The sequence below is a fragment of the Salvelinus fontinalis genome, chromosome 13, assembly GCF_029448725.1.
Source record: "Salvelinus fontinalis isolate EN_2023a chromosome 13, ASM2944872v1, whole genome shotgun sequence".
Taxonomy (NCBI): Eukaryota; Metazoa; Chordata; class Actinopteri; order Salmoniformes; family Salmonidae; genus Salvelinus; species Salvelinus fontinalis.
This window is the reverse complement of record NC_074677.1, coordinates 41,156,484-41,403,664: the sequence shown is the minus strand read 5'-3', so window position 1 is coordinate 41,403,664 and position 247,181 is coordinate 41,156,484. Positions and strand designations below refer to the sequence as shown.

General features: G+C 43.3%; 6 protein-coding genes and 1 pseudogene across 7 annotated transcripts; 3 read left to right on the top strand and 4 right to left on the bottom strand.

Moving 5' to 3' along the window:
* Positions 1–21,041: 21,041 nt before the first annotated feature.
* Positions 21,042–32,423, top strand: slc25a35 (solute carrier family 25 member 35). The gene is made up of 5 exons (XM_055942875.1): positions 21,042–21,710; positions 22,630–22,695; positions 22,867–23,019; positions 29,973–30,107; positions 30,434–32,423. Exons 1-5 carry the CDS (start codon positions 21,339–21,341, stop codon positions 30,602–30,604), a joined length of 897 nt encoding a protein of 298 aa, XP_055798850.1. The 5' UTR covers positions 21,042–21,338; the 3' UTR covers positions 30,605–32,423.
* Positions 32,424–33,844: 1,421 nt separating this feature from the next.
* Positions 33,845–36,004, bottom strand: rangrf (RAN guanine nucleotide release factor). Its single transcript, XM_055942877.1, has 5 exons — positions 35,921–36,004; positions 35,677–35,793; positions 35,136–35,298; positions 34,625–34,719; positions 33,845–34,279 (listed from the first exon to the last, which is right to left on the bottom strand). The coding sequence occupies exons 1-5, from the start codon at positions 35,998–36,000 to the stop codon at positions 34,153–34,155; spliced, it is 582 nt and encodes a 193-aa protein (XP_055798852.1). The 5' UTR covers positions 36,001–36,004; the 3' UTR covers positions 33,845–34,152.
* Positions 36,005–36,586: 582 nt separating this feature from the next.
* LOC129868698 (uncharacterized) lies at positions 36,587–42,026 on the top strand. The gene is made up of 8 exons (XM_055942876.1): positions 36,587–37,709; positions 38,007–38,108; positions 38,303–38,380; positions 40,592–40,699; positions 40,831–40,929; positions 41,101–41,246; positions 41,454–41,651; positions 41,842–42,026. The coding sequence occupies exons 1-8, from the start codon at positions 37,627–37,629 to the stop codon at positions 41,877–41,879; spliced, it is 852 nt and encodes a 283-aa protein (XP_055798851.1). The 5' UTR covers positions 36,587–37,626; the 3' UTR covers positions 41,880–42,026.
* A 6,371-nt stretch (positions 42,027–48,397) lies between these two features.
* Positions 48,398–113,988, bottom strand: LOC129868695 (transcription elongation factor SPT6). The gene is made up of 38 exons (XM_055942873.1): positions 113,870–113,988; positions 112,550–112,657; positions 112,188–112,358; positions 110,899–110,972; positions 110,415–110,613; positions 110,169–110,250; positions 106,438–106,696; positions 106,196–106,297; positions 103,400–103,513; positions 103,027–103,116; positions 102,674–102,816; positions 98,959–99,110; positions 98,607–98,714; positions 96,078–96,207; positions 95,810–95,960; positions 89,504–89,658; positions 89,059–89,254; positions 88,569–88,711; positions 88,234–88,351; positions 87,840–87,916; positions 87,577–87,712; positions 87,258–87,395; positions 86,811–86,978; positions 86,455–86,582; positions 86,022–86,229; positions 78,046–78,193; positions 76,427–76,569; positions 76,001–76,141; positions 75,613–75,808; positions 70,442–70,587; positions 70,207–70,299; positions 67,513–67,626; positions 67,119–67,243; positions 61,035–61,147; positions 58,061–58,138; positions 56,011–56,198; positions 55,456–55,700; positions 48,398–51,118 (listed from the first exon to the last, which is right to left on the bottom strand). Exons 2-38 carry the CDS (start codon positions 112,644–112,646, stop codon positions 50,929–50,931), a joined length of 5,259 nt encoding a protein of 1,752 aa, XP_055798848.1. The 5' UTR covers positions 112,647–112,657; positions 113,870–113,988; the 3' UTR covers positions 48,398–50,928.
* Positions 113,989–114,258: 270 nt separating this feature from the next.
* Positions 114,259–121,511, top strand: LOC129868696 (stromal cell-derived factor 2-like). The gene is made up of 3 exons (XM_055942874.1): positions 114,259–114,501; positions 114,761–114,957; positions 117,879–121,511. Exons 1-3 carry the CDS (start codon positions 114,327–114,329, stop codon positions 118,179–118,181), a joined length of 675 nt encoding a protein of 224 aa, XP_055798849.1. The 5' UTR covers positions 114,259–114,326; the 3' UTR covers positions 118,182–121,511.
* Positions 121,512–124,709: 3,198 nt separating this feature from the next.
* On the bottom strand, positions 124,710–215,133 carry LOC129868693 (calcium-binding protein 8-like). Of its 2 annotated transcripts, none has more exons than XM_055942871.1 (6): positions 214,498–215,133; positions 203,771–203,895; positions 184,059–184,202; positions 169,573–169,685; positions 156,640–156,790; positions 124,710–129,776 (listed from the first exon to the last, which is right to left on the bottom strand). In XM_055942871.1, the coding sequence occupies exons 1-6, from the start codon at positions 214,680–214,682 to the stop codon at positions 129,649–129,651; spliced, it is 846 nt and encodes a 281-aa protein (XP_055798846.1). In that variant the 5' UTR covers positions 214,683–215,133; the 3' UTR covers positions 124,710–129,648. The 2 variants fall into 2 exon arrangements, with proteins under 2 accessions (XP_055798846.1, XP_055798847.1); XM_055942872.1 differs by having other exon boundaries at positions 129,692–129,776; positions 156,651–156,790.
* Positions 215,134–240,526: 25,393 nt separating this feature from the next.
* On the bottom strand, positions 240,527–241,429 carry LOC129867848 (claudin-4-like; annotated as a pseudogene).
* Positions 241,430–247,181: the final 5,752 nt, after the last annotated feature.

The window sequence follows — 247,181 nt, the reverse complement described above, 5'->3', positions numbered from 1 at the left end:
AGGGAGCCCAGCCAACAGCGAGTTGCAGTAATCCAGACGGGAGATGACAAGTGCCTGGATTAGGACCTGCGCCGCTTCCTGTGTGAGGCAGGGTCGTACTCTGCGGATGTTGTAGAGCATGAACCTACAGGAACGGGCCACCGCCTTGATGTTAGTTGAGAACGACAGGGTGTTGTCCAGGATCACGCCAAGGTTCTTAGCGCTCTGGGAGGAGGACACAATGGAGTTGTCAACCGTGATGGCGAGATCATGGAACGGGCAGTCCTTCCCCGGGAGGAAGAGCAGCTCCGTCTTGCCGAGGTTCAGCTTGAGGTGGTGATCCGTCATCCACACTGATATGTCTGCCAGACATGCAGAGATGCGATTCGCCACCTGGTCATCAGAAGGGGGAAAGGAGAAGATTAGTTGTGTGTCGTCTGCATAGCAATGATAGGAGAGACCATGTGAGGTTATGACAGAGCCAAGTGACTTGGTGTATAGCGAGAATAGGAGAGGGCCTAGAACAGAGCCCTGGGGGACACCAGTGGTGAGAGCGCGTGGTGAGGAGACAGATTCTCGCCACGCCACCTGGTAGGAGCGACCTGTCAGGTAGGACGCAATCCAAGCGTGGGCCGCGCCGGAGATGCCCAACTCGGAGAGGGTGGAGAGGAGGATCTGATGGTTCACAGTATCGAAGGCAGCCGATAGGTCTAGAAGGATGAGAGCAGAGGAAAGAGAGTTAGCTTTAGCAGTGCGGAGCGCCTCCGTGATACAGAGAAGAGCAGTCTCAGTTGAGTGACTAGTCTTGAAACCTGACTGATTTGGATCAAGAAGGTCATTCTGAGAGAGATAGCAGGAGAGCTGGCCAAGGACGGCACGTTCAAGAGTTTTGGAGAGAAAAGAAAGAAGGGATACTGGTCTGTAGTTGTTGACATCGGAGGGATCGAGTGTAGGTTTTTTCAGAAGGGGTGCAACTCTCGCTCTCTTGAAGACGGAAGGGACGTAGCCAGCGGTCAGGGATGAGTTGATGAGCGAGGTGAGGTAAGGGAGAAGGTCTCCGGAAATGGTCTGGAGAAGAGAGGAGGGGATAGGGTCAAGCGGGCAGGTTGTTGGGCGGCCGGCCGTCACAAGACGCGAGATTTCATCTGGAGAGAGGGGAGAGAAAGAGGTCAAAGCACAGGGTAGGGCAGTGTGAGCAGAACCAGCGGTGTCGTTTGACTTAGCAAACGAGGATCGGATGTCGTCGACCTTCTTTTCAAAATGGTTGACGAAGTCGTCTGCAGAGAGGGAGGAGGGGGGGGGGGGAGGGGGAGGAGGATTCAGGAGGGAGGAGAAGGTGGCAAAGAGCTTCCTAGGGTTAGAGGCAGATGCTTGGAATTTAGAGTGGTAGAAAGTGGCTTTAGCAGCAGAGACAGAAGAGGAAAATGTAGAGAGGAGGGAGTGAAAGGATGCCAGGTCCGCAGGGAGGCGAGTTTTCCTCCATTTCCGCTCGGCTGCCCGGAGCCCTGTTCTGTGAGCTCGCAATGAGTCGTCGAGCCACGGAGCGGGAGGGGAGGACCGAGCCGGCCTGGAGGATAGGGGACATAGAGAGTCAAAGGATGCAGAAAGGGAGGAGAGGAGGGTTGAGGAGGCAGAATCAGGAGATAGGTTGGAGAAGGTTTGGGCAGAGGGAAGAGATGATAGGATGGAAGAGGAGAGAGTAGCGGGGGAGAGAGAGCGAAGGTTGGGACGGCGCGATACCATCCGAGTAGGGGCAGTGTGGGAAGTGTTGGACGAGAGCGAGAGGGAAAAGGATACAAGGTAGTGGTCGGAGACTTGGAGGGGAGTTGCAATGAGGTTAGTGGAAGAACAGCATCTAGTAAAGATGAGGTCAAGCGTATTGCCTGCCTTGTGAGTAGGGGGGGAAGGTGAGAGGGTGAGGTCAAAAGAGGAGAGGAGTGGAAAGAAGGAGGCAGAGAGGAATGAGTCAAAGGTAGACATGGGGAGGTTAAAGTCACCCAGAACTGTGAGAGGTGAGCCGTCCTCAGGAAAGGAGCTTATCAAGGCATCAAGCTCATTGATGAACTCTCCAAGGGAACCTGGAGGGCGATAAATGATAAGGATGTTAAGCTTGAAAGGGCTGGTAACTGTGACAGCATGGAATTCAAAGGAGGCGATAGACAGATGGGTAAGGGGAGAAAGAGAGAATGACCACTTGGGAGAGATGAGGATCCCGGTGCCACCACCCCGCTGACCAGAAGCTCTCGGGGTGTGCGAGAACACGTGGGCAGACGAAGAGAGAGCAGTAGGAGTAGCAGTGTTATCTGTGGTGAGCCATGTTTCCGTCAGTGCCAAGAAGTCGAGGGACTGGAGGGAGGCATAGGCTGAGATGAGCTCTGCCTTGTTGGCCGCGGATCGGCAGTTCCAGAGGCTACCGGAGACCTGGAACTCCACGTGGGTCGTGCGGGCTGGGACCACCAGGTTAGGGTGGGCGCGGCCACGCGGTGTGAGGCGTTTGTATGGTCTGTGCAGAGAGGAGAGAACAGGGATAGACAGACACATATTTGACAGGCTACAGAAGAGGCTACGCTAAAGCAAAGGAGATTAGAATGACAAGTGGGCTACACGTCTCGAATGTTCAGAAAGTTAAGCTTACGTAGCAAAAAATCAATAAAATTACAAATCTTATTGACTAAAATGATATAGTACTGCTGGCTGGTGAAGTAGCCTGGCTAGCAGTAGCTGCGTTGTTGAAAGTGAAGCTGGCTAGGTGACCTCGACAGTTTCTCTAAATTTCTCTAAACTACACAATTATCATGGATACAAGGACAGCAAAGACAACTAGCTAACACTACGCTAATCAAGTCGTTCCGTTGTAATGTAAGTTTCTACAGTGCTGCTATTCGGTAGAAGTTGGCTAGCTAGCAGTGTTAGCTAGCAGTGTTGGCTAGGTAGGAGGACAGCAGCGCGGCAGGCGAAACTAGCTGGCTAGCTAACCGATAATTACTCAAAGTTACACAATTATCTTAGATACAAAGCTAGCAAAGAAAACTATGTAGCTAGCTAACACTACACAAAACAAGTCGTTCCGTTGTATTGTAATCGTTTCTACAATGCTCTTCGGTGGCAAGCTGGCTAGCTAGCAGTGATGGCTACGTTGCGTTAATTTCGAACGAAAATAGCTCGCTAGCGAACCTCAATAACGACGCAATTATGTTTGATAAAAGACGGCTATGTAGCTAGCTAAGATCAAACAAATCAAACCGTTGTACTGTAATGAAAATGAAAATCAGACCGTTGTACTATAATGAAATGTAATGAAAAGTTATACTACTATTCGGTAGACGGTGGACGTTTGCTAGCTGCTGGGCAGATAGCAGTGGACAACGAGACGACGAAATACGATAATTACGCAGTTATCTTTGATACACAGACGGCTATGTAGCTAGTTAAGAAGAAATTGCTAAGGTTGGACAAATTAAATCGTTGTACTATAATGAAATGTAATGAAAAGTTATAAAAGTTATACTACCTGCAGAGCGAATGCAGAGCGAATGCAAATGCGACCGCTCGCCCCAAACCGGTCTAGTTGTTTTGTCTTCCGGAAGAGCTGGTGCCCTCATGCATGCTTCAGTGTTATTTGCCTCAAAGCGAGCATAGAAGTAGTTTAGCCCATCATGTCACCGGGCAGCTCTCGGCTGTGCTTCCCTTTGTAGTCTGTAATGGTTTGCAAGCCCTGCCACATCTGACGAGTGTCAGAGCCGGTGTAGTATGATTCAATCTTAGTCCTGTATTGACGCTTTGCCTGTTTGATGGTTCGTTGGAGGGCATAGCGGGATTTCTTATAAGCTTCCAGGCTAGAGTCCCGCTCCTTGAAAGTGGCAGCTCTAACCTTTAGCTCAGTGCGGATGTTGCCTGTAATCCATGGCTTCTGGTTGGGGTATGTACGTACGGTCACTGTGGGGACGACATCATCGATGCACTTATTGATGAAGCCAATGACTGATATGGTGAACTCCTCAATGCCATCGGAGGAATGCCAGAACATATTCCAGTCTGTGCTAGCAAAACAGTCCTGCAGCTTAGCATCTGCTTAATCTGGCCACTTTTTTATTGATCTAGTCACTGGTGCTTCCTGCTATAATTTCTGCTTGTAAGCAGGAATCAGAAGGATAGAATTATGGTCAGATTTGCCAAATGGAGGGCGAGGGAGAGCTTTGTACGTGTCTCTGTGTGTGGAGTAAAGGTGATCCAGAGTTTTCCCCCTCTGGTTGTACATTTAACATGCTGATAGAAATTTGGTAAAACGGATTTAAGTTTCCCTGCATTAAAGTCTCCGGCTACTAGGAGCGCCGCCTCTGTCTGGGTGAGCGTTTTCTTGTTTGCTTATGGCAGAATACAGTTCATTCAATGCTGTCTTAGTGCCAGCCTCTGACTGTGGTGGTATGTAAAACAGCTACGAAAAATACAGATGAAAACTCTCTAGGTAGATAGAGTATCTCATGATAAGACGTAGACCACACTACCTCAGGCGAGCAATAGCTCGAGACTTCCTTAGATATCGTGCACCAGCTGTTATATACAAAAATACATAGTCTGCCGCCCCTTGTCTTACCAGACGGCGCTGTTCTATCCTGCCGGTGCAGCGTAGAACCAGCCAGCTGTATGTATATAGTGTCGTCATTCAGCTACGACTCCGTGAATGTCCTGTTGGTAGTTTAATCTTCCACATAGGTCATCTATTTTATTGTCCAAAGATTGCACGTTTGCTAGCAGAATGGAACGAAGTGGTGGTTTATTCGATCGCCTACGAATTCTTAGAAGGCAGCCCGTCCTCCGGCCCCTTTTTCTCCGCCTCACTTTTGTCTTCCAAGAATAATAATACTCCCATCAAACGTTTTATTGTAAGGCACTCTTCACCTAAATACCATACTGGGCCCTTGGAGACTTCATTGAAAGCAAAGTAACTTAACTTTGAGGGGCTAGTTAAGGACCACCTTACCAAACAACCTAGACCCACTTCAATTCGCATACCGCCCCAATAGATCCGCCATTGCACTGCACACTGCCCTATCCCACCTGGACAAGAGAAATACCTATGTAAGAATGCTGTTCATTGACTACAGCTCTGCCTTCAATGCAATAGTGCTCTCCAAGCTCATCACTAAGCTCAGGGCCCTGGGTCTGAACCCTTCCCTGTGCAACTGGGTCCTAGACTTCATGACAGGGCGACTCCAAGTGGTGAAAGTAGGCAACAACACCTATGCCATGGTGATCCTCAGGGGCCCCACAGGGGTGTGTGCTCAGCCCCCTCCTTTACGCCCTATTCACCCATGACTGCGTAGCCACGCACGTCTCCAACTCAATCATCAAGTTTGCTGATGACACAACAGTACTGGGACTGATTACCAACAATGATGGGACAGCCTACATGGAGGGGGTGAGAGCCCAGGTGGAGTGGTGCCAGGAAAATAATCTCTCCCTCTACACTGATTGTGGACTGAAGGAGACAGCTGAGAGAGCACGCCGCCAACATCTACGGGGCCTCAGTGGAGGCAGTCAAAAGCTCCAAGTTTCTTGGCGTGCACATCACTGACGACCTGAAATGGTCACTTCAAAAAAATATGTTTTTTATTGTCACATACACCGGATAGGTGCAGTGAAATGTGTTGTTTTACAGGCTCAGCAATAGTAGTACAGTGCCCCGGAGCAAAGTAGGTTTAAGTGCCTTGCATGTTGCACTTGCTCAAGGGCACATTAAAAGATTTTTCACCTTGTTGGTATTTGAATCGGCATCCTTTTGGTTACTGGCCCAACACTCTAACCGCTAGGCTACCTGCCTACAATGTGGTAAAAAAGGTGCTACAGCGCTTCTTCAAACTCAAGAGGCTTTAGAAATTCGGCTTGGCCCCTAAGACCCTCACAAACGTCTATAGATGCACCATTGAGATCATCCTGTCGAGCTACCACCCGGTACTCTACCCCGCACCTTAGAGACTGCTTTGCCCTATATATATATATATATATATGTATATATAGTCATTGAACACTGGTCACTTAAATAATGTTTACATACTTTTTGACCCACTTTATATGTACTGTATATACTTTATTCTAGTCATGGCTCATCCTATATAACTATTGCTGTACAAACCTTTTCTATTCAGATACTTGTCCATACTGTCTATACACACCATTATATATATATACACTGAACAAAAATATAAATGCAACATGTAAAGTAGTAGAAAGACATGCAACATGTAAAGTGTTGGTCCCATGTTTCATGAGCTGAAATAAAAATATCCCAGAAATGTTCCACATGCACAAAAGCGTATTTCTCTCAAATGTTGTGCACAAATTTGTTTACATTCCTGTTAGTGAGCATTTCTCCATTGTCAAGATAATCCATCCATCTGACAGGTGTGGCATATCTGTCAGGATTTGGCCAGGATTGTTCCGATTTTGGCCACTAGATGCCCCCATTGTGCTTTTTTGACCCTTTTGTTTTCCCTTGTTTCCAGTTATTATTTGCACCTGTGCCTCGTTTCCCTTGAATGTATTTAAACCCTTAGTTTTCCTCAGTTCTTTGCTCTGTGTTTGAATGTTAGCACCCAGCCCTAGCGATGCTGTGAACGTTTGTTGCGCCAGTTGGACTCTCGTGTGGCTCTGTTTTTGTTCTCGTTTATTTATTTTTTGATTATCTTTTGAGTTTTTTTCCTGCTGTACCTACCACCTTGTGGATTTACCTTTTGACTTGGAGGATTACCTTTTTCTCTTGGAATTACTTTTGAAGTTGTGGATTTATATTTTTGCCTGAAGAACTTTCCTTTTTACTATCTATGGAAAGACCTGAAGATGATTGTCTAGCAATGATCAACAACCAATTTTCCAGGTGTGGAAAGCTCTTGGAGACGTACCCAGAAAGACTCACAGCTGTAATCGCCAAATGTGATTCTAGCATGTATTAACTCAAGAAGTTGAATACTTTATTTTTTCATTTTCATAAATGTTTTACAAATGTTTGAATTTTTCTTCCACATTAGAGTATTTTGTATAGATCAATGACAAAAAATAAAAATAGAATCATTTTTCTCACTTTGTAACATTCCGGACTCTGACATTGCTCGTTAGGATATTTCTTAATTTTTATTTTACTTTTGGGATTATGTGCGTATTGTTTTGTATTGCTAGGTAATTATTACTGCACTGTTAGAGCTAGAAACACAAGCGTTTCGCTTCACCCGCGATAACATATCTGTGAACACGACCAATTAAACTTTCATTTTATTTGGCTTTCTGTTTTAGCTACAGGTAACTGCCAAAATAAAGGAAACACTTGAGTAAATGAGCGATACAAAGTATATTGTAAGCAGGTGCTTCCACACAGATGTGGTTCCTGAGTTAATTAAGCAATTAACATCCCATCATGCTTAGGCTAGAAGAACAGATCTCAGTGAATGAAAGAAGGGTCTCAACGGTGCATTGGGGGTTTAAAGGGGGTAGGTGGGCGTGTGTGTGTCTCAGTCACCAGATCTCAACCCAATTGAACACTTTGGTGGATTCTGGAGCGACACCTGAGACGGCGTGCTCGTGGTGGCCCAACGCCCTATTAAGACACTTGTTGGTGTTTCCTTTATTTTGGCAGTTGCCTGTACATACATAAACTAAATACCCTAAAACCTCAGATGATGGTTGTTTATTATTTCATGAGAATCACCAGTAACCAAATACAATCAAAGTTGTTCTCCACTGGTTGTGGATTTTGCAATTAGCTCTATTTTCTTTGACCCCCTATATATTTTGTTGTATTTACTACTATACACTGTATAAACTAGAAAGCACTGAGCAAAAGGACACAGCCAGACACTGTCTCAGTCAGCCTACTGACAGTTTTATAACAAGCTTCCCAGACTAGTCTGTTGAGGATAGGATACGTGCACTGGGGCATTAATGACTGCAGGCAGGCAGGGCAGTCCACTACACCAAGGCCACACTGCTGATATTAGACCTACTGGAGGAGTGCCAGGTTGACAGGCCATGCAAGGACACGGGTTTAAAAACCACAATGTGCATCTCTGGCCACTAGAGTGCAGTGTTAGTCTTTACACAAGAAAGCAGTGAATGGCATACTGAACAAAGGAATAGTTACTCTGTGAACAGACATAACAGTCATTTTAGTTGGGACTTCTGGTCTACAGACAGACCCAAATGCATATGCAATGTATCTTTCTGAAATCTGCCCTGACAGTGTAACCATGTGATCATTTTTGATTGATTGACTGTAAGTATTGACCTTAAGACATTGAGCCGGAGAATCGCTGTCTGCTTGACGCTTCAATTAACACGTGTGTTTAAATTGTGAAGGCATATTGTGTGTACATATAGGTATTTCCATAAATTCTAAAATGATCACAGCAGAATCTGCACTTTAGGAAGCGTGAGAACACCATTACTGCAGAGGAGGGTGGATTTGATATGAGCAATGCTGTCAGCAGTATTGTATACAGGTGGTCCAATAGATGAGTGGAAGAAGCCAAATACCTTTTACTCCATGAATAAGTGAAAATCACAAGAATTACCATCTAAACAACAATGTTGATCCCCTTAGGATATTGCAATGCATGAGTGTAATTCAATTAATGAATATCTATATTGTGTCCTTTCAAATACACTTGATTTATTTCCCAATAAAAGTCAATAAAAACAATAGAGAAGAATTTGCACCCGTTTCAAAAACTCTTGTCTCATGCTGTGTCAGTCTGGTGCTATTGTCATGAATGGTTATGGGGGTTTAGCTGTGGGAACATGACTCACAAGTTTGGCCAGTTTGGCCTGTGTGTGTTGGGGAGATGGGCAAGGGAAATGCTCTATAAATGGAAAACTGCATCATAAAATTGGGCTGGAGCCAGCAGCTGCCGGCTGACATGGTGTGCTGTGACAAATGGCACATTATTCCCTATAGTGCACTACTTTTGACAAGGGCCTATAGGGCTCGTGTCAAAAGTAGTGCACGATATAGGGAATAGGGTGCCATTTGGGACACAGCCAGCGTGCTGTGGCAGCACTCTGCACTTTCTGCCTGAGTGAGATTGTTCTAGTTATTCATAGAACGGACAAAAATCACATGAGGTGATAGAGCGGGCCAGGGTTTCATGTGTTCTTGTGTTGGTCTGGTCACTCTTACTACTCTGTAAAACAGCGTGAGTGTCAATTCCTTGTCAATTCAGGAAGTAATCTAGAATTCTAATTTCAATTCCAATCTTCCTCAATGCTTCTCTGAGACATTTGTTAAAATGATAATTGGAATTTCACTTTACTTCCTGAATTGAGCCCAACCCTGCTGCAATTTTTTTATCCATATCAAGAGGACGCCATCCCAAATGATTAGATGTGGATGTGGATGAAGGAGAGGGGGCCGGGCTTAGAGGAGGGGGCCTCATGTCAGTGTGCTGTCGTTGCACAGACATGTGTGAGGTTCATCCTGGATTCCAGGATTCTTCTTGGGTAACCAACAGCTCCCTTTCTCCACATCCATCACCCTATTTAGCCACTTTCACTCTAAAATACTTCAAATGTATTCAATATGGCAAATACACTTGAAACTTGCCATCACAGAAAGGATGTTGAATGACATTGGACTTGTCCTTGGACGACTTTCATTTCAAAAGTCCAGTTTCCCTAAAGTATCTGTTCTGTGTAGTCCCTAACTACACACACAGGATATTCTCAGTTCTGCTTAGAACAGATACTGGTGACATATGGGGAAACCTGATTGCTCAATGGCTCTGTGCTCAAGTTTGTAGGCCAACACAAAAGCTGGTGTTGTGACGAAAATCTCCCCCCTCCCACAACCCCCCCCCCCCCCCCCCCCCCCCTCCCCCGCCCTTTGTGTGAATGCGCACACACTCAATTCTTCATTGTTGCGACTTGCTTGTATCACGCCCTGGCCTTAGTTATCTTTGTTCTCTTTATTATTTTGGTTAGGTCAGGGTGTGACGAGGGTGGTTTGTGTGTTTTTGTCTCATCTAGGGTGTTTGTACTGTCTAGGTTTTTTTTGTAGAGTTATGGGGTTGTGTTCATTATAGGTGTTTATGGTTGCCTAGATTGGTTCTCAATTAGAGGCAGGTGTTTATCGTTGTCTCTGATTGGGAACCATATTTAGGCAGCCATGTTCTTTGGTTATTTTGTGGGTGATTGTTTCCTGTGTCAGTGTTTGTGCCACACGGGACTGTTACGGTTTGTTCACGTTTATTGTTTTGTATTGGTGTTCAGTTTTCTATATTAAAACATGGATATCTACCACGCTGCGTATTGGTCCGATCCTTGTTACACCTCTTCAGAGGAAGAAGAGGAAGACAGCCGTGACAACTTGCTAGTTGAGATTTCTGCTCTTCACTCTTGTCAGTTAGAAAGCATTTTTTATTTGTGTCCTTCAAGGCAGCTGTCAATGATCACGTTAGCCTGCGTTTCATTTGATTTTTTATGGCGGTTTGATCGTGGGGGAGGCACTAGTAATGTCTGCAGTTTTCAATCTGGCAATTTGTTTCAAGTGTATTAGTCTATAAATATATATCTTTGCCAAAATTTGTAATCTCTCCCAAGTCTTATTCGATTAGTAGTTGTTCTGAAATGTTTACTGCTTGCCTACATTTGACTCCCTCCTCCCGACTCCATATAACACACATACATTAATTATTCATTTTGGTTGCCTGTCCTGACGTGAAGTTTGTTCTTTAGAAAATATTTGACTCTGTGTGCCACAAAGTATTTGACTCTAGTGACAAAATTAAGGAAATTAGAAGGCAGGGAGGATTTTGGGAAGGGCCCCCCCTCCCCCTCCTTCTAATTTCCTTAATTTTGTGGCTAGAGTCAAATACTTTGTGGCACTACTTGTCAACATGAGCTACCAAAATGATTATGAAGTGTGCCAGGCCTTGCAGTCCCAAAATAGAAGGGGGGAGAAGAATTTCGGCAGGCAAGAAATTGGCTTCTAATTTTTTCACAGAAGTCAAATACTTTGTGTGGCACACATCAGAGTCAAATGCTTTCTATAGAACAAACTTCACATCAGGATAGGCAACTGAAATGAATAATTAATGTATTTGTGTTATATTAAACATAGAGGAGGGAGTCAAATGTAGGCAGGCAACAAACATTCACGCAAGGGGGAGATTTTCGGCACAACACCTGTTTCATCAGAACTCATTTACATATAAGATGACAAAGGCTTAGTATCCCGAAAGTGCAATTATTTGGACTTTGATAGTGGATAGGCTCGCTAGACTAATGGATAGAAATGCAGATTTTCAGAAAATAGCAACATATCCAAGAATTACATAATTTGACTAGAGGTGTATTTATTTAGGCCAATCCATTTACATTACATCTGAACAGTCTTTTGCGTTGAGCCAGATGTCATTAATTTCAATAGGGACTGTCCCCTTCTGGTTGAAGCCTCCGCCTTTAGTGCAGCCAGAGTCCGTCAATAGAACAGGAATTTAGCAAACTACAGAACAAGATGAAAACATAACCGGCGCCAGAAGGAATCAGTTGGAAGGGCATTTGATTTCCATAGGCAGGCCCGGTTTTTCACGGGACCTCCTGTGTGCACGCGCTTGCACGTATTTTAAATGGGTGTAATAGTAAAGACCATGGGCAGCTCATGAGTTTCAAGTTTGGGGAAGTTTACAATTTATCCTACTATTTCTACCGATCTGCGTGCCAGTTATGAATATTTATATTTGCACATTTTAGTGGAAAAGTTTCATTTCAATAATAACTTTTTCGTTCTCAAATTCATTGGTACGTGTTTAATCATAAAAATATGAAGTAAAATGATACAAATCTAAAAGTTCAAATGCAACTATGGCGAGAGCACTAACCTCTGTCATATGGACACATTGATATGCTGTAAAGAGAGAAATGAGAGCATAGGACTCAGAGATAGTATAGTATAGACCTAGTATAGACCAATGCCGCAGTAGCCTACACCTATAACTTCCATCATCAACTAGGTGAAATACATAGGCCTAAAGGCGACAAATAAAAACAGTAGCAAATATCCTGATGAAAATTCAGGTTATTTCAATCACATTCATCTCTCTTCTACGCCTGTGTGCCTCCCAAGTCTATCTGTCTTGACTTGTGCGGTTGTTAGTGAAGTTCAACGCTTTATCAAATCATTAGAGTCCGGCCCGAAGCTGTGTTTAACAATCTTACAACATTGTATCAACTGGCCTATTCCGGGTCTTCAAAGTTTCCTGCGCCAGTTAACTCGCGACAGAAAGCTGTTTTTTTATTACCTTTCCACTTTCCATATATTACCTTTCCACCTTTCCATATGGGATCATCAGATCATGATATTTTGCTCATTCACACCGAGGCTAGGGGATTATCCAGGCCGGGAGTGTTGGAACGAATTGAGGAACTGAGCAACTATCATTCACAATGGATGTAAAAAAAAAACAGACTTTGTTGACTTGTGTCAAAATGAGTGGTGTACGTGGTGAGTTAAGACGATCACAAATAAGACATTGCCAAATGGGCACTTTCCAACATATGCATGATTTCTGGAGATGCACCATATTTTCGCCACATCCCTCTTCCCTTCTTCTTGATACAGCATTTTAAATATATCAAGACACATTATCTTCACACATATTGTAGAATATTTTCACTGACAGCCGCAACTCAGTCGTCTAGACCTACTGCTACTCGCACTACCCAAATTGCGGACTTCCCAAACACACTTGTGATTTGAAATCATCCACAGCTATTTTAAAAAATAAAAATAAGCTAAGGATTCTCTGTGGCTAAGTCATGCTCCCTAGTGAAGTGTTTTGAATTATTTTATTTCGAAAGGAGTTATATAATTGTGGCAACAAATCTATTTCCTTTAAAGTCCTAACAGTGCACTGCGCATCCGCCAACTTTCCTTTTCAATTCGCAAGAGGCTGAAACCAGAGATCTGTATATGACGAGGATATGCTCATGTCTCCGCCCTGACAATGGGCTTGGGTCTGCATATTATTCACATTGAAACGCATTGGGTTTATACTGGACAGATGTTGAAACTATATCACCGGAGAAAGCATCCGAGCGAGCGAAACTGTAGGGACAGAAATAGTATGAGATGCCATACATGCTCTTTTGTTCCAGACAGCATCAGATACATGGTCTTCACATACCGAGACAAGAGGGGCGCTGTTTCGCTCGCTCGGGTGCTTTAACTGAGATTGATGTGACTCTCTGTCGGCGCGCGTCTCAGTCAAATACACGTTCAATATTCAATATTTTATTTGGAAGGGCAAGGAGGTACGGTAGGACAGGCCCCCTAAGACCCGCCCATAACGCCTGCCCTGGAAGAAAATATCCTCAAACTTAATTTAAAAGCTGTCTCAAATAGCCACATGTCCCTTTTTAATTTGCGGGAATCGACACCGTTCTGTGACCAGCAGACATTTCATCAAATCAACTCCTGTGTCTTTATACCTCAGTAAAATAGAGATAAATAGTATTTTTTGTAGTTACTAACTCCGACATGGTCTTGTTGTAGGTACTAACTCCGCCAGGATTCTTTGGAAAAAGCCTATGGGGACAAAGCCTATGGAGAAATGATGGGGTTATGGAAAAACCCCGGAAAAAAGATCTGTGGTAAACACGGGGTTAGGAGATCTTATACATTTTAGTCTATGAGATAATCTTCATCAGCTAACGTCACTTTTTGTCAATTTTGAAGCGTTTATGTAATAGAAAAAGTACATAACGCACATAAAGGCTTCATAATTCATAAAGGTCATGTTAACTGACTGATATTAACCAGCCTCCAGACGAGCTTCAATGCCATACAACTCTCCTTCCGTGGCCTCCGACTGCTCTTAAATACAAGTAAAACTAAATGCATGCTATTCAACCGATCGCTGCCAGCACCTGCCCGCCCGTCCAGCATCACTACTCTGGACGGCTCTGACTTAGAATATGTGGACAACTACAAATACCTAGGTGTCTGGTTAGACTGTAAACTCTCCTTCCAGACTCGCATCAAACATCTCCGATCCAAAGTTAAATCTAGAATTGGCTTCCTATTTCGCAACAAAGCATCCTTCATTCATGCTGCCACATATCCTCGTAAAACTGACCATCCTACCGATCCTCGACTTCGGCGATGTCATTTACAAAATAGCCTCCAACACTCTACTCAATAAATTGGATGCAGTCTATCACAGTGCCATCTGTTTTGTCACCAAAGCCCCATATACTACCCACCACTGCGACCTGTACGCTCTCGTTGGCTGGCCCTCGCTTCATACTCGTCGCCAAACCCACTGGCTCCAGGTCATCTACAAGACTCTGCTAGGTAAAGTCCCCCCTTATCTCAGCTCGCTGGTCACCATAGCAGCACCCACCTGAAGCACGCGCTCCAGCATGTATATCTCTCTGGTCACCCCCAAAACCAATTCCTCCTTTGGCCGCCTCTCCTTCCAGTTCTCTGCTGCCAATGACTGGAACGAACTACAAAAATCTCCCGCACTAGCTTTAAGTACCAGCTGTCAGAGCAGCTCACAGATTACTGCACCTGTACATAGCCCATCTATAATTTATCCCAAACAACTACCTCTTCCCTTACTGTATTTATTTATTTAGCTCCTTTGCACCCCATTATTTCTATTTCTACTTTGCACATCCTTCCACTGCAAATCTACCATTCCAGTGTTTGACTTGCTATATTGTATTTACTTCGCCACCATGGTCTTTTTTGCCTTTACCTCCCTTATCTCACCTCATTTGCTCACATTGTATATAGACTTATTTTTCTACTGTATTATTGACTGAATGTTTGTTTTACTCCATGTGTAACTCTGTGTTGTTGTATGTGTCGAACTGCTTTGCTTTATCTTGGCCAGGTCGCAGTTGTAAATGAGAACTTGTTCTCAACTTGCCTACCTGGTTAAATAAAGGTGAAATAATAAAATAATCTCATAGAACAAAAGGTATAAGATCTCCAAAGCCTGTTCCTGATGTTCCTGTTCCTGGTGAAAGCATTTCCTAATTCGTTCTCGTTTTAGATTTGGTTCATTAAGAAATGCTTCCAGCCACGACTGAAATCAAAAGTGAGTTGGTTTCGGGGTGTGGTTTGATGTGGGTGTCTCTTGTGTGTTCGCAGGTTGGGAGAGACAAATGTTTTAGCCAATAAGCTTCAGGCTGGTGTGCAACAATGTCAAAATTGGTTTGACTTTGGATAGGGACCTCAATAAATTACACAATGTACATGGGACAATATTTTAATGTTGCACATCTTTTAGTTGTCTCATTAATGCTTTAAATATTTGTATATGCATTTCTACAATTTATAGTTGGTTTGAGGTTTTTAAGTAATTGACATTTGGAGCTATGGACCTTTTAAAATATTGTCTCATACATTGTGTAATTTACTGATTGTCTCTAACTAGCCCCATAGGGATATCGAATGTGAAACCAAATTGACCGTGGGCATTAAGATCAGGTCCCACTGAAAACTGTTATGGTACCCTTCAATCCGTGACATTTTCTTTCCTATCACAAATCTCAGTTTTGCACGAGACTGACTACAACATTTCTCTATTTACACCTTGTTGTCCATTTTGACACTAGAATAAATGTTTCTGACTCATATCGACGCCACATAGGCCATTTTCAAAATGAGAAGTTGCTTTTAAGGGGTAGTCCACAATGCTATATCAACTGATTTTTAAAACTTTTTTTGTCAAATTAACATTTTATTGTCTTTTATGTTCAATTTATATAACAACATTCCGACCTTTGTTTAGCATTATCTAGTCCAAATATGGTATGATTCCACTATTTGTATCCGTTTGAATTTCTTTCAATAGGGGACTTTTATTTTGAAGGCGAGCCTCAAATTAAACTATTTTGGCTAATCCTTTCTTTGTTGCTAGCTTCACACAGGTCTCTTCCGTCTTGTTTTGCATTGCGAGGGAAACCCAAGGGGCGCATTCAAGCGGATCACTTTTAAGAAAAGGCTTAGCTAAAATGCTACAGTTATCAACAATGTTATCCCCAACGCGAAAACTAAATGGAGCTGAACTTGGTAGCCACTACCGTACAAACAATCAGTCTCGACAAACCATCAGCAGGGAGAAGCTATACGGACACGCCTGGTGCCCAAATTGATAACGTATGTCGAGCAGTGTGAGTCGTCCTCAAGAGCCCATCTTAAGGCTGATGTTATCTCTAGACTAACAAATGGCGCTCTATCTTTATATATTGACAGTAAAATAAGCAAGGAGATAGACCAGATGCTTTTCAACTTTCTTTGGAGAAACCCCATTACATTAGGAAAACTGTTGTAATGAAAACTTATGAGAATGGTGGGCTGAATTTTCTGGACTTTAGTACCCTAAATAATACTTTTAAGATCAATTGGATAAAACAATTCCTAAGAAGACCCACTTCTATCTGGAATTTTATTCCTCATTATGTCTTCTCTACTTTTGGTGGCCTTAACTTCATGTTGTTTTGCAATTCTAATATTGACAAAGTTCCAGAGAAACTTTCTGCTTTTCATCGGCAGGTTTTCTTGTCATGGTCCTTAATTTATAAACACAATTTTTCTCCACACAGATATTATATATGGAATAATCGGGATATATTGTATAAAAATACGTCTTTGTTTTTAGAATATTTTTTCTGAAATAGTATCCTATTGAGCCAACTGGTAAATGCAGAGGGTCTTTTACTCAGTTATAAGGAATTCTTATCACTTTTACAAGGTCCCTGTAACACCTAAAGATTTTGCAATTGTTTTAGATGCCATTCCCTCAGGTGTTGCTCTATTATTCAGGAACGTGTCAAGACCCTCAGAGCCTACCTTCTATTGACCCTGTTGACTCATCAGTAGCAAAGATTTGTTTCTCTTTTGGTCCATTCAACAACAGAGCGATACGAACCTTGTTTCAGCAGGATGTTGTATCTATACCTTATGTCATGCCTTATTGGAATGGATTTATTGATAATATCTGTTGGAAAAAAGTTTGGATGTTGCCAAACACATACCTACTTGTTAACAAAATGAAGGAAGTTTCCTTTAAAATTATTCAGAAATATTATCCTGCCAACCACTATATGAAGAAGTTTAAGGAAAACATAAACTCAAATTGCTCCTTTTGTAATGACCACCCAGAAACAGTGTTGCATCTTTTTTGGAATTGTATTCATGTAAGAAAATTGTGGCAAGACATCAGTATATTTATAGTTTAACACTTTTATCAAGGTTTAACACTATTGTGGAGAGGTGTACTGCTTGGATTCTTTACCTACGATAGGAATAAGCTGAACATTTTTTATGTAATTAGTTTCATTATTCTTTTGGCCAAATTTCATATTCACAAATGTAAATTTACAAACAAAAAAACACATTTTCTTACCCTACGAAAATAAATTGAAATGTATTTTAAGACAATTAAATACTCTACTAACAAAGAAGCTGTTAGAATTATAAGTGTATGTATGTCCCTTAAGGTCCTTGTGATATTGTACACCCTAGCTCAATTGTCCATTGTATATAATCTATATATCCTTGTGTTCCCACATGTACTTTCTGTATTGATTTGTTGTTAATGAAAATAAATTAACTTTGCGGTCCGCAAACAATCGTTAAAGTGCATGCCGCCACCTACTGTGCTGGAATGTACGATCAATCATCATCTGCCCCATTCTGTACTACCATGAAAATAAAAAACAAATAAATCCCTGCCAATTTTTACCACAATCTCCCACCAAAACCCCCCCCTCAACCCCCCATACCCCATTAAACTTGATCTATATCATCTGAACCACTCCATCCTTAGGATTGTTCAGCATGTCAACAACCATTTCAACAGTAGCATCTGTTATTCCCAATATCTATTTTGCCGTCTCCACAATAACCTTCAACCTGGCATTTCTGTTTTCCACAACCCGAGTCATATTGATAACCTTACCAATAAAAGCTATGAAGTCAACTTTATTCATTATCAAAATGTCATTTGACACGGCACATTCATGGGCGCAAGATCTCTGAACAGGCCTCAAAACCATGCCAGGACCAGCAGAAACACAAGCCCCTTACTACAGGAGCAGCCATGGAACTCTATTATATCACACTGTAGTTCCACCAGCCTCTGCATACGATACATCATGACTAATTCTATATCTATGAGCATCTGTAACTCTGTGTTGTTGTCTGTTCACACTGCTATGCTTTATCTTGGCCAGGTCGCAGTTGCAAATGAGAACTTGTTCTCAACTAGCCTACCTGGTTAAATAAAGGTGAAAAAAAAAAAAAAAAAAATCTGTAGTCTCTCTCTGCACCTGGCATCCACCAAATGCTGCACTATGTTCCCCCTCACAATTACAACACTTAACTTTTACATTTCTCCTACATTCACCGTAATCATGTTCCCCTCCACACGTTTTGCTTCCTTTACATTGAACAGCTACATGTCCCATTCTTTGGCATTTACAGTGCATTCAGAAAGTATTCAGACCCCTTGACTTTTTCCACATTTTGTTATTCTAAAGTGGATTTAATAAAACACAGTACCCCATAATAACAAAGTGAAAGCAGGTTGTTAGACATTTTTGAAAATGCACTAAAAATAAAAAACTGAAATACCTTATTTAAATAAGTATTCAGACCCTTTGCTATGAGACTCGAAAGTGAGCTCAGGTGCATCCTGTTTCCAATGATCCTCTTTGAGATGTTTCTACAACTTGATTGGAGTCCACCTGTGGTAAATTTAATTGATTGGACATGATTTGGAAAGGCACACACCTGTCTATATAAGGTCCCACAGTTGACAATGCATGTCAGAGCAAAAACCAAGCCATGAGGTCGAAGGAATTGTCCGTAGAGCTCTGAGACAGGATTGTGTCAAGGCACAGCTCTGGGGAAGGGTACCAAAAAATGTCTCCAGCATTGAAGGTCCCCAAGAATTCAGTTGCCTCCATCATTCTTAAATGGAAGAAGATTGGAACCTCCAAGACTCTTCCTACAGCTGACCGCCCAGCCAAACTGAGAAACCAGCAATCAGGCCTTTATGGTAGAGTGGCCAGACGGAAGCCACTCCTCAGTAAAAGGCACATGACAGCCCGCTTGGAGTTTGCCAAAAGGAACCTAAAGGACTCTCAGACCATGAGAAAAAAGATTATCTGGTCTGATGAAACCAAGATTGAACTTTTTGGCCTGAATGTCAAGTGTCACGTCTGGAGGAAGCCTGGCACAATCCCTACAGGGAAGCATGGTGGTGGCAGCATCATGCTGCAGGGATGTTTTTCAGCAGCAGTGACTGGGAGACTAGTCAGGATCGAGGGAAAGATGAATGGAGCAAAGTACAGAGAGACCCTTGATGAAAACCTTCTCCAGAGTGCCCCAGGACCTCAGACTGGGGAGAAGGTTCACCTTCCAACAGGATAAAAACCCTAAGCACACAGCCAAGAAAACACAGGATTGGCTTCAGAGTGGCCCAGCCAGAGCCCGGACTTGAACCCGATCGAACATCTCTGGAGAGACCTGAAAATAGTTGTGCAGCGACGCTTCCCAACCAATCTGACAGCGCTTGAGAAGAATGTGAGAAACTCCCCAAATACAGGTGTGCCAAGCTTGTAGCGAGGCTGTAATTGCTGCCAAAGGTGCTTTAAAAAGGTACTTAGTAAAGGGTCTGAATACTTATGTAAATGTGATTAATATTTTTTTATATAATTGCACACAAAAAATACAAACCTTGTTTTACTTTGTCATTATGGGGTATTGTGTGTAGATGGGGGGGGGGGGGCACACTTTTAGAATAAGGCTGTAATGTAACAAAACGTGGAAAAGTCAAGGGGTCTGAATACTTTCCGAATGCACAGTAAAACAACGCAGTGCCCTCATGAGCCCTTCCCAATTAGCTAGTTTATAGATGTGGCTAGAAACTTCAGTGAGAATTAAAAATGAAGTTGGGTTACCTGCCGCCCCAAGGTTAGAACTACATTTCTAGGGGTTCTGATGCTTCTAGCATTTTTTATAACATATCTACAGTATTTCACTTTTTAATGTGTATAGTATTGCTTACTAGATTTTGTCCAATGAATTCTGTAACCACTTCAAATCAGGGTTGATTGGAAAAAGATGTTCAAAAGAGGACATGTATTATATCTTTGTACTCCCTGATGAAGGCCATGCCGCCGAAACGGGTCAGCATTTTTAAACTTTGTTTCCATTGAACATGCCACACAAATGAAGGCATTTTAATTCATTATATGAAGAGTGCCTTGGTCCTCCTTTCTTTTTGATGACCAATTTACCCCTTTTACCAAAGAGCACCTTCTGTCAAAATCTACTATTGTGTACCTTAGCAGTGCTTGCTTCCCTTCGTTTTTGTTTCCATATACAAATTGTAATTTGTAACATATCATATGAAATAGATGATGGACATCCACAAATTAATGCATACCATACGAAATGTAACACATCATACTAATTGGAGTGTCCCAGATTTACGTTTACATGAAGGATTCAATTAATCTGGCCAGGGCCCCGGGTAGGTGTGTTTTGCACCCAGTAAAAATGTATTGTATTAGTTTTGGAACCGGACTGCCTCCCAGGCGTGAGCCAGGTGGCCTGTTCAAAGCCCACGGCGAAATCGTCTTAAGTAGGTGGAGTAATGAGAAGAAATCGGTGTTTTAACATGCAAAAGTGATTGCTTTTGATAAAAACACCATCTGCCTTCCCAATGAAACCTAGTTTAAAAACTCAAACATTTTATGGAAAAGAGATGTCTGTTTCTTGATGATACACCATGCTGTCTTGTCGACATGACCGAGAGGCGCAGATTCATGTTCAATTGGGGAGTGCGCTCACTGCTTTTTCCCGTTCACATCACCGGCGATAGATCGGTGCCCTGCAAGATCAGTATAATAAAATCCGCCCTATGTTACGTCTACCCCTGATTCCAGGTTGGCCAACGGTACTCTACATTGTGCTCTGATCGTCCAATCAAAAGAAGCCGGATGAAGGATGTGCGTTTTCATTGGGCAAGAAGACAAGCCTAGGCTTTGGATGGATTCATCAGCACATTGCACACGTGATATGTGCGCGCTGGTCCTGATTAGCTGATAAACAGCTGATGAACATGGCAAGGACACCGTTTAAAGGACAGACGAGAGGAAGGAATACAGAGTAGAAATATCACAATGGAACATACAAACAATTTTTAGGGTTCGGCCGATTGTTTATTATCGTCCCGCAGTAGTCTGTGACCTTGGGATTTTGACAGATTTTGCCTAGAACCGGCGATTTGTACTTCTACATATCCTTCATATACCGAATTTAATTTCGCTAAGGTCGAGCCCATTTAGCAATGGATTTTATATTGAGCGGGGCAGCTGCCTGCGGAGCTTGCCTGTTCACTAACCCACTGGAGGTTGTCAAAACTCGGATGCAATTACAAGGAGAGCTCAAAAGCCGGGGGACCTACCAGGTTTACTACCGCAACGTTTTCCACGCCTTTTACACTATCGGCAAAGTAGATGGACTCGCTGGTTTACAGAAAGGGTTGGTACCGGGACTTGTCTATCAGTTTTTCATGAATGGAGTGAGGCTTGGGTCGTATTCAATCATTGAGTCATCTGGATACATCCACACGGACGGGAGGGTTAGTGCTGCTAAAACCACAATAGCAGGGGCTGCCGCTGGAGTCGTGGGGGCAGTGATGGGAAGTCCCATCTACTTGGTGAGTATTGCGCATGCCCCGCATTATGGATTATCATTTGTGTGTGTACATTTTACGGCTAGTGAGTGACCATATACAGGTGCTTTTGAATGTCTGCCCAGTAGTTTTCAGTGGTGTAGCCTCCAGACAAGCGGTTCCCAACCTTTTCCCTTCCGGGTTCCACCAAATCACCGTCAAAAGCTCTTGAGGACCACCATTCGCGGAGTCGCAGAATCTTTTAGCTTGCTGGTCTAATTTGGTCAATTTTATGTAACAGATTAAAGGATTATTATTGTTTTTATATTAATATACACAATTTTCATTGAAGTAATGTAAAATTGCTTGATACCGTAATGAAACAGTAGGGAGCAGGTCTCGAACCATCGACCTTCTAGCCCGAAGTCCAGCGTGCTATCGACTGTGCCGTAAAAGTATACTCGTGCGGAAGAGTCGATTTCCGCGCTTATAAACCCAGGGTCGCTACACTACTCCCTCCTTTCAAAGAGCGTGTCCTCACGCTAGCTTGCGACTCCACGTATTACAGGAACGCGCTCACCAGCCAAGCACACGCACTGTCGTGGGTGCAAGGTCCGATCACTTCTGACACTGGTGCGGGAGAGTCGATTTCCGCGCTTATAAACCCAGGGTCGTTACAGTATTGTAACGACCCTGGGTTTATAAGCGCGGAAATCGACTCTGCCGCTGGAGCATGCTTTTGCGGCACAGTCGATAGCGCGCCGGACCTCGGGCTAGGAGGTCGAGGGTTCGAGACCTGCTCCCTGCTGTTTCATTACAATACCATTAATACTCCCATCTGTTTAAAAATTATATATAAAGTAAAATATTAGTAAAAATTATTAAAATCGCGGACCACTGCTCAAGACTTGAGGACAGTTGGTGAGATGAGTGAAGGCTTGACATTCCTGTTTCCATCACTCAGGTGAAGACTCACATTCAGAGTCAGGCCACTTCCTCTATAGCTGTTGGACATCAGTATCAACATCAGGTAAAGTCTAGTCCTCCATCAATCAAATAAATCATGTTTGTCAAATGTTCATATACATTGTAACTACTGTACTCACCCCTTCCATCCATTTCTACATCTTACTCCTCTATCTGTCCTTATACCCCTCCATCTCTCACCCCTTCTACCCCTCCACCCTTCCCTCTCTCTCAGGGCATGATCCATGCTCTGGCAGCGATCCACAAGCAGCATGGTATCCTAGGCCTGTGGAGGGGCTCCAGTGCAGCTGTACCCAGGGTCAGCGTGGGGTCAGCCGCTCAACTCTACTCCTTCGCTGCCTCCAAGGAGCTTGTCGTCGACCTACAGGTTAGGACGGGTTGTTAAGATGATTCTCTTGGGACAGACTGTTTAACATATCCTAAATTGAGTAGCTGTCCAGCGAGCAGGCAAGAGTTGGTCCTGTGATGCCAAGATTTGTGTGGTAGTACACTCTAAAAAATTAGGGATTCAACTGGAGTTCTTCTAAGATCCTCGAAGAACCTTAAGGTTCCTGGCAATGAAAAACAGCCCCAGAAGGTTATTCGAAGAACTTCTTAGGTGTGTTCATCGAGGAACCCCCATTGTTGCTGGAGTTCTTCGGGGAACTTCGCAACTGAAAACGCCCGTGCCAAGATTGAATGCGCCAACAGTTTAAAAAGGTAAGTTGGGTTGATGTATGGCTCTGAATATGTATCGAGAGAATTTTTATTAAATACCAATGAATGACGAAGACAATTATTGTCTTCTGTGAATAGCTTCCTTAACGTTACTATAGCTGTCACGCTAGTTAGCTATAGTTCAGCAGAATTAACTTAAATATTAGAAAGCCGGGTTTGACATTTGGCGTTGTATGAGCTACTGTACCATTAGCTATGTCCTAACTGGGCAGAACTAGGTTTGTATTATTTCCTGAACTATATTCTGTCCCATATTGTATATCGTTTCCATAAAGCCAACATGGCTTTACACTCATTAACGTAAGTTTCCAATCTAGAGCAGTTCTCACTTTTTTTTTTTTGTGAGCATGAACTAGCTAACGTTAGCTTCGTTGACGTTAGCTAGCTAGCCAAAAAACATTTTTTGTTTTTGTTTAGCTAGCCAACTAAGGACGGTGACCTGTCCAGATGAGATGTTACAATGAACTGAATTGGGAAATGGAGGGCTTCCTCTTTATATAGCCTGCTACAGCATGCAATACTATACTATTATGAACTCACAAGGGGACATAACATTACGTTGTACAATAATTTCCCGTTTTGGAAAAGTTACATGTATGCCCCCTTGTGGAGGGAAATTAATAGCGTCAGGGGTGTCAAACTCATTCCACGGAGGGCCTAGTGTCTGCAGGTTTTTGGTTTTTCCTTTCAATAAAGCCCTAGACAACCAGGTGTGGGGAGTTCCTAACTAATTAGTGATGTTAATTCATCAATCAAGTACAAGGGAAGAGCGAAAACCCGCAGACACTCGGCCCTCCGTGGAATGAGTTTGACACCTGTGGCTTAGATGGAAGCTACAGATTGGATTCAAATGCATAATGGTATTAATACAGTGACTAGACTAGCTCTTTTGTATAAATGCATGCCCTTCAGAATCCAAACACAGTATTGCCACGCAGCAAAATGTTGCGTATAATCTTTCAAGTCAGCCTGATAAAATATTGAACAATTTGTGTCAAAGAGACCTAATATCACATTTCAAGCTATGTTTGGCAGTACTTTTACTGTATTGGCTAGTGCTTTCTCCAATATGTTCTATTTTGCATTCAAGTTTGTCGATACCATTCATCTTTCAATATTCATTTAACATATATACAGTTGAAGTTGGAAGTTAACATGCACCTTAGCCAAATACATTTAAACTCTGTTTTTCACAATTCCTGACATTTAATCAGAGTAAAAAATCCCTGTTTTAGGTCAGTTAGGATCACCACTTATTTTAAGAATGTGAAATGTCAAAATAATAGTAGAGAATGATTTCTTTCTTCACATTCCCAGTGGGTCAGAAGTTTATATGCACTCAATTAGTTTGTGGTAGTATTGCCTTAAACGTTTGACCCAAGGTTAAATTGTTTTGGGTAGCCTTCCACAAGCTTCCCACAATAAATTGGGTGAATTTTGGCCCATTCCTCTTGACAGAGCTGGTGAAACTGAGTCACCTTTGAAGGTCTCCTTGCTTGCACACACTTTTTCAGTTCTGCCCACATTTTCTATGGGATTGAGGTCAGGGCTTTGTGATGACCACTCCAATACATTGACTTTGCTGTCCTTAAGCCAATTTGGAACAACTTTGGAATTATGCTTGGGGTCATTGTCCATTTGGAAGACCCATTTGCGACCAAGTTTTAACTTCCTGACTGATGTCTTGATGTTGCTTCAATATATCCACATAATTTTCCTTCCTCATGAAGCCATCTATTTTGAAGTGCATCAGTCCCTCCTGCAGCAAAGCACCCCCACAACATGATGCTGCCACCCCTGTGCTTCACAGTTGGGATGGTGTTCTTTGGCTTGCAAGCTTCCCCCTTTTTCCTCCAAACATAACAATGGTCATTATGGCAAAATGGTTCTATTTTTGTTTCATTAGACCAGAGGACATTTCTCCAAAAAGTATCATCTTTGTCCCCATGTGCAGTTGCAAACTGTAGTCTGGCTTTTTTATGGCGGTTTTGAAGCAGTGGCTTCTGCTTGCTGAGCGCCCTTTCAGGTTATGTCCATATAGAACTAGTTTTACTGTGGATATCTTCCTCCAGCATCTTAACAAGGTCCTTTGCTGTTCTGGGATTTATTTGCACTTCTCACCAAAGTACGTTCATCTCTAGGAGACAGAACGCGTCTCCTTCCTGAGCGGTATGACGGCTGTGGTCCCATGGTGTTTGTACTTGTGTACTATTGTTTGTACAGATGAACGTTGTACCTTCAGGTATTTGGAAATTGCTCTATCAGGAGCTTCTAAAGCCATGACATCATTTTCTGGAATTTTCCAAGCTGTTTAAAAGCACAGTCAACTTAGTGTATGTAAACTTCTGACCCACTGGAATTGTGATACAGTGAAATAAGCTGTATGTAAACAATTGTTGGAAAAATTACTTGTCATGCACAAAGTAGATGTCCTAACCGACTTGCCAAAACTATAGTTTAACAAGAAATTTGTGGAGTGGTTGAAAAACGAGTCTTAATGACTTCAACCTAAGTGCATGTAAACTTCTGACTTCAACTGTTCTTTGACATATTTTCTCTTCCTTTGAAATTCTTTATAGAACAGAACATGGACACAATGCAATTGGGATCAAGAAGGTAAGGGTGTGTTGGACAACTGCACTTGAAGTGTACATTTAACCTACATAGCAGTCAAAACAAACTGAAATCTATTAGCATACACATATGTACAAATTATCTTTTCAGATATTCTCAAAAATGAATCAAATCCATGGAATGGATATAGACCAAAATAATATTTAAAGGACTCCGTAAGGCTAGTGGCAAAATGATAGCAGAGTTAGAAGTGAGGCAGGGGTGAGGACATCATCCTGCTATTTCGGCAGCAGTCCCTGAAGGACAATACAGAACAGGCACACAGGTATTTGCTCTTATTCCTTCCCTTTCTCTAATGTAGCCAATACATAGTACATTAAAAATATGTATGTAGTAAGATCATTGCTTTACTAGGACTCGAGACCACAGCCCTTGCCCTACTTCAATGAGGACCCGAGTGGCCTTTATTTCTGTGACAAGGTATTGCCTATGCACAAATAATCTGTTTCTTCATAAACATAAGTGTGCATTAACACTACAGCTGAACATTTTTATGTTCTTTGTTAATTGTATGTGTATTAATATTCTTTTGTTGACACAGATTTCACCGCTCCCAACTCCTTTAGTGCACATCGGCGGAAATTCGTTTCACAATGAGTGAAATCACGCTGTCCTTTGCTGGGGAGAAAATCCACGCCCTAGAGGACGTCCCCATGGGACTTGGGGCTCTGCTAGGGTTGTATTTATTTATTTTTTCGCCAGTAACATTTCCCAAACATGACAAAACACTTATGTTCTTAAGTTACTGTGTTCTGGGGATAAGAGAAGTTGGCGTGAAGTTATAAGGGCTGGTCTTAAAGATGGGAAACTTCCTAACAAAACTAAGTGGTTGTTGGACACACACACTAAAGCAGAAAATCTGTATTTAGCTTGAAGTCTACAATATTGTTAGTTTACCTATGATTAATGTATGGCTTTTATTGTACATCATTTTATAAAATAAGTTATTGTAATGAAAAGCTCTATATAAAGAAAATGTATTATTATGGTCTGACTTATCTGCAGAAATTGTTATGTCAATTATTTTGTAAATATTAATTCACATTTGTGGTCCCACTAAATAAACAATTATTTAAATCAATATTGTTACTAAAATATTGTATAGGGAGTTAAAGAAATGAACCCCAAAAGGTTCTTTGAGGAAACATACTTTTTTTTTCTCCTAAGAATTTATAGGGATTCCCCACATTTTCAATTTGAAGAACCCCTAAAGGATACTCCAGGAACCTTTACCGTTTAGAGTGCAGGAGAAATGCAGGCACACAGTCTACAGGTTCAAAAGAGGAGCCAAGACAACTAGCTGTCTGTGTCAGGGATGAAGAGGGAATCTCAGGGAACAGGAGGGGTGAAAGGACCAATATTTAATTGTAGCTGGTGTGAAATGACTAGCTAGTTAGTGTGGTATGCGCTAATAGCGTTTCAATCGGTGACGTCACTTGTTCTGAGACCTTGAAGTAGTTGTTTCACTTGCTCTGCAAGGGCCACCGCTTTTGTGGAGCGATAGGTAACGATGCTTCATGGGATGTTGATGTGTGCAGAGGGTCCCTGGTTTGAGGAGAGGGACGGAAGAAACACTGTTACACCTGCTAAATCTAATTTCAGAGAGCTAAGTAGGCATAGACCAATCAATATCTTTGTCTCTGTTGGCCTATTCCATCATTAGGCCTATGCCCCATGAATGTTGGTAGTTTTTGACAATACAAACTCCACATCAAAGTAAATTTATTAAACAGATGTTAGTTGTGTTTTTATATCATAGAGGACAGAGGTATTTGGGCAGTTCCACGATAATGGAATTACTCTGACTCTGGTATACATTTTTAAAGTGAAAATTCAAACAAAACCATTGATTAAAATTTTTTGCAAACCATACAAGGCCTACGTTGAAAAATGTCACAAACACATTTACTGGAAGAACTGTGCAGATGCAAAGATTGGTGACAGAATTACAATAAAATCTCATGCGACCACGTTTTCCAAAAACTCTTAACCCTATACACTCGTACCTGTATGCGGGTTGAAAATGACAGATTTGCCCACTAAGCGCCTAAATTGGAACACAGTGGCTGTACAGTAACATGCTATAAATGTCAGAGCTCAGGTCTCCGCTTCACAGCACTGTATGGGTTTTGAATGACAGCCGTTCTGAATTTGAGCACTGCACGCAACAAGTTGCCCCCATCCCTCCCACTAATTAGGATTTTTTTTTGTCTGAGTGAGCGAAATGCTGAAAATTTAAGAGGACTGTATGTATTTTGAAAGATGAGACGTTGAGGATTATAATAAATGTCATACAAGCTAACCAAACAGCTGTGAGTCCAAATGTGTACTTCACATATCCATATAAAACTCAGGTCCTAAAAAAGTAACTTATAGTTAATTACTCTTTGTCATAAAAGTGCATAGAAATTACTTAGGAACTGTGCACACTTTGGAGAGATGTGTGGTCACCCGGAGACACTAGTTAGTCCTCTCACTCAAACACGTGTACTTTTTTTGTCTTATGTTTCACACACCCCACATTTCCAGGATTCTTTTTTTATCATATTACTGAATGTATCCAGAGTATTTTCTGATTTCATTATCAACAAATGTGAAAAGTACAGTAAATCTAAAATGCACATAAAATCAACAGTGTAATGTTTGTATTCAGAATTACAGTGCATTTGGAAAGTATTCAGACCTCATGACTTTTTCCACATTTTGTTACGTTACAGCTTTATTCTAAAATGGATTACATTGATTTCCCCCCCTACACATAATACCCCATAATGACAAAGCAAAAACAGGTTTTTAGAGATTTTTGCAAATTTATGACAAAAAAAACATATCACATTTACATAAGAATTCAGACCCTTAACTAAAGTACTTTGTTGAAGCACCTTTGGCAGCGATTACAGCATCGAGTCTTCTTGGGTATGACGTTACAAGCTTGAAGAATTCTTAAAAGAATAATGTACAAATGTTATACAATCCAGGTGTGCAAAGCTCTTAGACTTACCCAGAAGGACTCAGATGATTCTAACATGTATTGACTCAGGGGTGTGAATACTTATGTAAATGAGATTTCTGTATTTCATTTTCAATAAATTTGATTACATTTCTAAAAACATGTTTTCACTTTGTCATTCTGGGGTATTTCCTTTAAAAGGTGCTCGAAAGCTTTTTTACTGTCATTCTTCATATATTTTATATTTGTTTCATAGTACGGTTTCTTAATTTTTTGTTTAGTCACATGATTTCTCGATTTACAGTACATTTGATGATTAGCTGTCCAGCCAGACTTATTTGCCATTCCTTTTGCCTCGTCCCTCTCAACCATACAATTTTTCAATTCCTCATCAATCCATGGGGATTTCTCAGTTTTTACAGTATGTACTGTATATATGCCCTACTTTCTAAAAATGGTGGCCTCTTAGCTTTCAATTGAAACCTATGAACGTCACATGTTGGTGCTCATGGGTTGTTTTAGATGGAAATGTGTAATTTCCCATTGTGTCCATTTGTAAATACTGTATTTAATGTACTTATGTACTTATGGTGACCACAGCAGTGCTCTGTATTTGGTAGGGTGTTCTCTGTTCATTTTGGGACATTTGACACCATTCATAATATTTCACCAGTTACATGGTGTTTACGTAACTCTGTTTGGTGGCGAAGAAATGACTAGCTATGTCATTATTCAACTCCATCTAAACTAAATTGTTAACAGAAGTTTAATGTTACAGAAGAACACTGCATCAATATTATTTTAGTCATATCAAATGATCTGCTATGTTAACAGCTGGATACTGGCGGTCTGACCATTAAGGGATGGTTGCATAGACACAGATAAAGCCTAGTCTTGGACTAAAAGGCACTTACAGTAGAGATTTTCCAGTGTCTGGGACATGTCCTATAAGTTATTTTCGGGAAACCAGCTCTAAGCATACCTCACTAAGTTACCCTTTTCTCTCTCCCCCCCACCAGGTGTTCCCAGAGGGCAGCTGGCTGGTGGCTCTGTGTGCAGGGATGATCAGCAGTGTGGTGGTGGTGGCAGCCATGACACCCTTTGACGTGGTCAGCACACGGCTCTACAACCAACCAGTAGATCATACAGGCAAGGTCAGTGGTTTACTTTACCGGGTCCTTCCTGTGTGGCTCAGTTGGTAAGAGCATGGCGCTAGACTAGCAACACCAAGGTCCTGGGTTCTATTCCCGCAGTGATCACATGCACATACTAAAAATGGATGCTGTCACGGCTCTGAAAAAAACTCTTACGAGGGAAAGGGTGTGTTGAGCAAAATATGAAGATTAACATTCCTGCAGGTCTAGAGTATTGGTGAAAGGGACCCAAGTGACCCACTGTGTACCACATGAATTGTCTTAATGTAATTGTACTACTCTCTAACATGGCTCTGAAAACTGACTGGATATACTCTAATTTCCAGGGAGAGCTCTATAAAGGTTTTGGGGACTGCTTCTCGAAGACACTGAAGGTGGAGGGTGTGACAGGGCTCTACAAAGGCCTGGGTGCATCCTACTTCCGTCTGGGGCCACACACCATCCTGTCTCTACTGTTCTGGGACGAACTGAGGAAGCTCTGGCAGCAGCACAGATAGTAGCCGGCAGGCAGGGCAAGCTCTACTCTGCCAGCAACACAGATAGTATCAGGAAAGGGAGACCCAGGCCGTATTCCAGGCCATCTGCAAAGCAGTTGCGCTGCATAAATTAACCAATGATTGCCACGTCATCTACATTGCAGTCGGGCATCATACATAAACAAAAGACAAACAGACACACAAATTTCATCAAACATAAATGGCATCACATCTGCTCAGGCCCACGTGTTCCCGCTGCAACCATACGCATCACGTATGTCTCTACCACACTCCCCCTCATCCTCCATCCCCTGGAACATTCCAGTGCTTGTAGCACTCTGCCATATGGCCTCAAATTGCACTGTTCTATTTTTATCCGTAGCCCACACCTTTTCAATATTTACATGATACATTTGATTCATACCACTGTCATATTGATGGAGGATAATTTGATTTCCAGTTTTTGAGAAGTAAAACAAATTGACGAGAAAAGTATGGTCCACTTGATTTGAGTATCTCACCGCACCCTAATATGCCACATCTTGAAATATGCAGATAGACAGATTAAAAGTAAACTTACATTGTGAAACTTCTGACAGCCAACTGTCTAACTCCGCCCATAACTTTTGGATGTAGCACTCCCAGAAGGCATGGATGATTAAATCCATGTTAGTTTTACACTTGAGACATGACTGCTGTTGTGTTGTAGAATTTGTGAATTTTGTCTCTTGTATAATAAATTCTATAAATTAGTTTATACTGGATTAAGCGTACATTTTCGTTAACTGTAATTTCGTTAGTTATGTTCCAACACTCCATCTTGTGCCAGGCATCAGAATTCAATGCGGTTACTGACATCCAGGAGTTGGGATGTGGTGCGTGACTGCAATGTAGGTGGCCCTGAACATGGACGCAGTCAGGTATAAAGATAAAGACCCATTTAAGCCACAGATTCACAGGTTAAATGATCCCTCATTTTAATGAGTTTGTAGCCTGATCCCAGATCTGTTTGTTCAGTCTTGCCAACTCCTATGTTCATTGACTATCCAGCGTAAACAGATCTGGGACCAGGCTTATGCATTTGGTCTTGAGATATATGTAAATAGCGGAGGAGTTTACTTCTGTGTGTCAACTTTTTTTTAAAAAGTTGAGCAAAGGTCTTTGTTCGACACTCCAAATAAGAATCTAATTCAAACTGGTTTCTGATCTATGAAGCACAATGAGGTAACAATAGGCTGCTGTGGTTGCTGACACGTTGTGGTATGCAGCAGAATAGTTTATCCATCCAATAAGAATAGGAAGATGTTTCTGAGTCAGAATAGTTCCTTATTCTTCTGCAGAATGTTCGTCACAAGCTTCCTCCACTTGTACTAATGACAACGTCCTTACCTCATCAAGTTACTGACTGGTGTGAATTGATGTAGCTTGAGTACTAGGAAACAATTTAAACAATTTAACAAACAATTTAGTCTACAGAGAATTAGAACATCTACAGATTAGGCAAGACTTCTTCAAACGTACATGAACAATCTCAGCACAGTATTAATATAGAAAGCATCGACCTTCAGAGTAGATTTAATGATTTACAAACCCATCGCAACAATTGTTTTCACACATTTAATATAAATTTACGGCAGAAATTAGACATGAGTTTATTTTTATAAAGTATAGTGGGATTTGTTCATACCGCTTGCCTTACTGTAAAATTGCTCCCTGGATGTATAGCTTACTGCTTCTATTGATTCTAAGGTTGACTGATATTGTACATTGGGTCTGCTTACTTGACACAGCTGGGTTATTTAATTGCTGTACATCCATTACAGGCATTTTGATATCTCTACTGAATGTATTAATTGTCTTGTCTAGATCCAATCTCTGAAGGATATTTATTTACTAACATGTGACTCTGATATTGGTTTGTTACACAGCCATATGCAGTGCCATGTAATGTAATTTTGTAGGATATAAAAACAGCCCCCCCCCCCCCCCCCCCCCCCAAAAATAAAAAATAAAAAACATAATACTTGTAATTGCTGTCAAATGGAGATGAATATTTCCTCTTCAAGGGTAGCAGTTAAACATGGCTTGTTTTCCATTGCCATGGAGATGACAAGTGAAGGAAATAGCAAAGTGAAAATGTTGCAACTTCACTGATTATGAGCTTATAGTGAATGCTCAGACTTCGGATTAAAATTGAACAAAAATAGTAACGCAACATGCAACAATTTCAAAGATTTGACTGAGTTACAGATCATATAAGGAAATCAGTCAATTTAAATAAATTCATTGGGCCCTAATCTATGGATTTCACGACTGGGAAGAGATAGAAAAGGTAGGGGCGTGGATCAGAGAACCAGTCAGTATCTGGTGTGACCACCATTTGCCCCCATGCAGCGCGACACATCTCCTTCACATAGAGTTGATCAGGCTGTTGATTGTGGCCTGTGGAATTTTGTTCCTCTACTCTTCAATGGCTGTGCGAAGTTGCAGGATATTGGCGGAAACTGGAACATGCTGTCGTGCACATCGATCCAGAGCATCCCAAACATGCTCAATGGGTGATATGTTTGGTGAGTATGCAGGCAATGGAAGAACTGTGACATTTTCAGCTTCCAGGAATTGTGTATAGATCCTTGTGACACGGGCAGTGCATTATCATGCTAAAACATGATGGAGGTGATGAATGGCATGACAATGGGTCTCAGGATCTCGTCACAGTATCTCTGTGAATTCAAATTGCCATCGATAAAATGCAATTGTGCTCGTTGTCCGTAGCTTATGCCTGCCCATAACATAAACCCACCGCCACCATGGGCACTCTGTTCACAACATTGACATCAGCAAACTGCTTGCCCACATGACTCTATACATGCAGGGTGACATCTGCCCGGTACAGTTGAAACCGGGATTCATCCGCCAAGAGCACTGCAAAATTGTACTGCAAAATTCTCTAAAACTACATTGGAGGCAGCTTATGGTAGAGAAATCAACAGTCAATTCTCTGGCAACTGCTCTGGTGGACATTCCTGCAGTCAGCATGCCAATTGCACACTCGCTCAAAACTAGAGAATCTTTGGCAGTGTTGTGTGACAAAACTGCACATTTTAGAATGGCTTTTTGTCCCCAGCACAAGGTGCACCTGTGTAATGCTAATGCTGTTTAATCAGCTTCTTGATATGCCACACCTGTCAGGTGGATGGATTATCTTGGCATAGGAGAAATGCTCACTAACAGGGATGTAAACAAATTTGAGAGAGAAGATTGTGCATATGGAACGTTTCTGGGATCTTTTATTTCAGCTCATGAAACATGGGACCAACACTTTACATGTTGCGTTTATATTTTTGTTCCGTATAATATCAGCATAAGCTAAGTTCATACAATTTAAGTAAACACAAATGATACCATGAGAAGACAACCAAAACCAAAGAGCAATCTTGAGTGGTTTTTACTGTGACCAGTAACTTGCATATTACATTATGTCCGTCTGAGAGTACAAAAAGATTGGAGATGAGTGTAATGGCAATGTCTGTTGAAGCGGTGTGGTGGGCTGGACCTGAACCCCTCTTCTAACCAAACACGCCTGGGTCGTGTAGTCTGAGAGACTGCAGTAAACGCTGGAAGTCCTGTAGCGTCCATGGCTCTGTGTCCTCCTGCTGCTCTCCTCCCATCCCCACTGCACTGCTGCTGCCAGGGCTGGGAGGGCAGAGAGGAGAGGGGGACGGGAGAGGTTAGGGAAAAGGAGTAGCGCTTAACAGGCAGCTTAGGAAAACGTGGTAATAGCAATGAAAACATTGATACCCTGTTTTCAGTTTAATTTATATTCATATAAAATAACACCTTTAGCCTAGATTATGCTCTACCTATGCTTTATCCATATATGACACAAAAAAAATGATGATTTTGTGAAATTATATTTAACGTCTTCTATTTCACAAAGCACCAGGGATAGACAGGAGTCCCCTATGGGCACTGTTCAATAGTAGTGCACTATATAGGGAATACGGTGGCACTTGGGACAAACACCCTGTATAACCTCACCTTATGCCGAGGGGGTCGTTGAAGGTCACTAGAACATCCGTAGAGAACTGTGGTAGTCGGAACAGGCCAAGGTGAATGGTCACTGTATTTTTGGCCTGGAGGAAGGAATGCAACAAAATAAGGTACAATTCTAAATAAAAAGGAACCAGAGCTGGAACAGTTCAAATAGAGTTTACCAACAGTTGAGGTGAATGCCATAAACCTCCACATGGTCTCAGATTATATAACTGCAATTGACATGACCCTTCTGACTGTGACAAGGAAAAGACTAGCACTTGTGCATTTCCTAAAAAGACTCGGCTATAAATCCTCTTGAGCATAGGACACATGACTACCAAGGTGAATGGGCATTACTGTTTGTGCAAAGGGTTGTGAATTGACACGTGAGGCTGTGGGTGAGATTGTCAGACAGAGGTCACAGTGCACTTACTTTCCCTTTCAAAAAACAAGGTTACAATTTCACTAAGAATAAATACATTTTCAAAACTAAGAAAGAAACAGACAGACGTACTTCCTCATTGAACTTGGCCACACACTGTGTTCCAGTGAGCAGAAAGGCAGAGCTGCACTCCTCCAGGGAGAGGTCTGACTTGGGCAAGGCCACCACAGCCCTGACCTCTGATGTCCCTGGAGCCGATGCCTTGTTGCTCCCTGCTACATCCTCAAAGTGGTACCTCAAGGTCAAAGGTAACGTTAAGAGGTGAGGCTGAGCAGTGAGCACTTCCTATTGCAATTCTTGACTTGGACTGAAAAATGTGCTGATACTGTTCATATATAGGTGGAAAAACACCACAATAGTTTTGAGCTAAAATCTATAAGATGCAGGAACCTCAAAACCTAGAACATTTGAGGTGCCAGTACTCAGTTCCGGTGAGCTTCTGCTCAAGTAAATCACTGCAAAAACACACAGGATTCATCCTAAATGGCACTCGTCTACATATAGTGCACTACTTTTGACCAGAGCCTTATGAACCTTGGTCAAAAGTAGTGTGCACTATAAAGAGAATAGGGTCCCATTTTGGATGCACTCACTTCACAATTTTGGCGCATACCTGGCAGCGTCTCCATTCTGGACATGGCTCTGTAACTCTAGTAGTTCCACGATGATGCTCTGGTCATTGTGGTCGTGGGCAAAAACCTCCTGGTTGTCTGGAATCTCCCTCAACTCACTGCTCATATACGAGGGGGGGGGGGGGGGGGGGGGGGGGTAAATGTGCTCTTGAGACAGTTCAGCTTTCCCTCCGCAGCTGACAGTTTTGACCATTGACATTTTTTGATCATGATTTTTAGTCTCACCTGATGTCTTTGGCACTGTGAGGGATGGTGGCTGACAGGGCTCCTCCAAATAGAGGACGACCCACTGTGGCGTTCTGCATTCTGGAGGAACTAGGGGAAATCAAATAGACAGGGCGCTAAATTAGAGACTTGTGGGGCGGGCTCATTAGGGAGTTATGAGGGATGCCACATCATCAACATTCATATTTAACTCTTGAAACCCGTTATCTGTAGGGTTTTCAGCGGTTAGCTTCGCTTACGGTTGTCTTCTTGTGAACTACAATTCCGAGGCTGTGTTTTAACGTTAAGAAACGTCAATAATTATTGCTTGTGAAACAGTTTTTGAGACATAAGGGGCATATCAGCATATCTTTCATATCAGCGAGAAATAATCTTTCGAATGAAAAATATGCACTCATTGCAGCAGTTTTGCACAGATCCATTTGCTGTGTTAGCACTTGATCATGACTCTCAGTTCCATTACATTACACTTAAGTCATTGAGACATCCATTATTTAGGTACCCGCTAATTAATCACAACATCAGCGAATAAACCGCTGGTATTCATTTTTACAGTTAATCAAAACTTGTATCAACCTACCTGAGTTTTTGTACGCACTTAATTAAGACAACACAAAAACACAGCACGAAGGGCTACAAAGCTGCCATTTTTATTGGCGGAAGTAAATAATGAAAACAGAGACGTACAAGCAGAAAATAGTCTGTCCCCGCGACGTAATGGCTAGAAAGGTACTGCCATCTAGCGAACATCGGCAGAACGTCAGCTAAATGGTCTAAAATATAAATGTTATTTTGCAAGTGTATTCTTGAGAAGAAATCACGGTACCCAAAACCAAAGAGACCACAGCAGATAAAGTACATAAAAAGCAGTAGAACTTCCATTTTCTCGTACTTTCTTTATTACATCACAACCCTTCTATTGCGTCACTACATAATCACATGGCTCAGTCATTGTGACAAGGAACAAGCTTTCTGTTGAGATCAAATCAATCAATTGTCCATTTTAACGTGGGAGGGAAGTGACCATCAACCGAATGAGGTAAGTGAATGGCAAATATCTTCTGAAATCAATAGTGATGATTATGCAAAAAAAAAACTCAAATTATGTTTGTCAGATGTTTTTCTACCTCAAAATAGTCTATATCTAGCATAAGTAGATATCATAGGGAGGCATAGGGACACCACTTTTGACTGATGGAAGAGTCTAACAGACGTTTGTCATCAATGCAACCATTTCAAATGTTAATTTGACACAATACAATTTCCCACTGAAGTTCAGTCTCAGACTCTCATCTATAGGTGTCACATGCAATGACAGACTCTGGCGCTGGATCATCATTGATGCCCCTGAGAGGCATTCTGAAGAATTCTCATCCATCTGATGAGCCAGAGCTTTTAGTTCACAATCCCGACTGCCCCTGGCATTGCCAGGTACCATCTCCGGCCATTGTGCCCTTAACCCCTAAAACTACTCTACAACCAGGGGTGCTGCTCTGTGGCTGGCTCTGTGCCACTCGACATACATGTGTATTTGGGGTGATGGGGACTGGGACGGCGACCGTTGAGTCAGGCAGAATACACATTTCAGTTGTTAAAATAGACAAAGTATATATTCTATTCTGTTTCAGTCCTCCCCAGTGCCCCTGACCCAGCTGCAGTGCCACCTCAGCCTTGGTTCCAACTCAGCATCACTATCCGACCCAAGCATGCCTCTCAAAGGCATCCTCAGGACCAGCATCAGCTCTGGGGTGACGGAAACACAGAAAGATTGTAACAGTTCTAAATTTCGGTGAGGTCCTTTTTATTTCCCCCTTATTATCCCTCAGTGACGGAGGATGGGTGCATTGCACATTGGTTTACTTACATTTACTAAATGCAATATCAACAAGCTTTTGTTATCCACCTGTTTCATGCCTGAAAGGTTTGATTGAACCTCGTGCACTGTATTTCCACCATTCATAATCGGCCTAATTATATTCTGCTCACCAGTCAGCCATCTCCCCTGTTCTGAGATATAAAATCAAGAAGATACGAGGAGGCGTGCCATCTAGGTTTTATAACTCTGTGGTCCTTGCCTATGTTTCAGGAAGAGACAGAGATGGGACGAGGGCAACATCCTAGCCACTAGCTGCCACTCCTGGCTGATGCCTGTGTCAGGGAGTAAGGATGTCAAACCTGGGCCTCATCTGTGAGTAGATCAGAATGATGGAGGTATATAGGGAAATTGATATCCATAGTGGACATACTGCCATTGCACCTGCAATTCATTGATCAGTCATCGTCAGTTAATGAAGTAAAAAGACAAATCTCACTTCACTGTGGACAATAGACATCTTTCTTCTTCTTCTTCCTCCTCCTCCCCCTCTTCCTCCTCCTCCTCAGGTGTAGTGTCACCATGTTGGATGGAGGTGCAGGCACCAGTACATCAGGAGAACAGATATGTCTGTGTATGAGTAAGAGGTAAGAGGACAGAAAGAACATTGCGTGTTATGCATCAGATATGCTGTATCTGTCTTGATATACAGTACCAGTCAAAAGTTTGGACACAACTACTCATTCAATGGGTTTTCTTTTCTTTTTTACTATTTTCTACATTGTAGAATAATAGTGAAGACATCAAAACTATGAAATAACACATATGGAATCATGTAGTAACCAAAAAAAAAGTGTTAAACAAATCAAAATATATTTGAGATTTGAGATTCTTCAAATGGCCACCCTTTGCCTTGATGACAGCTTTGCACAGGTTCATGCGGTAGTCATCTGGAATGCATTTCAATTAACAGGTGTGCCTTGTTAAAAGTGAATTTGTGGAATTTCTTTCCTGCTTTCCTGCTTGAGCCAATCAGTTGTGTTGTGACAAGGTAGCGGTGGTATACAGAAGAGCCCTATTTGGTAAAAGACCAAGTCCATATTATGGCAAGAACAGGTCAAATAAGCAAAGAAAACGACAGTCCATTATTATTTCAAGACATGAAGGTCAGTCAATGCGGAACATTTCAAGAACTTTGGAAGTTTCTTCAAGTGCAGTCGCAAAAACCAACAAGCGCTTTGTTTGAAACGGGCTCTCATGAGGACCGCCACAGGAAAGGAAGACCCAGAGTTACCTCTGCTGCAGAGGATAAGTTCATTAGACTTAACTGACCTCAGATTGCAGCCCAGATAAATGTTTCACAGAGTTCAAGTAACAGACACATCTCAACATCAATTGTTCAGAGGAGACTGTGTGAATCAGGCCTTCATGGTTGAATTGCTGCAAAGAAACCACTACTAAAGGACACCAATAATAAGAAGAGACTTGCTTGGGCCAAGAAACACCAGCAATGGACATTAGACCAGTGGAAATTTGATATTTTTGGTTACAACCACTCTCTCTTTGTGAGACGTTGAGTAGGTGAACGGATGATCTCCGCATGTGTGGCTCTCACCGTAAAGCATGGAGGAGGAGGTGTGATGGTGTGGGAATGCTTTACTGGTAACACTGTCAGTGACTTATTTAGAAGGCACACTTAACCAGCATGGCTACCACAGCATTCTGCAGCGATACGCCATCCCATCTGGTTTGCGCTTAGTGGGATTATCATTTGTTTTTCAACAAGATAATGACCCAAAACACACATCCAGGCTGTGTAAGGACTATTTGACCAAGAAGGAGAGTGATGGATTGCTGCATCAGAGGACCTGGCCTCCACAATCACCCGACCTGGTTTGGGAAGAGTTGGAACACAGAGTGAAGGAAAATCAGCCAACAAGTGCTCAGCATATGTGGGAACTACAAAAGCGTTCCAGGTGAAGCTGATTGAGACAATGCCAAGAGTGTGCAAAGCTGTCATCAGGGCAAAAGGGTGGCTACTTTGAAGAATCTAAATTCAAAAAAATATTTTGATTTATATATATATATATCACTTTTTTGGTTACGACATGATTCCATATTGTGTTATCTCATAGTTGTGATGTCTTCACTTTTATTCTACAATGTGGAAATAGTAAAAATGAAGAAAAACCCCTTGACTGGTACTGTATGTCGAAAACAGTCAGGCAAAGTGTCACTTCATCGTGTTAGGTTCTTACTTTTCAGAGTAAATAACTTACGGACACTAGAGAAGCTTTAACCAAGTTTAATTCTTCCCAGAGGTTCTGTACAGCTGTATTCAGACAACCCAACACTTCTCCCAACAAATATATATATATATATATATATATATATATATCCATCCCACTTAAGACCCTCCTCCTTCTCTCCAATCCTTACATCTTATGGTTTAACAGGAAAAGAGTAACAAGATCCCAAACCCTTATTACTCCCTTCAGGTGAACTGTCCTCACCTCCTGAGCTCAACCCCTCCTTCATCTAATCCACAGATGTCCGTCTGTCTTTCCTGTGTTAACACGTTGCTCTGCTCCCGTCCCCCAATACATTCCAACACATTCCACAGCTACCTGTCTTTCTACAGATCTTCTATGCTTCTTCTCTATCATTTATTTAATATCTCAATGTTCAAAATGTCAAATCCAACAATTACAACGGGGAATGACATTGATTGGAGAACACCTAAGATGCCATGCCTCCGCTAATAGTATCAGGCTTTGTCTAAAACTAAAAAAAAAACAATCATGTCCACATGTTTGATTGGCTTATTATTCCTTATCTGACCTAATATTCTTTCTTAGGAAGAAGAGCCAGAGCTGGAATGAGATGAGTATTATGGCCACTCAGCCTCCCTACACAGACAACCCCTGGATGAAGGCAGATGATGGGTTCACTGCCTCTGTTGCATGGTAACTGTTGGCCTATTTACTAGGTGCATATGCAAGTGAAAGGGTATCATTGGCATAGACCATTCTGTGTCCATCTCCCTCTCTCCCTCCCTCTAATAACCTATCTTGTGGGTTTCTGTCCTCTCGTTTAGGCAGTCCCTGTCCCTCAGGGATGAGGCAGGACCCAGCCACAGCACTACCAGCACCTCTTACAGCCAGCCTCCGCGGTCTCCACTGAAGCCTGGGAAGAAGTGAGAAACACACAGACAAATGTATTCAGACACAAACACATCTAGACGTTATCAGTACCCTATGCTGTAAGGCCCAAGAGGATTCTGTGATTTTACGGGAAACTCTTATTCAGCATGTCTTTCAGTTTCTTACTGACTACGCTTCAACTTAATACATTTTTTTGCCTTTAGTTCATCAGCCTCAAATCAGTATCCAGACCGAAACCAATTAGATCAACCTAAGGACACCTCACAACACGGGATGATGGGCCCGTCAAAGCAGGCAATAGAGGCAAAGGCTATGGCCACAGAGGAGAGTGCAGACATAGATCTCTACGGTGAGTAGACTTTAAAAAAAAGCACACAATTACAGTACTCCACGGTATTGAATAATCACCCAAAATGCATCCTGCCTGTGCATTGAGTAGATGTTGAACGCTAAGAGCATTGTGGTTCTATTTGATCTCATCTGCTGCCTTCTCACCTGACAATCACCTTGTTGAATTCATTCATGCATTGATTGATTGATTCATTCGTTCTCACAGTGAGACCCAGCTTTGAAGAGCTGAGGAAAGCCCACTTCAGAGAAGACAAAGAGGTGCTCCTGGCTCGGAGATCCATAGACAAAGATGATGATGACGATACGGAGAACACAGATTATACCGTCCCCAAGCCAAACTATTGCAGCTGCACCTCCAGTGGTAGGGGATACGCAGCACCGATGAGCAAGCGGACACAGACAGGTGAGTTGCACACATGATATGACACTGTAATGAACATGATATGAGACTTGCTATTATCTACACTGCAGTCTACTGCACACATACATTACGGTTAGTCACAAACTGTCATCATGAGTGATTACGATCGTTCTTAGAAAGAACTAAAAGGAGGAACTGAATGGATAACGAGCTCTCCTTTTATCGTCAGTAGATATGGCGAAGAAGAAGACAACTCCCTCGGATAAGTGATGAGTGGGTGTCTGTGTCTTGGCCACTGTCTCTGCGCCATCACCATCACCATGCTTATGTGACACCCCACCTGTATGAGTCAAGGTGTACAGTACCAATGCGTTGCCACATCAATAGACTTGTAATAAATGCACACCTCAAACGTTATTCTCTTGTTGTCGTTTTTTATTACTATCCCAGTCAGGATGTTCATTTCACCAAAGACTTCCTTGAAAGTTGATCATCCCTTCTGTTAACACCAGAGGGTACTGTGGAGACACTGCCAAGTCCTAACCTTAGTGTAGTCAGTCATTTTGTGACTAATTATTGAATCCATTTTAGAATAAGGCTGTAATGTAACAAAATGTGGAAAAAGTCAAGGGGTCTGAATACTTTCCAAAGGCACTGTATGTTTGGGGCAAATCCAATACACCACATTACCGAGTTCCACTCTCCATATTTTCAAGTGTTGTGGTGGCTGCATCATGTTTAGGGTAGGCTTGTAATCGTTAAGGACTGGGGAGTTTCTCAGGATTACGAAAGAAACAGAATGGAGCTAAGCACAGGCAAGATCCTGGAGGAAAACCTGGATCTCAGTCTGATTTCCACCAGACACTGGGAGATGAATTCACCTTTCAGCAGGAAAATAATCTAAAACACAAGGCCAAATCTACACTGGAGTTGTTTACCAAGAAGACAGTGGATGTTCTTGAGTGGCCGAGTTACAATTTTGAAAATCTATGGTAAGACTTGAAAATGGTTGTCTGGCAATTATCAACAACCAATTTGACAGGGCTTGAAGAATTTTGAAAATAATAATGTGCAAATGTTGCACAATCCAGTTGTGGAAAGCTCTCAGACTCACAGCTGTAATCGCTGCCAAAGGTTCTTCTACAAAGCATTGATTCAGGGATGTGAATTCTTATATAAATGAGATATCTGTTTTTCATTGTCAATTCATTTGCAAACATTTCTAAAAACATGTTTTCACTTAGTCATTATGGAGTATTGTGTGTAGATTGGTGAGAAGAAAAAAAGATTTTATACATTTTGAATTCCGGCTGTAACACAACAAAAGCTTGAATAAGTCACTGTTTGTCTTAGCAACTTTTAGAGGATTTAACAAAAACCTGTTTATGATAAGATGATCGAGTCAGTTTTGCACCAAAATAGATTGTGCAAATTAGAAAGCATTCAAATATTACCTGACCAACACTGCATACATATTGAAGGTATCAAATAATTTGGTTAAGTAAGATTAATTGCATAACAACTGTGTAACAGAATAGTGAATGTTGTTGAAATAGAGTAGTTTGGGTAACACATTCTTCTTGCTTAAAACCTATCCCACTCCACTGCACCTTTAAACATGATTGAGTCTGCCATCTAACCACATGTCAGTGGCAGCAGATCAAAACTGAGTTATTAACAGAGACAGTCTTAATTGGCTTTGGGAGATTCAGAACCCAGGAGTTATCCAGTTAACTTGAACAGTATCACTTTCAATACTTGTATCCGGTCCAGGGCACAGGATTAAGGTAAATCTCAACTCAAGAGACCTCTGTTACAAAGACATAATTAAAGATTGACAATTCTCCACTGGTATGGTTCAAGACAAGGTAATAAATGGCAGAATGAAATTTGACTTGTTCTGAGGGAAGCTACATTTAGGCAAGCAATGTGATTGGTTAAGTTTAGGGAAGTAATCCCAATTGGTTAAGGTTAGGGTCGGGTTACATTTAGGCAAGCAATGTGAGTGGTTATGGTCAGGGATTGGATTAAGTTTAGGCAGAAATCCCAATTGGTTAACTTGAGGGTTAAGGGTTGGGATAAGTTTAGAAAACAAATACCACATCGGAAATTGAACCAGCGTGTTCTTCATAACCTTTAGATCAATTAAATAAATGCAAAAGATTGAACTCCTTTCTTCCTCTACCATGTACTAGGTGGAGGTCCAGCCATGGATATGGGTGGTCTGCAAAACATTGTGGCCAACTTGGCCTATGTGTCAGCCTGTGGTAGTGTCGACGGCGCGGCGGCATCGACCATGCGTGACAAGACGTTTCGTGCCAAGCTCAACCTCCCCCACATCAAGAAGAGCGAGCACATGAAGACCACGGTGGACTCCGGCTTCGACAGCATGTGTGTCAAGCAGCCCGTTGGCAAGCGGCTCTTCCAGCAGTACCTGGAGAGTGATGCAACCCGCAAGAACGCCTGCGAACTCTGGAAGGACATGGAGGATTACAACATCACCCAGGAGAAGTACCGGGTGCAGAAGGCCCAGAAGATCGTCAACAAGTTCTACGAATCCAAGTCCAAGATCTTCTGCAGCTTCCTGGAGGAGAAGGCTGTGACATGTACTGTCCAGATCCATATACAATAGGCCACTTAAGTGGAAAATGCAGTCCAACTATTACAATCCTGAAATTACCCTTCGTGGTTTCCAGAAAATGTGAGATCATCAACTAATAATAAACATTTGATTATATTTTTGTACAGCATGACAAGTCTTTACTTTACACTATGTCCCACCAAGTTGATTATATAATGCTTAATTTTAAACAAGTAACACATAATAAACCATAATAAGCCATTAGGGAAGGGAGAAAAGTGGTCACTTTACTATAGGGCACACAAAGTGACTTAATACATTAACTAATACTTAACCATTTGAATCACGTTACTTGGATCCATATATCAGTAACTGGTAGCTAATTTATGTAACCATGTAGTATGAATCATAAGCATCATAGTGTTTAACTTTCTTTATCGATAGTCTAGTAAACATATATAGTGCCTTGCAAAAGTGTTCAGACCCTTTGATTTCTTCACATTTTAGTGTCTTACAAAGTGGGATAAAAATGCATTTAATTGTCATTTTTTTGTCAACAATCTACACAAAATTCTCTGTAATGTCAAAGTGGAATATTTTTAAAATATTTTTCTCAAGCTTAATAAAAATGGAATAACTAAAATATAGTCATAGCGTAAGTATTCAGCTCCCTGAGTCAATACATGTTAGAAACACCTTTGGCATCGATTACAGCTGTGAGTCTTCTTGGGTAAGTCTATAAGAGCTTTGCATACCTGGATTGTTGAAGCTCAGTCAAGTCTTGCCATACATTTTCAAGCAGATTTAAGTCAAAACTGTAACTTGGCCAAGGGAGCCTTGACTGTCTTCTTGGTAAGCAACTCCTGTGTAGATTTGGACTAGATATGTCCAGTAGGTTATTGTAGGATTCCTCTCCCAGTGTCTGGTATAAAGCAGACTGAAGCAGATTTTACTCTACGATTTTGCTAGTGCTTAGCTTCATCCTGTTTCATTTTATCCTGAAAAAAGTCCCCAGTATTTGCCGGGATCAAGCATACCCACTACATGATGCAGCCACGACCATGCTTGAAAATAAGGAGGCAGTTACTCAGTAATGTGTTCTGTTGGATTTTCCCCAAACATAAGGCTTTGCATTTAGGCCAAAAAGTGTATTCCTTTTAGGGTTGAATGGCGGGAACCCGGTTACCAAAATTTACTGAGATCTACCGCCCAAAACCACTTCCTTTTCCCAGGATAAATAACTGAGAGAAACCGGTCATTTCTAAATAAATCATTTATATGAACAGCATGACGTTAAACGTTGCTTTAAATTTCAATTCCATTCAAATTGCATCCAAAATAGATCATCCTGATCAAGATTGATACATATAGAGGTCCTAGCCTACCTCTTTCGTATAATAAATTCAATGCAGTATTAGCCTTATATTTAGCTAATGAATACTATACTTGTAACTTTGTAGGCCGCATGTGCTGGACCAGAGTTATCATGGTTTGAACGAGGTGCGTAATTCCAGTTCATATACAGTGCATTTGGAAAGTATTCAGACCCCTTCCCTTTACCCACATTGTTATTTTACAGCATTATTAAATACATGTTTTTCATCAATCTACATACAATAACCCATAATGACAAAGCAAAAACTGGATTTTAGAAATGTTAGCAAATGTATTAAAAATTTAAAAACAGAAATACCTTATTTACATAAGTATTCAAACCCTTTGCTATGAGATTCGAAATTTAGCTCAGGTGCATCCTGTTTCCATTGATCATCCTTGAGGTTTGTTTCTACAACTTGATTGGAGTCCACCTGTGGTAAATTAAATTGATTTGACATGATTTGGAAAGGCACACACCTGTCTATTTAAGGTCCCACAGTTGACAGTGCATGTCACAGAAAGAAAAAAACCAAGCCATGAAATCCGAGACAGGATTTTGGTGTAATACGATTCAATCTTAGTCCTGTATTGACACTTTGCCTGTTTGTTGGTTCGTCAGGAGGGCATAGCAGGATTTTATTATAGGCTTCCGGGTCAGAGTCCCGGTCCTTGAAAGCGGCAGCTCTAACCTTTATCTCAGTGCAGATGTTGCCTGTAAACCATGGCTTCTGATTGGGGTATGTACGTACAGCCACTGTGGGGACGACGTCATCGATGCACTTATTTATGAAGCCAGTGACTTTTGTGGTGTACTCCTCAATACCTTCTGAAGAATCCTGGTACATATTATAGTCTGTGCTGGCAAAACAGTCCTGTAGCAACATGAATTGGTGCATGAGGCAGAAATAACGTTGTGTGACTTAAGTTACCATCAGCTGGAAAACTGTCCCTTTTTCTCAGCAGCGGGCGGGGGAGAGAAGGGATGGTGAGTTGGGAGAGAGGCAGCCTCCTTCCCCTCAGACTGACCATCAGATGAAGGCCATCAGTCCAGTAAAAAAAAAGCTCATTATTATGCTCACTAAGCTGCGCCTCACAAGTAACAAAACAAATAATCTTCTACCATATGATCATATACCTAACATTGTGAAATATAATTTTGCAAGTCTTAACTGACTTGCACCAATTCATGTTGCTACAGGACTGTTTTGCCAGCACAGACTGGAATATGTACCAGGATTCTTACAGTGTAAATTGAACCTCTATTTAACTAGGCAAGTCAGTTAAGAACAAATTATTATTTACAATGACAGCCTACCAGGGATTAGTGGGTTAACGACAGATTTGACCTTGTCAGCTCGGGGATTCGATCCAGCAACCTTTCGGTTACTGGCCCAACACTCTAACCACTAGGCTACCTGCTGCTCTGTACACCAAGTCAGAACCGTAGGATTAATAAAGGGGTCATATAAGCAGACAATGAAAGCTCTTACAATATTCAATTAATGTATTTCCCTAAACAGGTTATAGGCTACATGTGCTCCACCAAGTCAGAGCAGTAAGCGAAATTAAGGGAAAATATACCAATTAGGGTGAGGCACATGGGCTACTAACAGCTTACTACACAACCTAAACTTAGTATTACTTTCTTAGTTACAGTATACATATCTCATGGCATATTACATAATTTATGCAGCAGCATATAAGACATTTTTGGACTCACCTTGTTGTGCTGTGCTCACTTGAACAGGAAGGTGGTGCGGCGGTCCTTTGTGGGCAAATTTTGTCATCAAATTCTGCCGTTTTCTGGATTCATGGTGTTTTCAAGACAACTAGGAACTTGGGGGAAAAAAACAAGGTCGAATCATGATGACGTCAGTGATCTTCAGGTCGTAGTTCTAGAAAGAGGCCAGAGCTCCCGACTTCAAAACGTATTTTTCCAGTCAGAGGTAATTTTTTCCTCGAGTTCCCAGTTGTCTTGAACTCACTGAAGTCAGATTTCCCAGTTCTGAGAACGACAGAAATCATGCTGGGTTGACAGCATGGCCAATGTTGAAAGTTTTTCATTTTTAAGCTTGGAAAAGAGACCCTTAAAACCCAGATTTGGGACCACACAGCCACTCCACTGAATAGCAGGCTTGTGATTGATATGCAATGCTTGCAGTTAGCCACTGATTCATTTGAAACCACTCATTGTTGAATTTGAAATTTCCAACTTCTTGTGTAATGTGTATGTCCAACGGCCGATGAGCACCGATACGTTTTATCTATCATTTCTCTTCATTATTTCTCTTCATATGGCAAGGATTAAAAAGGATTTGCCAGTAGATTGTCAACTTGATTCATGATTACTGCTAGCTAAGGTTTTGAAAGTATGATGTTGACATGATCAGTCCAATGACAGCTTCTGTAGACATAACGTGATTTGACGTCCTATCCACAAAACAAATGATCTACTACCAGTGTGATCATATACCTAACATTGTAAAATATAATCTCATAATGGTCTGAGAAGAACATTGGCAGGGCAATTCAAGCATAGCCAATATGCAGTGATCCAATGACCTTGAGCTTTCTTGGATGGGCACTTCTGTAACTTTATGGCAGCACCCAAGGGGCTTGAATTTTCGAGCTTTACCCTTAGATTTGGCGGTGACGTAGTGTCCCCATGAGTGACAGAACACTGAGCCAATCATGGCGCAACTAGAGGACATTACCAACCCCTACGCTCCGTATTTTCCGCTGGCTGCGCAACCACCACAGAAAGCACTGACCTAGGCTGAAACACTTGCATTTTGGAGCTGCCTTACTCAAAGCAAAAAAAGAGACCATATTTGTTTGCAGCTTTATTAACATTTTTTTTTTTATTATTATTATTTTTACATTGTTTGCAAACTGATGTGTGACATATATTAACGCCAAAATAACAGGCAACCCCCCCAAAATGTTTTGGTAAAAATGTGGGGCTCCCCTACCTGCCCTGACTGACAGGTCGCCACTGTACACACAGAAGCAAATAAATATATTGTGTGTGTGTGTGTGTGTGTGTTGAACAACACTGTGTGTACATAACACACACACACACACACACTGGGGGGAGGGACTCCCAGTGTTAATACAAATACTTTATTAAAGGGTTTGAAAAGGTAGAAAAGGTTATCAGCAGTGTAATTAATACCAGAGACAAAATCCCTCCTTTCTCTCCTCCCACTGTCAACAACCACAGGTTTACTGATGGTACAGCAACTAATATTGCCAATAGAAACATGGGACCAGTTTCCCAGCCCTATATATAAAACCTATACTCCTGGACTAAGCCATTGTTTTACCCGTCAGTTTGATTGAGAATTAGTCCTCATTTGCAATTATTAGCCTGAGCATTTATAAATGAGGATTCTCCGTGGAATATGCTTTGATCCTAGGAGTAATCCTTGTATAACCTCGCATATCCACAAATGAAGCCCACACCTGTACAGTATATCAGCGACTTAATCAACTGTTTGCAGACAGAGCATATAGTCACCAAAAAATACCCCAGAATGCAATAGATGTGTTTTTGTCACTTATGCAAGGCATACACGAAACAATTGCGCCTCGTTTTTGTCATCCCAGTTGAATGAAGGAGGCCCAGTTGATGGCTATTCCGTTCGCCAGACCCGTCGGATGTCATGATAATTTTATTGCGTGCGAAATTTTCGACGTGCGTCTTGTAGTAGGAGCAGTGCTACGACGCGATTGGATAAGGACTACAGCCAATAGTCCAATGACCAAAACAATGACGGCGAAGATGAAAGCAACAACACGCAGGTTGTCACTAGTTACCACAGCTACAAAGTCAACATTGGCTATGTCTTAAAAACTTAATTTAAGGTTAGGCTTAGTAATAAGGTTAGCAGTGTGGTTAAGGTTAGGTTTAAGTTCTGATTTTAAGAAGATAAATTGTAGACATGCTTCAAAGAGTGGATTTTAAGGGTGCAGGAGTTGGGGGAAGTGGCTAGGGACTATATGAAAACGGGATAGATGTAAACACCCGAAAACCCAAAAGAGGCTTAAATGCTCATATGATGATTTAAAGACAACGATAAAGTATTCGAAGCAATCCGCAGTCTAAAAAAAGTTCACAGCAAAACGAAAAGTTCAAAGGTAAAACCTAGTCCCTACACAACAGAGTCTACTGTCTTGTCAGCTCCTGTCAATCATTACTTCCTTTCGTTTGTGGTGTCGTCATGGTATCGGTTACCATGGTTACCATTAGTACTATTTTCATGGTTAGAATACGAAACAAGAACAAAGCCTAGTAGCTCTCTCTCTGGTCTCCCAAAGAGACAGATCAAAAGAGAGACATACTAGTAAACCATGTTACATCCCTGTGTCCGTCTGTCTGTGTTAAAACAAACCATTCAAGTCTGGGTTGGTACAATGAATGCAACAATGACTAACCAGTAGGGTTTGGATGGAAGAGGACAAGGGTAAATCTAATGTTTCAATCATTCCCATCATCACATTTCCCCAAGGTTTCATCCACCACATATTAGTTGAAATAAGGACAGAGCTCTTAATATTCAATAGCAATTTTTTTGGGGGGGATCAACACCAGACTCATATGCATAAGCATAGGTTTGACAGACAATGTGTGTACAGTCCAGAGTTAGGGTTCACACTGAAAACAGCGTCTTTATTAGTTCCGAGGCATCAATACGAAAACGCAGACAAGCTTCCTGACTGGCTCTGCGAAAATGCTAGTTCGGCTGCCTCCCGCCACAACCCACTGATCACCAGGGTGGCGAGGGGCGGGTCTACACAGCCGAAGGAACGTTACATAACAACCCGCCAACCGATCGGACCCTTTCGTCAGCATCTCCTAATCTTTTAAAAATGATTTTTCTTTAAAAATCAAAGCGAAAAAATGAAGTACAGCATACCCTATCGCATGTTATTAAAGGGAAAAGAAAAGAAGAAAGGTTGTCTGAGAATCAATTTCTCCATTAGGTCCATGTCCTATAACTCCGTCTGTCAGCGGTTTCTTTCAAGTGTTTGGTGTCGACTCTCTGCCTGCCTGACAGTGTTAATATCCTTACTAAATATAATACTGGATGATGTGGCTGGCAAAAAAAAGAGTGAGGAAAGAGTGAGTGATAGACTGACGAAGAGATGTGCCGGGAGAAAATCATGGCTAGATACACAGTAGCTAGAAACAGATTCCAATGGGACACAAGGAGTGGGTAAGGAGGGTTAGCTAGTGGGCTAGGAGGAGAGGAATCTGAAAGGCATGGGTCCATTTTAAGAGGGCAGGCAGGCGTACAGATGGAAGGATGAGTTGATGAGAGTGAGTGGTATATTCGGAAGGAGTGGGATAAGGGGGTTCTATCGGTCCATCTCGTCCAGAAGGGGTGTTGCGTCTCCAGCGATGGACATTGGGGTGCTCTCGATCATGGGGCTGGGGGAAGGCCGTGGGGTCATCCTGGGGGTCTTCTGCTTCTTCCTCTCCGCCTCCTTGTCCTGGAGCCACTGCTCCGCCATCTTGGCCCAGTCCACCGCCGTGCTGCCGCTCGACCTGCAGGGGGAGACAGAGTAGAAGGTGGGGTTAAGTACAGGGCAGCTTGGATGGTTGTAGTGTTTTAGAGAGCTGGGTTCATTATAAAGCAGCTTGGACGATGTAGTGTTCTATAAGGCTGGGTTAGGTACAGGGGCAGATGGTTTACGACGTCAATGTGCAAGTAGTTTTAGAACAGTTTTACGACATGGCTTACGAATGTAAAAGGTGGTCCCGGCGATGTGATATAGGAAGATACAAATATAGTGCCGGTAATATGAGTTAGATCTTTTGACCTGGTTGAGCTAGAAACAAGGCGGTTTTGCTGTAGTAATGGTGCAACCATGACACTAATGAATCTGCACTGGCTTGTTTCTCTAGGGCACTTGGAAACAATGGTACAGCGAAGCCTTATCATTAGTACAACTATCATATGCAAGATATTTTTCATAGTCGCACAGCACTCCAAAAATAAAACGCCTGGTCACACAGCTAAATATTTTGTCCCACTTTAGAACCCTGGTTACATTTCAGCATACAAAGTTTGGGCCTCCTTGATATCTGGGTGCATGACATGAGCCGGGATATTCTGGTTCTCAGAGACCCACATAAGGATATTGACAGTGCTAATTACAACATCTTCAGGTGTGACAGACCAAACAGGGGGAGGGGTGGCTATATATTTGAAATTAACTCGTGGCATCATGTTCTCTAAATATCCCTATCCCCAAGTGTTTTTTGCTTTTGGTTATAGATGTCATCATAAGCGAAAATGAGCATTTTTCTGTGGTGGGGCTGATTTGCTTGATCCTTTCTTGCCGCAGCTTTCTGCTCCTCTAATTGTGGAATCATGGACACATTTTTAAGCTGACAATTATCTCAGGTGCTATCTGTAGGGTCTGGAAGCATGTGCCCCCTCTCCACAAAGGTGGTGACCGCTCTGACATGAATATTTACTGCCCGATCTCACTCAAATGTGTCCATCCTTTCTAGCTTCAAATGTGTCCATCGGTCTGGTTTCAGGCCAAGTCACTACATCTGCTGCTTCTTTGATGATAAATGACATAGTAAATTGCATGGACAAAAGGCAGCATTGTGCTGCCCTTTTCATAGACCTGTATGATGGCTTTCGACACTGTTGACCATTCCTTATTAATTTGTAGACTGTCTGAAATTGGCCTGGGTCAGGCTACCTGCAATTGGTTTGAAAACTACCTGACATACAAGACAATGTGTTTATTCTGATGGTGTTGCCAGGTGTCCCCCAAGGGCAGAATTTGGGCCCTGTACTTTTTACTATCTATATAAACAATATTGGTTCGTCTGTAAGAAATTGTAGCCTCCAATTGTATGCGGACGATACGGTTGTGTATTCTGTTGCTCCTTTCGTTGACAAGGCTCTTTCAGAACTACAATCTGCCTTTTTTTGCCTTGCAGTAAGACTTTGTTGAACCGAAATTGGTACTTAATACGTGTAAAACTAAGCATATATTATTTCCCAAAAACACTTAAAAATGTATCTGACGATTTATGAATAAGTACATTGGATGGTGCCCACATTGTTTGTGTCCCCGCCTCTAAATATCTGGGTGTCTGGATTGACAAAAAGCCGTCTTTCAAAAAGTAAATTGATGAGTTAGTTAACCTGTGGTTAACGAGTGGTTGTTAAATCAAGTACCGTGTCCAGCAACTTTGGGACCCCCCCCCCCCGAAAAACAAAGGGACATATAATTTGAAAGCTACCTTCCATGTCTTTTTGGAAATCGAACTCAAACCTTACTGCTGGCAATGTCATACAAAGGCCATAAATCATGTCCTGTGGTCATATTCATAGAGTATGGCAAAATAGGCATGGAAATGGTACACCCTAATGGTCATTGTAAAGCAATGCATTTCTTTCTCCATCTACATTACCTTGTATGCATTCTCCACATGCACTGTTGATCTAGCTCAGTGTTTCTCAACCCTGGTCCTCGAGTACCCCCAACCAATGTTCCCTCAACAACAAAAAATCCGGCACTGAGCAAATTTCAGGTCTGCTGAGCGCAAACTTGAACATTGAGAAAATTCTGTGCAGCTTCAGGCGCGCGTTTACTGTGAACACAGACTGTACACGCTTTAAGTTACAGTTCTAACAGTGGCCATGTAGGCTACTTGATCATAATGTAGGCCTACCAGAGTGGCCTACCATCAAAAACAATGGAGACAAATCCCATAACATGTTAATAGCGGTTCTATCATTCAGGCAGCAAATGTGTGGTGTTCAATGTAGGCCTACATTCCATGATTCCATTTTGAAAATAAACATGTAGGGCTTGACATGAACCTGTTCATCCACTTGTCCTTCAGACAAGGTGACTGAAAATGTATTCACACCCTTTGCTATGAGATTCAAAATGTTTTCCTTCGACCTATATAAAAGGTCCCACAGTTGACAGTGTATGTCAGAGCAAAAACTCGGCCACGAGGTCGAAGGAATAGAGATCCGAAGCAGGATTGCGTCGAGCCACAGATCTAGGGAAGGGTACCAAAACATCTCTGCAGCATTGAAGGTCTCCGTGAACACAGTGGCCTCCATCATTGTTAAATGGAAGAAGTTTTGAACCACCAAGACTCTTTCCTAGAGCTGTCCACCCACACAAACTGAGAAATCTGGGGAGAAGGGCCATGGTCAGCGAGGTTACCAAGAACCTGATGGTCACTCTGACAGAGCTCCAGAGTTCCTCCTTGGAGATGGGAAAACCTTCCAGAAAGACAATCATCTCTGCAGCACTCCACCAATCAGGCCTTAATGTTAGTGGCCAGAAGGAAGCCACTCCTCAGTAAAAGGCACATGACAACCCGCTTGGAGTTTGCCAAAAAGGCACATTAAGGACTCTGACAAGATTCTCTGGTCTGATGAAAACCAAGATTGAACTCTTTGGCCTGAATGCCAAAGTCATGTCTGGAGGAAACCTGGCACCGTCCCTACAGTGAAGCATGGTGGTGGCAGCATCATGCTGTGGGGATGTTTTTCAGCAGCAGGGACTGGGAGACTAGTCGGGATTGAGGGAAAGATACTGAGAGATCCTTGATGAAAACCTGCTCCAAAGGTTCACCTTCCAACAGGACAACGTCCCTAAGTCCACAGCCAAGACAACGCAGGAGTGTCAGTGAAGAGAGCTTGAGAGGATCAGCAAAGAAGAATCGTAGAGAAACTCCTCCAAAACAGGCGTGCCAAGCTTGTGGTGTCATACCAAAGACGACGCGAGGCTGTAATCGCTGCCAAAGGTGCTTCACCAAAGTACTGAGTAAAGGGTCTGAATACTTATGTAAATGTCATAGTTTTTTAAATCATTTATAAATTTGCCAAAATATCAAAAACTGTTTTTGCTTTGTCATTATGGAGTATTATGTGTAGATTGATGAGGGGGAAAAAAATTCAATCCATTTTAGGACAAGGCTGTAAAGTAACAAAACATGGAAAAAGTCAAGGGGTCTGAAGATCACATGCAGTTTCCACTGTATGTACATTAATGGATAGGTAGAGACTTCAGTTCTCGCCTCATATGTATATAATTTATGTAAGACAAAAAATGAAGGCATGGCACGTTGCGCAAGACCTGCGCTTTTGAAATTCCTATGGGAATTGTTTAGAACGCCACCATTAGGTGAATGATCAGATTGTTTGGAACAGTAATTGGTGACATATTTTATGTCAAATCTCTTATTCCCCAACATGGGGACAATTGCGGGGACCCTCTTGCACAAACTTCTGCCATACCTTACTTCATTGTTAACCCAGCGAAGTCCGAGCTACCAGACCCAGTCTCAGACAAACAAGCGTCTGCTGAATGAATAAAATATGAAAATAATGGCTAACTCTAGAGATCCTTTTGGTTTCCACTGAGTTGGGTAAATCTGCGTTTCGTTTTTTTAACACCTTACTTGTGGAATGATCTCCAGAACTCTCTAAAGTTGGATGTTTTGGAAATGTAAAATTGTATGATTGTGTACATGCAGGGCTCCCTTTTGGCCTTGGTCTCAATGAGAAATGTTTAAATAATGATAAACAAGAGGGGTAAAAAGTATTATAGAGGGCTGGGTTAAGTACAGGGCAGTCTGGATGTTGTAGGCTTTCCAGTTTGGATGTTGTAGTCTTTTAGAGGGCTAGGTTAGGTACAGGGCAGCTTCGACGGTGCAGTGCTATCCGTGCTATCTAGCTCTCTGTCAAGAGAATGGGGTGCAAAACTCCAAACCTTGAGGCTGGGGGCACATCATTTGGAATTTGGCTTAGAACACAATTTAAACTCCATCTTATACACACATGACCACACATCCAACTAAACCACACACACACACTCCCCATATCTACTTACTTAGGCTGCTGCGGCGTGCGTCCTCTGGAAGAGGTGGAGGAGGAAGGTGTGTTGGACGAGTGTCCATGGTGACTGTTGCTGCTGCTGTGGCCCTGCCTTTGGCTGCTCTGTGTGTGTCCGTGGGAGGACAAGGGGGTGGAGGAGGGGTACTGGGGCGTACCCATGGTCTGCTGGCTGGGGGTGGTGTACGAGTAGCTGGGGGTCATCATGGGCGTCGACATCGGCTGCTGGGGCGTTGCAAATACCTGCAAATGAATCAATCGGTAAATCAATCAGTCAATCAACTGATATGTGGCAAACATCAGTAAAAAAAGTGAACATTACACTTTTAATATTTCACTATTTCGGTTTTCATCTCTCCAATGTGATTATGGTCCATGTTTGATAAACTTTCTGCGACAACAAGCTTCCTTAGTGTTACTGAGGTGGGTGCTACACACTGGCAGTGGATGAGGCGAGTTACCTTAATTATACCCTAATATAATACAAAGCTATTGGATCATTGGGAGAAAAAAAATGTTTAGTGCTATAAACCCAAAACAAAAAAGAACTCACGTGATAGGCTGAGGTGTTGCCTCCCCCACCCCCGCTGCTGCCCCCGGTGTAACCGTATTGGCTGGAGTCCCACTGGGCGGGCGTGGTGTTGGCATTCTGGCCCTGGCCCTGCCCTGTCACCGCGGCGATGGCACTGAACATCTGAGAGGTCATGTTCCGCGGGAGAGCGTTGACAGCTCGCGTCAGGTCTGAAAGACAGAGACCGAGAGAAGAGAGCGATATGTAGGGGGAGGGCAGGAAGGAGGGATGGAGAGAGAGAGAACAGTCAGAAATACTTTAACTCTATTGTAGAGGTTGACCGATTATGATTTTTCAACGCCGATACCGATTATTGGAGGACCAAAAAAAACGGATACCGATTAATCGGCCGTTTTATATATATAATATATATATATATATATATATATATTTGTAATAATGACAATATTACAACAATACTTAATGAACAATGAACACTTATTTTAACTTAATATAATACATCAATAAAATCTATTTAGTCTCAAATAAATAATGAAATATGTTCAATTTGGTTTAAATAATGCAAAAACAAAGTGTTGGTGAAAGTAAAAGTGCAATATGTGCCATGTAAAAAAGCTAACATTTAAGTTCCTTGCTCAGAACATGAGAACATATGAAAGCTGGTGGTTCCTTTTAACATGAGTCTTTAATATTCCCAGGTAAGAAGTTTTAGGTTGTAGTTATTACAGGACTATTTCTCTCTATACCATTTGTATTTCATATACCTTTGGATGTTCTAATAGGTACTTTAGTATTGCCAGCCTAATCTCGGGAGTTGATAGGCTTGAAGTCATAAACATAAACTGCCTACCACCGCTCAGTCAGACTGCTCTATCAAATCATAGACTTACTTATAATAACACACAGAAATACGAGCCGTAGGTCATTAATATGGTCAAATCCGGAAACTATCAATTCGAAAACGTTTATTCTTTCAGTGAAATACGGAACCGTTTGTACCGGGTGGCATCCATAAGTCTAAATATTGCACAACCTTCAATGTTATGTTATAATTACGAAAAATTCTGGCAAATTAGTTCGCAACAAGCCAGGCGGCCCAAACTGCTGCATGTACCCTGACTCTGCGTGCAATGAACGCAAGAGAAGTGACACAATTTACTTTGTTTAATATTGCCTGCTAACCTGAATTTCTTTTAACTAAATATGCAGGTTTAAAAATATATACTTCTGTGTATTGATTTTAAGAAAGGCATTGATGTTTATGGTTAGGTACATTCGTGCAACGATTGTGCTTTTTTCCGCAAATGCGCTTTTGTTAAATCATCCCCCGTTTGGCGAAGTTGGCTGTCTTTGTTAGGAAGAAATAGTCTTCACACAGTTCGCAACGAGCCAGGCGGCCCAAACTGCTGCATATACCCTGACTCTGTTGCACAGAACGCAAAAGAAGTGACAATTTCCCTATTGTAAAGAAATTCATGTTAGCAGGCAATATTAACTAAATATGCAGGTTTAAAAATATATACTTTTGTATTGATTTTAAGAAAGGCATTGATGTTTATGGTTAGGTACACATTGGTGCAACAACAGTGCTTTTTTCGCGAATGCGCTTGTTAAATCACCCATTTGGCGAAGTAGGCTATGATTCAATGATATTAACAGGCACCGCATCGATTATATGCAACGCAGGACAAGCTAGATAAACTAGTAATATCATCATCCATGTGTAGTTAACTAGTGATTATGTTAAGATTGACTGTTTTTATGAGATACGTTTAATGCTAGCTAGCACCTTACAGTGGCTCCTTGCTGCACTCGCATAACAGGTAGTCAAGCCTGCCACGCAGTCTCCTCATGAAGTGCAATGTAATCGGCCATGATCGGTGTCCAAAAATGCAGATTACCGATTGTTATGAAAATTTGAAAAATCGGCACTAATTAAATTGGCCATTCCGATTAATCGGTTGACCTCTACTCTATAGCTTATCTTTGTTTGGATAGAACACAAAAAAAATAGATTTTCAAATTCAACATTTCTGGTGTGTGTGTGTGTGTGTGTGTGTGAGAGACTGACCTGCGATGTTGATGTTAGCTGGTGTAGCGTTGACAGAGGCAGGTGTCCGTGTTCGACTACTACTGCTGGGGGTGATGCCTGAAGACAAAAATACAACCAATAAAATCCAAAATAGCACAATAAAGTAGAGCATTTGAAATAATGACACTATTCAAATAGTATCATGAAATTATTTGAAATATGTTTGTTTTTAACCTGAGCCTAGCCTGTGCGAGGTAGAGACGCTGACGCTGCAGCGGGAGAGGGGCGGTGTATGTGAGAGCGCCCTGCATCGGGTTGGATACCCACTATTCCCCACGGTTGACCCTCAAATGGAAATATTCTTTCAACCTGCGGGTCGGCTCATTTTTTTTACAAATCCAGGAGCTTGTTTTGATGCGAATTCCAGACATATAGGCTACCAGCCACGCAAGCAGTGGATCAAGGAACTGTCCATTTTTTTATGTGGTGCTGAAACTTGTTTCACCCCACCTCCAAGTGTACTTTTCCTGGCTAGCATAGCTCACCCGAAAATGTCTAACATAGGCCTAACTGTAGAAATAAAAAGGTTATGAAATACACCATCGTGGAAACAGGTGAAATCCCTGTTTGGTTTGGAAGGATTTCAGAGTCATTGTGGACAAGGACAACAACCCAGTAGCTTAAAGTGCAAACAGGTATTTGTTTATGATAGGCTAATTCGGTTTATTATCAGTTAATAATTACATTAATTCAGAATTTCGTTCATTTAGACCATACACAGGCCATGTCAAGTTTGATTAGCCTAGGCTATAGCCTACTAAATTAAATAATTACTTAATTTGATTCTGGGAATTATTTAAGTTTCAATTCAACTATTTGATTACCTAAACAATATTGAATGTAAAGGTATTGTTTTGTTATGTCGGCTATAGGCTTTCATTAGGTAAGAAGACTAATCAGAAGGCCCTTTTTTCAGAGCGACTTGAGTTGTCAATGTGCGGCATCTCATTGTAAAAATTTTGTTTTAAAGTGTGTTGTAGCAGGAAGCAATTCTTCTTATTATTTTTTATTTAACCTTTATTTAACTAGGCAAGTCAGTTAAGAACAAATTCTTATTACAATGACGGCCTACTGGGGAACAGTGGGTTAACTGCCTTGTTCAGGGGCAGAACGACAGATTTTTACCTTGTCAGCTCAAGGATTCGATCCTGCAACCTTTTGGTTACTGGCCCAACGCTCTAACCACTAGGCTACCTGCCGCCCCATTTGTGGATACTATCATATCCACAAATGTTGGGTTTATTTCTACAGGATCCATTGATAATTGTCCTTGTAAATCATAAACTGCATTAATGGCTCTGTCTGCATTTAACTTAATGTGCCAAGCCAGCAATTTACCAGGTTTTTCACCTTGATCATAGACTGTTTCAGCCTCGTTAAGCTGTTTGCAGCCTTTGAGGTGGAAAGTTCTGCATACTGAGGTTAAATTCTTTTTTATTTTTTAAAGGGGTGGATCAGCTTAATATTACTGAGCTTTTAATAATTCCTTGTTTACTTCTGGGTTATCCAAAAAAGCTTCCCTCTCCAATTCTCTGATTTTGCTGTCCAACTCTCTCATTTTCAGATTTGAAACTGGTAAAATGTATCATTAGCCTCTTAATGGTTATCTGTAGGAGGAAGGTATATAGTGGGTGCAATTAAGCTTGGAATGTACTGAGCGTAGGGAAAACGATCACGTGGCAGGCACTGATAAGGGGAGCGAGCCGTGGATTCGTGATGAAGGGGGTCGAGGTCAGGTCACGTTAAGGGAGAAGGAACAGTTTATTGCCCGTATCACTTAGTTTCCTGCCTAGCAATAGAGATGCAATGTTTAGCAAGGAGGAGGAGACTCCACCCAAATTGGGGTATGTATACCACCACTGGTGGAACCATGACTTTGTCGGTTCAGCTGTTCGATCCTTTGGGATGAATAAACTTGGTTTAAACTTGCAGTGTCTGTCGAGTTCTTACTCTGATATTTAGAACCTAACAGTAGGTACTTAAGTTAATACCTGCAGTCAACTTGTGCTATATGTTAGGAGATAAAGCAGACTGCGTTCTTCATTTCACCGGTCACATTATTTTACATTATGAAGCTAACTGTAGTTCCCCAGAACAGTTGAGCCAGTCATGTGTTTGTTTATAAATAGAACAATGGGAGAAAGCAGGAGCTGGTGAGTACAGCTGTGTATTTGGTTTAACTTCCTAGTTGGCTAAGTAAGTGGCTGAATTAATGAGATGGAGCATCATATCATATCATATTTAGCTTTCTGGGTGTTTGAGAAGTCATAGCGCTTTGAGTGAGTAATCTGTACAGTTGCCACTGCTATTTTAGATTTATCTCCTTTCCATTCTCAGACCCTCAGTCTGCTCCTCCCCCCTCTTCTCCAAGCAGAGCTGGCAGGGCCGTTGCCCTAGCGACTCAACACAGATAGTGTGTGCACATGCTGCTTCAGAGCCAGTGCTCTTCTTCCATGCATCAAAACTTGGTTATTGGCACATTGTCTCTCGTTCACATTCGCATGTAAAATGTCCAAATTCACCAAAAATGACATTCGGTAACTACTACCTATACTTCTGTAACTTTATTAGCCTTTATCTTTGCAATTAGTTTATTTTTGTTTGCACTTGTTAGCATATTTAGCTAGCAGCCTCCATGGAAATGCGCCATTACTTGTGCTAATTTTGTTAGCATTCTGGTAATATTTCATTTTTTTTGCGGTTTACCCCCCCCCTTGTGTACTAAAACGCTAATACCGTAAATACCGTGATGAGTAGGACGGTATGACAATATGAAAATCTGGATACGGCCCAACCCTAGCACTTTCTATAGTATTTTATTTCATTTAAAACCCTTGAGATGGGAAAACATGACAGAATGTTAACATTAGGTGAAATTAAGTTTTTTAAATAATTTTTTAAAATCAAGTTACACTACCCAAAATGTATTCTACTCGTGGAACGACACTCATACCTGGTACCGGTTCCTGGAAGTGGTCTTTGAACCAGCGGAACAGTCCGTTAACTGTGGGGAACATCTGGGAGCGGTAGCGGAACCCGTCAGGACTGATGGTCACAAACTCAACACTGTAGAGACAGAGCAGAGGACAACAAGACAGATTCAGATACAACACATCACCTCACTCAGAACAGTCAGCTGCTCCAAACTGTAATGGTTAAAAGGTTTAGAGTTTGGTTGAGGGTGTCCAATCAAAACTCATATTTTGACCAATGAGTAAACTAATGTTAATTGTGTAGATAATCCCCTAAGAAAACCAATGGTCCAAACTTCATGTTTCTATCATAATCCGTTCAAAAGTTTGAGTTTTTACCCTTGCACGACGGCCAAAATGAGAGGCCAGAGAAAAAAAAAGTGGACAAACAATTGCACACAGCATCAAGCCTACCTGACAGGCTGAATGAAGGCTACCTGACAGGCTGAATGAAGGCTACCTGACAGGCTGCATGAAGGCTACCTGACAGGCTGCATGAAGGCTACCTGACAGGCTGCATGAAGGCTACCTGACAGGCTGCATGAAGGCTACCTGACAGGCTGCATGAAGCCTACCTGACAGGCTGAATGAAGGCTACCTGACAGGCTGAATGAAGGCTACCTGACAGGCTGCATGAAGGCTACCTGACAGGCTGCATGAAGGCTACCTGACAGGCTGCATGAAGGCTACCTGACAGGCTGCATGAAGGCTACCTGACAGGCTGCATGAAGGCTACCTGACAGGCTGCATGAAGGCTACCTGACAGGCTGAATGAAGGCTACCTGACAGGCTGAATGAAGGCTAAGTGACAGGCTGAATGAAGGCTAAGTGACAGGCTGAATGAAGGCTAAGTGACAGGCTGAATGAAGGCTAAGTGACAGGGATTATCGGATGTATTAGGTTACAAAATCTGACTTTTTGCATATAATGTTAATGATATGTTAGAGAAAGACCACACTGAACAATTCAGAACATGAACAATCATATTTGTCTTGGTAAAATCGATTTTATAAGGAAGTGAAATTTCATCACCAAAGTGCGTTTTCACCCACTCTGGGCAGACCGGGTGGACACCCTACAATTTGGGCAGAGTGGGTGGACACCCTATTTAGTTCCTAATTTAAAAAGATAAAATCTATTGAAAGCTCCATTTTCTATTGACATTAATTTAACATATTGTCCAAAAATAAGGGAGGCATTGGGACATCTAAAGCTAATTTCCTGCATTTCTACTAGGGCTGTCCCCAACTAAAAAAAAATATTGGTCGACCAAGAACAGTCTTTTCCAATCGATTGGTCGTAATTTTCAAATGCGTATTTTTTTACATATATAGACACACCCTATGTGTATTAATCAAATCATCTAGGCTATATGTACTTTACTTTTGATGAAATAATTAAGACACACAAATGAGCCAGAGATCGAGAGAGACTAACCAGAAGAATAACCTGTTCCCGACCATCCTCTTGCTGCTGCTGGCCTTCACAGATTCTTCCATTATGCGTCTGAATTTGATGGTAATAGGCTACACCAGCGGCAACCTTTTCAATTTGGAGTGCCAATTTATCTTACCATTTCTACCCATCTGAGTGACAGTTAGGATTTTCATATGCACATTTTCGTGGAACAGTTTAATTTCTTTTATAATAGCCTTTGGTTAATCTACATTCAATATAAATCTAAATGTAACTTAATGCCATTGCCAACTATGTAAAAATAGCCTACATAAAACCAAAACATTAAAGCATTGCAGCCTGCAGGTAGAAAATATCCTGATAAAAATAAATATCCTATAAATCACATTTGCAGGCAGGCCATGCGTAGCCACAAACTTGATATATTGCATCAACTATCAACTGGGTCGCCGAAACTCGCGCTAGCAAACTTGAAACATTGTGTAAAATATTCTGGGCTCTCAGAGTTCGCCTAGCCAGTGAACTCGGGACAGACACAGCTGTAGGCTATTTGTACAAGGGACAAGAAGTAATCAGGTATTTTATGACGTCTCCTCTGGATCAGAGCATTACATTTTCCCCTTTCGTATGAAGTGGCTATCGAAAGGGAGAGAACTGGAAATATTGTTAAAATAATTTGAGGAACTATCTGAAAACAGACTTACTTCACTTGCTGTTTGAGGTAAAGAAAAATTACTTTGGGAAGCTCCACTGCTCATTAGTGGTGGCGAGTTAAGACAATCAGAAATAGTATCAGACATCCCCAAATGGGCACATACAGTTGAAGTCGGAAGTTTACATACACTTATGTTGGAGTCATTAAAACTCGTTGTTCAACCACTCCACAAATTTCGTGTGGCAAGTCGGTTAGGACATCTACTTTGTGCACGACAGATGTAATTTTCCCAACTATTGTTTACAGACAGATTATTTCAATTATAATTCACTATCACAAATCCAGTGGGTCAGAAGTTTACATACACTAAGTTGACTGTGCCTTTAAACAGCTTGGAAAATTCCAGAAAATTATGTCATGGCTTTCTAAGCTTCTGATAGGCTAATTGACATAATTTGAGTCAATAGGAGGTGTACCTATGGATGTATTTGTATTGTTTGTACACAATAGTACGCAAGTATAAACACCATTGGACGACGCAGCCGTCATACTGCTCAGGAAGGAGACGCGTTCTGTATCCTAGAGATGAACGTACTTTGGTGCGAAAGGTGCAAATCAATCCCAGAACAACAGCAAAGGACCTTGTGAAGATGCTGGAGGAAACAGGTACAAAAGTATCTATATCCACAGTAAAACGAGTCCTATATCGACATAACCTAAAAGGCCGCTTGGCAAGGAAGAAGCCACTGCTCCAAAACCGCCATAAATAAGCCAGACTACGGTTTACAACTGCACATGGGGACAAGATCGTACTTTTTTGGAGAAATGTCCTCTGGTCTGATGAAAGAAAAATAGAACTGTTTGGCCATAATGACCATTGTTATGTTTGGAGGAAAAAGGGGGAGGCTTGCAAGCCAAAGAACACCATCCCAACCGTGAAGCACGGGAGTGGCAGCATCATGTTGTGAGGGACTGGCGCAAATCACAAAATAGATGGCTTCACGAGGGAGGAAAATGTTGTGGATATATTGAAGAAACATCTCAAGAAATCAGTCAGGAAGTTGAAACTTACTCGCAAATGGGTCTTCCAAATGGACAATGACCCCAAGCATACTTCCAAACTTGTGGCAAAATGGCTTAAGGACAACAAAGTCAAGGTATTGGAGTGGCCATCACAAAGCCCTGACCCCAATCCTATAGAAGATTTGTGGGCAGAACTGAAAAAGCGTGTGTGAGCAAGGAGGCCTACAAACCTGACTCAGTTACACCAGCTCTGTCAGGAGGAATGGGCCAAAATTCACCCAACTTATTGTGGGAAGCTTGTGGAAGGCTACCCGAAACATTTGACCCAAGTTTAAAAAAAGTAAAGGCAATGCTACCAAATACTAATTGAGTGTATGTAAACCTGAGCCACTGGGGATGCGATGAAAGAAATAAAAGCTGAAATAAATCGTTCTCTACTATTATTCTTATTATTTCACATTCTTAAAATAAAGTGGTGATCCTAACTGACCTAAAACAAAGACTTTTTACTAGGATTAAATGTCAGGAATTGTGAAAAACTGAGTTTAAATGTATTTGGCTAAGGTGTATGTAAACTTCCGACTTCAACTGTATATAGGCCTACGTGCAGATGTAGACTAGTCCTACTTATATGCATAATCAGTTGCACGTCCTTACTCAACATTGACAGCAGCGTTTCAAACAAAAGACTAATAAATTGACAACTCAAATGGAATTAAATAAACAAAAACTTGTTTCTCACAAGTATAGTATAGGTTGTGAGTTATGCAAAACACATGTTCACTGTAGGCCTAAATGACGAATGATAATAATAATACGGGGCGTAAAATTAACACCTGCCAATTGCGGGTCGATTTTTGCATTGGTGGACAAGACGCCCATTTCACCAGCCACGTTGTCAGGTGATCAGGGCTCCACAATGCCAGTATCACTCGCATTTGTATATAAAAAATATTGAAGTTCGATCACATTTATAGCAAAGTTACATAGCTGGTAAATTAATCGCACAAAGTAAAATAAACTACAAATCCTATAACCTATTCTACCTCCAGCTGCAACACAGCCTGGCTAGGGACTGTGCACATAAATAGCTAATTTTCTTGAAACAAATGTTTACTTTAGTGAGATTTTATCCCTGTGTTTCTTGGCTATTTACATTGTTTTGTCCAAAAACATAGTTTTTCAATGTTTGAGTTTCAACTGCTAGACAACGCGGCTATTAGTCAAGCTCTCGAGTCACGTAACCACGGTAACCTCCCACCCCTTCAAGGGACATATTAACATTTTTGTCTCATCTGTCCCTTTACAGTGAAGATCTGTGAAGTTATTTGGATTTTTACGAATGATCTTTGAAAGACAGGGTCCTGAAAAAGAGACATTTCTGTTTTGATTTGTTTAACAGTTTTTTGGTTACTACATGATTCCATATGTGTTATTTCATCCTTTCCAGAAGGACAACCAGCACTCCACCAATCAGCACTCCACCAATCAGGCCTTTACGGTAGAGTGGCCAGACGGAAGCCACTCCTCTGTAAAAGGCTGGGAGACTAGTCAAGATCGAGGCAAAGATGAAGAGAGCAAAGTACAGAGAGATCCTTGATGGAAAACCTTCTCCAGAGCGCTCAGGACCTGACTGGGGTGAAGGTTCACCTTCCAAGAGGACAACGACCCTAAGCAGACAGCCAAGACAACGCAGGAGTGATTACGTAATAATTTGGGGTGTGTTATTTCTCACATTATTAGCCCAGAGTTTTTGTTGTGTTATTACATACAGCCGGGAACTACTTTTGGATATCAGAGCGGCGGTAACTTATCAGCATTACCATCAGGAATATCACTTTTCCGAAACGGATCCTTTGTTCGTACCCCCCAGGGCAATTGAACTGATTCCAGAGACTGATCCAAAACCCAGCCGGCGGAGAAGAGGTATTCGGAGTGGACTTCTAGTCCGACTCAGGAGGCGCGCACACCACCCACCGCTTCCGAGTATATTACTCGCTATTGTTCAGTCTCTGGATTTCCTTCCAGGAAGACATCAGGGATTCTAAAATACTCTGTTTCACGGAAACATGGCTCCTTTGGGGATACACTGCCTGAGTCCGTACAGCCAGTTGGGTTCTCAGTTCATCACACAGACAGGAATAATTATCTCTCCGGGAAGAAGGGCGGGGGTGTATGTTTCATGATTAACTACTCATGGTGTGATTGTGATAACATACAGGAACTAAAGTCCTTTTGTTCACCCGACCTAGAATACCCCAATCAAATGTATTACCTCCCAAGATAATTATTTTCGGTTAGTCACAGCCGTGTATATTCACCCTCAAGCCGATACCACGACAGCACTCAAAGAACTTCACTGGAATTTATACAAACTGGAAACCACATGTCCCGAGGCAGCATTTATTGTAGCTGGGGATTTTAACAAAGCAAATTAGAGGAAAACGCTACCGAAGACAAGCTAAATACCTTCGCCCTCTGAGGGTGCCACTGACGCGTCCCGCTACCAAGGACTGTGGGCTCTCCTTCTCCATGGCCGACGTGAGTAAGACATTTAAGCGTGTTAAATCTCGCAAAGCTGCCGGCCCAGACGGCATCCCTAGCCATGTCATCAGAGCACGTGCAGACCAGTGGACATATTCAATCTCTCCCTGCTGTCCCTACATGCTTCAAGATGGCCACGATTGTTCCTGTAACCAAGAAAGCAAAGGTAACTGAACTAAATTACTATCGCCCCATAGCACTCACTTCGGTCATCATGAAGTGCTTTGAGGCTACTTCAGGATCATATCACCTCTGGCTGGATAAGGGGACAGGATTTAGGGTTAGTTAGCTGTAGTCATGGTAACTCACAGTGGTTTGAGTTAGGTTAGCTGTAGTCATGGTTACTCACCGTGGTTTGGGTTAGTTAAGTGTAGTCATGGTAACTCAGCATGGTTAGGGTTAGTTAGCTGTAGTCATGGTAACTCACCGTGGTTTTCCGCGAGGTTGGTACCCAAGTATGAACTTCCCTGGCAGGTCTTTACAGGCTGAGACAAAATAGGGGATGAACGCAGGCTTTTCCTTTTTACACCTAATCAACAACTCCTCCATTTTCTACACAGACCGAGGGAGGAAGAGAAAGAAAGAGGGTCAGAAAAGATGAGTGGATGAATAAAAAGATATGTAGCTCTATAAATAGAGAACAATAGAACTAAACAATTGTCACTGGAGAGATTAAACATGTTTTATAGACAGAAAGGAGGTTAGTTTCTTTGTAAGTCTTTGTAAAACAAATACTCTGTGAGATACTTGAGGTTGATCAAAATAAACACGAATACTCTGTGCCACTTCCTGTGGTTATGGCAATATTCACACCACCATACCTTCTTGTCCCCTCCGTTACAGTCCTGGAAGTACTTATGTCCCAGGAGGTCGCGAGCAAACGCTGCCATTGGCTGAATATAACGAGCTGTGATCTCATCAAGATCCTCAAACTCCTACAGAAAGAGAGACAAATAAAGAAATATTTGTTTGAGATTCAAAACACAATTAAACGGACAGTTGACCCAAATGGCCCTGTGACTGTCATTCCAACACCATTATATCTAAAGTCACTAGGTGTTGTACTGAGGTCGTTTAGTATTTTACAAAATGTCTAAATTGCTTAGACGTTTTTCATACATACATTTTTTTCTGCTCGTTTGCCTTGCATAAAAAAATTATAATCCGTTAAACAGTAAATCAACTTTGTATGCCCTAAAATTAACTGTGAAGCTCAGCAAAGTCACTTATAGATGATTTGAACGTGATGCGCCAAAAATGCTAATCTCGGTCCCATGACTTGAATGTGATTTGTGCCACAAATGCTAAAACGTTAGCATGTGGAAGCATTTATGGATTGCTGTCATACCTTGTCCATAGACTGCTTACAGGGTAAGGAAACCAATATGTAATTTTGCATTTTGGGTGAACTATCCCTTTAAAGGCTAAATATATAGAAAACATTCTGCCATAGAGTGGCGAGGAGGAGCTCCGCGGACCCATAGTGTCTGGAATTCATTTAGCCATTGCAATCTGTAGAGTTGCTAGTTTTCCCTGGTCAATTAACCCATAACATTCCTGGATTACTCGTTATATTAATAAAGTCCGATTTTATCAACAAATTTGAGAAAGAAAGGCAGTTAACCCGCAACAACAACTGCTCCCCGGGCGATGATGACGTGGATATTAATTAAGGCAGCCTCCCCACCTCTCTGATTCATTTCGGTTGAGCATTTCTTCAGTTTGAATGCATTCATTTTTATTTTTACCCTCTTTTTTAAATCTTATCTCATTGCTGGAACTCCATGGGCCCGGGAGCCGAAAATCTCGTCATGTGTCCTCCGAAACATGACCGCCAAACTGTGCTTCTTCACTTAACCCGGAACCTGGCCGCACCAATGTGTCGGAGGAAACACCATTCAACTGACGACCGAAGTCAGCCTGCAGGCGCCCGGCCCGCCACGAGAGTGCAATGAGCCAAGTTAAGCCCCCCCCCCCCCTCCCCCCGGACGACGCTGGACCAATTGTGCGAAGCCCTATGGGACTCCCAATCATGGCCGGTTGTGACACAGCCTGGGATCGAACCCGGGTCTGTAGTGATGCAGTGCGCTAGACGGACGCGCCACTCCGGAGGCCTCTGGAGGCATTAATATTGCATTCAACAACATTGTAGTTACTCCACAATACTAACCTAATTGACAGAGTGAAAAGGAAGAAGCCTGTACAGAATAAAAATATTCCAAAACATGCATCCGGTTTGCAACAAGGCACTAAAGAAATACTGAAAAAATGTGGTAACGCAATTCCCGTTTTGTCTTGACTACAAAGTGTTATGTTTGGGGAAAATCCACAGAGTACCACTCCATATTTTCAAGCATTGTGGTGGCTGCATCATGTTATGGATATGCTTGTTATCGTTAAGTACTGGGGAGTTTCTCAGGATAAAAAATAAACGGAAAGGAGTTAAGCACAGGCAAGATCCGCGAGGAAAACCTGGTTCAGTCTGCCTTCCACCAGACACCGGGAAATGAAATGAATTAACCTTTCAGCAAGACAATAACCTAAAACACAAGGCCAAATCTATACTGGTTACCAAGAAGACTGAATGTTCCTGAGTGGCCGGTTTACAGTTTTGAAAATCTATGGCAAGTATTGTGTGTAGATCACTGAGATTTTGTTTTATTGAAATCCGTTTGGAATTCGGGCTGTAACACAACATGTGGAATAAGTCAAAGGGTATGAATACTTTCTGAAGGTACTGTATCTCATCGTGCCAAGCGGGGAGAGGCTGCCCATTGTCACAGTTCCAAGACTAGTTACTTTCCGGCGAATTTCTAAGTTACATGATTGTATAACTAACAAAGGAGTTTTAAAGTGCAGTATATATGAAGTTTGGCGCCAGCTGGGCAAAAATGCGCACTAGGCTAATTCAGGAGACAGATTGTAGTTTTTATGCCCTGATATCAGGAGCTGGCAGCGAAAAGTTTTATTAAAAAATTCAGAGACTGAAATGAATAAATCAGATGACTTATATTTAAGCGGAACAAACTGATATACAATCCTGAAATCAGCTGTACCTGTCAATAGTAAAACAAACTTTAAAACGATATCTGTGTGAACCCTGAATACAGAAAATGCATGGTGAATTCCCTTCCTTACCCATATATTGCCTTTGTTGCTAAACTTTTTAAATGTTTGCCTAATTACTTACGTGACAAAAAGCAATGTATAGTGCAGTAGAGAATCATCTTACTATAATTCAATGTGAAATATATTTTAAATAACTAGAGATATCGTATTTTCAGCAGTTCGAAGCTGATGTACAAAACCTAAAGTAAAAAGACGCAAAAAAAAAAAAAAAAAGGATGGACAGGAAGCATAGAAATACCGCACATAGAAAGGATCTTCCGCGTATCAAACTTGCTTTCAATGACAGACCTATAACTCACTTTTCTATGTGAATTTGGTCGGATCTCTTTAAGCATGTGAATAATGCACGCACGTACACACTTTGCGCGCGTGTGCCACTGAGGTACCTCTGTGTAGATCCAAAGTGTGTGTCCCAGGCTGAAGGCGTTCTCCTTGCCCTCCTCTCTCACATCCACATGCTGGTAGATACCATCAGCCACCTACAACAAGAATTAGCATCCCAAAACAATAATCAATCAACTAACCAACCTGGTGGTCCATGAATGAACATTACGTATATTACAAGCCTCTGTCAATACACTCATTGAAAGCACTCCTCCCTTTCCCCCTCTCCCTCCATACCTTCCATGTGACAGTGAGGTGGTTTTCTCCCTTGCTGCTGGGCCTGATTACAACATCTCCCTGGTCCATGGACTCCATCATCTTCTCAGCCTGCTTGAAGTTGATGTTGTGAAACGATGGATGGGCGATCACACGTTTTATATAGGCTATGGAGCAGGAGAAAAAGGAGCAGGAGAAAAGGGCGGAAAGACAGACAGAGGAAGGAGAGGAAAGTGAGAAAGGGACGAGTAAGGTTAAGTTCAAATAAATGTAAAAAAAATCATTTTCTGTTTTTTAATGCACACTTTCTCCTCTTCTCCATTCCTGCATGTGCTGCAAGAAGGAGGTCATTGCCTAGGCAGCCAAAGACTTGTTTGCTACAAAACCTTGCTTGTTTCAGCAAGGTGCAAAAAAGTTTAATGCCCATGTTACTGTAGAGTCCATGCTACACCAGAAACGGATGCCCGGCCGTCCCATCTTCAGTCAGCTGTTCTTTCCACAAAAAAGTGTTTTAAGTCATTATGTTATTTTCATGACAGTCTTCATCCATAACCGTCGATTACACTGTTACACGGTAATTGTGCCAGCCCTAACTGGCTCTGACAGTTTATTCTCTGTATACTATTGTTTAGTCAGACTCCTTGGAGGACTACCACCTAAATGACTGGGCTCCAGTAAAGATGGGCATCATGGAGTAAGCAGCAAGTCGTCTTTACCAGAGCTCTACGACTGTGGCCATTTCTCTACCAAACCAGTAAGTAGTCTTTACCAGAGATCTCATCTCATTTTTTAACATCCGGTTTGGAGCGAGCGGTCGCATTTGCATTCGCTCGGCAGGTAGTATAACTTTTCATTTCATTTTCATTACATTTCATTATAGTACAACGGTTTAATTTGTCTAACCTTAGCAATTTCTTCTTAGCTAGCTACTTAGCCGTCTGTGTATAAAAGATAATTGCGTAATTATCGTATTCCGTCGTCTATCGTAGTCCACACTGCTATCTGCCCAGCAGCTAGCAAACGTCCACCGTCTACCGAATAGTAGTATAAACTTTTCATTACATTTCATTATAGTACAACGGTCTGATTTTCATTTTCACTACAGTACAACGGTTTGATTTGTTTGATCTTAGCTAGCTACATAGCCGTCTTTGCATCAAACATAATTGTGTAGTTATTGAGGTTCGCCAGCCAGCTATTTTCGCCCTAACGTAACGCAACGTAGCCAACACTGCTAGCTAGCCAGCTTGCCACCGAATAGCAGCATTGTAGAAACGAGTGCATTACAACGGAACGACTTGATCAGTGTAGTGTTGGCTGACTACACAGTTGTCTTTGCTATCTTTGATTTGTATTTGTTCGATCTTAGCTAGCTACTTAGCTGGCTCCATAGCCGTCTTTGTATCGGTGATAATTGTGTAGTTATCAAGGTTCGCTGAGGTTCGCTAGCCAGGTATTCTCGCCCTAACGTAACGTAACGTAACGTAGTCAACCCTGCTAGCTAGCCAGCTAGCCACCGATTAGCAGCACTGTAGAAACGATTACATTACAACGGAACGACTTGACTTGTGTAGTGTTAGCTAGCTACATAGTTTTCTTTGCTATCTTTTTATCTAAGATAATTGTGTAGCTTTGAGTAATTATCGGTTACCTAGCCAGCTATTTTTCGCCTGCCGCGCTGCCGTCCTCCTACCTAGCCAACACTGCTAGCTAGCCAACTTCTACCGAATAGCAGCACTGTAGAAACTTACATTACAACGGGACGACTTGATTAGCGTAGTGTTAGCTAGTTGTCTTTGCTGTCCTTGTATCCATGATAATTGTGTAGTTTAGAGAAATTTAGTGAAATTGTCGAGGTTACCTAGCCAGCTTCACTTTCAACAACGTAGCCACTGCTAGCCAGGCTACTTCACCAGCCAGCAGTACTATATCATTTTAGTCAATAAGATCTTGTATTTTATTTTTATTTTTTTGCAACGTAAGCTTAACTTTCTGAACATTCGAGACGTGTAGCCCACTTGTCATTCTAATCTCCATTGCATTAGCGTAGCCTCTTCTGTAGCCTGTCAACCATGTGTCTGTCTATCCCTGTTCTCTCCTCTCTGCACAGACCATACAAACGCTTCACACCGCGTGGCCGCGCCCACCCTAACCTGGTGGTCCCAGCCCGCACGACCCACGTGGAGTTCCAGGTCTCCGGTAGCCTCTGGAACTGCCGATCTGCGGCCAACAAGGCAGAGCTCATCTCAGCCTATGCGTCCCTCCAGTCCCTCGACTTCCTGGCACTGACGGAAACATGGCTCACCACAGATAACACTGCTACTCCTACTGCTCTCTCTTCGTCTGCCCACGTGTTCTCGCACACCCCGAGACCTTCTGGTCAGCGGGGTGGTGGCACCGGGATCCTCATCTCTCCCAAGTGGTCATTCTCTCTTTCTCCACATACCCATCTGTCTATCGCCTCCTTTGAATTCCATGCTGTCACAGTTACCAGCCCTTTCAAGCTTAACATCCTTATCATTTATCGCCCTCCAGGTTCCCTTGGAGAGTTCATCAATGAGCTTGATGCCTTGATAAGCTCCTTTCCTGAGGACGGCTCACCTCTCACAGTTCTGGGTGACTTTAACCTCCCCATGTCTACCTTTGACTCATTCCTCTCTGCCTCCTTCTTTCCACTCCTCTCCTCTTTTGACCTCACCCTCTCACCTTCCCCCCCTACTCACAAGGCAGGCAATACGCTTGACCTCATCTTTACTAGATGCTGTTCTTCCACTAACCTCATTGCAACTCCCCTCCAAGTCTCCGACCACTACCTTGTATCCTTTTCCCTCTCGCTCTCATCCAACACTTCCCACACTGCCCCTACTCGGATGGTATCGCGCCGTCCCAACCTCCGCTCTCTCTCCCCCGCTACTCTCTCCTCTTCCATCCTATCATCTCTTCCCTCTGCCCAAACCTTCTCCAACCTATCTCCTGATTCTGCCTCCTCAACCCTCCTCTCCTCCCTTTCTGCATCCTTTGACTCTCTATGTCCCCTATCCTCCAGGCCGGCTCGGTCCTCCCCTCCCGCTCCGTGGCTCGACGACTCATTGCGAGCTCACAGAACAGGGCTCCGGGCAGCCGAGCGGAAATGGAGGAAAACTCGCCTCCCTGCGGACCTGGCATCCTTTCACTCCCTCCTCTCTACATTTTCCTCTTCTGTCTCTGCTGCTAAAGCCACTTTCTACCACTCTAAATTCCAAGCATCTGCCTCTAACCCTAGGAAGCTCTTTGCCACCTTCTCCTCCCTCCTGAATCCTCCGCCCCCCCCCCCCCCCCCTCCCTCTCTGCAGACGACTTCGTCAACCATTTTGAAAAGAAGGTCGACGACATCCGATCCTCGTTTGCTAAGTCAAACGACACCGCTGGTTCTGCTCACACTGCCCAACCCTGTGCTTTGACCTCTTTCTCCCCTCTCTCTCCAGATGAAATCTCGCGTCTTGTGACGGCCGGCCGCCCAACAACCTGCCCGCTTGACCCTATCCCCTCCTCTCTTCTCCAGACCATTTCCGGAGACCTTCTACCTTACCTCACCTCGCTCATCAACTCATCCTTGACCGCTGGCTACGTCCCTTCCGTCTTCAAGAGAGCGAGAGTTGCACCCCTTCTGAAAAAACCTACACTCGATCCCTCCGATGTCAACAACTACAGACCAGTATCCCTTCTTTCTTTTCTCTCCAAAACTCTTGAACGTGCCGTCCTTGGCCAGCTCTCCTGCTATCTCTCTCAGAATGACCTTCTTGATCCAAATCAGTCAGGTTTCAAGACTAGTCACTCAACTGAGACTGCTCTTCTCTGTATCACGGAGGCGCTCCGCACTGCTAAAGCTAACTCTCTCTCCTCTGCTCTCATCCTTCTAGACCTATCGGCTGCCTTCGATACTGTGAACCATCAGATCCTCCTCTCCACCCTCTCCGAGTTGGGCATCTCCGGCGCGGCCCACGCTTGGATTGCGTCCTACCTGACAGGTCGCTCCTACCAGGTGGCGTGGCGAGAATCTGTCTCCTCACCACGCGCTCTCACCACTGGTGTCCCCCAGGGCTCTGTTCTAGGCCCTCTCCTATTCTCGCTATACACCAAGTCACTTGGCTCTGTCATAACCTCACATGGTCTCTCCTATCATTGCTATGCAGACGACACACAATTAATCTTCTCCTTTCCCCCTTCTGATGACCAGGTGGCGAATCGCATCTCTGCATGTCTGGCAGACATATCAGTGTGGATGACGGATCACCACCTCAAGCTGAACCTCGGCAAGACGGAGCTGCTCTTCCTCCCGGGGAAGGACTGTCCGTTCCATGATCTCGCCATCACGGTTGACAACTCCATTGTGTCCTCCTCCCAGAGCGCTAAGAACCTTGGCGTGATCCTGGACAACACCCTGTCGTTCTCCACCAACATCAAGGCGGTGGCCCGTTCCTGTAGGTTCATGCTCTACAACATCCGCAGAGTACGACCCTGCCTCACACAGGAAGCGGCGCAGGTCCTAATCCAGGCACTTGTCATCTCCCGTCTGGATTACTGCAACTCGCTGTTGGCTGGGCTCCCTGCCTGTGCCATTAAACCCCTACAACTCATCCAGAACGCCGCAGCCCGTCTGGTGTTCAACCTTCCCAAGTTCTCTCACGTCACCCCGCTCCTCCGCTCTCTCCACTGGCTTCCAGTTGAAGCTCGCATCCGCTACAAGACCATGGTGCTTGCCTACGGAGCTGTGAGGGGAACGGCACCTCAGTACCTTCAGGCTCTGATCAGGCCCTACACCCAAACAAGGGCACTGCGTTCATCCACCTCTGGCCTGCTCGCCTCCCTACCACTGAGGAAGTACAGTTCCCGCTCAGCCCAGTCAAAACTGTTCGCTGCTCTGGCACCCCAATGGTGGAACAAACTCCCTCACGATGCCAGGACAGCGGAGTCAATCACCACCTTCCGGAGACACCTGAAACCCCACCTCTTCAAGGAATACCTAGGATAAAGCAATCCTTCTGCCCCCCCCCCCCCCCCCTTAAAAGATCTAGATGCACTATTGTAAAGTGGCTGTTCCACTGGATGTCATAAGGTGAATGCACCAATTTGTAAGTCGCTCTGGATAAGAGCGTCTGCTAAATGACTTAAATGTAATGTAATGTAAATGTTTACTCGTCGTGTATACCTACTGGTTCTCTGTTGCTTCTTCTTGAGTTCCTCCTCTGCCTTAGTGTCTTCTGTCTCTGCGTCAAAGTCGTAGTAGGTGTCCTTAGGAAGCTTCCACTCGTTGTTCTTATCCATCAGGTCAGACGTACGACACGTCAGGTCCACGTTGAACTTCTCAATGTCAATCTTCATGATGCGACAGTGTACTGTCATACCCACCTGGGAGAGGGAGGAGGGGAGACGGGTGAACACTTGTACAGGAACTCAACTAACTCCTGGAAACAACTGTAGAAGATTTCTCTTACCCAAGGCCTAGAGAGCTACAAGACCTGCATGATTACTTGATTCAGATGTGTTAGTGCTGGGCGGTGTGTGTGTGTGTGAGAAAGAGAGAGATAGCGTGTGTCTCACCTTGACCCTCTCCTCAGGATGCTTGACCACCTTGTCACTGAGGAACTTGGTGGGGATGAAGCCCTGGACACCGTTGTCCATTCGAGACCTCACGCCGATGGCCTGGCCTGGACACGATCCACTGTCAAAATGGTTCCACACCTAGCAGAGAGAGGGGAAGAGGAGACAGGAAGGGAGAGAGGAAGAGGAAGGGAGCGAGCGAGAGAAAAACAGATAGAGGAGAAAGAAAGCAATAGGAAGATGTGGGGAAGGGGCAGGGAGAGAGAGGAATAAGAAGAGGAACACAAACCAAAACATAGAACAGAAGTTTCCTCTAAAGTCTCCAAATCTTTTATTTCCAAAACCACCATTTAAAGTCATCAATGGGTAATGAGGGAAATGAGCGAGAGGCTTAAAGTCAGAAGCCATGGGGTGAGGGTCTCTCACCTCGCTGAGTTCAGGGAAGTTGTCCTGTTGACAGAAGGGGCACTGCCACAGCCCGGTAGAGTCGTTCCTGATGGCCTGGTCATAACTCTCCCCTTGTGGGCGCCGGTGAGCAATGCCTGTCACGACACTGGTGATCAGCTTACCTGGAGACGAACGGGGAGGGAGAGGAGAGACAAGGTCGTGAGTATGTGAGCAGTATTTGTGTTAGCTACATAGAATGTAAAGGTGTGTGTATGTAAACTTGGCAAAAAAATAAACGTCCTCTCACTGTCAACTGCGTTTATTTTCAGTGAACTTAACATGTGTAAATATTTGTATGAACATAACAAGATTCAACAACTGAGACATAAACTGAACAAGTTCCACAGACATGTGACTAACAGAAATGGAATAATGTGTTCCTGAACAAAGTGGGGCCAAAATCAAAAGTAACAGTCAGTATCTGGTGTGGCCACCAGCTGCATTAAGTAGTGCAGTGCATCTCCTCCTCATGGACTGCACCAGATTTGCCAGTTCTTACTGTGAGATGTTACCCCACTCTTCCACGAAGGCACCTGCAAGTTATCGGACATATCTCGGTGGGGAATAGCCCTAGCCCTCACCCTCCGATCCAACAGGTCCCAGACATGCTCAATGGGATTGAGATCTGGGCTCTTCGCTGGCCATGGCAGAACACTGACATTCCTGTCTTGCAGGAAATCACACAGAACGAGCAGTATGGCTGGTGGCATTGTCATGCTGGAGGGTCATGTCAGGATGAGCCTGCAGGAAGGGTACCACATGAGGGAGGAGGATGTCTTCCCTGTAACGCACAGCGTTGAGATTGCCTGCAATGACAACAAGCTCAGTCCGATGATGCTGTGACACAACGCCCCAGACCATGACGGACCCTCCACCTCCAAATCAATCCCGCTCCAGAGTACAGGCCTCGGTGTAACGCTCATTCCTTCAACGATAAACGCGAATCCGACCATCACCCCTGGTGAGACAAAACCGCGACTCGTCAGTAAAGAGCACTTTTGCCGGTTCTGTCTGGTCCAGTGACGGTGGGTTTGTGCCCATAGGCGATGTTGTTGCCGGTGATGTCTGGTGAGGACCTGCCTTACAACAGGCCTACAAGCCCTCAGTCCAGCCTCTCTCAGCCTATTGCGGACAGTCTGAGCACTGATCCTGTCCGTCCTGTCTCCCTGTAGCTCTGTTTTAGGCATCTCACAGTACGGACATTGCAATTTATTGCCCTGGCCACATCTGCAGTCCTCATGCCTCCTTGCAGCATGCCTAAGGCACGTTCACGCAGATGAGCAGGGACCCTGGGCATCTTTCTTTTGGTGTTTTTCAGAGTCAGTAGAAAGGCCTCTTTAGTGTCCTAAGATTTCGTAACTGTGACCTTAATTGCCTACCGTCTGTAAGCTGTTAGTATCTTAACGACCGATCCACAGGTGCATGTTCATTAATTGTTTATGGTTCACTGAACAAGCATGGGAAACTGTGTTAAAACCCTTTACAATGAAGATCTGTGAAGCTACTTGGATTTTTACGAATTATCTTTGAAAGACAGGGTCCTTCTTTTTATGCTGAGTTTATGTGTGTGTTACCTATGTAGAAGATGTGTGTGTTACCTATATAGAACGTCTCAGGTGTCTCTTTGGTGAGCAGGTTAAACACCTCCTCGGTGTTAGGAGCTCTGTAGGGAACTCTCAGGTCCTTATACCTGCAGCTCAACTCAGCACGGATATCATACAGCGTTATGCCCTTGTTACCGTAACCCTACAGGGAAAGGGAGAATAAAGGTTAATATATGTCAGCGATATAGAGCTTGTTACCATAACCGTACAGAGGAGAATAACATATATCATTAGTGATGAGTGGAAAAATAAATACAGTTACATATCGGGATATAATTGTTGGTGATATATCGCAATATTATTTTTTGCGCTAGTCGGCTGTACCTGCACCAAACTCAATTTGTTTTCAGTACTTTTATTTCCATGATTGATCAAAACTTTTCTCATGGCTCTCTTGTCCCTCTGCAGCAGAAATATGGTGAGCAATATGTTTTGAACATCGAATCACAAAATCGCAGTATGGAATCGCAATACATAAGGTGTCCAATCAAAAACAAATATTTTGACCAATTGGTTAATTGTGTTGATAATCATCTAAGAAAACCTCATGTCTCTATCGTAATCTGCTTGAAATATAAGAGTTTTTACCCTTGTAGGATGTCCAGAATTAGGGTGACTAAATCAATGGAGGCCAGAGAAAAAAAGTGTCAGAAAAACATAAAAATGACATCGCGTCAGCTAGGCTGGATTCTGTGCAAAGATTAAGGCTACTGGCTACCTGACAGGCTCACTTTCCCGTTGAACTCGTCATCTTCTCAAATCTGCAGGACATAAAAAAAATATATAGAGGTAAGATGAATATCGATTGAGACATGACGTAGTATTTTCATATTTTAGGATACGCTTTTCATATTAATTCGAAACTACTGTTCTTTTCCCAAAGATTTTACACAAAAACAAGTGTATCTCTATTAAATGTCAACAGTGCACTGAGTGTACCGTAAGTTTTTACATTTAATTCAGCTCGTGTCATGCTAATTTAGCTTTTTGCGACTCGCGGAAACAACTTTGAAGACAGCATAAAACGTAAAAGAAGCTGTTCCAAGAAACCTGCATCGCTATGTCAACAGAGCTCTGTGCTTATTATCGGATTTATTAGGTTACGAAATCCAACTTTTTGGATATAATACTAATGATATGTTCGAGAGACCCCACTGAACAATTCAGAACATGAATAGTCATATTTGTCTTGATAAAATGTATTTTATAACATAAGGAAATGAAACTATCACCACCAAAGCGTGTTTTCACCCACTCTATGCAGAGTGGATGGACACCCTACAATACATATCGGCCCTTAAATTACATGATAATATTGTATCGTGAGGTTCCTGTCAATTCCCAGCACACATATACATCTCATACAGCGATATAGAGCTTGTTACCATAACCCTACATAAGAGAATAACATACACTACCCTATGTATTTATTTTGACAGTTTTATGTTCCCAGAAGACAACCTCAAAATGTCGTCGCTCACAGAAAAGGGAACTAACAAAGATACTCAGACAAAAAAAAACTAAGGGTTTCAAACGGGGTTCTGGAAGATACCCATGGTGGTATACACTTAAAGTTAGAAAAGCAACAGGGAGGGGGGTTTTAGAACCCACTAGATTGAACTCAGAAAAGACACTAAAGGAAATAAACACAGACTTAGGATAGGGTGTAAAACAGAGCAAAACAATATGGAGAAAAATAAATGGGGGGGAGACACAAAACTCAGGCTTCTTTTGGTTAATTAAAGTGGTGGCGCTGTAAATCGTATCTCCGCTAAGGTGAGGTGTAGCTTTTCCAACGCCTCCTCTCCAACTGATGCACTGGGCCAGCAGGTCTTAAAAACCAGCTTGGTCAGCACAGGTGAAACACATCCTGACTAATGAGGTGACTCCAATCAGTGTGCCACACCTAATCAACCCCGAAATGGATAGAGAAACCAAAATCCATAACAAATCTCCCTTTAAGACAACAAATATACAGGGGGTTCTGAAATTGACACCCTAAAATACAGAGCTAAATTGTATGCTCAAATAAATGGGGAAATTATATTTTATACTAATGCAATTGCTCAGAGAAAGTGATTTTGTTTAAGTTTATATTTTTTTCTCAGAAAGGTTGGGGTCAACAATATTGACACCCCTAAAGATTCTTACTAATAAAGTAGTCCAAAGTTTTAGTATTTGGTCCCATATTCCTAGCACGCAAATGACTACATCAAAGTTGGTAAATAAGAATGGTAAATAATGTAGTGTCAGTTTGGTCTCACTTTTATTATAAATACGAATATGGTTCTAAACACTTCTAAGGCAAGTCATTTAAGACCAAATTTCTTATTTACAATGACGGCCTACCACGGCCAAACCCTAACCCGGACGACGCTGCGCCAATTGTGCGCCGCCCTATGAGACTCCCAATCACGGCCGGTTGTGATACAGCCTGGAATCGTCCCAGGGTCTATAGTCACGCCTCTAGCACTGAGATGCAGTGCCTTAGACCACTGCGCCAGTCGGGAGCCCATTAATGTGGATGCTACCATGATTACGCATAATCCTGAATGAATCGTGAATAATGATGAGTAGCTTGGAAAGACTAGCTTGGAAAGACAGTACCGTGCAGTACCGAAGAGCCCTCACTGCTGCTCGATCATCCTACTTTTCCAACTTAATCGAGGAAAATAAGAACAATCCAAAATTTCTTTTTGATACTGTTGCAAAGCTAACTAAAAAGCAGCATTCCCCAAGAGAGGATGGCTTTCACTTCAGCAGTAATAAATTCATGAACTTCTTTGAGGAAAAGATCATGACCATTAGAAAGCAAATTACGGACTCCTCTTTGAATCTGCGTATTCCTCCAGGGCTTAGCTGTCCTGGATCTGCACAGCTCTGCGAGGGCCTGGGATCGGGAGAGACACTTAAGTGTTTTAGTACTATATCTCTTGACACAATGATGAAAATAATCATGGCCTCTAAACCTTCAAGCTGCATACTGGATCCTATTCCTACTAAACTGCTGAAGGAGCTGCTTCCTGTGCTTGGCCCTCCTATGTTGAACATAATAAACAGCTCTCTATCCACCGGATGTGTACCAAACTCACTAAAAGTGGCAGTGATAAAGCCTCTCTTGAAAAAGCCAAACCTTGACCCGGAAAATATAAAAAACTATCGGCCTATATCGAATCTTCCATTCCTCTCAAAAATGTTAGAAAAAGCTGTTGCGCAGCAACTCACTGCCTTTCTGAAGACAAACAATGTATACGAAATGCTTCAGTCTGGTTTTAGACCCCATCATAGCACTGAGACTGCACTTGTGAAGGTGGTAAATGACCTTTTAATGGCGTCAGACCGAGGCTCTGCATCTGTCCTCGTGCTACTAGACCTTAGTGCTGCCTTTGACACCATCGATCACCACATTCTTTTGGAGAGACTGGAAACCCAAATTGGTCTACACGGACAAGTTCTGGCCTGGTTTAGATCTTACCTGTCGGAAAGATATCAGTTTGTCTCTGTGAATGGTCTGTCCTCTGACAAATCAACTGTACATTTCGGTGTTCCTCAAGGTTCCGTTTTAGGACCACTATTGTTTTCACTATATATTTTACCTCTTGGGGATGTTATTCGAAAACATAATGTTAACTTTCACTGCTATGCGGATGACACACAGCTGTACATTTCAATGAAACATGGTGAAGCCCCAAAATTGCCCTCGCTAGAAGCCTGTGTTTCAGACATAAGGAAGTGGATGGCTGAAAACTTTCTACTTTTAAACTCGGACAAAACAGAGATGCTTGTTCTAGGTCCCAAGAAACAAAGAGATCTTCTGTTAAATCTGACAATTCATCTTGATGGTTGTAAAGTCGTCTCAAATAAAACTGTGAAGAACCTCGGCGTTACTCTTGACCCTGATCTCTCTTTTGACGAACATATCAAGACTGTTTCAAGGACAGCTTTTTTCCATCTACGTAACATTGCAAAAATCAGAAATTTTCTGTCCAAAAATGATGCAGAAAAATTAATCCATGCATTTGTTACTTCTAGGTTAGACTACTGCAATGCTCTACTTTCCGGCTACCCGGATAAAGCACTAAATAAACTTCAGTTAGTGCTAAATACGGCTGCTAGAATCCTGACTAGAACCAAGAAATTTGATCATATTACTCCAGTGCTAGCTTCCCTACACTGGCTTCCCGTTAAGGCAAGGGCTGATTTCAAGGTTTTACTGTTAACCTTTAAAGCGTTACATGGGCTTGCTCCTACCTATCTTTCCGAGTTGGTCCTGCCGTACATACCTACACGTACGCTACGGTCACAAGACGCAGGCCTCCTAATTGTCCCTAAAATTTCTAAGCAAACAGCTGGAGGCAGGGCTTTCTCCTATAGATCTCCATTTTTATGGAACAGTCTGCCTACCCATGTGAGAGACGCAGACTCAGTCTCAACCTTTAAGTCTTTACTGAAGACTTATCTCTTCAGTAGGTCATATGATTGAGTGTAGTCTGGCCCAGGAGTGTGAAGGTGAACGGAAAGGCTCTGGAGCAACGAACCGCCCTTGCTGTCTCTCCAGGGCCGGTTCCCCTCTCTCCACTGGGATTCTCTGCCTCTAACCCTGTTACTGGGGCTGAGTCACTGGCTTGCTGGTGCTCTTTCATGCCGTCCCTAGGAGGGGTGCGTCACTTGAGTGGGTTGAGTTACTGACGTGAACTTCCTGTCTGGGTTGGCGCCCCCCCTTGGTTTGTGCTGTGGTGGAGACCTTTGTGGGCTATACTCGGCCTTGTCTCAGGATTGTAAGTTGGTGGTTGAGGATATCCCTCTAGTGGTGTGGGGGCTGTGCTTTGGCAGAGTGGGTGGGGTTATATCCTTCCTGTTTGGCCCTGTCCGGGGGTTTCTTCGGATGGGGCCACAGTGTCTCCTGACCGCTCCTGTCTCAGCCTCCAGTATTTATGCTGCAGTAGTTTATGTGTCGGGGGGCTAGGGTCAGTTGGTTATACCTGGAATACTTCTCCTGCCTTATCCAGTGTCCTGTGTGAATTTAAGTATGCTCTCTCTAATTCTCTCGTTCTCTCTTTCTCTCTGAGAACCTGAGCCCTAGGACCATACGTCGGGACTACCGGCCGTGGTGACTCCTTGCTGCCCCCAGTCCGCCTGGCCTTGCTGCTATTCCAGTTTCAACTCTTCTGCCTGCGGTTATGGAACCCCTACCTGTCCCAGACCTGCTGTTTTCAACTCTTAATGATCGGCTATGAAAAGCCAACTGAGATTTATTCCTGATTATTATTTGACCATGCTTGTCATTTATGAACATTTTGAAAATCTTGGCTCTCTCTAATTTTCTCCTTCTCTCTTTCTTTCTCTCGGAGGACCTGGGCCCTAGGACCATGCGTCGGGACTGCCGCCCGTGGTGACTCCTTGCTGTCCCCAGTCCGCCTGGCCTTGCTGCTATTCCAGTTTCAGCTGTTCTGCCTGCGGTTATGGAACCGCCACCTGTCCCAGACCTGTTGTTTTTCAACTCTTAATGATCAGCTATGAAAAGCCAACTGAAAATTATTCATGATTATTATTTGACCATGCTTGTCACTTATGAACATTTTTGAACATCTTGGCATAGTTCTGTTATAATCTCCACCCGGCACAGCCAGAAGAGGACTGGCCACCCCTCATAGCCTGGTTCCTCTCTAGGTTTCTTCCTAGGTTTTGGCCTTTCTAGGGAGTTTTTCCTAGCCACCGTGCTTCTACACCTGCATTCTAGCTGTTTGGGGTTTTAGGCTGGGTTTCTGTACAGCACTTCGAGATATTATCTGATGTACGAAGGGCTATATAAAATAAAATTGATTGATTGATTGATGAGTGAGAAAGAGGGTCAAAGACCATACCCAAGACATGCTAACCTTAATGCTAATTGATGTATTAGTATAAACCAATATAATTTTCCAATTTTGAGCATACAACATTGCTCAGTATTTGAATGATTTATTTTATGCAGTTATTATTGCTCATCTTTATCAAGGGTGTCAATTTCAGACCCCACAGTATACCCACGTACATGTTGGACAAAGTTTGCTCACAACCAAAATACATTTAAATGAGTCGCTCAGTTTGACAGCCCGTTTCTCTTTGATTTAACCAGTGTTAACTGTCTGTCAACACACCAATTTTATTTTATAAATTGCCTTCAGAAAGTATTCATACCGCTTGACGTATACCTACATTTTGCTGTGTTAACCTGAATTCAAGATGGATTACATACATATGTTTCCTCACCCATCTACACACAACACCCCATAATGACAAAGTGAAAACACGTTTTCAGAATTCTTTTTACATTTATTGTTATTGAAAATTAAATACAGAAATATCAAATTTTTATAAGTATTCACACCTCTGAGTCAATACATGTTAGTCTTTCTGGATAAGTTTCTAAGACCTTTGCACACCTGGATTGTGCAATATTTGCACATTATTCTTCAAGAAATTATTCCAACTATGTCATGTTGGTTGGATAGACAGCCATTTTCAAGTCTTGTCAAGACGATTTAAGCCAAACTGTAACTAGGCCATTCAGAATGTCGTCTTGGTAAGCAACTTGAGTGTATATTTGGCCTTGTGACTAAGGTTATTGTCCTGCTGAAAGGTGAATTTGTTCATTTCTTTGCCACATTTGTAGCAGTATTACTTTAGTGACTTATTGCAAACAGGATGCATGTTTTGGAATATTTGTATTCTATACAGGCCTCCTTTTCACTCTGTCATTTCGGTTAGTATTGTGGAGTAACTACAACGTTATTGATCCATCCTCAGTTTTCTCCTACCTAGCCTTTGACACATTATTTACCATTCATTTCTATTGGGCACAACGTAATCTGAAACACAACCAAAACAAACTGCAAATGTATCCAAATAGTTTGTAGAGTCACAAGCTTGATGTAGTCACTTCGGGCTAGTAATATGGGACAAAATACTAAACTTGACAACTTTTAAATGTTTTTATTATTATTTGTTGTACTTTTTACCCCTTTTTCGTGATATCCAATTGGTAGTTACAGTCTTGTCCCATCGCTGCAACTCCCGTACGGACTCGGGTGAGGCGAAGGTCGAGAGCCATGCGTCCTCCAAATACGCGACCCTGCCAAGCTGCACTGCTTCTTGACAAACTGCCCGCTTAAAGTGGAAGCCAGCCGCACCAATGTGTCGGAGGAAACACAGTACAACTGGCGACCGTGTCAGCGCGCATGCCCCCGGCCTGTCACAGCAGTCACTAGAGCGCGATGGGACAAGGACATCTCGGCCGGCCAAACCCTCCTATAACCCGAACAACCCTGGGCCAATTGTGCATCGCCTCATGGGTTTCCCGGTCGCAGCCGGCTGCGACACAGCCCGGGATCGAACCCGGATCTGTAGTGACGCTTCAAGCACTGCGGTGCAGTGCCTTAGACCGCACTTTCGACTACTTTAACATAAGTGAATTAAACAAATACTTATGACACCTTCAAAATGCGGGGGACTAGATACATCAATCGCTTTCATTTCTAAATGGTAGAACAGATATACATGTATGCCCTCAAATAAAAAGTGACATTCTGTACTGTCGCCTCAAATAAAACAATTGATCACAGATCCAAAATGCTGGAGTATAGAGCCAAATTAAACGTTTCAACTTCACTGTCCAAGTAAATATGTAGGGGAGTGTAAATCGTGCAGTGTGATGCCCTTGTTACCATAACCCTACAGGAGAGAATAGAGGTAAGATGGATAACAAGGGGAATATATCATACAAATAATGTTTGTAACCCTGCAGGGAAGAGGACAAGGTGAGAGGACATGGCATGATGTTCTTATAAACGTAACCCAGCAAGGATTGGACAGGTGAGAGGTCATTGAAAAGGTATATGTGGAGAGAATAAGGTTCTCAGGGGATTTAAGAACAACATATAAGACAGGAAGACACATACAACCCCTCCAACACACCCTCCTATCCGTACCTGTCTCTCCAGCTCCTCAGCGAAGGCATCCAGGTCCAGGTCTTTGAGTCGCTCCGGGTTTTCCAGGATTTCCTCTAGCGCACCGGCCGGGTTGGCGTCCTCCGCGGACTCATCGTATTCCAGAGCGTCAACCGCCATCTTCCTGGCCCACTCATACGTCTCCGGGTGCACCCTGGACCCGTCCAGAACCTCGATGTATGAGTCCGTACTGCAGAGGTGGAAAGGGACTGAGTTAGAACCAACATTATACCAAGAGCATACAAAACAACTGTAAATTATTGGACATAAAAATGTAAAATACATATTTTTCGTAGGAATACGCAGTGGGGGAAGAACATTCTAGGTGGCAAAAAAAACTCCATCCAAATATAACTTTTTGCCCTTCACACAGAGAGAGAGAGAGAGAGAGAGAGTGAGAGAGAGACACACGTACCTGTCTCCAAGCGAGGCGGTGTCTATCTTGATGAAGCCGGCACAGTTGATGAAGACCTTGGGGCCCATGTGACACATGGTGACCAGCTGAGTCCTGTTCTCCAAACGAGTGTTGTTCTGTTTTAGGATCTGGGGAGAGACATCGCTGGTATACTAATACTGTAAAAATGTCTAATGTTGCTCCTTTACATAGGACAAAGGAATACATACACATTAGCATGACACAGGACTCACTTCGGAGAGGGCGAGACACAATACAGACCGTGTACAGACACGGAGCAAGTAGATATACTGAACACGGCTCTGACTCAAAACCTGCAGGCAGGCAGACACAGAGAGCGAGAGACAAAGACGGACCTTGAGCAGGTGCGATCCCTTCCTTTGTCCGAGGCCACAGACGAACTGGACCAGGCTCTGTGTGTAGGGGTGAGATATGGCCCTGTTCACATCCACCCCCACCTCGTTGACCCGGTTTATAAACTCACAGTACAGAGCATTCAGCAGGTCCTCCTTTACTACATGCTCCTGAGAGGGTAGGGAGGGGAGAGAGGGAGAGAGGTGGGGAGGGGACAAAGGGGAAAGAGAGGGTACCATAAAATCAACATTCCACGAAGGCCACTGAGTATTGATAACTTTTCCCTGACAATATTCAAGCAGATCTAGGATTGGGTCCCCCGTGTCCATTTAATCTTATTAATTATGATCTAAATTAAACAACATATAAGATTGCTATATCAGCACTTCCACTCTGAGGCTATATGAATATGGGTCCTGATGACACATCACACACACTCAGTGTCTCACCTGAAGAGGGTGTAGTTTGAGGCAGAGGATGTCTTCGTCTGTGCTGCAGACCTGAGCGTACTCCACCATGGGATCCTGGATCTTCCTGGCTACGGACACGGCCTGACGCAGTAGCGGCGGGTAGTCCCTGAAGTCAGCCTGGAGCGAGAGAGAATAGGGAAGGAGGGAGGAGTCGTGAGTATGGTTAGATGTGTCAGCAGATGTGTGTGTGTGTATACGTAGCTATGCATTCATGCTGTGTCAAAACAGACTTGTTGATTTCTTGCAGTTCATGTGGACTGTGTGTGCGTGTGTGTGTGCGTATACGGAGGGTGTGTACCTGAGACTTCGTGCTGTTCATGTAAAGCATGGCCAGTTCGTTGTCCACCAGCTCCACTCCCACAGCAGGTAGAGAAGACTCCTGCTCCAACTCACTCACTGTCCTCTTAATGTCCTCCATTATCATGTGGGCATCTCTACACACACACGCACCAAACACGCACGCCAAAAAAGCCCTTTACCGTAGGTATCCAAAAATAAACCAACGAGAACCAACTCCGACTTTTTCTTCTCAATTGTGGTCAGTAGTTGGAGAAGGCTCACCTATTCTCCCCGGCAACAGCCACCACGTGAGGTTTCTTACTGATCAGGAACTTCTTTAGGTTCTCAATGTCCTGGAGCTGAGGAGACAAAACACTACAATAATACGCTCCATGATAATAATCATATGAATGAAAGTCTGAAATAAAAGACTGAGTAGAACAAAATAAAATGAGACAAAATCTAAAGATTAACAGGTTGGTGACAGCAGCTGAATAAACAAACCCAAAGTGTGGACTGTATTATCTCCTGGAATGATGCTTCCAAAGTGAGAAAACGTGTATTTCTTTACTTTTGGTGAACTATCTTTTGATACAACTACACTGACGAAGTGATGAATGCATGGCTAAATGATAAGATGGCATGAGAGGTGGACAGAGGAGAGGAGAGGTTGTACCTTTTTGTCCCTCTCGTCCTCCCTCCATGCATTCCTCCTCTTCAGGAAGTAAGGCAGACGGAGGAAGTCCACCACCTCTCCCTCTCCGTTGATCAGAGAACAGAACACTGGCGTGTCTCTACGGTAACAGAATTACAACTTTCAGTTATTATTAATGCACATGGTATACAATAAGTTGGAGGACACCACAAACAAACAAAACGTGCCCACACACACCGCCTTCCCTTTTGCGCAAACACACACACACACACACACACACACACACACACACACACACACACACACACACACACACACACACACACACACACACACACACACACACACACACACACCTGCTGTCTGCAAAGGCCACTCCCAGGACTCTGATGCCTTTTCCTTGACTCTCATCCATCAGATCATCATCCTCCTCCTCCGCCTGCTGGTCTGGTCTGTAGGGAGCCACCTTCAGCCAGTTATACAGCCTCCTGCAACACGACTGGACGGACACACAATATCACAGTGTATACAAACTTACACTACACCGCTACACCTTCAGCCAGTTATACAGCCTCCTGCAACACGACTAGGGTCAAAGGTGAACCGGAAGAGGAATAATACACCACTGTGACCAAAATGTACACTAAAGCTTGAAATGGATGTTTATTCACAACATGTGCTGGAACATCGGCTCTTCTAAATTGAAATTCACAATATCATGAAAAGTAAAAAAAAATCTCCAATGATCAAGTTACGCCAACTCTTGAGGTATTCAACAGTGTATGGAATACATGATACTGAGTCCTGGATGTAGCTAGGTGTGCTGTAACACTATCAAGTATATACCTTGATGATGTTGTCCTTGGCCTCTGCGATGAGTTTGTTCTTGAGTTCCTTGGCCATCTGAGGGTAGAGGAACTGTGTGAGGGAGCGTTCGATGGCCAGGGTCCTCTGTCTGTTCCACTCCTGCACCTGGTGGCTGAACTCATCTCTGTAATAGAATTGCTTGATCTCATCAAAGTACGTCTGGTCACCTGCAAACCTGGGGGGGAGGGTGGATAGGAAGGGAGGGAGAGAGAGAAAAACTATTATGAAATAACAGAGCAGAAGCCTTTAGCCTTGTTCTGAAACAAACCAGCGGAACAGACAAAATAAATATTTTGCACAATTGACCATTCCAGGAGACAAGGGTTAACTCAAAGGTCGTCTTCCCCATACCCTTTAACCCCTATGAGAGTGATGCCCTTCGCCTTACCCTTTGACCTCAATGGAGGTCAATGCCTCTCCTTACCCTTTGACCCCTAGGAGGTCGATGCAGATGTCAATGGTGAGAAGGCCCTCCTCCTCAGCCTGGCACATCTTTAAAAACTGTTCTCCGTTCAGCTCCTTCACTGGCTTGTTTTTCAGGTACTTGAAGGAGTAGCCAAAATGGGCCTCATCCATATCCTAATAACAAACCGGAGGTCAATTAACATGGCATGGTACAAAGAAGATAATGTCTTAACCCTTTATACTGGTGGGAATGAACCTAGATGGATAGGGCTTCATTTAAATTTTCTTAAAGAAATATGAAAAGCATATGTATAACCATTAGGGATGTAACGATTCACCAATAAGCATCGGTCCGCGATTCAAATGTTTAAGATACAAGTGTATCAGTCTGCGGACCCCAAACCGATCCAAATTTAGCAGGCGTCTGTCAGAAAATCGATTAAAATGTTACAAATCGCCGGTTCACATTCTACCTTCCGAAAATACCCATTTTGTGATAACTGATGTGTCCTCTTTCAGTGTCGAACTGCATGTAACTGTGTTGACAGTCATTGCTCTACATACATTTTCCATGATGAACAACCCCAGGCAATATCAGTAGAGCCTGACTGATTTACCGGTTGACCGATATTAGCCTTTTACAGGTGTATTTGTATGTGTTTAATCCACCGTAAAGGACCGATATAAAATGCGGAGAAAACGATTGAAAAAAAAGCTGTTCATAGAATTTCACTTGTTTTTTTTGCATTTCATTATTTGTTCTGAAGAGGGCGCTCTTTACATGACTATAAACCCATTTTGTAATGGCAAGCTACAGCAAGACTGGACACGATCACCCAACGCAACTACACCAGTCAGAGAGGAGAGTGAAATACTGTGAACTAACTGTTACTGCGTCTACGGTGAGTGCTGAGTAGATAGAAGCTTGCCCGCTCATTAAAGTGCCAAAAATAAGCAATGGCTATATATTGTTAAGTGAAGTGTCATGGTAGGGTGTTGCAAAAGTAAAGCAAATGCCGTGCTAAGAACGTTCAACTCTGTGGTAACGTTAACGTTACAGCCATTTAGTGAAGCCTGCGAAATCCGGTGTGCTGTATTTGCTATCTGCGAAAGATATTCCTGAAGCTCTGTTTTCAGAGACACACAAAAAAAACATAGGTTACAAAGTAGCGCTTCGGAGCTACAGTGCATTCAGAAAGTATTCAGACCCCTTTGACTTTTCCCCACATTTTGCTACGTTACAGCCATATTCTAAAATGTATTAAATAAAACATTTTCCTCATCAATCTACGTATTGTGCATACCCCAGAATGACAAAGTGGAAACAGGTTTTTCAAAATGTTTGCAGATGTAATAAAAATGTAAGCTTTCTATAGGCTAGGCCTACTATATTTATTTCTCAACTTTCCTAATATTAGGCACATTGCTTGCATTTACAACAGGAGTATAGCCTACCTGGAAGGCATAAAAATAAACCACGGGGAAAAGCGTCCTCCATTTGCTATCTAAGTGCATAGATGACATGTATTTTTTCCCGCTGCCCCTGTTTCGATACAGGTGCATGATAATGGTCCATTAAAAAAAGAAAAGAAAAGAAAAGTCACATATATTATTTAGTATATGTAAAGTCAAGATTAAATCAAGAACAGTCAGATGGGTGACAATATTATTCGTGAATCACTTGTGAATTATATAATAACACTTGTGAATGATGCCCAGCATAAGAAAAAAATGATGTGAAGCCGTCTACGCATACAGTTTGATGTATACGTTTGATAAATCCAACGTATGCGCCACAGAACGCACTGCCACGGCATCTGCAACGCTGCAAGGCAAACGCGGCGTTCCTTAGGAAATGAATGTACTTCTGGTGTACCAAAATGCTATGACACTAATGTGATCTAGGCTTTACCCACCTGGACAAAAGGAATATATGTGTGAGGATGCTGTTCATCGATACCATAGTGCCCTATAAGCTCATTACAAAGCTCACAGCTCTGAACTCCTTCCCTATGCAACTGGGTCCTGGGCTTCCTGACGGGTCGCTCCCAGGTGGTCAAGGTAGGCAACGTTACCTCCTCGACATGGGGGCCCACAAAGTTGCGTCCTCAGCCCCCTCCTGTACTGCCTGTATACCCACGACTGCGTGGTCTTACACAGTTTAAACTATCATCAAGTTGGTTGATGACACGACAGTAGTAAGCCTGATTACAAACAACAATGAGACAGCCTACAGGGAGGAGGTAGGCCCTCTGATGGCGTGGTGACAGGTAAACTCTCCCTCAAAGTGAGCAAAACAAAGGAGCTGATTGTGGACTTCAGGAGGAACCAGGCCGCCCCCCCCCCCCCCCCCCCCCCCATTCTCATCAATTGGGGCCGCCGTGGGGACGATCATTAACTTCCAATTCGTACACATCTCAGTGAAGCTGAAATGGTCTAACCACACAGACACCATAGTGAAGGCACAACAGCGACTCCTCAACCTCAGGATGCTGAAGAAATGTGGCCTGTCCTGAGGGCCCTCACAGTGTTCTACAGGAGCACCATCAAGAGCATACTTTCGGCCTGCATCACAGCCTGGTACGGCAACTCCACCGCCGCGGACCGCAAGGCTCCTCAGAGGGTGATACGTGCAGACGAATGCACCATTGGGTGCACACTGCCTGCCCTACAGGACCCCTACCCTACAACACCAGGTGTCACAGAAAGGCCAAGATCATCAGCCAGCCAAGCCATGCCCTGTTCTGTTCTCCCCACTTCAATGACAGAGACAGTACAAGGGCACCATGACAAAAAATTAAAGACTGGCCAATAGTTTCTACCCTCAGACCATCAGGCTGCTGAATATCCACCACTAGTCAGCTACCTGCTCCCCCTGCTACTGTCCCTACGGACATTCCTCCCCCTCTGCTACTCCCACTATGGACATTTAGTTATTATGTATATAGTGCCATTTCTATTCCCATTGTTATTATTACAATTGTAATTATTTTACTTCACTTAGTCCTGCAAGATTTCCACTGTACCCTGCAATCACACCTGCAACCCTGTACATGTGACTATTAAACACAAATCTACACTGGAGTTGCTTTCCAAGAAGCCAGTGAATGTCCCTGAGTGGCCGAGTTACAGTTTTGACTTAAATCTGCTTGAAAATCTACTGCAAGACCTGAAAATGGTTGTCTAGCAATGATCAACAACCAATTTGACAGAGCTTGAAGATTTTATTTAAAAAAAAAAAAAATGGGCAAATGTTGCACAACCCAGGTATGGAAAGCTTTTAGATACTTACCAAGAAAGTCCATCTACAAAGTATTGAGTGAGGGGTGTGAATACTTATGTTAATGAGATATTTCTGCATTTAATTTTCTATAAACATGAAGACATTTACAAAAACATTTTCACCATTATGGGGTATTGTGTGTAGATGGGCGAGAAAAAAAATCTTTAACCTATTTTGAATTCAGGCTGTAACAATAAAATGTGGAATAAGTCATGGGGTGTGAATACTTTCTGAAGGCACTGTACAGTATTTGACATTTACTGTACTTTTCGCCGCATTTGTTGATAGCGAAATCTGAAAACACTCTGGATACATTGATAAGAATACTAATAGAAAAGTTGGGGTAGGTGCCAAGAAAGACAAAATGACAAGGGTTTGAGTGAGAGGTCTAACTGGTGTCTCCAAGTGGCCACACACCTCTCAGTTCAAGTTATTCCAATGCACTTTTATGACTTCAATGATAAGGTGCTTTTTTGAGCTCTCCTAGCTGTGTCGTTGAAGAACTAGAGAAAGCACACTTGTAGTTGTTATGAACACAGCCCTGTATCCCCACCATCACACAATTACTGTTTTTGTTTAAGCAATCCAAAAAAACTCAAATTTTAAAATCACAATCTGGGTCAGGTGGGCATCATTTGAAAGCTTGTTCTATTGCCAACATGACTAGCAAAGTTATAAAACGCCATCTTTAAGTGTTAGGCTTTTACCAGGAAATTCAGAGAAGCAGATCATAAATTGGTCGCGCATAGAATGGAGTCATGAGTGCATTGAGATACGTGTTCTGCGGCAAATTATATTCACAATACGACAAACATAGGCTCATTCTGTTCAGAACAACCCAGGGAATGACGCAAAGTAGCTGTACGTCAAACATAGTGATTATAAACGTTGACCGTGTCCGAACGCCCACACTTGGGTTCTAAATAGTAGGCCGTTTGAGTATGCAAAAAAAAAATTCAAGCTTAAATAAAGTACGCGACATTTCGAAAATCAAGTATACTTTAAATGACCGGATGTCATTCTAATTTCAGCTTTGACAACAGCTGAACAATTAGATATGGGGACTAGGCTACTTAATTGGGAAGATGTCTGAAGCTTCTGCGCTGGTGTTCAAATGTAGGCAAGTAGTTTTTGTTCGCCATAAAATGACCACGAGTACCGCATCGTCGGCTACACCATTGAAAATAGAAGTATTTTTAGATTTTTGTTTCTGACTTAATGTTTCTTATTCTCTTGGCCTTCGTCAGAGCTTTTAAAGTATACTGAACAAAAATAAACGCAACATTTAAAGTGTTGGTCTCATGTTTCATGAGCTGAAATAAAAGATCACAGAAAGTTTCCATATGCACAAAAAGCTTATTTCTCTCAAATTGTGTGCAAATTTGTTTACATCCCTGTTAGTGAGCATTTCTCCTTTGACAAGATAATCCATCCACCTGACAGGTGTGGCATGTCAAGAAGCTGATTAACATCATGATCATCACACATGTGCACCTTGTGTTGGGGACAATGAAAGGTCACTTTAAAATGTGCAGTTTTGTCACAGAACACAAAGGAGCATGAAATTGGCATGCTGACTGCAGGAATGTCCACCAGAGCTGCTACCAGAGAATTGAATGTTTATCTACCATATATCTACCATAAGCAGCCTCCCAACATCGTTTTAGAGAATTTAGCAGTACTTCCAATCGGCCTCACAATCGCAGACCACGTTTAACCACACCAGCCCAGGACCTCCACACCCGGCTTCTTCACCGGTGGGATCATCTGAGACTAGCCACCCGGACAGCTGATTAAATATTTCTGTCTGTATTAAAGCCCATTTGTGGGGGAAAACTCAGTCTGATTGGCTGGGCCTGGTTCCCAAGTGGGTGGGCCTATGCCCTCCCAGGCCGACCCATGGCTTTGCCCCTGCCCAGTCATGTGAAATCCATAGATTAGGGCCTAATGAATTTATTTCAACTGACTGATTTTCTTAATATGAACTATAACTCAGTAAAATAGTTGACATTTTAATCATGTCGTGTTTATATTTTTGTTCAGTATAAATACTAAATCATCTTTTGAGTTCTGAATGTGTCACCACCGGGGACGTGGGATGTGGCTACAATATTGATGTAATTTTAGATCAGGCCTTTTGATTTGAACATCTGGATTGTTTTAGTTTTGTAGGCTAGACTACCTACTTAATTTATGGAGGAAACCTTAGCAGTCTCGTTCCCAATGATCAGTGCTTTAGCGTATTACGTTGCTGTCCAGTGGTTTTGAATTTGCGATTCACTTCTATAAACTTTGATTAGCTAACACAACGTGCCATTGGAACACAGGAGAGATGGTTGCTGATAATGGGCCTCTGTACGCCTATGTAGATATTCCATTAAAAACCAGCGGTTTCCAGCTACAATAGTCATTTACAACATTACCGATGTCGACACTATATTTCTGATCAATTTGATGTTATTTTAAAGGACATAAAATGTGCTTTCCTTTCAAAAACAAGGACATTTCTAAGTGACGCCAAACTTTTGAACGGCAGTGTATATATATTTGTTACTGCTCGATTAAAACGATCTCGGTCAACCAACAGCCTAGCGACCAAACAATCGACCAGTTGACTATTTTCTTTATTTAACTAGGCAAGTCAGTTAAGGACAAATTCTTATTTTCAATGACGGCCTAGGAACAGTGGGTTAACTGCCTTGTTCAGGGGCAGAACGACAGATGTGTACCATGTCAGCTCGGGGATTCGATCTTGCAACAGTTCGGTTACTAGTCGAACGCTCTAATCACCAGGCTACCCTGCCGCCCACTAATTGGGGTCAGCCCTAGTTGTATTGTCTGCACGTTTGCTGTCGCCTAGAGACAGGTCTCACTCATACTTTGGTATATTTTGGCACAGCATTGTAGCCCGTTTGTATCTTGTCATTTTGTTAAATTATAGTTAAGCCGAGTGGTGATACATAGGGAAGATATCATGGCATTTAGTCCAAATACCCTAAATAACTCGACATTAGTGTTAGTGCATTGTCTTGGTTCCGGTACCTTCTTTCCTTTCTTGGTGGGATTGATGTTGATCTTGGCTCTCTCCTGGAAGGTCTGTCTGAGGACGTGTCTGACCAGAGGCTCCCTGGAAATCTGCATGGCCACCATGTAACGAGTCCCCTCCAACACAGCCTCGGGACTGTTAAACTGGCTACAGAGAGACAGCAAAAAGAGGTAGAGGGGTCAGTGTGTGCGTTATCTGCAGACAGTCTTTGGCAAGCTCTACAGAGTTACTTGTTATTACTTGCTGTGTGTGTGGTGTAGTTACCTGCAGACGTAGTCTTTGGCCAGCTCTACAGGCTCGGCAGGGAACTGCTCTGTCTCGTGGCGCTGGTAGCTGTCTCTCAGATTCTCCCCAAACTGCTCTGGGGTCAGACCAAACTTCTTAGCCAGGCCGTCTGAGACAGAGAGAAGGGAAGGAAGACAGGATCTTCAATCTTTATACATGTCTCAGTGCACTCATATTTTAACTAGGGCTGTCAAATTATTAAAATAATTAATCGCATAAAATTCTGTGGTTAATCTCAAAAGTTTATTTGCTCAAATTTGGTGCAAAAAAATAAATAAATCCCACTTGAAAAAGAAGCAGTGTATTGAGTTATAGGCATGTAGGGACTGAAACACAACAACTACTCTGTATCAGAATGTATTTAATGGCATATTCACCACAAACAAGCAATAAAAAAGTCCTGTAACTTACTAATAATGCTCCCAGTAGGCCTACTCGCTCATAAATGTTCATGAAGTTCACACACACACGCACACACACACACACACACACACACACACACACACACACACACACACACACACACACACACACACACACTTAAAGCGTCAGCCGTTCCAAATTATTGTTCTCCCAGTTACCGATTGGAGGGTTGGCTATAAGAAAAAAGCACTGGCTCTATGGATACAAAGAACAAATAGCATAAACCTGTCCAACAATGTCATGAATTCCACTGAACATAAACTTGTGACCATACACTTCAGTCGTCCTCCCATTTCTTTTCACTGACTAAGTTGCTAAGATAAACAAGCCCATTGACATTTTCAGATGAAAAAGCTGCTCTCTTCTTTTGTACGATACGGCCAAAGAGTGAAAACAACCTCTCACAAGGTACTGATGTGGCAGGCGTTGCCAGGAGCCTTCGTGCAATGCAGGCCAGCCTGGTGTGTGCCCACACTCCACACATTTCTCAAAGGACTCCTCCTCTTCACCAGACACAGACTCAGAAGGACTGAACAAGAGGGCAGCTTTCTTCTTTGGTGGCTCTGACTCTGTTGCTTTATCAGGTTGATGTGCAGGCCTCTCTTCCTTCAGCAAGTTGCTGACCAAAGCACACACCTCACCCCTCTCAGGTCTAGGAAGGCACTTCAGGTCCTTAAACCTTGGGTCGGGTGCTGTGGCGATCTTCAGCCACGTGAGGTTGGTGCTTTCCTTGTGTTTCTCCAGGTCTGTGAACGTCATCAGAGCTCTCGGTCACCCGAAGGAGATGACACAAAGCATCCAACACCATTGAGCAGGAAATGTACAGAAAATGGTTTCTCTCACACTCACTAACAGAGTGATAAAGAAGATTACTTGCAGGGCTCCAGTACTGCCCCCAGATTCTGCAGTTTCTCCAGGTCAGCTGTGGTTGGCATGGTGATGTACGTTTTCTGTTGGGCCAGAGCATCAGTGGTTGTTGTTTCGGTGGGCTGTTATTGAAACGGCCAACCATTTTTTGCCGTTTGGCTAGGGCATTGTCGAACCCGCTGTTGTGTAAGGACACTGAGGGACCTTTGGAGACTGCGCGGTGCAGGACATGTGTTCAAAAGGCATTCAAAATGTAACGCATTAAGGCGTTATTAACGCATCAACTTTGACAGCACGAATTTTAAAACATCAGTCTCTGCTGAATACGAAAAGGACAGATTTTTTTGTAATTTTTTGTGGGGGGGTGGATCAGCTTAATATTGCGGAAAGAATGTTGCTTCCAATGTAATTGTCTGCATCATTTCCAATCCCCCATTATTTTTGGGGTAAATATATATATCCATTCACGTATGCATACATATACACATATATACATACACATACCTACATAGACATACATACTTTTTTTAAAGAGTATACCTTTATTATTATTCCCTGCAAACCCTACCACCGATCCCCCAATTGGAGTAAACTGATAAACATTTCTGTTTTTACCTTCAATTTATACATCTTATACACATTTTACAGACACAGTCTACTTTATAATAGTTCTCTCTTGTTTGTTCTTAGTCCTTCCTCTATTTCTGTTGTCCATCCAGTTTGATTTCCACTTGTAACTGTGCTATTTCACAATAGCTCCGCACCTATACACATTTCACAGATCCCGTATGCCCTACATTGTTTATCTTGTTATTAGTCCCACCCTTCAGCTCCACTCAACCTTTCCCATCTATCTTCCAACATCATCCATTTCGGATTTTTATTTGCCATATATTTTTCAACTGTGCTGTGATGCTTCACAAAAGATTTGAATCTTCCTATTCTCATAGCTTCCACGGATTGTAAATTAAAAATAAACATTTTTGCTAAAATAATTATTATATTATTGATTGATTGACTATGGCTTTTTTCTCTCGAAAAGGACAGATTGCCAGAAGTAATGTCTTGAGGCAGAGCAGGGTACTGCATGTGCACATACCTGGTTTACATTTCACATGTCAAGGCCCTTGCATCCACCACACGCACAACGAAGTCAAGCATATGTCCAATAAAGTAGGGATAAAGACAACATATTAGAGGTCAGCAGAGGTGACTTACCGAGCCCTGCGCTCTGACAGATGCTGTACATGTCTCTACGAGATGCCAGCTTCAGGTCTGGCCCCTTCTGCTCTTCCTCCTCCTCCACCTCCACCTCTTCCTCCTCACCTGAATGGACAGGGAATAGACATGATGTCACACAGTGTGGCGTTTGGTAAACGCATTTAAAAAAAGACAAAGCATGGTTGCTCAAAAGGTGCCGTTATTTTACTTTACATGCAACAATGCCATCCTCATTGCAGCTGTTTCGATCTCCTTATCAAATCATTTCTGGGTAACAATGTAGTTATTTACTATAACAGTTTTCAGTAAAAAAATGTAACAGTAAGCCCAAGAAATTATGTTTTCCTACCGTCCTCGTTAACCTCCTTGATCTTCCTCAGCTTCTTCTTCTTATTGGCGGCCTTGGCTGTGTTTTGCATCTTGGGGATGTCTCTGCCGTAGTACAGCAGGAAGTGGCTGTACACGTCGCTCAGCTCATCTATGGACTGGACGTCTTTCAGTCTGCAGGAGGGGAGAAGAGGTGAGGAAAGGAGAAAAGAGGAGGGGAGAGGGAAACAGTTACACTAGCTGGACAATCATGTAATGGGAAATCTGGGTCCAGCTTCTTGGACACAAACGAATTGTATGGGACACCGCCCTAGTGGTGGAGGTTTAGGTTATAGGCAGACAAATGGACCCAGTGCAGTGCCCAGGGGTGACTTTTATTATTGGAGAAGAGGCACCACAACTGTTGTATACTATGTACAGTATACAGTATGTACAGTAGCTATACACTATGTACAGTAGCCTCCCGGGTGGCGCAGTGGTCTAGGGCACTGCATTGCAGTGCTAGCTGCGCCACCAGAGTCTCTGGGTTCGCGCCCAGGCTCTGTCGCAGCCGGCCGCAACCGGGAGGTCCGTGGGGCGACGCACAATTGGCATAGCGTCGTCCGGGTTAGGGAGGGTTTGGCCGGTAGGGATATCCTTGTCTCAGTATGTAAAATGTAATAAAATGTATGCACTCTACTGTAAGTCGCTCTGGATAAGAGCGTCTGCTAAATGACTCAAATGTAAATGTAAATGTACAGCAATGTACAAACAAAATAAACATGACGATGGCCAGAACAGGAAACAAACTTGGGGTAAACTGAAAATAAATCAAATCAAGGTTAAACTCAATACACAACAGGCCTTGATAATAACTGCCCGCAACCCGGCCAAGAAAGGAATGACATGGCTTAAATGAAATTCCATCAGGGCTCACCTCGGACTGTATCAACAATTAACAGGTTGAAATACAGGCATTAAATGCACCATAACATATAGCTCAACTAACTAGCTTTAGGTAACAATTAGCCCATGAAAAAAGCCTATAATAGATTGGAGTAACATTTATGGGATTTGGGATTTTATCTCCCCCTGGGATTTGGCCAGGGGGAGATAAAAGCTTCAGACTTCAGACCTGGTATGCCAAAACTCCCGAAGCAGCAGGAGGTAACGTTTTATCTCATCAATAACGAGGATTAATAGTGAGGCGTGTAACATATATTCCTGTAGAAATAGTGATCTCAATACCATTTCAATGTGCACTTTGTAAGGCAAATTAAATGCACAAAAATACATGCATGGAAAGCGTAAATAACAGGATTTGCCCGCGTGCCAACCAAACTCTAACATGCATCTTTCTCGCTTTACAGGCTACATCGCAGCACCGAAGGACATGGGATTATACACATAACCTATTCAATACATTATTGTGCCTTTTCATAAACTGTTTCAATATCTGGTTATTAATATGTCAAGTCAGAATACCAGGTACAGAATTTTGGAGGGATTCTCTAGGCTTTGTGTGTCTGGGAAACTGGCCCCTAATGCATTACAACACTGGAGCACACAATCTTGTTTAAAAAAAAGCACTGATTCCTGAACTTCTATTTCTACAATATCCCTTATCGGCCTTTTTACACCTGTTGCTTCAAGTTTACACAATGTGCAGGACAGAGCTTGTCAATCATCAACTATATCAGTGTGACCAGGTCACACTGACACCCTCATACCACAGTGTTCTCCTATGGCCCTGTGTTAAGACAAATTCTGGTCAAAGGTAGTGCCCTATATAAGGCAGGGGTAGGCAACTAGATTCAGCCGCGGGTCGGCGTGAATGGTCGGGGCCCGGAAAAACATTATCATAATTTGTACATTGCAAAGTGACCACAACTAAGCCCCAAAATAGAATTTGATTTGAAAATAACAATAATATCATACCTTGACTACATTGAGAAGAGAGCCCAGTCGGGCTTATCGGTTGACCGATATTATCGGACGATATTGGCCTTTTTGGATGCATTTGTATCAGCGTTTAATCCACAAAAAAAGGGGGAAAAAGCAGGAAAAAAAGCTGTTCTTCATGGGGGGGGGGGCATTTCATTATTTGTGCTGAAGATGGCGCTCTTTACATGGCCATTAGTCTATCTTGCCTTGGCATGCTACAGCAAGATTGGACACAATCACCCAAAGCAACTACACCAGTCAGAGTGGAGAGTGAAATACTGTGAACTAACTATTACTGCCTCTATGGTGAGTGCCAGCTCAGTAAAGTGCCAAAAATGCACACTGGACCTATACTGTTACATGGTAAGGTATTGGGTGTCGTGACAAACAATGGATTCTATGTCCAAATGTGAAGCAAGTGCCACGCTAAGAACGATCAACTCTGTGGTAACGTTAACATTACAGCCCTTTAGAGAAGCCTGCGAAATCTGGTGTTATATTTGCTCTTTGCAAAGGGAATTCCTCAAGCGGTCATTCCAATGTTTTCAAAGACACAAAAATAACATAGCAGGTCCCATAGTAGTTTTTGCTAGTTTTAATGTAGGGTTGTTACTTGTCAGGGACTGGTCCAAATTCCCATTTCGCCACCCTCATTTCCAGGACGAGTACTCAACTAACTAGCTGTGTGAGAGTACTTAAGGGGTAGTGCTATCCGGGACCCTCGGGATATCCTTAAACCCTAACCACTACCCATAACCCAAAACTTAACGTAACCATTTAACTTTTCAATTTCAATGGAGGGTAGGGAGGTCCCAAGGATCCTGGATAGCAAGGACCGTTCACTGAGGCTACACTTGGAGCGAGGCGCAAAGCGGCAAGGCGTAGCCTCAATGAGGCAGCTCAAGCCTAGGCTATTGTTTTGGCTGGAATCCATGCAGTTTATCCTCCGTTCACAAGAGCAACAGTTTTTCCATAAAAAAATATTGTCTTTCTGATGCTACCATAGATTTTGTGATGCTCCTAACCTTTTAGGACACAAATTCAAAGCTTGCTTAACAATTTTGAATTATTCTGCATTTTGTTGTTTTTGCCTACTGTTATTATTGAATTATCCACTTCCATAAGTCATATGTTTTCATTCATAATGTGCAGGTATATTATTTGTCTACATTCTGCAGCGACGCACCATCCCATCTGGTTAACGCTTAGTGGAACAATTATTTGTTTTCAACAGGTCAATGACCCAAAACACACCTCCAGGCTATATAAGGGCTATTTGACCAAGGAGAGTGATGGAGTGCTGCATCAGATGACCTAGCCTCCACAATCACCCGACATCAACCCAATTGAGATGGTTTGGGGTGAGTTGGACCGCAGAGTGACAGAAAAGCAGCCAACAAGTACTCAGCATTCCTCATGAAGCTGGTTGAGAGAATGCCAAGAGTGTGCACAGCTGTCATCAATACAAAGGGTGGCTACTTCGATGAATCTCAAATATATTTTGATTTGTTTAACACTTTTGGTTACTACATGATTCCATGTGTTATTTCAATTTCTACAACGTAGAAAATAATAAAAATAAAGAAAAACTCTTGAATGAGTAGGTGTGTCCAAACTTTTGACTGGTACTGTAAATCAGTTATTGGACAATATTTTCACTCTAAAATAGGAATTGGATAGAAAAATCCCATATTGGTCGGGCTATAATTGAGACCTGGCCTGCGGGCCGCATGTTGCCAACCCGAGAAGAGGAATAGGGTGCCCTTTCAGACGCAGTCCATACCTCCTCTGACCCTATGGTTGGCTGTACGTACCTCTCCATATCAGCCGTGTCCAGGGGTCTGATGCCATCAGCTAGAGGTTTGTCAGGGTCGGCAGAGATCTGTTCATACTGGTGTGACTGCATCCTCCGGAACAGTCGTGTCAGGTTCTGCTTCCTGCTCTTCAGCTGGCACCACTGGGGTCCCAGAGGTCAGGAGGTACAGGTCAAGGGTCAAGAGACAGGAAGTGGCTCAATAAGAAACAACATTCTTTCTATTGGATTACAGTTGTAACATAATCTAAGCTAAGGTGACCAACTTCTGGTATATGCAAAAGTGTGTGGGGCTGGGGCGTGAACCTCAAAGTCATGTTAGATGCCAAAGGTTGTGATGAGGTCATCCTTTACCTTCTCGTCCCATTGCCAGACCTTCCACAGGTCGTTGATGTTGAGCTCTGGTTCCACGTACTCCTTCCTGTAGAACGCGATGAACGGAACCTGGAGGAAACAAAGAATGTAAAGTGGGTGAGAACATGAGACAGACACCACTGTAAAGCTTGATTTACAGATTAATTCAGACTACTGGCTATGTTCTTGCTACGGCGTCTCAAGAGGGACAAACAGTAATATTGCTTGTTTTTCAAGCAAAGGTATTCTAAGGGAATATGCGAGCACAGACGTTTGCGTCGCCTAGCCAGGATCTGGTAGGAGCAAACCGAGCCTTTGTATGCGGACGACTTTAGGGCCTTAGCCACTACACACATGTAATCGGGTGGTGTACCTCAAAGTGCTGGTTCCTCATGAAGTTGAGGGCCTCCTTGATCTTAGCGATGGTGCTGGGGCCTTTCCTGCTGAAGTTTGTGGTGGTCCCTCTGTCCAGGTAGTCTGTACTCTCCTGAACACCCAGAAAACAGTTGATTGTTTTTTTTAACAACGAAAGAAGAGTATGGAGTCGGCCGAGACAGTAAGGAATGGGCTGGGCTGTTCATGTGTATGAAGATAGTGGGGTATTGGATGAGGAGAATGAAGTGGGATATTTTGTGAATTATTGGGGTGTTGGGTGTCTGTGAGTTGTCTGTAAGGTATGTGGTGGTTGTAGGATGATTGATATGGATATATCCAGGGTTTCAGACTGAGGCCATTTAGTCACATTTTGTGACATTTGACTTGGCTGTGTGAGTTACATTTTGAATTAGTCGCATCGGTGCGAGCTGCACATTCTACATGGTCACCTCACTAAAAATGTCCTATTTTTTTTAGGAGGCTAAACCCATGATTTGGTCAAACTGTAAAGTACATTATCCTCACGATTCCTGTGATGAAAGTGTCTGCCTACCCATGTACCTGTTTCGCTGGGGCCTGTTGCGGTGTCCCCCCCCAAAAAAATGCTCCGGGAGAAAACATGTTCTGAATGTATAACATTTTCAAATCCAATTGCGGGGAGAACACAACTATCCTGTTGTCACAGTTGGAGAGAATGTTCTCAGCTTTCTTTAGGTATAATTTCTCAATTTGAGCTCAATAGCAACTATTAAAGCCTACAACTGAGATATTTGATAAGGCTTTGAGATGAGGAGCGGGGTACGCTTTCTTTTGGACCTTACATTTACTGTTAAATTAATACATGGCTACTAGCAGTGGGTATTATATTTTTAGTATATATTTATTTGAGTTACTCAGATGGTCCCAAATAAATGTGCCTATGATATTAGTGCACATAAAGATGCAGGCCAATTCATCTTGATTGAACCAACAAAAAAAGTATAATTCTGGAACCCTATTTTAATAGTAAAATACAACAGCCTAATTGTCAAACCAAAATTAATGACAATCAATGGATTATGTAGCACATGAACACATTTTGAATCATAACATATTAAATGAAACGTATTTATTGAATGCCATCTCAGTAGTCGATCACTTACATTTTAAAAAGTATTGTGAAATACATTATAAGATGAAAAAAAATAAAAAATTGCGTGACACCGCATAAAGAAATTGGTGTGACCTAGGGATGTTGCAGTGACCGCATTACCGCCACACCGGCAGTCACGAGTCATGAAGGTATTCAAATTCCACATGACCGTTTAGTCACGGTAATTAGGCTTCTCCAAGCTCTGATGCTGCTGATGGCCATTAGTAGCCTACCAAACTTGCTAACTGCCTGGTACTCTGTACTCAGCACTCTATTGTCCCTCTAATCACTTTGACATCAATAAAAACATATTCAAAAAGCTAATCAAACACTTCATGAGAGCCCATGAGCTCATGTAATGCAACATTTCAACAGGCAATGCAATTGAGCAAGAAATCAGAGTGATGGCCTCTACTAAAAAGAGGACGATCAGCTTTCTACGGACTAGGCCTACTATATTTATTTCTCAACTCAATATTAAGCACATTGATTATATTTACAACAGGAGTATAGCCTACCTGGCTGGCATGAAAATAAACCAAAGGGGAAATCATCCTCCTTTCGCTATTTAAGTGCATAGATGACACTTATTTTTTCCCGCTGCCCCTGTTTCGATACAGGTGCATGATAATGGTCCACTCTAAATAAAGTGTCACATATTATTTAGTATATGTAAAGATAAGATGAAATCAAGAATAGTCTGATGGGTGACAATATGCCACCGTGAAATTTTAGACATTATCAAGTCAAATATTGAATGAGCGACTGATGTAGTGTGTACGGCCTGCGCAATAAAGAAAGCAGAGCTCATGCCTTTAAAGCAACTGTTTCGCATCATGCACCCTTACAATGTATTAAAAATCAAAACAAATGGCTCAACTTTTGTAGAACAACTAAAGTCACATGAATAACTCTAAATTAAGCATATAGGAATACCTATTTCTTTGTTAAACGCTGTTAAACAAAGAATAGCCACGTGTGCACTCCCTCAAATCGTTTCAGAAAATATCATTTTGATTTTATTCAGCTTTGTTCAATTGTATTGTTCATTACTATAAAATAATGCCACGGAATTCTAAGCAAATCTTGTCTGCTAAATGAACTCGTGTAACCCACAGTCATTTGGCATAGCCTCATCAGGACAACTCACGAGTGTGCTATTCTGTTCTTCTGAAATAGACTACATTTTCTTCATATCATGCTTCTTTAGACCTGTCTAAAATAAATAATGGATTTATTGAGAAGGTATAGGCTATATTACATGGATTTATTAGCCTTTTTAAAATATAGATGTTCCAAAGTTCAGCATGCGTGAAAGCCAGGAGATGATAAACGTGTTCATGTTAATTAACGGTCAACTACCATGAGCACCGACAGTTATTTGCCTGACAATCACCGGCTGACAAAATTGTGTGACCGCCACAGCTCTAGTGTGACCAAATCATGGCCTGGTGCCACCAACTGAAAAACTTAGTTTCACCAGTGCCACCAGGAGAAAATGTGATTCTGGAGCCCTGGATATATCATATCGTAAGTTAGGGCTTTATAGTAAGGTCAGAGGTTCCTACCGGTATGGAGATGGTGGGCTAAGATAGTGTGTGAGTATGTAGTCAGTGTGTAGTGTGTATGAAGTGAATGTGCAGTATGGTCAGAGGTTCCTACCTGCATGGAGATGGTGGGGGTTGAGAAGGCATTTCTGTAGATCCACTCTGCCTCTTCCTCTAACTCATTATCCTCAGCAGGCTTCACTGGGATGGAGCGCAGCTACAGAACAAAACACAGAGAGAGGGTGAGACACACACACACACAGGGCTTGATTGAGAAGGCACAACTATATTCAAGGACACAGGAGGGTGAAACAGACAAAGAAACACACACACACAAAAAAACACCCGCCCCCCTACCTGGAACCTCTCTGGCATGTCTGTGGAGCGGATCTCGTTGTCCTGGTCTGTCATGTGACTACTCTCCAGCTCGCTGGGCTCATAGATCTCGAAGATGCTCTTCCTCCCCACTCTCCTCTTCGTCTGCTTCTTGGGCCGGTCCCAGCCCTCTTCATCCTGGTCCTCCTCCTCTTCCTCACCCTGGTCATATGCTCCGTCGGCATCAAACTCTGCAAAGTCAAAGTCACCGCCGAAGATCTCCTGGGCCTCCTGGAGGGCTCTTTAGACGGGGAGAGAAGAGGAAAGAGGAATGAGGAAGAGAGACGGATGGGGTGTGGAGGAGTGAGGGAGAGGGTGAGATTACATTTTGTAAGGCCTCCCGGGTGGCGCAGTGGTCTAGGGCACTGCATCGCAGTGCTAACTGCGCCACCAGAGTCTCTGGGTTCGCGCCCAGGCTCTGTCGCAGCCGGCCGCGACCGGGAGGTCCGTGGGGCGACGCACAATTGGGCTAGCGTCGTCCGGGTTAGGGTGGGTTTGGCCGGTAGGGATATCCTTGTCTCATCGCGCTCCAGCGACTCCTGTGGCGGGCCGGGCGCAGTGCGCGCTAACCAAGGGGGACAGGTACACGGTGTTTCCTCCGACACATTGGTGCGGCTGGCTTCCGGGTTGGAGGCGCGCTGTGTTAAAGAAGCAGTGCGGCTAGGTTGGGTTGTGCTTCGGAGGACGCATGGCTTTCGACCTTCGTCTCTCCCGAGCCCGTACGGGAGTTGTAGCGATGAGACAAGATAGTAATTACTAGCGATTGGATACCACGAAAATTGGGGAGAAAAGGGGATAAAAAATGTTTTTTTTTTTTTTTTTTTTTTTTAATAAAAGAGATTACATTTTGTATTATTTGATCACTTCATACATAATTTCATACATAGGTGCATATCTTGGTAGGCATGTTGAAGAGCTGCTTCATAAAACAATGTACGTAATTAAAATAAATAGATACATGGATCATAGCTGCTTTGAACGGGTAAGTTTTAAAGACTCTACTCTCAATGTTTGTTCTGCACTTTCTATGTACAACACCTTCGGAAAGACCTTTTGAAGCATTTTCCACATTTTGCTACGTTACAGCCTTATTCTAAAATGGATTAAATAGTTTTTTCCCCTCGCTCAATCTACACACAAAACCCCATGACAAAGCAAAGACAGGTTTTTATGAATTCTTGCAAATTTACAAAAACTACAAAACTGAAATATAACATTTACATAAGTATTCAGTTCCTTCAGTCAGTACTTTGCTGAAGCACCTTTGGCAGCGATTCCAGCCTGGAGTCTCCTTGGGTATGACACTACAAGCTTGGCACACCTGTATTTAGGGAGTTTCTCCGACTCTTCTCTGCAGATCCTCTCAAGCTTTGTCAGGTTGGATGGGGAGTGTTGCTGCACAGCTATTTCCAGGTGTCCAGAGATGTTCGATCGGGTTCAAGTCCAGGCTCTGGCTGGGCCACTCAAGGACATTCAGAAACTTGTCCCAAAGCCACTCCCGCACTGTCTTGGCTGTGTGCTTAGGGTCGTTGTCCTGTTGGAAGGTGAACCTTAGCCACAGTCTGAGGTCTTGAGCGCTCTGGAGCAGGTTTCCATCAATTATCTCTCTGTACTTTGCTTTGTTCATCTTTCCCTCGATCCTGACTTAGTCTCCCAGTCCCTGCCGCTGAAAAACATCCCCACAGCATGATGCTGCTACCACCATGCTTCACCGTAGGGATGGTGCCAGGTTTCCTCCAGACATGACGCTTGGCATTAAGGCCAAGAGTTCAATCTTGGTTTCACCAGACCAGAGAATTCTATTTCTCATGGTGCCTTTTGGCAAACTCTAAGCAAGGCTGTCAAGTCCCTTTCACCGAGGAGTGGCTTCCGTCTGCTCACTACCACAAGGCCTGATTTGTAGAGTGCTGCAGGGATGGCTGTCCTTCTGGAAGGTTATCCCATCTCCACAGAGGAACTCTAGAGCTGTCAGAGTGACCATCGGGTTCTTGGTCACCTCCCTGTCCAAGGCCCTTCTTCCCCGATGGGTCAGTTTGGCCGGGTGGCCAGTTCTACGAAGAGTCTTGGTGGTTCCAAACTTCTTCCATTTAAGAATGGAGGCAACTTGGTTCTTGGGGACCTTCAATGCTGCAGAAATGTTTTCCCCAGATCTGTGCCTTGACAGAATCCTGTCTCGGAGCTCTACAGACAATTCCTTTGGCTTCATGGCTTGGTCTTTGCTCTGACATGCACTGTCAACTGTGGGACCTTACACAGACAGGTGTGTGCCTTTCCAAATAATGTTCAATCAATTGAATTTACCACAGGTGGATTCCAATCAATTTGTTGAAACATCTCAAGGATGATCAATGGAAACGGGATGCACCTGAGCTCAATATCACATTGTATATAGACTTATTTTTCTACTGTACGTTTGTTTTACTCCATGTGTAACTCTGTGTTGTTGTATGTGTCGAACTGCTTTGCTTTATCTTGGCCAGGTCGCAATTGTAAATGAGAACTTGTTCTTAACTTGCCAACCTGGTTAAATAAAGGTTAAATAAAAAAATAAAAAATATAAATTCTCACAGCAAAGGGTCTGAATACCTATGTACCGTAATTTCCGGACTATAAGCCGCTACTTTTTTCCCACGCTATGAACCTTGCGCTTTATACAATGACGCGGCCAATTTATGGATTTTTCCCGCTTTCACAAATTCATGCCGCCAAAAAACTGAGCACCGTCACATAATGTGACGTAAATAGAGCGCGCTCAAACTTTCCATCATTCTGATTACGGTAGTCATTTTGTCACCCTCATCATGGCAAAGACACGGAGAAATGCATATGATGCAGCTTTCAATTTGAAGGCGATCGATCTGGCTGTTGGAAAAGGAAATAGTGCTGCTGCACGGGAGCCTTAATGAGTCGATGATAAGACGTTGGAAACAGCAGCGTGAGAAACTGACTTAGTGCAAAAAGACAACAAAAGTTTTCAGAGGAAAGAAAAGCAGATGGCCCGAACTAGAAAATGAGGCTTGGATGAGTTTGCCTCCGGATGAAAGTGAGGAGAGCGCAATGAAAACGATCCAACATCGGATGAAGCAATTCTGAGGCTATTCAACTCCGACACCAAAGGAGATGACTTCAGTGGTTTCAGTGCACAGGAGGAAGATAGTGACCAAGGACTTTCTTGGTAGGCTATTGTTTACTGCTATTTAAAATAAAAAAATGTTACAAGCCTGTTTCGTTAAAGCCTATTTATTTTTGTTAAAAGCCGTGTTTCGTTAAAGCCTATTTATTTTTGTTACAAGCCGTGTTTCGTTTAAAGGCTGTGTAAAGTTCATTTGATTCAATGTACCGGTAGGCACCTGCGGCTTATAGACACGTGCGGCTTATTTATGTACAAAAAATAAAAAATAATTAAATTCAGTGGGTGCGGCTTATATTCAGGTGCGCTTAATAGTCCAGCAATTACGGTAAATAAGGATTTTCTGTTTTTTTATTTTTAAAACCTTATTTTATGTTGTCATTATGGGGTACTGTGTTTAGATTGCTGAGGATTTGTATTTATTTTATCAATTTTAGAATAAAGCTGTAACGTAAAAAAATTGGAAATAGTCAAGTGGTCTGAATACTGTCCGAAGGCACTGTATGCAGGAAGGAAAGAACTAGGTCAAAGGGCATCATACCGTTCTGTCTAGTTGACTGAGGAGGTGTGTGTGAACACTCACGCGTCCGTGTATCCTGAGAACTTTTTGCCTCTCTTCTTTGTGATGGGCTGGCCATCGTCATCCACAATAAAGTCGTCAATATCTGAGGAAATTATTGAAATCAGTGTAAGTTATAGAACCAGGAAGTACTCAGCCAAAAGTATGTATAATTCCCTTTCCTGTAATATGTTTACAATTGCCTATATAGAGCTTTTAGTATCTCAAAAATACTTAAATCTGTAACATTATTAGCATTATCACAAGTACCTGACTCCTCCTCTCCTTCCTCTTCCTCCTCTTCATCGTGGCGTTCACCATGGCGACGGAGGGGCGGGTCGACGGTCTCTCCCTCCTCCAGCTCCCCCTCTCCGTCGTCGTCTCCTCCGTGGAAGATCTCATCTGCTATCTGGTCCTTTTCGTCATCTTCATCATCATCCATCAGCTTCACGCGGTCATACTTCTTCTTCTGTCAGGGCCACAGAGGGAGAGAGCTTTAAAACCGGGGTCCATGTGTTCATATGATAATTGAATGTGTGCCATTACTAATGTGTAATCGTGAGTCATTTTAATAACAAAGCATCTCTGTGTAGGAGATCTGCTAAAGGATCAGTTTTTCCTTCTAGATAATAATTAATATGATCAAATGATATGATAATATAGCCAGGGTGGATGTGATCCTAGATCAGTGGCTTTATTAATATAGGCTTAGATTCCCGATTGAAAGCACGTCAGAGAGGATGTGTCTGCTTACCCTCCTCTTGACTTTGACCCCCAAGTTCTCCTCAATGAGGTCCAGGTCATCATCATCCAGGTAGTCATCATAGTCTGGAGGGAGGGAAGGAGAAAGAGGGAGGAGAGGGGCAGAAAAAAGGTTGGGAGGGAGAGAGAGGGAGGGAAAAAAGGAGAGGGAGGTGGGGGGGGAGGCAAGAGAGAGAGCGGAAATTAGCTTCCATAAAATTGTTTTCATTTATCTACTAGACAAGACTATCAGATCCACAAAGTGGAAGGGAGTGAACAACCTTTTGGAATGAAACTCTTAAACAGCCCAGTGGCCTCAATTATAAACCGAGCATACGTACAAATTATACCCAAAATGTGCTTGCGCCAGTTTTTACACAAAAGTTGGCATTTATAAAAATGACGTGAGAATGTGCCAACCACCCAGTACACTTTAGACCATGTATGCACATCTGCTAGTGGTTGAAATACTGAATTGCAAACTGGCAAGTAAGTATGTTGTGCAAATGAGGGATATGATGAAAAGATTATTCATTAAAAAAACACAGGAAAACCTTAACAAGAATGCAGCCATTTGCCATTGGTGAGGAGCAATTTTTCTTCTTCTTTCTCTTAAATGCGTTTTATTTTTAGAATGTCAAATAATTAGACATAGGTAAAACCATGCGCATTTAATTGGGCATATTAGATAGATCAAAATATTTGAAATATTAGCCTATGCATCCAAAAGGGAGCACGGTTTATAATATACAGTGTTCAGGCTACCACTGTGTGTAGGCATGCTGTAGTTGAAAGGAAATTCATGTATACATAGGCTACTAGGCAGTGCAGCAAATTTCAGAATTTGCGGGCAGTGCAGTATATTAGGTCAGGGAAAAAGTCAACGCAAAACATTATTGAATTCAAACGATCGGTTCACAGGTCCACAACACATTGTTCAGAAACTGCAGAAAATGTCACTGCCAACACTTCCAGAGACATTTAATCAAGTTCGCCATTGCTATTTCCTTTAGATACTGCCTTAGCCTAAATCCAATACTTCGAAAGTATAGCAAATGTGGCCGTTATTGTCACCATAAAAGGTGAATGATGGGCATTTTACAGGCAGAGATTTAATGCTTGTTCAGTTTCAGGACGGGACTGATTTATAAAGTGGAAACATGCGTATGTATGGCTTGCGCCAAGTTTATAAATCTCAATCTTTTTGTTAAGTGCGCAGTCTTTTCAGAAATGGCGCACGCAGACATTTACAGTGCAATGTGCGCAACGTTTATAAACGAGGCCCCCGAAGCCCAAACTCACTGCGTTTCTTGCGCCTGTGTCTGACTTCATCCTCTGAGTCGCTGCCGCTACCCGCTCCTCCGCTCTTCTTTTCTTCCGCTTCTTCATCTTCATCCACATCATCATCGATGAGCCCCCTCAGGTTCCCGTGCTCATCCTGGTCCTCTGTGTTTAACTCTTCCTCCTCTTCCTCTGTTCGGGGAGGAAGAGTTAAACACACACACAAACACATTTGCTCATAAACAAACACACACACAAGAACTGACTGATGAAGACATGACAGAAGAATTGCCCGGGCTGACAGACATTAAGTTGTCATACTCACACATCTTCTTATGATTACATGAGAAATCAGTAAATTGTAATCATCTGCTCAAGCTTACCATCATCCATAAACACCTGGGTCTTTTTGGGCTTCAGGTCTTTCTCCTCAAATTCCTCCTCTGACTCCTCAGCCTCGCTGTCGATGAAGTCAGACATGTCTGCAGGGCCTGGACAGACACATGTAACAGTATAACTTTAGTACGTCTCCTTGCCCCGACACAGGCGTGAACCAGGGACCCTCTGCACACATCAACAACTGACACCCACGAAGCGTCGTTACCCATCGCTCCACAAAAGCCGCGGCTCTTGCAGAGCAAGGGGCAACACTACATCTAGGTTTCAGAGCAAGTGACGTAACTGATTGAAACGCTACTAGCGCGTACCCGCTAAGTAGCTAGCCATTTCACATCCGTTACACACACACACTACAGGTTAACACAAGACACACACTACAGGTTAACACAAGATGAGTGGTAGAGCAGTGGCTCGCTCACAACCTTTTTTGGTTGCTGTACCACCAACTGAATTTTGCTCTGCCTGGAGAACACCCTAGTGTGCATTTTACCGGTAGACCTATGGTCTCATGATTCTTCTCAAGTACATCCCTGTGGATAGGCCAAGTGGGTGGGAACCACTGCGCAAAAGAGAATTTGTATCATCAGAGAATATTGGTCTCAGAGTTGCAAACTAGGAAAACTCGAGAATACAGGGTTGATGCGGCTGCAAAGAAGTCACTAGCATGGCACTGAATCCCACGGAACAGTGTCCAGAAGAGAGACTGGTGGATGGATTGCTGAACAGAAGGAGTTGCGCGAATCTGGAACATAATGTTCCCCTAAACTGGAGATGATTGACGTCTCGCGTACAAAAGACGACAAAACAGCTGTGAACAGAAAATGCAAACAGCACACTTCGCTAACGTTACCTAACTAACGTTAGATAGGGAACCACTATTGCTCTGTGATGCTTGGGTTTCTAGCCAACTTACCCTACAGTTGTATATAATGCTCTCTCTGGAAAGACATAGTTATGCCTTTTCTTAGTTTTGGACTTCCTAAATGGCTAGCTAGCACACAACCTGTATTCGTTACGTTACTAGCCATGTGGCGATTTTCACAATACACGTTGATAATGAACCATGAATTGTGAATTATGTACCCTTGACTTCAGCTAGAAATCGGTTTTGTTGATAAATCACGGTACTGGGAGACAACAAGGCCCCTAGGCTAGCTGCACTTCGCAGTAAGCTAGCTAACAATAGCAATATGTTAGCTAACTAGCCAGGGGGACAATCAGTCGAGTCACGACTATATTGTTCCTATGTTTTTGGCGCGGGATTATTTCACTGGTCACCAAACTCCTTTGTTAAAATAACTTACTTCTCCCTGCGACGAGATTTTATTTAAATCCTTGAAATGTAGAAGGATGTGTTGGTATGCTATCTTCTCATGCAGCTTCTAATAATACAAATGGCTGATGAGTTCCGGTGTTGACGAAACTTCCGACGTCCTGCTGCTGTGTCACAGAAGCGGTTTAGCTCGTTGATCTCACCCCTCCCTCTGGTGGACAATGGTGGAACGTCAAGTCCTGTGACTACGTTCTGCAGTGATTTAAGTAAAATAACGAACTTAAAGTACTGTTTCCAGCGATAAGAAACGAAAAAGACTCAGAAATACTCAACTCTAGTAACTCAGTAAATGTCTCGAATCTGCAATAACTACTCCGCGCCAGCAGCAGGCGCAAAGGCAGATTCTCTCTTCTTTCCCACTGTACCATTTCGATGACGTAGAATAAACTAATATCAGTCGTTGATTTTATTGGCAGCGGAGAGCTATAATGGATAAACGCACTGGCCCAACACACTTTTTATTTCGCTTTTTCTTATTATCATGTTTATTTGGGCTATCGCTCGCAACGGAACTCAGCTTTGTGACTTGCGGCTCGGTTGTGAAGCTGTTAAACGTAAAGCACAATGTCAGACTGCACTCTCACGACGTGCGCTACGGCTCTGGTGAGTCAATACATTCTAGCTAGCTAGCTTGGCCAGAGGAAATAGAAACATCAGGATGCTTGATTAGATTGTCTCTCTCCGTTCCTCCTTTCTTTTTGAGCGTGTTTACTTAAGGTTACTGACTGGTGTTCTTAAATGTACTTTTTAATGTGTCTGTTTGCCTGACTTTGTGTATTCATTTCTGTCTGTCTGTGTGTAGTGATGATTGATGGTCTGTGTATTGATTTCTGTCTGTATTCGATTTTGTGTCCCCTGCCAGGTAGCGGGCAGCAGTCAGTGACAGGGGTAACCACACTGGAGGACAGCAACAGTTACTGGAGTGTACGGGGCACCAGCGGAACCCTATGTCACCGGGGGACTCCTGTTAAGTGTGGACAGACCATCCGCCTCACCCACCTCAACACCGGACGCAACCTGCACAGCCACTACTTCGCTTCTCCGCTGTCCTCCAACCAGGTCGGGGAAACATGTCTGCATCCTAAATAGTTCTCAATTTAGAGCATCATTTTTACCAGGGAATAGGCTGTCATTTGGGACAAATGCCCATTTTTACCAGGGCCCAGGGAATAGGCTGTCATTTGGGACAAATGCCTATGTCAATACTTGTTTATTTTGTTCTGAAAGACACTGTAGCCTGGCTCCCTGTGTGGAGATAAGCGTATTACGGCCTCAGCCAAGAGGTCTGTGGCCTCATTTATCAACTGTGCATACATTTCTCACTACATTTTGGCATGTGTGGAGATTCTAGGATTTGTGTGCGCAACAAATGATTGGGATTTATCAAACTGTCACATGCAACATATAAGCATGTTTTCATGAACGAGCATTACAACCCCGTCTGGAGATATTGGAGCTGGGTTATGACTGTTTCTAAAAGAAATGGCAAAATTGATCACCAGTGCTTCCCCTGGAGTGGGGTTACATTGCTACTAGTGTTAATCCATAGATTAGGGACTAATGAATTTATTTCAATTGATTGATTTCAATCAATCAATCAATCAATTTTATTTTATATAGCCCTTCGTACATCAGATAATATCTCGAAGTGCTGTACAGAAACCCAGCCTAAAACCCCAAACAGCTAGAATGCAGGTGTAGAAGCACGGTGGCTAGGAAAAACTCCCTAGAAAGGCCAAAACCTAGGAAGAAACCTAGAGAGGAACCAGGCTATGAGGGGTGGCCAGTCCTCTTCTGGCTAATATGAACTGTAAATCAGTAAAATCATTGAACTTGTTGCATTTTAGACTGGCTTGGGCCAAGAAACACGAGCAATGGACATTAGACTGGTGGAAATCTGTCCTTTAGTCCAAATTCCAGATATTTTGTTCCAACCGCTGTGTCTTTGTGAGATGCAGATTAGGTGAACGGATCTCCACACATATGTGTGGTTCCCACTGTGAAGCATGGAGGAGATGTGATGATGCTTTGCTGGTGACACTGTGATTTATTTAGAATTCAAGGTACACATAACCAGCTTGGCTACCACAGCATTCTGCAGCGATATGCCATCCCATCTGGTTTGGGCTTAGTGGGACTATCATTTGTTTTTCAACAAGACAATGACCTAACACACCTCCAGGCTATGTAAGGGCTGTTTGACCAAGAAGTAGATTGATGTAGTGCTGCATCAGATTACCTGGCCTGGTAACTACATGATTCCATATGTTATTTCATAGTTGAGAGATACATTGACTTCCATCAATCTATTTGCAATATTAAAGCTTATCTACCCCCTAACTTATGTATGTTTTGTTACACAATGTTGGGGCATTGAGATGGGCTGTTAGCAAAGATGTGAAAAGTTTGAGGGAGGCTTGACTTGCAAACAGTCTTGTTGTGTATAAGCACTTACAGTTGTGCTCTTGAGTAGACAAGCACTGCCAATAGAGTGAATAGGCTAGAAGAGTACACTAACAGCCCCTCTACCCCATGCGAAAGAACTGACTGCAAGGGTATGAAACGTTTGAGGAGCACTTGTCTTGTCGACAGTTTAGTGTATTGATTTTACACACAAGTGTACCATACGGGTAGGCAATGAAGACTACCCCATGGCAAGGCACTACAAGTCCTTACACCATGGCAACCCTGCCTCCCTACAAGCTATGGGTATTGATCATATTGCGGCCTCTATTAGAAAAGGGGACCGTCTTAAACAGTTAAACCAAAGGGAAAGTTTTTGGATTTACAAACTACAGGCCACTAAATACCCTGGTTTAAATGAAGATATGGATTTCTCACCTTTCCTGTAGGGTCGTGATGGATCCATTTGCTGTCATCTAGTGGACATTTTGCTCAATTGCCCTCAGCTATGTTTAGACTGTTGTTCATGTTTTGCTGTGTTCTAGTGTACTATGGAATTAATTGCTTTCTTATTCTTGACACTTCTCCCAGTCATATTTAAGGTTAGAACTACCTTTCTAAGTGTTCTGATACTTCTAGCTTGGAGTTGTATTTTTATGATAACATAGCTTCAGTATTTCACCTTTTAATGTGTATAGTATTGCTTACTAGGTGTGTCTAATCAATGTTATAACCACTCCCTCTTCCAATTAGGGCTAATTGGAAAAGCTGTTCAAAAGAGGACATTGTACTCTTTTTTTTTTTTTTGTACTCCCTGACGAAGACCATGCAGCCGAAATGCGTTGTTTAAAAAAAAAAAAACGTTGTTTCTATTGAACATGCCATACTAATAAAGTCATTTAAATTAATTATATGAAGAGTACCTTGGTCCTCCTTAGTTTTTGAAAGCTAATGTTAGTTTGCAAAGTTACAAATCACTTCGCTAGATAGTAGCTAGCTAATTACATGTATATGCTTTGGAATGTCTAGCCAGTGTATTAAGAAAGCTAGCTAGATTTTGGTTTAGATAAACAAATGTAGTTAGCTAGGTAACGTTAGTTACCATGTCCTCTTTTCTGCTGCGCTGTTCAGATGCCTTCCTCTTTGAAGTGAAGGGGAAAATCCATGGAATAGTGTACATTTTCAGCGTTCAACAATATGGCAATCCCATCAGTTGATTCAAAATCCTCTGGCTGAAATTGCTGGCTACAAACAGACATTTTGACTTTCCTCACATCAATTGCGTAAACATCCACGGGCGGCCATGACCTTAAGAGTACAGACAGTGTCTTATCGTACATGATATGTTCATAACATATTAACGGACATACCGTATATAGTGAAATAGAGCAGCAGTGAAATTCCTCTTTAACGGCACAGGAGGTGGTGTGGTATACTGTCTTCAACCTGTAACTGGTTTGAGCCCCTGCTCTGTCTTCCCCCCTCAATCACTAACTACAATACCAAGAAGATAACATTGTATGATTGTTGTTGATAATGCATTCTCTGACACGCGCTCTCTCTCTCTCCCCTCTCAGGAGGTGAGTGCGTTTGGTGAGGAGGGAGAGGGGGACCACCTGGATGAGTGGACGGTGCAGTGCGGAGGGTTGGTGTGGGAGCGCGAGGAGGCCGTCCGCTTCCAGCATGCCTCCACTGATACGTTGCTATCTGTTACGGGGGAGCAGTACGGCCGGCCCATCCACGGGCATAGGGAGGTGCACGCTATGACGGGCCCCAGCCAGCACAGCCTGTGGAGGGCCATGGAGGGGGTGTTTATGAAGCCCAGTGAAAGCCCACTAGGGAACATGGACTACAGCCATCCTCTACACACAGAGTTCTAATTCTCCATCAACCTGTTACCTGACCCAGCTATCGAACTAGTCGGTGTTTCTTCATCCTGTTCCTGGGGACCCGAAAGCTGTGTTTTAGTTTTTGCCTTAGCACTACACACCTGATTTTTAAAATCATCAAAGCTTGATGATGACTTGATAATTTGAGTCAGCTGTGTAGTCAGGGCTCAAAACGCAACCCTTTGACTTGGTAGTGCGACACCAATTTTAATTGATCGTTAGGGTGCCAGTGATTTTATATATTTTTTTGGTCTGGTCACGTTAGTTTTTGGTTCACAATTAGCTTTCTTTTATTATTATCAAGAATTATTCAAACAGCAATGTGTATGCATGCAACAATGGGTATGCAGACCAGGTATTCAAAAAGTTTAGTCCGAAGTCTTGATTGAATCTTTGCGATGCGCAATTCAGTCATCATGCGCAGTTTGAATGAGCATTTCTAAAGGCTATCACAAAAAAACCTTCCCAATTAAATTACTGCAAATGAAGCCTACCTGGCAGAATGATATCATGATGATTTGATTCAATCATGGGGCATTTGTTTTGCAAATGGACTGCCATCACATGTAGCCTACACTGTGCAGTACAAAAACACTGCTAGCCAAACACAAGGGTCTCTTGCTAAGTGTGTAGTTTAATTAAAAGGCAACTACACCCAGACCTCAAAAGGGGTTTAAGCATTGTTGTGAACTTGTAACATCCCAACATATAAAAAAAAAAAGGTGTGATTTGAGTGTGAACCTGAAGAAGAAAAACCTAGGAGAACTCAAAAACCCGGAGAGAAAAAAAAATCGTGAAAACAGAATTTACCAAAAGATAAAACAGATTTTATAGGCCTTACAACTGTAGTGTGACTGTTTAACATAGCGAACATGTATGAACGTGTATGGAGGGTAGGTCATTATAGGATATAGGCTACTTGCTCAGCCCGCAAATTATAGAACATTCCAATGATGTGCGCATCATCCACTCTCTCGGGCCAGTATTCTTTTCCATTCAGGTTAGTAGCTTTCAGTTGGCACTGGCCTGGTGTGCCACTGGCAAATGTACCTGAATGTCAAGCCCTGCAAGGGCATGCTAATTTAAAAGATGACCAGTCATTATTAGCCTGGTTCTGTATGGAATGCAGGTACATTACGGAACACAGGTCAGGTCACTACCAATTCTTTTTTTGAAAAATTGGTTTGACCAAGTCATGTGCCGGTGACATCAACTGAAAAAGTTAGTCTAGAGTGCTGGTAGTGCTAGGGCAAAACAAAAATGTTCACCCCTTAGGGTCCATAGGACCAGGATTAAGAAATACTGCTCTATAGCATTTACTTCCTTTTCTCTCTCCTACCCTCTCTCGCCTGCTCTCTCCCACCCAGAGTTCTGATATACACTACTTTGGCCTCTCCAGACTCGCTTGAGGTTTTCACTACCTGCCTTCTTTGCCCCCTTTCTGTTTTCCCGCTCTGGGGTGAAGTTTCCCCTAGGTAGGGCTCTATGATCAGCTTGCCCTCCTTAAATCCTGACCTTCACCATTAGTTGCAGAAATGCTAAACTAACCCAGGACCAGTGTCTACTTCACCCAGGATCTATTTTACCCACCTCTATTCTTGTCTGCCAACCTGTTTCTCCTCCCTCTGTTTCGAGGACACAGTCCGGCATAAGTGCCACAGTGGATGTTCTCTGATCTAGGGGTCGCCAGGACAACATCAGAACTGTTCCTGACCAATCAAAACAAATCACTGTCACATGACTTCACCTGCTCTTTGACCTGTCGGTCACAGATCAACAGCTGGGAACAGACTATTTTGATACACTAAACCATGGGTGTCAAATTCAATCTATGGAGGGCCTAGTGTCAGCGGGTTTTTGGTTTTTCTTTTCAATTAAGACCTCGACAACCAGGTGAGGGGAGTTCTTTACTAATTAGGGACCTTTAATTCATCAATCAAGTACAGGGAAGGAGCAAAAACCCAGACACTCAGCCCTCCGTGGAATGAGTTTGACACGTGCACTAAACCAACCAAAAAGGCTACAACAGGATGTAGTGAAGGCCCTCTTCCCACACCTCCCAATATGTCACTTCAACATAGACAGCAAAATGAATGTCAGTCTCCAGAAATACTGCCCAAAGCCACCAGAACAAAAACGAGTGCTTTTATTGTTCAGAATATAGACATACTCCATATTTTAGAGGACACTATAAGGAGTATGACACCGAGATGTCCATACAGTTCACGATCATAGGGTCTTACAGGAGGGATCTTTTTAAAAAGGGAATAAAATGGCCCTTCTATCATTATTTTATCAAAAATGGTTTGTGATGCATGGAAAAAGCATTTAAAACATGTATTTCCTTCCTGAATTTTCTATGGGAGAATTGCCAGAACAATCTGAGATGGACAAAATATTTTCCGCTCCCACACGTGGAACCACCCTACTGTCTCAAAGACTGTGTGCTGCCCATGATGTGTTAAAAAATAGAAAGGAATACAGTATACATTACTTTATTGCTCCTCTGACAAATTAATGTCATATGATCAACAATGGACACTGTACGGACAATAGTCCATATAAAATTTGCAGGTCTGTGTTGATTACAAGTCCCAACGATTTGTGTACAAAATTGAGTGCAATGGAACAGTTCTAAGTAAAGGCCATGTTTATTTGAAGAACAAGCCTTGTTTTTAGTCTGATTGTAGATGGACAAACAGGATTGTTACGGTGCCTTTATAACATGATATAGTTTCTCGTACTATTCATATAAGTGTATCATTAAAGAGGAAGGAGCACTTTTCTGTTTTAAATACACATTTTTATAGCAGACTGTCTCTTCCCACGGTTACAACACCCCTTGCCTTCTTTACGACAAACAAGCAAGTGTTTTTTTTTATTTGACTTTCGATTCCAGTTTAATTCAATACAGTATTACATCTCTCTTCCATTGACTAAGCTGAAACATAAAGTGTATCAGCTTTCTGTGTCCAGTACAGTATTATTTGTCAGCCATAAGGGACAATTGCATTCTGTCAGTTCAGTATGTGAACTGGAATTCTGAATTAAAGTGCCTTTGAAAACGAATGGCACTTTTCCTATTCTAGAATGGAATTTCTCAATTCAACTTCTAGAACTGAAAGAATTGTATTGGAATTGACCCCAGCCCTGCTGTCCGTGTCCAAGGAGTTGACAGCAACACCCTGTCTTGTCTGACATAGAGAACTTTGTAGGAACCATCAGCTGTCTTGAGTGTTCATCCCAACAGCTATGTTTTCAGGAGATTTGTACATGATGAAACACAATCGATACCTCAATTAAATGGATGTTTTGTGCAAACCAGTGTTATGTCCTCTCTCTGTGTGTGTGTGTGTGTGTGTGTCCTCTCTTGCCTCTGGTTGATGATGTAACTCGTTTGTAAAGAAAAGTCAGGAAAGGTCTTTAAAGGTTTCTCTTCAGATTTCTACCCACTTTATCAATGGCTCGGCATAGAGACATGTAAAATAAACAACACTACTGTTCCATTGAGATTGTGAGAGCTGTAACTGTGTAGCTACAGATAATTACACAACTGTTTAACAACACTGTATTGGAGCAACTTGACATAAAGAGTGATTGACTATTGAATATGCATGCAGGTTTGAGTGAAAGACTAGAACTTATTGTCCCGGACTCACAGTGCTAGTAGTCCTCACCGTTCCAGTGGAATCTTCTCTTCACACAGGCTGGCTAACAGGTAGATGTGCTTCTTAGCCCACTGATACTGCACAGGGGGCACATAGAACTCAAACTTGACATGCACTATATATACAAAAGTATGTAGACACCCCTTCAAATTAGTGGATTTGGCTATTTCAGCCACACCCATTGCTGACAGGTGTATAAAATTGAGTACACAGCCATGTAATCTCCATAGACAAACATTGGCAGGAGAATGACATGGCACCGTTATAGGATGCCGCCTTACCAATGAGTCAATTTGTCAAATTTCTGCCATGCTAGAGCTACCCCGGTCAACTGTAAATGCTGTTATTGTGAAGTGGAAACATCTAGGAGCAACAACTGCTCAGCCACGAAGTGGTAGGCCACACAAGCTCACACAATGGGACCACCGAGTGCTCACCCCCTTCCACCACTGCAATTGCCAATACTGTGCCAGTGATATTGACAGCCCTCCCTGTACCTCCCTCCCCCATTATGTCCACATACTTTTGAATATATAATAATCATCTGTCCTCAGTTGCAACACTCACTACCGAGTTCCAAACTGCCTCAGAGCAACGTCGGCACAATAACTGTTCGTCGGGAGCTTCATGAAATGGGTTTCCATGGCCAAGCAGCCAGACACAAGTGTCACGAGAATTTCTATCCCTATGTTCTAACTGAACTATTTTATAGCTTTGACCAATTCCCAGAGGTTGTAAGGCTCTGGTTAATGAATAATTAGACAAAGTCCCAGGCTGCAATAGATCAACACTTTATTCAGAGAGCGCTCTGTCTTCAAAATGAGAACACAATCTTTTTATAGCACACACAAATGAACTCACATCAGTAGAAACTCCACCTCTCTTTAGTTGGGCTGTATTTTTCAAAAGTTCACATACATTGTTTATCACCCTTCTGCAACATGTTTCATCATCTTCTCCAAGCCTAGTCATTTCTAACAGTTTTTCTCCTCCCTAGGGTGGGGAGGCCTCTTTCCAGTTATTAGTTTCACCGTTATCACAAGTCGACAGTTCAGTTGTCCTTGAATGTCTCAACTATACCCAGCTCACATTGCGAAATAGTAACACAATGGCCTAGTCACACACATTATTGGATTATGACTCTAACACATTTCATACAATTATATGGTTTCAGGGTGGAATACTTTAGTCATCATCTTAAACATACAAATTATTCTATCAACAAGCCTAAGATCAGCATGTGGAATGCCAAGCACCATTGGACTCTGGAGCAGTAGAAACGCGTTCTCTGGAGTGATGAATCACGCTTCACCATCTGGCAGTTCGACAGACGAATCTGGGTTTGACGTATGCCAGTTGAACGCTACCTACCCGAATGCATAGTGCCAACTGTAAAGTTTGATGAAGGAGGAATAATGGTCTGGGGCTGTTTTTCATGGTTCGGGCTAGGTCCCTTAGTTCCAGTGAATGGAAATCTTAACACTACACCATACAATGACATAGACGATTTGGGGAAGGCCCTTTCCTGTTTCAGCCTGACAATGCCCCCATGCACAAAGCGAAGTCCGTAAAGAAATGGTTTGTCGAGATTGGTGTGGAAGAACTTGACTGGCCTGCACAGAGCCCTGACCTCAACCACATTGAACACCTTTGGGATGAATTGGAACGCTGGGACCAACTCCATATTAATGCCAATGATTTTGGTATGAGATGTTTGACGAGGAGGTGCCCACATACTTTTGATAATGTACTGTAGAACTCAGTAACATAAATAAGTACTCAAGAGCATGACATAGTGTTTTTGTGTGTGTTCCCCACATTTGGGTGTGTCCAGTCATAGCAGGTGTGTCTGTAGTGTTCTAGGACCTGTGTGTCAAGGGTGAAGGATGAGATGTGTGAGCAGTGTTCTGTCTGAACCTGTAGACACTGTTCCTCAGACTCACAGTTCCTCTCTATAACCTCCACCACAGATGCTAGGATATGCTCTCGCATCTGGCAGGCCAGAGAAACACCAGCAGGGGTCAACTTAAATATGAATTTTTGGGGTTGCCTTGGAAATAGTGAGAAGGTCCAAGAGCAATATGTTTTACATGTTTTTTAATCCTTTACATGTTTTTTAATCCTTATAATAAAAAAATCCCCATCAAAATATGTCAGTTTAGGCCTCCGGTCTAAGTCACTGCAACTCAGTGCTTGAGGCGTCACTACAGACCCAGGTTTAATCCCAGGCTGTATTACAGCCGGCCGTGACCGGGAGACCCTTGAGGCGGCGCACAATTGCCCAGCAATTAATATGTCAGTTTAAGCTAGAGATATGTTTTTTTGCATGGGCATCCGCCTATGTTGGCCTTCCGCAACTGCGGTGGAAGGTGGCCGAGCTACAGCGGTGTTTGTCAGACTATGAGACATCCTGAAAATCGTCTTTCTAACGAAAACGTCTAAACGGCCTACAAACTAATATCACCACCTTATGGAAAGATGAGACTCTCACGAATACAATGTTGTTCTCCGTTTTGCTCTACGACCTCCACAAGAGTCACGGGACTCATACAAATGAATGAAAGTAAGGAGGTAGTTTTGTGCCAACAAAAATAAGGGGTTCAATATGTATAAAAAAAACTTAAAATATTTCCTGAGCTTTCTTATACCGACAAAGATATAGGACAAGCACTGCAAAACCTAATTCCTTATGATGTATTTTCTACTGTCTTTTTTGCCATTAATGAATGTGTTATTCAACGCAGGTTTTTTTTATATCTAAAGTTGTCACTTTTAGAGGTTAACCTCGAGGTGTTTCTAAAATTAGACAGACATTCAAACTCCATTCAAGAATGACATGGGCCGACATGAATATTTTGAACAGTTATATTTGTATTGCATTGTTCAATAAATCCCTCTTGTAACTAAGGTATTGTGTTTTGTCATGCATATGACAGTATTAAAGGGAAATCTCAACATTTTTCTACTTCATATTCATAATCTCCAGCACCACCCCAACATATGTGAAAATGGTTTCTATGTTTTGTAGTAACATTTTTTAGAAAGATAAGTGTTTCCTATGACGTCATCGGTGTGTATCATGTGATTTTAACCAAATTGGTTGATGATGTCAATGGAAACACTTAACTCCATCTTTCTTTTTTTGTAGATGTTGGGGTGGTGCTGGAGATAACTTGTCATAAAGGCTATTTAGAGACATTTCTTTGTCATGTGCACAAGTACAGTGAAATGCTTCACTTGCAAGCTCTTTCCTAACAATGCAGTAATCAATATCAGTAGTATTATAAAATATAGTAAAGTAGGACAAAACACAAGAAATAGAAATAAGAAGAACACAAGAAAGTAAGTAAGCTACTGTATATACAGGGTCAGTTCCAGGGTCAGTGTCAATACCATATTTACAATGTACAGGGATACTTGAGTGGTAGACATAGATACAATACAATGCATTCGGAAAGTATTCAGACCCCTTTACTTTTTTCCCACATTTTGTTACGTTACAGCCGTATTCTAAAACTGATTAAAATACAAACAATACCCCATGATGACAAAGCAAAAACAGTTTTTTAGACATTTTTGTAAACGTATTAAAAATAGAACTGAAATATCACATTTACATAAGTGTTCAGACCCTTTACTCAGTACTTTGTTGAAGCACCTTGGCTGCGATTACAACCTTGAGTATGTCCCCAGCTTCTATCCCCAAGCGATAAGACTGCTAAATAGCTAACAAAATGGCAACACTGACTATTGCATTTACCCTTACATTTATTTGGTTGCACTGACACTATGCACACTCACACACACTCAAACTCCAACACACACAGACACTCACATACAATCATCATATACGCTGCTGCTACTCTGTTTATCACATATCCTAAAGCCTAGACACCTGCATTGCTTGCTGTCTGGGGTTTTAGGCTGGGTTTCTGTATAGCACTTTGTGACATCTGCTGATGTAAAAAGGGCTTCATAAATACATTTGATTGACATACAGTGGGCGAAGTTTCACCTTCCAACAGGACAACAACCCTAAGCACATAGCCAAGACAACGCAGGAGTGGCTTCGGGACAGGTCTCTGAATGTCCTTGAGTGGCCTAGCCAGACCTTGGACTTGAACCTGATAGAACATCTCTGGAGAGTCCAGAAAATAGCTGTGCAGCAAAGCTCCCCATCCAACCTGATAGAGCTTGAGAGGGGACAAACTCCTCAAATGCAGGTGTGCCAAGGTTGTAGCATCATACACAAGACGACTCGAAGCTGTAATCGCTGCCAAAGGTGCTTCAACAAAGTACTGAGTAAAGGGTCTGAATACTTATGTAAATGTATTATCTCAGTGTTTTTTTTTTTTTTAAACCTGTTTTTGCTTTGTCATTTTTGGGGTATTGTGTGTAGATTGATGAGGAAAAATAACAATTTAATACATTTTAGAATAAGGATGTAACCTCACAAAATGTGGAAAAAGTCAAGGGGTCTGAAAACTTTCCGAAGGCACTGTAGAAAACTCAGTGACAGAAATTTCCTCAAGCAATAGACCTCTTTCGTTACATTCCCTTTACCAGGTCGGAAAAGATATGTCAGAAACATTTTCAATAGTAAAACTATGTCTAATCTAGATATACATTACGATTAGATGCTGGTGTCAGGGACCATAATGGTTTTATAATAAACTGATGGACCAATCACATATAAATATATTAAAATATCTGAGACAGCGAGGAGATTTTTGTGTGTGATGAGCTACACTACATGGCCAAGAATATAAATACATTGTAGTAGACCGCACATGTGATATTGAAAGTGAAAACATTAATGATGAACGACCTCTGTAAACTACTCTGTCTCTTGAACACGTTACGGTGTGTACAATATGTGGATTTTAGAGGCTGTATGTATCAAGTGTAGCAGAGTATGAGTACTAATCTAGGATTAGCTCCATCCTGTCCATGTAATCTTTCTATTCATTGTGATCTAAAAGACAAAACTGATTTTTGATCAGCACTACTCTGAGCTGCTTGATACATATGTCCCCAGGGCCCGTATCCACAAAGCACCTCAGAAAAAGGTCAAAGGAATCTTGTTAAAACCTGTTTTAAAACAACAACAAAAATTCCCAGCTCAGATTAGGGTTTACGATAATGTTAAAGGTCGATTTTTGGCAGGAATTGCAGTCCAGCTCCGCCCCTTTCAGAAATGGGGTGTGCCTTTGGCGGTTCGTCGATGTGTCATTCTGGTCATGCGTGTCGCGACTGACGAAGCTAATTCCTTAGCTAAATTTGCACTATCTCTAGTCAGTAACTCCTCCAGTATGTGATGACATCATTTCAAAGGATTTGTTTTTGGACGGAAGCTGTAGAGGTCGATAACAAATGGCACTTCTTTCTGTAGCCAAATATTTTATTAATCATTTTGTTTTTAAGCATTAAATGACCTGGTCTGATGGTGCATTGATCAGTTATACAGTTTAAAGCCGCTATTTTTGTGTTTTTGCCCAACGGCGACCTTTAAGAAACTGCCCATTCAAGCTCTGAGCCGGGAGTAAAATCAACTCAGCTGGTAATCACGACAGTTTGAGGTACCGCAAAGGAAAGATAGTGATGACGGTCATTGACATTGTTGCAAATGATGTGGAATAACTAATCGGGATGAGGCATCTCCGGCTGTGAACTCTATAGCACGTCACTCCCACTTAACAACTCTAAATCGCTTTGGCACAGTAGGAATCTTGCTGATAACGTTGCATACAATGTTTGAAAGGTCTATCATTTTCATTGAACACAATCAAAGTTAACATAAGCCCTAGATGCCTTCAATTGCCCAATTTATAGGAATGCCCAATTTGGACATATTTTTTAAGAATGTGATATTGTGCTCCAAAGGGATAACATGAAGTAGGTAATTAAATAATCAGAAGAAAAATGTTTATTTGTTAGCCTAGTGCCCTCAAACTCAACTCTGGACCTCAAAGCCAGTTCCACTGCTTTTTTTCTTCCATTGTTCCCCTCTAATCAGGGACTGATTTAGAGCTGGCACACCAGGTGGGTAAAATTCATTATCAGGTAGAACAGAAAACTAGTAGGATCCAGACCTTGTAGGGATATAGTTGAATACCCCTATCATAAGTATTTAGGCATGTCATGTTAAATAGGCCAAGGAGAAGTAATTGTCCAAATCTCAAGAAATACTGTTGCATGTAGGTCTAGATTATTTATGGATTGACCATATATAAATGAAATATCAAAACATTTTTTTAACAACTCCAAAGCAATTGCATGTGGTGCAGGAACCCCTGACTCGCTGCATTTTCTCTTTTCAAGGCACCCGCTGGTACCTCAACTGGTTAGGACAGCTCATGAGGACTCCTAAATATCTGTCAACTAGGTGGGACTCTAATGACTAAAGCGGCTTCACGCATAGCTTTTATTTTCACCCATAAGAGTAGGAGTCAAATGTATCTTCTTAGCACTACTCAAGACGCCTTGTGAGTCTTATGACCAGCAGTGTAAATGACATGAATCCGCTAGGTGGTAATAGTTCAGCACTCCTACTCTGAGATGCTTCATGAATATTGGCCCTGGATTTGGTACAGTAGGTGTAAAGAAAAAGCTCCACCAAACCTTCAGGTTAGATAGGTGTTGGAGTTTCCACCATATGCTTTCATCCATCTAGTCCTATCAGATTTGTGAAGGGGAGTGAACGAGGGCAAAAGGGAAAAACCTTCTGGAATGAAATGCAATCTTAATTGGCCTGGTCAAAGACATTTTAGACCACAACTGTATTATCTGTGGTTCAAATTCCAAGCATTTGGGTGAAGTTCTCTCCTTAGCCACCAGAAAGCAACCTTGACCAAGCAGACAGTCTAGCACACACACACACACACACACACACAGCACACTGTCCTATGGACACGTAGAATGACACAACATATGGTAAATACTGTACATACATACAGTGCCTTTAAATATCCACAGAGTCACATGCAGTGTATACAGACAGGCAGACAAATAGACAGTCGACTATATTGTAAGAACATTGTGAGGGAGTGAATGTCAGGTGTACAGTAGAAGGTTGACTAGTTTACTGAAGACTATGTTAGTCAGCTGAGCTAAAGCCTAGGTGTTTGCTCTGGGAGCTAACACAAGTCTGTCCTTAAGTTGCAAACCACCTCTGTTACAGTGTAAAAATAAATGTGTAGAATGTCCACAGGTGAGTGACTGAGTAGATATACAATCTAAATATAAGATAGTACAATATATATATTTTTTAAATTAACAGATTAACATGTTTATATACAGTTTAAAACATTAAACAGTAGTACAGTATCAGTATCCTCAGATATTGCCCTGATCCAAAAGTTCAGGAATGGCTCAAAGCACCTGCTGCATATTGAATAGATTGCTGTTGATTAGAAAATCTTTTAAAGGGGAGATTAGAAAAGCAATCTTAATTTAAACGGCTGGCCTTCTCTGATACAGAAATGAAAGAAATAATCCCCACAAAATATAAAACGATTGCTCTGCATCCCTTCCAGTCTATGTTAATCAAGTCCTCCTAGTGACTTGAAAGAAAATGGCTTTTCGTTTTACTTTGTTGTCCTTCAGGCCTTGCACCCTCTTGTCTGTTTACGGTATAAATCAAAACAAACTTTATTTAAAAGAACATATAGTTGTCTTTCACAGATGTGTTTGGGTTCTGGCTGGTCTGTCTTCCTTTTTTTTTACTGCAGAGAGAGGAAGTGAGGTTATATAACTGTTCCGCCCACTCCCCAGGCTCACATTGTGATTGGCTACTCCATGCCGTTCCGAAGCATCTGATTGGCCGCGATGAGCATGACGCTGATAATGAAGGCCATGGCGAATGCACAGATCAGACTCTTCCTCACGCACGTCTGTCTGTTCTTCTTCTTAGGATGGACTGAACGAGAGAGGAGAAGAGGACAGAAGAGGAGAGGACAGAAGAGGAGAAAAGAGAGGAAATAAGTATAAGAAAAGTCGCTTACTACATCGGAGGATAATATGCCTCACCTCGCCTAACATCACAATCTCGTTAAATAAAGTTTCTATCATTTTTGGGGCCCTAAGCAAGATTTGGTTGTACACCTCGTGGACAAAACATGTTCGTGGCCCGTCTCTTGGCGGCGGAGAGAGAAATGTGCAGCTTTAATTAAAGTTAATGTCCTGCAATTGTACATCTTTTTCCATAGGGCGTAGATAAAACGTTGCAGTTTAAAGCAATTATTCTGCAATTATACATATTTTACCTTGGCATGGAGAAAAAATATTGCAGTTTTAAAGCTAATATCCTGAAGTTCTACACATTTAGCAATAGGATGGAGATATTTTGAATGCTAATTTCCTGTAATTCTACACATTTTGCCTTATGCCATGTTCATATGATATCTGAGTGAGAGTGACTAACAAAATCAATGGGGGCCCCCTGGAGGTGAGGGCCCCTGGGCACTTGCCTTGCGTGCCAGGTCAATAATTCAGCCATGATTGCTACAAGGTTTAGAAAGCTGGCTAGACTAACTTACCTAGCAATCTATAAAACATTAGCTGACATTGGCTAATTGAGTGACTGTCTTAACAATAGGGAAACTGCTAATGCACTACCATATTTCAAAATTGCACGTTGTGTATTGTACTATCCTAATTAACAGTAAGTAGAGACAGATTTTTGCTTACGTCTAGAAATGGTACTTGACGAGACTATGTTGACAAGCAAATAAACTGCCTTTGCCCTTGGTTCTAATGCCGGACATGCAGTCACTGGAGAACAAACTGGATGAGCGTCGTTCGAGACTACCCTACCAACGGGAACTGAAAAATAGAATATTCTGTTTTTCTCAGAGTCGTGGCTGAAAGAGGACATGGATAATATACATCTCGCTGGTTATTCAATCTGGACGGAAGACGAAGGGTAAGACGAAGGCAGAAAGTTGTGTCTGTTAACAACAGCTGGTGCGCGATCTCTAATGTTAAGGAAGTCTCAAGTTTTTGCTAGAATAACTCATAATAAGCTGCAGACCATTTATCAAGAGAGTTTATCTATATTTTTTCTGAGCTTTCTATTTAACAATCCGGTGCTGGCACAAAGACCGCACTCAACGAGCTGTATAGGGCCATAAGCAAACAAGAAAGTGTACATCCAGAGGCGGTGTTTATCGTGGCTGGTGATTTTAATGCAGGCAAATGGAAATCCGTTTTACCTCATTTTTAGCATCATGACACCTGTGCAACTAGAGAGCAAACAAAACTCTAGATCATTATGGCCAAACAGTTCTATTTTTGTTTCATCAGACCAGAGGACATTTCTCCAAAAAGTACGATCTTTGTCCCCATGTGCAGTTGCAAACTGTAGTCTGGCTTTTTTATGGCGGTTTTGGAGCAGTGGCTTCTTCCTTGCTGAGCGGCCTTTCAGGTTATGTCGATATAGGCCTCGTTTTACTGTGGATATAGATACTTTTGTACCGGTTTCCTCCAGCATCTTCACAAGGTTCTTTGCTGTTATTCTGGGATTGATTTGCACTTTTCGCACCAAAGTACATTCATCTCTAGGAGACAGAATGGGTTTCCTTCCTGAGCGGTATGACGGCTGCGTGGTCCCATGGTGTTTATACTTGCGTACTATTGTTTGTACAGATGAACGTGGTACCTTCAGGCATTTGGAAATTGCTCCCAGGGATGAACCAGACCTGTGGAGGTCTACAATTTTTTCTCGGAGGTCTTGGCCGAATTGGAATCAAATTAGTGAACATCAACGTTTAGGCCTTTATTTCCAGCTTATACATACTATATACATTTTATAGACAAAGTCTATTTACGATAGTTTTATTTTGTTTGTTTTTAACTCTTGTCCTTCCTCTACCCTCAACCTCTCCCATATATGTATGATGTCCATCCGGTTTGATTTCTATTTGCCATCTATTTCAAACTGTGCCCTTTCAAAAAAGTTCTTAACCTATATACGTTTTACATTAGTTATCTTGTTATTATTAGTCCCAACCTTCAGCTCCATTCAACCCCTCCCATCTATCTCTTTATTTTTATTTTTTATTTCACCTTTATTTAACCAGGTAGGGTAGTTGAGAACAAGTTCTCATTTGCAACTGTGACCTGGCCAAGATAAAGCATAGCAGTTCGACACATACAACACAGAGTTACACATGGAATAAACAAAACATACAGTCAATAATACAGTAGAACAAAAGAAAACAAAAAGTCTATATACAGTGAGTGCAAATGAGGTAAGATAAGGGAGTTAAGGCAATAAATAGTCCATGGTGGTGAAGTAATTACATTATAGCAATTAAACACTGGAATGGTAGATGTGCAGAAGATGGATGTGCAAGTAGAGATACTGGGGTGCATAGGAGCAAGATAAATAAATAAATACAGTATGGAGATGAGGTAGTTGTATGGGCTGTTTACAGATGGGCTAGGTACAGGTGCAGTGATCTGTGAGCTGCTCTGACAGCTGGTGCTTAAAGCTAGTGAGGGAGATATGAGTGAGGGAGACACTTAACACCATACATATTGGATTTCTATTTGCCATATATTTTTCACCTGTGCTGTGATGTTTCACAAAAGTTCTGATCATATCACCTCCACCTTACCTGTCACCCTAGATCCACTTCAATTTGCGTACCACCCCAATAGGTCCACAGACAATGCAATTGCCATAACACTGCACACTGCCCTATCCCACCTGGACAAGAGGAATACCTATGTAAGAATTCTGTTCATTGGTTACAGCTCAGCATTCAACACCATAGTACCTTCCAAGCTCATCATTAAGCTTGAGGCCCTGGGTCTCAACCCCGCCCTGTGCAATTGGGTCCTGGACATCCTGACTGGCCGACCCCAGGTGGTGAAGGTAGGAAAACATATTCACTTCGCTGATCCTCAATACTGGGGCCCCACAATGGTGCGTGCTCAGCCCCCTCCTGTACCCCTTGTTCACCCATGACTGTGTGGCCATGCACGCATCCAACTCAATCCTCAAGTTTGCAGACGACAACAGTAGTTGGCTTGATTATCAACAACGACGAGACAGCCTATAGGGAGGAGGTGAGGGTTCTCGGAGTGTGGTGTCAGGAAAACAACTTCTCACTCAATGTCAACAAAACAAAGGAGATGATTGTGGACTTCAGGTAACAGCAGAAGGAGCACCCCCTTATCCACATTGAAGGGACAGTAGTGGAGAAGGTGGAAAGTTTTAAGTTCCTCGGCGTACACATCACGGACAAACTGAAATGGTCCACCCACACAGACAGTGTGGTGAAGAAGGCGCAACAGCACCTCTTCAACCTCAGGAGGCTGAAGAATTTTGGCTTGTCACCTAAAACCCCCACAAACTTTTCCTGTCGGGCTGCATCACCGCCTGGTACGGCAACTGCACCGTCCATAACCGTAGGGCTCTCCAGAGGGTGGTGCTGTCTGCACAATGCATCACCGGGGGCAAACTACCTGCCCTCCAGGGCACCTACAGCACCTGATGTCACAGTAAGGCCAAAAAGATCATCAAGGACAATAACCACGAGCCACTGCCTGTTCACCTCGCTACCATCCAGAAGGCGAGGTCAGAACAGGTGCATCAAAGCTGGGACCGAGAGACTGAAAAACAGCTTCTATCTCAAGGCCATCAGACCGTTAAACAGCCATCACTAAAACAGAGAGGCTGCTGCCTACATACAGATTATAACTCATTGGCCTCTTTAATAAATGGGTCACTAGTGACTTTAATAATGTTTACATATCTTTCATTACTCATCTCATATGTATATATTGTATTTTGTTCCATCTATTGCATCTTTCCTATGCCCCTCGGTATTTGCTCATCCATATATATTCTTATTCCATTCCTTTACTTAGTGTGTATTAGGTAGTTGTTGTGGAATTGTTAGATTACTTGTTAGATATTGCTGCACTGTCAGAACTAGAAGCACAAGTATTTCGCTACACTCACAATAACATTTGCCAACCATGTGTATGTGACCAATACAATTTGATCCTTTCTATTCTCATTGTTCCTACAGGATTGTAAATTGAAAATATATTTTTTTGCTAAAAGTATTATATTATTGATTGATTGACTGACTTTTCAGATCACCCTGTAGTGCTATCTGCAGGGTTAATTCCAGGTAAATATTGCAATTCTTCAGCCATTCCTGGACCTGTGACCAAAAACAAGCTACATATGGACAGTACCAAAACAAATGATCTAATGATTCTGCCTCTTTGCAGCAAAATCTGCAGAGCTGGGAAGGTTGTATCCCCCATATAAATACCATTCTGTTGGTTGCAAGAATTCTGTGTAATGATTTTATTTGAAAAATTATACGTTCTGAATGCGGAGTCGTTTTACGTATCAGTTCATAAACCATTTGCCATGGAATCGGTACCTCAAAAATCTATTCCCAACTATTTTGCAATCTATATGGCATGGCTATCATTTTTTTTGTCCTTAAATTAAACTCTCAATTTGGTGATTACATTTTTGTAATTTTTTTTTTACATGTACTCGATACTCTTGGTTCCCCTTCACGTCTGAATGAACATTTCACGAAGCCTTGATCAATGAAAATATATTCAAAATAGCTTTCATCAAAACTCTTAGGTTCATTGGCTCTCAACGTTTTATACCAAGTGGGTTTCATTTTTCATTCAGAATGAAATATCATAGAGGACCAGGTAAGTGTTACAACAGTCAAACGACAATAAATATCGAAATGTCACTATCAATCATGGTACTAGTATGCAAACCTCTCCATTCTTTTTAGTATGCATTTAATGATGTTGTGATGTTGTGATTTCTTTTCATTAATGCTATTGAAATTGTAAAATGATTCCAGTGTCTCAAATCAAATCGTATTTGTCACGTGTCGAAAACAAGAGGTGTAAACCTTACAGTGAAATGTACTTACAAGCCCTTAACCAACAATGCGCTAAGAAGTTTAAAGAAAAATAAGTGTTCAGTAAAAAAGAGAAGTAAAAAAGAGAAAATAAAAGTAACAAATAATTAAACAGCAGCAGTAAAATAACAATAGTGAGGCTATATACAGGGGGTACCGGTACAGAGTCAATGTGCGGGGGCACCGGTTAGTCGGGCTAATTGAGTCCCATTTATCTTTTTATGAAATTGAGCACATTGATAGATATTAAGTCAACTTTGAATAAGACCGTAATTGAAACTGTACAGCCTACAGACGTTGATGTTAGTCTTCATTGGAGACTACCTGCGCTGGAGGACATCAGCAAGATGGTGCTGGCAGGCTTAAGTAATACATTCATGTCAAATCAATTGCACTAAGTTGTTGTCTCTTTTGTTTGCTGTCACCATTTACCATAAAGTGTAAAAAATTACCAAACTAAATTTGTAACTAGTCATTTTCAGTAGTTGTTTCTTAGGAGGGCTTTTACTTTTTCTGGAGTGAATTAAACTTCAAGTAAAAGTACTTTTACTTAAGTACAGATTTTCAGTACTCTACCCACCTCTGCAAATTATAAATAACTATAAAACGTGGGCGAGCATCCACACTGGAGGAAAGTTCGTTGTTCTACAGTAGTCAAACATCTGTCAATCAACTGATGACCCAAATCAGCTCATCAACTCAGCCAGGGAAACAAACAGAAGTCTATTATCACTTTTCACACCTTTCATTATGTGACAATGGATAGGCTAATGGGTAGCCTACAAAATGTAGCTTATGTAATAAAATATCAAGGGGTCGACTGCAATCATCGATGGCACTAGTTTATTGCCAGCTGATGTCTCGGTAAACCACCAATATGCGCTAAATTCACGAGATTCACAATCTCAATTGCAACTGTTATTGGTCACCTCATTACCGCTACCTAAAATATGATTTCGGTGTTACCTTAGTCAAAGATCCGTATATAATGATGAGATGCTCATGTCTCTGCCCTAACAATGGGAGTCGTTGTGCCAAAGGCAGGAAATGAAGGCAGGCAACAAGTTTAGGTCTGCATATTAAGATTTGGCTTTCTGTTTTAGGTTATTGTCCTGCTGAACGGTGCATTGAATGTATCACCCAGTGTCTGGTGGAAAGCAGACTGAACCTGGTTTTCCTCTAGGATAAATATAAAGAGTGGTACTTTGTTGGATTCTCCCCAAACATGACGCTTTCTACCTCTTCAAACAGTGTCTTAAATAATTATCTTCCTCACCTTGACCCCCCCCCCCCCCCCTCAAAAAATATACAACATAAAACCTGAACCAGAACTTCTCCCCCCCAGCTCTGACTCTACTGACAGCTACTTTATTGAGGGAAAATGTACTTTCTATGCCTGTGGTTGTCCCACCTAGCTATCTTAAAACTTGTTAGGGCTAGTGTCCTTTTTTCTCAATTTCCGCCTGACTGACATGCCTAAAGTAAACTGCCTGTTGCTCAGGCTCTGAAGCCAGGATTTGCATATAATTGGTACCATTGGAAAGAGAACACTTTGACGTTTGTAGAAATGTTGAAATAATGTAGGAGACTATAACACAATAGATATGGTTGGAGAAAATTCAGAGAAAAACCAACCGGAATGTGTTTTTCTTTGAGAGCCCATGCTCTTACAATGGAAAGTACAGGGATCTGTTCTGACCTCGCCTTCTAGATGGTAGCGAGGTGAACAGGCAGTGGCTCGGGGGTTGTTGTCCTTGATGATCATTTTGGCCTTCCTGTGACATCAGGTGCTGTAGGTGTCCTGGAGGGCAGGTCTAGCTCCCAGTATGCAATTCCGATGGCTTCCACAGGGTGTCAGCACTATATGTTCAAGGTTTCAGGCTTGTTTCTTCCAAAACGAATGAGAAACAACAGTTTTAGTACAAGAACATAGTCTTGGAAATTCGTGTTTGGGCGCACGATGAAGACAAGACACACCTGCTAATATCGGTTTCCTATTGAACATACTTCTTTCTGCATTATATATTATAGTTTGATTACATTTTAGGGTATCTGAGGAGTCAATAGAAATGTATTTTGACTTGTTTTAAAGTTTAGCGGTAGATCTGAGTTTTGAGTGGATTACTCAAAAAAGATGACGCCAGCTAAACTGACTTTTTGGGATATAAAGAAGGATTTTATCTAACAAAATGACACTACATGTTATAGCTGGGACCCATTGGATGACAAATCAGAGGAAGATTTTCAAAAAGTAAGTGAATATTTAATCGCTATTTGTGAATTTATGAAACTTGTGCTGGTGGAAAAATATTTTGATGTGGGGCGCTGTCCTCAAACAATCGCGTGGCATGCTTTCGCTGTAATGGCTACTGTATATCGGCCAGTGCAGTTAGATTAACAAGAATTTAAGCTTTCAACCTAAATATTTAATATCCATTTTTTTAATGATTATTTATTTAAATTGCGCGTCTTCCAGTTTCACCGGAAGTTGTCCCTAGCACTAAGACATTTTTAGTGCAGGACAACTAGCACTAAGACATTTCTAAGAAGAATGCACTAACTGTAAGTCACTCTGGATAAGAGCATCTGCTAAATGGCAACATTTTTCAATGTATAAATGTATACAGTGCATTCGGAAACTATTCAGACACCTTCCCCCTTTTCACATGTTACGTTACATCCTTATTCTGAAACGGATTAAATAATTTTACACAATAGCCCAATAATGACAAACAGGTATTTAGTTTTTTTGCAAATTAAAAAACAGAAATGCCTTATTTACATAAGTATTCAGACCCTTACTTTGAGACTCAAAATTGATCTTAGGTGCATCTTGTTTCCGTTAATCATCCTTGAGATGTTTCTACAACTGTGGTAAATTCAATTGATTGGACATGATTTGGAAAGGCACACACCTGTTTATTTTTGGTCCCACAGTTGACAGTGCATGTCGAAGCAAAAACCAAGCCATGAGGTTAAAGGAATTGTCCGTAAAGCTCAGACACAGCATTGTGTTGAGGCACAGATCTGGGGAAGGGTACCAAAAAGATTATGCAGCATTGAAGGTCCCCAAGAAGGTCCCCTCCCTCATTCTTAAATGGAAGAAGGGCCTTGGTCAGGGAGGTGACCAAGAACCCAATGGTCACTCTGACAGAGCTCCAGAGTTCCTCTGTGGAGATGGGAGAACCTTCCAAAAGGACAACCATCTGCAGCACTCCACCAATCAGGCCTTTATGGTAGAGTGGCCAGACGGAAGCCACTCCTCATTAAAAGGCACATGACAGCCTGCTTGGAGTTTGCCAAAAGGCACATAAAGGACTCTCAGACCATGAGAAACAACATTATCTGGTTTGATGAAACCAAGATTGAACTCTTTGGCCTGAATGCCAAGCGTCACGTCTGGAGGAAACCAGGCACCATCCCTACGGTGAAGCATGGTGGTGGCAGTATTATGCTGTGGGGATGTTTTTCAGCGGCAGTGACTGGGAGACTAGTCAGGATCGAGAAAAAGATTAACAGAGCAAAGTACAGAGAGATCCTTGATGAAAACCTGCTCCAGAGTGCTCAGGACCTCAGACCGGTGCAAAGGTTCACATTCCAACAGGACAAGGACCCTAAGCACACAGCCAAGACAACACAGGAGTGGCTTGGGGAGAAGTCTCTGAATGTCCTTGAGAGGCCCGGCAGAGCCTGGACTTGAACCCGATAGAACTTCTCTGGAGAGACCTGAAAATAGCGGTGAACCGACGCTCCCCATTCAACCTGACACAGCTTGAGAGGATCTGCAAAAAAAGAATGGGAGAAACTCCCCAAATACAGGTGTGCCAAGCTTGTAGCGTCATACCCAAGAAGACTCAAGGCTGTATTCTTAAATATAGTACTAAGTAAAGTGTCTGAATACTTATGTAAATGTGATATTTCATGTTTTTGCTTTGTCATAATGTCATCATATTGTGTGTAGATGGATGAGACGTATTAACTTCTTGCGACTACAAGGGGTGCTGTTTACTCATTAGCATATTATTACTATTATTGGATAGAAAACAGTCTCTAGTTTCTATAGCCGTTGGAATTTTACAGCAATTTCCCTGACATGGAGTCAGATTTCACACATTTTGGCCCCTGATCTGGAGTCAGTTTAAAGGCCACTGTGAATGCTATAAGGATACGGACACTGCTTACGTCTTCCCCTGGATGCCTTTACGTGATGACGCTTTGAATGGTATCGATTGCCCAATCACAGCCACTATAAAACAAAAACACGTGTAGGTAGGAACTCCTTTCCAGCTGCGCCGGACGCACGGTGGACACCGACCCGTTCTTTTTCCAAGCATTAGTGGAGCCAGTAATATTTCTCAGGTCATGTTTTTACTCGTTATAGGAGTTAAAAACATCATAAGGTAGTTAATTGAAACCGTTTTATAGCAATTTATATCCGTTTAGTGCGCATTTTGGGACATTTATTTCTGAGACTTTTTGAAGAGCCGGGCAGGTTTCCAGTTCATGCCGAACGCAGTTGGCATTTCCACATGGCAAGAGGACAGCTTTCGACCAAAAGACGATTAGACCCAAGAAAGGATTATTTGCCCAAGATTCTGATGGAAGAACAGCTCAAAGTAGGAACAATTTATTATGATAAATCGTGTTTCTGTCGAGAAATGTTAATCGCTTATGACGCCATTTTGTTTGACGTAGCTTCGCTTGGCGCAAACTGTATTGAAAAGTAAGGATAATAAAAAAAATGTAAATCAGCGATTGTATTAAGAATTAAATTGTCTATCAATCGCTGTCCACCCTATATTTTTTAGTCACGTTTATGAGTATTTATGTATACGACTAGATCACTGTCTAATATGGCGCACGACATTGTCTGACCAGCTGGGCAACTTTTGTCATTGTCTAACCATGATTTTGGTGGCTAAATATGCACATTTTCGAACAAACTGTATATGTATGTTGTAATGTGATGTTACAGGAGTGTCATCTGAAGAATTCTGAGAAGGTTAGTGAAAAAATTTACATATTTTGGCGATGTTTACGTTATCGCTCTCTTTGGCTAGAATCAATGCTCTGGTAACGTTTGCATATGTGGTATGCTAATATAACGATTTATTGTGTTTTCGCTGTAAGACACTTAGAAAATCTGAAATATTGTCTGTATTCACAGGATCTGTGTCTTTCGATTAGTGTATGCTGTGTATTTTTACGAAATGTTTGATGATTAGTAATTAGGTAAACACGTTGCTCTATGTATTTATTCTAGTCCATTTGTGACGGTGGGTGCAATTGTAAACTATGATATCTACCTGAAATATGCACATTTTTCTAACAAAACCTATCCTATACCATAAATATGTTATCAGACTGTCATCTGATGAGGTTTTTTCTTGGTTAGTGGCTATCAATATCTTAGTTTAGCCGAATTGGGGATAGCACCTGATGGAGTAAGAAACTGATGGAGTTAGAAAAGTGGTGTCTTTTGCTAACGTGGTTAGCTAATAGATTTACATATTTTGTCTTCCCTGTAAAACATTTTAAAAATCTGAAATGGTGGCTTTATTCACAAGATCTGTATCTTTCATTAGGTGTCTTGGACTTGTGATTTAATGATATTTAGATGCTACTATTTAATTGTGACGCAATGCTAGGCTATGCTACTCAGTGTGGGGGGGGGGGGGGGGGGGGGTGTGCTCCCGGAGCTAGATACTCGTGAAAGGTTAATATTATTTTCAAATCCATTTTAGAATAAGGCTGTAATGTAACAAAATGTGGAAAAAGTCAAGGGGTCTGAATATTTTCCGAATGCACTGTATGAGTGAATGTGCCATTTTTAAAAATTATTCTGAATTATCTAAAGGATGTATTCAAGGTCCAATAAATTGTTCCCTTTGTAAAGCACGGCGAACAATGCAGTCTCCGATGTTAAGTGGATTTTTGTTCTGAATGTTCTGAATAATGACTAAACGATGTATACATTTAACGTAGAACTATAACTAACAGAATTCTACCCTGTCATTGTATGATTGTATGAAATGTATAAGAATCATACATCTATAAATCTGATGTGTGTAGTTTGTCAGAATTAGAACAATAACTTTTTGTTCCTTTTTAGTATGTAAGCAGGGTGCAAGTGTGGAACAAATGATAAGAGGAGCTATCGCCAGACAAGCTGTACTACTGTGTTCCTTACAGGACATTCTGTCCCCACCCAGGGAGGGGAGAGACCTTGGGCTTATAGTAGATTGAATAACAGGTGGCAGACAATGTATGAGAAGGAGAAGACTTGTGAACTATATTGTCATTGTCTCGGAGAGGAGGAGGGACATTTATGATGAAATGTGAGGTATATAGACCAATGTACAGGAAATGATTAGCAGAGCTCTCGTAAATAAACATTCATGACTATTGTAGACTGGCCTCTGTCTGTTTTCATTTCTATCAGTATCCTACAAATCCTGATATAGCAGACTGAGTAGTTTAATTGAATTGGTTAATGAACATGAGAACAAAATTCTCATAATTTTCCAAGAAGGGACAGGCCATAGTAACAAACAAGAATCTGATTGGCAGAGAAGTCCTGTTTTTATTCACCAGGACAGGCTAAGATCAAGTTAAACTAGAAGGTAGCAGGTTTGCTTCAGAGCATTCTTTGCTATGGTTTCTGATCAGGCTGTCTTTCAAGCTCTCTTTCTGGAGCCAGAAAGTCTGAGTTTGCACAAGTTCTGGTTTGACAGATCTCGCTAAGTCACTTATCCAGCTTTCTGCGATACCCCTCTGGACGGACATCTAAAATATCACCTGGCCCAAAAACAATATAAAAAGCTTGAAGAAATTGAGGAGGCAATAAACCAAAACTCATTTTGGGAACTACGGGGAAAACGTAATGCCTCACATAACAAGAAAAACATTCCCATGCGAAATGGCAACACCTGGAAAAACTACTTAGAAAAAGTGTATGAAAATCCAGAATACCAGAAATGAACTGAGACAAATGAGTTTATAAATTACAAAACTTAGAAACAACATCTACAGACCAACCAAAATCCATTGGATATACCAATCACTATAACTGAGCTGAAACAGAAGATAAAAGCCCTGAAGTGCGGTAAAGACTGTGGGCCAGACGGTATCTGCACTGATATGCTAAATAAAAGCAGCCCTAAGCTGCAGGAAGCCATACGCTTCAACCTAGTGCTGAATGTAGGATACTTTCCAGAAATATGAAAGAAAGGCATAATAACGGCCATATTCAAAAGTGGAGACAAATTCGATCATAATAATTAACAGGGAGATCTGAGTGACCAGTAATCTATCTATGGAAGGTTTTCTACAGCATAACTAATAGGAGGATACAGACCTTCCTTAAGAAAAACAGTGTTTTAAGTCCTTGTCAAATTGTCTTCCTACCAAAACAAAGAACTTCTGATCACATCTACACCCTCCGGCTTTCGATTCCATCTGGCATAAAGGATTCTTTCTCAAACTCATCCAAAGTGGAATTGGAGGAAGAACTTACAACGTTATTAAAGCAATGAAAATAAATGTGTTAAAATTGGTAATAAAAAAAACATGGCAGCACAATTTCTCACAGCTTGTCACAAGTTAAGGGAGGAAACATAAAATGTACTATTTATTATGTATTATAACAATAGTAGCTATATAAACAATATAAATTCCACCAATCATTTATTGTTTCAGGAATTATATTCTGAACGTTAACATATATATATAACATTTTTGTGTAAGACATGTATTTGTTTTTTTGTATTATAGCTACTGTTTTATTGTTGTCACTTTCTTTCAGAATTGTGTGCATCACTTTGCTTTGACAACATTGAACTTGTTATTCATGCCATTAAAGCATATTGAATTTGAGAGAGAGTAGAGAAATTAAGGAGATAATGAGAGAATGGAGGACAGAAGGAAATGCAGAAAGGAGAGGAGAACTGTTAGTCTGCCACAGTCAGACAGTTTGAGCAAGGGAAAGGATAGAGAGAGAGATGAAGAGATTGCAGTAAGTGAGAGCAGATGGGGAGGGTCTGAGAGGAGATTTTAAAGAGAAGAGCAAGAGGAGATAAGAGGATGTGAGAAACATGGAAAGAGTGAAGAGGATAAGGGAGGGAGAGAAGAAACAACTAGAATTGGAAGCTTAACCAGAGGTGACCATCGTCCTACCCATCCTGCGCTCTCCCTCAACCCGACCTCTCCTCCTGCTCTCTCCCTGAACCCATCTCCTCCTGCTCTCTCCCTGAACCCTTCCTATCCTCTCTCCCTCAACCCTTCCTATCCTCTCTCCCTCAACCCTTCCTATCCTCTCTCCTACCTGCCCCCTCCCTCCCTAGCATTTGAATGACCAAAGCATCACCCATAATATTTAGAAGAATTTAAGAAATGGTACCTTCTATCACCTCTAACTATCAGGAAGCCTGAAAAAACAGGCTGAGTACACTGGGAGCTTGTATTCATGAGCTCACCTTGACTGACAGCTCTTTAAAACGCCCTTGTGGTCGTTGCCAAGTAACAATGGGTCCCATGTCATTGATGACAAGGTAAACAATGGACCACGTCCTTCCGAGCCTAAATAATATGCCTCAACACATTTTCCCTGCAAAATGCTCTCATGGTCAACAGAGGTGACGGTTGGATATCTGACAAACAGCAGCAATACACAATTGCATTTCTATGGTTTTGCAACTATTTACAGAATACAGGTCACTGATACACTTCGTCACAAGAATTAGTAAAGCCTCTTAGTCACCTTAGAAGCATAGACATAAGGGAATGTACATTCAAACGGCATACAATAAGTGTACTGGACAATTTATTGGTGCCTCTGCGTTAGCATGATAAATGACTATGTTCAGAATTGTATCTATTGATCAGAAATGTATTGATAATTTACAATGGGCCAGCAGAGCCGAAATAATAATCAACATGAGAAAAGGTGAGAAATCATTTGACTTAAACAAAAAATATTAAAGCCATAAGCCTAATAGGGACCAGGCCACACAACTTGGGGCGGGGGACTCATTGATTCGCACAATTAATAATTCATCTCACGTCCGTATGCTTGAGAAAAAAAACAATACAAAGAACCAAAAGTGAATTACTTAGGCTTTAGGAAATGAAACTAACTAGAGAGATATTTGGGGCGTGGGAGAGAAGAAGAGAGAGACAGAGGTCATGAGCAAATGAGCTCCTGCATTTTTCATTTAGAGTTAGATAAACTTACATTTTTTGGCAAGGACATATACAGGATATCATCCTCCACAACATAACAAATCACTCAAAATCAAAACTACAAACCTACAACCTGATTTTGGACGGAATTACCTGGAAGGTGTGGTAAACCGTGGGGTGTTGGGTTGAGCGTGCAGAGATTAATACAGAGACCGGGAGGTTTTAGTCGGCAAACACGACTTTACTAGGCCATAAAAAGATCACGTAGGTTTGGCTTGGTCCTTCTTCTCTCCCGCGGTGTGCCACAGTGCTCCTTTTATGTGGCCTCCACGGCTGGTTGGCACTTTCCCCTAATTACCATCTGTGTCGGGGTGCCCAGCTCGTGTACTCCCAGCAGAGGGAGCCAACGTCGCAGTATGTACCTCCCCTCTATTACCGCCCCCCGGGGTATACATCCTGGGATACCTGACCGGGAGGGAGGCATGCTCAAGGCTAGGTTTGCATCCCCCCTGGAGAGGGCATCAGCATTGCCGTGCTAGGCCCCCGACCTGTGGATGACAGAAAGAGAATCGTTGTAAGAACAGAAACCAGCGGATGACACGGTCATTTGTGTCCTTACCTCTTGCCATCTACACAAGGGGGGCATGGTCAGTGATCAGGGTGAACTTCCTCCCGAGGAGGTAATACTTGAGGGTGTCCAGTGTCTACTTTACGGCGAGGCATTCCTTCTCGACAATCGAGTACTTCTCCCTCGGGAGGAGCTTCCTGCGGACATACTTGATTTGGGTGTTCCTCGCCTTCCTGCTCTTGGGACAAGACGGCCCTACCCATGTCAGACGCGTCTGTCTGGACTATGAGGTTTTTGAGAAGTCCGGGGTGACGAATACCGGGTGCGAACATGATGCATCCTTCAGGGCCTGGAATGCCGCCTCTGTGTCCTCCGTCCATCTCTCCTTCTAGGGTAGTCGTGCCTTCGTTAGGTCTGTGAGGGGAGAAGCTATTGCGGCAAAGTAAGGTACAAATCAACTGTAGTAGCCTGCTAACCCCAGGAATGACTTCCCCTGCCTCCTGGTTCGGGGGACTGGCCATTCCTTAATAGCAGCGATTTTTTTCTCTTGGGGCTTCACATTTCCCCGCCGATCTGATACTCCACCTTGGCGTAGCCCAGCTTGCACTTGTGGGGGTTCGCGGTCAGACCAGCATCCCTTAGCACATCCACCACTGCCTGTAACCTACAGAGATGGGACTCCCAACTGTCACTGTGCACAATTATGTCATTCAAGCAAGCAGCCGCGTACTCACCGTGTGGCCGCAGGACGCGGTCCATGAGTCTCTGAAAGCTCGCTGGTGCCCCGTGGAGCCCGAAAGGAAGAACCCGGTAGTGGTATAGCCCCCCTAGGGTGGAGAAGGCCGTCTTCTCCTGGGAGGCCACTGCCAGCGGCACCTGTCAGTACCCCTTCGTCAGGTCCAAGGTGCTGACGTATCTCGCTATCCCCAAGCGGTCGATCAGATCGTCCACCCGGGGAATGGGGTAGGCGTCGGACTTACTGACCTCGTTCAGACCCCGGAAGTCATTTCAGAAGTGGACAGTTCCGTCAGGTTTCGGCACCAGCACTATAGGGCAAGACCACTCACTGTGGGACTCCTCCAGTACCCCCATCTCTAGCATTGTCATCACCTTCCGCTGGACCGTCACCCTCCGGGCTTCTGGTATCCGGTATGGCCATTTACACACTTTCCCGGCTGTGTGGATATGATGTTCCATGAGATCTGTGTGCCCCGGCACCTCTGAGAACACGGCCGTATTCTGCTGGACCAACTGAGCTCTTGTCATTGGGTCGGGCTGTGGTCTTCCCCCATTGCAACTTCGACAGGGGGCGGGCTCTGCTGTGGCCGGGTCCACGTCGCGCACAGCGCCTCTCGTGCGTGCCATTTCTTCAGCAAGTTCACATGGAAAAGCTGGAGGGGTTTTCTCCGCCCCAGTTGGAGGACCTTGTAATTGACGTCACTTACCCTCTCTACAATGTCGTAGGGCCCATGCCATGTAGTCAGGAATTGACTCTCCGTTGTAGGGATCAACACCAAGACCTTCTCACCTAGGTGAAACTCTCGTGGTTGGGTCCCCCGATTGTAGACACGCTCCTGGGCATGTTGCGCCTGGGCCATGTACTCTCTCACCACTGGAAAAATTGCCGTCATCTTCTCCCTCAGCTCCTCCTCATGTTCTACTATGCTGCGATGGGGGGAGGGGGGAGAGGCTGCTCCTCCCAGACCTCCTTGGCTAGATCCAGCAGTCCGCGGGGCTGACAGCCATAAAGGAGCTCAAAGGGGGAGAACCCAGTGGACGCTTGGGGTACCTGGCGCACTGAGAACATCAGGTGGGCTAGCAGCTGGTCCCAGTTCCTCCCGTCTCGCTTGATGGCCTTCTTCAGCATCTGCTTTAGGGTCTTATTGAAGTGTTCGATTAGCCCGTCCGTAGGTGAATGGTACACACTGGTCCTCACCTATTTGATTTGTAGTAGATTGCAGACATCTTTCATCACGCGAGACATGAATGCGGTGCCCTGGTCAAACAGGATTTCCCATGGAATACCCACCCGGCTGAATAAATGGAAGAGCTCCCGTGCGTTACCTTTCACTGCCGCCATGCGTAACGGGATTGCGTCAGGATACCGGGTGGCGTAATCCATGATCACCAGGATGTATTGGTGTGCCTTCGCGGTCTTCACAGTAGTCCACCACAGCGCGCTTGACTCCAGGCCAGTGGAACCGGTTCCCGATCTGCTCCCTGGTTTTCTTCATCCCCAGGTGTGCCCCAAGCAGGTGGGTGTGGGCAAGCTGCAAAACAGTCCTAACATACTGGCTGGGTATGAGTAACAAGTCCATCGTCTCCCCATTGTGCTTTACTACCTGATACAATAAATTATGCTTGATGGCAAAGTGGGGGTAGCGCCATTCACTTACCCCAGGTAACAGCACGCCATCCACCGCAATCACCTGGCCCCTCGCGTTCTGGAGATTGGGGTCTTCTAAGTGGGCCATCCTGAACTGACCCGTGAGGATTCCCGTGTTGGGAGGTCCGTCTGGTGCCTCCACCTCCATAAAGGGGAGCCTAAGGTCTTCCTCGCACGGTGGCTTGCTTTCCGGAGCGGGGCCGTCTCCCTTCTCCGGGTACGACTCGGGCCCAGTGGACACCTCTCGCGGCAGGGGGTGGGTTGTACAGGCCACCGTCCTTTTCCTCTCCTTCCTACCTCATGTGTGTGTCTCCCAAGGTCCCTCCTCCACAGTGCCTGGAAGAGAGGGCAATCTCGACCGAGGAGAATGGACACGGGCAGGTTTAGGACAGCACCCACTCGCATCTTGGGTGGTTATCCCCACCGGCACAGTTGGATACCTCTGTGTCCCTGTGTACACAGGACACTGTCACCTCCTCATCCCCCGGTTCGTCTTTCCCCTCTTGTGTGAGCCACTGTGGGTGGGCCAGGGTCACCATGCTGCCGGAGTCCAGCAGAGCGCTGGTGCCGATGGCATCGATTCCTACAGGAACCATCGGAGGGGCCATCTCGGTGTGCGCCCAACAGGAGGTGACATAATTCGCCATCTGGGTTATCCCAGGGCTGGGGGATGTGGATGGCATGGCCTCCTCCTGGCCGGGACAGCTCCACACGAGGTGTCCGGACTCACCGTACTCATAGCAACGCCTCTGATCTAGGGCCAGCAGTGGCCGACGTCATCGGTTTGGGTCACTCTCCCGGTTCACGGCCTCGGCTGGTTCCGTCCGGGCCCCCTTCAGCCCCTCGCCTCTCTCTGTGCAGTTCTTCCCCTCGCTGGGTCCACTCTCTCTGCCATCCTCCCCTCTGCGCCGTCCTCTCGAAGTTGCACAAATATGTCTCCACGTCATCTTCCTCTTTTAACTTAACTTAACTCCTGAGCCCTCCCAGCCTTCAACTGGGCTACCTCCGCTACCAGTCTGAGGTTTTGTTGGCGCTGATCCTCCAGTGCTGGGTCCTGGAGAGCCTGTTGCTTCTGCTGGCTGCGGATAAACTGAGCCACCAGCTCCTCCATGGTAATCTCCGTACGCTCGACCCCACGGCACCCAAAGCTACTGAGTTGTCCGCATTCTCCACCATATGTGGTAAACCGTGGGGTGTCGGGTTGAGCGTGCAGAGATTAACACAGAGACCGGGAGGTTTTAGTCAGCAAACACGACTTTACTAGGCCATAAAATAAACATAACAAAGAAGATCACGTAGGTTTGGGCTTGGTCCTTTTTTTCAGCTTTGGCTCTGTGTTGGTCTCTCCCGGTGCGTGCCACAGTGCTCCTTTTATGTGACCTCCACGGCTGGTTGGCACTTTACCCTAATTACCTCCACTTGGAGCCATCCGTGTCGGGGTGCCCAGCTCGTGTACTCCCAGCAGAGGGAGCCAACGTCGCAACACGCACCTCTCCTCTATTACCGCCCCCCGGGGTAGACCTCCCGGGATACCACAAAGGCTTACAACTACCAAAGATTATTATTCCAAAGCTATACAGCAAATGCTCTGGAAAACAAACAGAAACCTGAAAACACCATCAAACCTGGAACTAAGTGAGTAATGTTTAGTCTGAAGCTACATTTTATTTCCGAAAGCCAAGAAGAAAAATACATTACAATGGTATATTTTACATTATAAGGACTGAATGCTAAGTTAAGGCTACCAAGCTTGATACAACTGCAATTAGCACTGACGTGTCAAGTGAGAGGTTTCAACGCCCTTTAGCCCAACAATGGCAGGAGAATCAAACAGGCTACCCCAACCATATGCAGAGGGCTTTGAAGCTGCCTACTGCTGTTCAGAGGTAAATAAAATACAGTACCCTCTATGTAAAAAATGATAAGGCAAGAAAAGAGTACAAAATGAACCTCCTTGTGGAAAATCAAGAGACACTTTTTGCTGACTGTTATAAAATTGGAACATAAGCAACTTAATCTTCCACACAGACCATCCCCTGGCATGGCACAGTGCTATATTAACACACTACCACTCTGTTAAGAAGGGGGGTGTTAACGATGGGTGGAAACTCAGGATACTAGACAACGAGGACTCTGAGTCAGCTATACATCTCTATTAGTCTGGAACAGTATTGGTACAGGGCAACCCCAAACAGTTCCAGTTGGACTTTCACTTAATCAAAGAATTAGCCCAGCAGGAGAAGCTCTCCCTTGAGAAAGATACCCCCACCCCAAGCGAGTCTAACCAGACCTCTTCATTATATAACCCCACAGACAAGCAACCCCAAACAGAAAGTCAACCTCCCAGCACAGAGTACTACTCCCTCATTGAAAAGGGTAAATTCACCCAGCTGGAAGTAAGGCCGCCTTTCCTTCCAGTTCGCTGCTGCCAGTGACTGGAACGAATTGCAAAAATCGCTGAAGCTGGAGACTTACATTTCCCTCACTAACTTTAAACATCAGCTATCTGAGCAGCTAACCGATCGCTGCAGCTGTACATAGTCCATCTGTAAATAGCCCACCCAATCTACCTACCTCATCCCCCATATTGTTTTTATTTACTTTGCTGCTATTTTGCACACCAGTATCACTACTTACACACCATCATCTGCTCATCTATCACTCCAGTGTTAATCTGCTAAATTGTAATTACTTCGCTACTATGGCCTATTTATTGCCATACCTCCTCATGCCATTTGCACACACTGTATATAGACTTTCTTTTCCCCTATTGTGTTTTTTTCTTGTTGTTGTTTCTTTCGCACTGCTTTGCTTTATCTTGGCCAGGTCGCAGTTGTAAATGAGAACTTGTTCTCAACTAGCTTACCTGGTTAAATAAAGGTTAAATAAAAAAAAAGAGCTGGAACAGCAGGTGATTACACTCCAGTCAGCACAGACCCAGACAACAGTCCAGCACAACAACACCCCCTTAACTAGACCTGGAGAGCTGGAGGTGGAGAGAGACATATCTGCACTCTGGACTGTGGTGAGACAACATCAACAGGAGAAAGAGCAGGAGCAGGAGAAGAACAGAGCACTAGAGGAGAGGATCAGACTGCTGGAGGAGAGGGAGAGGGGGATGGAGGAGAGGATCAGACTGCTGGAGGAGAGGGTGAGGGGGATGGAGGAGAGGATCAGACTGCTGGAGGAGAGGGTGAGGGGGATGGTGTGTAACAGAGAACAGCCTACTAGAGAGGTGGCCACTCCCACAGAGAAGCCAGCAGATCAGCCCACCTCAGCTCCTGACAAAAGTCTCGACACCACAGCAGAACAGTCCACCACAGACCCTGACCATAGCGTCAAAATCCCAGCGGGACAGACAAATGAAGAATCCCAAGCCCAGGGGATCTCACCCCCTCTGAGCACCCCCCTGTCAGCTACCCTGATAGCCCTCCTGACAACCCCCCACATCCACTGAGGATATACACAGACACAGACTGTACTTCTTATGGACTCAAAACGGGAAATATATAAAAGGAAAAAAATATTTTTCCCAAACACGGACTCTGGTGTCCAAACACCCAGCGCGACCTAGACCTTCTGTCTGAGGACCAACTAGGGTCACCCAGCCACATAATGATACACACAGGAACAAACGACCTGAGAGCACAGCAGGAAAGGGTGGCCACAGCTCTCAAGGGATTGATTGAAAAAGCTTCTTCTACTTTCCCCAACGCACAAGTGGTTATCCCCACCCTGCAATCCCGAAAAGACTTCCACCATGCTACCATACAGTGCGTAAATGCAAGTACTTCCCATGACTGTGCCTTAAAACCAAATATTTTCCTGGCCCACCACCCTGGACTTGAACAGCCTCTACGACCAGGTCCACCTATACAAGGCAGCAGTGCCCACCTTCGCCCCGGACCCTAAAGGACATCGCTCTCAAACGCAGCCCCAACACTTCAAACAGGAGCAACAGATCAATAGACACCCCGCCCAGACCAGTGAGACTCTCCCAGACCTGCGGGACCACCGAAATCAGCCAAGACCTCAGAAGAAAAATTGTAGACCTCCACAAGTCTGGTTCATCCTTGGGAGCAATATCCAAACTCCTGAAGGTATTGCCTGTACAAACAAGTTTAAACACCATGGGACCATGCAGCCGTCATACCACTCAGGAAGGAGATGCGTTCTGTCTCCTAGAGATTAATGTACTTTGGTGCGAAAAGTGCAAATCAATCCCAGAACAACAGCAAAGGACCTTGTGAAGATGCTGGAGGAAACAGGTACAAACTTATCTATATCCATAGTAAAACAAGTCCTATATCGACATAACCTGAAAGGCTTCTCCGCAAGGAAGAAGCCACTGCTCTAAAACCGCCATAAAAAAAGCCAGACTACGGTTTGCAACTGCACATGGGGACAAAGATCGTACTTTTTTGGAGAAATGTCCTGTGATCTGATGAAACAAAAATAGAACTGTTTGGCCATAATGACCATTGTTATGTTGAGGGAAAAGGGGGAGGCTTGCAAGCCGAAGAACACCAACCCAACCGTGAAGCACGGGGGTGGCAGCATCATGTTGTGGGGGTGCTTTGCTGCAGGAGGGGTTGGTGCACTTCACAAAATAAATGGCATGATGAGGCAGGAAAATTATGTGGATATATTGAAGCAACATCTCAAGACATCAGTCAAGAAGCTTGGAATGTGGAATGTGGAGGGAATGGGTGAAGATCTTGTAAACTAACAATGTCACTGAGGGAGAGCGGGTAATGTATAGAAGAATTAAACTTGGTTAAACTTCTCTAGTGTCCGTGAGTTATTTACTCAAAATTAGAACCTAACACTTGGGAAACATATATTTAGAAAATGAATACTTTTACCAAATGACCTAAATGGATTCTCTGAACATTATTCTCACCAAGTTCCCCCATTAGGCAAATCAATAACAGTATTAAATTGCCTATTGTTGTATAATAAAGATAACCTTTAACATTGAACAGCTACGATGCTGCTCTTTGTTTCCGCCCATTTAGCATTGTTCAAACCCTCTTAAGCATTAGACCCACCCATCTCTTAAAGTATTCATATGGTAATGTGGCCATGTGATAAAGCAGTGAAGTCGTTCTTAAAAAAACAAAAAATATCTCAGCAATAAAATACTTTATTAACTTCAAGAGCTAAAGGTAGTAGCCTACAGTACAATTAGGAAAAAGACTATCTAGACATAGGCCTATATCATAAGATCCTTTCAGTGATATGATACGAACAAAGGAATCTAGCCTGAGAGCATATTTCTGTCCTGCCCTTTGGAGCAGGACATGTAATATCCATGGTGTTCTCATTGCAAAAGTCCTGATCTTCTCAGAAATATATGTTTGCCGTGTCCAGTCCCGGGGATGCTTTCACATCTCTGGCAGGAAGGATGTCAACACTGCAGGTTCCATCCGAGTGAAAGGTCCTTGGCCACAACACCAGGCCCCAGACAATTCAAGCTGTGAAGGAGGAAAGCAGACAAAAACAGACAAGACATTCAACTTTTGCATACCAGCAATAACATTTATTGACCCCCCCAAGTTCAAGAAATAAGTACAAAGACAAAATACCTGAAGCATTGCTTGTTCCCCCTCGATCATCTCCTTGTACTAGTGGCAGAGAGCAGGTTTATGCTGAACGACAAGTTCCAGAAAAATATGTCAAAACATGAATTCATTAGTATCCTTTTCATAGGTTGCATGTTGTCACAATATTGTTTTGAAAGTTTGTTTTGAACTGATCGCTGACTGAGCATTCTACTCAACGCATCGTCAATGAGCACTGTTATAGATTGAATCAAAAGTGCACGACAGTGGCTTGGAAATACAATGACATTCAGAAGGAGGTAAATCAGTAGTAAGGACCTTTTGTCATCATTTTGATGGGAGGCCACCGGATTTTAGCTAGCCAATGTTAGCATTGCTAGCTATTTGTGACGAATGACAACATTGCCATCTTTCTAAAGTCAATTTGACGATAATGCTGGCAAAGTTGTTTCCTACTAAATGTTTGACTACTTTAGCAATGCCATCGTATCTCCAGGCACTATAGTGTAATTTAGACGAAACAGTAGTTAGCCTCCGTCCAGAATGACTTATCACCACTTTAGGGCACCGCCGATAGAGGGGGGCTTGAGAACATTCATAACAATGGCATGACTCGGCCGAGTGACAGAGGTGCAAGCTATGAATAGCTTGTTATTGCCTGTTGACTGCTACAGCTGTACTAAAATACCCTGTACACATTCATCCTGCTTCCAGCCCAACGATGGTAATGCAAAAACTACAAGATTGAAGATAACTAGCTAGATTTAGAAAACATTTAGCATCATAATTACCAGCTGGCTACATGTAAATGGTATTCATCTAGCTATCAAGCGAGATGAAAATGCAAAAAAAAAAACTCAAAAGCTAGCTAGCTATCACTTTATTGTCCCAATCACATTTTTCAAGTTTTATTTAACTAGGCACATTAGTTAAGAACAAATTCTTATATACAAGGAAGGCCTACACCAGCCAAACCCAGACAACGTTGTGCCAGTTGTGCGCCACCTGGATTCGAACCAGAGTGTCTGTAGTGACGCCTCAAGCACTGAGATGCAGTGCCTTAGACCGCTGCGCCACTTGGGAGCTCCACTTAACATGGAGTTTGATTAGCTTGCTAATCGATACAGTAGCTATGTCCATGGCATGGATTAGTACATCAGCAATCAACATTAAGCGCAGTATGCAACTGTCTAGCTAGCTACACTCCCTGACGAAGGCCATGCACCCGAAACGCTGGATGAGACTTTGTTTCTATTGAACATGCCATACTAATAAAGGCATTTTAATTAATTATATGAAGAGTGCCTTGGTCCTCCTTTCTTTTTGATGGCCAATTTACCCCTTTTACCAAAGAGCACCTTCTGTCTACCAAAATGTATTATTGTGTACCTTAGCTTCCCTTCCTCCTCTTTCTACTAGTATTCAGACCCCTTGACTTTTTTAGAAAAGGGTTGAAAATGTATAAATAAAGATAATACGTAAATATCACATTTACATAAGTATTCAGAGACTTTGTTGAAGCACCTTTGTCTTCTTGGGTATGACACTACAAGCTTGGCACACCTGTATTTGGGGAGTTTTTTCCCATTCTTCTCTGCAGGTCCTCTCAAGCTCTGTCAGGTGGGATGGGGAGCGTTGCTGCCGTGAAGGACATTCAGAGAGTTCTCCCAAAGCCACTCCTGCGTTGTCTTGGCTTTGTGCTTAGGGTCATTGTACTGTTGGAAGTTTAACCTTCGCCCCATTCTGAGGTCCTGAGCGCTCTGGAGCAGGTTTTCATCAAGGTTCTCTCTGTACTTTGCTCTGTTCATCTTTCCTTCAAACATCCCCCACAGCACGATGCTAACATCAAAATTCTTCAGCGTAGGGATGGTGTCCGGTTTCCTCCAGACGTTACATTTGGCATTCAGGCTAAAGAGTTCAATCTTGGTTTCATCAGACCAGAGAATCTTTTTTCTCATGGTCTGAGAGTCCTTTAGGTGCTTTCTGGCAAACTCCAAGCGGGCTGTCATGTGCCTTTTACTGAGTAGTGGCCTCCATTTGGCCACTCTACCATAAAGACCTGATTGGTGGAGTGCTGCAGATGGTTGTCCTCTTCAAGGTTCTCCTATCTCCACAGAGGAACTCTGGAGCTCTGTCAGAGTGACCATCGGGTTCTTGGTCACCACCCTGACCAAGGCCCTTCTCCCCCGTTTGTTCAGTTTGGCTGGGCGGCCAGCTCTAGGAAGAGTCTTGGTGGTTCCAAACTTCTTCCATTTAAGAATGATGGAGGCCACTGAGTTCTTGGGGACCTTCAATGCTGCAGAAATGTTCTTGTACCCTTCCCCAGATTTGTGTATCGGAGCTCTACAAACAATTTCTTCGACCTCATGGCTTGGTTTTTGCTCTGACATGCACTGTCAACTGTGGGACACTATATAGACATGTGTGTATCTTACCAAATCATGTCCAATCAAATCAATTCACTACATGTGAACTCCAAATTGTAGAAACATCTCAGGGATGATCAATGGAAACCGGATGCACCTGAGCTCAATTTGTCATAGCAAAGGGTCTGAATACTTATGTAAATTATATATTTTGTTTTTTATTTTTAAACAAGCAAAAAAAACTAAAAACCTGTTTTCACTTTGTCATTATGTGGTATTGTGTGTAGATTGTTGAGGAGAAAAATAAATGTAATCCATTTTAAAACAAGGCTGTAACGTAACAAAATGTAGAAAAAGGGAAGGGGTCTGAATACTTTCCGAATGCACCGTATATAGCTAACAATAGCCAGCAATGAAAACTACTTTTTGATATAGTTGAGACAAAACGTATAAACACATGTAGCTATCTCGGCGTTTTAACTATAGACTCTTACCTGTGTATGGATTATGATGATTCACAGCTGACTGAAACACTCCCAAAATAATCCTTCCCACTCGGCTTCAACCAGTCCAGACTGCTTTTGCCACAGATGACAGAGCTGTGTCGATACCAGCAGCTGTATTCAGGACGACACTGTTATTGAAAGCTGTAGCTACACTTTGCGTGTTGTCCATGATGAAAATATGAGTAAATCCAACGGATCTTTCAAATATTCGTGGTAGCAGAGAGCAGGATGTGCCATTTGACAGAGAAGCCTCGCAGGACAGAATGGATTTCTCGTGAATGTCCCGGCCCCTCATTATCTCAACCAATCATGGCTAGGCACGGTTCTGTATTTCTCTCTGTCTAAACAGATTAGTGCGCTCACATTTTATTTATATTTACAGACTAAATACAAGCACATAAAAGTTCACATGTTCAAAAAGGCATTTCTTCAAACAAATACATTTAGATGAAAAAAAAACGGGTTTAAAAAAAAAATCATTAAACTAAAAATCGTTTTAATGTTGTCTCAAATGCTCTGTCACTGGTCTTTTTCCATTTGTAAATGGGAGGGAGATTGAATATATATGGTTTCTGATTTGGGATTTTGGTTGACTCCATAGATCTTTAAGGTTAAATGTGATCTGGAAGTGATCCGACAGGGCAAGTTGTGGCATGGATGTCATAAGGTGAATGCACCAATTTGTAAGTCGCTCTGGATAAGAGCGTCTGCTAAATGACTTAAATGTAAATGTAAATGTATGACTGTAAATGCATTATTATGTTGAGGTGGAATATCGGTTATGGAGTAGTCCACCACACTGTCTCCCTAGCACAGAGCTGTATGTGAATCGGCCCAATGAGTCACCCCTTGTCCTACCATTAACAATATACAGTATATACTGAGACCTTTGCAGAGCTGAAGTATCTCTCTCCTACTTTTGTTAACCACACTATCATAACTCTTTCTGTGAAATGGGGATTTGTTTAATTGTAGAGAGATGCCTTTCCAAATAGATAGGTGTTTCCTTCTGATTCTATGTAGTCCACCTCACCTCAGTCCTGGCGTTGAGATCACCACATAGAAGCACTGAGCCCAGAGACTGAAAATGTAGTATCTCTAGCTGGATATTCTGAAATCCTTATTCTATGTGGTAGGGGAAATCTCTCTCTCTCTATTTTACTCCCCTCCACTCTCTCCTACTTCAGGCTGTCTGGCTGTTCCCTGAGGTTTCATTTTAGATTTCTGTCCCTCTTTCTCTACCATCTATCTCTCTCAGCTCTAGCCCTATCTGTCCCCCCCCCCCCCCCCTCACCTCCCTCGTACTCGGGGCAGTTCCCTGTCTCATTGAGGCTCTCCTCTTCGTTGATGATGATGTTCTCGATATCCTTCATTGTCAGGTGGTCTTGGAACGCATGGAACAGAACCTGCTTGAGCTCGTCAAGAGACATCTGCTGCATGTCAAACTGCAGGGGCAAGACACACACACACGCAAGCACACAGGAACACATGCACCCAAACACGCACACAGGCATGCATGAATACACACACACACACACACACACACACACACACACACACACACACACACACACACACACACACACACACACACACACACACACACACACACACACACACACACACACACACACACACACTGTAAGAGTTGAAGATATATGCACACAAAATGACAGTACTATGCAGATACATTCCAAGGTCATATTACAGAACTTTTAACTCATTTGTGTGTGTGTGTGTGTGAGTGAGTGAAGTCTCATTCCAATCAATAGAGAGTCTGAGTCTCAGATGTTTTTTATTTTTTCATTCATTTCACTTTTGAGCGCTTTAATCTCCCCTCCTGTCCTTGCCTCCCACTCCCCAATTCACAATTGGATGCCTATTTACCTTGTGAAACACAATCTATTCACTCAGTTTGACACAGCAAATACAGAGAGAGAGAAAAAGAAAGAGGGAGTGAGATAGAGAGAGGAAGAGAGACTAAGGAGAGAGAGAGAGAGAACTCTTTTGTTCCCCTGCCACTGTGGTCAGAATGACCTGAAGGAGAGGAGAGAAGAAAATATGCCTGTGGAGTGACTGATGGCCTAGAGGTATACCTGTACCGCAGTGGCAGACGCTGCAGTTTAAGATGAGGGAGGACGATTATTTTTTTGATGACCATGGCCTTATTTCTATTACAGTATACTGGATGAGTGTCATTCATATTCCATTCACCCAGCTCAATGTAACATCGATAAGTTTAGGCTACTATGTGATACATGATACTCCCTGCTACAACCTAGCTTATGAATGAAAGTTTACAACTTAGGTGCACATGTTGAGAGCATTTTTTGTAATCAAGGTGAGAGACAGTTACACATTCAATTACCGCATTGCATACTCTTGCCTGCATCTAGCTGATATAGGGTTTAATTATTAGTTTAACAGTTGCAAACAAGCGTTTCTATTGGACAAATTCAGGTCTGTTAATCAACATAGCATAGCATCTATCATAGCATCAACTAACATAGCATCCCTCTCTGTTTGAGCCGGGTGTTTGAGTAGGCCAAACTAATGAGCTGCATTCGATACTAAGTGAAAGTGAAAGAGAAAAAAATATATACTACTCGCTCTCTTGCTTCTCCATAATTGTCTTTCTCTCTCTTTCAATCAACTACTCACCACATTTCATGCACTGCAGTGCTAGCTAGCTGTAGCTTATGCTTTCGGTACTAGATTAATTATCTGATCCTTTGATTGGATGGGCAATACGACAGTTCATGCTGCAAGAGCTCTGATAGGTTGGAGGACATCCTCTGGAAGTTGTCACAATTACTGCGCAAGTCCTTGGAAGGGGGTGAGAACCATGATCCTCCTAGGTTTTGTATTGAAGTCAATGTACCCAGAGGAGGACAGAAGCTAGCTGTCCTCCGGCTACACCATGGTGCTACCCTACAGAGTGCTGCTGAGGCGACTGTAGACTTTCATTGCAAAATAGTGTGTTTAAATCAATTATTTGGTGACATTATTTGGTGCCAAGTATTTAGTATAGTTTTATCTAAAAAGGATACCTTTAATGCTTCATAACTTTAATGCGCCCATTCTGAAGTCGGACTCTCTCTCCTTCTAGGTGTCTCTCTACCTGGGTTTTCCTTGTCACCGTTGCCCTAGGTTTGTTTTTTGGAGGGGCTTGAGTCCAGGTCAGTTTTCAGTTGTTGCAATGCAAAATGTGACTGATTGATTGGTCAATTAATGAATGGGTTGTGTCTATTCTATTCTGCTGACCGATTAAAAATAAGGAGACGCCATTGCAGAGTGTTCTGCAATAATGCAGCAAGACTGTTTGATCTTATCACACACACGCTCACACACACACGCACACACACGTTTGTGATTCTAAAAGCTTGCCTCATTAGGGCTGATTTAGAGTTTTAGTGTGTTGTTTCAAATCAAATTTGATTTGTCACATGCGCCAAATACAACAGGTGTAGACCTTAACGTGAAATGCTTTCTTACGAGCCCTTAACCAACAATGCAGAGTTTTTAAAAAGTAAGTAAGAAAAATGTGCTTAATAAAATAAAGTACAAATAGTAAAACAATAATATAATAATGATGGTACATACAATTGGTACCGGTACCGAGTCAATGTGCAGGGGAACGGGTTAGTCAAGGTAACTGTGGTAATATGTAGGTAGGGGTAACGTGACTATGCATAGATGATAAACAGAGAGTAGCAGCAGTGTATGTGAAGAGTGTGAAGGAATGTGAATGTAAGTGTGTGTGTGTGTGTTTTTGTGCGTGCATGCTTGCGTGCGTGTGTGCTTGTCAACAGAGCTAGAGGACAGACTGAGGGTGTATAGACACATCAATTACAGTCAGATAGGCGTTTGACTTGCTGTCTTTCTCAACTACTCCTGTCTGCATTCTCACAAGTGATAACTCGGGCTGCTGATGTCATGCAAAGGCTGTCGTTTTGTGTTTATACTTTTTCATAACTTTTCATTGATGTCGGACGACAAAGAAAGTTAATGATGTCGCTACAACAATTGTCTACTGACATGTCGATAGACGGACTGTGACCAGCTTTAGTCTGTCCGCTGACTACTAAAAGACAGAACAAAGAGAGGGAGAGGGAGCATTTAGACACAGACAGTGTTGTGAGGAAGGCGCAACAGCACCTCTTCAACCTCAGGAGGCTGAAGAAATTTGGCTTGGCACCTAAAACCCTCACAAACTTCTACAGGTGCACAATTGAGAGTATCCTGTCGGGCAGTATCACCGCCTGGTACGGCAACTGCACCGCCTGCAACCGCAGTGCTTTCCAGAGGGTGCCGCTGTCTACCTGCCCTCCAGAACACCTACAGCACCCGATGTCACAGGAAGGTCAAAAAGATAATCAAGGACAACAACCACCCGAGCCACTACCTGTTCATCCCGCTATCATCCAGAAGGCAAGGTTAGTACAGGTGCATCAAAGCTGGGACCGAGAGACTGAAAAACAGCTTCTATCTCAAGGCCATCAGACTGTTAAATAGCCATCACTAGACGGCTTCCATCTGGTTACGTAACCCTGCACCTTAGAGGCTGCTGCCCCATATACAAACTTGAAACCACTGGTGACTTTAATAATGGAACACTAGTCACTTTAATAATGTTAACATATTTTTGCTTTACTCATCTCAAATGTATATACCGTATTCTATTCTACTGTATTTTAGTCTATGCCACTCCGACATTGCTCATCCTAATATTTATATATTCCTTAATTCCATTATTTTGCTTTTAGGTTGTGTGTATTGTTAGAATTGTTAGCTTTTAGGTTGTGTGTATTGTTGTGAATTGTTAGATATTACTACACTGTTGGAGCTTGAAACACAAGCATTTCGCTACACCCGCAATAACATCTGCTAAATGTGTGTGACAAATACAATTTGATTTAGAATGGTGTCTACCAGGCAGGTGTCCAGCAGGGCTATGTTTAACCTTTTGCAAGACTCTTGTCCTGATTTCTCCAAGTGGTTGACATTCCTGTTGTCCCTGGATCGACAAGTCAAATGTTTTTTTTAATGATAAGTATTTTACAGATGTGTGGACTCGAGTCACATGACTTTTACTCAAGTCTGACTTGCCACAAATTTGATGACTTGAGACTGACTTTATATAAAATATTGTAACTTGATACTTGTCTTGGAGCCTCAAGATTTTGGACTCGACTTTGACTTGAGACTAGTCTCACATTGCCATACCTCCAAAATCACATCGTTGTCACACCTTTATGGAAGCTTGGTTCTTGATGAGGCTAACTTGAAACTGATGACTTGAAATTTTCAGGCCAGGTTTTGTAAAGTTGTGTTACTCATTTTGTGGCATAGAGTCTCAGCGGATTACTTTCTATGCAGCATCTCACTTGCAAATAAACAGATTGGCTGGTGAAACACACCCTCGGCTCTCTGATTGGACCAGCAAACTGTCAAATCAAATCAAATTTTATTTGTCACATACACATGGTTAGCAGATGTTAATGCGAGTGTAGCGAAATGCTTGTGCTTCTAGTTCCGACAATGCAGTAATAACCAACAAGTAATCTAACCTAACAATTCCACAACTACTACCTTATACACACAAGTGTAAAGGGATAAAGAATATGAACATAAAGATATATGAATGAGTGATGGTACAGAACGGCATAGGCAAGATGCAGTAGATGGTATAGAGTACAGTATATACATATGAGATGAGTAATGTAGGGTATGTAAACATAAAGTGGCATAGTTTAAAGTGGCTAGTGATACATGTATTACATAAAGATGGCAAGATGCAGTAGATGATATAGAGTACAGTATATACATATACATATGAGATGAGTAATGTAGGGTATGTAAACATTATATTAAGTGGCATTGTTTAAAGTGGCTAGTGGTACATTTTTACATAATTTCCATCAATTCCCATTATTAAAATGGCTGGAGTTGAGTGAGTATGTTGGCAGCGGCCACTAAATGTTAGTGGCGGCTGTTTAACAGTCTGATGGCCTTGAGATAGAAGCTGTTTTTCAGTCTCTCGGTCCCTGCTTTGATGCACCTGTACTGACCTCGCCTTCTGGATGATAGCGGGGTGAACAGGCAGTGGCTTGGGTGGTTGTTGTCCTTGATGATCTTTATGGCCTTCCTGTGACATCGGGTGGTGTAGGTGTCCTGGAGGGCAGGTAGTTTGCCCCCGGTGATGCGTTGTGCAGACCTCACTACCCTCTGGAGAGCCTTACGGTTGTGGGCAGAGCAGTTGCCGTACCAGGCGGTGATACAGCCCGACAGGATGCTCTCGATTGTGCATCTGTAGAAGTTTGTGAGTGCTTTTGGTAACAAGCCGAATTTCTTCAGCCTCCTGAGGTTGAAGAGGCGCTGCTGCGGCTTCTTCACAACGCTGTCTGTGTGGGTGGACCAATTCAGTTTGTCCGTGATGTGTACACCGAGGAACTTAACTTTCCACCTTCTCCACTACTGTCCCGTCGATGTGGATAGGGGGGTGCTCCCTCTGCTGTTTCCTGAAGTCCACAATCATCTCCTTTGTTTTGTTGACGTTGAGTGTGAGGTTATTTTCCTGACACCACACTCCGAGGGCCCTCACCTCCTCCCTGTAGGCCGTCTCGTTGTTGTTGGTAATCAAGCCTACCACTGTAGTGTCATCCGCAAACTTGATGATTGAGTTGGAGGCGTGCATGGCCACGCAGTCGTGGGTGAACAGGGAGTACAGGAGAGGGCTCAGAACGCACCCTTGTGGGGCCCCGGTGTTGAGGATCAGCGGGGTGGAGATGTTGTTACCTACCCTCACCACCTGGGGGCGGCCCGTCAGGAAGTCCAGGACACAGTTGCACAGGGAGGGGTCGAGACCCAGGGTCTCGAGCTTGATGACGAGTTTGGAGGGTACTATGGTGTTAAATGCTGAGCTGTAGTCGATGAACAGCATTCTCACATAGGTATTCCTCTTGTCCAGATGGGTTAGGGCAGTGTGCAGTGTGGTTGTGATTGCGTCGTCTGTGGACCTATTGGGTCGGTAAGAAAATTGGAGGGTGTCAGGTAGGGTGGAGGTGATATGGTCCTTGACTAGTCTCTCAAAGCACTTCATGATGACGGAAGTGAGTGCTACGGGGCGGTAGTCGTTTAGCTCAGTTACCTTAGCTTTCTTGGGAACAGGAACAATGGTGGCCCTCTTGAAGCATGTGGGAACAGCAGACTGGGATAAGGATTGATTGAATATGTCCTTAAACACACCAGCCAGCTGGGCTGCGCATGCTCTGAGGACGCGGCTGGGAATGCCGTCTGGGCCTGCAGCCTTGCGAGGGTTAACACGTTTAAATGTTTTACTCACCTCGGCTGCAGTGAAGGAGAGCCCGCAGGTTTTGGTAGCGGGCCGTGTCAGTGGCACTGTATTGTCCTCAAAGCGAGCAAAAAAGTTATTTAGCCTGTCTGTGAGCAAGACATCCTGGTCCGCGACGGGGCTGGTTTTCTTTTTGTAATCCGTGATTGACTGTAGACCCTGCCACATACCTCCTGTGTCTGAGCTGTTGAATTGCGACTCTACTTTGTCTCTATACTGGGACTTGGCTTGTTTGATTGCCTTGCGGAGAGAATAGCTACACTGTTTGTATTCGGTCATGTTTCCGGTCACCTTGCCCTGGTTAAAAGCAGTGGTTCGCGCTTTCAGTTTCACGCAAATGCTGCCATCAATCCACGGTTTCTGGTTTGGGAATGTTTTAATCGTTGCTGTGGGTACGACATCATCAATGCACTTTCTAATGAACTCGCTCACCGAATCAGCGTATTCGTCAATGTTGTTGTTGGACGCAATGCGGAACATATCCCAATTCACGTGATCGAAGCAGTCTTGAAGAGGGAATCAGATTGGCGGACCAGCGTTGAACAGACCTGAGCGCGGGAGCTTGCTGTTTTAGTTTCTGTTTGTAGGCTGGAAGCAACAAAATGGAGTCGTGGTCAGCTTTTCCGAAAGGAGGTCGGGGGAGGGCCTTATATGCGTCGCAGAAGTTAGTATAACAATGATCCAAGGTTTTACCAGCCCTGGTAGCACAATCGATATGCTGATAGAATTTAGGGAGTTTTGTTTTCAGATTAGCCTTGTTAAAATCCCCAGCTACGATGAATGCAGCCTCAGGGTGTGTGGTTTCCAGTTTACAAAGAGTCAGATAAAGTTCGTTCAGGGCCATCGATGTGTCTGCTTGGGGGGGAATATATACGGCTGTGATTATAATCGAAGAGAATTCCCTTGGTAGATAATGCGGTCGACATTTGATTGTGAGGAATTCTAGATCAGGTGAACAGAATGACTTGAGTTCCTGTATGTTGTTATGATCACACCACGTCTCGTTAATCATAAGGCATACACCCCCGACCCTCTTCTTACCAGAAAGATGTTTGTTTGTCGGCGCGATGCGTGAAGAAACCAGCTGGCTGCACCGACTCCGTTAGCGTCTCTTGAGTGAGCCATGTTTCCGTGAAGCAGAGAACGTTACAATCTCTGATGTCTCTCTGGAATGTTACCCTTGCTCGGATTTCATCAACCTTATTGTCAAGAGACTGGACATTGGCGAGTAGTATGCTAGGGAGTGAAGCGCGATGTGCCCGTCTCCGAAGCCTGACCAGGAGACCGCTTCGTTTGCCCCTTTTACGGCGTCGCTTAGGGTCGCCGGCTGGGATCAGATCCATTGTATTGGGTGGAAGGCAAAACACTGGACCCGCTTCGGGAAAGTCATATTCCTGGTTGTAACGATGGTGAGTTGATGTTGCTCTTATATTCAGTAGTTCCTCCCGACTATGTAATGAAATCTAAGATTACCTGGGTTACCAATGTAAGGAATAACACATAAAAAAAACAAAATACTGCATATTTTCCTAGGAACGCGAAGCGGCCATCTCGGTCGGCGCCGGAAGGTCAAGCAATACAGGTCGGGTGAGCTAGCCAGTGAGAAGGTTTTGGGGGCTTGTGAGTGTGGAATTTAATGGGATTTTTTTTTATACATATTTTAATAGGCTACATATAGCCTACCATTTGTATTTTATATTTATACCTTTGCTTATTCGATCTGGTCACTAACATAGGCCTACAAATTCTTGTTTCAAAAACATCTAATCTGGGCTTCAGATCCAGAACCAAAAAGTTGCATGTCTTGATTGTTGACCAATGACCCGTCATCAGCATTTGAGCGCAAAGGCAGGCACATATCCAGATTAGTGACCAGAAAGCACTTGTTACATTTTATCAGGTGTTGCCTGGCAAAAACAGAGTAGCCTACCTACATTAATATTATCCATATAAAGTTCTACAGACGCATCTTTGCCACAATAATAGGCTACCTGGCGATTTAATTGATACTTTTTATATTTCATTTAGGCATAGTTTGGGTGGGTTATAATTATATACCTCAGTGGTGGTACTGGCTATATGTCTAAAGATGGCTGTAACATGGCACTACCTTTAATACTTATGGGATGAAGATGTAAAATATTCTGTCAAATTAATTACGATATTTGTAAGAAAGAAAAAGGCTACAGACAGATCATGCTTTCCATCCAATCCTGCAATCTCTGCTGCGTACATGTAGGCCATGTGATCGTGCTAGCTCTAGACTCCAGCAAAGTGACACTGTGACATTAGGCAGTTCACACGGAGGATTTGTTACCTATAACAAAGTTGGCAATACAAAAATTACATTTTTGCCAAGCGATTATTATTTTGGCAAACAATTATTAAGATTCATCCTGTATTGTCCGTAACATCATTACCCCATAGCAACAGATGTGGGACACACACACACACATACACACTGCCCACCGTTCCCCCACAAACAACCACAAGTTCAGATATTCCATCCCTGAGGCCAGCTGAAAAGAAGACTTGATGTGCGAATGCATATACAGTTGTAGCTGTTTGAAAAGGCACGAACAATTGAGCAAAAATGGGGAGATTTGATTTTCCAACGTCAAGTCCTAAGTGATGGAGCTCAGATACACCCCCCCCCCCCCCCGGAATCCCCACCAGCTAGGTACAAGGTCATCAAGGTTCTCATTAGCAGATTTGAGAAATTCCTCGTACATTATGCTCACCCAATCCAAGGGCTTTGGCTTTGTTGGACCAACCCTGCCAGGCAGGCTCAGACTCTTGAGGGGGCAGTGTTGCATTAGTGGGTCTCTGAACACGTTCATCTTTCTTGGCTGCGTATTATATAGGCTACTTGCAGTAAGCCTATTAAACAGATAAGGACTTCTCCTTAGTGTGTGGGTTGCTCAGGTGGGTGTCTAGGGTCGGGGACTGTTCCATCATGATAGAACAATAAATAAACACACTTGTTTTAAAATATATATATCATAAATCTGCACAGAACTGGAAGCTCTCTCTGTCACAACTGCTGCTCGCAGGCACACACGGGCTCTGTCATTTGCAACTATTTTCCTTAACTGCACATTGCACACTTTTCCAAACACAAAAATCGCACACCCCACCTTCCATCACAATACACCTGCACATACCCACACACTGTGCCTTCTATGTACTCTGTTTGCTGTGTTTTTATCGAAAAGTACTCAAAAGCCTGAAATAAGGTAGGAATCAACATCAACATTTTGAGTACTTTCGTGTTCCAGTTCCTTATAAGTAAAGATGTATTATTTCAATAATTATCCTTTCTTCTAACGCTGTCTTATCTATTTATTAATACTATGAATAGGAAGTTGAATACTAATTATTTTACAACATTCCCTATCTTGAATGGTATAGTGTATTTTGTAGTTTATTTCTTTATCAATTGTTGTATTTTATTGTTTTACAATTTCTTTCTATTACAATACCGTCTTGGTGTCTCGGAACAGTTGGCTATCAATGTACAGTTTATTGACTACGAGAGCTACACGATTCCCTTCAAGTCTATTCACCTTAAAGAGTGGGTACAGAACTTAAAGCCGGTCTACACTTTTCTTCAGGAACTGATCATTCATTCCTATTTTCCTGCCAGCGAGTCTCTTGTCAAACATTATTTTATCTTTAAAGAATGCAAATTTGGCAACGAGTAGGCGTTCGTATTTTTGTCCTCTATCCGAAACGGTGTACATGTTAGAGTTTGATTTTGTAGACGGTATCGCCTGGGATCTGTAGCGCTTTAAGAAGGAATTATTTCACCACACTTTCAGGATCTTCTCCCTCACTTTCTTTAATACTAGTAAGTACCAGATTTTCCCGCATAGATCTAGTCTGTATTCCAAGTAAGGCTTATCTCAGAAACATATTCTCTCTTTTAAGTTCTTTAGCGTCCGTTTTAATAGTATTGACTGTACCTTTCAGCTTGTTTGTTCCGTTGTCACAGCTTTTTCATCACTCATTTAGAGGCTCGCCTTCATCGCCTTTATTTCTTTACTAACAAGTTCAAGTACGCCCGATTGATCATTTATTGATTTTAGAAGGTCGGTCTACACTATTACTGTACCAGATTGCGAAAAGAAAACCCTTTACAATGAAGATCTGTGAAGTTATTTGGATTTTTACGAATGATCTTTGAAAGACAGGGTCCTGAAAAAGGGATGGTTCTTTTTATGCTGAGTTTAGCTAGCTAGCTAAGGATAATCCACTAACTCAGCAGCTAACACAGGCAGCTGTTTCATGGAAACTAGCCAATCCATTGTGCTTTAATTATGTCAATACTAGCTACAGTGGTTAGCTAGCTTGGAGGAAGTATTTAGCATTACGTGCATTGCGTTTGTGCATTTAGCTAGCGACCGTCCCCTAGCCTACATTGCATAAAAGTGTGATGAGCTCATCCGTGGATCCACAGAGAAAATTCCGTATTTTCCCCCAATTTTTTGTTGTTGTCTCCTCACGTGGGGGTTCGTGCTCTCTGATTGGCTCAAAGTCAAGTTGTTGGCCACTGACGAGCATTGCGATTTTACAAATACAAAATCGGCAGGTTCGTCGCTACCGGGTCGGCAATCAGCAGGTACCGCTTCTGTTCTAGCAAGAGAAAGACCGGTCTCCCACTGTGATAAGTACCTATCGGCAGTCTATCGGCAGTAAGATTCTCAGTGTGTTTCATGCTTCATTCCATTTCTCTTATTCCCTTTCTGTTTCTTAGTTCCCTTTCTGTCTTTTATAAAACATTTCTCTCCATGCCCCCTTCTCTCTGTGTGTCTACTCTCTGCCTGTCACTCCATCGTTGTTCTCTCTTCCCTTTTCCCTTGTTTTCTCTCTCCATCTCAACCCTTTTTATAATGCAGCAAAGACCACTGAACTGAAAGTAGTTTAGTTTTACTTTCCCCAAAAACACATATATTCGCTGAACACAAGTGAATTAAAAAACACTACGCACACATACATGCACACACACACCCTGGCATGTCTTTTTCCTTTGGAGACATGGGCCCAATGATCCCTTTCCCTATCATCATGGGACAAAAAGGAGAGATCAAAAAGAGAAGAAACAGAAATACAAAAAGCGAGAAAAGGGGTAGAGATGATGGAGAAGAAAGAAGAGAGGAGAGGGGAAGAGAGGAGAGGACTGGAAAATAGATTAGAGAAGAAAATGTAACCTTTATTTAACTAGGCAAGTCAGTTAACAACAAATTCTTATTTACAATGACGGCCTACCCTGGCCAAATCCGGAGGATGCTGGGCCAATTGTGTTCCGCCCTATGGGACTCCCAATCATGGCCGGATGTGATGCAGCCTGGATTTGATCCAGGTACTGCGGTGACGCCTCTTGCACTGAGATGCAGTGTCTTAGACCACTGTGTCACTCGGGAGCCCGAAAGCTCTCCTTTCTCTGAAGCAGAGACCCCCTAGGATTACTTTGAAGTCTGTAAACATGCACACATGGATGTACGCACACACACATACACACACACACACACACACACACACACACACACACACACACACACACACACACACACACACACACACACACACACACACACACACACACACACACACACACACACACACACACTGGCATGTCTTTTTCCTTTGAAGACATGGGCCCAAATATCCCTTTCCGCATCATCATGGGACAAAAGGCAAAGGTATGGGGTCTCTATCTGTGTGTGTGTGTTAATATCTAGCAAAAACAGGTTTTTGTGCAAGCATCTCCACGTGCCCTGACTGCAGAAGCCATCGCAGAGGGAGGGAGAAGAGGAGAGTAGGGGCAGAAGGAGGAGAGGGGAACAGAAGAGGAGGATATGGGGATTTGGGGAAATGAGATAAAGGAGAGATCAAAAAGAGAAGAAACAGAAATACAAAAAGCGAGAAAAGGGGTAGAGATGATGGAGAAAAAAGAAGAGAGGAGAGGAGGAGAGAGGACTGGGAAATAAAAAAGGAAGAGAAGAAGATGAAAGGAAATGAGGACAGGAAAAGAGAAGAGAAAGGAATAGAAAGGAACAGAAGAGTAGAAAGGAGATAGACTGTTCTCTCTGCTACCGCACGGCAAGCGGTACCGGAGCGCCAAGTCTAGGTCCAAGAGGCTTCTAAACAGCTTCTACCCCCAAGCCATAAGACTCCTGAACAGCTAATTAAATGGCAACCCAGACTACCCCCCCCACCCCCCCCACCCCACCCCACCCCACGCTGCTGCTACTCTCTGTTATCATCTATGCACAGCTATTTTAACCCTACCTGCATGTACATAATTACCTCAACTACGTCGACACCGGTGCGACCCGCATATTGACACATTGACTCTGAACTGGTACCCCCCCTGTATACAGGCCCGCTATTGTTATTTACTGCTGCTCATTAATTATTTGTTTTTCTTATATCTTAATTCTTTTTTTTAGGGGGGGGGGGGGGATTTTCTTAAAACTGCATTGTTGGTTAAGGGCTTGTAAGGGAGCATTTCACTGTAAGGTGAAATGTTCACCTGTTGTATTCAGCGCATGTGACAAATACAATTTGATTTGAGATAGGAGAAACGAGAACATGAGAGAAAAGAGCAGAAAAAGAGAAGAGAAGAGAGGAGAGAACCCACTGGGCAAAGACATCCTTACATTGATGACTTTTAAAAAATCCAATCAGTTTTCAACGTTGATTCAACATCACCACATTGAATTGTTCGGTTGAAATTGCGTGGAAACAATGTTGATTCAACCAGTTTTTGCCCAAGACACCCGAACTGAAGAGAAGAGGAGAGAAGAGGATTTGACAGAAGAAAACAGAAGATAAGTGAAGTCAAGAGAAGAGAGGACTATGTGGTCCTACCTGCCAGAAGATGTTATCGATGGTGCTTCCTCGGAAACCTTCTCTGGTCTCAGACGACAGAAGTTTGGGTCCCAGTATCGTCACAAACTCTTCAAAGTCCACCTGGCCATCACCTACACACACACACACACAGTCTTGTAGACCACCTGTCCCCAACCCCCGGGCACATTCTCTACCGGGCCGCACGGAAAGGATACATTCATTTGAAATTGTTTTAATCGGTTAAATAAAATAATAATTATATACAATCATAGGCTATTTGTGCAGTAATTACATTGAACTTGGTGCAGTCTGTTGGTCCTTTTCTCACCACTCTAATATCTATGTCACGCCCACAACAGTTTACAGATTTTGAACTTGAGTAATGAGTTCATCACGGTCTGTGTGAGCTGTGTTGCCCGCCAACTTTGGACTAGCTAGCTACGTAAGTTGACATGAATAAAAACAAACAAACGTCGCTGGAGAGATTCTTCCGAAGGGGTAAGGGAGTTCGAAGGCCCAACGACGATGTCGATAATACAGAGACAGCAGAGCCCGAGACTGCAAAAAAAAGAAAGCCTCATTCATTTGAAAAGATGATGAGTCCTACCTAAAATATGGCTTTACTGCGACAGGTGACTCGCATGCTCCAAGCCCCCTGTGCGTAGTATGTGGAGATAGGCTATCTAACGAGGCAATGAAGCCCTCAAAACTACTTCGGCACATCGAATCCAAGCACCCTGCACTTAAAGACAAACCTGTTGAATTCTTTGAGCGAAGAAAACGTGAACAAGAAGGACAGAAGCAAGTTTTGAAAGCCACCGCATCAACAAACGTGGCTGCACTGAGAGCGTCATACTAAGTGGCTAGCCGTATTGCTAAGGCCAAGAAGCCTTTCACTATTGGCGAGGAGTTGATTCTACCTGCTGCTAAGGACATTTGCCGTGAACTCTTAGGAGAGGCTGCAGCTAAAAAGATAGCACAGGTTCCTCTTTCGGCTACCACCGTTACTAGGCGAATTGATGAAATAGCGGAGGACGTTGAGGCACAATTGTTAGAGGCTTAAAACCTCTTAAGGATCGGCCCCTTTTTTTCAATTTTTTCCTTAAATGACATGCCCAAATCTAACTGCTTGTAGCTCAGGCCCTGAAGCAAGGACATGCATTTCTTGGTACCATTTGAAAGGAAACACTTTGAAGTTTGTGGAAATGTGAAAGGAATGTAACAGAATATAACACATTAGATCTGGTAAAAGATAATACAAAGAAAACACCCATTTTTTTTTTTTTTGTACCATCATCTTTGAAATGCAAGAGAAAGGCCATAATGTATTATTCCAGCCCATGTGCAATTCAGATATTGGCCACTAGATGGCAGCAGTGTATGTGCAACGTTTTAGACTGATCCAATGAACCATTGCATTTCTGTTCATTAAATGTTGGGTCAAGACTCCTCAAATGTTCCTAATTTGTTTTTGTTTTTTTTATTTTATTTTTTTTATTTAACCTTTATTTAACCAGGTAGGCAAATTGAGAACACGTTCTCATTTACAATTGCGACCTGGCCAAGATAAAGCAAAGCAGTTCGACACATACAACAACACATAGTTACACATGGAGTAAAAACAAACATATAGTCAATAATACAGTGAAAAAAATAAAAAAATAAGTCTACAGTATATACAATGTGAGCAAGTGAGGTGAGATAAGGGGGGTGAAGGCAAACAGATATATGTATAAATAAATAAAAATATAAAAAGGCCATGGAGGCGAAGTGAGTACAACACAGCAAGTAAAATAAAAACTAAAAAAAAAAACACTGGAATGGTTGGTTTGCATTGGAAGAAAGTGCAAAGTAGAGACAGAAATAATGGGGTGCAAAGGAGCAAAATAAATTAATAAATAAATACAGTAGGTAAAGAGGTAGTTGTTTGGGCTAAATTGTAGATGGGTTATGTACAGGTGCAGTAATCTATGAGCTGCTCTGACAGCTGGTGCTTAAAGCTAGTGAGGGAGATAGGTGTTTCCAGTTTCAGAGATTTTTGTAGTTCGTTCCAGTCATTGGCAGCAGAGAACTGGAAGGAGAGGCGTCCAAAGGAAGAATTGGTTTTGGGGGTGACTAGAGAGATATACCTGCTGGAGCGCGTGCTACGGGTAGGTGCTGCTATGGTGACCAGCGAGCTGAGATAAGGGGGGACTTGTAGATGACCTGGAACCAATGGGTTTGGCGACGAGTATGAAGCGAGGGCCAGCCAACGAGAGTGTACAGGTCGCAGTGGTGGGTAGTATATGGGGCTTTGGTGACAAAACGGATGGCACTGTGATAGACTGCATCCAATTTATTGAGTAGGGTTTTGGAGGCTATTTTGTAAATGACATCACCGAAGTCGAGGATTGGTAGGATGGTCAGTTTTACAAGGGTATGTTTGGCAGCATGAGTAAAGGATGCTTTGTTGCGGAATAGGAAGCCAATTCTAGATTTGACTTTGGATTGGAGATGTTTGATGTGGGTCTGGAAGGAGAGTTTACAGTCTAACCAGACACCTAGGTATTTGTAGTTGTCCACATATTCTAAGTCAGAGCCGTCCAAAGTAGTGATGTTGGACAGGCGGGCCGGAGCAGGCAGCGATCGGTTGAAGAGCATGCATTTGGTTTTACTTGTATTTAAGAGCAGTTGGAGGCCACGGAAGGAGAGTTGTATGGCATTGAAGCTCGCCTGGAGGGTTGTTAACACAGTGTCAAAAGAAGGGCCAGAAGTATACAGAATAGTGTCGTCTGCGTAGAGGTGGATCAGAGAATCACCAGCAGCAAGAGCGACATCATTGATGTAAACAGAGAAGAGAGTCGGTCCAAGAATTGAACCCTGTGGCACCCCCATAGAGACTGCCAGAGGCCCGGACAACAGACCCTCAGATTTGACACACTGAACTCTATCAGAGAAGTAGTTGGTGAACCAGGCGAGGCAATCATTAGAGAAACCAAGGCTGTCGAGTCTGCCAATGAGGATGTGGTGATTGACAGAGTCAAAAGCCTTGGCCAGGTCAATGAATACGGCTGCACAGTATTGTTTCCTATCGATGGCGGTTACGATATCGTTTATGACCTTGAGCGTGGCTGAGGTGCACCCATGACCAGCTCTGAAACCAGATTGCATAGCGGAGAAGGTGTGGTGTGATTCGAAATGGTCGGTAATCTGTTTGTTGACTTGGCTTTCGAAGACCTTAGAAAGGCAGGGTAGGATAGATATAGGTCTGTAGCAGTTAGGGTCAAGGGTGTCCCCCCCTTTGAAGAGGGGGATAACCGCAGCTGCTTTCCAATCTTTGGGTATCTCAGACGACACGAAAGAGAGGTTGAAGAGGCTAGTAATAGGGGTGGCAACAATTTCAGCAGATAGTTTTAGAAAGAAAGGGTCCAGATTATCTAGCCCGGCTGATTTGTAAGGGTCCAGATTTTGCAGCTCATTAAGAACATCAGCTGACTGTATTTGGGAGAAAGAGAAATGGGGAAGGCTTGGGCGAGTAGCAGAGGGGAGGGCAGTGCTGTTGTCCCGGGTAGGGGTAGCCAGGTGGAAAGCATGGCCAGCCGTAGAAAAATGCTTATTGAAATTCTCAATTATAGTGGATTTGTCGGTGGTGACAGTGTTTCCTATCTTCAGGGCGGTTGGAAGCTGGGAGGAGGTGTTCTTATTCTCCATGGACTTTACGGTGTCCCAGAACTTTTTTGAATTTGTGTTGCAGGAAGCAAATTTCTGCTTGAAAAAGCTAGCCTTGGCTGTTCTAACTGCCTGTGTATATTGGTTTCTGGCTTCCCTGAAAAGTTGCATATCACGGGGGCTGTTCGATGCTAATGCAGAACGCCATAGGATGTTTTTCTGTTGGTTAAGGGCAGTCAGGTCAGGAGAGAACCAAGGGCTATATCTGTTCCTGGTTCTAAATTTCTTGAATGGGGCATGCTTATTCAAGATGGTGAGGAAGGCATTTTTAAAAAATGACCAGGCATCCTCTACTGACGGGATGAGATCAATATCCTTCCAGGATACCCCGGCCAGGTCAATTAGGAAGGCCTGCTCGCTGAAGTGTTTCAGGGAGCGTTTGACAGTGATGAGTGGAGGTCGTTTGACCGCTGACCCATTACGGATGCAGGCAATGAGGCAGTGATCGCTGAGATCTTGGTTAAAAACAGCAGAGGTGTATTTGGAGGGCAAGTTTGTTAGGATGATATCTATGAGGGTACCCGTGTTTACGGAATTAGGGTGGTACCTGGTAGGTTCATTAATAATTTGTGTGAGATTGAGGGCATCAAGCTTAGATTGTAGGGTGGCTGGGGTGTTGAGCATGTTCAAATTTAGGTCACCTAGCAGCACGAGCTCTGAAGATAGATGGGGGGCAATCAGTTCACATATAGTGTCCAGAGCACAGCTGGGGGCAGAGGGTGGTCTATAGCAGGCGGCAACGGTGAGAGACTTGTTTTTAGAGAGGTGGATTTTTAAAAGTAGAAGTTCAAATTGTTTGGGAACAGACCTGGATAGTATAACAGAACTCTGCAGGCAGTCTTTGCAGTAGATTGCAACACCGCCCCCTTTGGCCGTTCTATCTTGTCTGAAAATATTGTAATTGGGGATAAAAATGTCTGAATTTTTGGTGGTCTTTCTAAGCCAGGATTCAGACACGGCTAAAACATCCGGGTTGGTAGAGTGTGCTAAAGCAGTGAACAAAACAAACTTAGGGAGGAGGCTCCTAATGTTAACATGCATGAAGCCAAGGCTATTACGGTTACAGAAGTCATCAAAAGAGAGCGCCTGGGGAATAGGAGTGGAGCCAGGTACTGCAGGGCCTGGATTCACCTCTACATCACCAGAGGAACAGAGGAGAAGTAGGATAATGGTACGGCTAAAAGCTATGAGAATTGGTCGCCTAGAGCTACCAGAGCAGAGAGTAAAAGGAAGTTTCTGGGGGCGATAAAATAGTTTAAAGGAATAATGTACAGACAAAGGTATGGTAGGATGTGAATACAGTGGAGGTAAACCTAGGTATTGAGTGATGATGAGAGAGATCTTGTCTCTAGAAACATCATTGAAACCAGGTGATGTCATCGCATATGTGGGTGGTGGAACTGCAGGGTTGGATATGGTATAGAGAGCAGGGCTAGAATCTCTACAGTGAAATAAGCCAATAAACACTAACCAGAACAGCAATGGACAAGGCATATTTACATTAAGGAGAGGCAAGCTTAATCGAGTGATAAATAAGGGTCCAGTGAGTAGAGGTTGGTTGGGGTCGTGGCGATCCAGACAGCTGGCCGGGTATATGGCTATCGGTAGCAGCATAGGATGGAGGTCTGTTTGTAGATACCTCGTGCGTTTCCGTCGGTAGGTTCCGTGTAGTGGGGTTTTGTTCAGATAGCCACCGATAAGACAGCTAACGATTAGCGGGCCTCAGATGAGCGTTCAGGTAACGCCGGGACGGAGGTGCCGGTTGGATAAATCCCTCGGGCAGATAACGTCGGCAGTCAGTCGTGAAGGCCCGGTGGGGTTCCGTATCTGCAGCAGCAACAAAGAAGCGGGTCCGGATGGTGATGGAACTCCTCAGCTGGCTAGCTCCAGCATGATTTGAGTTATCTCCGGGGTCGACGTAAGCCAATAGTCACACGGTATGCAGCTAGCTAGCTGCGAAATCAAGGTGCAAGTGTCCAGAGGCTGCGGTTGGAATCCGGGGAAACTGAGAGAAAAAAAGTCCCGGAATGCTCCGGTCCGAGTCGCGTTGCACAAAAGTGCCGGTAGATTATCGAGCTAGAGGAATAGCTGATGACCGCAAAAACGTGGGCAGCTGAAACACCAACGCTAGCCAGCAAACCGGCTAATTTCGGGGCAGCTACAGATTAGCTTCTGGCTAGCTATCGGAGTAGCTTCTGGATTAGCTTTCAGGCTAGCTTCTGAATTAGCCCCTGGCTATCTTCCACGATGGATTTTCAGATTGAGGTAAATAGTACTTATTGTAATTGGTGAAGCGGGTTGCAGGAAAGCTTTTGCAGGAAAGCTTTTTTTAGTTGAGTTCTTGGATAATAAAATAAATAAAAGATATGTGAAGAAAAGGTGTAAATATATATATATACAGGACACGACACGACAACACGGAAAAATACGTCTGAACTGCTAAGCCACCTTGGTAACGAGTCACTGTGGTATGCAATCCAGGTTGATACATCTAACGATGTCGACAACAAGGCAATACTGCTTGTTTATGTGCGATATATATTTCAGGATGATGTGCATGAGGATATGTTGTGTGCGCTGTCCCTGCCGACTAACACAACGGCCGCAGAACTATTCAAGTCTTTGGATGATTACACGTGACCAAAATTGGATTGATCATTCTGTGTTGGCGTATGCACGGATGAGGCTGCTGCCATGACTGGACGGCTGTCTGGTTTCACAGAGAAATGCTGGCTAGCCGAAAAATGTCACCTGAACTTAACGTCATATTGAATGATGTTATAAAAGTTATCAATCACATCAAAGCACACACCCTTAACGCACATCTGTTTGGGCAGCTTTGTGAGGAAATGGACACAGAGCACAAACACCTTCTCTTATACACAGAATTCAGATGGCTATCCAGGGGGAGATCGCTTGCCAGAGTGTTTGAGTTACGAGAGCCGCTGCAGAGATTTCTTTCAAAAAGAAGTCACCACTGGCAGCACATTTCAATGACGAGGAATGGGTCGCAAAACTCGCTTACCTGTGCGACTTATTCAACCTTGCTCAACGAACTCAATCTGTCACTTCAGGGGAGAATGACAAACGTCTTTAAGTTGGCAGATAGTGGATGCATTCAAAGCCAAACTGGTACTGTGGGGACGGCGAGTGGACAGGGGCATATTTGATACTGTTATTTCTTACTTTTTTTTGTTGTTGATACTTTCTTAAAATTGCATTGTTGGTTAAGGGCTTGTAAGTAAGCATTTCACTGTAAGGTTAGTCGAGGTAATTGAGGTAATATGTACAGTTGAAGTCGGAAGTTTACACACACTTAGGTTGGAGTCATTAAAACTCATTTTTCAACCACTCCACAAATATCTTGTTAACAAACTATAGTTTTGGCAAGTCGGTTAGGACATCTACTTCGTGCATGACACGTAATTTTTCCAACAATTGTTTACAGACAGATTATTTCACTTATAATTCACTGTATCACAATTCCAGTGGGTCAGAAGTTTACATACACGAAGATGACTGTGCATTTAAACAGCTTGGAAAATTCCAGAAAATTATGTCATGGCTTTAGAAGCTTCTGATAGGCTAATTGACATAATTTGAGTCAATTGGAGGTGTACCTGTGGATGTATTTCAAGGCTTACCTTCAAACGCAGTGCCTCTTTGCTTGACATCATGGGAAAATCAAAAGAAATCAACCAAGACCTCAGAAAAAGAATTGTAGACCTCCACAAGTCTGGTTCATCCTTGGGAGCAATTTCCAAACGCCTGAAGGTACCACGTTCAACTGTACAAACAATAGTATGCAAGTATAACCTCTAATTCCTCCCAATCCCGGATCCGGGAGCACCCCCATCAGTAAAAAAGCTGACTAGCATAGCCTAGCATAGCGTCACAAGTAAATACTAGCATCTAAATATCATTAAATCACAAGTCCAAGACACCAGATGAAAGATACACATCTTGTGAATCCAGCCATCATTTCTGATTTTTAAAATGTTTTACAGGGAAGACACAATATGTAAATCTATTAGCTAACCACGTTAGCAAAAGACACCACTTTTTTTACTCCACCATTTTTTTACTGCATCAGTAGCTATCACAAATTCGACCAAATAAAGATATAAATAGCCACTAACCAAGAAACAACTTCATCAGATGACAGTCTGATAACATATTTATTGTATAGCATATGTTTTGTTAGAAAAATGTGCATATTTCAGGTATAAATCATAGTTTACCATTGCAGCCACCATCACAACTCTCACCAAAGCGACTAGAATAACTACAGAGAGCAACGTGAATTACCTAAATACTCATCATAAAACATTTCTGAAAAATACACAGCGTACAGCAAATGAAAGACAAACATCTTGTGAATCCAGCCAATATTTCAGATTTTTTAAGTGTTTTACAGCGAAAACACAATATAGCATTATATTAGCTTACCACAATAGCCAGAAACACAACACCATTTACCAGCAGCAAAGGTTAGCGATCGTAACAAGCAAGCAAAAGATATAATTTTTGACTAACCTTCATAAACTTCTTCAGATGACAGTCCTGTAACATCATATTACACAATGCATATAGGGTTTGTTCGAAAATGTGCATATGTAGCGGCACAAATCGTGGTTATACAATGTGAGTAGTGGCCAAACTTCAAGCAATCTGTCCGGCGCCATCTTGGAGAGGCACCTAATCTAATCGATAACTATTCATAAACTTGACTAAAAAATACAGGTTGGACAGCAAATGAAAGATACATTAGTTCTTAATGCAACCGCTGTGTTAGATTTTTAAAATGAACGTTACTGCGCATACAGCGTGCGCTAAAGCGAGACCGCACCGAAATTCATGGCGGAATTATTGTTTAACATTTGTCAACATAAATACGAATTAACAGCATAAAGACTTCTTACTATTTGACGAGCTTCCATCAGAATCTTGGGCAAGGTGTCCTTTCTCCAGAACAATCGTCTTTTGGTTGAAAGATGTCCTCTTCTCCTGTCGAAATAGCTGCTAACGCTAACCATGTGCCGGAGAGGTGTCCAACTAGCGATAGCGTGACAAAGAAATTCCAGAAAATCGCAATAAACTGATATAAACTGCTATAAGTCGGTTTAAATTAACTACCTTATGAAGTTAAGACAAAAATCAAATTAAATCAGAGCCGGAGATATAGAACTGCTAAAACGAAAGCTTTTCAGGACACCATTGTGATGTCCCTCCTGCGCCAGGCGCCCCGTTGAAAAGAACGGACCTTCCGTTCCAAGAGCTTTTATAGTGCCCCAGATGGTGCAATCCACTCCATTCAAATTCTCACCGCTTACTGACATCTAGAGGAAGGCGTATGCAGTGCATGTAGCCCCATAGCTTACATGGGAATTTATAAACTGACCCTAGAACAGAGACCTCGATTTCAGAAATCTCACTCCTTGACAGGAAGTGTGCTGCAGAATGAGTTCTGTTTCACTCAGAGAAATAATTCAAACGGTTTTAGAAACTAGAGAGTGTTTTCTATCCAATAGTAATAATAATATGCATATTGTACGAGCAAGAATTGAGTACGAGGCAGTTTAATTTGGGAACAAATTTTTACAAAGTCGAAATGGCGCCCCCCTATTGACAAGAAGATAAACACCGTGGGAGCATGTAGCCGTCATACCACTCAGGAAGGAGATGCGTTGTGTCTCCTAGAGATTAATGTACTTTGGTGCGAAAAGTGCAAATCAATCCCAGAACAACAGCAAAGGACCTTGTGAAGATGCTGGAGGAAACAGGTACAAAAGTATCTATATCAACAGTAAAACGAGTCCTATATCGTCATAACCTGAAAGGCCGCTCAGCAAGGAAGAAGCCACTGCTCCAAAAACGCCATAAAAATGCGAGACTACGGTTTGCAACTGCACATGGGGACAAAGATCGTACTTTTTGGAGAAATGTCCTGTGGTCTGATGAAACAAAAATATAACTGTTTGGCCAAAATGACCATTATTATGTTTGGAGGAAAAAGGGGGAGGCTTGCAAGCCGAAGAACACAATCCTAACCGTGAAGCACGGGGGTGGCAGCATCATGTTGTGGGGGTGTTTTGCTGCAGGAGGGACTGGTGCACTTCACAAAATAGATGGCATGATGAGGAAGGAAAATTCTGTGGATATATTGAAGCAACATCTCAAGACATCAGTCAGGAAGTTAAAGCTTGGTTGGAAATGGGTCTTCCAAATGGACAATGACCACAAGCATACTTCCAAAGTTGTGGCAAAATGGCTTAAAGTGACTATGCATAGTTAATAACAGAAAGTAGCAGCAGTGAAGAATGGGGGGTCAATGCAAATAGTCTGGGTAGCCATTTGATGAGATGTTCAGGAGTCTTATGGCTTCGGGTAGAAGCTGTTTAGAAGCCTCTTGGACCTAGACTTGGCGCTCCCGTACCGCTTACCGTGCGGTAGCAGATAGAACAGTCTATGACTAGGGTGGCTTGAGTCTTTGACAATTTTTTGGTCCTTCCTCTGACACTGCCTTGTGTATATAGGTCCTGGATGGCAGGAAGCTTGGCCCCGGTGATGTACTGGGCCGTATGAACTACCCTCTGTAGTGCCTTGCGGTCGGAGGCCAAGCAGTTGCTATACCAGGCAGTGATGCAACCCGTCAGGATGCTCTCGATGGTGCAGCTGTAGAACCTTTTGAGGATCTGAGGACCCATGCCAAATATTTTCAGTCTCTGTGTATAATAAACGTCTTTACAGGGATGCTTGACTGCTGTTAGCACAGTACGCTCGTATCAATCCTTAAAGAGATCGGTGGGGCTAAAGCCAAAACTAAAACATTCAAAAGCTATTTTCTCAAAAGTGAGTTTACAAGTTTCTCAACTTTAAAAGCAAAATGACTTTCCCATTGTTCCACAAATGCAGTGCATGACATATCATTTTGTAGCTCTGAGTCTCTACTTTTATCCAATGTAAAAAACACAATTTCAAATTTTGCTGCTTAAAACCTGTTGAGGATAGAGGGCGCTATTTTCACTTTGGGGGAAAATCGTGCTCAATTTAAACGGCCTCGTACTCTATTCTTGCTCGTACAATATGCATATTATTATTACTATTGGATAGAAAACACTCTCAAGTTTCTAAAACCGTTTGAATTATATCTGTGAGTAAAACAGAACTCATTTTGCAGCAAACTTCCTGTCAGAGAGTGAAAAATCTCAAATCGAGGCTCTGTTCCAGGGCCTCCCTATCATTTTGCTTGAGATTTATGACTATACATGCACTTCATACGCCTTCCACAAGATGTCAATAGGCTGTGAGAGGTGAAATGGAGTGTATAGGTATTTCTATGGTCAAAAGAGGCCTCTTGGAATGACAGGACCCCAATTTCCTCTGTTCAGGATGACGCGGGATGGACATCAGCTTTGGCTTCTGAAAAGCTTTCCCTATAGACGTGTAATATCTCCGGCTTTGATTTTATTTGATAAATGTGACAATATCATCGTAAAGTATGTTGTTTCAATATAGTTTAATCAGATTATTGAATTTTTTTCGGGAGTTTTGGCGTGTTCCGTTCACTGCGTTTGTTCATGAAGGACAGCTTAGCGCCACTTGGCTAGTTTTGCTTGCTAATTCACGAGGGAAAAAGGCCATTCTAAAACCAAACAACGATTGTTCTGGACAAAGGACCACTTGTACAACATTCTGATGGAAGATCATCAAAAGTAGGGCCCATTTATGATGTTATTTCATATATCTGTCGAAAATTGTTTACTATTAGTTTGCGCCCAGATTTTGGGCGCTCTCTTGCCATAACGTAAGCTGGATGTCGTACTGAAGTTATTTTTAGAATTCTAACACGGCGATTGCATTAAGAACTAGTGTATCTATCATTTCCTATACAACATGTATTTTTTAGTAAAGTTTATGAATAGTTATTTGGTCAGAATAGGTGAGTGTCAGAAATAGATCCGGACATTCTGGGAAAAATATGCTACATGTTCACAATGTATAACCATGGATTTCAGCTCTAAATATGCACATTTTCGAACAAACCATATATGTATTGTGTAATATGATGTTATAGGACTGTCATCTGATGAAGTTTATGAAGGTTAGTGAAAAAATTTATATCTTTTGCTGGTTTATTCGCTATCGCTAATGTGCCATGAATCAATGCTGTTGTGTGGTAGGCTATTGTAGTAAGCTAATATAATGCTATATTGTGTTTTCGCTGTAAAACACTTAAAAAAAATCGGAAATATTGGCTGGATTCACAAGATGTTTGTCTTTAATTTGCTGTACACCATGTATTTTTCAGAAATGTTTTATGATGAGTATTTAGGTATTTCACGTTGGTCTCTATAATTACTCTGGCTGCGTCGGTGCTATTTTTGATGGTAGCTGTGATGGTAGCTGCAATGTAAAACTGATTTATACCTCAAATATGCACATTTTTCGAACAAAACATAGATTTATTGTATAATATGTTATAAGACTGTCATCTGATGAAGTTGTTTCTTGGTTAGTTTGGTTGGTTCTTGGCTAGTTTGGTTGGTTATGTGCAAGCTACCTGTGCTGTGAAAAATGTCTGTGCTTTTTTGTATTTGGTGGTGAGCTAACATAAATATACGTGGTGTTTTCGCTGTAAAACATTTTAAAAATCGGACATGTTGACTGGATTCACAAGATGTTTCTTTCATTTGCTGTATTGGACTTGTTAATGTGTGAAAGTTAAATTTTTAAAAACATATTTTTTGAATTTCGCTCTGCCTTTTCAGTGGAGTGTGGGAGGAGTGGCGCTAGAGGAACCCCTGTCCTAGACAGGATAAGATCGATTTGATTTGTCGGTCACATATGCTGAGCACCTGTTGGCTGCTTTTCCTTCACTCTTCGGTCCAACTCATCTGAAACCATCTCAATTGGATTGAGGTCGGGGTTATTGTGGATGCCAGGTCATCTGATGCAGCACTCCATCACTCTCCTTCTTGGTCAAATAACCCTTATGCATCCTGGAGGTGTGTTTTGTGTCATTATCCTGTTGGGAAAAAAACGATAGTCCTACTAAGCGCAAACCAGATGGGATGGCGCATCGCTGCAGAATGCTGTGGTAGCCAAGCTGGTTAAGTTTGCCTTGAATTCTAAATATATCACTGACAGTGTCAACAGCAAAGTACCCCACACCATCATACCTCCTCCTCCATGCTTCATCGTGGGAACCACTCATTAGGAGAGATCATCCGTTCACCTACTCTGCATCTCACAAAGACACAGCGGTTGGAACCCAAAATCTCAAATTTGGACTCATCAGACCAAAGGACAGATTTCCACCAGTCTAATGTCCATTGCTCGTGTTTGTTGGCCCAAGCAAGTCTCTTCTTCTTATTGGTGTCCTTTAGTAGGGGTTTCTTTTGCAGCAGTTCGACCATGAAGGCCTGATTCACACAGTCTACTCTGAACAGTTGATGTTGAGATGTGTCTGGTACTTGAACTCCGTGAAGCATTTATTTGGGCTGCAATCTGAGGTGCAGTTAACTCTAATGAACTTATCTTCTGCAGCAGAGGTAACTCTGGGTCTTCCTTTCCTTTGAAGGTCCTCATGAGAGCCAGTTTCATCATAGCGCTTGATGGTTTTTACGACTGCACTTGAAGAAACGTTCAAAGTTCTTGAAATTTTCCGGATTGACTGACCTTCATGTCTTAAAGTAATGATGTACTGTCATTTGTCTTTGCTTATTTGAGCTATTCTTGCCATAATATGGACTTGGTCTTTTACCAAATAGGGCTATCTTCTGTATACCACCCCTACCCTGTCACAACACAACTGATTGGCTAAAATGCATTAAGAAGGAAAGAAATTCCACAAATTAACTTTTAACAATGCACAGCTGTTAATTGAAATGCATTACAGGTGACTACCTCATGAAGCTGGTTGAGAGAGTGCCAAGAGTGTGCAAAGCTGTCATCAAGGCAAAGGGTGGCTACTTTGAAGAATCTAGAGTATAAAATATATTTTAACTTGTTTAAGACTTTTGTGTTATTTCATAGTTTTGATGTCTTCACTATTATTTTACAATGTAGAAAATAGTAAAAATAAAGAAAAACCCAGGAATGAGTAGGTGTGTCCAAACTTTTGACTGGTACTGTAATCAAATGACTATTTGTATTGACCCCCTTTTTTTTATGCTGCTGCTACTCGCTGTTCATTATCTATGCATAGACACTTTACCCCTACCTGCCATGTACATATTACCTCAATTACCTCGACTAACTTGTACCCCCGCATATTGACTCGGTACCGGTGCCCGAGTGCCGGGTCGGTATTCGGGCATGATAGCTGGCTATATTAACTTACCAATCAAAAAATTGTTAGCTGACATGCTAATTGAGTGACTATCGGTGAATGACATAACAAGAAAAAAACTGCAGATGGACAACCAAATGTCTAAATTGCACCTTGTGCATTCTACTATTATATCTCTCAACAGTAAGTTGAGACCACGACTGTGTGTGTGTGTGTGTGTGTGTGTGTGTGTGCACAGTCACCCGTAAAGCATTTTGTCAAAGCTGTTTAATGCAGAGTGGTTTACACAGAGAACCTGGTATATAGGGTGAATGCAAACACAGACACAGTGCACATACAGCATGAACCCACTCTCCCACACTGCTGAGACTTGGAGGGGTAATTGATTCATTAACCTTGGAAAAATCCATTTAGGAAATCACAGACTACGACTTTCAGTGTGTGTGCCTACGTACAGTATAGGCCAGTGTGTGTGTGTGTGTCTTTCATTCTTATGTCTCACCGTCCATGTCCAGTCTCTGCATGATGATGGCCAGCTCCACCTCGCTGGGCATGTATCCCAGGGATCTCATAGCCATGCCCAGCTCCTGCTTAGAGATGAACCCGTTCCCATCCCGGTCCAGCACCCGGAACGCCTGCCGGATCTCTGCACAGGGACACACACACACTGAGTGTACAAAAAATGCATGACACCTATCCTTTCCATGACATAGACTGACCAGGTGAACCCAGGTGAAAGCTATGATCCCTTATTGATGTCACTTGTTAAATCCACTTCAATCAGTGTGAAATGGAGGAGATGGGTTAAAAAAGTATTTTTAAGCCTTGAGACAATTGAGACATGGATTGTGTATGTGTGCCATTCAGAGGGTGAATGGGAAAAATGTAAGTGCCTTTGGGTATGGTAGGAGGTGCCAGGCGCACCGGTTTGTGTCAAGAACCAGGGGTGCAACTTTCACTGGGTACGGGGGGGACATGTCCTCCCCACATTCTAAAATTGCATTTCCCCCCCAGTTTTATAATTGGATTGTGATAATAAACGAGGCAACAGTGTGCTTTAGGACCATGCGGATGCCTCTGAACATTGGGTAGGCTGTTTGGAGTGTTCATGGACTGGATAAAACAATTATTTAAATAATATAATAATTATGTCTCTTCCACCTCTGAAACCAAAGGTGCGCCACTTCAAGAACTGCAACGCTGCTGGGTTTTTCACATTCAACATTTTCCTGTGTGTATTAAGAATGGTCCACCACCCAAAGGACATCCAGCCAACTTGACACAACTGTGGGAAGCATTGGAGTCAACATGGGCCAGCATCCTTATGGAATGCTTTCAACACCTTGTTGGGTCCATGCCCCAACGAATTGAGGCTGTTCTGAACGCAAAAGGGGAAGGGTGCAACTCAATATTAGGAAGGTGTCCTTAATGTTTTGTACACTCAGTGTCCCCATGCATGAACACAGGCAAACACCCATGCATGTACGCACGTATGTACATAAACACTCACGTGCACACACACACACACACACACGTATGCAATCAAACATTAATTAAAGTCATTATATGATTACTGGCTCTGTTCATTTTGTCTTCTTTGCCGTCCAATTACATGACCTGCTTCTCGCTCTCTCTCTCACTCTCTCTTCCGTTTTCTGCTTCTCATTACTCCTCATTACGGGGCGATGGGTAGCCTAGCGGTCAGAGAGTTGGGCCAGTAACTGAAGGGTTGCTAGATCGAATCCCCGAGCTGACAAGGTAAAAATCTGTCGTTCTGCTCCTGAACAAGGCAGTTGACCCACTGTTCCTAGGCCGTCATTGTAAATAAGAATTTGTTCTTAACTGACTTGCCTGGTTAAATAAAGGGGGGAAAAAGGCAGGAGGAATGGAGGAAAATAACTTAAACTGCTGTATTTGCCCTACAGCTTCATTCCTGCATTCACCACACAATCAACATGAACCAATCAGACATGATACAATGATAAGTCTCAACATCAGACAATCAGACATGAGACATGTAGTTGATCATATATTAAGCATTAATCAGTTAAAATAGACATTGAACTTGAATCCTTGAACTAGCTGTCGGACAGGTTTTTGTTTAGAGACCTCATAAATTCAGTGTAACTACATAACATTTCCTGTTTCCTTATGTTACGGGGTGAAAACAGTTATGGGCACACAAATCCCCCAAAATGTATAAGATTGTAAAATCTAATTCTTCTTATTCAAAGAGTCACCTTACCTTGGTACTTAAAACTTATATCGATACTATCATTAATGTGGTTCTTCAATGATTATACATAATACTTGTTGGATGTGCATGGTGTTGAGCTGTTTAATGACACCATGATATTTTCACACATCATCATCTGATCCAGGAAGGCATTTTTGTAATGGTTGTCGTCTGGAGGAGAAGAAGAGGACCAAGGTGCAGCGTGGTAATTGTTCAATTTGTTTAATGAAGGTGAACACTCAAAATACAAAAATACTAATGTGAAAAACCAAACCAGTACTGTCTGGTGCAGACACACAAAGACAGAAAACAACCACCCACAAAACAGGCTACCTAAATATGGTTCCCAATCAGAGACAATGACTAACACCTGCCTCTGATTGAGAACCATATCAGGCCAAACACAGAAATAGAAAAACATAGATAAACAAACATAGACTGCCCACCCCAACTCACACCCTGACCATACTAAATAAAGACAAAAACAAAGGAAATAAAGGTCAGAACGTGACAATTTTCTGAATGACAGTCAAGCGACTAGAAGCTGTTGTGATAGCGCATGCAATTCAACAGCCCAGTGCTGGAAAAGGTGTTCATGAGGAATGTCCAGAATATTTTGGTGTCTCATTCATTATGCCGGTGAAGACAGTTGTGCCTGGAACCACCTTGGATCTAATATCTAGTGAATTAACGTTGATCATCTGCTGTTGTCTGCTTGATTTACAGCAGTCTCTCATTAGATTTAACACAGAAAAGCATCAAGGTAATGAGTTCATGCTTTTGTGTCTTTGTGCCTCGGATTACACAGTCTACCATGTGCAATTCCATAGGATAGATTATCAATGCATTAGCAAGGCCCAAAAAATGCTTTATTCTTAAACTGGTAATGGGTGGGTCCTATATTAGTACCTACAGTTGAAATACACCTTAGCCAAATACATTTAAACTCAGTTTTTCACAATTCCTGACATTTAATCCTAGTAAAAATTCCCTGTCTTTGGTCAGTTAGGATCACCACTATTTTAAGAAAGTGAAATGTCAGAATAATAGTAGAGAGAATAATTTATTTCAGCTTTTATTTCATTCATCACATTCCCAGTGGGTCAGAAGTTTGCATACAATCAATTCGTATTTGGTAGCATTGCCTTTAAATTGCCATTGCCTCCCCCTTTTTCCTCTAAACATAATGATGGTCATTATGGCCAAACAGTTCTATTTTTGTTTCATCAGACCAGAGGACATTTCTCCAAAAAATACAATCTTCGTCCCCATGTGCAGTTGCAAACTGTAGACTGGCTATTTTATGGAGATTTTGTAGCAGTGGCTTCTTCCTTGCTGAGCGGCCTTTCAGGTTATGACGATATAGGACTCGTTTTACTGTCGATATTGTCACGGCCGTTTAAAGGAGTGGACCAAGGTGCAGGGCGATTGGAATACATATTTTAATTCAACAAACACTTAACTAACAAACAAACTAAACGTGACGCCAACGTAGTGCTCACAGGAACCTAAACATGGACAACTACCCACCAAACCAACATGGAAAATGGCAACCTAAATAGGCTCACCAATCAGAGACGACGATAAACAGCTGTCTCTGATTGGGGACCCACTCAGGCCACAATAAACCTACAACCCCTAGACAATACAAAATCCCCATAGATAGCAAAAAACCCTAGACAAGACAAAACCCCTAGACAATACAAAAACTAAACAAACCACCCCTTGTCACACCCTGACCTAACCAAATAAACAAGAAAGCAAATATAACTAAAGTCAGGGCGTGACAGATATAGATACTTTTGTACCCGTTTCCTCCAGCATCTTCACAAGGTCCTTTGCTGTTGTTCTGGGATTGATGTGCACTTTTCGCACAACAGTACGTTCATCTCTAGGAGACAGAACGCGTCTCCCTCCTGAGCGGTATGACGGCTGTGTGGTCCCATGGTGTTTATACTTGCGTACTATTATTTGTACAGTTGAACGTGTTACCTTCAGGCATTTGCAAATTGCTCCCAAGGATGAACCAGACTTGTGGAGGTCTGAAATTCTTTTTCTGAGGTCTTGGCTGATTTCTTTTGATTTTCCCATGATGTCAAGCAAAGAGGCACTGAGTTTGAAGGTAGGCCTTGAAATACATCCACAGCTACACCTCCAATTGACTCAAATTATGTCAATTAGCCTATCAGAACTTCTAAAGCCATGACATAGTTTTCTGGAATTTTCCAAACTGTTTAAAGGCACAGTCAACTTAGTGTATGTAAACCTCTGACCCACTGGAATTGTGATACAGTGAATTATAAGTGAAATAATCTGCCTGTAAACAATTGTTGGAAAAATTACTTGTGTCATGCACAAAGTAGATGTCCTAACCGACTTGCCAAAACTATTGCTTGTTAACGAGAAATTTGTGGAGTGGTTGAAAAACAAGTTTCAATGACTCCAACCTAAGTGTATGTAAACTTCCGACTTCAACTGTATATGTACATCTACATAAATTACACAATTGTATTATTTTATTTATTTTATTTCACCTTTATTTAACCAGGTAGGCAAGTTGAGAACAAGTTCTCATTCACAATTGCGACCTGGCCAAGATAAAGCAAAGCAGTTCGACACATACAACAACGAAAAGTTAAACATACAGTCAATAATACAGTAGAAAAATAAGTCTATATACAATGTGAGCAAGTGAGGTAAGATAAGGGAGGTGAAGGCAAAAAAAAGGCCATGGTGGCGAAGTAAAATACAATATAGCAAGTAAAACACTGGAATGGTTGATTTGCAGTGGATGAATGCACAAAGTAGAGATAGAAATAATGGGGTGCAAAGGAGCAAAAAAAATAATAATAATAATAAATACAGTAGGGAAAGAGGTAGTTGTTTGGGCTAAATTATAGATGGGCTATGTACATGTGCAGCAATCTGTGAGCTGCTCTGACAGCTGGTGCTTAAAGCTAGTGAGGGAGATAAGTATTTCCAGTTTCAGAGAAACTGGCACCCCCATAGAGACTGCCAGAGGCCCGGACAACAGACCCTCCGATTTGACACACTGAACTCTATCAGAGAAGTAGTTGGTGAACCAGGCGAGGCAATCATTTGAGAAGCCAAGGCTATCAAGTCTGCCGATGAGGATGTGGTGATTGACAGAGTCGAAAGCCTTGGCCAGGTCAACGGTATACCATTGGTCAACGGTATGAAGGTCAACGGTATACCATTGAGGTCCTTGAAAATTACAATTAAGTGCTTTAAAAAGTCCCTGAAAGTCCTTGAATTTTACTTGCCAATGTCTGTATGAACCCTGCTTAAAGGATCTATAGTTCTAGGCCTTTATTGTTGTATAGGTGGAGTTACGGGCCAATTTGCATATATTCCTCTAAATACACATGTGGAACTGCATAACAATTATTTTTAATTACATTTTAATTGCACATTGGCCCCATAATTTATAGAAAGACCCACAAGTATTCTTGGAATTGTGGTTCAAAGTGCCAATAGCAGAACAACAATGATCAAATGATAAATACATTTGCAGAATGTCTGGTCATTTGTTTTGCCTTTGTACCTGGAATGCATATCTTAGATCCACTTTTGCAAAACTTTAAATACAATTGTCATCACTAAATATCCTTTTTCACAACATTGTGAACATGCAGAGAATGAAGTTGGGTTACTTCTACTTCTACTGAAGTAACTTTCTGGGTTGCTTCTAAGTCATCATCTCCAACATTGTGACTTTCCATTACAGAGCTTTGCTTTGATGTGGGTTGAGACCTATACATTCATATTAGTTGTGTTCCTCCACTGTAGTCACCTTTCCTTATTTTTCAACAACTCAAGTTTTTCTGTCAATGACGTATGGGATTTGATGGGAGTGACACAAAATCCAAGCTAGCTTCCGTTGACACTTTTTTTGGTGCGCCAGGACCATTCACAGTTGAGCTCGCTCAGTTTAGCTCAACGCGGATTGGCAAATTTATCAATACTTTTTTGTCAAGGGAGGCCAGATACTCACTGGCTTCCTTTGCCTTCAATGCTATGGGCGGCAACAATGTCGTACTCATTTCGACAAGACATCATCAAATAGATGGCCTATTGGTAGAGACACAGAGGGGCGCTGTTTCGCTCATTCGGATGTTTTCTCCTTTTCTCCACATTCAGCCTCTTGCAAATTGAAGGAAAATGATGAAACAGAGACAAAATATATATTTTATGTTTTTGTATTTTTTATTAGTACATTTTTGGGGGAAGCCTGGCTTCCCTTGGCATCCATGAAAACACGCCACTGTCTGATTGTTGAGTGCTGGAAACTCTTCTGGGTTTTCATTAAGGTCAGCCTAAAGATTCCTTCTTTATCTCTCCCTTCCATATTTCCCATATGTATCAATTCATCTTCAGAGCCATGGTGTAGACAGAGCCCCACTTCTGTTTATTTCTCTGTTTGATATTCTCTGACTGAAACCCATTTCCTCCCTCTCTCCCCTGTGTCCTTGTACTAATCCAGTCTCAGATGTCTCTTCCGCCTGTCTGCGCTGTCAGTTTTCAGAATGTTTGAGTTAAGTCAAAACACCCATCTAAGCCTGTAAACCTACCCATTTCAACAGATAACCGCAGAGCTCCTCTCATTCTCTCTCCAAACAAAATGAGTGGGATTGACAGAGCAGCTTCCTCTCCTCTGTAGCAAAGTGATTTATCCGTATGCAACACAAGAGAGAAGAAACATTATCTGCTGTTTCTGAAAGAGCTGCCTCACATTTAATGTAGTTACGAAAGTTCAATCAGTAAGTCTGGTCTGAATGGATCGCCATTTCATTAATCTAGTAAACTCTACAATTCTGTAACGCAGATGCTGGAATTCAGGAAGCAAGTGCAGTTAGTGAGTTTAATGCCTAATGAGGCGCCGTGGTGCATGATGAAGGTTGCCAGGTGTGCGTAATGATGGGTTTCCAGGACCAGTGGTTAGCAGACCGGCGACGTTGACACCAGAGAGGGGGAACAAGTGGTTGTGACAGAACCCTCTCCCCTGATGCGCGGCTCCAGCCACAGGACAACGAGTAGCGGGCCAGTCCAGACGGCGAAGGTATAAATCTCAGATGATGTTAGGATCTAGAATGTTGTCCACCGGAACCCAACACCGCTCCTCTGGACCGTACCCCTCCCAGTCCACCAGGTACTGGAGCCGACTACCACGATGTCTGGAGTTCAGGAGGGACCTGACAGCATGGACGGGACTACCCTCAATGTCCAGGGGAGGTGGAGGGGTGTCGTGAGGTACAGCATCAGCCAGGGGACCAGGAACCACCGGCCTGAGGAGGGAAACGTTAAAAGAGGGTGAGATCCGGTAGTCATTGGAAAGCTGTAGTCGGTAAGTTACCTCATTGACCCTCCAGAGGACTTTGAATGGCCCCACAAACCGGGGGCCCAGCTTCTGGCAGGACAGGAGGAGTGGGAGGTTCCTGATGGAGATCCAGATGAGATCACCAGGATGGAAAATGGGTGCCTCACTGCGGTGGTGGTCCACCTGCTCCCTCTGGCACCGGGCGCGTGTTGGTGCCTCACGTGGGCAGCGTCCAAAACATCTCCTGCATGCGAGAACCAATCATCCACCGCAGGGGCTTCGGTCTGGCTCGGGGTCCACAGAGCAAGGGCCGGCTGGTACCCCAGGACACACTGGAAGGGAGACAACCCGGTGGAGGAGTGACGAAGTGAGTTCTGGGCGTACTCCGCCCAGGGAAGAAATCGAGACCACTCCCTCTGCTGGTCTTGACAGTGAGTCCAGGAGCTGGGGAGATTTCTGTGGACGATCCTCTCCTTCTGCCCATTGGACTGAGGACGGTACCCGAATGTGAGGATGACCGTGAGCCCCAGCTTCTCCATGAAGGCTCTCCATACAAGTCACGTGAAATGAGGACCACGGTCGGAGACGATATCCTCCGGAAGGCCATAGTGCAGGAAGACTTGCTGAAACAGTGCCTCAGCAACCTGGCGAGTGGTATAGAGACCAGAGAGATGGATAAAACAGCAGGCTTTGGAGAATCTGTCCACAACAACCATAACAGTGGTGAAAGCATCAGACAGGGGAAGATCAGAAGAAAACAATAATAAAAACTAGCAACAGATGGGTCCAAGGCCGCTGAAACATGGGGAGGGGAAGGGGTTTCCCTGCTGGTGCGTTATGGGGAGACTTGGTTTGGGCACATATGGAGCAGGACTTGACGTTGGAGACGTCCTGTGTCAAGGTGGGCCACCAGTACTTAATGGAGATGGATTGAGTGGTGCAGGTGATAGCTGGGTGTCCAGCGGCAAGGGATGTGTGCACCCAGACCAAAAGCTGATCCCGTAGCTCCATGGGAACGAATGTGCGCTCCGGAGAACAGGTAGTCAGTGCGGGTTCCCTCTCCAGAGCCAGGTCTATGTCCCAGAACATGGGGGCAACGATTCGGGAGGGCAGCTAATGGGACCACTCAGGACAGGAACCTCTCCCGAATCATTGAGTTCGGACAGGGCATCGGTTTTGATGTTCATGAACCTGGGCGATATGACAAGATGAAGTTGAATCTAGTAAAGAAAAGGGGTCACCTTGCTTGGCGCAGGTTCAGCCACCTCCAAGTTCCGATGGTCGGTGAGGATGAGAAACGGGTCTGTGGCGCCCTCCAACCAGTGTCTCCACTCTAATGCCAACTTCACCGCCAGGCGATCCCGATCACCGTCATAGTTCCTCTCTGCAGGGGACAGTTTTTAACGTAGTGCGCAAATGGATACAGTTTTTGTGGACTACCTTGACATTGTGACAGGATGGCCCCCACGCCCACTTCTGAGGTGTCCAGCTCCACCACAAAGGGCAGCGTAGGGTCTAGGTGTTTCAGCAACGGGGCGGAGGTGAAATGCCTCTTCAGCAGGCGGAAGGCCTCATCAGCTGCAGGATTCCACGCCAACTGACGGGGACCACCTTTGAAGAGAGAGGTGAGAGGAGAGACGAAGGAGCTGAAGTTCCCGATGAAGCGTCTGTAAAAGTTGGCAAACACCAAAAACCGTTGTTGTCCCTTTATGGTGGTGGGACTGGCCATGATCTGATCGCATCTACCTTCCTTTCTTCCATAACCACTCACTGTGGGCTGATCTAATATCCCAAGGAGACGATGACCTGATGGAACTGGCACTTCTCTGCTTTCACGTACAGATGGGTCTCCAGTAGGCGCCCCAGGACTTCCCGGACATGGGCGATATGATCCTCCAAGGTGGCCGAGTAGATCAGGATGTCATCAATATACACGACCACCTGGCGCCCAAGCATGTCCCGAAAAATCTCATTCATGCCTGGAACACCGACGTAGCATTGGCTAAACTATAAGGCATCACCAAGTACTCGTAGTGCCCAGATACCGGGCTGAAGGCCGTATTCCATTCATCCCCCTCCCGGATGCGGATCAAATGGTAGGCACTCCGCAGGTCCAGCTTGGTAAAAAAACTGGGCCCCGCGGAGCTGTTCAATGGTGGCCGGCACCAACGGAAAGGGGTAGCAGTACTTGGTGGTAATGGCATTGAGATCTCTAGTCAATACACGGACAAAGACCCTCCTCTTTCTTGGCCAGGATGAAGAAAGCAGCCGACGCAGGGGAGGTGGATGGGCGGATGAAACCCTGTTGGAGAGCCTCCTGGATGTACTCCTCCATAGCCTTGGTTTCAGCCACAGACGGGGTAGATGCGGCTGCACGGAGGCACAGAGTCTGTTAGCAGGTCAATGGCACAGTCCCAGGTGCAGGAGACAGGTGTCGCGAGTCTTGGAGAACCTCCCGGAGATCCTGATAAACCTCTGGGATGTCGGCCTCGAGGTCAATCTCAGGACTCTCAACCGACGTGGAACCACAAGGTAAGGGAAAGCAGTGTCTTCCTGCATCTCCTTGGCCAGGAGATGGCGTCATGGCATTGGAGCCACGGGAGGCCAAGGACGACTGTGTACAGGTGCCTGTATGATGAGGAAGGGGAGGCTTTCTTGGTGTAGGGGTCCCACAGGGATGGTGAGTGGTGTTGTGTGTGACTGTGCCAGATTCCAGTGGTCGGTTATCTAGTGCTTGAACTGTAAACGGAGAGGAGAGCGGTATGATGTTATGTTAATGGAGGAGGCAAGGGCCTGGTCAATAAAATTCCCAGCGGCTCTGCAGTCTACTAGAGCTGTGCGAACATACGAGGGACAGCCAGCTAGTGAAATCGGTAATTAGAAAGGTTTGGTGGAGAGTGAAGATGATCGAATACTCACACCTACCCCTGGAGATGATGGACCGTCCCTCTGCTCTAGTGACTCTCGGGTTAGAACGTAGTAGACACCATTGAAGCTGGTGTCCCTTCTGACCACAATAGGGAAAGAGACCCAGTTGTCTCCGATGGCATCGGTCAGCCGCGGGAGGCGTGTGGCCCCTACCTTCATGGTTTCAGGCTCAGATCGGTCAACGAAGAAGGGAGAGAGGCGATGGGAGTGCTGACGCTCCCGAAGCAGGTTATCCAGACAGATGGCCATCGCGATGAGCGAGTCCAATGAGAGGGTGTCATCTCGGCATGCCAGCTCCATCTGGACCTCCTCATGCAATCCTCTTCTCAATAAGGTTTGGAGCGCCGGTTCATTCCATCCGCTGGATGCTGCCACTATACGAAAGGTGAGGTCGTACTACGCAGCAGTCTGGTCCTCTTGCCATATTTGGAGCAGGTGCTCACCCCCTTCTCTGCCCTCCGGTGGATGATCAAAGACTCCTTTGAACAGTGCCATGAACCTCCCATAGGCACCCATAGAAGCTCTTCTTTGTCCCAGACGGCCGTAGCCCATTCCAACGCCCGCCCAGTCAACAGAGAAATAACCGTGACAACCTTAGACCTATCGGTGGTGGGGGCTCCCTTTTGATGGGAAAAATAGAGGGAGAACTGGAGGAGGAAGCCACGGCATTTGGATGAAGTCCCGTCATATTTGTCTGGAAGGGACATACGGGCATTGCTGACCTAGGCAGACTGGTGAATGGGATGGAGTGCTGGTTCGCTAGGTCGACTCATGGTAGAGGATCCTCTGCTCGTTGGGGGTGACTCCCCTTGGGGAAGATCTAGACGTTGAAGATCGCAGAGGACCTTATCTATCAACGTCCCCAGTTGATACAAACCAAGAAAAGTGTCTGAACATGGAAACATAAACAATATTGCCTGGTGGGTGATAACAACAGAGCACTATATAAAGGGGAAGTAATCAGGGAGGTGATGAAGTCCAGGTGTGCCTAATGAGGTGCAGGTGTGCATAATGAAGGTTGCCAGGTGTGCATAAGGATAGGTTTCCAGGACCGGTGGTTAGTAGACCGGCGACGGAGAGAGGGCATGACAAATTCACATCGCTTACTATCTCACTCATCAGCATAGCAGGTATTTTTAAGGTAGTGTCTATAATGTTATCTCATCATTATAGCTGGTATTTATAGGGTATTATTTAAGTTACAACATCAGCATAGCAGGTATTAATAGTAGTGTTTATAATGGTACCTCATAAACATAGCAGGTATTGATATGGGAGTGTCCATGTTAACATCAGCAAAGCAGGTAGTATGGTAGTGTTAATAATGTTACCTCGTCAGGATATTGTCATATCTCTTCTCCTCTTTATCATTAACTTCAGCAAATGAGCATGGCAGATAATTGCATTTCCACCACACTTGCTGATTAACCTATGGTCTCACTCGTGCAATAAATCAAATCAAATGTTATTTGTAACATGCGCCGAAAAGTGAAATACAGTGAAATTCTTACTTACAAACCTTTAACCAACAATGCAGTTTTAAGAAAACAAAGTGTTAAAGTACTTATTAAAACTGAGGTAAAAAAATTGAAAAGTAATTAAGGAGCAACAATAAAATAACAGTAGCTGTCACGCCATGATCTGTTTCACCTGTCTTTGTGATTGTCTCCACCCACCTCCAGGTGTCACCCGTTTTCCCCATTAGTCCCTGAGTATTTATTCCAGTGTTCCCTGTTTGTCTGATGCCAATTCATCTCGTCTTGTCAACCAGCGTGGTTTTCCCGTGCACCTGCTTTTTCTTTTCTCTCTTTTGCTAGTCCTCCCGGTTTTGACCTTTGACTCTGAACCCGCCTGTCTGACCATACTGCCTGCCCTGACCTCGAGCCTGCCTCACTCCTGGACTCTGACCTTGTTATGATCTTTTGCGTGTCCACAACCATTCTCTTGCCTGCCCCATGGATTATAATAAATATCAGAGACTCTAACTATCTGCTTCCCTTGTCTGCATCTGGGTCTCGCCCTGTGCCCTTATAGTATGAACTGGCCATGACAGACCCAGCATTGGGAGGCATGAGGAGCTACTGCTGGACCTTTTGGAAGGGCTTTGTTCCCTGACGGAACGCCACTACCAAGGGTTCAATGCTATTATGGAGAAAATCAGTGTATTAACTCATAGGCAGCCCGCCATCTCTTGAGACCTCCCAACCACCCAGTAACCTTTTTACTATTAGTGGTGGTACAGCCTACCCCGGCTCCCCGAGAACCCCGCTTAACCCCTCCGGAACCATTTTCTGGGAATCCTGGAACCTGCCGGGGTTTTCTTTCTCAGTGCTCCCTCATTTTTGAGCTGCAGCCATCTTCGTTCCCTTCAGATTGGTCGAAGATAGCGTATATTAATACGCTAATGATGGGAAGGGCGCTCTCCTGGGCTACGGCAGTTTGGGAGCAACAATCGTCTTGAACATTCGTCGTGATCTGGAAGACTTCATTACAGAGGTAAGGAAGGTATTAGATTCTCCGGTATCCGGGAGAGAGGTGGACCAAAAACTACTGGAATTACGTCAAGACTCCCGTTGTCATGTTTTGTCTTTGATCTTCATGTCTTGTCCCTGTGCTTCCCTCTGCTGGTCTTATTAGGTTCTTTCCCTCTTTCTATTCCTCTCTCTCCTCCTCCCTCTCTCCCTCCCCCGCTCTCTCTCTCTATCGTTCCGTTCCTGCTCCCAGCTGTTTCTCTTTCTCCTAACGACCTCATTTACTCTTTCACACCTGTCCCCTATTTTGCCCTCTGATTTGAGTCCCTATTTCTCCCTCTGTTTTCTGCTTCTGTCTTTGTCGGATTCTTGTTTGATGTTTGCTGTTCTGTGTCCTTGTTCCGCCCTATCGTGTTTTTGCCTTCATCAGATGCTGCGTGTGAGCAGGTGTCTAGTGGTCGCGTCTCCAGTCGTTCATCTCTACTGACGAGAGGATTTCAGTTTTCCTGTTTTGTTTTTACCTTAGATATATCAGGAGTATCGTTTTTGTCTAAGACTGGAATAAAGACTCTGTTTCTATTTCGTCGCTTTTGGGTCCTCCTTCATCAGCATAACACCCGTAGTGTGGCAGACTACGCTGCAGACTTTCACACGTTGGCCGCCGAGAGTGCCTGGAATCCGGAGTCCCTATTCGATACCTTACTTCACGTATTATCAGAGGTGATAAAAGATGAGCTAGCTGCTCGGGAGTTACCGGTGGACCTCGATTCCCTCATCGCTCTCACCATTAGGATTGATGGACGTCTACGGGAATGCAGGACTGACAAGAGGTCTGGCCTAGGTCAAACTCGTCCATCCGCTGCGGCTCGCTCACCTCCAAAGGAATCTGGATACACCGGAACCTAAGCAACTGGGATGTGCTAGATTATCGCCTAGGGAATGTTCATGCAGGCTAAGCTCCAATAGTTTCTGTGTTGTGGTGCTGTAGGGCATTACATAGCCACCTATCCAGTGAAGAGACCTGAATCCTTAGTTGGGACAACTATACTGGTGAGCCTGACTAGGAACCCTCTAATTCTCATTACCCAAACTCCTTTTTATGTGATATTGCTTGTGGGGAGACCAGTCAAAGTCTCTCCGGGTGCTCATTGACTCTGGTATCGGAACTAAGTATCCCTACTCAAGTCCTCTCCGTTCCCATGGATACCAGAGTACTGGACGGCCGCTCCATTGGAAGTGTCACTCACAGCACAGTTCCCGCTATTATAAGGGTATCTGGAAACAACAGTGAGTCAATACAGCTTCTCCTCATTGGGTCTTCCCATATTGTTTTGGAATTTTCTTGGCTCCAGAAGCACAACCCCGACATTGACTGGACCATGGGCTCAATCATGGGTTGGAGCCCGTTCTGCCATTCACATTGCCTGAAGGCGACGCAGCCTTCCCTGGAACATCTGCCTCCAGGGTTGAGTACGGCCTCGGATCTCTCTGCCATTCCCGCAGAGTACCATGACCTCCTGGAGATTTTCAGCAAGGCTCGTGCTACCTCCCTTCCTCCACATCTTCCTTATGATTGTGCTATTGACCTCCTCCAGGGCACCACACCGCCTTGAGGCCGGCTATATTCTCTGTCTGGTCCTGAGACCAAAGTCATAGAGGAGTACATCGAGGACTCTCTGGTCGTTGGGAGCATTCGTCCTTGTGCGGATACGTGAAGAAGACGAGTGGAAGATAGCTTTCAACACTGCCAGTGGACACTATGAGTACCTGGTCATGCCGTTTGGACTCACCAACGTGTCCACTGTCTTCCTGGTCATCGATGTGCTCCGGGACATGTTGAATCATTTTGTTCTTGTCTACCTCGATGACATCCTGGTTCTCTCGTTCTGCCCAGGAACACATTTTCCATGTTCGACAGGTCCTTCAGCGCCTCCTGGAAAATCATTTGTTTGTAAAAGCTGAGAAGTGCGAGTTCCACCGCTCCACTTTCTCCTTTCTGGGATACATCATTGCTGAAGGGAATGTTCAGATGGATCCGGAAAAGGTGAGAGCGGTGTTGGATTGGCCCCAGTCTGCGTCCAGGGTGCAGATACAACGGTTTCTAGGGTTTACTGATTTCTACCGCCGTTTCATTCGGGGCTACAGCAACCTGGCGGCTCCCTCTCTGCACTCATCTGTCCCCTCCCAAGGTACCGTTCACATGGTCTCCAGCAGTGGACAAGGCTTTTGGGGATCTAAAGCAGCAATTCACTACTGCCCTCATCCTCATCCATCCGGACCCGACTCGCCAGTTTGTGGTTGAGGTGACGATTGCGACATGGGAGTAGGGGCCGTCCTTTACCAGCGATCCGTCCAGGATCAAAAGCTTCATCCCTGTGCCTTCATGTCCCATCGTCTCAACCCTGCGAACTATGACGTTGGGAACCGGGAACTCCTAGTGGTTAAGATGGCTCTGGAGGAGTGGAGGCACTGGCTGGAAGGGGCGGAACATCCATTTTTGGTATGCACTGCCAAGCGCCTCAACCCAAGGCAAGTTCGTTGGGTCCTGTTATTTAACAGGTTCAATTTTACCATCTCCTACCGCCCAGGGTGCAAGAACGTGAAGCCGGACACTCTCTCCCATCTGTACAGTTCCATTGCCACTCCATCTGAATCTGAGACCATCCTCCCTGCCTCATGTTTGGCGGCTTCGGTTGTTTGGGGGATTGAGGCTCTAGTCCGCAAGGCACAACACCCCGGCTAACCGCATGTTCATACGGCCCGGCCTCAGGTCCTGGAATGGGCTCACTCCAGGCTTACCTGTCATCCTGGTGCTCTTCATACCCTGGCTTTCCTCTGACAACGCTTCTGGTGGCCCACCATGGCTCCTGATGTCTCAGCCTTTGTTGCCGCATACATGGTGTGCGCTCAAAGCAAGACTCCGCGGCAAGCTCCGTCTGGCCTCCTTCAGCCACTCCCTGTCCCTCATCGCCCCTGCTCCCATATTTCCCTGCATAGGGCAACCTGTCATCAGCATTTGGCTCTGAGGAGCATTCCTCTCAGACTAGGCCTACCCCAAACTATTTAATAACATTCCATATGGTATTCTGCTTCTGTCATTCAGTTAAGCCTGTACTCTATTGAATTACTGCTGCTGCCGCCTGAGTGTGTGTATACAGTGCATTCGGAAAGTACCCCTTGACTTTTTGTTACAACCACATTTTGTTACAACCTTATTCTAAAATGTATGTAAGTTTTTTTTCCCATCATCAATAAACATAAAATAGACCATGGTGATAATGCAAGAACAGGTTTTTAGATATTTTTGCAACAAAACAAATATTATTTTGCTCATTACACATTACACATTTACAAGTATTCAGACCCTTTACTCTGTACTTTGTTGAAACACCTTTGGCAGTGATTATAGCCTTGAGTATTCTTAGGTAGGACGCTACAAGCTTGGCACACCTGTATTTGGGATGTTCTTCTCTGCAGATCCTCTCAAGGTTGAATGGGGAGCATCCCTGCACATCTATTTTCAGGTCTCTCCAGAGATGTTCGATCGGGTTCAATTCCGGGTTCTGGCTGGGTCACTCAAGGACATTCAGAGACTTGTCCTGAAGCCACTTGTGCGTTGTCTTGGCTGTGTGCTAAGGGTTGTTGTCCTGTTGGAAGGTGAACCTTCGCCCCAGTCTGAGGTCCTGAGCGCTGTGGAGCAGGTTTTCATCAAGGATCTCTCTACTTTGCTTTGTTCATCTTTCCCTCAATCCTGACTAGTCTCCCAGTCCCTGCCGCTAAAAAAACATCCCCACAGCATGATGCTGCAACCCCCATGCTTCACCGTACAGATGGTGGCAGATTTTCAGACGTGATGCTTAGCATTCAGGCCAAGCAGTTCAATCTTGGTTTCATCAGATCAGAGTTTGAGAGTCCTTTATGTGCCTTTTCGCAAACTCCAAGTGGGCTGTCATGTGCCTTTTACTGAGGAATGGCTTCTACTATAAAGGTCTAATTGGTGAAGTGCTGCAGAGATGGTTGTCCTTCTGGAAGGTTATCCCATCTCCACAGAGGAACTCTGGAGCTCTATCAAAGTGACCATCGGGTTCTTGGTCACCTCCCTGACCAAGTCTCTTCTCCATAGATTGCTCTAGGAAGAGTCTTGGTGGTTCCAAACTGCTTGCATTTAAGAATGATAGATGCCACTGTGTTCTCAGGGACCTTCAATGCTGCAGACATTTTTTTGTTACCCTTCCCCAGATCTGTGCCTCCTGTCTCGGAGCTCTACGGATAATTCCTTTTACCTCACATCTTGGTTTTTGCTCTGAAATGCACTGTCAACTGTGGGGCCTTATATAGACAGGTGTGTGCCTTTCCAAATCATGTCCAATCAATTGAATTTACCACAGGTGGACTCCAATCAAGTTATAGAAAAATCTCAAGGATGATCAATGGAAACAGGATGGAACTGAGCTCAATTCTCATAGCAAAGGGTCTGAATACTTATTTAAAGAAGGTATCTGTTTTTTATTTTGAATAAATTTGCTAACATTTCTAAACCTGTTTTCACTTTGTCATTATGGGGTAGTGTTTATAGATTGAGGATTTTTATTTATTTAATCCATTTTAGAATAAGCCTGCAACATAACAACATTTGGAAAAAGTCAAAGGAGCTGAATACTTTCTGAATGCCCTGTACATGTATGCACGCAAGTGCATGAGTGTGTGCGAGTTTTGTGTGGCTCACGCTGTGATACACCCTTCAATCTGGACAGCCATCATCCCTCACTGAGAAACAACAAATCCAGACTAAAGTACAACCACTGTAATATAACTGATACTTTCAACAGTAAGGGCTCGATTCTACCCGTAGCTGCGTTGTAGCACCATTGACATCTAAAGTTGCAATATGGAGAAATGTCTCTGCCATTTCCTGGTTGCTGTAATTCTAATAGTTTGCCTAATTTCAGTTTGTGACAAAACAAGCAATGTACTGTATAGTGTAGAGAATCAATGTACCATCTAATCCGCTGTGAAATATCTTTTCAATAACCAAAAATATTGTATTTTCAGCAGTTTGAAGCTAGTGGACAAAACTGAAATTAAAAGATGCAAAAACAAAACTTAAGAACAGGAAGCAAAGAAATAGTAAACAGACAGATCTACCGCTTCTTATACTTGCTTTCAATGAGAATGACAGATCTATAACTCACATTTCTATGTGAATTTGGTTGGGTCATCCCAAAAAGATCGATATTTCAGCTTTAAAGACAATGTTCCCGGAGACTGTATTCACGGTAAATGCTGCATTTATCGGCTCAATCAAAAATTACCTTTAAATTTCAACCACGCTACAATGCAGCTCTTCAGCGCTACATATTGAATCTAGCCTTGAAGTGATAAGGCAGGGGTTCCCAAACTTTTTTGGCCGACAACACCATTTTGATATCTGAAAGTTCTCGCGACCCCAAACATGCGAAAATTCTTTCCAACACTCCCCCTTGATAACCACCAAGCCTCGGTGTGAAATAGAACATTTTCATGCTCTGATCCCAAATCTCCACATGGTTTTGCGAACAGGCGTGCGCACAGTGTGTGGTTCGATATATTTTATAATCAAAGTTACCTGCTGCAGTGTGTCTCTGAGTTCTGAGCTCAGCTCTTTTGCCACCAGTTGCTATCAGTGTATCATACAATGCGTCCATATAGCAGAGGGAGACACATTCATAACTATATTGCAGAGGCCTGCCCACCATCCCGCCATAGATGGAGCCCCATCTTTGCAAAAGCCCACCATTCGTTCCCATGGAATCAGTTTTTGTCAATATAGCCACACAGCACACTGAACATCTCCTGTGCCATTTCAATCTTGGGAATCGTGAGACAGAACAATATGTCCTCGTGAATAGTATCCGCCGACATGTATAATGAACAAAAGTCAATGCATGGACATTTTGTCCCTTACAGTTCACGTCCATTTGGAGAGCATAAACTGGGGAGTTTTTCCAGTTGTTCAGTCAGAGTTTCCTCTTTTTTGCTAGCAATAGCATAAATTATATGTTTAACATTATCTAACAAAGGTAGGCCTATTGATGTGAGTTTCTGTGCCTCAGCCTGTGTGGTGACACACTGTTTTCACCATATCAATTGCAGCTGGTAATATCAAAGTCTGTGCAATAGTGTTTCATAGCGTAGCAGGCCTAGCCATTCAATGTGGGAATGATTCAAGTGCAAAGGTCATGTGTGGTCTTTTCTCATGATCCAAAGGCACTCTGGTTGAATTGTATATTTTAGATTTGAATAATTTTCATTTCGATTTTTAAGGTTAAGTATATTACAATGATTTTGACATACAAAGACGATATTATAATATATATGTATTTTTTTCTCTGGATTTTGGAAATTGTCCCGCGACCCCATTTTCAAATCAGCTGGACCCACATGGGGCCGCAACCCCCAGTTTGGGAACCACTGTACTACCCTTCACAGGCAGGCGATGGAAAAATAGCCTTCTGTATCCCTTGATGGGTGGATTATCAACATCCATTAATCTCCAACACGCAATGGGATCTCTTTGTTCTCCACATCAAAGGTTCCCATGTGTGATTGACAGGACGTAGTGATAACCCAACACTAAGAGGTCAGAATTACACAAATTAGTTTCTAAACACTTAGCCCTTGACCGTCCACAGGACATGCTTCGACCAATCCGATTGCTCAGTGCAGGAAAAGGTTGTATCTGTCACGGATCCCCCCGGTACTGCTGCTCATTCCGTTCACCAGCTCCAGAGGTCTATGTCACCGGCCTTCTAGGTGTCACAACTGGATCATCACCACCAACCCCGGACTGTCTTTGTCGATCAGTGTGCTACGTGTATTTTTGTGCACTTGTTATTACGGGTCTCGTCCCATGAATTATTTTAGAGGTTTACACCTCACTCTTTTGTTTTGGGTAGAGTTTTTTTTACTATTACGTATCCTCCAACAGTCTCCCATCCTTATGCAACGTGACAGTATCTGTCTGCTACAGCCAATCAAACACTTTCTTATTGAGCCAGTGTAGCTTCGCAAGTCGATGTTTCTTCTTTATTGAACCGATAAATAGCTGTTTACATCGTGGCGAAGAATTAAGACATTTGGAGGACAGACCACTTTATACCTAAGCTTTATACCAACACTGTTGCACACACACACACACACACACACACACACACACACACACACACACACACACACACACACACACACACACACAAACTGACCTCCTAGCTCCTCAGAGGATATACTGGTGATTTGGAATGCTTCGCTCCCCTCAGACAGAGTCCGGCTCAGGAGACTTCCAGTGTAGAGCAGTGTAGACCTGACGTGGTGGAACGGCGTCTTCTCTCTGCAGAACACACGCATACAGTTTGAATGATGTGGGTCTGTGTACCCATATAGGTGTGTGAAGGAGAGTGAACCCATCCATCTTTCTCTACCTCTCTTTGCCTCTACTCCTCCCCTTCTCCCTCCCTCTCCCTTAAGGGCGAGAGGTAGACTAGCAGTTAGAGAGTTGGGCCAGTAACTGAAAGTTCGTTAGTACGAATCCCCCAATTGACAAGGTGAAAAATCTGTTCATGTGCCCTTGAGCAAGGAACTTAACCCTAATTGCTCCAGGGTTGCTGTTGATGAAGGCAGACCTTGGCTGTGACCTCACTCTCTGATGGTGTTTCAGGGAGAGTCGGATATGCAAATAAACACATTTCCAATTCACACGTGTGTTCATACACACTTGTACATGTGTGAAATAGGACAAATATAAGCACCCATCAAATTGTTTTCTCCTTACCTCCACTCATCTCCTGCTCGTTCCAACGTCTACCCGGCACCTGGCCCAGAGAGATAAATACCTGACTAAAGTCCTGTCCCTCTTTGCCTTCGACCTCGCTCCCCATCACCTCCTCAAACCTTGTCATTACCACTTCCCCCTCCCTTCTCCTCCCTGACTGGAGAAAGAACAATATCTACAGTGTAGAGAGAGAGACAGAGCACCAGAGTCAACAAAGAGCTCTAAGAGGTAGAGAAGGCGCTGTAAGAGATAAAAGACAGTGTTTCCATGAGTGGCGCTATGAGAGTTGAATGATGATGCTGAGACGAAGTTTTTTTTCAAACTTTAAAACGAATGTCGAACAAAAACATTGGATTGCAACGTTAAACAAAACCACACAACTTTATGGACAAGGACTACTTTTAAAAATGTCACATGAAAAATGTACAAAAACACATTTACTTGAAGAACAGTGCAGATGCAAAGAGAGAGTTGTATGGTTTGTTTAACTTTGCAATCATTGGTTTTTGTTTGACATTTACTGTCACTCTGTTACCTTGGAATTGCCCAGTTATACTGCATCTACAGGCCAAAGACATATATATGTAGGCTACAGCCCAGACAAAGCAAATGAGAGTTGAGGGAAATGATCCCTACAGCTTTCTGTAGACAGGCCTGTTGCACAGAGAGAGATATATGGCTGTCTACGGCTGGGAGAGAGAGCAGGGTCAGAGTTTACACACCCAATGCACAACATTTCTACAACCTATGCAATTGCGTGAGAACAGCCTGATGGCTTCTATTAATAAGAGAATCCCATCAGCTTCTACAGGCTCGATCTACTATATTTACAGTACCAGTCAAAAGTTTGAACACACCTACTCATTCCAGGGGTTTCATTTATACAATTTTCTACATTGTAGAATAGTGAAGACATCAACTATGAAATAACACATACGGAATCATGTCTGAAACAAATCAAAATATATTCTCCCTTTCCATGTAATGAACATAAACATTTTAGACTCCTCTGTGTAATATGATTGCCCTGTACGAAAAGCAGAGGATGAAAGGACAGAAGAGGAGATGAGTGCTAGATGCAGCATAGAGGGTAAGAGAAGTGCGACAGGTACATTTATGCTCTAATGACCTAAATAGAGGACGGAGTCTGGTGCTCTCTAATGTGAGGATAGGCCGCTGGGAGTAAACAGATACCGGACTGCACTCTGGTCAAAGAGACAGAAGCCCAGTCTAGGAGTTTAATGATGAAACAGAGTGTATATGTGGTCTGTGTACAGAGGGAAGCAGGGTAAAAGAAATAGAAAATTACTATAATGTAAATCCAATAGACAATATCACATTGAACAGTAATGTTAGTAATCTCCACACACAATTGACAATAAAAGAAAAATAACACTGTCACGATCGTCTATGGGTGAGAGAGAGGACCAAGGCGCAGCGTGTGCAAAATACATTCTTTATTTCGAGAAGGGAAAAACACGCAACGAACACTATAACAAAACGAAACAAAAACAAACGATCGTGAAGCTATAAACGTAAGTGCACACACAAGCTACAAACGTACAACATAGACAATTACCCACAAACACCTAAAGCCTATGGCTGCCTTAAATATGGCTCCCAATCAGAGACAACAATAAACAGCTGTCTCTGATTGAGAACCAAATCAGGCAACCATAGACTTTCCTAAACACCTACACTGAACACAACCCCACACATTCTACAAAACCCCCTAAACAATACACACACCCTAAACTAGACAAAACACACAAACATCCCCCATGTCACACCCTGACCTAACTAAACTAATAAAGAAAATCAATATAACAGAGGCCAGGGTGTGACAAACACACCATAATTCCTCTCAAGAGAATTAACATTAGTTACACCAACAGGTAGGCTAATCACATAATTGTACAAAACGATAAGAGAACTGGTGAAGAAAGTTACCCCTCTACATACAAATGTATTGTATTTACATATAATAGCAACAGGAATATTATAAAAGTTAAATAAGTATTTGTTCTGACTTACATTTGGTCATAAACGCACAAATATCCCTTCAAATGAAAACAGTCTGATCTCCACGAAAGCCAACCCGAACGGATAAATAAGTGGTTGCCATGGTGAATAATCCGATATAATTGGTAGGCAAATGAAAGGACACATCAAAGAGTTAACTGGAATATCTGAATGAAAATACTGGCAGACCAATAAAATGTCCTTGTAGATCAAAATTAATATCTAATGGGCTTTTATACAGGTGTAAAAAATGTAATATGAATATGTGAGGGCTGCAGGTTGGACCTGCCCTAGATGTCCCACATTCCGCTAAGGAGCCATACAGACAGACACTGTGACTACAACCCTAGACACAGAACTACAACCCCCTGACCCCCTACAACCTCTCTGTATCCGTCTCTCTTTCTCTGTCTCTCTTTATAAAGTATACATATATACAGTATGTCCCTCTTTCTCTCTGACTCTCATCTCTGCTTAGAGACAAATATGGGGCAAATAATGACAGTCAGGGTGAGTGTGTATGTGGGAGAGCGAGAGGTTCAACAGTGCAATTTTGAAGTAAAAAAATAGGTATTAGGTAAACAATAGATAAGTACAGAAATAAATAAAAAAAACTGTAAAATTACAGTGAAAATAACAGTAGCGAGGCTATATACAGGTGGTACCGGTACAGAGTCAATGTGCGGGGGCACCGGTTAGTCGGGCTAATTGAGGTAATATGTACATGTCGGTATAGTTAAAGTGACTGAAAGAGTGGATAAGAGAGAAGAGAGGGGGGCAGAGCAGCCACACAGATAGAAGAGAGCGAAGAGGGGGAGGAGCAGAGAGAAGTGAGGGGAAATAGAGAAAAAAGGATAGAGGGAGAGAGAGATGTGTTGCTCACACCTCAGTCTTTCTGTCACGATAGTCAAAGGGACTGAGAGAGGACCAAGGTGCAGCGCGTGGAAAGTACATCTTTTTATTTAAAGGAAAAAACAAAACAAACCAACAAAACAGACGACCGTGAAGCTATACAAACATAAGTGCTGACACAAAACACTTCGACATAGACAATTCCCCACAAACATCTAAAGCCTATGGTTGCCTTAAATATGGCTCCCAATCAGAGACAACAATAACCAGCTGTCTCTAATTGAGACCCAATTCAGGCAACCATAGACTTTCCTAGATACCTACACTCAACCATAGACACAGCTAGACTTCTATACTAAACATAAACCCAACTACTCTAATAAACCCCCTAAACCTTACAACCACCCTAGACACTACAAAAAACACATACATTCCCCATGTCACACCCTGACCTAACTAAAATAATTAAGAAAACAAAGAATACTAAGGCCAGGGCGTGACATAACCCCCCCCTTAAGGTGCGAACTCCGGGCGCACCAGCACATTGTCTAGGGTAGGGTCTGGATGGGCGTCCGTCCACGGCGGCGGCTCCGGCACTGGTCGTGGTCCCCACCCCACCACAGTCACTACCCGCCTCCGTAGCCTCCTCCAAATGACCACCCGCCAACTTAACCCCACCGGACTAAGGGGCAGCACCGGACTAAGGGGCAGCACCGGACTAAGGGGCAGCACCGGACTAAGGGGCAGCACCGGACTAAGGGGCAGCACCAGGATAAGGGGCAGCACCAGGATAAGGGGCAGCACCAGGATAAGGGGCAGCACCAGGATAAGGGGCAGCACCAGGATAAGGGGCAGCACCAGGATAAGGGGCAGCACCAGGATAAGGGGCAGCTCCGGACTGAGGGACGGCAGCTCCGGACTGAGGAACGGATCCTGGCTGAATGACGGCTCTGGCGGATCCTGGCTGGACGGCTCTGGCGGATCCTGGCTGTACGGCTCATGGCTGGCTGACGGATCTGGCTGCTCATGGCTGGCTGACGGATCTGGCTGCTCATGGTTGGCTGACGGATCTGGCTGCTCATGGCTGGCTGACGGATCTGGCTGCTCATGGCTGGCTGACGGATCTGGCTGCTCATGGCTGGCTGACGGCTCTGGCAGATCCTGTCTGGTTGGCGGCTCTGGCAGATCCTGTCTGGTTGGCGGCTCTGGCAGATCCTGTCTGGTTGGCGGCTCTGGCAGATCCTGTCTGGTTGGCGGCTCTGGCAGATCCTGTCTGGTTGGCGGCTCTGGCAGATCCTGTCTGGTTGGCGGCTCTGGCAGATCCTGACTGACGAATGGCTCTAGCGGCTCCTGACTGACTAACGGCTCTGACGGCTCGGGACAGACGGGCGGCTCTAATGGCTCGGGGGAGACGGATGGCTCAGACGGCGCTGGGGAGACGGATGGCTCAGACGGCGCTGGGGAGACGGATGGCTCAGACGGCGCTGGGGAGACGGATGGCTCAGATGGCGCTGGGGAGACGGATGGCTCAGATGGCGCTGGGGAGACGGATGGCTCAGATGGCGCTGGGCAGACGGATGGCTCTGGCCGGATGAGGCGCACTGTAGGCCTGATGCGTGGTGCCGGAACTGGAGGCACCGGGCTAAGGACACGCACCTTCAGGCTAGTGCGGGGAGAAGGAACAGGGCATACTGGACCCTGGGGACGCACATTAGGCCTAGTGCATGGTGCCGGAACTGGTGGTACCGGACTGGGGACACGCATCTCAGGGCTAGTGCAGGGAGCAGCAACAGGATGCACAGGACTCTGGAGACGCACAGGAGGCTTAGTGCGTGGTGCCGGAATTGGTGGTACCGGGCTGGAGACACGCACCATAGGACGAGTGCGTGGAGGAGGAACAGGGCTCTGGAGACACACTGGAAGCCTGTTACGTGGTGTAGGCACTGGTGGAACTGGACTGGGGCGGGGAGGTGGTGCCGGAAATACCGGACCGTGCAGGCGTACTGGTTCCCTTGAACACCGAGCCTGCCCAACCTTACCTGGTTGAATGCTCCCCGTCGCCCGACCAGTGCAGGGAGGTGGAATAACCCGCACCGGGCTATGTAGGCGAACCGGGGACACCATGTGTAAGGCTGGTGCCATGTATGCCGGCCCGAGGAGACGCACTGGAGACCAGGCGCGTTGAGCCGGCATCATGGCACCTGGCTCAATGCCCAATCTAGCCCTACCAGTGCGGGGAGGTGGAATAACCCGCACCGGGCTATGAACACGTACAGGAGACACCGTGCGCTCTACTGTGTAACACGGTGTTCGCCCGTACTCCCGCTCTCCACGGTTAGCCTGTGAAGTGGGCGCAGGTCTCCTACCTGCCCTCGGCCCACTACCTCTAAGCCTCCCCCCCAAGAATTTTTTTGGGCTGACGCACAGGCTTCCTACCGCGTCGTCGTGCTGCCTCCATTCGCCGGTATCCCTCCTCACACTGCGCCAGAGAATCCCAGGCTGGCTCCGGCACTCGCCCTGGGTCGATCGCCCACCTGTCGATCTCCTCCCACGTAGTGTAGTCCATATTACGCTCCCATTTCCATTCCTCCTTGCGCTGCTCCTGTTGCCGCTTTTCACGCTGCTTGATCCCGCATTGGTGGGGAATTCTGTCGCGATCGTCAAAGGGACTGAGAAAGGACCAAGGCGCAGCACGTGGAAAGTACATCTTCTTTTCATTTAAAGAAGGAAAAAACAAAACAAACCAACAAAACAGACGACCGTGAAGCTATACATACATAAGTGCTGACACAAAACACTTCGACATAGACAATTCCCCACAAACAGCTAAAGCCTATGGTTGCCTTAAAAATGGCTCCCAATCAGAGACAACAATAACCAGCTGTCTCTAATTGAGACCCAATTCAGGCAACCATAGACTTTCCTAGATACCTACACTCAACCATAGACACAGCTAGACTTCTATACTAAACATAAACCCAACTACTCTAATAAACCCCCTAAACCTTACAACCACCCTAGACACTACAAAAAACACATACATTCCCCATGTCACACCCTGACCTAACTAAAATAATTAAGAAAACAAAGAATACTAAGGCCAGGACGTGACACTTTCCCCGTGGACAAAGGTGCATTAGTGGTGGGGGAGAGGTCAGGGTCAGCATAATATCTATCACATACACACAAATAGCTTTGAATGGTACACCTACACACTGTCATATAACCAGACACGCAACCTGCAGGTTGGTCAAATCTCTTGCTGGACATCTAACATAATTTGACTATAATCCACATCCAAACATTTCCTCTAAATGTGATCATACCTAAGTATTTTCCTGTGCCTGACGTTGGCCACCCTCGGCACATGCAGTCCCCTACCTGCCTGGGATCAAATCCCAACCCCACTGGTGTTCCCGCTGTCTGTCTCACTGCTCATTTTATCACTGGAAAAATACTTACAAATATACAGTTGTAAGGGGTGCGTAACTGGTGGCAGGGAAGTCAGATGCAGGAGAGCAGAACTAGGTAATAGCCGGAGCAGTTTAATAGTAAAACCAACTGCATAAGAATTACAAAATATGGGCACAAAAACCCGTTGCGCACCAGTCAAACATGTGCACAAGCACTTACAACAAACAATGCCACACACAGACATGGGGGGAACAGAGGGTTAAGTACACAACACGTAATGAGGGAATGTAAACCAGGTGAGTGGGAAAACAAGACAAAACAAATGGAAAATGAGAAATGGATCGGCGATGGCTAGAAGACCGGTGACGTCGACCGCCGAACACCGCCCGAACAAGGAGAGGAACCGACTTCGGCGGAAGTCGTGACAACAGTATTGCAATATTTCCCTGATCCTTCTACCTGAACAGGACACCTGGACAGAGAGGGCTACATATGGGCTGACAAATAACCTTAGATTTCCTTTACCCGTTTTTTCAGCAAAGTTACAAAATACCATGTACTGTAGCCTACTGTAGGCTATGTTATTATGACCCAACACAAATCAGCCGGTGGACATGGACTCTGTAAGGCTCAACCAGAGCCATATAGCTCTCTGGGCTTTAGACACAACATTTGTGTTCTCCTCAGACACAACAGTACTGAATACTTTTTTTTATTTGTTTCAGATATTTTGTGCCCAATATAAATTAATGGTAAATAATGTAGTGTCATTTTGGGAATCACTTTTGTTGTAAATAAGAATAGAATATGTTTCCAAACACTTCTACATTAATGTGGATGCTACCATGATTACGGATAATCCTGAATGAATCATGACTAATGATGAGTGGGAAACAGACGCACAAATATCATACCCCCAAGACATGCTAACCTCTTACCATTACAATAACAGGGGAGGTTAGCATTTTTTGGGGCTATGATATTTGTGCCTCTAACTTTCTCACTCATCATTATTCACAATTCATTCAGAATATTCCGTAATCATGTGTCATGTGTCACTGTCCCAATACTTTTGGAGCTCACTGTAGCTAACATTAGGATTAGCTACCTAACATTAGCCACAACAAATTGGAACCATATATGTTTTGAAAATTCCTAACATATTGTACATTTAGAAAATTCCTAAAATGCTGTACGAAATCCAATTTCCTAAATATACTATAAAATGGATGATGGATATCCACAAATTAACCCTCCTGTTGTGTTTGTTTCATGTTAATTCATTCTGTGTTCCCGGTCCAAAATGACCGCCCCATTATAGCTGGATATAAATCCATAATAATACATATATTATCACCTAATGTTGTGTTAGATCTTTTTATCAACTTATGTTCTTGTGAACATTACACGTTTTGAACTTCTATTTGCTATTTGTGGCCTGTAGGCCTCATTGACCTGAGTTCATACAAGTCGTTTTTGAGTAAAAACTATAATGTATGGATTATTTTGACTATAACAAATACCCAGATTAAACATATTGTCCTATTTATCACAAACTACTTCACTGTCAGTTTCCTGCCCTCACTCCTCCTCGCCAGTGTCATGATCAAAGACATGATCAAGAGCCTCACATACAGTATATCGTTTGGTCATTGTGCTGCCACAAAATGAATTGCGAGCAAGGCCTCAAAAAAGATTTATACACCAGAGCTGCGAGAAAAGTTCTATATATTATTGAAACAATGTTGCGATTGTTTGTGAGAATACCAACAGGTGTGGTTCCCGTACCGTCAATAACACAAGGTAAGGCGGTAAGGCAATAAATAGGCCGTAGTGGCAAAGTAAATACAATTTAGCAATTTATTCTGGAGTGATATACTGTATGTGCAGATGAGGATGTGCAAGTAGAAATCCTGGTGTGCAAAAGAGCATTAAAAAAAAAACAACAAATATGGGGATGAGGTAGGTAGTTGGTTGGATGGGCTATTTACTGATGGGCTGTGTACAGCTGCAGCGATTGGTAAGCTGCTGTGACAGCTGACGCTTAAAGTTAGTGAGGGAGATATGTCTCCAACTTCAGGGATTTTTGCAATTCGTTCCAGTCATTGGCAGCAGAGAACTGGAAGGGAAGGCAGCCAAAGGAGGAATTGGCTTTGGGATTGACCAGTGAAATATCCCTGCTGGAGCGCGTGCTACGGGTGGGTGCTGCTATGGTGACCAGTGAGCTGAGATAAGGCGGGGCTTTACCTAGCAGAGATTTGTAGATGACCTGGAACCAGTGGGTTTGGAGACGAATACATAGTGAGGACCAGCCAACGAGAGCATACAGATCGTAGTGGTGGGTAGTATATGGGGCTTTGGTGACAAAACGGATGGCACTGTGATAGACTGCATCCAATTTTCTGAGTAGAGTGTTGGAGGATATTTTGTAAATGACATCACCGAAGTCAAGGATCGGTAGGATATTCAGTTTGACAAGGGTATGTTTGGCAGCATGAGTGAAGGATGCTTTGTTGCGTAGGAAGCCAATTCTCTATTTAATTTTGGATTGCAGATGCTTAATGTGAGTCTGGAAGGAGAGTTTACAGTCTAGCCAGACACCTAGGTATTTGTAGTTGTCCACATATTCGAAGTCAGAACAGTCCAGACTAGTGATGCTAGTCGGGCGGGCGGGTGCGGGCAGCGATCGGTTGAAGAGCATGCATTTAGTTTTATTAGCATTTAAGAGCAGTTGGAGGCCACAGACGGAGTTTGTATGGCGTTGAAGCTAGTTCTGGACGTTTGTTAACAGTGTCCAAAGAAAGGACAGATGTATACAGAATGGTGTTGTCTGCGTAGAGGTGGATCAAAGAATCACCAACAGCAAAAGCGACATCATTGATATATACAGAGAAAACAGTCGGCCTGAAAATTGAACCCCATTGCACCCCCATAGAGACTGCCAGAGGTCAGGACAACAGGCCCTCCGATTTGACACACTGAACTCTATCTGAGAAGTAGTTAGTGAACCAGGCGAGGCAGTCATTTGAGAAACCAAGGCTGTTGAGTCTGCCGATAAGAATATGGTGATTGACAGAGTCGAAAGCCTTCGCCAGGTCGATGAAGACGGCTGCACAGTACTGTCTTTTATCGATGGCGGTTATGATACCATTTAGGACCTTGAGCGTGGCCGAGGTGCACCCGTGACCAGCTCAGAAACCGGATTGCACAGCAGAGAAGGTATGGTGGGATTCGAAATGGTCGGTGATCTGTTTGTTCACTTGGCTTTCGGAGTCTTTAGAAAGGCAGGGCAGGATTGATATAGGTTTGTAACAGTTTGGGTCTAGAGTGTCTCCTCCTTTGAAGAGGAAGGGGAGTGAGATGTGTGTGTGTGTGTGTGCTCAAACACACATGCATGAGGGGGTTGGGGACAGGAAGTGTGTCCATCTGATGAATGGGCATGTGCCTGAACTCAATTTTATACACTAATTGTAGTCTCACCCATTAATTTCTAATGACCGGTCACCGGGATCACAACAGGTGTACAAAAGTTAAATAAAACACCCAAAATGTAATGAAAATCATCAATGTATTTTGTGTGTTCAGATGCCCTGTGTGGACAAAGTCATGGAACCTTATGACAATCAGATTAATTTAACTACATTTTTCAGAGAGAAAACTTGTAAATCGGTCCAATTCGACCGGAACACAACAGGAGGCTTAATACATACCATATGAAAGGTAACATACTGTATCATACTAAATGGTGTTTCTCGGATTTATTTACAGTATAATACGAAATGCTCTGAGACCACATTGCAGTGACAGGACTGGTACAGTCGTCTACCTTCACACACCACCCGTCAGTATCGTCAGCTTGTTAATGTCTCTTACCCCCACGTACTGCATTCAACAGTCACAGGCACCTCAACCGACGCTGTCACTAGGCTCTCAATCTCGTGGTGGTCACCCGTTGCGCACGGCTCCTCTCCCGCCAACTCCAGGAGAGGTGAACCTTCGACGTTCACTGGGCGCAGCGGTAACTCCACGAGCCCAAATCTCTCTGGTCCTATCATCATCAGCCTGATGTGTACCACCGGGTGGGCATGCGACCGTGTGGGAAAAGGTCCGTGTGGAAAAGGTCCGTTTCCGTCTCCGTCAGTTACACAAAGCAGGCTTCAAGAAGGGGCAGGTGTGAGTGTTCTTGGTCTTCTGACAGTGTGGTCTCCAAAGACACGCGCAGAGGGTCCTGATACTCTAAGGACAGTCAGTGACAGAGAGAGACAGAGCTGTGTGTTTGTCCTACACTACATTAATAGAGTACTGTCCAAGCAACCAAACACACCGACCGTCCGAGGGAGAAAGCAGGCGTCCGAATAACTTCCTCCCGCTTTGCTTCGCTACCGTGCTGTGCACCATCCCACCAAGAAGCCCCAGGGGACCGGAGTGTGACAGTAAAATAACGGACTCGCTCTATCCGTGACAATCGTTCTGTCACACTCTCACAGGCGCACGCGCACACACACACATGCTCTCTCACATTATCACACTCACACTCACATACTCACACTCCTTATTAGGCTTGGAGGGGGCTACCACTCTTACACAATGAAGAATCTGTAAACACTCATACCCGATTTCAAGCTACGTTCTTAAAGTGATAAAAATAAATAATAATGAAAAATAATGAAATGATCTTCAAAACTGTTCGTTTCACTTTTCCAAGATCCCCATGCATGGTAAACACCACTGATCCCAATTTCCCGTGAGAGTTTGAATGCCTTTTTAAAAAACCCATTTCAAATCATATAGGGCAGGTTACTCGACGTTATTCTTCCATCAGCACAACTGTAGCCTATTTGAAACGGCTCACTTATCTGTCTATATCTCCGAATACATCAGAGATCTCAGGGAGTTGGTGTGGTGATAAGAGGGGTTTTTAATCTTCTGAGCACCCATCCAAAGATTCACTCCGGAGGCAGACGGACAGACACCTCTCACTGGTGATACCAGTCCTGTACAGTGCATTCGGAAAGTATTCAGACATGTTATGTATATACACTGCTCAAAAAAATAAAGGGAACACTTAAACAACACAATGTAACTCCAAGTCAATCACACTTCTGTGAAATCAAACTGTCCACTTAGGAAGCAACACTGATTGACAATACATTTCACATGCTGTTGTGCAAATGGAATAGACAAAAGGTGGAAATTATAGGCAATTAGCAAGACACCCCCAAAAAAAGGAGTGGTTCTGCAGGTGGTGACCACAGACCACTTCTCAGTTCCTATGCTTCTTGGCTGATGTTTTGGTCACTTTTGAATGATGGCGGTGCTTTCACTCTAGTGGTAGCATGAGACGGAGTCTACAACCCACACAAGTGGCTCAGGTAGTGCAGCTCATCCAGGATGGCACATCAATGCGAGCTGTGGCAAGAAGGTTTGCTGTGTCTGTCAGCGTAGTGTCCAGAGCATGGAGGCGCTACCAGGAGACAGGCCAGTACATCAGGAGACGTGGAGGAGGCCGTAGGAGGGCAACAACCCAGCAGCAGGACCGCTACCTCCGCCTTTGTGCAAGGAGGAGCAGGTGGAGCACTGCCAGAGCCCTGCAAAATGACCTCCAGCAGGCCACAAATGTGCATGTGTCTGCTCAAACGGTCAGAAACAGACTCCATGAGGGTGGTATGAGAGCCAGACGTCCACAGGTGGGGGTTGTGCTTACAGCCCAACACCGTGCAGGACGTTTGGCATTTGCCAGAGAACACCAAGATTGGCAAATTCGCCACTGGCGCCCTGTGCTCTTCACAGATGAAAGCAGGTTCACACTGAGCACATGAGCACATGTGACAGACGTGACAGAGTCTGGAGACGCCGTGGAGAACGTTCTGCTGCCTGCAACATCCTCCAGCATGACCGGTTTGGCGGTGGGTCAGTCATGGTGTGGGGTGGCATTTCTTTGGGGGGCCGCACAGCCCTCCATGTGCTCGCCAGAGGTAGCCTGACTGCCATTAGGTACCGAGATGAGATCCCCAGACCCCTTGTGAGACCATATGCTGGTGCGGTTGGCCCTGGGTTCCTCCTAATGCACGACAATGCTAGACCTCATGTGGCTGGAGTGTGTCAGCAGTTCCTGCAAGAGGAAGGCATTGATGCTATGGACTGGCCTGCCCGTTCCCCAGACCTGAATCCAATTGAGCACATCTGGGACATCATGTCTCGCTCCATCCACCAACGCCACGTTGCACCACAGACTGTCCAGGAGTTGGCGGATGCTTTAGTCCAGGTCTGGGAGGAGATCCCTCAGGAGACCATCCGCCACCTCTTCAGGAGCATGCACAGGCGTTGTAGGGAGGTCATACAGGCACGTGGAGGCCACACACACTACTGAGCCTCATTTTGACTTGTTTTAAGGACATTACATCAAAGTTGGATCAGCCTGTAGTGTGGTTTTCCACTTTAATTTTGTGTGACTCCAAATCCAGACCTCCATGGGTTGATAAATTAGATTTACATTGATCATTTGTGTGTGATTTTGTTGTCAGCACATTCAACTATGTAAAGAAAAAAGTATTTAATAAGAATATTTCATTCATTCAGATCTAGGATGTGTTATTTTAGTGTTCCCTTTATTTTTTTGAGCAGTGTATATTTTCTCTCACCAATCTACACACAATACAAGTGAAAACATGTTTTATAATTTTTTGGGGAAATGTTTTGAAAATAAAATACAGAACACACCCCTGAGTCAATACATCTCAGATTCACCTTTGGCAACAATTACAGCTGAGTTTTTCTGGGTAAGTCTCTAAGTGTCATGATCGTCGTCAGGGTGGAAATGACCGGACCAAGGTGCAGCGTGGTTAGCGTACATTTCTTTTTATTTATGAATGTCGCCAACAAAACAAGAAACAACAAAACAAACGTGAAGCTGACTTGGGCTATACAGGCCACTAACACAGACAACTACCCACAACTAAGGTGGAAAAACAGGCTGCCTAAGTATGATTCCCAATCAGAGACAATGATAGACAGCTGTCCCTGATTGAGAACCATACCCGGCCAAAACATAGAAACAGAAAACATAGAAATAAAGAAACTAGAATGCCCACCCTAGTCACACCCTGGCCTAACCAAAATAGAGAATTAAAGCCTCTCTATGGCCAGGGCGTGACAGTAGCCACCCCCAAAGGTGCGGACTCCGGCCGCAAAACCTGACTCTATAGGGGAGGGTCCGGGTGGGCATCTACTTCGGTGGCGGCTCCGGTGCGGGACGCAGACCCCGCTCCACCTCTGGCTCCCCCCACTTTGGTGGCTCCTCTGGACTGGGGACCCTCGCTGCAGGCCCCGTAATGGGGACCCTCGCTGCAGGCCCCAGACTGGGGACCCTCGCTGCAAGCCCTGGACTGGGGACCCTCGCTGCAGCCCCGGACTGGGGACCCTCGCTGCAGGCCCCGGACTGGGGACCGTCGCTGCAGGCCCCGGACTGGGGACCGTCGTTGGAGGCTCCGGACTGGAGACCGCTGTTGGAGGCTCCGGACTATAGACCGTTGTTGGAGGCTCCGAACTGGAGGCCGTCGCTGGAGGCTCCGGACTGGAGACCGTCGCTGCAGGCTCCGGACCGCGGATCAATACTGGAGGCTTCGTGCCATGGATCCTCATTGCAGGCTCCAGGCCATGGACCATCACTGGAGGCTTCGTGCCATGAATCATCACTGGAATGAGGAGACGTATGGACAGCCTGGTGCGTGGAGCTGCCACAGGGCTTACCAGGCTGGGGAGGCATACAGGAGGCCTGGTTCTGGGAGCAGGCACAGGACTCACCAGGCTAGGGAGACATACGGGAGGCCTGGTTCTGGGAGCAGGCACAGGACTCACCAGGCTGGTGAGACATACTGGAGGCCTGGTTCTTGGAGCAGGCACTGGATACACTGGGCCGTGGAGGCGCACTGGAGGTCTCGAGCGTAGAGCCTGCACAACCCGTCCTTGCTGGATGGTTACCTTCACCCGGCAAATGCGGGGCGCTGGCACAGGACGCACTGGGCTGAGCAGACGCACCGGAGACACAGTGCGCAGAGCCGGCGCATAATATCCTGGGCCGTAGAGACGCACTGGAGGCCAGATGCGCTGAGCCGGCACCATCCATCCTGGCTGGATGCCCACTCTAGCCCGGCCGATGCGGGGAGCTGGAATGTAGCGCACCGGGCTGTGAACGCGCACTGGAGACACCGTGCGCTTCACCACATAACACGGTGTCTGACCAGTACCACGCTCCTTATGGTAAGCACGAGGAGTTGGCTCAGGTCTGAATCCTGACTCTGCCACACTCCCGGGGAGTAGCCTCCCGGTCTTTCGTGCCAGCCGTGACCCTGTGTAATCTGTGTAAGCATACCCATAACATTTTCAGCCACCACCATGCTTGAAATAATGAAGAGTGGTACTCTGTACTCAGGACATAAAGATCATTTATTTGACAAATGTTTTGCAGTTTTACTTTAGTGCCTTATTGCAAACAGAATGCATGTTTTGTAATATTTGTATTCTTTACAGGCTTCCTTCTCTTCACTATGTCATTTATGTCATATGTACTGTCGATTAACTACAATGTTGTTGATCCATCCTCAGTTTTCTATCACAGCCATTATACTCTGTAACTGTTTTAAAGTCACCATTGGCCTCATGGTGAAATCCCTGAGCAGTTTCCTTTCTCTCCGGCAACGGAGGAAGGACTTCTGTATCTTTTTAGTGACTGGGTGTATTGATACACCATCCAAAGTGTAATTACTAATTTCCCCATGCTCAAAGGGATATATATATATTTTTACCCATCTACCAATACTGGCCCTTCTTTGTGAGGCATTGGTAAACCTCCCTGGTCTTTGTAGTTGTATCTGTGTTGAAATTCACTGCTCATCTGTACTTGTGGAGTATAGAGATGAGGTAGTCATTCAGAAATCATGTTAAACACAATTATTGCACACAGAGTGAGTCCATGCAACTTATTGTGACTTGTTAAGCAAATTATTACTCCTGAACGTATTTAGGCTTGCCATAACAAAGGATTTGAATACTTAATTCATTTGTAAAAGTTTCCACTTTGACATAATGGGGTATTTGGTGTAGGCCAATGACACAAAATCTCAATTTAATTAATTTAAAATTCATGCTTTAAAACATCAAAATGTGGAAAAGGTCAATGGGTGTGAATACTATCTGAAGGCAATGTAATGCTAGTAATAGATGGCACAAGATATTATTCACCATTCAGTTACTATTGGGCAAAAAAAAAGTAAAAAAAGAGCAAATGCATCCAACAAGTTTATAGAGTTACAAGCTTGAGGTAGTCACAGCACGCAAGGAATATGGGACCAAATACTAAACATTTGAATACTTTAGTACACTTACACTTTAATCGAGAGGTTGAACTACTTTTCCGACAAAGAAATTGAACGTTGGCTCAATTTTCTCAATAAAGACATTCAAAAGTATTTTTGTGTTATTTGTTTTATCAGGTTAACTTAATATATTATTCGGACTTGGACGATCTGATCACATTTAAGGTCAACTGACTTGCCTAGTTAAATAAAGGTTAAATGAAAATTAAATACAAATGTGTGCAGGAAATCCTATATTCCCTTCAATACAATTTGGTAGAGTACTTGGTTTTTCAAATAACCATTCAAAAACTAAATTAAAAGTACTTGTGTGCGTGTGCGTGTGCGCGTGCGCGTGCCCGTGTGTGTGTATGTGTGCGTGTGTGTGTATGTGTGCACGCACACGCATCTCAGCTCAGTTCAGTGTGGGTGTGTTAATCCCTCTGTGCTGGATTTTCATCTCAATGACAAAGTGCCTCTGCCAGAGATTCTGCTGCATTGTGCCTGATTTAAACAAAAACCCCATCCCATACAATCCCCATAGACACCCCACTACACCCCCCCCCCCCCCCCTCTAACGGTCTGCTTTCAGTAAAATAATACAATAAACAATACTGAAGAAAACTCCTTGTCGCTTACTGGTAGAAATGGTAGGAGTCACATTCATGTTGGCTTCCGGTAAAAACCTCAAATATAGAAGAAAAAAAACTGAAACCAGACAGACAGAATACACACACTCAAACTCTCTCACTCTCTCTCTCTCTCCTTCCAAATTTGTTGACACCCTTGTTAAAGATGCTTTAAAACTGTATATAAAAGAAATAATACAAACACTTAGCTATATTGTCTGCAATTATTATTTTTTTAATATTATTATTTTTAGAGAAAGAGATTTTGTAATATTTTTTTCTTTCAGAAAGACAGGTGTGAAAAGTATTGCCAACCCTAAAGATTATTATGAATAAAACAAAATAAATCTGCATTAATATTCTGTTAACTGTATTGTGGCCATTCATGGCTTCCTGTTTTACTGGGGTATGAAGGAGGCCAGCATAGAAGGCCAGCATCCTGGAGTCGCCTCTTCACTGTTGACGTTGAGACAAGTGTTTTGTGGGTACTATTTAATGAAGCTGCCAGTTGAGGACTTGTGAGGCATCTGTTTCCAAAACTAGACACTCTAATTTCTCGCATGGAATAGCCTTCATTTCTCAGAAGAAGAATAGACTGACAAGTTTCAGAAGAAAGGTTGTTGCTTCTGGCCATTTTGAGCCTGTAATCAAACCCACAAATGCTGATTCTCCAGATACTCAACTAGTCTAAAGAAGGCCCGTTTTATTGCTTCTTTAATCAGGACAAAAGCGTTCAGCTGTGCTAACAATTGCAAAGGGTTTTTTATAATGATCAATTAGCCTTTTAAAATGGTAAACTTGGATTAGCTAACACAACACGCCCTTGGAACACAGGAGTGATGGTTGCTGAGAATGGGCCTCTGTACACCTTTGTAGATATATCATAAAAAAACTAAAACAGCCATTTCCAGCTACAATAGTCATTTACAACATTAACAATGTCTACACTGTATCTCTGATCAATTTGATGTTATTTTAGTGGACGAAAAAATGTCTCTTCTTTCAAAAACGAGGACATTTCTAAGTGAACCCAACTTTTGAATGGTAGTACAGTTGAAGTCGGAAGTTTACATACACTTATGTTGGAGTCATTAAAACTTGTTTTTCAACCACTCCACAAATTTCTTGTTAACAAACTATAGTTTTGGCAATTCGGTTAGGACATCTAATTTGTGCATGACACAAGTCATTTTTCCAACAATTGTTTACAGACAGATTATTTCACTTATAATTCACTTTATGACAATTCCAGTGGGTCAGAAGTTTACATACACTAATATGACTAGCGTGAACACCACAGAGCGTGTCAACAGAGGCAGCTGTACTTTTCCTCTGTTGTAAAAGTAAGTAAAGGAGGAACTGGCTACTATTTATTTGACTGATGTAGCTGGCAGGGTAACTGATCTTCGACTTAACAGAAAAAAGTAGTTATTCCCAGTCCTAAGCTAGTAGTGTAATTGACATGTAACGGCCTGCTGGAGGTCATTTTGCAGGGTTCTGGCAGTGCTCCTCCTTGCACAAAGGCGGAGGTAGTGGTCCTGCTGCTGGGTTGTTGCCCTCCTACGGCCTCCTCCACGTCACCTGATGTACTGGCCTGTCTCCTGGTAGCGCCTCCATGCTCTGGACACTACGCTGACAGACACAGCAAACCTTCTTGCCACAGCTCGCATTGATGTGCCATCCTGGATGAGCTGCACTACCTGAGCCACTTGTGTGGGTTGTAGACTCTGTCTCATGCTACCACTAGAGTGAAAACACGGCCAGCATTCAAAAGTGACCAAAACATCAGCCAGGAAGCATAGGAACTGAGAAGTGGTCTGTGGTCACCACCTGCAGAACCACTCCTTTATTGGGGGTGTCTTGCTAATTGCCTATAATTTCCACCTTTTGTCTATTCCATTTGCACAACAGCATGTGAAATTTATTGTCAATCAGTGTTTCTTCCTAAGCGGACAGTTTGATTTCACAGAAGTGTGATTGACTTGGAGTTACATTGTGTTGTTTAAGTGTTCCCTTTATTTTTTTGAGCAGTGTATGTAAACCAAACACAATAAATGAATTTGACTTTGTTTTTTTGGATCTAACACTTTTTCCATGTGTTTTCTTCCTTCACAGACCTATTGAAATGATGACCTCTTCCTAAATATTTGGTCAAATTGTTAATTTTGGGTATGGTTTCCTTGAAACAAGGATGGCTCAACTTTACTGAAGTGTTTCCTTTATTTTGGCAGTTATCTGTACATACATGAGCATGTACGAATGCACACACACACACAGGCACTGACACACATGCTTAAGTACAGGCAGGCATACATGCACACATACACAGGCAGAGACTCATTGTTACAGACAATTTTATCTCTCTCGTTCTCTCTCTCATTTTCTCTCTCTCTCACACACACACACACACACACACACACACACACACACACACACACACACACACACACACACACACACACACACACACACACACACACAAACACACACACACTAAGACTAGGGCAAACACACACACAAACAACCAGGCATTGTCACGCATGCTTAAGTACATGCAACCCACTCTGACAGTCATACATGCACACAGGCCCACATACACAGGCAGACTCATTGTCAGACACACAATTTTCTTTCTCTCTCACACAGTATTCTCACAGACAATTTCACACTCTCACTCTCACACTTAGATTAGGGCACACACACAAACATACAAACAGTAACACAGAGCCTCTTCATGCATCAGCATCCTAGTGGCCACTGTGTCTCGGTGGGGATATGTGCATTCTTAATGACTTCCTGCTCTGGCTGATAGTGCTATTCACATTGGGCCAGAGGGGCAGCCATCTTCAGTTCAATACACGTTATCATAACCACGCAGCATAAAGTACAGAGGGTACACACACACATGAGACCTGGGTATTTGAAATCTTTCATATACTTTGAGCGTATGCGCTAGCTTTCTAGTGCCTAGATTGCCAGAGTGGCGGATTTACAGTTTTAGGATCATTGTATTGGTCCATTAAAGCAGGCAAGCTCACTCAAGCAGAAGATTAAGTATTTTAAGTGATTTACTGCTGCTTATTACTGACATAATGCTCTCTGGTTCTGCTTCACTGTAGTCTGGCTCTGTTTCTCTCCCTTCTAGCAGAGGAAACAAGTTATCACTACTCAATAGGGTCGATGTTCGCGTCCCCGCGGAAATTACATTAGCATAATACAAAAATATGTCAGTTAAAGCTAGACACATCTGCTTTATACAATTGGATGCGTCTCTATCCACCACATCCGCCTATGTCGTACTTCTGCATCCGCGGTGAAAAGTGACAGAGCTAGAGTGTGTTTGTCAGACCATGAGACATCCCGAAAATCGGTCTTCTCACAAAATCATCTGTAGAGTCCTATAAAGCTATTATGACCCCTCTATGGAAAGATGAGACTCTCATGAACACATACATGTACATGTCTTGCTCTAGGACGCCCAAAGGCCTCACAAGACTCATCTGATGGTCCCCCGGTACCAGTTAAAAAATTGAATGATATACCGAACAAAGTATTCCCGAAGAAAAAATACAGTTCATATAAGGAAATCAGTCAATTTAAATAAATAAATTAGGCCCTAATCTATATATTTCACATGACTGGGCAGGGGTGCAGCCATGGGTGGACCTGGGAGGGCATAGCCCACCCACTTGGGAGCCAGGCCCACCCACTGGGGAGCCAGGCCCAGCCAATCAGAATTTTTTCCCCCCACAAAATGATTTTATTACAAAAATAAAAACTTCTCAGTTTGATCAGCTGTCCGGGTGGATGGTCTCAGACGATGCCGCAGTTGAAGAAGCCGGATGTGGAGATCCTGGGCTAGCGTGGTTACATGTGGTCTGCGATTGTGTGGCCGGTTGGACGTACTGCCAAATTCCCTGAAACAACGTTGGAGGCGTCGTATGGTAGAGAAATGAACATAAAATGATCTGGCAACACCTGTGGTGGACATTCCTGCAGTCAGCATGCCAATTGCACGCTCCCTCAAAACTTCAGACATCTGTGGCATTGTGTTGTGTAACAAATCTACATATTTTATTGTACCCAGTACAAGGTGCACCTGTGTAATGATCATGCTGTTTAAAATCAGCTTCTCGATCTGCTACATTTGTCAGGTGGATGGATTACCTTGGCGAAGAAGAAATGCTCAGTAACCAGGGATGTAAAAAAAATTGTGCACAATTTTATTTCAGCTCATGATACATTGGACTAACGCTTTACATGTTGCATTTATATTTTGTTCAGCATACAGTGCATTCGGAAAGTATTCAGACCTCTTCACTTTTTCTAAATGTTGTTACGTAACAGTCTTATTCTAAAATTGATTATATTATTAATTTTATCTCCATCCACACACACAATACCCCATAATGACAAAGTGAAAACAGAAAAATTATTTACATGCTACGAGCTCATGTGCATACTGTTTCCATTGATCATCCTTGAGATGTTTCTACAACTTGATCCACCTGTAGTAAATTCAATTGATTGGACATGATTTGGAAAGGCACACACCTGTCTACAGTGGGGCAAAAAAGTATTTAGTCAGCCACCAATTGTGCAAGTTCTCCCACTTAAAAAGGTGAGAGAGGCCTGTAATTTCCATCAAAGGTACACTTCAACCAAGACAGACAAAATGAGAAAGAAAATTACAGAAAATCACGTTGTAGGATTTTTAATGAATTTATTTGCAAATTATGGTGGAAAATAAGTATTTGGTCACCTACAAACAAGCAAGATTTCTGGCTCTCACAGACCTCTTCTTTAAAAGGCTCCTCTGTCCTCCACTCGTTACCTGTATTAATGGCACCTGTTTGAACTTGTTATCAATATAAAAGACACCTGTCCACAACCTCAAACAGTCACACTCCAAACTCCACTATGGCCAAGACCAAAGAGCTGTCAAAGGACACCAGAAACAAAATTGTAGACCTGCATCAGGCTGGGAAGACTGAATCTGCAATAGGTAAACAGCTTGGTTTGAAGAAATCAACTGTGGGAGCAATTCTTAGGAAATGGAAGACATACAAGACCACTGATAATCTCCCTCGATCTGGGGCTCCACGCAAGATCTCACCCCGTGGGGTCAAAATGATCACAAGAACGGTGAGCAAAAATCCCAGAACCACACGGGGGGACCTAGTGAATGACCTGCAGAGAGCTGGGACCAAAAGTAACAAAGCCTACCATCAGCAAGGGCATTGAAGATGAAACGTGGCTGGGTCTTTCAGCATGACAATGATCCCAAACACACCGCCCGGGCAACGAAGGAGTGGCTTCGTAAGAAGCATTTCAAGGTCCTGGAGTGGCCTAGCCAGTCTCCAGATCACGCTGACCTGTGCCTGTTCAACTTTTGAATCGGATTTGACGCCATATGCCCACTGCCATTGAGGCTGCTAGCGATGTCTCTGACTCACACAGCAGGTGGCGGTAATGAACCAATGTCGGATGCCAACCGCCATAAAACCCAACCATAGAAGGCTGCTAGCTAACTAGGGGACACCAGTAAACAGTTTCTTTTGCACCCGCCTGCGGAGCACTGTTTTCCCGCAGTTCTGTTGAAGTTACGGCGAGGGAAGTAGCTTGCTAGTGTAGCCAACTCTCGCGTAGCACTACCAGGTAGTGATTACCCTCGTCGTAGAGTTAAAATAACTGCGGGAAAGCAGTGTTTTGCAGGCGTGGGCGAAGGTCACTGTCGGTGTACATAACTCATTTAATGTAATTCTACACACAGGCTTTGCACAAGGTGCTTAAAATACTTGAATTTGGCAGTCTGAAATTCAATTACTGGAATACCTTAAAAATCAGACATTTTCTCAAGTTAGTACTTGAAAAGTACTTTAATTAAAATGAGAGAACAGATAATGATCAAATATGTTCAGGACAAATAAACAGATATAGGTCTTGCAAATGAATTTCCAGGCAGACTACCCTTACGAAAAAAGATTGCAGTCAGAGCGCAGCATAACTGCAGTTAAAGTACAGTCTAATTGCAGTACGTTGCAAATACTGTGTCCAAAATATTTTTTTTACTACAGTTACAGTGCAGTGTAACTGCAGTTCATTTATTCTGCAATTACTGTGTCCAAAATACCACAGTGGACTGCAGTTACTGCACTTTTACTGCTGTTTCAAAAGCACAATCTTTTCAATCTTCCACCCACACTGCCACACAGCCAGGCAGGTACAGAACGTCACGTTGATAGCTAAACTGCCGGGCAAATGTTGATTCAATGCTGCCTTTTGTGGCAACATGAAAATGGGACCAACACTTTACATGTTGCGTTTTATATTTTTGTTCAGTATATACCCACCTTCCCCCCCACTACATCACTGGACTCAACCTAACCCACCCCGTGTAAGGTGCAATAAAATGCGTCAGACTTTGCAAGCATGGGTGAATCCGCCATGAAGAGCCACATGAAGGGGAAAGACGCAATGCTGCACCATGTGCTGGCGCCAGTTCTACATTGTGTGACTTTTTCTCTGCAACAACCTCCAGAGATGTTTACCAAACGCCTCATTCACGGGGCGCATGCGATATTCCACTTTATCAAGCGGTAGCCGTGCTTCTGCCATTCTGGTGGCAGTTCTTTGCGCTGAGAGTCGGGAAGCAAGTACAGGGAGTGAGTGTTTTAATAAACAAACACACAGGAACCACTAACAACGCACCGACATGAAACTGAGTCAAAACACCTGAGGAAAGAACCAAGAGGAGTGACAGATATAGGGAATATAATCAAGGAGGTCACGGAGTCCAGGTGAGTGTTAATTAGGCGCTGGTGCGCTTGACGATGGAGTCAGGTGTGCGGAATAATCAGCAGCCTGATGACCTAGAGGCCGGAGAGGGAGTATACGTGACCGTTCTCATCCCGTTTTTCTCACAGAGCCCACCCGCCCTTCTCACGACGCTAAGCTGCCAGTCGAAAGCAAGATACTTTTTCGTAGCTATGGAGTAGTAGATTCCCAAATGCCAAATAAAAACAGTAATTGAACTGGAATTGTGTAGTAATGCGAATAGGAAATGTGTGTTCACCAGTAGTCATGTCCCAAAACTCTGCTCTTCACTACTCAAATGACAAAATCATCAGTATTGACTTACCACTCATGTATATGTAGTAATTAAGTAGAAACAACGTATTATTGAGTAGCACTTTTAAGGCAGTGATGAATACAATTGTTTTCATAATGAGGCTGTGGCAATATCCTGCCATTTGGTGGCAACTAGAAACAAGTGCATAATATACATTTTTACAAATTGATGGTCCTAAAATAAATATTAGTGCTTGAAAAAGTACTTGAAAGTCCTTGAATTTGTGTTGCCACTGTCTGTATGAGCCCTGTACAAATTTTGCCATAGGGTGGAGAGAAATGTTTGCAGTTTTTAATATGATATCTGAGTGAGACTGACTAACAAACTCAATGGGTTTCCCCGGCCAGTAATTCGACCATGATAACAAGTTTAGATTGCTAAATCAATTTAGCGGCCAGTTGTCTAAAAATGTTAGCTGACATGGGCTAATTGACTGACATAACAAGATTAAAACTGCTGATCCCTCACCAAATTTCGAAGTTGCACCTTGTTTATTTGAATGTGTCTAGATTCTCACAAGGTTTGGAAATGTGCCAAGTGGAAATGCCCTCCAGGATGGCAAAGAATCAATAACTCAATAACCCCAAATATAGTATTTTCAGCTGTTTGAAGTTGGTGTACAAAAAAAGTAAAAAATACAAAAAACAAAACATAAAAACTGGAAGCATAGAAATAGCACACAGAACAGATCTCCAGCTTTTTAGATTTGCTTTCAATGAGAATGACATGTCTATAACTCACATTTCTATGTGCATTTTGTCAGGTTGGCCAAAATGTTACATATTGCAACTTGAACTGGTTCAGGTGGAATGAGATCTCAACTATGGCATGATATGATTCATGTAAGTTAAGCAGAAACCTGGAATACAATATACATTGAAATAAACATGTGCCCCCGAAAAGTGTGTGGTGGAGGCACACACACTTTCAGGGACACATTTACACCAGTGTTGCATTGTATACAGAAACTTTCGTAGTATTGGGATACCACAATTTGACAAAATGTTAATCTTGAGATTTTTCGAGCCATTTTATCAGTTACAGCAAAGTTGCAGCGGGCGCCCTGTCTTCTGTCTAAAACGTTCATCCTTGTGTGTTTTGTTACTTAAAATATTTATTTGAACATTTATCATGCCTCTGTGTTTCTTCATCACAAATAGGAAAGACAAGTTTAAGCATGGTGATTGTTTCCTTTTTGCTGTATCTCCCCAGGTGCTCAAGTGTCAAATGATAATTTCATTCATCCCAACAACAGTTGCACATTTGGATATGTTGAGTGATTATTTCAAATGAACTTAAACAGTATTTCACTTGATTTAGATAGTAACCCTCTGTAGATATGCATTGGGACTAGTGTTAGTGTATGCACTGAACATGCTCATCAGTTGATACAGTGGCACGAAAAAGTATGTGAACCCTTTGGAATTACCTGGATTTCTGCATAAATTGGTCATAAAATGTGATCTTGTCTTCATCTAAGTCACAACAATAGACAAACGGTCTGCTTAAACTAATAACACACCAACAATTATACGTTTTCATGTCTTTATTGAACACCGTGTAAACATTCCCAGTGCAAAAAGTATGTGAACCTTTGGATTTAATAACTGGTTGACCATCGTTTTGCAGCAATAGCCTCAACCAATCGTTTTCTGTAGTTGCGGATCAAATGTCAGGAGGTATTTTGGACCATTCCTCTTTACAAAACTGTTTCAGTTCAGAAATATTCTTAGGATGTCTCGTGTGAACCACTCTCGAGGTCATGCCACAGCATCTCAAATCAGGTTGAGGTCAGGACTCTGACTGGGCCACTCCAGAAGGTGTATTTTCTTGTTGATTTAATTCTTTGTTTTGGGTCATTGTGCTGTTGCATCACCCAACTTCTCTTGAGCTCCAATTTGCGGACAGATAGCCCTACATTATCCTGCAAAATGTCTTGATAAACTTGGGAATTAATTTTTACAGTGGGGATAGCAAGCTGTTCAGGCCATGAGGCAGCAAAGCAGCCCCAAACCATGATGCTCAACAGGGGAGGTTTTGATGTTGTTGTGCTGGGCCTTTTTTTCCTCCACATATAGTGTTGTGTGTTCCTTCCAAACAACTCAACTTTAGTTTCATCTGTCCCCAGAATATTTTGCCAGTAGCGATGTGGAACATCCAGCTGCTCTTTTGCGAACTTCAGACGCGCAGCAATGTTTTTTTTTGAACAGCAGTGGCTTCTTCTGTGGTGTCCTCCCATGAACACCATTCTTGTTTAGTGTTTTACGTATCGTAGACTTGTCAACAGAGATGTTACATGTTCCAGAGATTTCTGTAAGTATTTAGCTGACACTCTTGGATTCTTCTTAACCTCATTGAGCATTCTGCGCTGTGCTCTTGCAGTCATCTTTGCAGGATGGCCACTCATAGGGAGAGTAGCAACAGTACTGAACTTTCTCCATTTATAGACAATTTGTCTTACCGTGGACTGATGAACATCAAGGCTTTTAGAGATACTTTTGTAACCCTTTCCAGCTTTATGCAAGTCAACAATTCTTAAGCTTAGGTCTTCTGCAATCTCTTTTGTTTGAGGCATGGTTCACATCAGGCAATGCTTCTTATGAATAGCAAACTCAAATTTTGTGAGTGTTTTTTTATAGGGCAGGGCAGCTCTAACCAACATCTCCAATCTCGTCTCATTGATTGGACTCTAGGTTAGCTGACTCCTGATTCCTTTTAGCTTTTGGAGAAGTCATTAGCCTAGGGGTTCACATACTTTTCCCAACCTACACTGTGAATGTTTAAATTATGTATTCAATATAGACAAGACAAATACAGTAATTTGTGTGTATTAGTTTAAGCAGACTGTGTTTGCCTATTGTTGTGATTTAGATGAAGATCAGATCAAATTTGATGACCAATTTATGCAGAAATCCAGGTAATTCCAAAGGGTTCACACACTTTTTCTTGCCACTGTATATATTTGAATGTGAAATAGATAGTTAGTAGACAGCCAACTAAGCTCAACTTGTGTTTCACTTAATTTGGATACTCACAAAGCATATCTACAGATAGTTACTAGAATTACAACACACATGCTCATATGTTGTTACTGGTTTGCAGTTGAGAAGCTGCTGAAAGTCTCCTGATTTGCAGTTGATAATCTATAGATGGACATCAGTGGCGGTTGGTGACATTCAAAATTAGGGAGCTCCCATAAAAAATGTATGAGCGTGGCCGTATTTCTATTACAACAGATTGGATGACTGTCATTCATATTCCATTCACCCAGCTCAATATAACATCGATAAGTTTAGGCTAATAAATGATACTCGAATTTGCACATTGACACATTCAATTCCGACTTGCACACTCTTGCCTGCATCTAGCTGATCTGGGGTTAAATCGTTAGTCCAAACAATTGCAAAACATTCCGTTTTGAAACTAAAACAAGAGTTTCTACACCTGATGAACACAGCACTAGGTTTTTTCTCCACCTGTGTTTCTGAAAGGATGTGGACTGTGGTGTGCAGGGATGACAGAGGCTCACCTTGTAGGACACTGTTACTGATTACTACTGAGATGTGGTGGTCTCTCAGGCGTTTGTTTATACACTGAGTATACCAAACAAATCCTTCCCACAGTTGTGTCAAGTTGGCTGGGGCTCCTTTGGGTGGTGGACCATTCTTGATACACACGGGAAACTGTTGTGTGTGAAAAACCCAGCAATGTTGTAGTTCTTGACACAAACTGGTGCACGTGGCACCTACTACCATACCTTGTTCAAATACACTTACAGTACCAGTCAAACGTTTGGACACACCTACTCATTCAAGGGTTTCTTTATTTATGCTATTTTCTACAATGTAAAATAATAGTGAAGACATCAGAACTATAAAATAACACATGGAATCATGTAGTATCCCAATTATAATAGGCACAATACAAATAGTCCGGGTAGCCTGTCACGATCGTGTGGAGGATTGACGGACCAAAACGCAGCAGTAGGAAAATAAGCCATCTCCTTTTATTGATGAAGAAGGCAAAAACGAAACAAACACACTTACGAACTAACCAAAACAATAAAGAAGCTAAATAACGATGTGCACACACATGCTACAAACGTATCACATAGACAATTACCCACATCAAACGAAAGCCCATGGCTACCCTAAATATGGCTCCCAATCAGAGACAACAGAAATCAGCTGTCTCTAATTGGGAACCCATTCAGGTAACCATAGACTCTCCTAGACAACTACACCAACATAGACACAGCTAGACACATGCACTCAACACAAACCCATACACTACACCCAACACCCCCTTTACCATATAACCACCCAAAACCTATAAAAACACAAACATTCCCCATGTCACACCCTGACCTAACTAAAATAATAAAGAAAACAAATAATACTAAGGCCAGGGCGTGACATAGCCATTTGATTACCTGTTCAGGAGTTTTATGGCTTGGGAGTAAAAACTATTGAGAAGCCTTTTTGTCCTAGACTTGGCACTCCGGTACCGCTTGCCATGCAGGTAGTAGAGAGACCAGTCTATTACTGAGGTGGCTGGGGTCTTTGACAGTTTTTAGGGCCTTCCTCTGACACCACCTGGTGTAGAGGTCCTGGATGGCAGGCAGCTTAGCTCCAGTGATGTACAGGGCCGTACGCACTACCTCTGTAGTGCCTTGCGGTCGGAGGCCGAGCAATTGCCGTACCAGGCAGTGATGCAACCAGTCAGGATGCTCTCGATGTTGCAGCTGTAGAACCTTTTGAGGATCTCAGGACCCATGCCAAATCTTTTTTGTTTCCTGAGGGGGAATAGGCTTTGTCGTGCCCTCTTCACGACTGTCTTGGTGTGTTTGGACCATTCTAGTTTGTTGCTGATGTGGACACCAAGGAACTTGAAGCTCTCGACCTGCTCCACTACAGCCCCGCCGATGAGAATGGGGGCGTGCTCGGTCCTCCTTTTCCTGTATTCCACAATAATCTCCTTAGTCTTGGTTACGTTGAGGGATAGGTTGTTATTTTGGCACCACCCGGCCAGGTCTCTGACTTCCTCCCTATAGGGCAGGGGTGTCAAACTCATTCCACGGAGGGCCTAGTGTCTGCAGGTTTTTGGTTTTTCCTTTCAATAAAGCCCTAGACAACCAGGTGTGGGGAGTTACTAACTAATTAGTGATGTTAATTCATCAATCAAGTATAAGGGAGGAGCGAAAACCCGCAGACACTAGGCCCCCCGTGGAATGAGTTTGACACCTGTGCTATAGGGTATCTCGTCGTTGTCGGTGATCAGGCCTACCACTATCTTCTGTATACCACCCCTACCTTGTCACAACATAACTGATTGCCTCAAATGCATTAAGAAGGAAATAAATTCCACTAATTAACTATTAACAAGGCACACCTGTTAATTAAAATGCATGGTACAGAGAATGCCAAGAGTGTGCAAAGCTGTCATCAAGGTAAAGGGTGGCTACTGAAGAATCTCAAATATAAAACATATTTTGATTTAACACTTTTTTTTGGGTTACTACATGATTCCATGTGTTTAATTTCATAGTTTTGATGTCTTCACTATTATTCTGCAATGTAGAAAATTGTAAAAAGTAAGTGAAACCCTAAAATGAGTAGGTGTGTCCAGACTATTGACTGGTAGTGTACATTTTCTGTCATGCCCATTCACCCACTAAATGGCACACATGCACAATCCATGTGTCAATTGTCTCAAGGCTTAAAAATCCTTTTTTAACCTGTCTCCTCCCCTTGATCTAAAATGATATGTGTGCTTAATGTTTTGTATACTCAGTGTAGCTGCCGAAGCATCACCCAGGTGAGTGCTACACATTCGTGGTGGATGTTACAGCCTACCTACAGAGGAGTTGCTGTGAACTTCAGACAGCTTTCGGATGAAAACTCAGGCCTGCTTGTCTGACTGAAGGCTCTTCCTCCCTGGCTGTACCTCTTTGAATTTACAGATTCAAAAAGTAGTCTGAAATTTGCTCTCTAATGATCATGAAAAGATCACGATCTTTAGAAAGCAAATTACAGACTCGTGTTGGAGTATGTGTATTTCTCCAAAACTCAGTTGCCCTGAGTCTGCACAGAACTACCAGGACCTAGGATCAATGGAGACACTCAAGCTTTTTAATCCTGTATCTTTCGACACATTCACGAAAATAGTCATGGCCTCTAAACCTTCCAGCTGCCTACTGGACCCTATTCCAACTAAACTACTGAAAGAGCTACTTCCTGTGCTCCCAATCCTCTGGATGTGTACCAAACTCACTAAAAGTGGCAGTAATAAAGCCTCTCCTGAAAAATTAAAAGCTGAAGACCTACCTGAAGACAAATAATGTATACGAAATGCTCCAGTCTGGTTTTAGACCCCATCATAGTAGTAGTGCAAAATACGGTTGCTATAATCTTGACTAGAACCAAAAAATGCTATCATATTACTCCAGTGCTAGCCTCTCTAGCTTCCTGTTAAGGCTAGGGCTGATTTCAAGGTTTTACTGACAACCTACAAAGCATTACATGGACTTGCTCCTACCTAGCTCTCCGATTTGGTACTGCCGTCCATACCTACAGGTACGCTACGGTCACAACATGCAGGCCTCCTTATTGTCCCTAGAATTTCCAAGCAAACAGCTGGAGGAAGGGCTTTCTGCTATAGAGCTCAATTTTTATGGAATGGTCTGCCTAGCCATATGAGAGAAGCAGACTCTTTCTCGACCTGTAAGTCTTTACTGAAGACTCATCTCTTCAGTAGGTCCTTTGATTGAGTGTAGTCTGGCCCAGGGGTGCGAAGGTGAATGGCAAGGCACTGGAGTGACGTACCCCCCCTGCTGTCTGCCTGGCCGGCTCCCCTCTCTCAACTGGGATTCTCTGCTTCTGACCCTGTCATGGGGGCTGAATCACTGGCTTACTAGTGGTCTTCCATGCAGTTCCTAGGAGGGGTGCGTCACGTCGTAATAGGCATTTTTTTCTATACTCGACTTGAGTGGGATGAGTCACTGATGTGATCTTCCTGTCTGGTTTTGCTCCCCCTCGAGCCGTGCGGTGGAGGAAATCTTCGTGAACGTTTGAACATCTTGAAGAACGATCTGGCCTTAATGGCTATGTACTCCTATAATCTCCACCCGGCACAGCCAGAAGAGGACTGGCCACTCCTCAGAGCCTGGTTCCTCTCTAGGTGTCTTCCTAGGTTCCTGCCTTACTAGGGAGTTTTTTTCTAGCCATCATTTGGGTTTCTAGCTTGCTCTTTTGGGTTTTAGGCTTCATAAATGTAGGTTTATAAGCTTTATAAATGTGGAAGACCATCTCCTATGAGGGAGAAAGAGGGTCGAATACTGCAGGTCCGGGACAAAGGTTGAACGTCTGGTGAACAGGTCAGGGTTCCATAGCCGCAGACAGAACAGTTGAAACTGGAGCAGCATGATAAGGTAGCACATACTGTATTACCTATGTGGAAAAGTCCCATGGAGTTGGTGGAATCACCCTTTATTTCATGTCCACTTGTGTAGCTGGGCCAGAGTGCTTTAATTAGGTCAGGTGGAAATGTCAGACAGATTACAACTCATTAAAGGAGGAAATCGCCAGCGCCCGACCTCGCTGCTTTCTCTCTCAAACTGCATCTAATCCAGACATTGTGTGCGTCCACAAATCAACGGTAAATGCAGCTAATCTGTTATCTTCAACTGAACTATCTGTTGCGCTCAGAAGTGCAGGCTATCAGTTATTGTTTATAGCTACTACCACGGAGCGCACGCTCCAAGCTGCGCGCCAAACCTATTGCGTTATATCAATAGACAATGATCACCGCCCTACAGATCTTCACTGGTAAATATGGTTAAAATGTAACCGAATTATATGTACGTATGAAGAGAAACCGGGAAATATGAAACTTAATTATTATTTGCTAAATTGATAATCCTGAGAACTATTGAGATCATAGATCGAATAATTGATAGATTTATTTGCATGATCATTATTATGATGAACGGTTATGATCCTAAATGACTCAATCATGCTTTATGGTTAAAAGAATTCCTCCGCCATTCCTCTGTCACCTGACCCGTGACTACCTGTTCACCTTCACTATTGTCAGACATCCTACCTGTCCGGCTACATACACAGATTCCAATAATCTTCAGCCTCAATTACATCAACTACCTCGTACTCCTGCACATTGACTCTGGACTGGTACTCCTTGTATATAGCCTCGTTATTGTTATTTTATTGTTTCTTTTTTCTTTAGCAAATATTTGTCCTACTTTTTAACTCTGCATTGTTGGGAATGGGCTCGTAATTAAGCATTTCAGGGTAAAGTCCACCCCTGTTGTATTCAGTGCATGTGACCAATCAAGTTTGTGTGTGTTCAACCACTAGATGGCAGTAGAGAATAGGATAACAGACCAGTACATGGTTGTCTTTGTGGGATATTCAAAGATCTATGGTCTTTAATTTGACAGAGATCTGATGAATTCCATTCTAAAACACATATTTTTGCTAACATATACAGATACTATTGTTCTATGTCAATTCTACTATAAAGTTACTAGTACAACCAAAAGAGGTGCAGCATTAAGCTGCAGCTCATACCCCGATACTCACTCTCCAATAATAGAATCTGACATCATAATCTGCAGTAGAACCTACAGTAAAAGTCTAATAATATGAAGGTAACTAACGTAAAAATATTTGTTAATTGGTTCTCATGTGTTGTTAAGTATATAAACAGTTAAATGTATGTTGTCAATTACGTAAACCTCCCATAAGATGGCGCTGACAGAGATTGTCGCCTCACTTCAGGTCCTTAGAAAACTATGCCGTTATTTGTTTTTTTTATGTACTATTTCTTACATTGTTAGCCCAGAAAATCTCAAGTGTTATTACATACAGCCGGGAAGAACTATTGGATATAAAAGTGATGTCAACTTACCATCATTACGACCAGGAATATGTCTTTCCTGAAGCGGATCCTTTGTTCGGACCTCCACCCTGGACGTGGGATCTAATCCCAGAGGCCGACCCAAAACAACGCGGTCACCGCAGGAGAGGCAGATGGAGCGGCATACTGGTCAGACTCAGAAGGCGAGCACACCATCGACCGCTTCCTAGCATATTACTCACCAATGTCCAATCTCTAGATAACAAGGTGGACGAAATTAGGGCACGAGTTGCCTTCCAGAGAGACATCAGAGATTGTAACATTCCCTGTTTCACGGAAATATAGCTCACTCGGGATACGTTGTCAGAGTCGATACAGACACCCGGTTTCTTCACGTATCGCGCCGACAGAAACAAACATCTCTCTGGTAAGAAGAAGGGTGAGGGTGTATGCTTTATGATTAACGACTCATGGTGTAATCACAACATCATACAGGAACTTAAGTCCTTTTGTTCACCTGACCTAGAATTCCTCACAAACAATGCCGACCGCATTATCTTCCAAGAGAATTCTCTTCGATTATAGTCACAGCCGTGTATATCCCCCCCAAGCAGATACCTCGTCGGCCCTGAAATAGCTTCACTGGACTCTATGTAAACTGGAAACCATACATGCTGAGGCTGCATTTGTTGTAGCTGGGGATTTTAACAAAGCTAACGTAAGATCAATTCTCCCTAAATTCTATCAGCATATCGAATGTGCGACACAAGCTGGCACAATTCTGGATGATTGCTACTTAAACTTCCGTGATGAGAACAATACAAAGCGACCCCGCCCTGTGGAACTGGGTCTTGGACTTTCTGACGGGCCACCCCCAGGTGGTGGAGGTAGGAAACAACTTCTCCACTCCGCTGATCCTCAACACTTGGGCCCCACACGGGTGTGTTCTCAGCCCTCTCCTGTACTCCCTGTTCACCCATGACAGCGTGGCCATACACTCGTCCAACTCAATCGTCAAGTTTGCAGACGACACTACAGTGGTAGGCCCGATTACCAACAACGACGAGACGGCCTACAGGGAGGAGGTGAGGGCCCTCGGAGTGTGGTGTCAGGAAAATAACCTCTCACTCAACGTCAACAAAACAAAGGAGATGATCGTGGACTACAGGAAACAGCAGAGGGAGCACCCCCCACATCCACATCGACGGGACAGTAGTGGGGAAGGTGGAACGTTTTAAGTTCCTCGGCGTACACATCACGGACAAACTGAAATGGTCCATCCACACAGGCAGCGTGGTGAAGAAGGCGCAACAGAGCCTCTTCAACCTCAGGAGGCTGAAGAAATTTGGCTTGTCATCTAAAACACTCACAAACTTTTACAGATGCACAATCATGAGCATCCTGTCGGGTTGTATCACCGCCTGGTACGGCAATTGCACCGCCCTCAACTGCAAGGCTCTCCAGAGGGTGGTGCGGTCTACACAGCGCATCACCGGGGACAAACTACCTGCACTCCAGGACACCTACAGCACCCGATATCACAGGAAGGACAAAAAAATCATCAAGGACAACAACCACCCGAGCCACTGCCTGTTCACCTCGCTATCATCCAGAAGGCGAGGTCAGTACAGGTGCATCAAAGCTGGGACCGATAGAAGCTGTTTTTCAGTCTATCTCAAGGCCATTAGACTGTTAAACAGCCATCACTAACATAGAGGCTGCTGCCAACATACAGACTCAAATCTCTGGCCACTTAAATAAATTAACTTAATAAAGGTATCACTAGTCACTTTAAATAATGCCACTTTAATAATATTTACATATCCTACATTACTCATCTCATCTCATATCTTTATACTGTATACTATACCATCTACTGCATCTTGCCTATGTCGCAAACCATCGCTCATCCATATATTTACATGTACATATTCTATTCATCCCTTTACATTTGTGTGTATAAGGTAGTGGTTGTGAATTTTGTTAGATTACTTGCTAGATATTACTGCATAGTTTGAACTAGAAGCGCAAGCATTTTGCTACACTCGCATTAACTTCTGCTAATCATGTGTGACCAAGAATTTTTGATTTGATTTGTTTGGATGTGACCATTCATAAAGGCACTAGCCTAGCGTAACATTTTCAAGAGTGATGAGCAGCTGTTATTCAAAAACAATAGATGCTGTTCAAATTTGACATTTAGAGAAGTAGATCATGTTAAGTAATTTAGAGCTTGTGTTTGTAGCATCTGACCCTTAGAATGCTCATGTGGCAGAGTTGATACCCGCTTTTATAAACACAGGATCGCTACAATACATAGTACAAGCATGTATTTGGTGTTTCTCTTCCACATCACAATGCAAACCATTGGTGTGAGCTCAGCCTTAGCTCACTCTCTGTCAAACTGGTTTGTTCCGGACGAGGCTTTCCATAGCATAGCTGTGGCCGGTGTCACACAGGGTGGGGGGGATTCCTAGAAGAGAGTAAGGACTACAGCAGAAGCAGCTATCTAGCCTGGTCCCTGATGTGTTTGTGCTGTCTTGCCAACTCCTATGGCAAGACAACACAAAGAGATCTGGGAGCAGGCATGCAGCCAATAAGTCTTATTTCCAACAATTAAATAAACTCTTTTTTTTTTTTGCTCTGAAAATAAGATGCCAGTTGAGGACTTGTGAGGCATCTGTTTCTCAAACTCTTGCATGGAATAGCCTTCATTTCTCAGAACAAGAATAGACTGACGAGTTTCAGAAGAAAGTAATTTGTTTCTGGCCATTTTGAGCCTGTAATCGAACACACAAATGCTGATGCTCCAGATACTCAACTAATCTAAAGAAGGCCAGTTGTATTGCTTCTCTAATCAGTACAACAGTTTTCAGCTGTGCTAACATAATTGCAAAAGGGTTTTCTAATGATCAATTAGCATCATTAAAATTATAAACTTTGATTAGCTAACACAACGTGTCATTGGAACACAGGAGTAATTGTTGCTGATAATTTACCTCTGTACGCCTATGTAGATGGTTAATAGAACATCAGCAGTTTCCAGCTACAATAGTCATTTACAACATTAACAATGTTCACACTATATTTCTGATCAATTTGATGTTATTTGAATGGACAAAAATGAGCTTTTCTTTCAAAAACAAGGACATTTCTAAGTGACCCCAAACTTTTGAACGGTAGTGTATGTATAATGTTCATTAAGTAACATACCACAAAGCTGTTTTCCTCCCCACACTGCTAAATGGAGCCAAAACATGGACCATCTACACTAAGCACCTGAAAGTACGAGACCAACACCATCAAAGATCCTTAAGGAAAATCCTAAAGGATCAGTTGGGAGGAAAGACGCAGCATATGTGACAGACCCAACATAAACAGCTTCACCCCTACCATAATGCAACACCAACTCCGATGGACAGGCCATGTCATCTGGATGCCCAACTCTCACCTCCCCAAATAGATCATGTACTACCAGTTCAAGGAAGGTCAGCTACAAAGACAACATCAAAATATACCTGAAGAAATTCGACATCACCTCTAACGACGGGGAAGACATTGCACTAAATAGAGGTTAGCTGCACTACACAAAAAAGATCTCCACTGTACTGTAGAGGACAAGAGGCAGATATGCAAGAAGAGACTCAACACCTGAAAATCTCAACCACCTACCATAACCACCACCCCTGCCCACACTGCACCAAAATATGTGAGCTCCCGGAACGGCCTCTAAAGCCATCAGTAGACTCACAAATAGAAGACCCTATAGAGGACAATCATACTTGACTCGAGTGATGATGGTGTGTGTGCGTGTGTGTTTGTTCTCAGATAAAGATCTTTGTTGGGTTTTAGGATGCTTCCCCTCTGTGTTGAGGCTTGTCTGATTCTGCTAGAGACTCCAGTCTCTTCAGCTAAGACTTTGAAGACGCTCCCTCGCTCTCCTCGGACATGGCAGATTCCAGTCTCAGCTGAAACTTTGAAGACAGTGCTTAACTCCCCTCAGACCCTGGCCTGTAGTCCTGCTCCAGCACAGCCAGCCCCTCATCCTCCTCCCAGGGAGGCCTGGTTTTCCACACTCCCCTGGTGTGAGACTTTGCAGACGCTGCCTGTTTGCTGTGGTCCCTGGTTGTGGCCGGGCCATTGGACTGGGACTTTGCTGACGGTCCACTGCTGCGCTGGAAGGCTGCTGCCTTGCTCGACGCAGCCCTGTTGGAGGAGTGGACCACCAGGTCGTGGATGGAGGGGCTCTTATCCTTGTCGTGGTCCTGGAGGGGGCATGAGGAACTGATGAACAGCCCCCCTCCCAGGATGAGCAGGATGGATGCCCCCCAGCCAATGTAGAGACACACCCCAATCTCCCTCCGCTGGGCAATGGTGGTGGAGCTGTAGAACCACTGCCCTAGTTACCCAGGACGTGGGGATCAGGCACAGAACCCCCGTGGCGATCAACACCGTGCCCGCTGCTACGGCAACCTGGCCTTTGACCCCTCCCGCTTGCTTGTCCAGAAACCGGGTGCACTTCCACCCGATGAAGGCTAGTAGGAGCCCGCTGGCGCCCGTCGCGATGGCAAGGACGCTAAGCACTCTTGCGGTTTGGAGGTCAGGGCTCAGGTACAGGAGGGAGTCATGGGGCTTACACTGGATCTTGGCCACGCAGCTCATCCAGATACCCTCCCAGATAGTCTGAGAGGTGACGGTGGTGGTGCCCATGAAGGCTGTGACCCTCCACATGGGCAGGGCACAGGTCATGATGACCCCCACCCAGCCCAGCAGGCTCAGGCGCTGGCCAACATCTGTATCCCCAAAGAGGCCATGGTGGAGGAGGCAGAGGAGAGGACACACTGGCTCCCTAGTTGGTTGCTGTTTGTCAGTCAGAATACTTAGTCTGATGTTCGCCCCCCCTCTGTCTCGCTGAGTACTTAAACACACTTCTATTGACTCTCTCGTTGGAGCCTTCAGGGTCTTTGTATGTCTAGCGTGAGTCCTGAAGTGAAAGACTGTAGTCACGTCCTCTAGTCTCTCTGTCCTTTTATGGCTTAGTCTTTTTTTCAGCTGACCTTTCTTCAGTTCCAGACTCTTCTATTCATTCAATTCAAGGGCTTTATTGGAATGGGAAACATGTTAACATTGCCAAAGCAAGTGAAGTAGATAATAACCAAAAGCGAAATAAACAAGAAAAATTAACAGTAAACATTACACTCACAGAAGTCCCAAAAGAATAAAGACATTTTAAATGTCATATTATGTGTATATATACAGTGTTGTAACGATGTGCAAATAAGTACAAAGTACAAACAGTACAGTACAAAGTACAAAATGGAAAATAAATAAACATAAATATGGGTTGTATTTACAATGGTGTTTGTTCTTTACTGTTTGCCCTTTTCTTGTGGCAACAGGTCACACATCTTGCTGCTGTGATGACACACTCTGGTATTTCACCCAGTAGATATGGGAGTTTATCAAAATTGGGTTTGTTTTCTATGTAATCTGAAGGAAATGTCTCTAATATGGTCATACATTTGGCAGGAGGTTAGGAAGTGCAGCTCAGTTTCCACCTCATTCTGTGGGCAGTGTGCACATAGCCTGTCTTCTCTTGAGAGCCAGGTCTGCTTACGGCGGCCTTTCTCAATAGCAAGGCTATGCTCACTGAGTCTGTACATAGGCTAAGCTTTCCTTGGGTCAGTCAAGTTTGGGTCAGTCAGTTCTCAGGTACTCTGCCACTGTGTACTCTCTGTTTAGGGCCAAATAGCATTCTAGTTTGCTCTGTTTTTTTGTTAATTCTTTCCAATGTGTCAAGTAATTATCCTTTTGTTCTCTCATGATTTGGTTGAGTTTAGTTGTGTTGCTGTCCTGGGGCTCTGTGGGGTATGTTTGTGAACAGAGCTCCAGGACCAGCTTGCTTAGGGGACTCTTCTCCAGGTTCATCTCTCTGTAGGTGATGACTTTGTTAAGGAAGGTTTGGGAATCGCTTCCTTTTAGGTGGTTGTAGAATTTAACGTCTCTTTTCTGGACTTTGATAATTAGCAGGTAATTTGTTAATATATGTTGTCATAGTTGTGCCTAGGGGGCATATGGGGGAGGGAATGCTGTCACCTCCAGGCAGGTGTTTGTCCCTCTGTGTGCTGAGGATGTCAGGTTCTTGTCCGGTTCTAGCATTTAGGTCACCACAGACTAGTACATGTCCCTGGGCCTGGAAATCCCTCCAGGATTTAAAGGATTTAAAGGAGGTTAAAAAAAATGCTCATTGGACCTTCATGATTTTTTTTGGCCACTTTTTGATGTCTTAATTTGGGTTTCAATTGAGCACAGTTATTACATTGTGTGTGGGACAGAGAATATGTCAGATTTTGCATGTGTAAAGTGTTTTGCGTGCGTGTTTTGAAAGGACACATTGAGCAAAAGGGGTGGACATGTAACAGGATACTGTACTTTACTCTTTGTTTAAACAAAAGATGGCGTTCAGGATAACCCGTTTTAAACCATATCCCCACCACTCCCAGACTTAAAAAAGTGAAAGAGAAGTGTTTTTTATCTCACTCTTCGACTCTTCGTGTGAAGTTGTGAAAGAGGCTTTGTGTGGCCAGGGGGTGGTTTAGAGTCCATGCTGTCAATTAGGAGATTATGAAGGACCACCTACATATTAGAGGGACTGGTGCTGTGAATTACAGTAATTTCAAGTGTTATGGCGCAAATAATCTCACTGCTGGTGATGGTGATTCAGACTGTGTGTGTGTGTGTGTGTGTGTGTGTGTGTGTGTGTGTGTGTGTGTGTGTGTGTGTGTGTGTGTGTGTGTGTGTGTGTGTTAGGAGAGTAATATGGTCAGGTCAGGTGGCTTAGGAAACGAGTTTCACAGAGAGAGAGATAGATGACAAAACTCCTGTTCTGTCCCTTTTTCAAAGTAAACCTGATAATTCAGAGATGTAGAGGAAGTAAGCTTGTCATTGTCAAACTCTCCACTCTATACTCTCCTGTCACCCTTTCTCTCTCCTTGCAGCAGCTCAATCAGTCCATACTACCAGGGCTCCACACACTGCAACTTTGTCAGAACATCAAATCCTCAGGGCTATATTCATAAAGCTTCTCAAAGTAGAAGTGCTGACCTACAATCAGTTTCCCCCTCTTAATGATTATGATTTAAAAATCAAAACTGATACTGGATCCGCACTCATACTCTGAGACATGTCCTAATCAACAAGAGTTGATTGACATAGACAAACCAGGTCTAAACAGCATGTTCACGAGAAGCCAGAAGAGTTGATCAATGCATAGAGGAAGTTCCCTCATTACTGTTATCATCTCTAACACTGTCTGTTGGTTAATTAGCCTCTCGTATACCTTTTTCAATTCTTGATGCTCTTTTTTTGCAGGAATCTTCCAGCTTGGATGGAGGAGGGAACAAAGGGAAGGTGTACAGAAGTTATCCAGCCTGATGACTAAGAAATGTCAATAGACAGCAAAACATAGGCTCTCTCTCTCCGTCTGTTTAGCAGACTGCCAGACTGCTGAGAGGCAAAATAGTCAATGTAGTTTCTAGACCTTAGGAAATGGTTAATCATGATTCCTCTCTGTCTTTACAGTTCCTGAAACATGTCAATGACCTAATGCATGGCCTCTACAGCAGTGCTTGGCCACCCACTCAGTTACCAGTGACTTATTCTGCCACATCCCCTCCTTAAATCATTACGTTTTGTGCTAAATGTTTATTTTTCTTTCTGTTTGATACTCTGATCTTCAATGTGTATTGATTCCTACCAACCAGCTTTGTAAGAGCTAGGTTTGTACTTGCTATGCTGATGATCATGAATGTTTTTCTCTGCATCAGGTCTAACTGAGAATGGAGTTCCCAAAAAAACACTTTTTGAAAAAAAAGGTAGTATCTAGAACCAAAAGGGTTCTCCTATGGGGACAGCCGAAGAACCCTTTTGGAAACGTTTTTTTTCTTCTGAAAGTGTAGTGTATGTAGATCCAATTGAAATAGAATCACTTCTAATAATAAGCTTGTAAAGCGAATAAAATACTATTTTAATTCACCTTTTTTTTCCAGGTGAAAAAACAGACACCTCCCTTGGTGAGTCCATGTGAAGTTTCTCCCATTTCTCTTGCTCATTCTCCCTGTCACTCACTCAAACTCACACACGTGTGCAGATGCCGAGAAGAGTTCCTTGAATGGAATGATATGACGGAAACAATCAAATATTATCTTGCTCAAAAGTGATCTGTTTTGCCTCTGTACACATTTACGGAGTAAAGTATTTGTCATCGTCACTACTGTCAAAAAGGCATAATTATGGCTAAGCCCATTTCCACAATTTATCGCCTTAATAAAATTAGATTTTAAACCTAACCCTAACTAATGAAAGCCAAGTTTGATGCGTTGGTCTGTTTGCGCGTTTTTGCACTTTGGCATATTGGATGGAGGTTTCGACGCTGTATCGTCCATATGTTAGTTTCTCCTGCCTAAATATAGTGTTGTTGCCTGTTCACAACTCTCTGCTCTCCTGCACCAGACTCCGCTCCCAGTACACACACCAATGACATTGTTATGTTATAGCTTTATTATGAAATTGATTAAATTGTTAGGTTTTTTCCCTCATCTACACACAATACCCCATAATGACAAAACAATAATAGCAAAAAGCCAAAATACATTTTAGCAAATAAAAAAATAAAAATAAAACATCACATTGACATAAGTGTTTAGACCCTTTACTCAGTTCTTTGCTGAAGGACCTTTAGCAGCGACTATAGCCTTGAGTCTTCTTTGGTATGACGCTACAAGCTTGGCACACCTGTATTTGGGGAGTTTCTCCCGTTCTTCTCTGCAGATCCTCTCAAGCTCTGTCAGGTTGGATGGGGAGCGTCACTGCAGCTCTTTTCAGGTCTTTCCAGAGATGTTCGATCGAGTTCAAGTCTGGGCTCTGGTTGGGCCACTCAAGGACATTCCGAAATTTGTCCCGAAACCACTCCTGCTTTGTCTTGGCTGTTTGCTTAGGGTCGTTGTTCTGTTGGAAAGTGAGCCTTCGCCCCAGTCTGAGGTCCTGAGCACTCTGGAGCAGGCCACCACCATGCTTCACCATAGGGATGGTCTTAGGTTTCCTCTGGACGTGGCCCTTGGCATTCAGGACAAAGAGTAAAATCTTGGTTTCATCAGACCAGAGAATCTTGTTTCTCATGGTCTGAGAGTCTTTAGGTGCCTTTTGGCAAACTCCAAGCGAGCTTTCATGTGCCTTTTACTGAGAAGTGGCTTCCGTCTGGTTACTCTACCATAAAGGCCTGATTGGTGGAGTGCTGCAGAGATGGTTGTCCTTACTGGACAGGTTCTCCCATCCTCACAGAGGAACTCTGGAGCTCTGTCAGAGTGATCATCGGGTTCTTGTTCACCTCCCTGACCAAGGCCCTTCTCCCCCGATTGCTCAGTTTGGCCAGGCGGCCAGCTCTTGGAAAAATCTTGGTGCTTACAAACTTCTCCCATTTAAGAATGATGGAAGCTGTGTTCTTGGGGACATTCAATGCTGCAGACTTGTTTTGGTACCCCTCCCCAGATCTGTGCCTCAACACAATCCTGTCTCAGAGCTCTACGGACAATTCCTTTGACCTCATGGCTTGGATTTGGCTCTGACATGCACTGTCAACTTAGGTACCTTATATAAACAGGTGTGTGCCTTTCCAAATCATGTCCAATCAATTGAATGTACCACAGGTGGACTCCAATCAAGTTGTATAAACTTCTCAAGGATGATCAATGAAAACAGGATGCACCCGAGCTGAATTTCGAGACTCATAGCAAAGGGTCTGAATACTTACATAAATCGTTATTTTTAATACATTTACAAAAAAATCTAAATTCTTGTTTTCACTTTGTCATTATGGGTAATAATCCATTTTAGAATAAGGCTGTAATGTAATTGTTTTTGGAAAAAGTCAAGGGATCTGAATGCTTCCAAATGCACCGTACTTCCTTTGATTTATTCAACTGGTACTGGGGGACCTTCAGGTGAGTCTTGTGAGACCTGTGGGCGTCCTAAAGCAAAACAACCGACCTGTACCCGTTTCTGAGAGTCACCTTTCCACAGAGGGGTCATATTAGTGTGTAGCACAAACATTTCGGACACTACAGACAGAAGTTGGCAGATCTGCTGTAAACGACTTCAGACGAGTCCCCCGGTTGTGGGAGTCGTACAGCAAAACGGAGAAAACCACCGTGTTCGTCTGTAGAGTCTAAACTTTTTAGACTCTACAGACGATTTTGTGAGGAGACCGATATTCGCTATGTCTCATGGTCTGACAAACACAGCAGAAGTGCGACATAGGCGGATGTGGTGGATTGAGATGCATCCAGTGCAAAAAAACATATCTCTAGTTTAAACTGAAAGGTTTTGATGTGGATTTTGTATCATGCTAATTTGATTTCAGCAGGGCTCTGACATCGACCTTAGGGGGTTAATTTATTTGATATTTTTATGCTTACAGTAAGTGTAATGAAAGCCAGAAACCTCAAAGGTTGATGTGTTGCGTACCCTCTGGAAAGTCTTAAAATATGCCCCTGACTGCCTTGGTAGAGA

Bases quoted from the DNA above. Each gene is read 5' to 3' on its own strand.
- slc25a35 (XM_055942875.1), top strand. From the start codon at position 21,339: ATGGATTTTATATTGAGCGGGGCAGCTGCCTGCGGAGCTTGCCTGTTC. The intron at 22,696-22,866 runs GTAAAGTCTAGT...CCTCTCTCTCAG, and splicing joins GACATCAGTATCAACATCAG to GGCATGATCCATGCTCTGGC. The intron at 23,020-29,972 runs GTTAGGACGGGT...CCCCCCCACCAG, and splicing joins AGCTTGTCGTCGACCTACAG to GTGTTCCCAGAGGGCAGCTG.
- rangrf (XM_055942877.1), bottom strand. From the start codon at position 36,000: ATGCAGAACGCCACAGTGGGTCGTCCTCTATTTGGAGGAGCCCTGTCA. The intron at 35,299-35,676 runs GTATGCGCCAAA...TTTGACCTTGAG, and splicing joins CAGAATGGAGACGCTGCCAG to GTACCACTTTGAGGATGTAG. The intron at 34,280-34,624 runs GTGAGGTTATAC...CTGCCCTCCCAG, and splicing joins AACGACCCCCTCGGCATAAG to CCCTGGCAGCAGCAGTGCAG.
- LOC129868698 (XM_055942876.1), top strand. From the start codon at position 37,627: ATGCCTCTCAAAGGCATCCTCAGGACCAGCATCAGCTCTGGGGTGACG. The intron at 40,700-40,830 runs GTAACTGTTGGC...CCTCTCGTTTAG, and splicing joins TTCACTGCCTCTGTTGCATG to GCAGTCCCTGTCCCTCAGGG. The intron at 41,247-41,453 runs GTGAGTAGACTT...TCGTTCTCACAG, and splicing joins TGCAGACATAGATCTCTACG to TGAGACCCAGCTTTGAAGAG.
- LOC129868695 (XM_055942873.1), bottom strand. From the start codon at position 112,646: ATGTCTGACTTCATCGACAGCGAGGCTGAGGAGTCAGAGGAGGAATTT. The intron at 88,712-89,058 runs GTATATACTTGA...GTGTCCGTCCAG, and splicing joins CCAAGGACAACATCATCAAG to TCGTGTTGCAGGAGGCTGTA. The intron at 56,199-58,060 runs GTCAGTCTCTCA...TCTGTCTTTCAG, and splicing joins AGCTAACATCAACATCGCAG to ACCTGACGCGAGCTGTCAAC.
- LOC129868696 (XM_055942874.1), top strand. From the start codon at position 114,327: ATGGATAAACGCACTGGCCCAACACACTTTTTATTTCGCTTTTTCTTA. The intron at 114,502-114,760 runs GTGAGTCAATAC...GTCCCCTGCCAG, and splicing joins CGACGTGCGCTACGGCTCTG to GTAGCGGGCAGCAGTCAGTG. The intron at 114,958-117,878 runs GTCGGGGAAACA...CTCCCCTCTCAG, and splicing joins CTCCGCTGTCCTCCAACCAG to GAGGTGAGTGCGTTTGGTGA.
- LOC129868693 (XM_055942871.1), bottom strand. From the start codon at position 214,682: ATGATGATAGGACCAGAGAGATTTGGGCTCGTGGAGTTACCGCTGCGC. The intron at 184,203-203,770 runs GTCAGTTTGTGT...GTCCCTGTGCAG, and splicing joins ATCCTCTGAGGAGCTAGGAG to AGATCCGGCAGGCGTTCCGG. The intron at 156,791-169,572 runs GTAGGACCACAT...TTGCCCCTGCAG, and splicing joins TCGATAACATCTTCTGGCAG to TTTGACATGCAGCAGATGTC.